This window comes from Ranitomeya imitator, chromosome 4 (assembly GCF_032444005.1).
Source record: "Ranitomeya imitator isolate aRanImi1 chromosome 4, aRanImi1.pri, whole genome shotgun sequence".
Taxonomy (NCBI): domain Eukaryota; kingdom Metazoa; phylum Chordata; class Amphibia; order Anura; family Dendrobatidae; genus Ranitomeya; species Ranitomeya imitator.
This window is the reverse complement of record NC_091285.1, coordinates 569669598-569936881: the sequence shown is the minus strand read 5'-3', so window position 1 is coordinate 569936881 and position 267284 is coordinate 569669598. Positions and strand designations below refer to the sequence as shown.

At 45.0% G+C, this 267284-nt stretch overlaps 1 protein-coding gene across 5 annotated transcripts; it reads right to left on the bottom strand.

Annotated features, from left to right (window-relative positions):
* Positions 1-37226: 37226 nt before the first annotated feature.
* Positions 37227-263725, bottom strand: CERS3 (ceramide synthase 3). 5 transcript variants are annotated; one of them, XM_069766310.1, is made up of 13 exons: positions 263628-263656; positions 191035-191125; positions 185327-185378; positions 131056-131232; positions 81603-81720; positions 64651-64769; positions 48870-48927; positions 47865-47915; positions 46099-46191; positions 45622-45750; positions 45427-45533; positions 44154-44307; positions 37227-38782 (listed from the first exon to the last, which is right to left on the bottom strand). In XM_069766310.1, the coding sequence occupies exons 4-13, from the start codon at positions 131229-131231 to the stop codon at positions 38666-38668; spliced, it is 1122 nt and encodes a 373-aa protein (XP_069622411.1). In that variant the 5' UTR covers position 131232; positions 185327-185378; positions 191035-191125; positions 263628-263656; the 3' UTR covers positions 37227-38665. The 5 variants fall into 5 exon arrangements, with proteins under 5 accessions (XP_069622411.1, XP_069622412.1, XP_069622415.1 ...); XM_069766311.1 differs by lacking the exon at positions 191035-191125 and having other exon boundaries at positions 263628-263725; XM_069766314.1 differs by lacking the exon at positions 131056-131232 and having other exon boundaries at positions 263628-263654.
* Between the last annotated feature and the right edge of the window lie 3559 nt (positions 263726-267284).

Sequence of the window (267284 nt, the reverse complement as noted above, 5' to 3'; positions counted from 1 at the left end):
GGTCTGGAATCGGTCCTTCTCCACAATCTTCCTCAGGGTCCGGTCTCCTCTTCTCGTTGTACAGCGTTTTCTGCCACATTGTTTCCTTCCAACAGACTTACCATTGAGGTGCCTTGATACAGCACTCTGGAAACAGCCTATTTGTTCAGAAATTTCTTTCTGGGTCTTAGGGTACCGTCACACTATACGATTTACCTACGATCACGACCAGCGATATGACCTGGCCGTGATCGTAGGTAAATCGTAGTGTGGTCGCTGGGGAGCTGTCACACAGACAGCTCTCCAGCGACCAACGATGCCGAGGTCCCTGGGTAACCAGGGTAAACATCGGGTAACTAAGCGCAGGACCGCGCTTAGTTACCCAATGTTTACCCTGGTTACAAGCGTTAAACTAAAAAAAAACAAACAGCACATACTTACATTCTGGTGTCCGTCAGGTCCCTTGCAGTCTGCTTCCCTCTGCTTCCCGCACTCACAGACTGCCGGCCGTAAAGTGAAAGTGAAAGCACAGCCGCTGTGCTCTGCTTTCACTTTACGGCCGGCAGTCACAGTGCGGGAAGCAGACGGCAAGGGACCTGACGGACACCAGAATGTAAGTATGTGCTGTTTTTTTTTTTTTTTAGTTTAACGCTTGTAACCAGGGTAAACATCGGGTAACTAAGCGCGGTCCTGCGCTTAGTTACCCGATGTTTACCCTGGTTACAAGTGAACGCATCGCTGGATCGCATCGCTAGATCGGTGTCACACACACCGATCTAGCGATGACAGCGGGAGATCCAGCGATGAAAGAAAGTTCTAAACGATCTGCTACGACGTACGATTCTCAGCAGGATCCCTGATCGCTGCTGCGTGTCAGACACAGCGATATCGTAACGATATCGCTGGAACGTCACGAATCGTACCGTCGTAGCGATCGAAATGGTATAGTGTGACGGTACCCTTACCCTCTTGCTTGAGGGTGTCAATGATGGCCTTCTTGACATCTGTCAGGTCGCTAGTCTTACCCATGATGGGGGTTTTGAGTAATGAACCAGGCAGGGAGTTTATAAAAGCCTCAGGTATCTTTTGCATGTGTTTAGAGTTAATTAGTTGATTCAGAGGATTAGGGTAATAGGTCGTTTAGAGAACCTTTTCTTGATATGCTAATTTATTGAGACAGTTTTTTTGGGTTATCAGGAGTTGTATGCCAAAATCATCAGTATTAAAACAATAAAAGACCTGACAAATTTCAGTTGGTGGATAATGAATCTATAATATATGAAAGTTTAATTGTAATCATTACATTATGGTAAATAATGAAATTTAACGGTTCAAGCAAAGTGGAGGTGATTTCACAAAAAATCAAACCCAGTATTCTTTTTTCAGAAATGTGCATTTATTCTGTACATACATTTATGTAGTGTCGGAAAAAAAATGCAGTTATATTCTTGAGTGCAGAAGCCAAATGTTCCTGCACTAAAAAAATGCCTTAAAAACAAAACGCTGCATGGAAAAATGTATTAAAACACAGGAATACTGCAGCAATCAGAGCAGATTGCTATCGCCCGTAAAGGAGTTATAAGACTACATTCCCACACTGAGCTCTTGGTGCGTTTTTGATGTTGCACCATTTTAAACCTATTATGTAAAATTAGGTTACTTGCCTTTTTTTATTGCTTTTTTTGTGTGTGTGTATTTAACATTTGTCACGTGTTAGACGCTGCAGTTTTTGTCTCTTGTTGGTATGTGATGCCTTAAACAAAGCTGCTTTGTTTTTGATACTTCCTGGTATTTGGCTTTGATATACTTGTGTGCTGATTACATGGTTTTTTTTTCTGCATCTAGTACAAGTCTAAGGGGAAATTCATCCCAAAAACTCACTTTACCCGCAAATGAAATTGACATACACACGTACTGCAGGGCAGAATTCGCTGCCTTAAAAAAAAGAACAGCGGACAGATTTCTATAAATCCCATCCACTTTGCTGGAACTTTAAGACGCTGCGTTTTAGACGCAGCATTAAAAACGCATCAACGCCGTGGGAACGTAGCTTAGAAGCAGCATTTCTGCAGGGGGGAACATAACTTCACCGAGACAACTGACCCTTTTGTCAAGTCCAAGAATAATTCGCAAGCCATGAAGGTTCACGACCTAAATTCTGTTACCCCTATCATGAAGGTTTTGCGCTATAATAGGTGCTATAGATCCCTTGTATCGTCACACTGACCCTTATCTGTAAGATTGCCAGAGCCAGACTCTTGGTAATTCCTATGCTATTCTGGCTTGTCTCCTGTTACCCTGCTGTAAATCTTGTCCTCATGGAAATAAAAGTATAGTAAAAGTAGCGTTTGAGTTTTGTCATTCTTATTCTTATGCTTAAAATTCTAGGCCCCTCCGCATTACGCACAAATTTTGCACGTTTTTACAAAGACATTTACACCAGAATTTTGACGTAATCACTAGTGATGAGCGAATATACTCGCTGCTCGGGTTTTGCTGAGCACGCTCGGGTGATCTCCGAGTATTTGTTAGTGTTCGGAGATTTAGTTTTCATCGCCCCAGCTGAATGTTTTACAGCTGCTAGACAGCTTGATTACATGTGGGGATTCCCTAGCAACCAGGCAACCCCCACATGTACTCAGCCTGGGTAGTAGCTATAAAACATTCAGCAGCGGCGATGAAAACTAAATGTCCAAGCACTAACAAATACTCTGAGATCACCCGAGCGTTCTCAGGAAAACCCAAGCAACGAGTACACTCGCTCATCACTAGTAATCACCTTGATGAATCCGGGCCATGACGTTCTGTATATTGGATGTGTGCAGCCAGAAAGGTATCTTGGCAATTCACGATATTGAGTTTGTTAGATATGATTAACTAAACAGGTTTTTCCAGGACGTCCCTCCTGACAGCACCATGGAGGATGTCCTCCTCCCCCTTGCTGGGACAGGAAACACACGAGAGTTTAAAGGTCACGTCCCACCCCCAAATCCTCAGTGTTTTTCCTGTCCCTGCAAGGAAGGACGCACGAGAGAAGCTGCGCAAGCTTACCGGAGCTCAGGGGGATCGTGCGGCTTGCCAATACCCTTCCCCCTGTCAAGAGGCTCAGGGTAGAAACTTCCCGGTTGGGGAGTCCCTCTGCTCCAAAGACCAGGAGCAGGACGAGGCTCCTGGTTGCAGCCGCTCCTCCTGATGGGAGGCTCTCGGCTGGGGATGCGGTTCCAGGCTGCAGCAAGTAACGGCATCCAGCGCGGTGTCTCATCTCGCTGAGCGACTTCCGGAAATCCGAGTGAACCGCATCACTTCCGGTATTGCCACATCCGGTAATCGTCACTTCCGGTGAAGTCTTAAGAGCGGGGAAGTGTGTGCGCTCCAGCGTTGGAACGCATAGCAGTACAGGCGCTCCTACCCAGCGTCTGAAGTCACAATGGGGCCTTCTGACTGCCGCAGCAAAGGGACCATGGAAGGAGACATGCCCGACGATGGAGGGGTAAGTGCGCATAGCGCAGACTACCCTCGCTGCACACCTGGAAATACAGGCCTGTCCTATTTACTCCCTGTCTTATGTCATCTAGGATAAGGGAACCCCCGCTGTCCCCCCACTCCTGCTAAGAAATCCAGCAAGATCTCTACAAAATCTAACAGATGTCCCATATGCCACGTGAAACTCCCAGACTCCCACGGCAAGACCTTGTGTGCATCTTGCACATCTAAGGTTGTGATGGACGAACAATCCTCACTACTCTCAGAAATGAGATCCCTAATCCGGGAAGAGGTCCAGGCTTCCATGTCCAGCCTTTCAAGGCAGTCCAGCCCCATCCCAGGCCATAACAGAGCCAGACGGGAGCAAGACCAGCGAGAGCCCGAGTATAGTTCTGAGGACGGGTCCGAACCAGGGGATTCAGTCTCAGAAGAAGAGGGGGAGCTCCCCTCAGGGAGCCAAGACCACAATAGAAAATATCTCTTCCAGGCAGAGGAGATGAATGAACTTGTCCAGGCGGTGAGAAGCACGAGGCAGATCGAGGAGACATCTAAACCGCAGTCCAGACAGGACCTGATGTTCGGGGGACTTATGTCACGTAGACAGACAGTTTTTCCTGTTAGCGAACATATTAAAGCTATGATACCGGAAGAGTGGAAGGAGGCGGAACGCCGGCTGGTATTATCTCGTGACTTTAAGGGTCATTTACCATTTGACCCTGAAGATTTCAAGCTATGGGAGGAAATACCTAAGATTGATGTTCCTGTGGCAAAGGTTGCCAAAAAGACTGCAATACCCTTTGAGGATTCATCCAACTTGCGCGATCCTATTGACAGGAAGGCTGACATACTTCTTAAAAGGGCCTGGGAATCTTCCGCGGCCTTAATTAAGACTAACATAGCAACCACTTCGGTGGTCAGATCTATGTACCTATGGATGGGGCAGTTGGAAGAGCATCTGTCCAACAAAACCCCTAGGTCCGACATTTTGAGTTCCCTTCCCATTATGAAATCAGCCATGGCGTTTCTATCTGATATGACTGCAGAGTCAGTTAGATTTTCAGCCAGAAGCGGCTCTTTATCTAACGCGGCTAGAAGGGCGGTTTGGTTAAGATCCTGGTCAGGAGATGATGCCTCCAAGACCAAGCTCTGCTCAATCCCCTTTTCAGGGTCAAGGGTATTTGGGCCTTCTCTAGATACTATTCTAGAATCTGCCTCTGATAAAAAGAAAGGGTATCCAGAGGACAAACCTAAAAAGCCTCAGTCCTTTCGGAGAGGATTCCCCTTTAGGAAACAGTATGATTTCAGAGGGGGTAGGTCCAATAGAGGATCCCGTAGCCAGGGCAATAAGAATAGGAACTTCTTCAACCCATCCTCTAGATCCAAAACACAATGACCCCACATATATCGGGGGGAGGCTTTGCCACTTTGGAAAGAACTGGGCCCAGATCACTCAGAATCAGTGGGTCCTCCGAACCGTGGCAGAGGGGTACAGCATCGAGCTCTACTCTCCTCCTCCAGAAAGATACATTGCTCCTACCGTTGTCACGCAGGACTCTTCCATGCTGGTAGACTTGCAGGACATGCTCTCTTCGGCAGTCATAATTCCGGTCGCTCCATTAGAGGTAGGCCAGGGACACTACTCTTCCCTATTCTCCATCACAAAACCGTCCGGCGACTCCTCACGATAATAAATCTAAAACCTTTGAACGCCTGGGTCAGGTACAAAAGGTTCCATATGGAATCCATACGATTAGCAATTCACCTCATAGATCGGGATTCTGTGATGTACACTCTCGACCTGAAGAGTGCCTATTATCAGGTCCCTGTCCATCCTTCATCTCAAAGGCTTCTGAGGTTTGCCGTAGCTCTGCCGTCCCGGACCTGTCACTACCAGTTTCAATGCCTTCCTTTTGGGCTTGCCTCAGCGTCCCGTATATTCCCAAAGCTGGTTTCGGAGATTGTCGCCTTCCTGAGAAACCAGGGTATCATAATAGTTCCATATCTCGACGACTTTCTCCTAGTGGCAAAATCGCCAGAGACACTGTTCACAGAGACCAGACAATATCAGTAATGGAACAATTAGGCTGGGTCATAAACTGGCAGAAGTCCGACCTGATTCCGGAACACAGGAAGATCTTCTTGGGAGTGTGTCGCAGAATATCCCTTTTACCAGAAGACAAACCGGAGGCAATCCAGATCAGGCACCTACTAGAACACAGAGTTTCCATAAGGATGGCCATGAGAGTGTTAGGCCTAATGACGGCTTGCATAGCATGTGTCAGATGGGCACAGTCACATTCAAGACCTCTGCAGAGACTGATTCTCTCCAATTGGGATCGCCACCAGTCTTCACTGGACAGTACCGTGAAGCTAACGAATCCAGTACGAAGGTCTCTCCATTGGTGGACACTGCCAGAGAACCTAAGAGTCAGAGTGCTATGGTCCACGTCCCCTTATGTAGTGATCACTACTAACGCCAGTGCGTGGGGCTGGGGAGCCCATCTAAAGGGCAAAATTCTACAGGGCAGGTGGCCAGCAGACGTCAATCACAACTCCTCCAACTTCAAGGAGCTGTATGCTGTCTGGGAGGCCCTGAGAAGGAACCGAAACACGCTCGCAAATCGTCATGTCAGGATATTATCAGAAAACGTGACAACGGTTTCATTCCTGAAACATCAAGGAGGCCCAAGACACCGTCCGCTCCAGGATCTGGCGGGAAGAATATTTAGCTGGGCAGAAGCTTCAGTCCTATCCGTATATCTGCAATCCACCTAAAAGGCTCTCAGAATGATAGCCGACCACCTGAGCAGAAGGCGGGTGTGCCCAACAGAGTGGGAACTCAACCAGGACATCTTCCAGGAGTTATGTCTTCGTTGGGGTACTCCCAGAATAGATCTGTTTGCAAACAGAAGAAACTCGAAGGTCTCAAGATTCTTCTCTCTGAACCCATTGGATCTCTCGGACGGGGTAGACGCTCTGAGCCAAGATTGGGTGGAACCTCTCTCATACGTGTTCCCACCTCTGGCGCTGATCCCAGCCGTTCTCCGGCAGATCAAGGAAGACCGAACTCAGGTCATTTTGATCGTTCCATACTGGCCAAGAAGGAGCTGGTTCCCTCTGCTAGGGGCCCTGGCAATCGAGAACCCAATAGAGCTTCCTCTCCGGGAGGATTTAATTCATCAAGGTCCGATTTACCACCCGAATCCAGGAAAACTCCATCTCTCAGCATGGATCCTGAAGGGGATATCTTGAAGGCTAGAGGCTTATCAGATCAGGTGATAGCCACCATCAAGGCCATCAGGAAGCCAGTCACATCGGCAATCTATTTAAAGATTTGGAAGCGATTCTATCTGGAGGGTGGAAGGTCCGATGTTGCGACAGACACTCCTGACATACCTGGAATCCTAAACTTTCTGCAGGCGGGGTTCAACAAGGGCCTTAAACCAAGCACCTTGATGGTGCAGATCTCGGTACTTAGCTCCTTCTTTGACTATCCTCTAGCTTCACACTCGTGGGTAGTTAGATTTATCTGAGCTACTCAGAGATTGCGCCCCACCATTAGACTCCCCCCTGGGACCTTAACCTGGTCCTCAGATTTCTGTGTAGACGCATACGCCCTGGCCGATAATATGCCCATATCAATTCTCACACAGAAGACAGCATTTTTAGTGGCAGTCACCACGGCCAAACGGGTGGGGGAAATCCAGGCCCTATGTACCAGAGATCCTTATCTACAGATTAGAGAGGATAGTTTAATCCTTAAACTCGATCCCTCATTTACTCCAAAAGTAAGCTCGGCAAAAAAAACAGAAATCAAGAGATCGTATTACCTTCATTTTGTAGCAACCCTGCCAACGCAAAGGAAAAAACCCTTCACTCCATTGACGTCAGGCAGGCGGTCTTAGATTACCTAGCAGCCACCAGCTCTTGGCGGGTAGATCCAAACCTGTTTATCCTTTTTGGGGGAAAAAATAGGGGAAAGAAGGCCTCTAAGGCCTCGACCGCTCGATGGATCACGTCTGTGATTTGAGGCCTACCAGTCTGAAGTGTTTCCCCCTCCGGCGGGTCTATCTCCTGGGCTGAGAGGGCGGGTGCCACTCTTGAACAGATTTGTAGGGCAGCAACATGGGCAGGTGCCAACACATTTTGTAAACATTATAGACTTGATGTCTTGTCTGGTCAACACTCTGCATTTGGGAGAAAAGTTCTCCAAGCGGTAATCCCACCCTAAGGAGGTGCTTTGGTACTCTCCATGGTGCTGTCAGGAGGGACGTCCTGGAAAATAGGCATTAGACCTAACATTAATTATGTTTCCAGGAGTCCATCCTGACAGCACTGGTTGTTCCCTCCCTGTTTTGATGTTATGACATATGATGTAATATATTTCTGTCATTAAAGTATTATTTGCATTTCTATGAGGCGGTTCTTGTTACAACACTGAGGATTTGGGGGTGGGACCTGACCTTTAAACTCTCGTGTGTTTCCTGTCCCAGCAAGGGGGAGGCGGACGTCCTCCATGGTGCTGTCAGGATGGACTCCTGGAAACATAATTACCGGTAGGTCTAATGCCTATTTTTTTGCTTATTTTATCCAGGATTGAAACTTACCGTATTTAACTTTGCAAATCACTTTATTAAAGGAGTTGTCCGAGGTTATCAAGTGAATTTAACGAGCCCATGCACATCTAGTCATGGGCTCGTACAGTAGTACATCACCGTGGGGATCTGCAGCGTTTCTGCGTGGAAAAATCCACTGCGGATCCGCAGCAAATCCGCATCGTGTGCACATAGCCTAAATCATTCAACTGCCGTGATGAAAACTAAATCTCAGAGCAGTCATAAATACTCGGTCACCCGAGCAATGAGTACACTCGCTCATTATTAGACTTTTGTAATAAGCCTGGACAGCCCCAATAAGCAATTTGGCCATTTTGCTGCAGCCAATTTTGTCAGATGCCATACAGGTGAATATCTAAGCAGAGCACCACATGAAGACCCCCACAGGCCGCCCCTGAGCATGAACATATTAACTCAAAACTGAAAATAAAGATTAAACAACAACCACAAGACGGATTTCATCACCAGGTATCATTATAACCAATATAACGGCGCCGACCTGGCACTGTAGGTTACTGTGCACAATCCTGCTGACAGGTTCCCTCTAAGTCTTGTCTGGCTTTTCTGTACTCCGTTACTGTGCACTGGGAGTACGATCGCTGGCAGTGGAGGGACTGGCACCTTAGAAGGGTGCTGGTTCCCCTGCAAGGAATTATAGGTCTCCTTCTCTCAGCGCGCGGAAGGATCTCACTTATGTGTCCTGCATCAGCACCGTGACATTGTGTGTCCTCGGCGCTGTGCCATCAGCAGTAACTACTCCAGCACAGTTGGGTCCAGTACTAGTGAGATTAGGCTGGTTCTTGAAACGCATGGATCTGGCATTGTAGTTCTGGATACAACTGTGCTGGAGGAGTTACTGCTGACGGCACAGTGCAGGGGAGACACGATGTAGTAATGCCTGTGCAGGACACAACATAATCTTCCTGAGTGCTGAGCAGGATACCTGGACTGAATAACTTTCCGGGGTGCAAGCGCCTCCTCCTACACTGACACAAAGTGTGCATTGCCAGTGCATAGTAACGGAGAACAGAAAAGCCAGACAAGTAGACTAAGACCTTGTTCAAACTGCATTTATGCAGCATGTCAAGGGGTTCCTTCTGAATACCCCTGAAAATGGGATTCAGACAATTCGCCAACCGGTCCTCCAAATATAATGATGAGAATGGAGTTCAAATGAATGAACACTATACACAAAGGGCCGATTCATCAAGACTGATGTTGTGCACGCCAATCTTACTGAACAGGACTGCTGGAGTAAGATGTGCCGAATTCATTATAGGGGTTGTCCAGTCTAAAATGTAAAGTCTGCATTCGCTCTGTGTTACAGCAGACTTCTGAATCCCCCCATTGCACGCACTGTGCGCTGCGAGGAATCGCTGGTGTCTGCGCTAGGTCTAGTATGTCATATCCATGCTCCTGGACAGAATCCAACTTGTGGGCACAGCCTCGCTCCATACCCTTGTATTGAGCAAGGCCGCTCCCAGTAGACTGGTTCTGTATATAGCAGACTTGTCCACCATTCCTAGGGCAGACAAGAGAATCTTCACAGCCCACAGTGCGTGCACTGGGAGGATTTACAAGTCTTCAGTCACACAGAGTGACTGCAGACGTTTCATTTTAGACCGGACAACCCCTTTAAGAGGCGCACAACAGTTTATAATTTATATAGGTGCATTTTACAAGGAGTGCGCACTTCCCCAAAAAATGTTCCTTTAGTCAAGGAGTGGAGTAACATTTCTGGTAAAAGTTATGTCGCAACTTTTCTGACATGAATTCTTTGGGTGGGCTGTACCGTTGGCCTATCCTGCTCCAGCTTCGTCCATTGTGGCAGAACTAGCCGAACCTGGCATACAAAAATATGGCGACATTTAAAGGCGTTTTACTCCAAAATTCGATTCGGGCCTTATATGTCTGTGGTGCAAATCCTCTGGATCCAAAGTGCTTTATGGATACTCCAGCATGGGGGTCAGTATTACACGGCACACAGACTCAATGAATCTACTGAATGGGATGTGGACTGTAAAAGGACGGATTTTAGTGACCATTGGAAAAGTGACGGAAAGCTTGGCTGCTTCTTGTGCTCTGACCGGCTGTAGGAATTCTGGGTGTCAGTCTATAGTCTTTGCTATAGTTTCCGAAGCGAAACGCGATTTCAGACCAGCTGAATGTCACACACCGAAGCTATGTATGTTTGCGCTCCATCAGCTTATCAGTAGGAGGCAAAGGAATGTTCTGACCAGCAAATTCCTCAATTCTCCCAAAGTCACAGCAACACCACTCAGTCTTTACTCTGCCTCTTGATAGCTTATTATAAGCATACTCCACATAGAATGCTCTAATCTTAATATTACAGATTAAGTAATATTTGTTTCCAGAAAACTGGTTAAGGCTAGGTTCACCATGATGCAGTGCTGTCCATCAAGCACTATGTCGAGGTTCCTGACAGAATCCTGGAAAACCTGGATTCCGATAAAGCCATTCATTTCTGTGAGCTGACTGAGTCGCTGTATGGTTTCCATCCTGGCTGTATTCTTTTTCCAACATGCAGGAAATGTGGCCTGGGCCATGAATAATACTAGAGAAGAAAATAACCTTCGGCACTCAATAAAATCCACAATAGCTTCAATTTTCCAATTTTCAAAAAGGTAGATTTATTATGGAACAGCCGATCAATAACAGACATCAATTTCCAACGTTTCGACAACTTATGTCTTTTTCAAGGAAGTCTGTAGGGAGTAATCACTGCCTATTGAAACCATAAGCAGAATCTGCTATGCAAGGAAGCGGCAGCTTTAGCTAAGCTATGACAGCGGTGAAATCGGCGTGTGTCCGGTAACCAGGACACCGCCCTCCTGAAAAAGACATAAGTTGTCGAAACGTTGGAAATTGATGTCTGTTATTGATCAGCTGTTCCATAATAAATCTACCTTTTTGAAAATTGGAAAATTGAAGCTATTGTGGATTTTATTGAGTGCCGAAGGTTATTTTCTTCTTTGATTCATTTTTTCCTTCTGAGCACCTCCCTATAGTATTGAGTGCGCCATTTCTGACCCTAATATTACATGAATAATACTGTCAGGATGGAGGCAATATATTGACTCCATTGGTGTGCCTTTCGTCGGAATCCAGTTTCTGCCAGGAACCCTTACTTAGTGCTTGACGGAGAGCACTGTACGAGGGGCGATCCAAAAGTAATGATAATCAATACTAAACACAATGAATATAGTCAAAAAATAAATTTATTTTTCTACATAGTCTCCTAACAAGTCTATACATTTAGTCCATCTCTTTTCTAAACTTAGAATTCCCTTCGAAAAAAGCTACATGCCTGATAGTCACTTTTCGATCTGCCAATACAACTTCTTCAACTTTTTTCACGTTTTCTTCATTGAGGGATGTGGATGGGCGTCCTTCACGATGTTCATTTTCCGTCGATGTTCTTCCCAGCTTAAATTCCTTGGCCCAGCGTGCAACTGTGGAATATGGAGGAGAAGAGTCCCCCAATGTTTCCACCAAGTCGCTGTGTATGTCTTTGGTAGTCATTTTTTCAAGCAGAGGTATTTGATGACAGCTCTGAGCTCGTTTTTTTCCATTTTGATGTTCACTCCTCGGCAGTTCATATTCAAATGAATGTAGCTCCCGGGAATCGTGGTCTATTTAAGTGATTTTTTTTTTTCCTGGACTAGTGGGTACCTAAGAGAGAAGAAAACATTTTATTTTAATTTCTGTGTGCAATAGAAATAAACGATTATCATTACTTTTGGATCGCCCCTCGTTTGTGTTAACCTACCTTAATTCTTCAAAAAAAGATTACCAGTATCTCCTTGGAAAACTATATAACCAGTGTCCATTTGTTGGACTAATGGGCCTGAACTATCCATACTTGTATGTCCACCAGTGCTATCATGGTGCACAGGGCTCAAACCATGTGGAGGTGATTTAACAAAAACAACATTAAGCGCCCATATCAGCCAATTCTACGTCACTCACATTTTAATACAATTTGCAAAACGTGAGCAGTTACTCGGTTGCGGTGAGGAACTGCTCCTGGCTTTATCTTAATATTAATAACTTTCTAACAAGGCCTAAAAATCTTACGACGTAGCATTATTTGTACCTGTAATGTGCTCATCCCACCTGCCCCAAGGTCACTTTGTAATCCTAGGCCCAAGAGGTAGTGTAGGATCCCAGCTAATGAGCTTACCTTGTTGACAGACTGTTGTCACAACCCCTTAAATGGGTTGTCCAGAAAGATGAAATGCTGCCCAGTTATTGAGATATGCCTCTTAAAGGGAATCTGCCAGTAGGATCAACCCTCCTAAGCTGTTCATATAAACATGTAGGTCAAAGAAAATTTACATATAAGAAAAACGTGGATTTCTCTGTAATAAGGCTAGTTTCACACTAGCGTTTACCCGGGCTGCGGAGGAATGCGGACTTCCTCCGTGAAGCCCCGCCCACTGCCACGCCTCTTCATTCAGCTCCGCCTACGGCTGCATGTGCCGTGCGCACCCTATCTTTAACATTGAAGACAAGAAAAGAGACGTCACACTATATGTGATGGGGATCACCAGACCAATAGTATATAGATCACTTTTAAATTCTTTATTTTGTCGGCCAAAGACACAAAACAGCACACAACACTTAAAAACATTTAAAAGTCAAGTAAGACATCAAAGGTTTCCTAATAAGGAACCCCCCCCCTTTGGACATGCAAAGGATTAAAAGGTATCCAGAATAATTGTCATTGCTGTAACTACCACAAATGTAATGATACACATATGAAGGGAAAAATATAATTTAACTGGCCTATCATAACATGGGTAATCCAAAAATACAATTTACATCTGGCCCAGCTCACAGTATCGGAGGGGAAACAATTATCCTAAATATGTGTGCACACACCTGCTATATTAATGGGAGCGGAATTAGGCTATATTCACACTTTGCGGATTTTGCTGCGGATCCGCAGCGGATTTGACCGCTGCGGATCCGCAGCAGTTTCCCATGAGTTTACATTTCAATGTAAACCTATGGGAAACAAAAAACGCTGTGCACATGCTGCAGAAAAATCCGCGCGGAAACGCTGCGGATTACATTCCGCAGCATGTCACTTCTTTTCTGCGGATTTTCAGCTGCTCCAATAGAAAACTGCAGTTGAAAATCCGCAGAAGAAAACGCAGTAAAAACCGCGATAAATCCGCAGTGAAAACGCGCTGCGGTTTTCACTGCGGATTTTGGAATTCTGCTGCGGAAAAATCCGCAGTGGAATCTGCAAAGTGTGAACATAGCCTTAGGGTTGTACAAGCAGTGTAATGATGATAACAATAACACAAATTACACAAAATAAATACAATATATACAGATGTCACATCAGCTTATTCAAAATAAGCCCCCCAAGGTGTCAGAAGATGTAATATTGCGCTGAAGGTGATCAGCCTCCAGCAATCAAGACATATTAAATTAGCATGCACAAAATAGAGCGCTCAACAAATTATATTAAATCTTTAAGGGGGAACAAATAGTGAAGACAACCTCTAAACCATAAATAGCTCTAGGAACAAATAATGTTCCCTGCATATCCCAGAGATATAACAAAGCACAGCAAGTGTGTGTACCGCCCCCCCAGAACCAAGTACATATCAGTATAAGAAGCTGAAGGAGTCCGGCAATAGTAGGAAAAACCCTCCCGACTGTGCCAGGCACAATACCCCCACACTGAAAGATAGAGATGATGCCACAAATAAAACATGACCAGGATACCTATCCCTACATGAGACCAAGGGGCTGAAGCCCAACGCGTATCGCCACCGAAGTGGCTTCGTCAGGAGCAGGTGCCGCTATGTGCGGCCGACCGCACTTTATATGTATCTAGCGCTTACCCCAGATTACGGATTCACCGCAGCTGTGGAGCGGCATCATAAGTTCAATAGAGCGGAGGAGCGGCGTTCCTCATGCCGGATATGGTAAGAGTCCACCCATACATCCGGGTGTACAAAGATGGACGAGTAGGCTCTTAGTGCGCATGCGCGAGCCCTACGTCCATAAGTGCAGGGATGGCCACACTAGGATCGTACTGCGCAGGTGCCAAGGAGCTCCTACCCCTCAAGGAGGAGGGGGAGCCATAGGAGTGACGACATAATACCAAGTGTAGTGCCACAGGCTACTACTTAAGTGAATACGTACACCCGTTAGTTAGAAATCGGCGTCATATAATTGCTGCAAAGAGGCGGCATATTCATATGATCACAAATATCCCCATAGAGCCCGGAATGCCAAGGGAGTGGAATAAATGCTTACAGCGCATATGAAAACCTAGCAAGTGGACAATAAAGAGTCGTGCTGCGCCGATGATAAACAGACTAAGTCCTCACATAAGGAATAGAAGATAAACCAAAAAATAAAATAAATGAAAAATGGAAATCAGCTGAATTCCCAATGTTCATACAAAGGTCAAAAATCCTTAGGTATGAGAGGAGACACAAAAAAGAAAAGAAACAACCTCCATCTCCGACGGGGGGAGGGGAGTGCACACGACATATTGATGTTTCCTATAATAGCCCGCATGTTTTACGGGTAAATATCGTAGGATGAACGCATAGTTAGCAGGTGGATATCATAAGATGAACGCATCAATAGATACAAAAGATTTTACATAACCACCCCAAAAAACCATGCCCCCACAGAAGATGACTACAGTAGGCATGCAATAAATATTCCGTACCATATACAGTTAGAGTATTCTATAAAAATAGATGAAATATATCAAATTGATGACCACTAAAGTACACATGGTACTAGGGTCTGGTATCATATAAGAAGACTAGATCCAAGTAAAAAGAGGAAAAGTCATACGGGATAATAAACGATGATAAAGCAAAACCCACAGCCAGCTATATAGATGTGGACCTAATGATGAATACGGTATATATAAATATCTCGTGTAATGACGCATATCAAAATCCCAAGACATATGACCTCGCCGAAATACCATTGAGAGTCCTAACATATTCAAATACCCATTTAGGGAAGGTATATGTCAGTGAATTATGCAATACGGATAAGCTTATAACGAATGTCCATCATTTAATAGGTGGATATTACATACAGGTGACATCAAGAGTACACCACTTTTCCCCGTTTTCCAAAAGGAGTGATCAAACCACACTATTACTCATATTCATGAGACGACGCACAGTGTCTGATAGATGACCGATTATTCATTCTAGGTTGGGCAAGGTTCAACCAGAAGAGAGACCACATAACGTAATGGATTTCCAGAGAAGTCCCTACAGGGGACCTATGCTAAATAGCCAATTAAATAGCACTTACAGTGAAAATGAGACATGCGAGCTGGTACCAAGCTAAGAGTAACCGGGACTTAAGATATCATGGCAGCCCAGGGGTATATACAAGATTGCAACTTTATCAAAGAAACAAAGAAAAAGTCCAAAAAACTCATACCAAGGGGTTAGAGGAGACAAATGTCCAAATAGATTGTATCATAGTTGTTTGTAGAAACCAGTGAAGAGAAATTCTTCATTGAGGCCCCTCGGGGCCATACTCTGTAGACTGTAAATCCATTTGGTTTCACAACGTAGAAGCCGGTTAGTTATATCTCCGCCCCTAATATTTAGGCGAACTCCTTCCAGTCCCATAACCTTAAAGTTGGAGGTGTTACAACGGTGATAGTCCAGGAAGTGTGCAGCCACGGAAGAAAGAGTCTTATTTTTCGCCCGATCTCTTGGTGCTATTGAAATGCTCGAGAGGTGCTGTTGCATTCTCCTCCTTAACTCCTGTGTGGTCTGCCCCACATACACCTTTGGACAGTCACAAAAAATGGCATATACCACGTTCCTAGATCTGCAGTTAAAGTATTCTTTTGGTTGAATCCGGTATGGAACTGTAGAAATAGAAAAACCATCCTGAGAAATCATAAAAGGACAAACGTTACACCCCCCACAGGGATACGACCCAAAAATTCGGGTCCCTCGATTTAATCTCACAGCCGGACGTTGGTAATGGCCTATCATTTTCACCCATGAATACTCTAAACAAATTTGTACTGGTAAAAGATCTCTATCTCTTTTGCCGTCAACTTACTTTTAGGCTGCTCTATCATCAGCCCTCCTTGTTGGACACTTTTCCTGACAACGAGAGACAGGTTTTTCAGGACCTTTTGGAACTTCTGCAGGAAAATGAGACTTCACCATCTAGGAGTAGATTTACCAGGCGGCTCCCATCACAAGCAACTCCATCTTTTGCTCTGTTTCCTGCGGTCCAGATATTTTTTGATAAAACTTGTCGTGACATTGAGAATCTGAGATTGGATCCACATAGGGCAAACAACCTCAGCAGGGAAGAATTAGGGGCACTACGGGACCTAAAGAGGAACAATCAGTTTGTGGTACGTGAGGCGGACAAAGGGGGAAATGTTGTCTTGTGGCCACATGATCAATATCTTAGGGAAGTCACAAGACAACTTAACAATAACACCTGTTATACCATCTTACCCTCAGATCCGACAAGTTTCTTTAAAGACCAGCTTGACTGCATCATCAATGGGGCCTTCCGGGACCATATTGTGACCAAGAAAGAAGTGGACTTTCTTATAACAATGATACCAACTGTACCCACCTTCTATGCTCTACCAAAAATTCACAAGTCTCTTGTAGAGCCCCCAGGTAGGCCTATAGTCTCAGGGATTGGGAGCATATTCGAACGCCCCTGTATTTATGTGGACCATTTCTTGCAGCCACTGGTCACCTCCCTGAAATCATTCACCAGAGACTCTACCCACTTATTACAACTCCTTGAAGAACGTGAGATTCCTGATAACACCTTGCTAATCAGTATGGATGTGGAGTCTTTGTACACCAGTATTGCACATCGTTCAGGTATGCAGGCAGTCACCTACTTTTTAGAAAAAACTATTGACAGATCTATTGAGCATGACAATTTTATTCTGAGATTACTACACTTTATATTGGACAAGAACTATTTTGTCTTTGACAGGAAGTTCTTTAGACAAATATCCGGCACCGCCATGGGGGCTCATTGTGCCCCCGCCTACGCCAACCTTTTTTTAGGTTGGTGGGAGGAGACAGTGGTGTACCAACATAATTTGTTTAGCTCTGGGGTGCATACCTGGCAACGTTATATCGACGATATCCTGCTGATTTGGACGGGACCTGTGGAGGATTGTAACCAATTTATTGGGGATCTTAACGTTAATAACCTTAACATTAAACTCACATCTGTGATTTCAGAGACTAACATCGATTTCCTGGATCTGAGACTTTCGATTATGGATTCCAGAATTGTGAGTGGCCTACATCGTAAGACTACGGCTACGAATAGCCTTCTCCACTTTACGAGCTTTCATCCCTTCCATCTCAGAAAGGGCATCCTGAAGGGGCAATTCTTACGTGTAAGAAGAAATTGCAGCACGGTTGATGAATTTAGGCATCAAGCAAAAGACCTCTCTGACCGCTTTAAGAAAAGAGGATATCCACAGAGACCTGTTTCCGGGGCCTTCCAACATGCCCTCCAACAGGATCGGAAACATCTTTTTGAAAAAAAGGTACGTGCCTCTACACGCCCTCTGGCAATTATCACCACTTTCAACAACCAGTGGGCAGACATACGGGACCTTTTAAGTAGGAACTGGGATATTCTCATGACTGACAAAAAGATTCCATCAATAGTCTCCACTGCACCCTGTATGGTGGCAAGAAGGGCAAAAAGTCTTAGGGATGACCTTTGCCATAGCCATTACCAACGTCCGGCTGTGAGATTAAATCGAGGGACCCGAATTTTTGGGTCGTATCCCTGTGGGGGGTGTAACGTTTGTCCTTTTATGATTTCTCAGGATGGTTTTTCTATTTCTACAGTTCCATACCGGATTCAACCAAAAGAATACTTTAACTGCAGATCTAGGAACGTGGTATATGCCATTTTTTGTGACTGTCCAAAGGTGTATGTGGGGCAGACCACACAGGAGTTAAGGAGGAGAATGCAACAGCACCTCTCGAGCATTTCAATAGCACCAAGAGATCGGGCGAAAAATAAGACTCTTTCTTCCGTGGCTGCACACTTCCTGGACTATCACCGTTGTAACACCTCCAACTTTAAGGTTATGGGACTGGAAGGAGTTCGCCTAAATATTAGGGGCGGAGATATAACTAACCGGCTTCTACGTTGTGAAACCAAATGGATTTACAGTCTACAGAGTATGGCCCCGAGGGGCCTCAATGAAGAATTTCTCTTCACTGGTTTCTACAAACAACTATGATACAATCTATTTGGACATTTGTCTCCTCTAACCCCTTGGTATGATTTTTTTGGACTTTTTATTTGTTTCTTTGATAAAGTTGCAATCTTGTATATACCCCTGGGCTGCCATGATATCTTAAGTCCCGGTTACTCTTAGCTTGGTACCAGCTCGCATGTCTCATTTTCACTGTAAGTGCTATTTAATTGGCTATTTAGCATAGGTCCCCTGTAGGGACTTCTCTGGAAATCCATTACGTTATGTGGTCTCTCTTCTGGTTGAACCTTGCCCAACCTAGAATGAATAATCGGTCATCTATCAGACACTGTGCGTCGTCTCATGAATATGAGTAATAGTGTGGTTTGATCACTCCTTTTGGAAAACGGGGAAAAGTGGTGTACTCTTGATGTCACCTGTATGTAATATCCACCTATTAAATGATGGACATTCGTTATAAGCTTATCCGTATTGCATAATTCACTGACATATACCTTCCCTAAATGGGTATTTGAATATGTTAGGACTCTCAATGGTATTTCGGCGAGGTCATATGTCTTGGGATTTTGATATGCGTCATTACACGAGATATTTATATATACCGTATTCATCATTAGGTCCACATCTATATAGCTGGCTGTGGGTTTTGCTTTATCATCGTTTATTATCCCGTATGACTTTTCCTCTTTTTACTTGGATCTAGTCTTCTTATATGATACCAGACCCTAGTACCATGTGTACTTTAGTGGTCATCAATTTGATATATTTCATCTATTTTTATAGAATACTCTAACTGTATATGGTACGGAATATTTATTGCATGCCTACTGTAGTCATCTTCTGTGGGGGCATGGTTTTTTGGGGTGGTTATGTAAAATCTTTTGTATCTATTGATGCGTTCATCTTATGATATCCACCTGCTAACTATGCGTTCATCCTACGATATTTACCCGTAAAACATGCGGGCTATTATAGGAAACATCAATATGTCGTGTGCACTCCCCTCCCCCCGTCGGAGATGGAGGTTGTTTCTTTTCTTTTTTGTGTCTCCTCTCATACCTAAGGATTTTTGACCTTTGTATGAACATTGGGAATTCAGCTGATTTCCATTTTTCATTTATTTTATTTTTTGGTTTATCTTCTATTCCTTATGTGAGGACTTAGTCTGTTTATCATCGGCGCAGCACGACTCTTTATTGTCCACTTGCTAGGTTTTCATATGCGCTGTAAGCATTTATTCCACTCCCTTGGCATTCCGGGCTCTATGGGGATATTTGTGATCATATGAATATGCCGCCTCTTTGCAGCAATTATATGACGCCGATTTCTAACTAACGGGTGTACGTATTCACTTAAGTAGTAGCCTGTGGCACTACACTTGGTATTATGTCGTCACTCCTATGGCTCCCCCTCCTCCTTGAGGGGTAGGAGCTCCTTGGCACCTGCGCAGTACGATCCTAGTGTGGCCATCCCTGCACTTATGGACGTAGGGCTCGCGCATGCGCACTAAGAGCCTACTCGTCCATCTTTGTACACCCGGATGTATGGGTGGACTCTTACCATATCCGGCATGAGGAACGCCGCTCCTCCGCTCTATTGAACTTATGATGCCGCTCCACAGCTGCGGTGAATCCGTAATCTGGGGTAAGCGCTAGATACATATAAAGTGCGGTCGGCCGCACATAGCGGCACCTGCTCCTGACGAAGCCACTTCGGTGGCGATACGCGTTGGGCTTCAGCCCCTTGGTCTCATGTAGGGATAGGTATCCTGGTCATGTTTTATTTGTGGCATCATCTCTATCTTTCAGTGTGGGGGTATTGTGCCTGGCACAGTCGGGAGGGTTTTTCCTACTATTGCCGGACTCCTTCAGCTTCTTATACTGATATGTACTTGGTTCTGGGGGGGCGGTACACACACTTGCTGTGCTTTGTTATATCTCTGGGATATGCAGGGAACATTATTTGTTCCTAGAGCTATTTATGGTTTAGAGGTTGTCTTCACTATTTGTTCCCCCTTAAAGATTTAATATAATTTGTTGAGCGCTCTATTTTGTGCATGCTAATTTAATATGTCTTGATTGCTGGAGGCTGATCACCTTCAGCGCAATATTACATCTTCTGACACCTTGGGGGGCTTATTTTGAATAAGCTGATGTGACATCTGTATATATTGTATTTATTTTGTGTAATTTGTGTTATTGTTATCATCATTACACTGCTTGTACAACCCTAATTCCGCTCCCATTAATATAGCAGGTGTGTGCACACATATTTAGGATAATTGTTTCCCCTCCGATACTGTGAGCTGGGCCAGATGTAAATTGTATTTTTGGATTACCCATGTTATGATAGGCCAGTTAAATTATATTTTTCCCTTCATATGTGTATCATTACATTTGTGGTAGTTACAGCAATGACAATTATTCTGGATACCTTTTAATCCTTTGCATGTCCAAAGGGGGGGGGGGTTCCTTATTAGGAAACCTTTGATGTCTTACTTGACTTTTAAATGTTTTTAAGTGTTGTGTGCTGTTTTGTGTCTTTGGCCGACAAAATAAAGAATTTAAAAGTGATCTATATACTATTGGTCTGGTGATCCCCATCACATATAGTGTGACGTCTCTTTTCTTGTCTTCAATGTTAAAGATAGGGTGCGCACGGCACATGCAGCCGTAGGCGGAGCTGAATGAAGAGGCGTGGCAGTGGGCGGGGCTTCACGGAGGAAGTCCGCATTCCTCTCCGCAGCCCGGGTAAACGCTAGTGTGAAACTAGCCTTATTACAGAGAAATCCACGTTTTTCTTATATGTAAATTTTCTTTGACCTACATGTTTATATGAACAGCTTAGGAGGGTTGATCCTACTGACAGATTCCCTTTAATCATTGATTTCAGGTTTTCTCTCGGTCCTATTGCCAAAAGTGTATAAAATCGAGGCCCTCGCCATGCAGTGCAAACATTGTTAAATAATGAATCATTCTAAACATTCTAACTCAATTTGAGCTTAAGGCCATGTTCAGTATTTGAAAACATCAAAAACCAAGGTCCAAGTACTGTGGTATCATAAACCTACTGAATCAAATCAATTGGTATGAACTAATGGCAATTCACTGCTAGCACATACAAACATAACCACTTACAAAAAAGGTTTAAAATATTTCAATTTTTATTGCATTCACTTAAAAAAACATCACCAATAAATTACAAAAAATATCCCTTTAAGGCAATAGATAGCAAGATGCCTCTTGTGTCTAAGGAATACTTGCCGGAATTTAACCCATTTATGCCTAATTAATATACATCAGGGATCCTATAAAGGTAACTCTATTCCAGTTTAAATATACTTCTGTAGAATATGCCAAGGGGCTAATTATTTAATAAACAGAATAGGTATCAAAAACGAGAATAAATAATGAATTATTACCTATTTCCTTAGGATCTTTGAAAGTGTCTGATGTGCTACTGCTGGTTCTGGCACTGTCTCTGTCTCTCTGTCACTGTAATTCGTTATTTATTCTAGTTTTTGATACCTATTCTGTTTATTAAATAATAAACCACTTGGCATATACTACAGAAGTATGTTTAAACTGGAATAGAGTTATCTTTATAGGATCCCTGATGTATATTAATTAGGCATAAATGGGTTGAATTCTGGCATGTCTTCCTTTGACACAAGAGGCATCTTGGTATCTAATGTCTTAAAGGGAAGGAATTTTTTGGTAATATATTGGTGAGATTTTTATGTGTACATAATACAAATTACAGTATTTTTAATCTTGTTTTGTAGGTGGTTATCTCTGTACTAGATGGTGGCCCGATTCTAACGCATCGGGTATTCTAGAATATGTATGTAGTTTATTTATAAAGTTTTCAGAATAATGCAATTTATACACAGGATTTGGCCGGCCAGGCGCGGCCAATTAGCGAAGCGTGGTTCAAATTCCGCGCCAATTCGTGGCCGGACTGCGCCTGTCGCTGATTGGTCACGCCCGGCAGTGATCAGTGAAGCCAGGGCCGGCTCCAGGTTTTTGAGGGCCCCGGGCGAAAGAGTCTCAGTGGGTACAGCAGAGAAATATACCACAGCCAAGTAGCATATAACACAGCCCACGTAGAATATAGCACAACCACATAACACAGCCCACGTAGCATATAGCACAGCCCACGAAGTATATAGCACAGCCCACACAGTATATAGCACAGCCCACGCAGTATATAGCACAGCCCACGCAGTATATAGCACAGCCCACATAGTATATTGCCCAGCCATGTGTATTGCACAGCTACGTAGTATATAGCACAGCCCACGTAGTATATAAAACAGCCACATAGTATACTGTCCAGCCACGTAATATATTGCACAGCTACGTAGTATAGAGCACAGCTCACGTAGTATATAGTACAGCTCACGCAGTATATAGCACAGCCATGTAGTGTGTTGCCCAGCCACGTAATATATTGCACAGCCCACGTAGTATATAGCACAGAGACGCAGTATATAACACAACCCACGTAGTATATAACACAGCCCATGTAGTATATTGCAATGTGGGCACCATATCCCTGTTAAAAAAAGAATTAAAATAAAAAATAGTTATATACTCACCTTCCGTCGGCCCCCGGATCCAGGCGAGTCGTTTAGCGATGCTCCTTGCGAGGCTCCGGTCCCAAGAATGCATTGCGGTCTCGCGAGACCGCTACGTCATCTCGCAAGACCGCAATGCATGGCCCAGAGCGTCGCGAAGAGTGGGAAAGGCGCCAGAAGGTGAGTATATAAATGATTTTTTATTTTTTTTTAATTATTTTTAACATTAGATCTTTTCACTATTGATGCTGCATAGGCAGCATCAATAGTAAAAAGTTGGTCACACAGGGTTAATAGCAGTGTTAACAGACTGCTATTAACCCTGTGTGGGCGCTGACTGGAGGGGAGTATGGAGGGGGCACTGACAGAGTAGGAAGGGGCGAATTCGCGGCCGAACCGTGCCCGTCGCTGATTGGTCGCGGCCAGAGGCCGCGACCAATCAGCGACGCGGGATTTCCGTGACAGAAAGACAGAAAGACAGACAAACAGACGGAAGTGCCCCTTAGACGATGATATATATACTAGATGGTGGCCCGATTCTAACGCATCAGGTATTCTAGAATATGCATGTCCACGTAGTATCATACAATTATTAGGTTCTGTAGAAGGATGTAGATCTGGGTATTTATTATGATGGAATATAGGCTGAACTGGATGGACAAATGTCTTTTTTCGGCCTTACTAACTATGTTACTATGTTACTATGTAGTATATTGCCCAGCGACGTAGTATATTGCCCAGCGACGTAGTATAAGCACAGAGCCACGTAGTATATTGCCCAGCCACGTAGTATATTGCCCAGCCACGTAGTATGTTGCCCAGTCACGTAGTATATTGCCCAGCCACATAGTATATAGCAGAGCCACGTAGTATATTGCACAGGCACGTAGTATTTTGCCCAGCACAGAGCCACGTAGTATAGAGACTTAAAAAAAAAAAAATTACCATATACTCACCTTCCGAAGGCCCGTTGAAGTCCTGCTATACTCACCATCCGGCGCCTTTCCCGCTCCTCGCCACGCTCCCGGGACCGCTCCATTGCAAGCGGCAGCTTCCGGTCCCAGGGCTGGTGTGAGCAGGGCTGGTGGGACCGGAAGCTGCCGCTTGCAATGGAGCGGTCCCGTGAGTGGCGTGGAGCGGGAAAGGCGGCGGAGGGTGAGTATAGCAGGTTTTTTGGTTTTTTTATTATTTTTAACATGACATATTTTTGCTATTGATGCTGCATAGGCATATGTAAATAGTAAATAGTTGGGGACACACAGGGTTAATAGCAGCGGTAACGGAGTGCGTTACACTGCGGGCTGTTACCGCTGCCATTAACCCTGTGTGAGCGGTGACTGGAGGGGATTATGGAGCGGGCGTCGGGCAGTGAATGCAGGGGAGTAGGGAGGGACTAATCGGACTGTGGCCGTCGCTGATTGGTCGCGGCAGCCATGACAGGTAGCTGCCGAGACCAATCAGCGAATGAATAACCGTGACAGAAGGACAGATGGAAGTGACCCTTAGACAATTATATAGTAGATATATAGATGTGCTAGCAGTGAATTGCCATTAGTTCATACTAATTGATTTGTTTCATGTTCAGTATTTGGTTAGTATTTTACATCAGTATTTGGAGACGCCAAATGCTGAGGAGCAAAGGGCATACAATTCACTAATGGTCTGCTGACTCAATAAATGCAGAGTCCAAGCCTCCTCTGACAGCAGAAAAGTCACACAAAGCTTCATGATGTGGGTTTCCATGGCTGAGCAGCTTCATGCAAGCCTTACATCACCAAGCACTATGCCAAATGTTGGATGTACTGGTGTAAAACCGCCACTGGACGCTGGAGCCGTTCTGTGACATGACAAATTACACTTATCTGACCGCCTGATGAACGAGTCTGGGTTTGGTTAATAGTTACATAGTTATTAAGGTTGAAGGAAGACTTTAAGTCCATCTAATTCAACCCATAGCCTAACCTAATTTGCCCTAACATGTTGATCCAGAGGAAGGCAAAAAAAACCCATGTGGCAAAGAGTAAGCTCCACCTTGGGGAAAAAAATTCCTTCCCGACTCCACATACGGCAATCGGACTAGTTCCCTGGATCAACGCCCTATCAAGGAATCTAGTGTATATACCCTGTAACATTATACTTTTCCAGAAATGTATCCAGTCCCCTCTTAAATTTAAGTAATGAATCACTCATTACAACATCATACGGCAGAGAGTTCCATAGTCTCACTGCTCTTACAGTAAAGAATCCACGTCTGTTATTATGCTTAAACCTTTTTTCCTCCAAACGCAGAGGATGCCCCCTTGTTCCGGTTTCAGGTCTATGATTAAAAAGATCATCAGAAAGGTCTTTGTACTGTCCCCTCATATATTTATACATTAAAATAAGATCACCCCTTAGTCTTCGTTTTTCCAAACTAAATAGCCCCAAGTGTAATAACCTATCTTGGTATTGCAGACCCCCCAGTCCTCTAATAACCTTGGTCGCTCTTCTCTGCACCCGCTCCAGTTCAGCTATGTCTTTCTTATACACCGGAGACCAGAACTGTGCACAGTATTCTAAGTGTGGTCGAACAAGTGACTTGTATAGAGGTAAAATTATGTTCTCCTCATGAGCATCTATGCCTCTTTTAATGCATCCCATTATTTTATTTGCCTTTGTAGCAGCTGCCTGACACTGGCCACTGAATATGAGTTTGTCATCCACCCATACACCCAGGTCTTTTTCATTGACGGTTTTGCCCAGAGTTTTAGAATTAAGCACATAGTTATACATCTTATTACTTCTACCCAAGTGCATGACCTTACATTTATCCCCATTAAAGCTCATTTGCCATTTATCAGCCCAAGCTTCTAGTTTACATAAATCATCCTGTAATATAAAATTGTCCTCCTCTGTATTGATTACCCTGCAGAGAATGCCAGGAGAACATTACGTGCTTAACTGCATTGTGCCAGCATTGAGCCACGTTCAGTATTTGGTGAGTTTTTAACATCCCTATTTGTAAGCCAAAACCAGGAGTGGGTGATAAATCCAGAAGTGGTGACGTGTTTCTATTATAGTTTTCCACTGATTGTCCCACTTCTGGTTTTGGCTTACAAATAGTGATGTAAAATACTGACCAAATACTAAACGTGTAAACGAGGCCTTACAGGTTTAGTGGAGGAGAGAGAATGATTTGGGGTTTGTTTTTCAGAGATTGGTCTACGCACCTTAGTTCCAGGGAAGGGAAATCTTAGAGTAACATTTTTTTCTCCTCCTGGACGGATCTCAATTCACTGTTAAAATATATCTGCAGTGAATCCAGATTTTCCCATTATTGAGATAAATAACAGTTGGCGCTTATAAAGTTCTATGGAGAACAATGCAGAAAAATGCCTGGGTCTGCATGTTGCTCCTTCCTCTATAAAGCAGGGGGTTGGACACGATGACCCTGGAGGTCTCTTCCAACGCTAACGTTCTATGACAATGTTACCAGCACCAACTGTCAGTAGCTCGGTAACGGTGCGGTCAAATGGCCGTGTAAATCGGACAGAGATGAGCCTGCTATGCACGGACTGGCCGGCAGCTCTCCCAACGCCAGGGTGACAGCTTGATTTTTTTATGCAGCCGTTATGCTCAGGTCAAGAGAGTCACGGCCAGTCTGTGCATTGCAGACCTATTTCGGTCTGATTTATGCAGCTGACTGCGCCCTAATGGGAAGATCTGTCTTCACTGAATACAGATTTCACAAACTTTACCCATGAACTGAGAATGAAAGCTAAATCCGAGTGGGGGGTAGAGCAGATTTCTCTGATAAGATTACAAGGTTGCTTAATTTCATGAGTACTATTTATTTACAAAATTAAAATAGTGGTTACGTTTGGTTAGTTGTATGCTTCCACCTTTGTGTGAAGTTTGGGGAAAGCCTGTTTCTCTTACCCCCATAACGGCACCACTGAGAGAGGGATCCGCCCTCAGGGACAGGAAACCTACAGGTGAAAGTAGGCGGTACCTCTCTCCCACATCAGTTTGGTTTCCTGTCCCTGATGGGGAACCTACAACATACCCGTCGTCGTGGGATGCCGGGGGTCCATCTAGCCGGGTTCAGGCAGCAGGGAGCCCTGCCTCGGACGTGGTGGATTCTCCCTCCCCGAAGGCCATGATCCGGGGTCGGCGGGCCCTGTGCGTGTGAGGGGGAGAGGCAGTGAAACAGGATCCAGTCTGCCTCTCCCTCAAAATCCATAATGGCCGGTAATAGGTGGCAGCGGCCGCCTGGTGATATACCGCCGGTCCATGGCCCGGGAGGTGGTGGCGGCGGCGGTCACCTATAGGAAGCGCCACAACTTTGGCTCCAGCGGCTGCTCCGGCGCTCCCTCCTGGAGGCCGGGTGCCGGTAAGGTGACACGCGTGCGCTGACCACAAGGCTCTCGGGGAGATCCAGAGTGTGCAGGCGCGGGGGTCATTTCCGGGGCCGCCTGCCCGGAAATATAAGGCAGCTAAACCAAACACCGGTGCTCAAGCATTTTCACCATGAGTGAGGAGCAGCCGGTAGAAGAAATTCTGCAGTCCCCTCCAAAAAAACGCCAGCAGCAACAACGCCATCACCAGCAGCGGCGACAGCAGCAGGACGCCTCTTCCCAGTGTCGCAGCTCAGGATCTCCCCTGATCAAGCCCTATCAGTGAGGGCGATACGCGTGGGACTGCATTGGCCCTGGTCCATTTCGCTTCTTTGCCTGTGATCCTCCTGGTTTGTGCATTTTGCACTTTAGGTAATTCAGCCTTATGGTCTCCTGGGACTCTTAATGCTCTTATTTGCTATATGATTCACCCCTTGCCATTTTTATGTTTTTTTGGGATCTATATAAGAGTTATGTTGCCATTTAGGTAGGCTATTGAGCATGCTGTTGCTAGCCCCACGAGCCAGTAGGTATAGAGGTGGGTTTTCAGGCATTATATATTATTACTAGATTGTGGCCCGATTCTAACGCATCGGGTATTCTAGAATATGCATGTCCCCGTAGTATATGGACAATGATGATTCCAGAATTCGCGGCAGACTGTGCCTGTCGCTGATTGGTCGAGGCAACCTTTATGACATCATAGTCGCCATGGCAACCATTATGACATCTACGTCGATACTGTGCCCGTCGCTGATTGGTCGAGGCGAATTTGCGGCAGACTGTGCCCGTCGCTGCTTGGTCGAGGCAACCTTTATGACATCATCGTCGCCATGCTTTGCCCGTCGCTGATTGGTCGAGGCCTGGCGGCCTCGACCAATCAGACGCGGGATTTCCAGGACAGACAGATAGAAAAACCCTTAGACAATATTATATATAGATACTTCATATGTATAGGTATTAATATGTACAAACACTGGACATGGACAAGGTGTTCTTTGCGGTTTTTAAATACGTTTTAAATTGTGTGGTGTGCCAATAAAAACCCCTTTTTACCATATATGGGTTGTTACTTATATACTCATGCATGTGGTGTGCATAATTGAAGTGGTGCTGTTCTGTTGTTTGCAGCTCAGGATCCCAGCGCAGCAGATGCTCCAATGGATACGGGAGACCAACAGCGGTACAAATCAAGGATGCACCTCCTAGGCCAGAACCGGTATCCCCCTTACATTAGGAGGGTAAGTGACCTACATGAATGTTCATATTCTAAATGGGGTTTATTGTGTCTTCTTAGGGGAAGAAATGTGCATCGAAAACCAGACCCAGAGTATGTCCAATCTGCTCTGTAGAGCTACCCGCTACGTGGGTAAAAAAGCTCTGTGCTATATGCATAGAAAATACTATATGTGAAGAGTCCCCAAGATTCGCATCTGACCTAAAAGAGTTAATCAAAACCCAGGTGGAAGATGCGTTAAAAAAACGTTAAAAGTTTAAAAAGGAAGCATAAATCCAGGCGCATATCCCCGGAGTTCAGTTCCAGTGAGGAAGATAGTGATCAGTATAGTTCAGATAGTTCACTCTCTTCTCCATCATCCTCTTCATCTTCAGAAGGGGGCCGCAATTGTTTCCCTATTGAAGAAACAGATGCTTTAGTAAAAGCAGTTAGGACAACCATGGGACTAGTGGAGACTCGGTCCAAGAAAAAGGCGCAAGATCTTATGTTTAGCGGCCTAGAACAAAGGAAACGAAGAGCGTTCCCATTAAATGAAAAAATACAAGCCTTAATAAAAAAGGAATGGAAGAGGCCAGATAGAAAAGTCCTTTTAACCCCAAAGAGGAAATACCCATATGACGACCTGGCTTGCTCTTTCTGGGGAAAGGCGCCAAAGTTAGACGTCGCCATTGCAAAAGCCTCTAAAAAATTTGCTTTGCCTTTTGAAGATATGGGGACCCTTAAGGACCCCATGGACAAGAAGGCGGAAGTATTCTTAAAGGGCTCTTGGGAGGCTGCTGGTGGGGGGTTAAAACCAGCCATAGCCGCCACATGTACCGCCAGAGCGTTAAGGGTGTGGCTAGACCACCTAGAGTCACAACTAAAGGATAGATCCCCAAGAGAATCAATATTGGACTCAGTCTCAATAATGAAGGGAGCCGCTGCGTACCTAGCAGACGCCTCTATAGACTCTGTGAGACTAGCGGCAAGGTCTGCTTCGTTTTCAAACAAAGCTAGAAGAGCTTTATGGCTCAATTGTTGGCCGGGAGACCTACAGACAAAAGCCAAACTATGCTCCATTCCCTGCGAAGGAGAATTTTTATTTGGGCCTACCCTAGATAACATTCTTGAGAAAGCAGAAGACAAGAAAAAAGCTTTTCCAGGGTTTCCCAATGAATCCTATAGACGGCCCTTTCTGAGCAGAAAATGTATGTGTAGAAGGCCCCCTAAAAATCAAAAAGAAGGATGGGAGAATAAAAGATTGAAGGGAAAAGGCTTCATGTTCAACAAACCTGATAACAAAAAACAGCCCCAATGAAGGTGTGCCCCAGGTGGGAGGAAGGTTGACATACTTTCTTCCAGCCTGGGAAAAAATATCTGGGAGTGCGTGGATACTAAATATAATAGAGACAGGGCTGAAACTGAAATTCCATACGATGCCATCATATCATTTTATAATGACACCACAAAGGAAAGTAGAGGCCGAGCAACTGGGCCTTCAAAAGGAGATACAGAGTCTTCTGACAAAAAACGTCCTGCAGGAAGTCCCAGACCAGGAGAAGGGCACAGGATTCTACTCCCCTCTTTCTTCGAATGAAACCGGATGGAACTTACAGGACAATCATAAACCTGAAAAAAACTAAACAAGTACCTAGTGACTCAGAGTTTCAAAATGGAAACAATAAAAACCTGTGTCAGAACGCTTTATCCGTCTTGTTTTATGACTGTCATCAACTTAAAAGACGCATACTACCATGTGCCCATCCACTCAGATAACCAAAAATTCCTCAGAGTGGTGGTATTAATGCAAGGGGAACTAAAGCATTACCAATTCAGGGCCCTTTCCTTCAGCCTAGCGATAGCCCTGAGGGTGTTTATGAAACTAATGGCAGAGGTCATGGCTCACATAAGAGAGCAAAATATACTAATAGTCCCATATCTGGACGACTTCCTGGTAATTGGCGAGTCCTCCCTCCATTGCAGTCAACAGTTGGACAAAGTGATGACATCCCTAACAAATCTAGGTTGGACGTTGAACCTAGCAAAGTCCAGAATTATACCAACCCAAGTACAACAGTATCTAGGGATAATAATAGACTCAATAAGGCAAGAATGCCATCTTCTGGGGGAAAAAATTTCAAACATGATTCAACTGGTAGCACAATTGAAGGGATCCCCAGTTGTCACTTTGCGCAAGGCAATGTCCGTACTGGGATTAATGACATCCTGTATTCCAGCGATCCAATGGGCCCAGTGTCACACCAGAGATCTCCAGTGGGAGATACTAGAAGCAGAATCTCGCTTAAAGGGGGATTTAGAAAAGCGCTTAAAAATCTCCTCACAAACAATACGTTCCCTAGCTTGGTGGGTGGATCCAGACAACCTAACCAGGGGTGTTCCGTGGGTATGGCCGATATCTATCACACTGACCACCGACACAAGTCCTTGGGGTTGGGGGGGCTCACTTAAGACTATCAAATTGCTCAAGGTCCCTGGTCGGAGGAGGAAAATCTAGTTTCCTCAAACATGAAAGAACTCCTGGCAGTGAAATGTGCGCTCAACCACTTCCTACTCTTCCTCCATTCCCACCACGTGAGGGTGCTCTCGGACAACAGGGTGGTGGTAGCATACTTGAATCACCAGGAGGGAACGAGATCTCGAGCACTGATGGAGGTAACAAAATCTATCCTGTTCTTAGCAGAGGCCAGTCTGTCCTCACTGTCAGCTCTTCATATCAAGGGACAGAAAATCAGGCCGCAGATTTTTTAAGCCGAACACAGCTGAAGCAAGGGGAGTGGGAATAAAACCAGGCGGTATTCAACCACATAGTAGAGCTTTGGGGTCTCCCGGAGATAGACTTGTTCGCAAACAGTCTAAGCCGGAAGACTCGTGCCTTCTGTTCGATCAACCCATGGGGGAGTCCAGTAACCCTAGACACCTTTTTATTTCCCTGGGACTTTCAGCTAGCCTATGCCTTTCCCTGTTATGTTTGCTAATGACAGGTGTTATGAAGGCAATCCAGAAACACAGTGTGCTTAGCGATCAGAGCGCACACAGTGATCTGACAAATACCCAAAAATACAAGAACGAGCTCTGAGACGTGGAAACTCTGTAGACTGCACACCTGATCCTATCCTAAACACAACTAAAAGCGGCTGTGGATTGCGCCTAACAACTACCTAGGCAACTCGGCACAGACTAAGAAACTAGCTAGCCTGAAGATAGAAAAATAGGCCTGACTTGCCCCAGAGAAATTCCCCAAAGGAAAAGGCAGCCCCCCACATATAATGACTGTGAGTAAGATGAAAAGACAAAACGTAGGGATGAAATAGATTCAGCAAAGTGGGGCCCGATATTCTAGGACAGAGCGAGGACAGTAAAGCGAACTTTGCAGTCTACAAAAAACCCTAAAGCAAAACCACGCAAAGGGGGCAAAAAAAACCCACCGTGCCGAACTAACGGCACGGCGGTACACCCTTTGCGTCTCAGAGCTTCCAGCAAAACAAAACACAAGCTGGACAGAAAAAAAGCAACAAAAAAGCAAAAAGCACTTAGCTATACAGAGCAGCAGGTCACAGGAACGATCAGGAGAAGCTCAGATCCAACACTGAAACATTGACAAGGAGCAAGGATAGCAGCATCAGGCGGAGTTAAGTAATGAAGCAGTTAACGAGCTCACCAGAACACCTGAGGGAGGAAGCTCAGAAGCTGCAGTACCACTTGTGACCACAGGAGTGAATTCAGCCACAGAATTCACAACATTTCCCCCAATAGCACTAATTCAGTATTGAGGAAGATTCGGGAGGACAGAGCAACGGTAATCATGATAGCTCCCTTTTGGCCGAAGAGAGCATGGTTTCCGTGGCTGCAGAAAATGTCTATAACAGACCCTTGTGTTCTTCCAGATATCCCAAACCTTTTGAGTCAGGGGCCGGTAAACCATCCGCAAGTGAAAGACCTGCATATGACGGCCTGGAATTTGAAAGGGAACTTCTAACCAAGAGATGATTCTCTTCAAACTTAGTTTCTACTCTCTTGTTAAGTAGAAAGCCAATAACTACTAGAGCGTATGGGGAGGTCTGGAGGAGATTTCAGTTTCGGGTGCCAGTTTATCGGGAGAGATCCCAATTCAGAAAGCGCTAGAGTTCCTTCAGAAGGGGCTGGAAAAAGACTTAGCAACAAGCACACTTAAAGTTCAAGTGGCAGCGCTAGGCGCCCTTTACAACTACGACTTAGCGGGGAATCGCTGGATAAAAAGATTTATTAAGGCCTCAAATAGATCTAGACCGGTTGTCCACCACACTATACCTCCCTGGGATCTAAATTTAGAACTTTCTGCACTGACTAAAACACCTTTGGAGCCTTTGTCACAAGCTTCTTTAAAAATAATATACCTCAAAACCTCTCTTCTTGTAGCACTAACGTCGGCTCACAGAATTAGTGACATGCAAGCTCTATCAGCATACCCGCCTCTGACCCAAATACTAGATGATAGAGTAGTCCTTAAGACCGATCCATCCTACCTTCCTAAAGTGGCGTCACGTTTTCATAGATCTCAAAAGATCTCTTTACCCTCTTTCTGTCCAAACCCCAGAAATAGAAAGGAAGAACTCCTGCACACACTAGATGTTAAAAGATGCTTAACCCAATATCTAGCAGCCATGAGGGAGTGTAGGAGGGATAGGTCTCTGTTTGTGTGCTTTCAGGGTCCAAACAAAGGACATAAAGCATAGAAGGCCATGCTGGCGAGGTGGATAAGGGATGCCATCATCCTTTCATATTCTCTGTGTAATGAAGCCATTCCAAAAAGGGTCAGAAGCCACTTGGTCTTCTCCCTCTACATTTTTTAAACACTACCTACTAGACCCGACTTCTTTTTCAGACCTCACCTTTTGCAGTAGGGTCCTGGAGGCAGTGGTCCCCCCAATGTACATTCTATGAAATTCTCTCCATGGTGCCGTCATGGGGGTAGGAAAATATCGTACTTACTTACCGATAACGGTATTTCTCTGATCCCATGATGGCACCCGTACATTCCCTCCCTTCATGTGTGGGTGTGCACACTAAGTTTAGTTATTAATATTTAGTCACGCGGTGCCTCTGATAAGCCTAAGATTCAAATATTTTTTGTTTGGATAACCATTTAAGTTACAGCTGAAGTTCTGTTAAGAATCTGTAAAACTGATGTGGGAGAGAGGCCTTTTTCACCTGTAGGTTTCCTGTCCCTGAGGGCGGATCCCTCTGTTTCTGTGGTGCCGTCATGGGATCAGAGAAATACCGTTATTGGTAAGTAACTACGATATTCTGTTCCACCAGGACTGTGCCCCTGTGCATGAAGCAAGGTCCATAAAGGCACGGTTGGGCGAGTGTGGTGTGGAAAAACATCAAGGACCCACAAAGAGACTCAACTCAACCCCTATCTAACATATTTTGGGATCAGTTAAAACAGATAGACCCTTTTATCCAACAGCAGCATCTGACAGAAAAATTCTCCACTGGATGAGTGGACACACATTTCCAGACACCCCTAAATCTTATAGGAAACCTTCCCAGAAGAGTTGGAATATTTTATCTGCAAAAGAGGACTAATCTATATACATAATTGTTTAAGGGGCACTTCCGTCTCTCTGTCTGTCCTTCGGTCACGGATATTCATTGGTCGTGGCCTCTGTCTATCATGGAAATCCAAGTCGCTGATTGGTCGTGGCTGTTTTGCGGCGACCAATCAGCGACGGGCACAGTCCGGAAGAAAATGGCCGCTCCATACTCCCCGCAGTCAGTGGCCGGCGCCCGCTCCATACTCCCCGCAGTCAGTGTCCCCGGGGCTCCGCTGCTTACTCCCCGCAGTCAGTGTCCCCGGCGCCCACTCCATACTCCCCTCCGGTCACCGCTAACACAAGGTTAATGCCGGCGGTAACGGACCACGTTATGCCGCGGGTAACGCATTCCGTTACCGCCGCTATTAACCCTGTGTGTCCCCAACCTTTTACTATTGATGCTGCCTATGCGGCATCAATAGTAAAAGAAAGTAATGTTAAAAATTAAAAAAACAAAAAACCTGCTATACTCACCCTCCGTTGTCCGCTGAACCGCTCGCGCCTGCCGCCATCTTCCTTTCCCAGCGATGCTTTGCGAAATTACCCAGAAAACCTAGTGGTCTCGCGAGACCGCTAAGTCATATGGGTAATTTCGCAAACCATCCTGGGAACGCAAGATGGCGGAAGCCGCGCGCCCATCTGCACAGCGCCGTTGGATCCCAGGAAGCAGAGAGACGGGAGCAGCGACCAGAATGGTGAGTATGTTCAACTACAAGGGGCCCTCGGATCGTTAGGTGAGTATGTTTATTTTTTTAACCTGTGAGATACGTGGCTCGGTAATATACTACGTGACTGTGCAATATACTACGTGGCTCTGTGCTGTATATGTATACTACGTGGCTGGACAATATACTACCTCGCTCTGCAATATACTACGTGGCTCTGTGCTGTATACTACGTCGCTGTGCAATATACTACGTGGCTCTGTGCTGTATACTACGTGGCTGTGCAATATACTACGTGGCTCTGCTGTATACTACGTGGCTGGGCAATATACTAAGTCGATGGGCAATATACTACGTGGCTGGACAATATACTACGTGGACATGCATATTCTAGAATACCCGATGCGTTAGAATCGGGCCACCATCTAGTCTACTATATAATTGTCTAAGGGTCACTTCCGTCTTTCTGTCCTTCTGTCTTTCTGTCTGTCACGGATATTCATTGGTCGCGGCCTCTGTCTGTCATGGAATCCAAGTCGCTGATTGGTCGCGGCAGCCATGACAGGCAGCTGGCGAGACCAATCAACGACGGCCACAATCAGATTAGTCCCTCCCCTGCAGTCAGCGCCCGGGGCCCGCTCCATACTCCTCGCAGTCACCGCTCACACAGGGTTAATGCCAGCGGTAATGGACCGCGTTATGCCGCGGGTAACTCACTCCGTTACCGCCGCTATTAACCCTGTGTGACCAAGTTTTTACTATTGATGCTGCCTATGCAGCGTCAATAGTAAAAACATCTAATGCTAAAAATGATTAAAAAAAAAAAATTATATACTCACCTTTCGCGACGCTCCAGTGACCGCTTCATGCAAGCGGCAGGTTCCGGTGCCAAGGATGGTATGTGAGAAGGATCTGCCATGACGTCACGGTCATGTGACCGCGATGTCATCACAGGCCCTGCGTGAGAAGGACCTGCCATGACGTCACGGTCATGTGACCGCGACGTCATGGCGGGTCCTTCTCGCTCAGGGCCTGTGATGACGTCGCGGTCAGACGACCGCGACGTCATCACAGGCCATGCGCGCCTGCGCGAGAAGGACCTTCCATGACGTCACGGTCATGTGACCGAACTACAAGGGGCCCTCGGAAGGGGAGTATATGTTCATTTTTTAACCTGTGACATACGTGGCTGGGCAATATACTACGTAGCTGGGCAATATACTACGTGACTGGCCAGTATACTACGTGGCTGGGCAATATACTATGTGGCTCTGTGCTGTATACTACGTCGCTCTGAAATATATTACGTGGCTCTGTGCTGTATACTACGTCACTGGGCAATATACTATGTGCCTGGGCAATATACTACGTGCCTGGGCAATATACTACGTGGGCTGCGCAATATACTACGTGGACATGCATATTCTAGAATACCCGATGCATTAGAATCGGGCCACCATCTAGTTCTATAATAATGTCGATTAATTTATACTGGGATGTAATAAAAGCTCCTGTAGGTGTAATGTGCCGGTGTACCAATGCTTTTGTCCATATAGTGTATCAGTCTTGCTCACAAGTCATGGCAGCTTCATATGGACACAGTAGAGAACAACCACCTCTCCCTCTGTATCAGTATTAAAATAATAATGGACGACTTGGACAGATGCTGGCTACTGTAACCTATTGTGGATTTTACTTGTGCAAATCTGCTGTTAAAATACACAGCTTCTCTGACTCATGTACGCCAAAGATATCTTTGCCGTCAGAGCACAGATTGGCAGCGGGTCTTCTGACCTGAGCGGCCAGTCTGTGCATTATGGTCGATATCGTCCTGAAATCCACAGATGTCTGAATGAGCCTTCAGTTAAGACTAGTTTCACACAAATCCGATTTTCACAATCGAATTAAAGTCTGCGATCTCTGGATCGGCCACGAGTCTCCAGATTTGAACTCGACAGCTTCATTATTTGTCTAAGAGCTTGTTGAGTTGGAGTGAGGAGAAATGTGGCCATTCTGAACATGGCAGTGCCTAACCAGACTAGGTTTAGAGTTCAATTGTGGGAAAGGTTGTGCGAGTAGGTGGTTCCTGTGTAGGGGGGAATCTATAAAGAGAATAATGGTACTAGGACCTGGAAGTAAGGCCGGGGTCACACTTGCAAGTGCAATACAAGAGACTCGCGCGAGTCTCTCGCCTCAGTACCCGGCACTCGGGCTGGAGTGTTCAGTTGCATAGAAATACATGCAGCCGCACACTCTGGTCCCGAGTGCCGGTGGGAATTGAGGCGAGAAACCCATGTGAGTGTGACCCCGGCCTAAACGTGAGCGACATAAGCACACATAAAATGAAGATAATACTTAGAATTAGGGCATTGAAAATTAACGATAAGCAGATATCGCTCTGTAAAGTCCAGAAATATTGCTGAATTACCAAGCTGTGCCAATGAACCAGGTAAAATCCAATGCTTTATTATTTTTGTGGAGGTTCTTTTTTTTTTAACACTTAGACAATGAAAGGTAAAAAATTAGTGTGTAAAGAATATTTAGGACTCGTATTAACCACATGTATCCCAGCCAGTCCACTGCAGGCAACACGTGAACAGTTAATTCCCTCCAGATTTGGTCTTCATAAACTTGGCTGCATAATAACCCAATGTGGACCTTGTGTTTGTATCGGGGGAATACTGCTTTGTAAAATATACATCTACCGGCAGCTGATCCTGCTTTATAAGGCATGTACATTAAGGCAGAGCGTAACTACAAACTGTATAAAAGAGCTTTATGAATGGGAGTTATAGAAGAAGAGCGGACGTGGCTAGAAGTGCCACGTGGAGCCGATATAGGCAGGGAGCTACTATGGGCTTAGAAATACGCTGTAGTTAGACAGAAAATATACTGTGATATGTATGCATTAAAGCTATTAGGGTGCCATCTCTCCTCTCAGTATGAACCACACATCTTTGGCTACAATACCAACTTAATTGGCTAAAAGTCCTTACAAAGTTGCATATGTATTAAAAGACCTACGTCCTTTGCTGTTTGTTATAAGCAGGTACAGCAGTGGTGTGTTAATGGCAGACGGATCAGCCAGCGCCTCCTGTGGTCGTCTCTGGGATAGACGCGGAGCGTTATCCTGCCCTCCTCCACCCCCCAGCACACAGCTGAAGTATGAGGTCACAGCATGCGCACTGTTAATCCTGTGTGTATTATACACAGAGCTCCTCTTGTGTTCCCGTATGTGGTATAAATAGAGCCAAGGAGGAGGTGGAGAGACCGCGTCATGGTCTTCAGAGCACTCCAAAGTTAACCCTCTTGTGCAATATCGACAGGAACGGTAACCAGGGTTTAGTGCAATCACAACTTGTAGCTCCATTCTTCATAGTTTGTATCCATAAAGGAAAAATTAAGAGAGACTTTCCAAACTGCTGGGTGCTGGCATCTGTCAGAGTTGGCATCAGATCTATTTGCCTTCTGGAATACACTGTAAGACTCCCGCCCCGCCACACAGGCACACTCTGTAAATCACCCTGTAGAGGAGCCATTGAGACTTTACAGTACCGTCTCCTGGTGTCTCCTCCAGGTGAAAATAGGTCATGGTTTAAAAATTCTCTTCTAAAGCATAAAGAACGATTGACCACTATAGGTGGATTTTTCTTCTTTTTAAGGTTTATAGGTTTTGGAACTGAAAATTGGCTGGACCTTGTCTCAAACATATTTGGTCCTAAAGAAAAGGACCCCGCACCTTCTGATCAGTGGTGCCCATCCCGTTGTAGTCCGCTGCCCCCGTCCCCGCTGCATGTCTGACTAGGAGTCCAGCAACGATCCTTTACTCTTTATTCTCAGGTTTATTAGGGTTGGGGTGCAACTTCTGATAATGAGCAGCAACCCTAGCGGTCGTGCTGCCCGTTTATGATGCGCTTCTTGCCGTCCCCATTGGATAACGGCTGCTCCTCATTTTCTTCACTGTCCTCTTCTTCATTGTCACTCCGATCATCACCAGACATCTGCACAAGGATAGGAAGAGTGGTTTATAACAGGTTTACCAGGGGTAGAAATATTAAGCTAGGGGCTCATGCAGACATATGTTTTTCATGTACGAGTTCTACCTGCATTTTTCACTGATAGAACACATACACATTACAATTATGGGGTTGTTCACATATGCATGTATTTTTTAAGGAATAAGTGGTCAGCATAAAAACAAAGATGCACGTCTGATTTTAATCTAAGTCTCGGATCAAAATTGCCAAGGCAAGTCTATAGGTCCTTGAACATTACGGCCAACACACAGATGTCGTCAGTGTGCAATCCGTGTATTGCCCATTTCTAATAATGTGATGAACATGAATTCCCTTTAAAATAAATTTTAGTCACAAATCTCTAAAAAAAAAAAAACACCTTTTCAGTGGTTTTAGGCAAAAAAAAAAAAATTGCCAAATAAAATGTTTTGACCAAGGTCTAGCACATACCTTATGATAGGCCTTATCTGTCTCCTGCCTTACTGTGGAGGTTGACACCCTAGATGTACGATTTTGACACCCCCACTCAACTAAGGCTATCCCTCACTGCCCTATCTCACCCTATGTTGAAAGGTGGGAAAACAGTAATTTAAGAACAGATGAATAAAGCAAAAAAATGGTCAAAAAAAACAAAAAAAAAAACAATATAAGTAAACAATCAAAAATAAAAACAATAAACAGCCTTAATAGAGCAGTGACCTTTGGGTTTAACCCTATATTAACTCCAAGATCCCATTGGCACAGGATATGATGAATACAAAGCCAATATTCTGTTTAAATACATCTGTATTTTAAACAGTATTATTCATATATTCCCTGCAGCAAACGCTGCTGCAGGGAAGATATGAATCGCCGATTCAGCACCAGTGGGGGGGACAGCGCTTAAAGGGAACCTGTCACCCCGAAAATCGCGGGTGAGGTAATCCCACCGGCATCAGGGGCTTATCTACAGCATTCTGTAATGCTGTAGATAAGCCCCCGATGTTACCTGAAAAAGGAGAAAAAGACGTTATATTATACTTACCCAGGGGCGGTCCCGCTGCTGGTCAGGTCGGATGGGCGTCTCCGGTCCGCTGCGGCGCCTCCCATCTTCTTTCCATGACGTCCTCTTCTGATCTTCAGCCACGGCTCCGGCGCAGGCGTACTTTGCTCTGCCCTCTTGAGGGCAGAGGATAGTACTGCAGTGCGCAGGCGCCGGAAAGGTCAGAGGCCCGGCGCCTGCGCACTGCAGTACTTTGTCTGCCCTCAACAGGGCAGAGCAAAGTACGCCTGCGCCGGAGCCGTGGCTGAAGATCAGAAGAGGACGTCATGGAAAGAAGATGGGAGGCGCCGCAGCGGACCGGAGACGCCGATCCGACCTGACCAGCAGCGGGACCGCCCCTGGGTGAGTATAATATAACGTCTTTTTCTCCATTTTCAGGTAACATCGGGGGCTTATCTACAGCATTACAGAATGCTGCAGATAAGCCCCTGATGCCGGTTGGGATTACCTCACCCGCGATTTTCGGGGTGACAGGTTCCCTTTAATGTAGCGCTGTCCCCTGCACGGCACACGGACTGCACACGGACAACGTCCGTGTGCGGTACGTGTTTTACACGGACCCATTGACTTTAATGGGTCCGTGTAATACGTGCGCTCCCACGAACACTGACATGTCTCCGTGTTTGGCACACGGCCAAACACGGAGACACGGTCCGCAAAAAATCACTGACATCTGAACAGATGCAGTGATTTTTATGTGTCAATGTGTGTCAGTGTCTCCAGTACGTGAGGAAACTGTCACCTCACGTACTGGAGACACTGACGTGTGAAACAGGCCTAAAAATGGACACATGGACCAAACACTGATGAAAATCTGACCCATTTTTTCACATACATAAAAATAATGGACACCTGAATAAGGCCTAGCAGCCAGCTTTAGACATGTCTATTTCAAGCACATTTCTGCCCCCTGTTTACACATGCAAGCACTGGCCGCACAATTGGTTTAAGGACCCCAACTAACAGCTTCACTGGGATCTATAAAGGTGTCAGTTCAAATGCTCAGACGAGTTGGATCCTTAATACAGGAGCACAAAATAGTCTGCTATACGCACATCTGAAACTCCACAATCCAATAAAGCACAGGACCACTCTTACAAATGATATACAATCATACTTTTCTGTAAAGGAAAAATCAATTGCATAATGGAAACTTCTGCTTAGATCTAATATATTTTAATAGCAACTTCCTCCCTATTATCAAGATCTCTGCTTGCTATCAGGGAATTTAGACACGAATGGTTTAGATCCTGAGGCTGAAAAGCTGTCCTGGTCACATCCATTGACACAGGCGCACGGCTGATTGCCGTGCGTTAGGGGTTATCTTTTTGTAGGTTTGTCAAAAGGTAAGTGTACCATATAGTTTCATCAGACAATGGTGGCATAGTACCAATGTCCGACTGGCGGGATTCTGTTGTGACCCCCGAACTTTAACTAGAACAAAAGGGCATGGGTACTAGGAAAGTACAGCTCCGCTTGAGTCTCCATATGGCAGCACCTTTCCAACCCCTGTGCTAGAAAAAGTCACTAACGTCTGTATGGCAGCACTTTTAGGCGAGGGTGAGATACCAAAGCTGTAAACCGGAGGATATGTTTAAACAAGTGCCATTGTTGCCCTCTACAGATGAGCATGTCACTCCCGCAGGGCGGCTGAATGCAGAACATTCTTTTGTTCTTCTCACAGAGCTGGTAAGTTTCCTGCTGGCAGTGCTTGGCTCGTGTAAGATCTGTGGCTTATTGCAAAACTCTGCTTTTAAATCCTCACTTGGCACATACACAAAGAGCGAGAGCATAAGCCTCTGACTGCTTGCACATGCAAGGGTCTCCGTTCCCCCAGCCCTGAAAATTGGCCCCAATAAAAGGGGAAGTCAGTACATTTATAATTTCACTTCATTAATAGAATGGGGCAGATTTCTGAAAACTCTTTGTTGCTCGCAGCTGCCAATCACAATGAAACTTTCAATTTTCCCGAGCAGCTTAGTAAATGAAGGCTTTCCCGAGCAGCTTAGTAAATGAAGGCCATATTTTGTTAGACACTGTTGATAAATCAGCCCAGGCGCTCTGAACACAGTAACTGGATAAAGACATGATAAGTTTTAAAATGTGGCCATGGACTGACTCGATCTCAGGCCATATGTGGCTCCTAGCCGATGGTGCTCTTATGCACCAATAAATGAAGTCTAGCTGACCTAAACTGACCAAAGACCATTCTTACCCCCATTGTACCGTTCACATGAGGAGCAATCCAGGGTGCCTATGTAAAGTGAGCCAGGCCGTAAGAAAACGCCATCTTATCGGGGATTGATGTTATTACCAGACCGATATCAGGTTTTAGGCCACAGGCACATAGCAGAGACACGAGACGTTACTTATCTACCATGTTGCCTCTCCAGAACACAGTATTAGGATTTCTTCACACAACGCGTTCGCTCCAAAAGATGTCTGAAAAGATTCTCAGAAAATGCTTGACTCTTCTGATTAATTTCTATTGTAAAACCACTTTGTTGTTCGTATGTTTAGCCTTTTGGGCGTCCTTTAACTGCTTCAAGTTTACAAAACACAAAGGTGGTTAAAAGAAGTGAGTAAACCTTTCCCCAGGCATTTTCCGCTAGAAAGATGCTCCATACTTTACGATGGAAGTCAAAGGCTAGACTGAAACAATGCCCAGAAGAAACGTTGGCAATGTTTTGAGCATTTTGTAAGAGTTTTCACCTAAAAAATAATAGTATTTTAATAGATTTAAAGGTAACCGGTCACCCCCCTCAGGCGTTTGTAACTAAAAGAGCCACCTTGCGCAGCACTAATGCTGCATTCTAACAAGGTGGCTATTTTAGTTATGCTCCCTGCAGACGCTGAAATAAACGCTTATAAAATGTGCCCACTCATACCGTGAAATCGTCCCGGGGGCGAGTCTTTCCCCCCTAATCAGACGCAGCACAGCCGTCACTCCGGGCCTCTGTGCGCCGCCTCCTCTTGCTTCATTAGCGTTCCCGGCGCCTGCGCTGTAAGTATTTTTTCCAGATATGCACAGTTGCGCTGCCCTTTGAACTTACAGCGCAGGCGCCAGGGACGCTAATGAAGCAGGAGGAAGGAGGCGGCGCCCAGCGCGCACAGGTCCGGAGTGACGGCTGTTGATTAGGGGGGAAAGATCCGCCCCCGGGACAATTTGACGGTATGAGGGAGCACATTTTATAAGCGTTTATTTCAGCGTGTGCAGGGAGCATAACTAAAAGAGCCACATTGTCAGAATGCAGCATTAGTGCTGCACGAGTGGCTCTTTTAGTTACAAACGCCTGAGGAGGGTGACCGGTTCCCTTTAAAAAAGTGGCCGAAAATCACCCAAAAAAATAAAATAAAAAATGTTTGCAGAAAATACCAAAAGAAAAAAAAAAAAAAGGTTAACAAAACGCTTCAGGAAACCCTAACAGAAAAAGCTCCAGATAAAAAAAATAAAGCTGACGTTTTCTGAAGAGGTTTCAGTGTGGAAAATTTGTTGTTTTGATCACAGTAAAAAAAAACAAAAAAAAAAACAACAACATAGAGTGAACATCCCCTTACTGAGCACTGATTCTATGGCCAATTTCATCTCCAAACCGGGCACGGGTCTCCTGACCCAAACTTAATAGCCTCATATATGCCCATGTGGCTGTTCACGTCAGGAGGCTCGTGGCCAATCCAGACACCGCATTCCGTACTTAGATTGGTATTGTCTGAAGTGTGACAGCAGCTTTTAGGAGAATACCGCTGACATATGGCGTCCAAAGGAACTATTGCACCATTTTTACCATCAGATTCATACAGACCCCAACAAAAAAAACTCTTCCATTTTTTGAAAATTAAGAATGTAGTCGGTTCCTATACCCTTCTACAGGCAACTTGCTAATATAGGGGATAATCATAGTGGTAAATTAGTAGTGTGCATGGGGACTTAGTGTGGGAATACAAACAGGAGGCCATGTTGTTGGCTATCATAGAAATCAGATCAAGCAAATGCCTATAAACTCCAAAGCCAATGATGTACATTCCGTGCTGTATATCTGCTGCACGGGATGACCAGGCTGAAGACACCACAATGCACAATGTCAGGATTGCATAGGGCAGAGTGATGCATCCATTCTACCTAAAACAGAACCTGGATCCCAAAACAGAAGCCCCTGTGCACATTATACTCTATGTAAGATCCACACGGCGTACAGCCTGGCTGTAAGCTTCTTCCGCTTTCCAAGAATGGAGGGATGAAGGGTCATTTTGCCTCGCAGTCTCAGCCTATACTCCATTATAAAGAGTGACATAGTGGTTATCATTAGAACTTACATTTCCTGAGATCATTTTGCGCACCATCCTAAAGATAAGGTAAGCCCAGTATATATGAAGGAACTGGAGGATGAACATAACCATATTGAAGAAGTAGTAGAGGAAGAAGCGCGGGCAGTAGTACAGGGGATACACCACCGTTGCATAGATTATCCTGTAAAACAAACATGTTCGTTATTTCTTGTACAAGTAATGCTGTGCTTTCTGTGGCTGGGCTCTACTGTAACTTTGTACAAAATCACAGAAAATTGGAAGTCTGACATTTTATAACCATAGGGACCGCTACATAAGTGGTCCGAAAGACTTTCAAATAGTTGCAAAATATTTGCGCAATGAGGAGTTGTGCAAAAATTGTGCAACTTTTGGCATATGCCGCTTAATGAATTCGGCGCATCTTATTCCTACACGTGCCTCATTAAGACTCAATTACGAGACGTCAGTGTTAATGACTTGAAGCAAAAATCCTTAGTGACGTTGGATGGTACCTTCAATAGTTGGTGCCAATGAGTTTTCTTTCCTTCTGGGAAAGTTCTTTTCTGCATGTTTTTCACACTGACTGTTGCCAATAAGACTCCGCACACAACTGGTGTCCATGAAAGGGTAATCCTAATCCTATCTCATACATTTAAGGAATATCCACAAGATATGTCATGAATATTTAATAGATGTGGGTCCGGAATCTGTCTTGAGAATGGGACCCTGTAGCCTGCTGCTTCCAATGACAAGGTGGTCGGAATTCCCATAGAAATTAAAATTTAAAAAACTTCTGCACTGTCAGTGGCACATGTCAGGGCCTCGTTCTCGAGTTAGATCCCATAAATGAGATCTACATCTAATATACAATTACGTCACACCCTGTAGATATGCCATAAATGTACAAGATGGACATCCAGCCTTTCACCCCCCAGAACGAATCCATATACCAGTATGATGCTAATTCCTGTAGATCAGATTAACTGCAGCTTTCCATCACTATATTGCACTGCAGTGGCGGTGTGCACTTTTTGCAGAAATCCATACACCCTCTCAACTTCTTCATTTGAGACTTTATGCGCAAGGAATATAATTTCTAAACCTTTCCTTTGTATGTTTTCCTTATTCCGACTTATGAGAAGTGGAGCAGAGAACAAATCTGTGGTTCTTCACCGGCCTTTATCACAACCTTCATCCAATAATGTGATAAGCTCCTAGATTCCAGCCAAGCCTATCTTATAAACTTTCTAAATTTTTACGTCGATCAGATGACTTAGTACATTCAATGATGGGAACTTACCAGAAAGGGAAGACAATGAGCCGACTGATGACAAAAACAACTGCGAATACGGCAAAGAGAATGTTGCAAGTCTTGCTCCACTTAGCGTAGCTGCACATTTTAGCGGCCTTCAAAAAGAACAAAAGGCGAGATTCTAATCAACCAGGATATTTGTACAAAAATATAAAGCTGCTGCCAACAACATCTTCACTTTACCTCTAGCAAAACATCTGAGACATCGTGCACCAGCAGGGTCAGAGTTCCCACTCGGATATACTTGACTCCCCATGAAAAGTTCAATAGGAAAATGGTGGCCAAGTGGTGAACAACCTGTACCATGAAGTCCTGCATTAGGAAACAAATAGTCAAGAAAGCAGAAATAGAATATGCAATGTTTAAAAAAAAAAATGATTTCTGTCAAATGGAAAGTTTATGATATTATTGCTTTGCTCTCGTATTAAGTGTAGAGATAAAATCCCCAAATTTCCTCCAGTTTCCTTATAAATTCATGGGACGTTGCTGGATTTACATCTTTAGTCCTCAGAAAAGTTTTGATTTCCTGTGTCTTCAGTAGCTTAAAAACACATGTAGGGTTGTATTCAACCGAAAGAAAGGACCAGCAGAAAGGATGATCAGGAAATCCTGATAAAAAAATAAAAAGTTTCATGCTGCTGCTATACAAGGTTCTCTTACCTTCCGCCTAACATCAGAGGCAACGCTAAATAGCAGGGACCAGTAGAAGCCCAATTCCATCACATAGTACCAGTATTGGGACTCCAGAACTTCCTAAAATAAGAGAAACGGGGATTATGGTTACTGTGTATTTACAGCTGTAAGATCTGCTGCATTTTTCCACATCTGTAAGTTAATAAATGTAACAAAGATATCATCCAGGCATACATTGCTTAAAGGAGTATTCCCATCTCCAAGATCATATCACAATATGTGGTAGGTGCAGGGCCCGACTGGCAATTCTGGTAGATGCCAGAAGGGCCGGTCTGGTTGTGGGCTGCCTTGTCTGCTACGTTAACTGAATCGGTGTTATCAAGACACCCACACTGTTAAGAGTTGTGATAGAGCACAATGCTGCTGACTCCGTCACTTACCCCAGCAGGCCACAGGTATCATTAGAAATATTGGTCTTGTAGTAAATCTTGCTTTCCTCCATCCAGGGTAATATTAATAACATATCCCATCTGGTTCATGGGGACGAAGACAACATGAGCATGTGTGATTTCAAATGCCAGGGCTGAATTTCAGCCCCAGTCTGTACCTGGGTAGGTGTAATATCAATATTAGCAAATATATCCAATTAAAAATGTGGTATAGTTCTTCAGATTTGCTATGTCACCTACCCCATGTGCAAGCATTGCAGAAGCTTAGGTATCCATGGTTATGATAACTCATATAGTGACAGACAGCTCTTAGTGGTCATAACTATGAATACCTAAGCTACCTGCACATGGGGTAAGCAACACAGCGAATCTGAAGAACTATACTAAATTTCTAATTGGAGGTATTTGCTAATAAAATTATTATTACACCTACTATATATTGGGATAGGAACTTGGAGATATGAATTTAATGGGAATTTCCATCTCGTACGAAAAAAATAGAGGAAAAAAAAGCGTATTTAGTGTTTTTTTTTTACTTTTAAATGAGATCCAACAGAAAAAAAAAAATGGAGGTGCATTATGTGGAGCCCATCAGCATTGCCAGGAAGGATATAGGAATGCTGTATGATAGACAGAACAATACTTCTTATTCCCAATATAAGCGATGCTAATTAACTTTGCTCTAGATCAGTGTTCCCCAACTCCGGTCCTCAAGAGCCACCAACAGGTCATGTTTTCAGTATTACCTTAGTATTGCACAGGTGATAGTTGCATCACATGCACAGGTATTAATTCCATCACCTGTGCAATAGTAAGGAAATCCTGAAAACATGACCTGTTGGTGGCTCTTGAGGACCGGAGTTGGGGAACACTGCTCTAGACGAAGAAAGCCATCTGAGATCCATCTGCAGACTGCAGTGTCAGAGTTTCTGCCCCTCATCAGCGCAATGGAAGGTAATGGTTGGGTGAATGGCATGCATTAGACACAGCTCGTTGGGTGATGCGAGAGGCACTGGTGTTCACTGAAAAAAGCTAATAGATTACTGTACATCTATAGTGGATTTTAAGCACTTCAAGTGAGGGAGCAGATCGAAAATTAGCTTTTAAGAATTGGACTTCACTATTATAATACTGTATAACTTTCATCATTAGTATTCTAGCTATTAAACTGCACTGTCACAGAACAATTATCCTCCATGATTTCTGGCAGGTTTACCAATAGTCGGGAACCAATAGTATATAGATGGAAGTTGGATAGGGACCACTGGACCAATCAGTATTTAATTCCTATCAGAACAATCTCCTACTATCAGAATTCGGCTCTGTCGATTTTGGTTATCGTACCTGCTTTGGGTATCCTACCCATACTTCCCACACGTCGTGAAACCAAGGTTTCTGCAAAAGAAAAACATCTTGTTACAGTGAAACACCCATTATAGCAATATAAAACGGTATAGTTAGCACGCCCGGCTGATGGTAGGAAAAGTGGTTACTGCAGTCCTCCGGAGTTATTAAAAGTCCCACACTGCTGGAGGAGCACATCCGAGAACGGACGTGGTCTCAGGAAATGCTAGTTATTCAATTATTATTAAAACTAGGTTCAACGGAGAAGAATAGTTACATTAATGTACTACCAGGTCCAGTAAGAGCAATTAGCAATGAAAATTCTTCAATCGAAACGCAAGAACAATACGTACAACAAAAGCTGGAGTCCCTGTGACACACCGTGAGTGTAAGTTCGGATAACTTTTTTTTTTTTTTTTAATCACCTGTCCATAGGTGGCCGCTGGGACCCACTCTGATCAGCAGAATGGGGTATTTGTAATCCCAGTACAGTGGAGCGGCAGTGCACATGCCCAACCGCTGCTCCTTTTACTCACCATAGAGCTGCTGAGCGCTGTACTCATCTTTTTTCCAGTAGCCCCATAAAGAATGAACGGAGAGGCGTCCATACTGGCAAGGCATTTTCTAACGGGGATAGAAGTTATCTGTTCCGGATATAAATTCCCCGATTTACTGATCAGTGCGGATCCCAGCAATCAGCAAGTTATCACCTGTCGTACAGATCGGGGATAACACAGGCGTCTCTTGGGGCTCTCTAGTGAAGAATGAGGCTGCTAACACTGGAATAAAAGACATCTCAAAAAAAGGCAAAGTATCAACAATCGCATTGAGCTGAAACGTCTCACTGGTTAATAAATGGTTAACTGCACGGGATGCACTGCCTGACTCTAGATCGGATGATTGTTGGACCACATCCATAGAGGCGTGAACACACTCGATGCAATGGTTTATTTCAACTTTAATGCATTGGCATCTACAGAGGTCAAAGCATGAATAATAACTTACATCATGGAGAACAGCAATTCCTCCGATCAGGGCGCACAAGTAAAAGGTGAACCTCCAGCTGGAGAGGAAACAGATGTGTAGGAGTTAGTTAGGTACCAGTGCTGCCTGCCGACCCTCCATGACTGCATGCAGTATAGAAAAGGCTTCTGGCTATACAGTGTACAACCAATGTAAAGCGCTGGTTAATGCCAACTATCTGAACTATTAGCCAAACCTGTCTGCACAAAGCACTATTACTTGCCAGCCTCTATCTTGCTCAATTCACATGCTGCATACAAAAGGTACGGAAAGTATTCATACCCCTTTAAATTTTTCACTCTTTGTTTCATTGCAGCCATTTGGTAAATTCAAAAAAGTTCATTTTTTTCTCATTACTGTTCACTCTGCACCCCATATTGACTGAAAAAACAGAAATGTAGTAATTTTTGCAAATTTATTAAAAAAGAAAAACTGAAATATCACATGGTCATAAGTATTCAGACACTTTCCTTAGTATTGAGTAGAAGCACCCTTTTGAGCTAGTACAAACATGAGTCTTCTTGGGAATGATGCAACAAGTTCTTCCTCTGCCATTCTTCCTTGCAGATCCTATCCAGCTCCGTCAGGTTGGATGGTGAATGTTGGTGGACAGCCATTTTCAGGTCTTTCCAGAGATGCTCAATTGGGTTTAGGTCAGGGCTCTGGCTGGGCCAGTCAAGAATGGCCAAAGAGTTATTCTGAAGCCACTCCTTTGTTATTTTAGATGTGTGCTTAGGGTCATTGCCTTGTTGGAAGGTGAACCTTCACCCAAATCTGAGGTCCAAAGCACTCTGGAAGAGGTTTTCATCCAGGATATCTCTCTGTGCTTGGCCGCATTCATGTTTCCTTGAATGGCAACCAGTCATCCTGTCCCTGCAGCTGAAAAACATCCCCATAGCATGATGTTGCCACCACGTTTCACTGTTGGAATTGTTTTGGACAGGTGATGAGCAATGCCTGGTTTTCTCTACACATACCACTTAGAAATATCACCAAAAAGGTCTATCTTCGTCTCATCAGACCATGGAATCTTATTTCTCATAGTCTGTGAGTCATTCATGTGTTTTTTTAGCAAACTCTATGCGGGCTTTCATATGTCTTGCACTGAGGGGAGGCTTCCGTTGGGCCACTCTGCCATAAAGGCCCGACTGGTGGAGGGCTGCAGTGATAGTTGACTTTGTGGAACTTTCTCCCCTCTCCCTACTCGATCTCTGGAGCTCAGCCACAGTGATCTTGTGGTTCTTCTTTACCTCTCTTATCAAGGCTCTTCTCCCATGATTGCTCAGTTTGGCTGGACGGCCAGGTCTAGAAACACTTCTGGTGGTCCCAAACTTCTTCCATTTAAGGATTATGAAGGCCACTGTGCTCTTAGGAGCCTTGAAATTCTGTTGTAACCTTGGCCAGATCTGAGCCTTGCCACAATTCTGTCTCTGAGCTCCTTGGCCAGTTCCTTTGACCTCATGATTCTCATTTGGTCTGACATGCACTGTGAGCTGTGAGGTCTTATATAGACAGGTCTGTGCCTTTCCAAATCAAGTCCTATCAGTTTAAACACAGCTGGACTCAAATGAAGGAGTAGAACCATCTCAAGGAGGATCACAAGGAAATGTACAGCATGTGACAAAAATAAGTGTCTGAGCAAAGGATCTGAATACTTATGGCCATGTGATATTTCAGTTTTTCCTTTTTATTAAATTTGCGAAAATGTATACATTAGTTTTTTTCAGTTAAGATGGGGTGCAGAGTGTACAATAATGTGAAAAAAATGAACTTTTTTTGAATTTACCAAATGGCTGCAATGAAACAAAGTGAAAAATGTAAAGGGATCTGAATACTTTCGATACCTACTGCAGAAATCTCTGGAGTTCTATTCATTTTCATATGAATGGGATTTTTGGAATTCTGAAAGCACCATTTAGTTGACAGTTGCAGAAATTTCTACAACAAATCTGCCCCATGTGACTTCTTCCTTAACCCGTTCCCAACGAGAACACCTATTTATTATATTTTAGGTCATACAGTGAGGCTGTGTAATGTCTGTCACATGTGCTCAGTGTGAACCTGCTCTGATCTATGAAGAACACAGGGCACCAATGTCGAATCTGCCACCAATCTTTATGTTTTCTGGCAAATGCTAATCGCCCTGCACAGTGTTGGGCTGTAAGCCCAACACCCACTTGTGGACGGTGGCCCTCATACAACTTTCATGGAGTCTGATTCTGACAGTTTGAGCAGACATATGGATGTTAGTGGCCTGCTGGAGTCATTTTGCAGGGCTCTGGCACTGCTCCTCCTTGCACAAAGAAAGAGAGAGTGGTCCTGCTGCTGGGTTGTCCCCCCTCCACGTTTCCTGGTGTACTGGCCTGTCTCCTGGTATCTGCTCCATGCTCTGGACACTGTGCTGACAGATACAGCTACACTTCTTGCCACAGCTTGCATTGATGTGCCATCCTGGATGAGCTGCACTACCTAAGCAACTTTTGTGGATTGTAGACACCCCTCATGCTACTGTACCTCTAAGGGCAGACAGACTGCCGTATTTCTCGTGCGAGAATCGCATCATAAACCTCCTACTGGCTGTCGGCTCTCCTGACCCAAGCTTGACAGCTGCATAGTAATCCATCAAGCTGTCTTGCTGAGGTCAGGAGAGGTGCCAGGCCAGTCCATGCAGTTCGATGCGATTCTCGTATGAGAAATACAGCAGTCTGTCTCTGCCCTGTGGGTGAGAGAAATGACAAAATGCTAAAATGTCAGAACAGAGAAATGGTCTGTGGTCAGCACCTGCAGAACTACTCTTTTATAGGGGTTGCCTTGCTAATTGCCTATAATTTCTAACTATTGTCTGATTAATTTGCACAACAGCAGGAGAAATTGATTCACAATTGGTGTTGCTTCATAACTGGACAAGTTGATTTCACAGAAACGTGATTAACTTGGAGTTACATTGTGTTGTGTAAGTATTCACTTTATTTTTTTGAGTAGTGTATATTTCTAAAGGTGCTATTGACATGAAATTCTCACCAGATGTCAGCAACAACCCATCCAATCCACACAGGAAAAAGAAATCAAACCATAGATGTCCATAAATTAAGTTATGTGTAATGACGAGACAGGACAAAAGTATTGAACACACTTACTGAAATTTTATTATTATTTATTTATATAGCACCATTAATTCCATAGTGCTGTATATGTGAAAAGGGGTTACATACAGGGTTATAGATATCGTTAACAGTAAACAAATTTACAGTGACAGACTGGTACAGAGGGGAGAGGACCCTGTCCTTGCGGACTTACATTCTTCAGGATAATGGGGAAGATGTTAAATGTATTAAAAGTATTTAATACTTTCTACAGAAGACTTGGTTGTTGACACCTTCAAGTCATTTCCTGTATGGAGAAACTAGTTGCATGCATTGCTCAGGTGTGATTTTGGCCCACTTTTCCACACAAACACTCAAGGTTCTGGGCGCTCCTTCTATGAACTCTGAGCTTTAATTCCTCCCATAAATTTTCTATTGTATTCAGGTCAGGTGATCGGCTGGGCCATTCTAGCAGCTTTATTTTCTTTCTCTGAAACCAATTGAGAGTTTCTTTGGCTGTGTGTTTGCGATCATTGTCTTGCTGAAATGTCCACCCTCATTTCATCTTTATCATCCAGGTTGATGGTAGGAGATTTTTATCGAAAAATGTCTTGGTACATTTGAAAAATATTTAGAATTGAGAGTCCTCAGTGGTTGATACCTTTTAATGGCTAACTGAAAAGATGGTAACAAATTGCAAACTTTCGAGACTACTCTGGTCTCTATCAGGCATAAACTAAAACAAATTCTGGAGAATCACATATTTATGCACAACACATCACAAGAAAAAAACCATGGATATGTTTTGTGTTGTGCATGTGTTATGCATAAATATGTGATTCTCCAGAATTTCTTTTAGTCTATGCCTGATGAAGAGGCCTGTGTAGTCTCGAAAGCTTGCAACTTGTTACCTTTTAATGGCTAACTGAAAAGATGGTATCAACCACTGAGGACTCTCAATTCTAAAAAAAAATTCAATCTACTGGCTATCATGGTACCAAGATATATATCTTTCCTGTATCAAATTGGTACATTTGACCATTCATCCATCCTTTAATTACCTGAAGTTTGCCATTTCTGCATGCTGAAAAACAGCCCCACACCATGATGTTCCAACTTCAAACTTCTTTGTTGGTATGGTGTTTTTGAGGTGATATGCAGTGCCTTTTGGCCACATCTGACTAGACTATATTCTCCAAGTATTTCCCAGGCTTGTCTATGTTGTTGAGCAAACTTTAATTGTTACCATCCACCTTTCGTGTCTCCCTTTTTCCTGAAAGATTGTAAGCTTGCGAGCAGTGCCTTCATTCCTCTTAGTATTTGTTGATCTATGTGTTTATGGTTATGCTGTAATGTCTGTGGTCTACCGAAAGAGAACCAACCATAAGTCCAGTATGAAATAATTTTTATTCATATAAAATTTCTAATAAAAACAACAGTATTTAGGGGGAAAAAAACAGTGCAAATATAGCTTATAGGTCACAGTGCCTTAATCTATATGGTATAAAAATATTGTATACATAAGAAAAAACAGGGACGTCTATCCAGGAGGCAAGTATTGTAAATATAGTTAAATAAACCACAAAAATATGAAACATTTTAAGGGATCACACTCAGTTATGTGAGTGAACAGCAAGATATCAAACCATTGTGTCTCACTTAAACAATCAAATGTAAAAAAAAAAAAAAAAAAAACTATAAAAAGGTGAGTGTCAACCTCAAAAAATAACCAAACAGCAACAAAAGTATATACTATGTGAGATGACCAGTCTGTCCAAATCGTGAAACCACCATCAATCAAAATATAATAAACATTTAGGTGTGTTACATGTTCACAAAGTGACGGGGAATATAACTATAGTGAAGGACAAAAAGTGATAATAGTGAAGGAGGAAGGATTGGATATCAGTATAAATGTTCACTCACAATAGGTCTCTGGATCCCGGGCTCCTGGATGGCGTCCTCCCAAACGCGCGTTTCGGCTCTTTTGGTCAGGGGGTGAGCAAAAAGAAGGCAAAAGAGCTGAAACGCACGTTGGGGAGGACACCATCCAGGAGCCCGAGATCTATAGACCTATTGTGAGTGAACATTTATACGGATATCCAATCCTTCCTCCTTCACTATTATCACTTTTTGTCCTTCACTATAGTTATATTCCCCGTCACTTTGTGAACATGTAACACACCTAAATGTTTATTATATTTTGATTGATGGCGGTTTCACGATTTGGACAGACACTGTCATCTCACATAGTATATACTTTTGTTGCGGTTCGGTTATTTTTTGAGGTTGATACTCCCCTTTTTATAGTTTTTTTTTTTTTTTACATTTGATTGTTTATCAGTGAGACACAATGGTTTGATATCTTGCTGTTCACTCACATAACTGAGTGTGATCCCTTAACATTTTTCACATTTTTGTGGTTTATTTAACTATATTTACAATACTTGCCTCCTGGATATACGTCCCTGTTTTTTCTTATGTATGCAATATTTTTATACCTTGTAGATTAAGGCACTGTGACCTATGAGCTATATTTGCACTGTTTTTTTCCCCCTAAATACTGCTGTTTTTATTAGAAATTTTATATGAATACAAATTAATTCATACTGGACTTATGGTTGGTTCTGTGGTTCTCTTTCGGTTTTTAATATTGTATTCTCCGACTGTCCATTTCTTTCACGTTGGTCTGGCTCACTAGTAACCTATATCACGCGGAAAATTATTTTATATTCTTTTATCACCTTCCCACCACATCTACTGTGAGCTCTCGTTTGGTTCGTTTAATGTCTATTGTCTGTATAAGTCCCCTCTAAAATATAAAGTGCTGCGGAATATGTTGGTGCTATAGAAATAAAATGCATTATTATTATTATTATTATTAAAAGCTAAATATCACCAAAAGTGACAGTCATTAATCAATACACATTATACAGTATATGCGAGTATTCATTATTACAAATAAATCCTACTAATAAATGTGAAGAGACACAGGAGTGTTCAATGAAAACACATTTTTATTAATACAAAAGGATAAAACCCATATACTTGTAAGAACAGTAAAAAGACATAAGAGGGGACATAGAATCCTACACAGGGAAATCACAGGGAAACATATAGGAAGTGGATATAATACACAAATGGCATTTACACTCAATGGTGAAACAAAATTAACAATATAAATAAAATAGTAAGGTCCATATATCACTGTATATAACACTAAATAGTAAGTACTCCTTGAGAAAGCCATCTGGCGAAAAGTACGTTGGAGTACCTGGGTACTTGGTAACTCATTTTCCCTACACTATCTACTGTTATGATGTCAGTATATGATTATTTATGCTTTAACCCACTTGGATTTACTATTTAGTGTTATATACATGGATATATGAACCTTCCTATTGTATTATTGGTCATTTTGTTGCACCATTGAGGGTAAATGTCATTTGGTTGTTTATTATATCCACTTCCTATATGTTTCCCTGTGATTCAACTGTGTAGGATTCTTTGTCCCCTCATATATGTCTTCTTACTGTTCTTACAAGTATATGGGTTTTATCCTTATGTATTAATAAAAATCTGTGTTTTAACAATCATGTGTCCATTCACAATTTAAACCTTAAAAGCGCTTGAACATGTTTTTTTTTCAGTAATGGAATCTTGCATGGTCAGAGTGCATACAGGTCATGGAGGTTGAATGGTTTACTTCTAGTTTTATTTTTTAAACCATTGTACCTGCCAGTTCCACATCTTTAGTATGTCTCTACAGGTGGTCCTTGGTTCTTGGACAATTCTTCTGATAATTCTTTTCACTTCTATCTAAAATCTTGCATGGAGCACCTGGTCATGGCCATTTTTCGGTCAAATTATATTTTTACCACTTCTGGATTATGGCCCCAACAGTGCTCACTGGAACCTTCAGTAGTTAAATTCTTCTGTAACCTATGTCATCAGTATGTTTTGCAACAATAAGGTTGCAAAGGTCTTGTGACAGCTCACTGACTTTACCCATCATAAGAGGTTTCTGGTGTGGCACCTTGGTAATGAGGCGCCATCAGCTGAATCAGCTTGCTATCATTTTTCACTAATTGGTAGGATTGCTTTCTAATTACTGATTTCAGATGGTGTCATGACTTTTCATGGCTTTTTGACGCTCTCTTTATTCATATGTTCAATACTGTTTCCCTGTGTAATTTCTCATTATTACACAGAACAATTTATGGATATTTATGGTTTGATTTCTTTGCCTGTGTGGAATGAATGAGTTATTACCAACATCTGTGAGAATTTCATGTCAATAGCACCTGTAGAAATATATTTACTTAGAAATTTGGCAACTTGTTCAATACATATTTCACCCCCTGTGAGTCAGTCTATTCTGGCACAACATGCGACCGCTAGATGATTTCTTGCATGCCGCAGGTGATACCTTCTCCCTGCATTCAGATGTATGCACATCACTGAGGCGCAAGTACATCTGAACAAAACTGCAATGCCGATACAGGGTGAGGGAGCACACGTTATTCCCCTGCCCCGACATGCAGTGGTGTGACAAGACCAGCAGGCTGCTAACCTCATCACACTGCTACAGTCATCGCCGTGCTGTAAAGATTGCATTGATACTGCAGGGAACCATCATGGAGCCAAACAATTAAAAGTTGGCAGATGTCGTGTTGCTGTGTGCACATGACGGGGCAGTGTAGCACGGAGGTGGCATTTACAATGTAAGCCTATGGAGTGTCAGAATGAGGCTCTTTAGACTTGCACTGTAAAAGAAGCCTTCGGCTCATGCATAGGTCATACAGTGAGCCGGCTAGTCACAATTGCAGTGACGTCACCGAGAAGCAGAAAGGAACAGTGCTGGAAACTGGAGAGAGCGACCGAAGGTGAGTATATCAATACACTACATGCACATATAAACACATTTAATAAAAACAATTTTTTGTAGGAGTGCTTCTTTATATACACACTGGCATTTGCAGTGTTATGCGATACAAGTATATAGGCGGCTGACGAAATATTGTAATTGATCGCTGTATTAAGCTTGGTGCAGCTGTCATGTACAGATGGTTGTTCGGATGTTTGATTGATGTACTGACAGTGGTTCTGATCATGTACACATGTATCATTCCATAACCGGTCACAGGTAGTCACCCAGCGGAGGCGGGCTCCTTGCTGCCACAGTCACCCTACTGGGGCTGTCAGCCTGCTGAATCCACCACTTTCTGCCACAATCACTATGCTGCCGCCGTCACCTTGTTGGCGCTGTCACCCTGCTGCCAAAGAGGGCAAGTTAAGCACCTTATGGAGCCGCATATTATAGGGTCGTTTACTGTATACAAGGGATGTTAATGTGTAAGCAAGGTATCGTGGGGGCAGTATGCAGAGGAGGGAAATTAGGATTCTGTTGCTCCTTTGGATTGCTTTGGAATGGCAATGTGGCAACTGGATCCTAAGTGTTGTGCACCCCTGCTGCAGAGAACCACAGTGTCTTTACTTGGCACTAAGACTTTGTTGGGCATAAACAGATGTGCTGCGGACATTCAAAACGGAGTCCAGAGAAAAGCTCTGCTATATGCTACAGATGAACCATGATGAAACATGTTGAGTGGTCCGCCCGACAGCTCATATCTGCTTCAATAGATGGGGTCAGGCCTCATTATCATGGCTTGGGCTACTATATGGGCATTTGCATGGCATGTATTAATCAGTCAGTATAGTACAGTTTTTCTATTGAGCACAAACCATCCAAGGGACATTTTGTCTTCCAGTTATGCCTACCAGCCATTTTTTAAAAGGTGACAGCCATATTCGCTGCCACATATTAATTAGATTTTCTAAAATTGATAGGATATTTTTAATAGAGGATCCTAAATATAAAAAAAATCAAATATCAGCAATGGTAAAAAAAAAACCCAACTGTATGATTACTAAACTGACTACTTCCGCTTTACTCATACTTGACTATTACACTTGAAGAGTAAAAGCTTTAGTGTACATAATAGAATACACATCTCAAGGAAAAAAGTGTTTCATGAAAATAAAGCAGCATTATAAACCAGTATAAGGTTAAAAAGAAAAAAAGTACATTTTCCAGACACTGGGCACGTGCGAGGAGTGTACGCCAGCACATATTACAGCGTACACAAGGAGCGTGTAGCCTCTAGGATCAGCCACACAATCGGGCCATAATGCCTACATCAACTTCCATCCTCGCTCACTCTATATTCTAATTCCCTCATTTAATATTTCACAGGGGAACGTTACCAGGCGGGAACTTAACCCCTGTGAGACCATTGTGCTTGTAATGAGATTAGAGCGGCTCTTGGCAGTAGCAGCAGCCCATTGAGAAGTGAAGGCTGACTGCTCCCCTGGTGCTGGGTAATTACAGCCCCCAGAGACCGCCGCTGCCTCTAATTACAATACATTAAAGCGGAGGCCTTTAATGCTGGCCGGTGTAATGGAAAGCTTTCCAGCTCAGCATAGCCCCTCCGATGGGCACAGAATCACTGGGTATCTCGCCTAAGAGCTCGTACAGGCAAGAGCACAGCATTTATTGAGACTGGAGCAATCACCATCATGGGCAGGCTTGTAATTACATGGACCCCTACCCATTAATTATACATAGTGGAAGAAGTCTAATTACACACAAAGTCAGCCCAGAAGATTACAGAGCATTCTACACAAAATATACTTGGTGTAATGTAAAAATAACGGGAATACCGTAACTTTTCTAAGGTGGATGGAACAATATTGTATTCTTTATTATAGTAAATGTCAAATATATTAATGTGACAGCTATATATGTGCATGCTGAGGATATTGGGCAATGTACAATTGGACAACCTTGTTCTAAAATTCAAACATTAGTTGACATAGCTGTAAAATGGTAGAATCTGCAGCCAGCGGCACATGTCTGGTATTCCATGCTAGCCAAGGACTCCAGCGGGAAAGTCTCTCTCCATTAGTGGGGGCCCATATTACATCCTAAGGACCATGTAATGGACAAGCTGGGACCACCAGAGCATGTGCCACGGTTTCACTTCTTACCAACCTTCTAATAGGACATATGCTTCATTAGTGCCAGCCCCTTTAAAGGGGTTGTAATTTCTAATATCTGGTTCTCGTGGAAATGAACCCTAAAAATTCGAGGGGATTGATTCATAAACTACATGTGGATAGATGATAAATGTGAGATCTCTAGTGGTCTGAATGCAGAGACCCCCACTGATCACGAGATCAGAGGTGAATATGGAGCAGTAGTGAGACTATGTGATCACTGCTTTATTCGCTGCCTATAGAGGAGTAGTCGCACAGACTCACTACCACTCCATTCCCATAGGGGACTTTGGACTGTTCATTGTCAATATCGGGAAGGGTCTTTGTAGCCAGACCCCTGTTTATAGGTGATAAATACTGTTTATGGGACAACCCTTTTAAAGTAACTATGCAGCAATGATAGGTCTTCTTTACCACCTTAAAATGGGGTTTTCATATATAATTATTTATCCCGATATGTTTCCTCTTGGTGAATTCAATAAATTACTCACATTCACATTAAAGTTACTCACATACCACAGCTGTCCCCATTCTTTTTTTAGATGCGCCATTGTGACTACAGCGCATTTGACCGCTGCAGCCAATCACTGGTCTAGGGTTGACTACCTCAACGTCACATCTGAGCTCAGTAACTGGCTGCAACATTCAAGTGTACTGGAGCAGGGAATGGTGAGTAATAGCCCCATTTAAAGGGAACCTGTCACCAGCTTTGGCCGATACGAGTTACGGCCACCACCTTTCAGGGCTGATATACAGCATTCTATAATGCTGTATATAAGCGCCAACCCGAACTGCAAGAGAAGAAAAATAACTTTTATTATACTCACCTGGGGGGGCGGTGCAGTCCAAGGGGCATCGCTGTTCTTGGTCCGGCGTCTCCCATCTTCTTACGATCCCTGTCCTCCTGCTTGCTTCATGTGGAGGATGCGTCCCTGCGTCATCCACACAAGCTCCCCGGAATCGTGCTCCTGCACAGGCGTACTTATCTGCCCCCGTTGAGGGCAAACCAAAGTCCTGCACTGCGCAGGCGCTGGGCCTCTCTGACGTTTCCCGGCACCTGCGCACTGCAGTACTTTGCTCTGCCCTCAACAGGGCAAATAAGTACGCCTGTGCAGGAGCGCGATTCCGGGGAGCTTGTGTGGATGACGCAGGGACGCATCCTCCACATGAAGCAAGCAGGATGACGGCATCACAAGAAGATGGGAGGCACCGGACCAAGAGGAGCGACACTCATCGGACCGGACTGCCCCGCAGGTGAGTATAATAAAAGTTATTTTTCTTCTCTTTCAGGTTGGCTCGGTGGCTTATATATAGCAAATAAAAAAGCCAAGAAGCCAGCGCTGCCTGTGGTCAGCACGCAATACATAAAGTGCATATGCGCATATTAATTTCTAACTGTACTTTAAACAGAGACATTTAGCAAACAATTGATCAATCCTTTGAGCCATCCCGCCACGTCACTCTCAGATGGGGCAGTCCTACTCTACGTAATATTCGTTGTGCCATTATGGCCTCCTAAATGTATTAAAAGCAAGACTATATTAAATGCAAACGTACCTGAAGCATTTCTGAAACACTCCCATGGCGCCAATATGTGCATATGCACTTTATGTATTGCGTGCTAACCATAGACAGTGCTGGCTTCTTAGCTTTTTTTTAGATTGGTTTGTGGCTGACCCCCACTTTTGCCATGCGCGCTTGGTTATTATGCATGCCACTTTATCTGTCTTTATCGTGATTAATCTAGGCTGTTGCACACACTTGCAGCAGCCCTCCCCTCCCCCATAGGCTCTACTTGATTATGCACCTGTGTTTCTTGGCCTGTCTCACCCTTCATCCTATTCCCTGGTTTGGCAGCATGGAGGTTAGATCTGAAATGTCCGGATATCTTGTCTGGACCTGGTCAGCTTTTATCTGCGCTTGCCCTTTTGGCGCCATGGGAGTGTTTCAGAAATGCTTCAGGTACGTTTGCATTTAATATAGTCTTGCTTTTAATACATTTAGGATGCGGTAATGGCACAGCGTACATAAAAACGTAGAGTAGGACTGCCCCATTATGAGAATGCCGTGATGTGGTGGGGTAGCTCAAAGAATTGATCAATTGTTTGCTAAATGTCTCAGTTTAGAGTACAGTTAGAAATCAATATGTGCATGTGCACTTTATGTATTGCGTGCTGACCATAGGCAGCGCTGGCTTCTTGGCTTTTTTTTGCTTACATATAGCATTATAGAATGCTGTAGATAAGCCCTGAAAGGGGGTAGCCATAACTCGTATCTGCCAAACCTGGTGACAGGTTCCCTTTTAATACTTTCACCTGGAGAAAGCAGATTGGCATAAAATTATTATTATACATGGAAAACTTCTTTAATTGTTTGCATTAGAAGCATTGCTACATTTATATTTCAAAACTGTAACCAAAACTCCTTCCTGTAGAACGTCTATACGCACATGCAAGCCTGAGTCCGGGGCTACTGCTACATCACACATGAATGGGGTCACATTGCGACCACTAGAGTACCACAACAAGCAAGACGCAAAACTTGTCATGGTACTCTAGGGTTTGCAATGCGACCCTATTCACTTGCATTGGGCTCCGATGAAGCAGCGACATATAGCAATCTGTGTCACAGCCAAACTTGTCATATAGCGCCAAGCCCTCCGACCACACCAAAAGGGCGCGAGAAGTTCGTGTTTCCTATATTGTACAGCATTCACTCGCTGCTGTCCTTGTCCGGATCCTAAATCCAACTCTGGGAAACAACGTCCCCAATTCCAGAATGTCGCTGCTCTGCCAGCTTCCATGTTTATTTCCAGTGAGTGATGTGTGCGCCACCCCATGTTAATCCTTTACTGTATTCCTCTGCCTACGTGAAGCCCCTTTTGGAGATCCTGACAATGAAGCGTTTCCTTTCTAGGCCGAGTTATTTGCAGTTACATTTGTGACTTGTGGTTAGCATTGCAGAATGAGAGGCGGGCACCAGACGTGCCAGCAGGGTGTGGCGCTCATACTTAGTGTCTGTGGGATGAACTGCTCAGGCGAGTGGATAGCTTGCCGCAATGTCATCCAGTCACATGAAGACAAATAATATATGCTCTGATGTTAACAGTGACCCAATCTATTCCAGAACAATCAGCTTAAGCATGAGCAAAATAAAAAACAGATTAATTTTCTCTGGCACAAATTATATTTTTGGATCTGTCCACAGACATTATGCACTACTTAAAAGCTGGTGAGATATGTGAGACTGGTGGGATCGCTGATCCCTGTGACAGAAGCCCCTTCATGTCCACATTAAGGGCTCAAGTGGACAACCGTATTATTGGTCAGAGTGGAGATCCGACATAATACTTGACTCCACCCAATGTTATTCTATGGGGCCGTGCACATGTCCAATTTTTTCTTTGGACAGAGTCAGCCTGAGGACAAAAAAAAACAAAACACTGAGTTCCCGAGTTTGATCTGCTATTCGGACTGCACTTGGCCATACAAGTCAATGGGTCCACAGAAAACATCAGACCACATTCGGATAACACCAGAGTGCAGTCAGATGTCCACATACTAAGAAAATGGAGAAGATGGATATTTTTTTTTCTCCGTCATCTCCTTATCTGAGATAATCAGATCACAATCTGAGCAGATTATCCTATTTATTAATAAAAAAAGAAAAAATTCAAAATATCATCTTTGGATGTGAGTCCTGGGAAGCGCTGCCGTTCATGGGCTGGATGTGTTCGTTTTGATTTACTTGTCCTATGTGAGCCTGTGGTTGGCTCTTTAACTTGGATCCACCCGACGCAAGCTGCAAGCCCTGTCCATTGGAAAGTATCCCAGAGGGATTTTGTGAGGATACACGATCTAAAGTCATATCAGTCTTCTACCAGGTGAGTGCATGAATTTGTGCACCCATCAAAGACTATACTGTGTTTACGCACTTAAGGCACCGTCACACTCAGCGACGCTGCAGCGATATAGACAACGAGCCGACCTAAACTAGATCGCTGGAGCGTCGCTGTTTAGGTCGCTGTAGAGACGTCAAACACAGCAGCTCCAGAACGATGCAGGAGCGATCCAGTGACGTAACGGCGACTCACTTATCGTTCTCACTGGTTGTTAGCTCCATGTAAAACAGCCGGAGTGTACCGATCCGACACACATCTAGGGGCCCTATGCTCGTTGCTGGCGTCGTTGCTTTTGATGTCATACATGACGATACACGCCGACCTGACGACCAAATAAAGTTCTGGACTTCTAGCTCCGACCAGCGATATCACACAACGAGATCGCTATCCAGGACGCTGCAACGTCACGGATTGTTGTCGTTCTCTTTGCAAAGTTGCTGAGTGTGACGGTACCTTTAGGGCGCCTTGTTTTGTCTGTTCTTCTCTCCCAAACAGGGGTGTTTTTTTTTTTTGTTTATTCGTACAATCTGATCAGAGTGTGATCAGAGTCTAATCAGAGTGTAAATTAGCATAGTTGATTGGATTTTCCCGGATGACAAAAAAATATGCTGGTCTGCAACTAGCCCAACATATGCACTGTAATCTAATAACTCACTGCTCATATGTTCAGGCTTTTAAGCGTCTTTAAACCGCTTAAGGTAAGAAAAGATACAAAGTGGTTAAAAACTGAGTGGGCCGTTCTTCACGAATTTGCCATTCTGAACACGGTAAATTGGAAAGCTCAATAGACATCCAGATGACGCCAAGGTGGCTTTTTGAGCATTTTTCCAGTGTTTTACAAAAACCTCTAGCAGTTTCTCCAATGTTGAATGGAGTTGAATGGAGTTAAATATTTATATTATATGTATAAAATATCTCAACATTCGTAAAGCACCAATACAAAAGATGCCCCAAAAACTATGGAAAAATGCTTAAAAAAAAAAAGGACTCCTGAAATGCCCCACCTCCCCATAAAAAAATAAAGAAAAAATACAAAAACACGCTTCAGGAAACAAAAGAAATAAAACCCCCACTACATCATACTAAAACATCTTCCTCTGGAAAGGTTCGCCAGCCTGAAAAAGACGTTGTGTGCTCATGTTGGCTGTAACTCATGAACAGAACATGAGACGCAAAGCAAAATAAGTCAAGTTTTCTACAGAACATACCTATATCAGCTTTGTATTAATACACATACAAACTTCTATGAATAAAAAAAAATACAATAACCAACGCCCTTGGTTTAGCCACATAGACTAGCATAGCTCCTACAGGCTGGTGTCACAACCAAGGTCCCCAGACTTCTGTGACCATTGAGTTGAATGATATTCCTAATCTCGTATTTATAGGCCCCACCTACACATTAGATAACATTTATCTAAACCCGACAATATTGGTGGTATCAGCGGACCATCTAAAGTGAATGGGGGCCTGCCGATTCTCTCATTTGATCTCTTTGTTCTCTAGGAAACTTATTTGACAAGTGGCCTACTCCACTCTCCCCATCAAGGCCAAGCCGAACACTCAGATGTATGGGGAAGTCAGTAGAAATAGCTGATGGCCGAAAGTTATCTCTTGTGTATGGGCACTTTATGGCAAGTTCTGGTTCTAAAGTTCCAGAAGAAGTTAGCAGATACTGCACATAGGCGAAGTATTCCAAACCCCAGGAACCTTTTCTCACCAGGATTCCTGGAACTTCTTCATCACAGCAGGCCGGTCCTGATTCCTTCTCTTCCTAAACCATCTTTCGATTTGTACTGCTGTTCGGTTGGATTTCTTAGCCAGGCCATAGATGTCCGCCTGCATGAGCAAAAATTGAAAATCATTACCTTTACCTGTTAATAATCCTATATACGGCATTTCACTAACCCCAGTATGCGGTCAACACACACCAGGTAAGGTGATGACCAAGTCATCATGGAAATAATGTTTGCACATTGTGCACACTGTACAAAACAATGGAGAAGCTCTTGTCCTCCACAAAGTGATCCTCTAACCTTCAGCAGTTATCAGAGTCTCAATATCACTTTTGAGGCTTTAGAACCAATTTCTAGTTTTCGTTGCAGTCATGGTCTGAAGTTTCAATATTTCCAAGTTACTAAAGTTGTCCCAGAACGGATTAATATTGTAACTGGAGGTAGCTCTGTATATCTTATCTGCATGACCTACTTTATAACCATAGGCCATTGTTTTGTGTGGCCAGACAGCGCTGTCCTCATGCACCATAATAGGCTCCTGTTATCTTTATGGATTTTGATGAGGAAGTGGAAATCGATTTAACCCTTTGTAATGCCGAGCGTAAGATCGACATATTTTCTGCAACACTTAAATGGCATCTCAAAGGCCCCATTCATTGGTATAAGACTGTAGTTGGACGTAGATGTGAAGATAGACTTAAAGGGAATCTGACACCAGAAAATCGCCCATTAATTAACCTAGCCCTGTTGCCCCTGCAGGCAATCACTTGATAATTACTATGTGGTTTGTATATAAGCTATACGTTCTGTGGTTTTATAAATTAAAAACTTGCTGTATTTTAGCCTGAATCATCGAGGCGGCATAGTATCCTGGCCAAGTCTCATTTATTGAAAAAATGCCCATTCCGGTAGATTGATGACTCCAGTCTGGCGACGTTAGCGCAGACATCTTTGAAAACCAGCACACGCACTTGCAGGATCTGGGTTCAGAACACCTCGTCATGCGTTGACATTACCAGACAGGAGAGAACAATCAACGGGAATTGGTGATTTTTTTAAATAGATGTTTCAGAGACTCAGCTACTATCCCATACCGCCCCGATGATTCAGGTTTATACTAGGCAAGTTTTTAATTTATAACTTTAGCAAAACCACAGAATGTATAGCTTAGCTACAAACACCACTTTAATTATCACATGATTGCCTGCAGGAGTACGGGGTTAGGTTAGTAGGTGATGTCAGTTTCCCTTTAAAAGGGTGTTTCAGAACATTAAAATGTTCTATTTTTAGGTCTTCCTTATTAGATCAGTGGGGATGGACTGCCACGCCGTCACCGATCAGCCGATTGTAGATGCCATGGTGCATCGGAAATGACACCGCTCCATAACTTGTGATGGTATCAACTGATTGTTACAGATTCATGGAGTTGGATCCCCAACAATCTGAAATTGATGACTACCCTAAAATATAGGTCATCGATAATAATGTTCTGGATGAAATGATATATACCTGCCAAAATATGTTGAATATTTACAGACAGCAAATAATTAGATATTAGCTGTTATTTTTCAATATATATTACTATTGAAAATATTTAATATACTTCATAAAATCCATAAACACCATCAAGCAGCAATGGCCAAATATAGTTAATATCCCCATACAGATCTGAAGGCCTCCATTGAATGGCTGAACTGGGCAATATCGGTGGGATCGGCTGGCAGTCTAATGTGTATGGAGGCCTCCTGACTCTTTTTGGTCAGAAAGTTGAGGGAAAGAATCAGCCATGTCATGTCTGATTTCGGACATCTGATCCTTTTGTTCTCCGTAAGATAAGCCACCAGAGAGGTCTTCTAGCTTCAGAACACAGGAACTCTCAGGTGTATGGAGGGATTGAGAGAGAGAGCTGCTAGCAGAACAGACAGCTATCTATGGTTTATGGGGCCCCTAAAGCCTTGCACCACTAAAATAGCTGACCCTGGGATGTTTACAGAAGACCGCTCCTATTGTTCATTGTTTGATGTCAAACACTGATGCTGACCTTGGCAAAAAAGGTGTGTTTTCAGCACCAGATGAGATCAGTCTCAGAGTACAGCAGTATCACAAGGTTATATTACAGGGAAGTGACTGCAGCATACATGGGAACATCAGACTAGGCACTGACATGTGCAGGAGCGCAGGAGGACGAATCATAGACCCTTCATCAGCCTCTTATATTACACTTCTGTTCTCAGGGCAAATGGAGGGAATTATCACAGAGACTGCATTAAAAAGTCATGAATCCCCAATTACAGCAGAACACAAAATACTTCAGAGAAAGTCAAGTACAGTTCGTGAAAATCTCGCACTCGGATGTAATCAGAGTGCAGCCCAATTTTTTTCACGGACCCACTGACTTCAATTAAATAAGTATTTGACCGCCAACCAACCAGCAAGCATTCTGGCTCTCACAGACCTGTTAATTTTTCTGTAAGAAGCCTCCTACTCTGCACTCATTACCTGTGTTAATTACACCTGTTTGAACTCGTTAGCTGTATAAAAGACACCTGACCGCACACTCACACTCCAATCTCTCAACCATGTATTGTGAGATTTTGGCCAACTTCCTCCCTCCCTTAGGTAACGTTCACATTTGCGTTGTTGGGCGCAGCGTCGGCGACGCAACCAACAACGCAGCGTTTTGCGATGCATGTGTTGTCATAAGATCGTACAGAGCAGGAATTTCGGCGCAGGGAAAACGCTACAAGAAACGTGTTCTGCGCCCTGTCTGTGCGTCAATATGACGCATGCGTCGTAAAACGCAATACAACGCATACCGGCGCATGTCCATGCTCCCCCATGTTAAAGATAGGGGCGCATGACGCATGCGTCGGTATGCGTCGACGACGCTGCGCCCAACAACGCAAATGTGAACGTAGCCTTAGTTAGAGCATTGAAGATGGAATGTGGCTGGGCAACTCAGGAGTGGCTCCATAAGCATTTTAAGGTCCTAGAGTGGCATAGCCAGTCTCCAGGTCAGAACCCAATAGAAATATAAACATAAGGATGAATGACCTCGGGGAGATCAAAACATCCAACACCGCGGAGACACCATCACGTGTTTTTCAACGCAGTGATCCATCCCTTATGAGAAATATGCAAATGCATGTAGAAAAGTCGCGGAGACACCATCACATGTTTCTCAACCTAAGCAATAAATAGCCAGGTCTTTCACCGGGAAGGAACAACCACGGGAAGGGCAGCATCCAAAAAGGAAAACCACCTATGCCAAAACATGGTATCTATCCACAGACAGCTGTTTCGGGGTATTTGCCCCTCATCAGTGTGGAGTAGGAAACTGGCTATTAGGAGTAGTGCCTAGTAAAAGGACTATAAACATAAGGATGAATGACCTCCACACTGATGAGGGGCAAATACCCCGAAACAGCTGTCTGTGGATGGATACCATGTTTTGCATAGGTGGTTTTCCTTTTTGGATGCTGCCCTTCCCGTGGTTGTTCCTTCCTGGTGAAAGACCTGGCTATTTATTGCTTGCGTTGAGAAACATGTGATGGTGTCTCCGCGGCTTTTCTACATGCAAGAACCCAATAGAAAGTCTTTGGAGGGAAATGTTGCCCAGCCTTGAAAGCTGAAATATCTGGAGAAGATCTGGGTGGAGGAGTGGGCCAGAATCCCTGCTGCAGTGTATGCAAACTTTACTAAGGACCCTATTGCTATTTGTATGCACTATGGCTTTTTATTGTCTTACAGTAGGGTTAATGTTCATTTTGTTTCTGTCTTAGGTTTTAACCTCAGTGATTGGCTACAGCAGCGATAGGTGTCAATGTAATGTCACAACTGCAATTAAAACACAGAGACCCGAGAGCGGCAATGGGAGGCCAGCGCTGAGCCTGGGGAGAGCAAATGCCTGATCTGTTTGTTATTTTAGGCATCTTATTTGGAGAACACTTTTCTAAAAGTGGAAAACCCCTTTAAGGATTCCAGTTATACAGAGCTGTAATAGGGAACCCACAGAAGTGTATGGACCCTTACTGTTCCTCTGCGTGCCTCTGATTTTGTATGGAGGCATAGAGATTTATTTTTTTTTTTTTAACATCAGACTGTGTGCAAATATGATAAAAATCTATATTAAAGGTATTTAACATTAGAAGTATTTTTCAAGTAGGGAATATCCCTGACACGCATCACCTGGAGAAGCACAATACGCCGGCACGTGGTGTGTCTGACAGCGGATTATCTCCTATGCCCCAGGCGGTAAGAGCTCCTGCTCACACAATCCAAGCATAGATTGTGGGGAGTCCGGGAAGACAACTGTGCAGTCCAGCTTAGGGGTTACCTGTCCGAAGAAACCATTTAGAAATGTCCTGCTAGAAAACCCCGAGTGATTTTAGGACCATTATCAGTGGAGGATCTAACATCATGCATTATTATGAAGGATTGCAACGCCCTGACATCAATCTAAAAGAATAAAGAAATGTATGCAACATACAGATAAACCTGACATCTGACTTTTTGGGTATATCCACTATTAATATCCAGTTGCTCCATTTGTATGTGGCCGTCAATTCTGTAAATGTCCTGCAGCAACCATGAGGACAACGCTTAATATTTCAGGAAACCAAAAATGTTTTGCATGTCTGTACAATATGCAACATGAATGATTTGCACAGGCAAATGTCAGAGTAATCCTGATCCTCTTCTGTGTGTATGCATGGCTCGTTCACAGGACAGTATTTTCGGTCCGGGTGCGGTCCGTGGAAAAAAACGCGACCGCACTCAGACCAATGTTATTCAATGCGGCAGGGCAGATGAGCGATTATTTACACGGACCGTGAACTTCCTCTGTAAATAGGATGAGACTCACCCATTCCAGTCTATTTTGTGCATGAAAAAAAAATAATTAGATGCCATAAGGAGCTACAGTATAGTGTGACTTGTATAGGCACAATGAAATTCTGTAACATCGGAAACTGTAAATGGTCTTGTAAATTATTAATAGCTGCTGCTGCCACTTTTCTCGATGAAACTTTTATATGCAGCAAACCTACCTATAATGCAAATTTGTCACCAGATTTCACAGCACAAACTGTACACATTTAATAGATCGCTTAGCCAGATGTCGGTGCACTTGTTTTGAAAATTCATGTCAAAATGGTTTTATAATGTGAATGCTGAGCCCCGTATATCCCCCCACACCACTGAGCAGCAGCTTTCTGTGTACACTGTATATTGGCAGAAAGCTGATAATCAGTGGTGGGGGTTACACAGAGCAGTTGACTAGGAGGCACCAGACACCTAGTCCTGTAGTGATCATCTGCTGGTAATACACAGATTTTATTGAAACAGCAACACACAGCCTAATAAATGACACCGCTAGAATCAGGGTCTCTGTCCCTACATCATGCTGCTCTCAGACTACATAGCAAAACAATTGCTGTCTTATTCCATTTAATAATAAATGCAGCTTGCTCACTATATGCAGTGCTTCCGCTGGTGAGACAGACACTTTAGTAAGGGTTGGTTCTCAGCATAGTAGCCATAAGACGGGCTTTAACAGAAGTATAAAGCGGTCCTTGCATGTATGCTTGTGTCTGTGGGTGTATGAGGCCTGCTCTTAGGGCAGTCTCACACGTCCAGATAATTCCGGTACCGGAAAAATCGGTACCGGAATTATCCCTGTCCGTGTGCCGGTGCGTTTCTGTGGCACATCAGTGTGCCCACTGGGTACCACACGCACCGTGCCGGAGACAGCGCCAAATTGTAGCACTGTCCCCGGCATCGTGCTGAAGCCACATTCATATCTTCCCTGCAGCAGCGTTTGCTGTAGAGAAGATATGAATATTAGTATGTAAAATCAATATCCAGGTCCCCACCCCCCTCCCACCACCAGTGCGCCCCCTTTCCCCCCCCCCCCCGCTGTGATTAAAATACTCCCCTAGCTTCCGGATCCCTCGCGGCGTCCTGTCCTGGCCGCACCTTGTACTGTATGAGCGGTCACGTGGGGACGCTCATTTACAGTAATGAATATGCGGCTCCACCCCTTTGGGAGGTGGAGCCGCATATTCATGATTGTAATCGGCGGCCCCACGTGACCGCTCATACAGTACAAGGTGCGGCCAGGACATGACGCTGCGACCTGGATATTGATTTTACACACTAATATTCATATCTTCTCTACAGCAAACGCTGCTGCAGGGAAGACATGAATGGGGCTTCAGCACCAGTGGGGGGGGGGGACAGCGCTTAATGTAGCGCTGTCTCCTGCACGGCACACGGACTGCACATGTGTGCGGTACGTGTTTTACACGGACCCATTGACTTTAATGGGTCCATGTAATCCGTGCGCTCCCACGAACACTGACATGTCTCCGTGTTTGGCACACGGAGACACGGTCCGCAAAAAATCAATGACATCTGAAAAGATGCATTGATTTTAATGTGTCTACGTGTGTCAGTGGCTCCGGTACGTGAGGAAACTGTCACCTCACGTACCGGAGCCACTGACGTGTGAAACCGGCCTTAGGAGGTTACATGGAGGAAAGAGTGCCTGATACTCAGTGCCATGACAAAAGTGTAGTTCATGGAGTGGAAGCTAAAGTAGTGGACACCATTCCATGCCTGTATATATAGGACATAGCCTTATGATTCACATCAACATCAAACTACTCAACAAAACCTTATTAAAGAAAGTCTCTCACCCCCCCCACAATGCTAATTAAAATCACTTGTATGTGTAGGAGACTTTGTCCTATGAAAACAATACCTGAAGTATAGATTTTAGGGGTTTAGTTGTCAGAAATTAGGTGGCTTCTGTGCACCTTTGACATGGCCAAGGGCTTAAGGTACCTTCCCACTCAGCAACTTTACAACGAGAACGACAACGATCCGTGACGTTGCAGCGTCCTGGATAGCGATCTCGTTGTGTTTGACACGCAGCAGCGATCTGGATCCCGCTGTGCCATCGCTGGTCGGAGCTAGAAGGCCAGAACTTTATTTGGTCGGCGTGTATCGTCATGTTTGACAGCAAAAGCAACGATGCCAGCAATGTTTTACATGGAGCTAACAACCAGTGAGAACGATAAGCACGTCACTGGATCGCTCCTGCATCGTTCTGGAGTTGCCGTGTTTGACGTCTCTACAGCGACCTAAACAGCGACGCTGCAGTGATCGGCTCATTGTCTATATCGCTGCAGCGTCGCTGAGTGTGACGGTACCTTTAGTGCAGCATTGTGCTCCCTCAATTTGCATACTGAGCATTTTGTCATATCTTGATTGACAGCGCTGAAGTGACGGCTTCCGGAAACTCAATCAGTGGCTCTGCACCGTTGCATCGCTCTCTCCTGTCTTCCGTACAGTACAAAGCAGCAGCTCATAGACAGCGTTTTAAGGGCAACAGATTCCCTTTAAGGCAGCCACCAAAAGTTGAAGTAAAAAAAAATTTATAGAGAAAAAAAGTAAATTATCATAGTATGGCAGGGAAATGACTGGTGCCCAGAACAACCCTAACAGACCTGCGTGCTGCGATGGGCACAACCAGAGGGTACTATTACTCCTTACGGAGATCTCCAAGCTGGCGTACAGTAGATCTGTTTTACACCAAGAATTTTGGCCAAAAGTTGTTTCTTAAAGACAATAACGGATTCTCTGAATATACTTTAATCAATACAATGGGAGAATTTTGGTCCAAAACTCGCACAGCTGTGAACTAGATTATGCAACAGCGAGCAGGTAAAATTAGAATGGATGCTCAAAGGTTTCAGGAACAGCCTAATCTCTGTCACCAGGATTAGTAGGTATCAGGCACTGATACTGTTGTCACTATTGAGAAAGACTCCTTTAGTTAAATGAACGGAGCTCCTTTTATATATTGTAACCCATGTTATAAATATCTGGAGCTTTCGTCACAGCTTTTCTAGCAGTCTCAGTTCACAGACCCAGTTTTTCCATCTACATATTTTGATTCCTGGCAAACTCATCCCAACCTCATTAACAAATGACTATTTATATTCTAATACACACAAATATAGCAGTCTATGGTATTTTTATTTTCACTGCATCTCATTGATTTTAGCTTTCGCTTCCAATGTCCACCCGACAAGACCTAACCCGCCACTCATCTCAGTGCAAGAAGAACACTACAGTCACATTTAGTTAAAGTGGAAATCCTAACAAAAACTGAAGTTTTCCACAGTTCAAAAAATATATACAATATATAATATACTGTATGTATTTTAGAGAGGAAAAAAAAAAATATTGTACTTGCGCTATATAGAATGCATAGATTGAACACCGATGTAATGTGGTTACCTGTAAGACAGGAGTCGCTTTTTGGCTCTAACAGTGTTCCGCACTACTCACAGGGGCACCACGTGACCGTCGAGTCACGTGACCCAAACGCTACGCAGGTCCTGCCAGCTGCAGTGAAACTAAGCATTGCGCATCGTTCTCCTCACTTCTTACCGCCCGAGCGCCTGACACTGGCCCGGACAGTGCGCTCAGGACACATACACCAGCCTTCTGCCCAGGAAGTGAAGATTGTAAGTATATGAAAGCATAAAAAAATAAAGATTATTATTCATCTTCAGCAAGGTTGTTTTTATATTTTATGGATCAAGCTACACTTGTGCCTGGACACAGGTACTGAACGCTTACCTTTTTAGTCTGCATGTTTAGCCACCACATTGCTTCATTGCACGTGTCCTTATACACATATATAATTTTTTAATAGGGGAACACGTTCTCTAGTTTTTAGCATTTACCTGTCCCCTACAGCATCTGTTTTCTCCCTCTTGTGATATGTCCATCTATATACAGCAATACAGCAGTATACCTTCCAGTTAGGTTCATTTATTTGTAATTTTAAGTCCTCTTTTTTTACTTTCTTTAGACTCCAGTTCATATCGACATATCTCTATTCGTACCTATTTAGCACCAAAATCTCATAAAAGCTGTCCCCATAAAGCCGACTCCTGTCTTACAGGTAACCACATTACATCGGTGTTCAATCTATGCATTCTATATAGCGCAAGTACAATATATTTTTTTCTTCTTGTACTATCTATATTTCCCTAGGTGGTTTTGGACTATACTTGCAGCTGATTTTGTGCATCTACAATAGCGCCACTACATATCAAATATACTGTATTTTAGAGAGGAGTCAATTTATTAGCACAACCCCGGTCCAGCAACTATCACAATTTCATATATAAAACTCACACACATACAAACTGTGAAGAATATGGGGGGGATTTAATGGCAGATTACAATCCTCCTTCAGCATGTGTAGCTGTAACAGGACACCTGGCTCAGCAAGTAGTCCAGCCTCACCAGCTTCTAAGTGAAATGTAACACCCTCATCACCGTAGCTTATATCCAGGCTCATACAGGATGACCTCCTGTGGGAGCCCACGCTGTGTAACTGCTTTGTCAATGTTAGATAGGATTTCATAAGGAGATTTAAAGAATATATAGAACTATCGTACGTCCTAACCCCACACCAGTTATATTTTAAACATCTCTGGAACAAGCAGAATGCATTCCAGCGTGTCGATCCATTCTAGAACTCCAGGGTGGAAAGATTTGAAGAACAGTTAGTAGAAGCCAGGTAGCAAAGCTGCGTTTGGTCTCCAAGCGCAACGGGGACTTGGCCACATCCAGTGGCACCAGAACTGCCACTTCATGACTTTATGTTGGGAAGTTATGATGGGTTTTGGGAGAATACGCTACTAACACCGAGGGGCGGGAGATAAGGCCCATCCTGGGGTTGGAAAGGAGTAACCGACCAAGAGGATAAAGGCTTGTGTAAGGCCATGTGCTCTCTTCTCTCTTTGTCATGCTTGCTGTTCACGTCTAAAAGGAGGCCACGTCGAGTAATGTGCTAGAAGGAACGGGAACTAGCTAGTAGCCATGCCCCCACGCAAACACTAACGAACATCAAACCAATAAAGACACATCTACTTATATCTTTTGTGCTTCACCTGTATTTTCATATCTGACTATTGTATATAATGCATTGTCAAGAGTGCCCGTAAGGCAATCAAATATATAATTTAACCTTGGGCTGCTCTTATCTTGATCCACAAATCCACACCTGTCCCTGTGTTTTCGGTTTTAACTTCACATGCTACTGGGCCTGGTTTCTGGCCCGATATAATTCCATTAATGGACCAGGCTTATATCTAACAAGGAACTGGTGGCAGTCTTACCAGGCTGACAGCACTCCCTTTCACTGGTGCAAGTGAAAGGGGCCTCATAGCCTTTCAGGGTTGCGTGTGAGTGTGACACCATGTTAGTGTGGGCCACCTTCACTCACTCCCCGTGCCTCCCTTGGCCCGTGTAGACAGGGGGTGTCTCTGTAAAGCTAACCTTACATATCCCCAGGAGGTGTGGAACGTCACATTGGTGCAAGTGGGGAGACCATACTGCGTGATCCCTCCGACATAATAGTGATGTCAAGTTATGTGGCGAGGTGTGGCTTTATAACACATACAGTGAAGGAAATAATTATTTGATCCTTTGCTGATTTTGTAAGTTTGCCCATTGACAATGACATGAACAGTCTATAAATTTAAGGGTAGGTTAAATTTAACATTGAGAGAGAGAGAATATCAAAAATAAAACCCAGAAAATCACATTGTATAAAATATATAAATTTATTTGCATTTTGCAGTGAGAAATTAGTATTTTATCCCCTACCAACCATTAAAAGTTCGGGCTCCTACAGACTAGTTAGATGCTCCTAATCAACTCGTTACCTGCATTAAAGACAGCTGTCTTACACAGTCTCCTTTATAAAAGACTCCTGTCCACAGACTCAATTAATCAGTCAGACTCTAACCTCTACAACTTGGGCAAGACCAAAGAGCTTTCTAAGGATGTCAAGGACAAGATCATAGACCTGCACGAAGCTGGAATGGGCTACAAAACCATAAGAAGCTGGGTGAGGAAGATACAACTGTTGGTGAAATAGTAGGAAAATGGAAGAAATACAAAATCACTGTCAATTGACATCGATCTGGGGCACCATGCAAAATCTCACCTTGTGGGGTATCCTTGATCATGAGGAAGGTGAGAGATCAGTCTACAACTACACGGGGGAACTCGTTAATGTTCTCAAGGAAGCTGGGACCACAGTCACTTTGAAAACCATTGCTAAGACATTATGCTGTAAAGGTTTAAAATCCTGCAGTGTCCGCAAGGTCCCCCTGCTCAAGAAGGCACATGTGCAGGCCCATCTGAAGTTTGCCAATGAACACCTGGATGATTCTGTGAGTGATTGGGAGATGGTGCTGTGGTCAGATGAGACAAAAATTGAGGTCTTTGGCAATAACTCAACTCGCCGTGTTTGGAGGAAGAGAAATGCTGCCTAGGACTACTTCACCACATCAATGGGAGAATGGATGGAGCCATATACCGTAAAATCCTGAGTGACAACATCCTTCCCTCCACCAGGACATTAAAAATGGTTCATGGCTGGGTCTTCCAGCAAGACAATGACCCAAAACATACAGCCAAGGCAACAAAGGAGTGGCTCAAAAAGAAGCACATTAAGGTCATGGAGTGGCCTAGCCAGTCTCCAGACCTTAATCCCATAGAAAACTTATGGAGGGAGTTGAAGCTCCAAGTTGCCAAGCAACAGCCTCAAAATCTTAATGATTTAGAGATGATCTGTAAAGAGGAGTGGACCAAAATTCCTGACATATGCGCGCAAACCTCATCACCAACTACAAAAAAAGTCTGACTGCTGTGCTTGCCAACAAGCATTAAGTCTTGTTTGCCAGAGAGATCATATACCGTATTTTTCGGATTATAAGAAGCTCCGGATTCTAAAACGCACCCCAAATTTTGAGGAGAAAAATAGGAAAAAAAAATTTTTTGTAATAAAATGGTGGTGCTTCTTATAATCCATGCGTCTTATTGCTTACCGGGGGGGTGGTGGCTGCGGTGAAGCGGGGTCCCAGGATGGCTGCCCGAGGAAGCAGGAGATGATGCAGGCCGCAGGCTGGGATGAGGGGGTGTCCCGATGTGCGGCACACCTCTGTGGGTGTCCGACACTGCTGCGGGGGGTGTCTGACGCTGCGGGGGCCTGGCCGACATTTTGTGAAAGGCTAGAGCCCCTGCAGTTCCATGGTTTTGATAGATTTTTTAGCTCAATTAGAAAATTAGTATTAAGCAATCCTCCTCATCATGCTGTTCACATTTTGACATCATGAGACCAAGACGACACCGAACAATTGAAGAACAGTACCTCACCATTGTGAGATTTCAAGCAGGATGTTTTCAGATGGATGAGGCCACTGAGCTTAGAGAGACACAGAGTCATCAGCAGATTGTAATGGAGATACAGAGACTGGAAAAGTCAGAGAGGCAGAGAAGTGGACGTCCTCTGGCCACATCCCACACTGATGACCGCTTCATTGTGAACAATGCCCTTCAGAACCGTATGAAGAATGCCACACAACTCCAGGCACATGTAAGGGAGGTGAGAGACACCCAAGTGTCACGTCAGACCATCCGAACAGTCTACATCAGCACAGTCTGCGTGCTAGATGACCTGCAAGGGTACCTGACCACATCACCATCGTCTTGCATGGGCCAGAGAACATCTACCCTGGACGAGGGACCAGTGGGCCTCAGTGCTGTGAACAGATAAAAGTCGATTCAAGCTGAGCAGAAATGATGGGTGCAAACAATGTTGGTGACGGACTACACCTCAACAAACCTGGGAAACACACATTCGTCAGAAGACTCGCTACACTCATCAGGAGGGCGTTAAACTAGAAGAAGAGGGGACGGGAAGAAAAACATTAGACTTGAACAAAGAAGACCCAGGAAAACATACTCAGAAGGGAGGTAAGAACATTTCTAAAACAATCCACAGCGAGGAGATTGGAACAAAACAAAATCCTCTAAACTGCATGCTCGCAAACGCCAGAAGCCTGACAAACAAGATGGAAGAACTAGAAGCAGAAATATCTACAGGTAACTTTGACATAGTGGGAATAACCGAGACATGGTTAGATGAAAGCTATGACTGGGCAGTTAACTTACAGGGTTACAGTCTGTTTAGAAAGGATCGTAAAAATCGGAGAGGAGGAGGGGTTTGTCTCTATGTAAAGTCTTGTCTAAAGTCCACTTTAAGGGAGGATATTAGCGAAGGAAATGAGGATGTCGAGTCCATATGGGTCGAAATTCATGGAGGGAAAAATGGTAACACAATTCTCATTGGGGTCTGTTACAAACCCCCAAATATAACAGAAACCATGGAAAGTCTACTTCTAAAGCAGATAGATGAAGCTGCAACCCATAATGAGGTCCTGGTTATGGGGGACTTTAACTACCCGGATATTAACTGGGAAACAAACCTGTGAAACCCATAAAGGCAACAGGTTTCTGCTAATAACCAAGAAAAATTATCTTTCACAATTGGTGCAGAATCCAACCAGAGGAGCAGCACTTTTAGACCTAATACTATCTAATAGACCTGACAGAATAACAAATCTGCAGGTGGTCGGGCATCTAGGAAATAGCGACCACAATATTGTACAGTTTCACCTGTCTTTCACTAGGGGGACTTGTCAGGGAGTCACAAAAACACTGAACTTTAGGAAGGCAAAGTTTGACCAGCTTAGAGATGCCCTTAATCTGGTAGACTGGGACAATATCCTCAGAAATAAGAATACAGATAATAAATGGGAAATGTTTAAGAACATCCTAAATAGGCACTGTAAGCGGTTTATACCTTGTGGGAATAAAAGGACTAGAAATAGGAAAAACCCAATGTGGCTAAACAAAGAGGTAAGACAGGCAATTAACAGTAAAAAGAAAGCATTTGCACTACTAAAGCAGGATGGCACCATTGAAGCTCTAAAAAACTATAGGTAGAAAAATACTTTATCTAAAAAACTAATTAAAGCTGCCAAAAAGGAAACAGAGAAGCACATTGCTAAGGAGAGTAAAACTAATCCCAAACTGTTCTTCAACTATATCAATAGTAAAAGAATAAAAACTGAAAATGTAGGCCCCTTAAAAAATAGTGAGGAAAGAATGGTTGTAGATGACGAGGAAAAAGCTAACATATTAAACACCTTCTTCTCCACGGTATTCACGGTGGAAAATGAAATGCTAGGTGAAATCCCAAGAAACAATGAAAACCCTATATTAAGGGTCACCAATCTAACCCAAGAAGAGGTGCGAAACCGGCTAAATAAGATTAAAATAGATAAATCTCCGGGTCCGGATGGCATACACCCACGAGTACTAAGAGAAATAAGTAATGTAATAGATAAACCATTATTTCTTATTTTTAGGGACTCTATAGCGACAGGGTCTGTTCCGCAGGACTGGCGCATAGCAAATGTGGTGCCAATATTCAAAAAGGGCTCTAAAAGTGAACCTGGAAATTATAGGCCAGTAAGTCTAACCTCTATTGTTGGTAAAATATTTGAAGGGTTTCTGAGGGATGTTATTCTGGATTATCTCAATGAGAATAACTGTTTAACTCCATATCAGCATGGGTTTATGAGAAATCGCTCCTGTCAAACCAATCTAATCAGTTTTTATAAAGAGGTAAGCTATAGGCTGGACCACGGTGAGTCATTGGATGTGGTATATCTCGATTTTTCCAAAGCGTTTGATACCGTGCCGCACAAGAGGTTGGTACACAAAATGAGAATGCTTGGTCTGGGGGAAAATGTGTGTAAATGGGTTAGTAACTGGCTTAGTGATAGAAAGCAGAGGGTGGTTATAAATGGTATAGTCTCTAACTGGGTCGCTGTGACCAGTGGGGTACCGCAGGGGTCGGTATTGGGACCTGTTCTCCAACATATTCATTAATGATCTGGTAGAAGGTTTACACAGTAAAATATCGATATTTGCAGATGATACAAAACTATGTAAAGCAGTTAGTACAAGAGAAGATAGTATTCTGCTACAGATGGATCTGGATAAGTTGGAAACTTGGGCTGAAAGGTGGCAGATGAGGTTTAACAATGATAAATGTAAGGTTATACACATGGGAAGAAGGAATCAATATCACCATTACACACTGAACGGGAAACCACTGGGTAAATCTGACAGGGAGAAGGACTTGGGGATCCTAGTTAATGATAAACTTACCTGGAGCAGCCAGTGCCAGGCAGCAGCTGCCAAGGCAAACAGGATCATGGGGTGCATTAAAAGAGGTCTGGATACACATGATGAGAGCATTATACTGCCTCTGTACAAATCCCTAGTTAGACCGCACATGGAGTACTGTGTCCAGTTTTGGGCACCGGTGCTCAGGAAGGATATAATGGAACTAGAGAGAGTACAAAGGAGGGCAACAAAATTAATAAAGGGGATGGGAGAACTACAATACCCAGATAGATTAGCGAAATTAGGATTATTTAGTCTAGAAAAAAGACGACTGAGGGGCGATCTAATAACCATGTATAAGTATATAAGGGGACAATACAAATATCTCGCTGAGGATCTGTTTATACCAAGGAAGGTGACGGGCACAAGGGGGCATTCTTTGCGTCTGGAGGAGAGAAGGTTTTTCCACCAACATAGAAGAGGATTCTTTACTGTTAGGGCAGTGAGAATCTGGAATTGCTTGCCTGAGGAGGTGGTGATGGCGAACTCAGTCGAGGGGTTCAAGAGAGGCCTGGATGTCTTCCTGGAGCAGAACAATATTGTATCATACAATTATTAGGTTCTGTAGAAGGACGTAGATCTGGGGATTTATTATGATGGAATATAGGCTGAACTGGATGGACAAATGTCTTTTTTCGGCCTTACTAACTATGTTACTATGTATGACGTAAGTGAGAGTGCAATGTATCAGCCACTGTTGTCACCAGACGAGTCTTCGGTGGTGTTACAGTGTGGGCAGGTGTTTAGTCAATACAGAACTGCCCTCAACTTGTGATAACTCCTTCTACTTTATGAACATCCAGTCATTGTGCCTCTGCATGGACAACACAGGCCTAATTTCATCTTCATGGGCGACAATGTGCTCATCAAAGTTGCATCATAAGGGAACGGCTGCTGGAGACTGGGGAACCTCAAATTTAATGACCTGCACTTTCTCCAGACTTGAATTCCATAGAAAACCCAAGGGATCAGCTGAGTCGCAGTGTGGACGCTCGCAACTCTGTACCCCAGAACCTCAATGACCTGAGGGCCGCCGTTCAAGAGGAGTTGGATACCTCGGCAGACAATAACTCCACTTGCGAACAGCATGAGACATCAATGTCAAGCTGTACCTGATGCTCCAGGCCACATGACAAGTTATTGAGACATTTACATTTTTGTTGGGGTATACCCACCATGGTTATCGGCTTTGTTTCAACAAATTATTTGAGATGAGAAAATCTCCATTGCAAGCTTCTACTTAAAGCCCTACTTTTATGCTAAAAATAACTCTAGCGTGAACTTCTTACATTTTCCATAAATTTAACCCGAAAGCCAAACATCCCTAGTGTGTGTGTGAGTATATGTATATATGGGTGTGTAAATATAAATATAATATATATATATATATATATATATATATATATATATATATATATATATATATATATATATATATATATATATATATATATATATATATAATTTGCAGGAGATCTTCAAGGGAACCAGTGAATTAAGGTTCCCTGAAAAAGCTCTCAAAGTTTGCCTTGTGGTTAGTGCGCCAGACCATGGGGAGATCATTTTAGACAAGCCTTGCAGCTCATAGTTATGTTCAGAAGGACATGAAAGTTGACTACAGAAGTCAAGTCTGTATATATCCTGTGGTGTGTTTTGTGGATTAGGTACTGGTTATTAGATGGGACTATACAAGTTATGTTTTTTTGCTCTGTAGCACAACACAAGTTCTTGGGGATAGTGCCCATCCTTTATCACAATAATACACCACTCTGCTTTATGATACAACTGCTGAAACACTTACTTGAGATGGGTGTTTAGAGCTTGAGATGTAGAAATTTTCCAAGATCGGATTAAGTGAAGCTTTTTGTCGGACTTTGCTCTTTATCCCCATGGCTCTGGCCACAGGTGTAGCAATGGCTCTGTGGATAGGAAAGACAAACATTGTAAATGAGACTTTGATATCCAGAGTGTTGGCAGGAAAAAAAGTATAAAATACGTACTTTTTTGGCTTGATTGTCTGCATTTTTATCCCCATTAATTTAAATGGGTGATAAAGTCTCCAAAACGTCTAGCCCCTCCCAATTAAGCCCCATTCACACGTTGAATATTTGGTGAGTTTTTTTACATCAGTATTTGTAAGCCAAAACCAGGAGGGTGTGATAAATGCAGAAGTTGTGACGTGTTTCTGTTATAATTTTACTCTGACTGTTCCACTTCTGATTTTGGTTTACAAATACTGATGTAAAATACTGACCAAATACCGAACGTGTGAACGTGGCCTAACAGATTAGTTACATACTGATCTGAAACAGTGTACAGGCTCATACAGTTTCATTTGATTCCTATGCTGATCTGTGCGCGCACTCATGTAGGAACAGAGAGCTTTTATCTGCTGAACGGTGAGCTTCAGAAAAGTTTTTAGAACGATCAGAGGAGGCAGGGGCGGAATATAAGAGGGTGAATATGGGCGGTAGCCCAGGGCCCAGTGGTGTGTGGGGGCCCTGGGCTATCGCACAGATTGCCCGCCGGCATTTATGGGCCCCCGGAGCCGGTGAGCAGAGAGAGGGGGCCCGCATCGGGCCCCGTTTCATCTGCTCAACGGGCCCCTTCCGGAGCTGCGGCGGTTTCCTATTGACGTGCGCGGCGTGCGCGTCAATAGTTAACAGTCGCCAGCCAATTGTAGGCTGGCAGCTGAAGTCGGCCGCAGGTGCAGCGCACACGTCGCCGGCGTCTGACGTCATTGTCAGTCGCTGGCGAGTGCGCGCTGCTGGAGGGAGCTCGCCGCTGCAGCGCACAGGTCAGGTGAGGAGACTGTTTGTTTGGTTTTTTTTGTTTTGTTTTTTGATAACCTAACAGTGGACACACTGGGGGCAATGTCGGACACACTGGGGGCAATGCTGGACACACTGGGGGCAATGCTGGACACACTGGGGGCAATGCTGGACACACTGGGGGCAATGCTGGACACACTGGGGGCAATGCTGGACACACTGGGGGCAATGCTGGACACACTGGGGCATTGTTGAACACACTGGGGGCAAATCTGGACACACTGGGGCAATATGCTGGACATACTGGGGCAGATTGCTGGACACACTGTCTGGGGGCAATGCTGGACACACTGGGGCAATATACTTGACATACTGGGGAAGATTGTTGGACACACTGTCTGGGGGCAATGCTGGACACACTGGGGCAGATTGCTGGACACACTGGGGGCAATATGCTGGAGTCAGACACTGGGGCAGATTGCTGGACACACTGTCTGGGGGCAATGTTGGACACACTGGGGCAGATTGCTGGACATACTGGGGGTAATATGCTGGACACACTAGGGGTAATATGCTGGACGCACTGGGGCAGATTGCTGGACACACTGGGGGCAGGACTGGAGGCATGGGCAGAATGTAGATACGGGGCATGATTGGAGACACGGGGCAGAATGAAAGACATGGGGCAGGATTGGATCATGGGGCAGGATGGATACGATGGAGACAGATGGGGCAGGATGGGGAGATCATATGGGGGGTAGAATGGATACTCATGAGGGCAGGATGCAAGAACTTATGGCTGGAGCCAGGAATGAGATAAGCGGGGCCAGGGTGGGGAATATTATTACCATAGGGGCTAATTAAGGGATATTATTACTGCAGTGATGTATTTATTTTTTGAGTATACTGTTTTAAATGGGGGGGGGGGGCGGTCCTGTTACTGTGCAGAGTGACACTATCGCCTTTTTTTCTTCATGTGGTGTAATGTAGAAGTTGTGAAAAATTAAGTAATGTGTTCTGCAAGCGGAGCTCAAGATAACTGTTATTTCCTGCAGAAACGAGTCCTGGCTGGAAGAAATGATGGCGGTCTGTGCTGGATGAAAGATGAAGAACTTCACCTAGAGACGTCACTGGTGAGTCAGTGTTACCTATACGTAATAGTATAGGGAGCAGAACGGCACTAGAGCAGAATGTTTCCAAGCATGCAGGACTGTTAATGGACAGCTGTGTATTCAGGCGTCACAATCGTAAAGGGTAATGGTGCTCTGCATGAATGTCCAGAGAGTAATCGGTATGCAGTAAAAGAGAAGAAACTAATGCGGCACTCACCCCGAATTTGCTGTGAAGATTGTGATCTTTAATGGAGAAAGATGAAAATTACATCCATCAGGACATCAGGTACATATGAGGGTGCGGTATAGGAGCACGGACGACGGCCGTTTCGCACACACAGGTGCTTCTACGGGTACGTTATTTGGTCAGTAATTTACCTCAGTATTTGTAAGCCAAAATCAGGAGTGAGTGAGAAATAAAAGAAGTGGTGACGTGTTTCTATTATACTTTTTCTTACAAATACTGATGTAAGATACTGACCAAACACTGAGTGTGTGCACATGGCCTTACAATTCCGTTTGCTGGTGCCAATCCCACACTTGACCTACCCCTGACATTTATAGGGCTAGATGGCAAGGCAAAGGAGTAGTAATTAGTGATGAACGAGCATACTCGTAATGCTCATTACTTGCCCGAGAATCACTGTACTCGCAGTACTCGGCGAGCACCGAGCATTTCCGGGTTTGCTAAGCGGGGACTTGGGTCCTTGCCCTGCATAATTGTCCCTCTTTAGAGAGCCAATCAACATGCAGGGATTGTGTGCCACACACTGTAATGCCGTAGCCATCTTGGTTGTGGCATTACAGTGATTGGCTGGCCGCACAGCGTCATCAGGTCTATAAGAGACCTGGCACCGCCCTGCTCGGCGCATTCAGCTCCTGATTAAGGGCAGTCCCACACGTCCAGATAATTCCGGTACCGGAAAAATCGGTACCGGAATTATTCGTGTCCGTGTGCGTTTCTGTGGTACATCAGTGTGGCACACGAGCGGCACACGTGTGCCGCCCGTGTGCCCACTGGGTACCACACGCACCGTGTCGGAGACAGCGCTAAAGTTTAGCTCTGTCCCCGGCATCGTGCTGAAGCCCCATTCATATCTTCCCTGCAGCAGAGTTTGCTGTAGGGAAGATATGAATAATAGTGTTTAAAATGCAGATCCAGGTCGCCCCCCCCTACCCCCCCCCCCCCCCGTGATTAAAAAAATACTCACCTAGCTTCCGGATCCCTCGCCGCAGCATCCTCACCTGACCGCATCGTCTCCTGTATGCGGTCATGTGGGGCCGCTCATTTACAGTACTGAATATGCGGCTCCACCCCTTTGGGAGTATATTCATGATTGTAATCGCGCGGCCCCACGTGACCGCATACAGGAGAGGCTGCGGCCAGGAGAGGACGCTGCGGCTAGGGATCCGGAAGCTAGGTGAGTATTTTAATCACAGCGGGGGGGGGGCCGCACAGGGGTTGGGAGGGGGACCTGGATCTGCATTTTAAACACTATTGTTCATATCTTCCCTACAGCAAACGCTGCTGCAGGGAAGATATGAATGGGGCTTCAGCACTAGTGGGGGGGACAGCGCTCAATGTAGCGCTGTCTCCTGCACGGCACACGGACTGCACACGGACAACGTCCGTGTGCGGTACGTGCTTTGCACGGACCCATTGACTTTAATGGGTCCGTGTAATCCGTGTGCTCCCACGAACACTGACATGTCTCCATGTTTGGCACACGGAGACACGGTCCGCAAAAAATCAATGACATCTGAAAAGATGCATTGATTTTAATGTGTCTACGTGTGTCAGTGGCTCCGGTACGTGAGGAAACTGACACCTCACGTACCGGAGCCACTGACGTGTGAAACCGGCCTAAAAGTACCGTCACACTAGACGATATCGCTAGCGATCCGTGACGTTGTAGCGTCCTGGCTAGCGATATCGTCCAGTGTGACAGGCAGCAGCGATCAGGCCCCTGCTGTGATATCGCTGGTCGGGGAAGAAAGTCCAGAACTTTGTTTCGTCGCTGGATCTCCCGCTGACATCGCTGAATCGGCGTGTGTGACGCCGATTCAGCGATGTCTTCGCTGGTAACCAGGGTAAACATCGGGTTACTAAGCGCAGGGCTGCGCTTAGTAACCCGATGTTTACCCTGGTTACCATCGTTAAAGTAAAAAAAAACAACCACTACATACTTACCTACCGCTGTCTGTCCCCGGCGCTGTGCTTCTCTCCTCTGGCTGTGAGCACAGCGGCCGGAAAGCAGAGCGGTGACGTCACCGCTCTGCTTTCCGGCTGCCCGGCGCTCACAGCCAGAGCAGAGACGCACAGCGCCGGGGACAGACAGCGGTAGGTAAGTATGTAGTGGTTGTTTTTTTTACTTTAACGATGGTAACCAGGGTAAACATCGGGTTACTAAGCGCGGCCCTGCGCTTAGTAACCCGATGTTTACCCTGGTTACCGGGGACCTCGGGATTGTTGGTCGCTAGGGTTGAGCGAAACGGGTCGAAATTGTTCAAAAGTCGCCGACTTTTGGCAAGGTCGGGTTTCATGAAACCCGACCCGACCCCAGTGGGGGGTCGGCCATGAAGTCGGCGATCTTTTGAATCTGGAATCGGAATTCCGATCCCGATTCCCGATATGTTTAAGATATCGGGAATTGGTATCGGAATTCAGATTAAAGTGTAAAATATAGAATTAAAATAAAAAATATTGCAATACTTACCCTCTGACGCGCCCTGGTACTAACCGGCAGCCTTCCTCCTTCGAATCCGCGCTTCTAGGACCTTGCCGTGACGTCGCGGCTTGTGATTGGCCGCGCGGCCGCCCATGTGACCGCTCGCGCAGCCAATCACAAGCCGCGACGTCACCGAAGGTCCTGGAAGGGCTGATTCTTAGGAAGGAAGGCTGTCGGAAGGAAGCAGGGCGCTTCCGAGGGTGAGTATATACCTAATAGGAATATACTCACCCTCGGAAGCGCCCTGCTTCCTTCCGACAGCCTTCCTTCCTAAGAATCAGCCCTTCCAGGACCTTCGGTGACGTCGCGGGTGACGTCGCGGCTTGTGATTGGTCGCGCGAGCGGTCACATGGGCGGCCGCGCGGCCAATCACAAGCCGCGACGTCACGGCAAGGTCCTAGAAGCGCGGATTCGAAGGAGGAAGGCTGCCGGTTAGTACCAGGGCGCGTCAGAGGGTAAGTATTGCAATATTTTTTATTTTAATTCTATATTTTACACTTAAATATGGATCCCAGGGCCTGAAGGAGAGTTTCCGCTCCTTCAGACCCTGGGAACCATGGAAACCCAATGCACTGCATTGGGTTTCGAGTTTCGGCCGACCCCGACCCCGACTTTTTTATAGGATCGGCCGATTTCACTCGACCCGACTTTTCCAAAAGTCGGGTTTCGTGAAACCCGACCCGATCCTATAAAAGTGAAGGTCGCTCAACCCTATTGGTCGCTGGAGAGCTGTCTGTGTGACAGCTCTCCAGCGACCAAACAGCGACGCTGCAGCGATCCGGATCGTTGTCGGTATCGCTGCAGCGTCACTTAGTGTGACGGTACCTTAAGACAGTGTAGGGACAGGTGCTGCCGAGATTTGGAGGTTTATCAGTTAGTGTGGGTATACCATCATATTTTGCACAAATCCAGCTAAACCAACAGTCCTTCTAAAAGCTCATACTCACTTGCAAGAAAAACGTGCAATCCGATTAAAAAAAAAAAAAAAAAAAAAAATTGGATTTTTTATTGTTATTCAATGGGTGACATCTCATCTGCGATTTTTTTCGCAGCTGAAATCGGACTGAGAAAAAAAAAAAAAAGGAAAAAAAAAATCGCAGCATGCTGTGATTTGCTGTGTATCTCGGATGAGACTCGCCAATGCAAGTCAATGGATACGAGAAAAAAAAAAAAAAAAAAAAACCGCACGGCCCTCACACTATAATTAATAACCAGCAAAGGCTATGCAGACAGATGCACCTTTTCTGGGGCACCTGACTGCTGATGTTTGTAGACGGGGTGGAGGGGGGGGGGGCAATATCCATGGTCCCTTTCTAGGCTATTAATATCAGCCCGCAGCTGCCAGTTCATTGTCTCACGCTGAGGCGTTCACCGCCAGTCAAGCTGTGAGTCAGTGCAGCATCAGTGATGTCAGCACTAGTCACTGATGCTGGCGCCGGCAGCTTCTCATTCATTCCCCATTAGTTCACAGCTGGGCCGGTCGCATTAGCACCGCTCCCGGTTGTGAACTGTATATCCCCTAGATATGGATTACGGCGTGGAACTGACTGAACGCCGGGCAGGTATGGTATATTGTTGGTTTGTTATTTTTTTATTTATTACATGAGCTTTTACATACAGAGAACTGCTGTATGTAAAAGCTCATGTTAAAATCGCATTGCAATCGGATAGCAATCGCAATGCACTCGGATGTAAATCAGATGCTAGGTGTGAAAATCGCATTGTACTCGCACGACACTCGCATAGCACTCATCCGTTTTTTGGGTACGGAAATTGGACCTTTTTTTTCTCGCATATAGGTATGAGCCCTAAGGACTAATTATAGAGTATATAGATTGCAGTGCTTGGTAGGCAGGGGAGTGTATGTGGCTCTATACATATCAGTGCAAGGCATGCAGGCACTGTAGGTGGGTATATATATATCATTGCATACATCAAGAGGGTCAATTCCATTACTGTTTGCGGCTACTGCCCATTACATATATACCTAGCTGCAGGTATCAGTGGCTAGGAAGATTTTTTTCCACTTTTTAATCCAGATTATTTTATTCCAAAGCAATCCAGAGCCCCCCCCATTTTTTGGGGCTTGTTGACACTGCAGACTACAGCCAGATCCTTTTCATAGTATAGCGTGAAAATCCAGTTATTTTAAATGGGTCTGCCCGTCCCAGCCATCACATCTGAGTGCGCAGAAAATTCTGGCATTTTTTGTGTTACTGTAGTATTTTCTGGAGTGTCTTATCCAATTTTTTGACACCATTTTGCTGCCCAAAAAATATTTAGCTGTCAAACAAATATTTAGCTACAGTTCAAATATTTAACTCTGTGTTTTGTCCGCCACACGGATCGCATATCATTGCGCTAAAAATTGTACCATTTCAGGTCTCCATTCCACTGTATTAACTGTCTGTTTCCCTAGTTCTAAACAGTATTTTGGGTTAAAAAAAAAATACAGCCACATATTGAACATTGTGGTTTCTCAGTCAGATGCCTGGTCTATCTATGGGCTATAAATTTGGGCATTTCAAGCCTACATTCAACTTTTTGGCGGTGTATTAGCCTAGTTCTATACAGTATTTTTCTGTTTAAATTAAAAATATACAAGCCACATATTGAACAGTGTGGTATCTCTGGATGCGGAAGACGAGGTGGTGGATAATATAGTAACTGACCCAACCTGGGAGGACATGCAGAGAGAGGACAGCAGCACACATGGGGAAGCACCCCAACAGGCACAAAGAAGCAGTGTGGTGCCCGCAGACAGAAGGCTTGCATCCGTTCCCCGTAACACCAACATGAGGGAAGTTGCCATTCCGACTGTTAGATCTTCCTGAGTCCGGTTGTTTTTTAAAGACTCTGCCGATAACCCCAAACAGGCCATTTGCACCAACTGCCATGCCCGCATCAGCAGGGGTAGCAAAACTACTTGCCTGACCACCACCAGCATGATCAGGCACATGGCAGCAAAGCACCCGACTTTGTGGGCCAAACTCCAGGCTCCAGGAACAGTGTCTGCAGGTGACACCACTGTTTCTTTCACTGTTGTGCGAGCAAGCCAATACCCTGTCCACGGTGCATGCGAAGATGCCTCGAGCCCTGCACCTGTCATTGCCCACAGTCAACTAGCACCATCATCAAGCATGTCCACGTCCCAGCGAAGCCTTCAGTTATCCATACCCCAGTCATGGCAACGCAAGCGGAAATACGCAGCCAACGCCCCACAGTACTAAATTCACACATTTCTTGTCTGCTTGCACTCGAAATGTTGCCTTTTAGGCTCGTGGAGACGGAAGCTTTCCGCAATCTGATAGCGGCGGCCATCCCAAGGTACTCCACAGCCGCCACCATTTCTCCCAGCGTGCCGTACCGGCATTACACCACCACAAGTCCACCTAACCACGGATATGTGGACAAGTGCTTGTGGGCAGGGACAGTACATCTCACTGACGGAACACTGGGTTAACATAGTGGAAGCCGGGACACAGTCAGACCTTGGGATGGAACACATCCTCCCGACGCCGAGGATTGCGGGCCCTATGTCAATCAGGGTTGCCCCCACAGTCTACAGCTCCTGCACCTCCTCCTGTTCAGCCTCCATCTCTGAAATGAGCACATCAGTCACAAGCTGGAAGCACTGCAGCACTGCTTCAGCCAAGCGGCAACAGGCTGTGCTGAAGCTAATCTGCTTAGGTGACAAATCGCACAATGCTGAAGAGGTGTAGACAGCTCTGAAAGAACAGTCAGATGTGTGGCAAACATCGCTGAATCTAGAGCCAGGCATGGTCATGTGTGACAATGGCCAGAACCTGGTGGCGGCTCTGAGGTGAGGTGAGCTCATACATATACAATGCCTGGCCCACGTGCTTTAAAGGGAACCTGTTACCCCCAATATCGAAGGGGAGTTAAGCCCACCGGCATCAGGGGCTTATCTACAGCATTCTGCAGCCACATGTAAAATCACAGAAGAATTTTCTTCAGTGTTTTGGGTCAGAGTTTGGTCATAAATCATGTCTTCAATTTGCCAAAAACAAATTGCAAAGCTTCTTCTACCCACTGTAATGTTAAAAGCGAACATCACACTGGTTGCACACAGATGGCGGCGTGTGTGGTCTGTGATTTTTCATGGACCCATAGACTTGTATGAGTAATTTTGATCCATCTATAAAAAAAATAGACGAAGGAGTTTCCCTCCGAAACGCGCGTCGGGTGGACGTGCAGCTTGAGGCCCTGGGCAGATCATTATCACCGCTACAGCAGGTAATATACTTGGGAGCAGCATGGCTGCTATATACTATGTGGGGAGCCAGTGCATCCTTAGGTTGGTGGTTATGGGGCAGTAGCTCTGGTTTATCTACAGTTTGGGTCTTATTCATGTGACCCCCATACACGGGCATTACCCTCGCTTATCATGCGCTATTATGTGGGCTCACTACCTGGCACTTGCATATTTGGTCATTTGTGATAGAGCCGCATTAGCATTTTTACATTTGCTTGAAGGGTGTTATGTTCAGGTACACATAGATACTATGTATAGTGGGTGCCATTAGTCAGCTAGTTATATTCCCCATCATAACACCTTGCCTCATTTTTACTGCCAGTTCCTCAGCTGCACGTCTTTTCTGCACGGGCAGCGGTGTCCCTATGTTTTGCACTATCTTTGCGCCTAGTTCTATGTTATGGTCCGCGTTTTATTTGTGTGTAATTTATACTAATAAAGGTTCATTGTTATTTGAAGTTTTCCCTTCTTGTTGTCGTTTTCTTGTGGTTTCCACAACCCCCCTTGCATGATATAGTCACGACAAGGTTTATTACAAGTCCGGCCAGCACACATTTGTGTGCACACGTACGTATTTTACCTACGTGATGTGGCCATTTAATACAGTTTTCCTAAAAAAATATAGACGTGTAAAACAGCCCCATACTTTACAATCGGTACCATGTCTGAATGTGGCCTAAGTTTACCATTTTCTACCCGTAGGAACTAGATCAGTTAGCTCTCTTAGGGTATGTACACGTTTTAATTGATTTTTCTGCTGCAAAAAAACAGAGAGTGTTAGCAGAAGAAACGCTGCATAAAATGCACACTTTTTTGGGTGCAATTTGTTTCCATTCATTTGAATGGGTGAAAAATGCTGGAAACCGCTGAAAGGATGGGCAAGCTTCAGATTTGAGAAACCCTTTGAAGCTTTAAAAATCAATAAGAAGAAAATAAGCAGTGTGTGCATGAGATGTCAGAAATCTGATTCATTTTCCTGGTGTTGTAAAATGCTGCATTTTTTTTTCATGGTAAAAAACCTAGAAAAAAAAACGCGAGTGAACAAGACTGTGACCTGCATAAGTGAAGTAAGTAAAATAAGGCCAAGCTTAAGGTACCTTCACACATAACGATTTCGTTAACAATATCGTTGCAACGTCACGCTTTTTGTGACGTAGCAACGATCCGCTAACGATCTCGTTATGTGTGACAGCGACCAACGATCAGGTCCCTGCTGGGAGATCGTTGGTCGCTGGGGAATGATAAGGACCTTTTTTTGGTCGCTGATCACCCGCTGTCATCGCTGGATCGACGTGTGTGTGACGCCGATCCAGTGATGTGTTCACTTGTAACCAGGGTAAATATCGGGTTACTAAGCGCAGGGCCGCGCTTAGTAACCCAATATTTACCCTGGTTACCATTGTAAAAGTTAAAAACCACTACATACTCACATTCCGATGTCTGTCACGTCCCCCGCCGTCAGCTTCCCTGCACTGACTGTCAGCGCTGGCCGTAAAGCAGAGCACAGCGGTGACGTCACTGACACAGTCAGTGCGGGAAGCTGACGGCGGGGGACGTGACAGACATCGGAATGTGAGTATGTAGTGGTTACCCGGGGTCTTCGGCATCGTTGAAGACAGTTTCAACGATGCCGAAGTCGTTCCCCTGATCGTTGGTCGCTGGAGAGAGCTGTCTGTGTGACAGCTCCCCAGCGACCACACAACGACTTACCAACGATCACGGCCAGGTCGTATTGCTGGTCGTGATCGTTGGTAAGTCATTTAGTGTAACGGTACTTTTAGGGTAAGTTCACACAGGGCGTTTTTGCTGTGTCTTTTTTATGCTAATTTTCAGCTGCTTTTTACAGTACCAGCAAAGCCTATGATATTTCAGAAATCTCATGCACACACATTGTTTTTTTGTTTGGTCAGTATTTTGTGCGTTACTGCGTTTTTTGGACATAGAGCATTTTTTCACCCATTGATTTGAATGGGTGTTGAAAAAAACGCAGCAAAAACACAAGTATCACTATTTGCTGCATTTTTGCTGCTGAAAATCCAAGGACATTAGCATGGTCAAAAAGGGAAAAAAAAGCAGCAAAAAAAAGCACCAAAAACGCACCTAAACCTGCGTTTTTGACGCAGCTTCTTTCCTGCCAAGAAGATCAGGTTTTGCTGCAGAAAAAAAAAGCAGCAAAAACGCCGTGTCAACTTACCCTTTTTTTTTTTCATTCAAATAAATTTTTATTAAGAATAACAAGGCAATTAACATGTTACATTTACATTTTCAATATAGAGTATTTCCCCCCCCCCTCCCCCTTCAAACAGCCCCCTTCGATCCCAAAGCCCCCCACCCCCACCCCACAAAGCAGCTCATCTTGTTAATTACTACCATCATTAAAACAATAGAGTATCTAATCCCTCAACCATTCGTATAAGCCACACTTCACATTACTATCCCATAGCAATCCATGGAGACCACATTTCATTGAACGTTTCAGTTTTCCCTTTCTTCTTATAAATCCCTTTTTCTAGTGTCAGGCCCTGTTTCACATACTGGAGGAACTCTCCTCTTGACGGCGGCTCTTCCCTAATCCAGTTTCTAGCTATCACCTTCCTAGCCATATACAACAATCTGGCTATAGCTATCTTTAGGTGTTTATCCACTCCAATCTCATCCACGCATCCCAACAAACAGACAACTGGATCCCTTGGCACCGTGCATCCATACGCACCTTCCATACGACTCAAAACTACCACCCAGAAGGCAGCCAACCTCGGACATGTCCACATCATATGGAAAATGTCTGCATCCGTAGACTTACACCTCGGACATTCAGAGTCATTACGCAATCCTGCCTTATATAGCACCATCGGAGACCTATAAACTCTGTGTATCACATAGAGCTGTGACAGTCTATACGGTTCACTCAGCGACAGTCTTGGGATCCATTCCAACACCGACTCCCAAGTCTCATTATCTATTGGGCCCAAATCCCTTTCCCATTTAGCTCTTGCCATTATTGGAAACCCCAATAGAAAAGTGTGCAACAGATCCCTGTACAGAGTGGATATGACTCCTCCAGTCATCCCATCATTACACACATACTCCAGTACTATATCCCTTTGAATCCTAATACCTCCGTTTCTACTCTGAGCTCCAAAGGCATGCCTCATCCGCAAATATTGATACTCCCCTGCAGACCCAAGACCAAATTCCGCCTGCAATTGGGAAAATGATTTCAGTTCACCTTGTTCAATTATTTGATACACATACTGAATCCCTTTGACCAACCACTCTATCAGTACCCCCAATGCCTCAAATTATTTCAGATTGTTATTATGCCATAGCGGCGAGTATCTAGTCAAGTCCGTGATCCCACGTATGTGCCTCAATCTACTCCACAGCTTGCGTATCAACAGCAAAGTCGGATATAGCTTCCCCAAACTCTCCAAGGATCCATCCTCCAAACATTGCACCACTGGCCTTCTTTTTGTCACCACCTCCATCAACCGCTGTACTGCCCCAGATGACCCCTCATGCGCCCAGCCCCTTAAATGCTGACTCTGGGCTGCAAGAAAGTACAACTCAGGGTTAGGCAATGCCAGACCCCCATCATCCTTGGGTCGCTGAAGTGTCTCCAGTTTGATACGCGGATGCTGCCTCCCCCAAATCAGATTCCTAAACAGAGAGTTGATCTGTCTAAATTTCCCACGTGGTATCCAAACCGGCGCATTGTGAAGAATATACAGTATTTTCGGCATCAGAATCATTTTGATAAGATTCACCCTGCCTACCACAGACAAATGTAGCTTAAGCCATGCATCCGCTTTTGCCTTGAGGGCACCCAAGATTGGAGTCAGATTCTCATGTATATAGTCAGTGACCGGCATAGATACCCATATTCCCAGGTACTTAAATTTACTCGTCACCTCCAGTCGCCCGTCCTCCAATGGCTCCCCATCCACATCGTCCACCTTAAACAAGATAGACTTACTCCAATTTATCCTAAGTCCCGACACTGATCCGAATCGTTCAATAATCCCAATGGCTCCCTCCAAGGATGCAACCGGGTCAGCCAGAAATAGCAGAATGTCATCCGCATACAACGCCACCCTTTCTTCAATCACCCCATATTTAAACCCCGTCATCTCATCAGACTGTCGAAGCGTAGCGGCCAGTGGTTCCACCGCCAGAGCAAACAAAAGGGGGAAAGCGGACACCCCTGTCTCGTCCCTCTAGCCAATTGTATGGTCCGTGACAACTCCCCGTTTACCCTAACCCTGGCCATCGGCATCGAGTACATTAATTGAATCCATGATATGAACTGCGGTCCAAACCCCATTCTTCGCAACACCTGCCAGAGATACCCCCACTCCACACTATCGAACGCCTTGTGAGCGTCTAAAGATGCAATAACTCTCTGGCCACAGTTATCGGCTTTGAGTTGCAAGTTCATATACAGCCTTCGTAGATTAATCGCAGTTGACCTATCAGGCATAAAGCCAGACTGGTCTGAGTGTATCAGGCCAGAAATAACACTTGTCAACCTCATCGCCAACACCTTAGCCAGGAGTTTAAAGTCGATAATAAGCAAAGAAATTGGCCGATATGAATCCGGCTGTGTCGGGTCTTTCCCCTCCTTTGGAATCACCACTATTGTGGCCTCCCGCATAGATGCCGGTAGCCTTCCACCATTCGTAGCCTCTTCCAAGACCGCCTTCAATTTAGGGATCAACACTTCCCCCAAGCCTTTATAAATTTCGGCAGGAAATCCGTCTACGCCAGGCGCCTTCCCATTAGCCATCGACTGCAATGCCCGTCCCAGTTCCTCCTCTGTAATGGGAGCCTCCAAATCCTCCCTAGCTGTGTCACTCAGCCTCGGGAGCTCCAACTCCTCAAGGAACGCCACCGTGTCCTCCATTGACCCATCTACCCGAGAGGAGTATAAGTCTGCGTAAAAATCTGCAAAAGTCTCCAAAATCTCTGAAGTCTCAGAAACAGCAACACCACTCCCAGTCACCAAAGAGTGAACAAAGGAAGTATTTCTCTGGGCAGATGCCACCAGCGACAGCAAATGACCCACTGATTCACCCTCCTGGTAATAGGCCAAATTCATGAATTCCCTCTTCCTTTCAGCCTTACTCAGCAAGACCGCCTCTAGCTGGCTTTGAGCTGCCTTTAACCTCCTCCCAGCCTCCAAAGTACCCATTATTACCATCTCATCTTCAGCCACCCTCAGCCCATCTATCGCCAGCCTCTCTGCCTCTCTCGATTTCCGCTTACACCTGCTAATATCCCTAAACAACAGCCCTCTCAAGTACGCTTTCATGGCTTCCCACACAGTAAGCACATCTACGCTACCCTCATTTATCTCAAAAAATTCCACCAATTCCTTCTTAATCTTCTCCAAGTCTATACTGTGTAGGCAATTAGGGTGAATTTTCCACTCCCTTCTGCTCCCGTTCCGTGTCCCCACTGATCGAAATTCCACTTCAACTGGACTATGGTCTGAGAGAGCCCTAGGTAAATATCTCACGTTCCTTACCATCGTATCTAGTAATCGGTTACCCAGTGCCAGATCAATCCTATTCTGGGGGTTTTTGTTCTTATCCCAAAAGTCATCACATATATTATTAAGGTCGCCGATAATTAGTAATGGTAACGGTCCCCAGCGCTCTACCCTCTCCAGCACCTCTCTTATCTTCTTGCTTGAGTATGGGGGCGGAATATACATTGCCACTATACACATCAATACTCCATTCATTTTACATTTCACCACCACATACTGACCATCGACATCCTCTTTTACCATTACCTCCTCATACTGCACCCCCGCAGGTATTAACACAGACACACCCCTAGAATACGTCGAGAAAGTAGAATGATACGCCCTCTGTATCCAGCGCCTATTCAATATGTTCACCCTCTCCCGCACTAAATGTGTCTCTAACAAACATATCATTGAGACTTTCTGTTCTCGGACATACTGCAGACTTGCCGCCCGCCGTGTTTTATCTGCCAGACCTCTCACATTCCAACTCAATATTTTAATACAATCTCCCATCATGTGGCTCATCATTTCTTAAAGTATCCAATTTCCCAAGTATGAGCTGCCCCAACCCTCCCACCCCCCCTGCCCCCTCCCAACTTGCCCCCCTAACCCCCCCAATATAACGCATTCTTCCCCTCATCAAGAGTGGGGCTCCACTGCCCACTGCAAACACTCTCCCTTACTTAACCCTCTCCATTCGCGTCTCGCTGCCATAGCAATCACAATTTCCCCCCCAACTTTCACTTTATTGTATCTTAACATTTCAACTTATATTAACATATAGAAAAAGTACCAAACCAGTTCACAGTACCCAGCATAACCCTCCTCCCCCGTACTTAGTAGTTGGTACTGTCCCCTCCGGCCATTCCTTCAATATGGCCCAGCAAAACCCCCAACAGTTGCTCAACTCTTTAACCATTGCTAACGAGCGCAGAACTCTCCTCCATCGACAGAGAAAACAAATCCCAACTGGATCTCGCCGAAATGTCAGTCGCCCATTCCCTTAAGTTTTTTCTCATGAGTATCAAGCCACTGGGTAGCGTCCTCCGGTGTCCGGAAGAAATGTGTCTTATTAAAAGCCACCAGTCTCAGCTTGGCGGGAAACATCACTGAGTACTGCACTCCCAGCTCCCTCAGTCGCCGCTTGACTCCAGTAAACTTCATCCGCTGCTTCTGAACTGCAGCGGAATAATCCGGATAAATGGCGATTTTCTGACCTCCAGCCGTCAGATCCTCCATCTCTCTAGCCTTTCTAAGGATAATGTCTCTGTCTCTGTAATTGAGTATTTTAGCAAGCATGGTACGGGGATTCGCTCCTGGGGCAGGGGGCTGCGGCGGGACCCTATGAGCCCGTTCAACAGCAAAGACTTTTGTCAACACTGTGCTCCCAATCTTCTCCAGCAGCCAGTTCTCCACAAACTCAGTGGGATTTCTCCCCTCAGTCTTTTCAGGCAGCCCCACTATACGTATATTATTTCTTCTGGATCTATTTTCCAGATCCTCATTTTTAGCAGCGAGCTCGGCTATTGCTTGGGCGAACTTCTTTTCAGCTTTTTGTAGCTTAACTATGTGATCTTCTGCCGTGCTCACCCTCTCCTCCACCACTCCTATACGTTTGTCCATTTTCTGCAGAGCCGCATTAATCTGTGCCGTATCCCCTTTAACTTCCTGCATCTGCTGGGCCAAGGAGTTCAGGGATTGCTGACATGAAGAGATCAGTGTGATAACATCTCTAAGAGTCGGCTCCTCTCCCTGTGATATGCCTCCAGGTCCCCCACTAGCCCCAGCCATGCTGCCTCTCTCCTTCCCCCTCTGTACCTCATGCTGCTCGGCTGTGCTTGCTTCCTCCTCCTGGTCAGCTCCAGCTCCAGATCCTGGTTCTGCCTCCTCAGCAGCCTCCACTCTGGCATACTGCTGCAGCTTTGTGGCCACCTCCATGCGCCGCTGACATGCAGCGTTTTCCTTCTCGGCGTCTTCCCTAGCATCGGAGCCATCTTGGCTGGCTCCTGCATCGCTGGTGCCAGCGTCTTTCTGCCGCCTCCTGGTCATCGCTGCCGACTCCGGACCTGCTGCTCCGCACCGCTGCACTCTCCGGACCTTCAGCCAGCCGGATTTAGGTGAGTTTACCCGAAAATCGGGGTTAAAGCAGGATTTTTGTCCTTATGGCAGCAGGAGCACTCTTCCCTGCTTCCACTCACATGGCCAGCTAGGACACGCCCCCCGTCAACTTACCCTTAGGCCAGGTTCACACTGCGTTTTAGCGGTCCGTAAGACGGACTACGTTACACCACGACATAACGCGGTGTAACGCAGTCCGTTAACGCCGCCATTAAGCCCTATGGTGGACGCATCGCTAGTGCACGCCCATAATGGCCGTGCGCTAGCGATGTGCTGTCATTGAGTAACGGACCCTGGGACGCGGGCTGCAGCGTTTCCGGGTCCGTCACTGCTAGCGCAGATAGAGCATCTGCTTCTGCTAGCTCTACCTGCGCTAGCGGTATGACAAGTCGGCACTTGCGTTAACAGCAGCCCGTTAACGCATGTGTTGAACGGGCTGCTGTTAACGCAATGTGAACCCAGCCTTAGTACGCAGACACAACCAAGGGCAAATGATACAACAGTGATGCCACAGAACAGATGATGTTTTTTTCTATAGTGCATGAATAACTTATTCTCTAAATAGCTTGATTGATACTTGTGTATAGGGAGAGACTTGTCAATCAAGCCGCACCATCCTGGGAGAAGCCGCTGTGGTAGAGTACACCATAGTTCATTAGAAGGGCGCAGTCAGACAACTGTATGAAGTTGACTGAGATCGGACCACAATTCATAAACTGACCGGCGGCCCTCCAGACCTGAGCTTGACAGCTACATATATTTCTATGTATCAGTCATGCTTGGGTGGGGAGACCCCCTGCCAGTCCAAGCATTGCGGGCCAATTTATACCAGGTCGTCTAACTGCAATCTTATAATAAAATTATTTTTATAGTGCCAACATATTCCGCCGCATTTCACACTTGCACAGACAATAAAAGACACTACAGAGTAACCCATACCAAGGAGTGATGACCCGAATCTATGAAGAATTGGGGGAGACAAGATACAGTTAGGTCCATATATATTTGGACAGAGACAACATTTTTCTAATTTTGGTTATATAGATTACCACAATGAATTTTAAACAAAACAATTTATATGCAGTTGAAGTTGAGACTTTTAGCTTTCATTTAAGGGTATCCACATTAAAATTGGATGAGGGGTTTAGGAGTTTCAGCTCCTTAACATGTGCCACCCTGTTTTTAAAGGGACCACAAGTAATTGGACAATTGACTCCAAGGCTATTTCATGGACAGGTGTGGGCCATCCCTTCGTTATCTCATTCTCAATTAAGCAGATAAAAGGTCTGGAGTTGATTTGAGGTGTGGTGCTTACATTTGGAAGGTTTTGCTGTGAAGTAAACATGAGGTCAAAGGAGCTCTCCATGCAGGTGAAACAAGCCATCCTTAAGCTTTGAAAACAGAAAAAACCCATCCGAGAAATTGCTACAATATTAGGAGTGGCAAAATCTACAATTTGGTACATCCTGAGAAAGAAAGAAAGCACTGGTGAACTCATCAATGCAAAAAGACCTGGGCGCCCACGGAAGACAACAGTGGTGGATGATCGCAGAATAATTTCCAGGATGAAGAGAAACCCCTTCACAACAGCCAACCAAGTGAACAACACTCTCCAGGAGGTCGGCGTATCAATATCCAAATCTACCATAAAGAGAAGACTGCATGAAAGTAAATACAGAGGGTTCACTGCACGGTGCAAGCCACTCATAAGCATCAAGAATAAAAAGGATAGACTGGACTTTGCTAAAAAAACATCTAAAAACGCCAGCACAGTTCTGGAATAACATTTTTTGGCCAGATGAAACCAAGATCAACCTGTACCAGAATGATGGAAAGAGAAAAGTATGGCGAAGGCGGGGTACAGCTCATGAGCCAAAGCATACCACATCATCTGTAAAACACGGTGGAGGCAGTGTGATGGCTTGGGCATGCATGGCTGCCAGTGGCACTGGGTCACTAGTGTTTATTGATGATGTGACACAGGACAGAAGCAGCCGAATTAATTCTGAGGTATTCAGAGCCATACTGTGTGCTCAGATCCAGCCAAATGCAGCCAAACTGATTGGTCGTCGCTTCATACTACAGATGTACAATGACCCAAAACATAAAGCCAAAGCAACCCAGGAGTTTATTAAAGCAAAGAAGTGGAATATTCTTGAATGGTCAAGTCAGTCACCTGATCTCAACCCAATTGAGCAGCATTTCACTTGTTAAAGACTAAACTTCAGACAGAAAGGCCCACAAACAAACAGCAACTGAAAACCACAGTAGTGTAGGCCTGGCAGAGCATCAAAAAGGAGGAAACACAGCGTCTGGTGATGTCCATGAGTTCAAGACTTCAGGCAGTCATTGCCAACAAAGGGTTTTCAACCAAGTACTAAAAATGAACATTTTATGTAAAATTATTGAATCTGTCCAATTACTTTTGGTCCCTTTAAAAACAGGGGTGGCACATGTTAAGGAGCTGAAACTCCAAAACCCTTCATCCAATTTTAATGTGGATACCCTCAAATGAAAGCTGAGTCTGTACTTCAACTGCATCTGAATTGTTTTGTTTAAAAATCATTGTGGTAATGTATATAACCAAAATTAGAAAAATGTTGTCTCTGTCCAAATATATATGGCCCTAACTGTAAATGGTGATAAGTGCTTGTCATGTATGGTCCAGCTATCAATACAATAAACAGGGTACGCAAACAACGCTGCATAAGGCCGGTTTCACACGTCAGTGGCTCCGGTAGGTGAGGTGACAGTTTCCTCATGTACCGGAGCCACTGACACGCGTAGACACATTAAAAATCAATGCATCTGTGCAGATGTCATTGATTTTTTGCGGACCATGTCTCCATGTCAGTGTTCGTGGGAGCGCACGTATTACACGGACCCATTAAAGTCAATGGGTCCGTGTAAAACACATACCGCACACGGACGTTGTCCGTGTGCAGTCCTTGTGCCGTGCAGGAGACAGCGCTCCAGTAAGCGCTGTCCCCCCCTACATGGTGCTGAAGCCGCGAGTCATATATTCTGTGCAGCAGCGTTTGCTGTAAAGAAGATATGAATAATCCATTTTTTTTGTGGTTTTTCGTGTATAAAATACACGCTGTTCTGAAAATACTCACCCAGCTCCCTCGTTGGCTGTCGCTGCTTCCTGTCCTGGCCGCACCTTCTACTGATGCGGTCACGTGGGGCTGCCGATTACAGTCATGAATATGCGGCTCCACCTCCCATAGAGGTGGAGCCGCATAATCATTACTGTAAATGAGCGGCCCCACGTGACTGCATACCGTAGAAGGTGCGGCCAGGACAGGAAGCAGCGACAGCCAACGAGGGAGCTGGGTGAGTATTTTCAGAACAGCGGGGGGGCGCACAGGGGGTGGGGACATGGACCTTTATTTTATACACGAAAAACAACAAAAAATGGATTATTCATATCTTCTTTACAGCAAACGCTGCTGCACAGAAGATATGAATCGCGGCTTCAGCACGATGCAGGGGACAGCGCTAAACTTTAGCGCTGTCTCCTGCACGGTGCGTGTGGTACCCAGTGGGCACACGTGTGCCACAGAAACGCAGGGGCACACGGACACGGATAATTCCGGTACCGGAATTATCTGGACGTGTGGGACTGCCCTAATAAAGACTGAGACTGCACCTATTATATGCAGCACCACTTCATGACTCTGTGGCCAGGTTCCTTCTTAGTGTAGGTTTACATGTTGTTGAGGATTTTGCTGCAGAAAGTTCGACCTTTGTCCTATTCATCCGAAACAACCTCATACAGAAGAATGGAACCGATTTTGAGTCGCAAAAATTTCTGCAACAAAATCTGCAGTGTGGGAATTCATAAAAAAATATAAGACGACTTTTTAACTCCTGAAAATCTTCTTAAAAGTCGGGAGTCGTCTTATACGCCGGGTGCAGACCAATGTGCATATTGTTGGGTGGGGGGCGAGTGGTCTCGATGACGAAGAGAGGGGGCGTCTCACAGGAAAGTGTGAGTGGAGTATCCCCCTATTACCTCATTGTGGCAGCATGGGGTTTCTGTGCTGTTGAGCGGCGGCTCCTCTTTGTGCCGTGTGGGTGTTCTGTGCTGTGGGGCGGCGGCGTATCTTCGTGCAGCGTCAGGGCTCCTCCGGCATTTCTCAAAGCCCGGAGGCACGACAGCTCCATTGCTGCGATGCGGTGGCCTCCGGGAAAATGGCCGCTGGCGGCGGCGCATGCTCAGATTCAGATCTCGTCCCAAGCCACCACGTGCACCGTTGAGAGCTGGGAGGACTCCGGGGGCCATCAGAAGGTAAGTATATCCCTATTTTTTATTTTAATTCTTTTTTTTTTTTTTTTTACAGGAATATGGTACTCAGGGCCTGGAGGAGAGTCTCCTCTAATCCATACCGCTCCCTGCACCATAAGCGGTGACCACAGAGCTCCGCACAAGCCGTATAAGATGACACCCAGCATATAAGACGACCCCCGACTTTTGAGAAGATTTTCAGGGGTTAAAAAGTAATCTTATATGCCGGATAATACGGTAAGTTTATCTTGGTCTCGTCAGACCACAGGACTTGGTTCCAGTAATCAATATCCTTAGTCTGACTGTCTTCAGCAAACTGTGTGCTTTCTTGTGCATCTACTATATAATTGTCTAAGGGTCACTTCCGTCAGTCTGTGTGTCTTTCTGTCTGTCTGTCCCGGAAATCCCAATCAGCGACGGGCACAGACCGGCCGAGAATTAGGGTACCGTCACACTATACGATTTACCTACGATCACGACCAGCGATATTACCTGGCCGTGATCGTAGGCAAATCGTAGTGTGGTCGCTGGGGAGCTGTCACACAGACAGCTCTCCAGCGACCAACGATGCCGAGGTCCCTGGGTAACCAGGGTAAACATCGGGTAACTAAGCGCAGGACCGTGCTTAGTAACCTGATGTTTACCCTGGTTACAAGCGTAAAACTAAAAAAAAAAAAACAGCACATACTTACATTCTGGTGTCCGTCAAGTCCCTTGCCGTCTGCTTCCCGCACTGACTGACTGCCAGCCGTAAAGTGAAAGTGAAAACACAGCCGCTGTGCTCTGCTTTCACTTTACGGCCGGCAGTCACAGTGCGGGAAGCAGACGGCAAGGGACCTGACGGACACCAGAATGTAAGTATGTGCTGTTTGTTTTTTTTTAGTTTAACGCTTGTAACCAGGGTAAACATCGGGTTACTAAGCGCGGTCCTGCGCTTAGTTACCCGATGTTTACCCTGGTTACAAGCGAACGCATCGCTGGATCGCATCGCTAGATCGGTGTCACACACACCGATCTAGCGATGACAGCGGGAGATCCAGCGATGAAAGAAAGTTCTAAACGATCTGCTACGACGTACGATTCTCAGCAGGATCCCTGATCGCTGCTGCGTGTCAGACACAGCGATATCGTAACGATATCGCTGGAACGTCACGAATCGTACCATTGTAGCAATCGAAATGGTATAGTGTGACAGTACCCTTAGTCCCTCCTTACTCCCCGCAGTCAGTGCCCGCTCCATAATCCCCTCCAGTCAGCGCTCACACAGGATTAATGGCGTTAACAGACCGCGTTATGTTGCAGGTAACGCACTCCGTTAACGCTGCTATTAACCCTGTGTGACCAACTTTTTACTATTGATGCTGCCTATGCGGCATCAATAGTAAAAAGATCTAATGTTAAAAATAATTTAAAAAAATACAAAATCATTATATACTCACCTTCCGTGGGCCCCTGGATCCAGCCGAGGCCTTTCCCGCTCCTCGCGATGCTCCGGTGACCGGTTCATGCATTGCGGTCTCGCGAGATGATGACGTAGCGGTCTCGCGAGACCGGTACGTCATCATCTCGCGAGACCGCAATGCACTTTTGGGACCGGAGCGTCGCAAGGAACATCGGTAAACACCTCACCTGGATCTGGTGGGCCGACGGATGGTGAGTATATAACTATTTTTTATTTTAATTCTTTTTTTTAACAGGGATATGGTGCCCACATTGCTATATACTATGTGGGCTGTGTTAGATACTGCATGGGTTGTGGTATATACTACATCCATCTCTGTGCTATATACTATGTGGGTTGTGCTATGTACTCTGTGGCTGTGGTATATATATTACGTGGCTGGGCAATATACTACGTGACCTGTGCTCTATACTACGTGACCTGTGCTCTATACTACGTGACCTGTGCTCTATACTACGTGACCTGTGCTCTATACTACGTGACCTGTGCTATATACTACGTGACCTGTGCTATATACTACGTGACCTGTGCTATATACGTGACCTGTGCTATATACTACGTGACCTGTGCTATATACTACGTGTCTGTGCTATATACTACGTGTCTGTGCTATATACTACGTGTCTGTGCTATATACTACGTGTCTGTGCTATATACTACGTGTCTGTGCTATATACTACGTGTCTGTGCTATATACTACGTGTCTGTGCTATATACTACGTGTCTGTGCTATATACTACGTGTCTGTGCTATATACTACGTGTCTGTGCTATATACTACGTGTCTGTGCTATATACTACGTGTCTGTGCTATATACTACGTGTCTGTGCTATATACTACGTGTCTGTGCTATATACTACGTGTCTGTGCTATATTCTATGTGTCTGTGCTATATTCTACGTGTCTGTGCTATATTCTACGTGGCTGGGCAATATACTACGTGGCTGGGCAATATACTACGTGGCTGGGCAATATAATACGTGGGCTGTGCTATATACTGCGTGGGCAGTGTTATATACTGCGCGGCTGCTATATACTACATGGGCAGTGTTATACACTGCATGGGCTGTGTTATATACTGTTTGATACGTGGCCTGTGCTATATACTATGTGGCTGCTATATACATACATACATACATATCTAGAATACCTGATGCGTTAGAACCGGGCCACCATTTAGTCATCTTTAGAAGAGGCTTCCTTCTGGGTTCACGGTCATGCAGACGAATTTCATGCAGCGTATGGTCTGTGCTCTGACAGGCTGACCCCCCCCCCCACCCCTGTAACCTCCGCAGCAATGCTGGCAGCACTCCTAGATCTATTTTGACAAACCAGCCTCTGGATATGACACGGAGCACATGCACTCAGCTCCTTTGATTGACCATAGCGAGGTCTGTTCTAAATGGAGTCTGTCTTGTTAAACCGCTGCATGGTCTTGGCCACCGTGCTGCAGCTCAGTGTCAGGGTGTTGGCCATCTTCCTATAGCCTAAGCCATCTTTATGTACAGCAACAATTCTTTTTTTTTTTCAGATCCTCAGAGTTATTTGCCATGAGGAGCCATGTTGAACTTTCAGTGACCATTATAAGAGTGAGAGCGAGAAAACCAAATTTACCACATCTGCTCGCCATATACTTGCAAGACCTTGTAGTACATGACCCATACCTCCCAACCGTCCCGGATCCAGCGAGACTGTCCTGATTTTGACAGTCAGCCCCGCGATCCCGGGCGGGACATTAGTTGTCCCGCACTGGTTGGGAGGTGTGTAATATCACCCAGTCAGCTCCCTGAGTCCCTGCGCAGAGCAGCACACCACATATTGGCTGCTCTGTGCGCACAGGACCTGTGATGAGGTCACAGGATGGGAGGAGTCACGGGTCACATGATCGGGAGGACCTCCATGTACAGGACTTTGCTGGTTGCCATGGCGCCGGACGAGGGTAAGCGTATGTGTGAGGTCAGGAGGTGTTTACAGTGTGGATGTAGCAGAGCCGTGTGTGTACGAGGTGTATGGATCGGAGCAGCGTGTGAAAGGTGTATGGAGCGGAGTCGTGTGTGTAAGAGGTGTACGGAGCGCAGCCGCGTGTGTAAGAGGTGTACGGATTGGAGCAGCATGTGAAGGGTGAACGGAGCAGAGTCATGTGTGTAAGAGGTGTACAGAGCCGTGTGCATGAGGTGTACGGAGCACAGCCGCGTGTGTACGAGGTCTATGGATTGGAGCAGCATGTGAAAGGTGCACGGAGCGGAGTCGTGTAAGAGGTGTACGGAGCTGTGTGTACGAGGTGTACGGAGCACAGCCGCGTGTGTACGAGGTGTACGGAGCGGAGCAGCGTGTGAAAGGTGTATGGAGCAGAGTCGTAAGTGTGTAAGACGTGTACGGAGCAGAGCCATGCGTGTAAGAGGTGTGCGGAACGGAGCAGAGTGTGAAAGGTGTATAGAGCAGAGCCGTGTGTGTACGAGGTGTACAGAGCGGAGGCGTGTGTGTACAAGGTGTACGGAGTGGAGCCGTGTGTGTATGAGGTTACGGGGCGGAGCCGCATGTGCAGGGTGTATGGAGCGCAGTCGTGTGTGTACGAGGTGTATGGGGAGGAGCCGTGTGTGTATAAGGTGTACGGAGCGGAGCCGTGTGTGTGCAAGGTGTACGGAGTGGTGCCCTGTTTGTATGAGGTGTATGGGGAGGAGCCGTGTGTGTATGAGGTGTACCGAGCGGAGCAGTGTGTACAAGGTGTACGGAGCGCAGCCGCATGTGCAAGGTGTATGGAGCAGAGTCGCATGTGTACGAGGTGTCGGATCGGAGCAGATATTGCTCCTCGCTCTGACACTGACTGGTACAGGAGACAAGGAGAGGTCTATATCAGTGGCGTATCACAGCTGCAGTGACGTGAGCAGTCAGCGGCGCAGCTGGATGACACCATTCAGCGCCGTGGGAGTGGAAGCTGCCGGATGCTGCAAGGGTGTGCAGTGAAAGGTGTGTGTGTAGTGATGGAGAAGGCAATGATGGGGGTGGGGGTAACCATGTGTGGCCATTATACTGTACCCAGGATTGTGTGGGGCCATTATACTGTACCCAGCATCGTGTGGGGCCATTATACTGTACGCAGCATCATGTGGGGCCATTATACCGTATGGACCATCATGTGGGGCAAGTATACTGTACGCAGCATCATGTGGGGTGAATATACAGTATGGAGCATAATGTGGCCATTATACAGTATGGAGCATTATGTGTGGCCATTATACAGTATGGGGCACTGTGGCCATTATACAGTATGGAGCATCATGTGGAGCCATTATACAGTAAGGAGCATCATGTGTGGCCATTATACAGTACGCAGCATCATGTGTGGCCATTATACTGTACGAAGCATCATGTGGGGCTATACAGTATGGAGCATAATGTGGCCATTATACAGTATGGAGCATAATGTGGCCATTATACAGTATGGAGCATCATTTGGGGCCATTATACAGTATGGAGCATCATGTGTGGCCACTATACAGTATGCAGCATCATGTGGGCCCATTATACTGTATGGAGCATCACGTGGGGCCAGTACACTGTATGCAGCATCATTTGGGGCCATTATACAGTATGGAGCATAATGTGGCCATTATACAGTATGGAGCATCATGTGTGGCGATTATACAGTATGGAGCATCACGTGGGGCCAGTACACTGTATGTAGCATCATTTGGGGCCATTATACAGTATGGAGTGTCATGTGTGGCCATTATACAGTATGAAGCATCACGTGGAGCCAGTACTCTGTATGCAGCATCATTTGGGGCTATTATACAGTATGGAGCGTCAAGTGGGGCCAGTACACTGTAAGCAGCATCATTTGGGGCTATTATACAGTATGGAACATCATGTGGGGCCATTATACAGTATGGAGCACTCACTGCGTGGCCATATTTTTTTGTTTATAATTATTGTTTACGAAACATTGAGATCAGAAGTGCCAAATGGGTGTGGTTGGTGAGTGACTAGTTGTGAAATGGGTGTAGTCAGAGGTGTGGCTTCAAATTTGCCGCGCCGCTAACTTTGTCCCTTTTTCCTCAAAAGTTGGGAGGTACTACATGCGAGTCACGTGAAACCAGGGAGAGGGCTCCCTGCTGCATAACTGCTGCTACTCTGTTGATGAGAGATAAAATGAAGGAGGGGAATAGTCGGCTGAGCTGGCAGGAATAGTCTCCGTACAGAACAGGCAGGTTGCAAGCAACTACCTATCAGCGAGTACTTAGCCCCATGCACAAAATTAATAAAAGTCCTGGATAACCCCTTTAGCCACGTTCCCACGCTGAGTATTTGGTCAGTATTTTACCTCAGTATTTGTATCCAAAACCAGGAGTGGAACAATCAGAGGAAAAGTATAATAGAAACACGACACCACTTCTGTATTTATCACCCACTCCTGGAAGCCCTCCCCTTGCAAATACAAGGTGGGGTCTCATGAGAACACAGACCCCTATGGATTAATATAAAAATTCATTTATGTTATATGGATTCATGAATGATGTTACAAGGTTTTTTCTGAAAGGGTTAATTTAGTTCCTGAGTAAGCTGTGCTGGGCACGAGCAGGTTCAAACCGATTTTTGTCAGATGCCGCCTTTTTTCTTTGATTCTGATTGGCAGAGACAAAAAATGCGGGAAATTTGCTTGTAAATAGCAGCTGTATCTAACAGTTTGAGTCATTCCTGTCAGGAAGAAAGAAGATCCCGCCCTCCCTCCCTATTTATTTTATGTCGTGTCGTTTAATTTGTGGGAAAATCGCCAGGTTTTCTGGGTGGATTGGATGTCTTGGTCATATTTCAATTCAGTTGACGGTTTTATTATTTATTATTATATGAATGATTAATTTATTAACCCCTTCACGACTTTGGGCTTTTCCATTTTTCCGTGTTCGTTTTTCGCTCCCCTCCTTCCCAGAGCCATAACTTTTTTATTTTTCCGTCAATATGGCCATGTGAAGGCTTGTTTTTTGCGGGACGAGTTTTATTTTTGAACGACATCATTGGTTTTACCATGTCGTGTACTGGAAAACGGGAAAAAAAATTCCAAGTGCGGTGAAATTGCAAAAAAAAGTGCAATGCCACACTTGTTTTTTGTTTTTGTTTGGCTTTTTTTGCTAGGTTCACTAAATGATAAAACTGACCTGCCATTTTGATTCTCCAGGTCATTACGAGTTCATAGAGACTAAACATGCCTAGGTTCTTTTTTACCCAAGTGGTGAAAAACAAAATTCCAAACTTTGCTGAAAAAAAAAAAAAAAAAAATTGCGCAATTTTCCGTTACCCGTACCGTCTCCATTTTTCGTGATCTGGGGTCAGGTGAGGGCTTATTTTTTGCGTGCTGAGCTGGCGTTTTTAACCCCTTTACCCCCAAGGGTGGTTTGCACGTTAATGACCGGGCCAATTTTTACAATTCTGACCACTGTCCCTTTATGAGCTTATAACTCTGGAACGCTTCAACGGATCCCAGTGATTCTGACATTGTTTTCTTGTGACATATTGTACGTCATGATAGTGGTAAAATTTCTTTGATATTACCTGCGTTTATTTGTGAAAAAAAACAAATTTTGTGAAAATTTTGAAAATTTCGCAATTTTCCAACTTTGAATTTTTATGCAATTAAATCACAGAGATATGTCACACAAAATACTTAATAAGTAACATTTCCCACATGTCTACTTTACATCAGCACAATTTTGGAACCAAATTTTTTTGTTGTTAGGGAGTTATAGGGGTTAAAAGTTGACCAGCAATTTCTCATTTTAACAACACCATTTTTTTTTTTAGGGACCACATCTCATTTGAAGTCATTTTGAGGGGTCTATACGATAGAAAATACCCAAGTGTGACACCATTCTAAAAACTGCACCCCTCAAGGTGCTCAAAACCACTTTCAAGCAGTTTATTAACCCTTCAGGTGTTTCACAGGAATTTTTCGAATGTTTAAATACAAATGAACATTTAACTTTTTTTTAGTAACCCGATATTTACCCTGGTTACCATTGTAAAAAAAAAAAAAAAACAGTACAGTAATTCCGATGTCTGTCACTTGTCCCCCGCCGTCAGCTTCCCTGCACTGACTGTCAGCGCCGGCCGTAAAGCAGAGCACAGCAGTGCAGGAAGCTGACGGCGGGGGATGTGACAGACATCGGAATGTGAGTATGTACTGTTTTTTTTTGTTGTTTTTTTTTTACAATGGTAACCAGGGTAAATATCGGGTTGCTAAGCGCGGCCCTGCGCTTAGTAACCCGATATTTACCCTGGTTACCTGGGGACTTCGGCATCGTTTGAGACAGTTTCAACGATGCCGAAATCGTTCCCATGATCGTTGGTCGCTGGAGAGAGCTGTCTGTGTGACAGCTCCCCAGCAACCACACAACGACTTACCAACGATCACGGCCAGGTCGTATCGCTGGTCGTGATCGTTGGTAAGTCGTTTAGTGTAACGGTACCTTAAGATGGATTGGTCTGCAGGCGTCACATTGCGTTTGCAGAGCCCCTAATGTACCTAAACAGTAGAAACCCCCCACAAGTGATGCCATATTAGAAACTAGACCCCCCAAGGAACTTATCTAGATGTGTTGTGAGAACTTTGAACCCCCAAGTGTTTCACTACAGTTTATAACGCAGAGCCGTGAAAATTAAAAAGAAAAAAAATTTCCCCAAAAAATTATTTTTTAGCCCGCAGTTTTGTATTTTCCCAAGGGTAACAGGAGAAATTGGACCCCAGAAGTTGTTGTCCAATTTGTCTTGAGTACGTTGATACCCATTATGTGGGGAAGAACCACCGTTTGGGTGCATGGGAGGGCTCGGAAGGGAAGGAGCGCCATTTGGAATGCAGACTTAGATGGAATGGTCTGCAGGCGTCACATTGCGTTTGCAGAGCCCCTAATGTACCTAAACAGCAGAAACCCCCCACAAGTGACCCCATACTGGAAACTAGACCCCCCAAGGAACTTATCTAGATGTGTTATAAGAACTTTGAACCCCCAAGTGTTTCACTACAGTTTATAACGCAGAGCCGTGAAAATAAAAAATCTTTTTTTCCCCACAAAAATTATTTTTTAGCCCCCAGTTTTGTATTTTCCCCAGGGCAACAGGAGAAATTGGACCCCAAAAGTTGTTGTCCAATTTGTCCTGAGTACGCTGATACCCCATATGTTGGGGTAAACCCCTGGTTGGGCACACGGGAGAGCTCGGAAGGGAAGGAGCACTGTTTTACTTTTTCAACGCAGAATTGGCTGGAATTGAGATCGGACGCCATGTCGCGTTTGGAGAGCCCCTGATGTGCCTAAACAGTGGAAACCCCCCAATTATAACTGAAACCTTAATCCAAACACACCCCTAACCCTAAACCCAACGGTAACCCTAACCACACCTCTAACCCAGACACACCCCTAACCCTAATCCCAACCCTATTCCCAACCGTAAATGTAATCCAAACCCTAACCCTAACTTTAGCCCCAACCCTAACTGTAGCCTTAACCCTAGCCCCAACCCTAATGGATAAATGGAAATACATTTTTTACATTTTTTAATTTTTCCCTAACTAAGGGGGTGATGAAGGGGGGTTTGATTTACTTTTATAGAGGGTATTTTAGCGGATTTTTATGATTGGCAGCCGTCACACACTGAAAGACCCTTTTTATTGCAAAAAATATTTTTTGCGTTACCACATTTTGAGAGCTATAATTTTTCCATATTTGAGTCCACAGAGTCATGTGAGGTCTTGTTTTTTGCGGTTGACGTTTTTATTGGTAACATTTTCGGGCACGTGACATTTTTTGATCGCTTTTTATTCCGATTTTTGTGAGGCAGAATGACCAAAAACCAGCTATTTATTAATTTCTTTTGGGGGAGGCGTTTATACCGTTCTGCGTTTGGTAAAATTGATAAAGCAGTTTTATTCTTCGGGTCAGTACGATTACAGCGATACCTCATTTATATCATTTTTTTATGTTTTGGCGCTTTTATACGATAAAAATTTTATAGAAAAAAAAATTATTTTTGCATCACTTTATTCTGAGGACTATAACTTTTTTATTTTTTCGCTGATGAGCTGTATGGTGGCTCGTTTTTTGCGGGACAAGATGACGTTTTCAGCGGTACCATGGTTATTTATATCTGTCTTCTTGATCGCGTGTTATGCTACTTTTTGTTCGGCGTTGTTTTTTGCCTCGTTTTTTTTTTTCTTATGGTGTTTACTGAAGGGGTTAACTAGTGGGACAGTTTTATAGGTTGGGTCGTTACGGATGCAGCGATACTAAATATGTGTACTTTTGTTTTTTTTTATTTTGGATAAAGAAATGTATTTATGGGAACAATATTTTTTTTTTCTTTATTTAGGAATTTGCTGCAGGGGTCTCAGGGAAGCCCTGCGCGATGCTTCCCTGTAACACCGGCACACCGCGATCATGTTTGATCGCGGTGTGCCGGGGGTTAATGTGCCGGGGGGCGGTCTGTGACCGCTCCTGGCACATAGTGCCGGATGTCAGCTGCGATAGGCAGCTGACACGCGGCCGCGATCGGCTGTGCTCCCCCCGTGAGCACGGACGATCGCGCAGGACATACTATTCCATCCTTGGGAATTAGGGCCCACCCCACATGGACGGAATAGTACATCCAATGGCTGAAAGGGGTTAATGATACCATTTTGGTGCAGATACGTTCTTTTGATCGCCCGTTATTGCATTTTAATGCAATGTCGCAGCGACCAAAATAATGTAATTCTGGCGTTTAAAATTTTTTTCTCGCTACGCCATTCAGCGATCAGGTTAATCCTTTTTTTATTGATAGATCAGGCGATTCTGAACGTGGCGATACCAAATATGTGTAGGTTTGATTTTTTTTTTTTTATTGTTTTATTTTGAATGGGGTGAAAGGGGGGTGATTTAAAATTTAATATTTTCACATTTTTTTTTACTTTTTTTTTTTTCTTTTGCCATGCTTCAATAGCCTCCATGGGAGGCTAGAAGCAGGCACAACTGGATCGGCTCAACTACATAGCAGCGATCATCAGATTGCTGCTATGTAGCTGAATTGCAGGCTTGCTATGAGCGCCGACCACAGGGTGGCGCTCACAGCAGGCCGGCAACAGTAACCATAGAGGTCTCAATAACCTCTATGGTTACTGTCCTGACGCATCGCTGACCCCCGATCATGTGATGAGGGTCGGCGATGCGCTCATTTCCGGCCCGATGGCCGGAAGCGCCGGTTAAATGGCGCTGTCAGCAATTGACAGCGGTATTTAACTAGTTAATAGCAGCTGACATGTCCCGGCTTTGATGTGGGCTCACCGCCGGAGCCCGCATCAAAGCGGGGGTTCTGACCTCGGACGTACTATCCCGTCAGAGGTCAGAAAGGGGTTAAAGGTAACCCAAAATAAAACGCCACGGCCATTATATTCCATAACTAAGTTGTTGTGTGTTTATTTTATTTAAGTGGGTCTTGTGTTATCATGGTTTTGGCTTACAAATACTGAGGTAAAAAAAACTCACCAAATACTGAATGTGTGAACATGGCCTTAACAATAATAGTACAAGATGACTTTTGTGTAAGACGTTGGTCTCCTTTATGATTATGGTGAAACATCCTCTGTTTGGGTCAGGGCAGTGCAGTACATTTCCATTACGGAGTGCCAAAGTCCCAGGATGAATAGACCCTTCATGTCCCATGCAAACAGCAGAGGGTCTCTGTGTGTAGTTACTCCGTGCTCCACTGGGTACAGGGCTGTTTATAGCTGCATATATAAGGTCCCCCTCACCTCCGGGAAAATTCATAATAATAATGGCACGATTGCAACTGTAAAAATGAAACCAGAAATCTGAAAAACGCACCAAAAATGTTGGAGGAAAAAAAAAATGCATCACATTTAATATTTTCTGACTTTTACAAATAACATTTGGCTGCACTAGTTTTTACTGCAAAAAAAAAAGCGGAAAAACTGCTGTTTGTGAAATGACCCTAAAGTACGGTAAGTGGTGGATTTTGCCATTTTAGGCCGATGCTCCCCTCCACAAGAGGCCTTGTATTTGCTTGCATGCTTTTGATGATGTACAGTACTTGGAAAACTTCCATGGACAGAAATTTCCATGAACTCGCTTAGAAACCCGAGACGACCATGGTAAATAAGGGACATGTGCAAGAATATTGGAAATTTGCATCTGGCTGTTTGTAAAGCTGAATAATCCTGTAAACTGCATTCAGTTACGGTAGATAAATCATTGGTGGCAATCACAGCGCGGTCCCCGACCTCCATTAGTGGGATAAGTGCCCCGCTGCACGACTGACTGCAGCTGGTTTCTATTTTTTGAAAGTGACTATCACATTCTCATAGAGTTTGTGGCGTCGTCCAATTTAATTCTGTCAAATTAAAGTGGATTATTAAATATGGAGGTCACTTAGCCTACAAATTGCCGTGATCAGATAACTGACATCAGCAATGACCGTGTGTGCAGGAGAAATGGTCTGTTCATGGTTTAGCTACATCATCGGCAGTGTCTGGATGTCTTATTATAACATCACCCGCCATAGGATGTCCCTGAGCTGTGAGCTGCAGAATTTCACTGTGTAGTCTTCACTTAAAATCTGCAGCTTTCTACTGAACAATACATGGAGATAAGCTTTTAGAAAACACACAAATCACATCTACAGATGATCTAATCCAGGCATGTCACCTGCCTGCAATGCACAGCGTGAAATCTGCACCAAAATCATGTGGATTTCAGTACGAGTGTGACACCAAGGCCTCGATTCATCAAATAGTTTTACACGAAAAAAAAATAAAACACTTTTAAAAGCACAAAACATTTATGTAACATGAAGTTGAGCAAAACTTTTTATTACTTTTTGCATTTTCATGCCAGTATTGGCCAGCTTAGCCAAAGTGGGCAGAGCATGGGTAAGATGGACAGTGGCAGTTCCCGCCTGCTGAATTCACCAAGAATTAGGCCACTTCAGTAACCTACACCAGAAATATTTCTCTGTACATTTCTGGTGAGGCACACATCACTGAGAAAATGTGTCAAATCCATTAAAAGGGAGTTCACAAGTTTGAAAGTTATCCCTTCACAGGACATAACTGATCACTGATGGTCCAACAGCCATGGCCCACACCGGTCCCAAAAACCAGGGCTCTGAAGAGCCCTGGGTAAATAGTGAGGAGGTCTACCAAGCGCACTGACTCTCTAGTCACTGTAATAGAAGCACTGAAGGTTGGCCAAGCGCAGCACTTGGCAATCTTCACCGCTCCCATTTAGGGGGTTCTTCACTACTGGGACAACCCCTTCTCAATCTGAAGGTTTGCCCCGTGAAAAAAAAAAAAACAAAAAAAAAACAAAAAAAACACTTCTGGGCGACTCTCGTGCCAGCATCAGTCCAATAGTGTTGGCATTCGTGATCCCGGGGCTCATGGGTGGTTGTTATGTCACGTGAGCCCTGCGCCCAATCAGCGCTGGTGTCTCTGTTCCCGCCTTCGGGCATATAAGTAATCAAAAGGGTGTGAGCGGCTAGCAGCCGATCACACATCTTGTTGATTATATACATATGAAGGTATGGACGGAGACACCAGCGCTGATTGGGCGCAAGGCTCACGTGACATAATCACCCATCAGCCCCGGGATCGTAAGTGCCAACACCGCTGGAGCGGCGCCAGAACCGGAGTCGAGTATAGATATTTTTATTTTCATGGGGGCAAACATTCAGATTAAGAAGAGGTTGTCCTAGTAGTGGAGAACCTCATTAAGAATGAATGGAGACGTTGTGCACATAATCAACCTCTGCTTCATCCAGCCAAGGTGAACAGCCCTAGTTCTTGAGATTGGTGGATCCTGTGGATAAGTGATAACTTTCAATCTTGAGAACACCCATTTAGAGGCGTTTTCCATCTTAAAGGGAACCCGTCACCTGTTTTGGCCACTATAAGATGCGGCCACTGCCTTCTGGGGCTTATCTACAGCATTCTATAATGCTGTAGATAAGCCCCCGATCCGACCTGCAAGTGAAGAAAAATAAGTTTTCTTATACTCACCCGGGGGGTGGTCCGGTCCGATGGGTGTTGCAGGTCCAGGTCTGGCACCTCCCATCTTCTTGTGATGCCGCTCTCCTGCTTCTTTATCACTCCCCGGCATCGCGCTCCTGCACAGGCGTACTTATATACCCTGATGAGGGCAGAGTAAAGTACTGCAGTGTGCAGGTGCCGGGCCTCTGACCTTTCCCAGCGCCTGCGCACTGCAGTACTTTACTCTGCCCTCAACAGAGCTGATAAGTATGCCTGCGCAGGAGCGCAATGTCGGGGAGTGATGAAGAAGCAGGAGGGTGGCATCACAAGAAGATGGGAAGTGCCAGACTCGGACCACCCCTGGGTGAGTATAAGAAAACGTATTTCTCTTATCTTGCGGGTCGGATCGGGGGCTTATCTAGAGCATTATAGAATGCTGTAGATAAGACCCAAAAGGCAGTGGCCACATCTTATATCGTTCTTATAGGTTCCCTTTAAAGAATTTGGTTAATTTTAAGCCCCTTTACTAAGACTGCAGTGCACAACGCCAATCTTAGAGAATGGGGCCTATAGCTTCTGCAAGGTGAAGCTTTGCAGCCAAGGGCACACTATCATTTTGCTCCGGTTCCCTCCCCTGTGTAATGTTACTGTATGTTATATTACTGTTTAATGGAGATGGAATACAGAAGCCATATTTAGCAGCATCAGTGAGTGCACGCTCTACACTGACAAACAGCTTCATTGTTAGGCTGCGGTCACACGAACGTATAAAAAAAAATATCATCTGATTTTCATCTATAAACATGGATGTCTTTTCATCTGTATTATCATACACATGCCATTCATTTTTATACATCAGCAGTTTCATAAATTAATAACGGCAAAATAATTCTTCCCTTTGCTACTTAATCCAAGTATTTAAAGCAAGAAACCCTAAAATAACCATTTAGTTTGCAATCTTTGAAGGAAATTTCCAACTACATGGGGGTTCACACTTTGTATTCTTACAGTCTATACAGTAAAAACTGGAACACCCCTTAGTTTATGCGCTTGATTCCTACAGGCAACGGATCCACCTTTCCCTTACACTAGTTTTGCTCGGCCTTCTCCTATGTGATGATCTGGTGACAATGCTCTGCTCTGTGGTTAAAGCATTTCTGCTTTTTTTACAGGCTATATTCATACTTCCGCTTAGATGAAAAGACAAACGGAATAATTGGATTTGTTGCGAAACCGATGCAAACTGGGGTCTGTCTGGGTTCTATTTTGTGTCAGTATTTAAAACAGAAAAAAAAAAACTGCAGAACTTTTTCATAGTGTAAAAACGGACATAACAGAAGCCAGGGTGAACCTACAAAAAAATCAATGGAGTCCGTCTTCTTCTGTTTGCATCAGTTTTGCAACTGATCTGTGTTTTCATGTCTTCAGTTCAGTATACGAAAGGTTGCAGCACCGAAGAGTCCACTTACACTGCTGTATATTCTGTCATGCAAGAGAATCGGGCCGAATGTGCCAATGACAGAGTTCAATCCGAGTGTCATGTCTGTGTGATCTGATTCCTTCACATGAAAGCATCGCAGCGCAGGTGTGGAGAAGATGGGGAACAATATTTCTACATCTTCTCCATGGTCTCTGTGAGCGTAAATCGGACTGCACTCGGATGACATCAAAGTGCAGCCGATGTTTCACACACACCCATAGACTTGTATGGCTGTGCGTGATCAGAATATCACATGAACTCCCGCACCATGCTGCCTAGTCGGCATGAGAAATAAGCCCAGATCTGCGCTGCCCTATAGTATAACATCAGATAAAACATCACATAGTACTCAGTCATGTTACATGTGAGTGTGAGCGTACCCAAACACAGACTATATCCATAGGTCCCATTCATCTGGTATATACAAAAAGAGGAGGTTTGTGTTAACATATGAATACTCCTATGAGGGTCTGTGCACACGTGGCGGATTTGCCTGCGGATCCGCAGCAGTTTTCCATGCGTTGTACAGTACCATGTAAACCTATGGAAAACAAAATCCGCTGTGCCCATGGTGCGTTTTACACCTGCTCCATAATAGAAATCCGCAGGTGTAAAAACGCTATGCTGCGGAAAAATAAAAAAAGCACAGTGGGCATGAGATTTCTATAAATCCCATCAAATTTGCATTTTTAATTTTTTAATGCAAAAATAAAAATAAAAAATCTATAACTCTGAAATGTGAATTTGGAATTTTATATTTCTCAATGAAAATATGACTCGATAACAGAAAAAGTAAAAATGTTCTGAAAGTTTTACAATATTCCCACCCGTTTGACTTGACAACAAGCAGCTGTTCCTACCCGCCCCATTGTTCCTGATCGCCTGTGCCTGCTAAGCGACACACGGAAATGGCTCTGACTCATGATACCCCCGAGAGACGTCATCTGGGGCCTTTCAATAGCAGGTAGTGTGTATGGAGGAATTGGTCACGTCTGAAGAAAAAGGAAGTGCCAGCTCGTGCAAACATCACAGTTTACAAGGTGCATTTATTATAAAGGAAACACATATTACCTAGTAAGATGCGATCAAAGGATTCCACACCACTGGAAATACAGGAGGCATGCAAGAATGGCCTAAATAGCCCGTCTCTAATGGAACAGAACTTATGTGACATGTTTTTACATTGTGAGGCTCATAAAATTAAATCGAAACCTATTCGCCCTATGAGTCCACGATCACACATTCGGTATTCTACATCTGTATGTGTAAGGCTACTCTCACACATCAGGTTTTCAGTGTCAGGCTATATCCGGCGAATGTTGGAAAAACTGGATCCGGCGCAGATTGTGAAAAACTGATGCGAGGGATCCGGTTTTTTTGATGGATCCGGCTAGGATATCTAGATTATTGGATAAAAAAAAAAAAAATTTGGAACATGCTGAGTTTAAAAAAACGGATCAGGCCGCCGGATTCGGCTTTTTCCGGATCTTGCACCTTCCAGCTCCCATAGGCTTCCGTTCTAGCAAACAGCTGGAAGTGCCGGATCCGGAGCTTCAGGCTTTGTCGCCGGAGACAAAAAAAATGTTGCTATGGACGTTTTTTCAAGAAACCGGAAGTGGCAGATTTGCCGGATCCGGCGAAAACCGGACAACACGCAATGTCATCCGGTGCAATCCGACACTAATACAAGTCAAGTTGTTGCTTTCATGATTTCGGCTTCCAAATACTGATGTAAAATACTGCTGAACTTGTGAATGTGGCCTTAGGGCACATAAAGGACATAAAGGAGGGGTTTGTTCCCTGGTATCAGCTCCTAATTTCTCCTAAAGTGAAATTTCTGTCTATCTGCAGCTTTCCCTGAAAAAAAAAAAAAAAAACAGGGCTAAATACCACTGGACAAGGGTAATAGTTCCCATTTTTCATGTTTGGAAAGTTGCATAAAGACATACTGGCGTTGTCATTTAAGTTCCCATGATGAGTTTTTGATGCTGCCGTTTCTCTCGGAGGTAAAAACGCAGTTTCCATAAATTCCAGCTCCAGTAACGTGGATGGGATCTATAGAAATCTCAGTGTGCCTGGTGGTGCGCGGTTCATATCCACAACATGTCAATTTATCTTGCAGGTACACGGAGTTGTATGTGCAGATTTTCCCCACAGAATTGTATCAGATGTAGGAAATCCGCAGGTAAAATAACGGATGTGTTCTCAGTATGTTTCTGCTGCGGAAGCGGGCTAAAAACACATGCAATCCACATAAAACTATATACGGTAGATAGAGTTGGCAAAGCCAAATGCCTGGAAGTATTATCAAAACCAAAGAAGCTGTACTTATAAAAGACTTATAAAAAGATTACAACACACATTAAAAAAAAATCTCAAGTAACCTAATGGGTGCAGAAAATCTGCAATATAAAAAAAAAAAAATTCACAAAATGCTCATCACGGGAACATACAGTGGCTTGCAAAAGTATTCATTCCCCTTGGCATTTTCCGTCTTTTGCTACCTCACAACCTAGAATTAATTTCACTTTGTTTTTTTCCTAAAGGTTTGCATCAGTTCATGTAAAGAACATGCCTACAACTATGAACATTCGGTTTTCGTTTTTTATTGTGAAGAAAACAATAGGACTAAATAACTGAAAAATTCATTGTAGATAACTAGTCACCCTTTCCTAAAGTCAGTACTTGTAGAGCCTCCTTTTGCGGCAATTACAGCTGCAAGTCGATTGCATATGTCTCTGAGTTTTCCAAAAGGATTTTTCCTATTCCCTAAGGCAGAACTGCTCCCGTTAGGCCACGTTCACACACTCAGTATTTGGTTAATATTTTACACTAGATGGTGGCCCGATTCTAACGCATCGGGTATTCTAGAATATGCATGTCCTCGTAGTATACTGCCCAGCCACGTAGTATACTGCCCAGCCACGTAGTATATTGCCCAGCCACATAGTATACTGCCCAGCCACATAGTATACTGCCCAGCCACATAGTATACTGTCCAGCCACGTAGTATATTGTCCAGCCACGTAGTGTACTGCCCAGCCACGTAGTGTACTGCCCAGCCACGTAGTGTACTGCCCAGCCACGTAGTATATTGTCCAGCCACGTAGTATATTGTCCAGCCACGTAGTATACTGCCCAGCCACGTAGTATACTGCCCAGCCACGTAGTATACTGCCCAGCCACGTAGTATACTGCCCAGCCACGTAGTATACTGCCCAGCCACGTAGTATACTGCCCAGTCACGTAGTATACTGCCCAGCCACGTAGTATATTGCCCAGCCACGTAGTATATTGCCCAGCCACGTAGTATATTGCCCAGCCACGTAGTATATTGCCCAGCCACGTAGTATATTGCCCAGCCACATAGTATATTGCCCAGCCACATAGTATATTGCCCAGCCACGTAGTATATTGCCAGCCACGTAATATACAGCACAGAGCCACGTAGTATATTGCCCAGCCACGCAGTATACTGCACAGCGACGTAGTATACAGCACAGAGCCACGTAGTATATTGCCCAGTCACGTAGTATACAGCACAGCCCACGTAGTATATTGCCCAGTCACGTAGTATACAGCACAGCCCACGTAGTATATTGCCCAGTCACGTAGTATACAGCACAGACACGTAGTATATTGCCCAGCCACGTTGTATATTGCACAGTCACATATGTAACAGGTTAAAAAATAAAAAAGAACCATACTCACCATCCGAAGAGCTTGTTGTAGTTCCGGCGCTTGTGAGCGGGGTCCGGTCCCAGGATTGGTATGAGCGCAGGACCTTCCATGATGTCGCGGTCACATGACGTGACGTCATGGAAGGTCCTTCTCCCATAGCATCTTTGGAAGCGGAACCTGCCGCTTGCACTGCCGAGGAGAGGACGCGACGGCGGAAGGTGAGAATAAGGTTTTTTTTTTTATTATTATTATTATTTTTAACATTAGATCGTTTTACTATTAATAGTAAAAAGTTGGGGACACACAGGGTTAATAGCGGCGGTAACGGAGTGCGTTACCCACGGCATAACGCGGTCCATTACCACCGGCATTAACCCTGTGTTAGCGGTGACCGGAGGGGAGTATGTGGGTGACAGGCACTGACGGCGGGGAGTAAGGAGCGGCCATTTTCTTCCGGACTGTGCCCGTCGCTGATTGGTCGCGGCAGCCATGACAGGCAGCTGCCGAGACCAATCAGCGAATGAATAACTGTGACAGAAGGACAGACAGACGGAAGTGACCCTTAGACAATTATATAGTAGATCAGTATTTGTAAACCAAAATAAGACGTGGAACAATCAAGAAAAGTATAATAGAAACACGTCACCACTTCAGCATTTATCACCCACTCCTCTTTTTGACTTATATACTGATGTAAAATACTGAGGAAAGGCCGGGGTCACACTTGCGAGTATAATGCGAGAAACTCGCGCATCAATACCCGGCACTGCCGCCAGCACTCAGGACCAGAGCATTCAGCTGTATGTATTTCTATGCACCCGCACGCTTCGTTCCCGAGCTGCCGGGTATTGATGCGCAAGTTTCTTGCATTGAACCCACAAGTGTGACCCCAGCCTAAGGTCACCTCTGTGGAGTGTATGGCTTATTGTGCTTGTATGGACAGATGCTTCACTATCTCTATCTGTTCAGGCAAAGTTTTCCCCAAACACATAGGACTAGTGATGAGCGAATATACTCGTTACTCGAGATTTCCTGAGCACGCTCAGGTGTCCTCCGAGTATTTTTTAGTGCTCGGAGATTTAGTTTTAATTGCTGCATCTGAATGATTTACATCTGTTAGCCAGCATAACTACATGTGGGGGTTGCCTGGTTACTAGGGAATTCCCACATGTACTTATGCTGGCTAACAGATGTAAATCATTCAGCTGCGGTGAGGAAAACTAAATCTCCGAGCACTAAAAAAATACTCGGAGGACCCCCGAGCGTGCTCAGGAAATCTCGAGTAACGAGTATATTCGCTCATCACTACATAGGACATGACTTTAAACCTCATTTTTTAGAAAATGCAAGAACATAAAAACTGGTATAGTGACACATTTAGTGTCTGAATACACCACCCGGCAGTACTACACGAAAGCTGATCGGTAAACCTTTAGTGATCGGTGATCATTACATAACCTGTTTACAAGGTAAACGAAATTATAGATCTGGAAAAGACGTCCTGTCCACACAGGGCGATATGCTGCCGAGAACATTCATCAGGTGATCGGCAGCCTATTAACCTGTCGGTGTAATCGTGTAACAAGCATTTTTATAAACAAATTATATTTCTGTGATCATTCAGCTTTAGAAACATAGCCATCGGCCATATCAAGCCGCAAGTATGGTTAAGTAGGTAAATGATCAGATTTCTGTTAAGTTATGAATGTGCCTTAAAGGGTTGTTTGTTTGTTTGTTTGTTTTAATTACGCCCTGTAGTCTAAAAATCCCTCTAAGCTAACAAAGCCATGCCTTCAGATCCTTACTGGCCAAGTTCTAAGATATCATTGTGGTTCCGGCTCCCATAAGTGGATCTCTATGTTCAGTGCTCAGTGTGCGGTCCTCCAAGGCTGACCATGTGACCACAATAAACTACATTTCCCACAAACACCTGCTTCTGCTCTCCCATGCACAGATAATAATTAGCTACTCCCCGACCTGCTCCAGTGATCTGCTAATGGCCACTGGCCAGCGCTGACAGCAGGGAACATGGTGATGGGCATACTTTCTAATATTATACCAACAGGGGTGTAACTACAACCGGTGCAGGGGATGCAATCGCACCCGGGCCCTGGAGCCTAGGGGGCCCTAAAAGTCCCTTTGACCTATAGAAAAAGATTGTGATTAATGATTTAAAATGTTTGGGGGCTCCGCTGGAGCTTTCGCATCGGGGGCCCATGAGTTTCAGATTACGCCACTGTACATCAATACTGTATAATTCTCATCTGTCTTTACCACTCTAATCCGTCCATGTTCGAATCCTCTAATTCTGTATATGTCATACAGATATTTCTCCTATGCTTCATCTCCTAGCTCTAAAACCTGTCTTTGGTGCCCATTGTATCCAATCACTGTGCAATTTTCAATTGTATTCATAGGAGGCCTCCATTATTGCAAACGCTGCATCACCCGCTATAAAATAGCCGGCACCTACTGAGCATGTGTAACCTGCCATGAAAGACCTACAGGACGTATTTATGGGCAGCCAGGTAGGCTAAAGCCTCCGACACACGGGGGTTTCAGGGAGCACGTTTGGAAATTCATTGCATTTGACAAATATATTTATTTCAGGATTTTAAGGCACTAATCTATGATTGACATTGTGCGTTTAACCCTTTAATGTAAATGGACCCTAGTGGAGCTGCTCCATAAAGTATACAAGTTTTAGATTAGAATCAACGGTTACAGCTTAAATTGTTCTTCTTGTACACCAAAGTGTATTAAAAAAAAAAAAAAAAGGACTCACCACCATATCACAATTCAAGGGAAAAACAAATTAAATTCAGAAGTACAAAAAGATTATTAAATAGCACTTTTGTTAAAAAAGAAAAAAAATAATACAGACAGCCAACTCATGGCAATGCTGACCACCTAGCCGGGGCGTGGAGAAGCTGGTACTGGTGCAGAGAACCTGAGGCGGTTAGGTGATCGGCATTGCCATGTGTTGACAGTTTGTGTATATTTTTATCAGGGCTTTTAAATATTTTTTTTGTTAGTATAACCAATAAACCACTTTTATACTTGTCAACTGGTGGCTCTACACTAAACATCTTCTCACCAGACAGGTAACATCATATGAAATCGTAGGAAAAAGTAAGCTCCGTTTGATTTGGAAATTGGGTGGGACTTCATTGTGTGTCAGTTGCGAGTAACTCATCAATACCCGGCACTGCCGCCGGCACTCAGACTGGAGCGTGCGGCTCTATGTATTTCTATGCAGCTGAATGCTCTGGTTCCGAGTGCCGGCGGCAGTGCCGGGTATTGATGAGAGAGACTCGCGCATCACACTCGCAAGTGTGACCCCGGCCTTATGGAGGCTTCTTGCAGACCTTTACCTGGTTAACACTGAACTTGTTTTGCCCGTGATATGATGGAGAGATATTGACCTTACTCAGCCCCAAGTTTTTAGATAAACTTTGGTGTAGAAGGGCTACAAATTTCTGATGTGACTTAAAGGGAATCTGTCAGTAGGATCAACCCTCCTAAGCCGTCTATATGGGCATGCAGGTCATAGGAAGCTGAATAAAAGAATATCTTTATACTTGCAATCCGACGTCTTATTCCAGAGAAATCCACATTTTTCTTATATATCTATGGGTCAGACACTGATCTGCATGAAAATCTGCCTCCAGAGATTATAGTAAATTAAAGGGAGCCTTACCTATGTGACACATGTAATGACCGACACTTTGGTCTCAATCATACACAGATCTGCAGTGAGATCAGAGCTAACACGGTACAGCAGAGCTAACACAGTACAGCTGAAGTGAAGTCTGTGTCATTACACACATTTGCAGCAACTCTTGTCCCCTCACAGTGCTATCAGCTCTGCGGTACTGTCCTTCCCCCAAACTGGCTGCCTAGGAGATGGAAGCCGAAGTACTAGGAAAGGACAGCAACTGGAAATGTGTTTGTAGTGAGACAAACTTCACTTCTGCTGTACTGTGTTGCCTCTGGTCTCACTGCAGGGCTGTGTGCGACTATGAGAGCAGACTGTCAGTCATTACATGTCTCACACTGGTAACACCCAATTTCATTTAAAATAAACTCTGGAGGCAAATTCTCAGAAATATCTATGTCCGGCCCATAGATCTTAGCAGCTCATTTACATTCAAGAAAAATATGGATTTGTCTAGACTCTAGACCAAGACATCCGATCACAGATATCATATTATTCAGCTTCCTATGACCTGCATGCCCATATAGACGGCTTAGGAGGGGTAATCCTACGACAGATTCCCTTTAAAATACCTATTCACCTTAGACAACTGTCGGACAAACATTTATTTAGCTGACAGCCATCTCTGCCTGTAAACATAAGGATGAATGACCTCGGGGAGATCAAAACATCCAACATCGCAGAGACACCATCACGTGTTTCTCAACGCAGTGATCCAGAACACTGCCCCCATCCCTTATGGGAAATATGCAAACGCATGTAGAAAAGCCGCGGAGACACCATCACGTGCTTCTCAACGCAAGCAATAAATAGCCAGGTCTTTCACTGGGAAGGAACAATAACGGGAAGGGCAGCATCCAAAAAGGAAAACCACCTATGCCAAAACATGGTATCCATCCACAGACAGCTGTTTCGGGGTATTTGCCCCTCATGCATTTGCACATTTCCCATAAGGGATGGGGGCAGTGTTCTGGATCACTGCGTTGAGAAACACGTGATGGTGTCTCCGCAGTGTTGGATGTTTTGATCTCCCCGAGGTCATTCATCCTTATGTTTATAGTCCATTTACTAGGCACTGCTCCTAATAGCCAGTTTCCTACTCCACACTGATGAGGGGCAAATACCCCGAAACAGCTGTCTGTGGATGGATACCATGTTTTGGCATTGGTGGTTTTCCTTTTTGGATGCTGCCCTTCCCGTGGTTGTTCCTTCCCGGTGAAAGACCTGGCTATTTATTGCTTGCGTTGAGAAACATGTGATGGTGTCTCCGAGGCTTTTCTACAGCCATCTCTCCCTGGTCCCCATACACCAGAAGTACGGTAACTTGTAGGTTAACTATTCCCACTGTTCGCAATTAGATCATTCCCACCAGTCCAGTACATCAGCTCTTGAGCCAAGCCAGGTCCAGATCACAACATTTGACGCAACATCTTAGGTGGCCTGCTGATCCAGATGGTGTTGGTGGGTTCGGGTGACCTAACTAATGTGCATAGGTGTATGACCATAATCCAGAGAAAAGTATCATAGTGGCCCATAATAACCTGTAAGATCACAGCTCTGATTTTCTATTAAGGACAACCTCTTTAAACTGTCCTTGTGTCTACATAACTCAGGGATTTAGTCATCTGGGAATGTATTTGCCTAATATCCACTAAAAAGCCACTTGTTATTTCTATAGAGCCATTATTTTTTCTTTTAATCAGCGAAGGATACTGACTACTTGTATGAGTCATCACAGACAGGGGAGGAGAAGAGACAGCGAAATGAGTCCGTCAGCCCAGAGACCCAGCAAACATAATCCCAAGACTCTTTCTTGGACCCCTATAGGGATGATGGGCATGGTACCCCTGTAGGCATGACTGTGAATGATGGGGTGATGAGCTCACCTACAGACAAACTTTGTTTTTTCACATTTGAGTAATGTAATAAGTGTAATGTGAAAACACAAGATTATTGTTGTGCAGTGAAAAGAACTGATCAATGACGACTACGTAAGTGGGTTTTATGGAATTAACGGAATCCATACACATTAGAAAAAGTTACCCAAGGATCAGATCATTCTGTTATCACCTTACTCCTCTCTGCCCATAGAAAATACTGGAACTCTCTGCCCAGTCGTATGTGGTAGTCAGGGGGAATAGCCATCAGCCAAACGACTGTATGGCAAACATTCACATAGTGGCCATACATCAGCTTTTTTGGCTAACAGCTATTCTTCCTTCTCCCCAGATACATGCATGCTCTGCTTGGCTATGAATGTACATGTGGTTTTTTTTAAGAGAGGTGAATAAGCCACTGCCATATCAGCTTCAGACAGTGGCTTATCCTATGTGAGAACAAAAATCAGGTAGAAACACAAGACTGCTAATCCTTCCTCCATCCCAACACGTGCTTTTGAAAGAAAACACGAAATACATAGAATCCTACTGAGAACAGCAGGTTTACTAACTTTCTAATGTGTATGGCCACTTTTATATAGTGATTGCCCATTTTCAGTAAGGGTATGTTTCCACAGGTCCGCTCGGTCCAAAGCGCTGCTGGCTTTTGAATGCCGGTGATTCCGCATATGTTCATTGAACTGTGCGGAATCACCGCACCATATACATTGGACGGAGATATTTATCTTGTGGAGATGGAGCGTCTCCGCAAGATAAATGGACATGCTGCAGTCCGGAAAGACGTGCCGCATGTCCGTTTCTGCAGGGAAACCGGCCGGAGGCATCCCTGCATGCATAGTGGAGATGGGATGAAATCCCCTACACTATGCTGTAACATCTGGCCACTGTGGGTTGGACGCTGCGGATGTACGCCGCATCAAACCCACAGCGATTACTGACTTTGGAAACATAACCTTAAGGGTATCAAAAGTTTCATGTGGGGGTCCAGACACCGATCAGAGACCCAACAGTGATCAGAGTAAACGGGCTGATGCACATTACTAGGCACAGGTACGAGGGGCTAATAAATAATGTAATGATAATTGTCTGGGGCCCCATCATCAGGATAGTCCATCAATGTTTTAGCACTTTTAAGTTGCTGACAATAAGTTAAATGTTTTATTATCATCGTTACTATTGGCATCACTCTCCTCCCAATCATTGTACAGTATGGCAGACATAAAGACCCCTATAAGCTAGTAAGATCCACTTTACAGGTCTATCTTCCTATGTATAAAGTAAGCAAATTCCCAGCAACTCATAGGTTTTCTTGTGTATTAAGTGCGGTCGTCGGCAGGGACCATTATCTGTTATCCCACCTGGCGAATGACTACATTGAAGCGTTTGGATCGTCCTGCCACCGCTGCACTTCTGCAAGGAAGTCACAGAATCTTAAGCTGTGGATGCTTTTGATGTTTGTGAGGCTTAACGCCTGGGTCTAGGAATCCAGGCTGCATTCTGTCACCTCCCAGGCACACGGCCTGTGCCAGACTTGCTGCTGCAGGTGTAGGCCACGTTCTGCAGGAGTACGGAGCAGGCCTAATGTGTCTACAGGGTAGGTTCCTGCCCCATCCTACAGATACAGGCCCTTCTACAGCTGCACACAAGGCCTGATCTGCCAGAGCTGAAAGACAGGAATAGAACAGCCGCCCACTCATCTGCTGGAGCCTGCTCATTACATGCCATGAATCAGGCCTTTATATGCCCGCTGCTGGTGCCCCCTCCTGCCATCACATCGGCAGGCACTCACACTCAACAAGTGGCTGACATCAGTGTCCTATCTCGTGTACTACAACAAGGGTGTGATCAAACTACTACTCCCAACATATCTAACTAGTACAGAGTATATGTCTGTGTATTTTGAGTCATCCTGATGTATAGGGGTGTGTGCATGTGTGTTTACATTTACTGCATAGACCGTGTATATAGATTGTATGTGCACTGTATATAGCACGAAGAATGTCTGTAGTATGCGTATGTGCAGGAGTGCACGGGAGCGTGGGCAGGAGTGCACGGGTGCGTGGGCAGGAGTGCACGGGAGCGTGGGCAGGAGTGCACGGGAGCGTGGGCAGGAGTGCACGGGAGCGTGGGCAGGAGTGCACGGGAGCGTGGGCAGGAGTGCACGGGAGCGTGGGCAGGAGTGCACGGGAGCGTGGGCAGGAGTGCACGGGAGCGTGGGCAGGAGTGCACGGGAGCGTGGGCAGGAGTGCACGGGTGAATGAGTTTAGATGTATTATATAGGTGTTAGACTGTCATATGATTCCGTGTTATTCTGCAGTGTATGTTTATTTTGAGTGTGTTGTATATAGTTGTGTGTTGGAGTTTTCAGTGTTTAATTGTAGTGAGTAGTGTAGAGAAGGCGGAGACTGTATACAGGAGTGTGTTGTACTGTAATACACAGGTACAATGTATACACATGTATCAAAGTTTACCTTAATGCAGATAACAAAGAACTTTGCTACATCTGTATGTACAGTGTCCAGATACTGAAGGTTTATAGCATATGGGTGTGCGCGTGTTCTAACATAGTGTGCATTGAAAATATAGAAAACATCCATCCAATGTATATAAAGACTTGTAGAGAATTGTGTGGGAGTGTGTTTTACTGTAGTACATACAATATTTATATTCTTTCTAGAGAGTCTAGTGTGACTTGTATATGGCGCAGAGTGGAGCCGGTGTATATAAATATAATATATTTAGACACACATATATTTGGTGTGTAGTATACAGGAGGTGTGGGGGTGTTTATAGATTAAATATATTAGATTTACATATTTATCTATATACGCCCGCACATCTCTGTAGACTATAGTCACTATATATGTTTATACACATACCTGTGTATAATACTACATACCCCATAAAATGTGTTTGTGCGTGATGTAGCAACTAGTGTGCAAAGAAAAAGTTGGGCAACCAATGGGTGTGTGTGTGTGTGTGTGTGTGTGTGATACTGTACATGTTTGTAGGGTGTGTGTGTAGAGTATGGCAATGTTATGTGTTTGTATTGTGTGACTGTGCACGCCTGTGGGGTCCGTCTGCTGTAGGGTGTGTGTGTGACTGTACACGCCTGTAGGGTCTGTCTGCTGCAGGGTGTGTGTGACTGTACACGCCTGTAGGGTTCGTCTGCTGTAGGGTGTGTGTGTGACTGTACACGCCTGTAGGGTCCGTCTGCTGCAGGGTGTGTGTGAGACTGTACACGCCTGTAGGGTCCGTCTGCTGCAGGGTGTGTGTGTGACTGTACACGCCTGTAGGGTCCGTCTGCTGCAGGGTGTGTGTGTGACTGTACACGCCTGTAGGGTCCGTCTGCTGTAGGGGGTGTGTGACTGTACACGCCTGTAGGGTCCATCTGCTGTAGGGGGTGTGTGACTGTACACGCCTGTAGGGTCCGTCTGCTGTAGGGGGTGTGTGACTGTACACGCCTGTAGGGTCCGTCTTCTGTAGGGCGTGTGTGACTGTACATGCCTGTAGGGTCCGTCTTCTGTAGGGCGTGTGTGACTGTAGTCTGTAGGGTCTGCTGTAAGGTGAGTGACTGTACACGTCTGTAGGGTGTGTGTGACTATATATGAAGGTGGGGTCTGCTGTAGGGTGTGTGACTGTACGTGTCTGTAGGGTGTGTGACTGTATATGACTGTAGGGTCTGCTGTAGGGGATGTGTGTGACTGTACACGTCTGTAGGGTTTGCTGTAGGGTGTGTGACTGTACATATCTGTAGGGTGTGTGTGTGTGTGACTATAGACATCTGTAGGGTGTGTGTGTGTGACTGTACCCGTCTGTAGGGTTTGCTGTAGGGTGTGTGTGTGTGTGTGTGTGTGTGTGACTGTACCCGTCTGTAGGGTTTGCTGTAGGGTGTGTGTGTGTGTGTGTGACTGTACCCGTCTGTAGGGTTTGCTGTAGGGTGTGTGTGTGTGTGTGTGACTGTACCCGTCTGTAGGGTTTGCTGTAGGGTGTGTGTGTGTGTGTGTGTGTGACTGTACCCGTCTGTAGGGTTTGCTGTAGGGTGTGTGTGTGTGTGTGTGTGTGACTGTACCCGTCTGTAGGGTTTGCTGTAGGGTGTGTGTGTGTGTGTGTGTGTGTGTGTGACTGTACCCGTCTGTAGGGTGGGCGTCTTCGTGCAGGGGCCGGTCACTTACCTCTCGAAGCCATGTCTGAGCAGTGAGAAGAGCAGGGCGAGCGGGAGGGTGATGAGGAGCTGGGACGTGGACGCCGCGCCGGTCCCCTCGCTGTTCTGGAAGTCGTCCCAGGTGTAGTTGCAGGGCAGCCAGATCCGCTCCCACCAGAACCAGTCGCTCAGGGTCCGCAGCGCCATCCTGCAGGGAGAGGCACAGGTTAGCGGCTGCACTCTTTCCCGGGGCGTCCTGTGACTGGCACACTGCGCCGCCGCCGCTGCACGGAGGGGAAGTGATTCATTCTTCTGCTGCCGCTGGGACGTGTTCTCTCGCTTTCCCCCTCTCTTCACTTCACTTTTTTTTTCTTTTTTTTTTTTTGTACTTTCGCAGCTTTATGAGAAGAGAGGGGGCTGTGTCCCGGCCAAGAGGATGTGGAGAGCATGTGCTGGGCTGCACTGCCACATCCTGCCGGCCTCCAGCACTGGCACCCACCTGTGGATCGCCACATGTAGCCCACCACAGCACGTACTAAGGTGGCACATTATGCCACAAGGGGACTGGCTGTGCCAGTGGCACAGGGGACTGTGCAGGGGGGCAAATGGTGTGCCCGGTGCTGGCGGCCGCGTCCTGTATGACAGTGTGCGTCTGTCACCAGCGCCGGCAGCAGGGAGAAGGGGAGCACAGGGCCGGCAGGAGGGAGAAGGGGAGCACAGGACCGGCAGGAGGGAGAAGGGGAGCACAGGGCCGGCAGGAGAGAGAAGGGGAGCACAGGACCGGCAGGAGGGAGAAGGGGAGCACAGGGCCGGCAGGAGGGAGAAGGGGAGCACAGGGCCGGCAGGAGAGAGAAGGGGAGCACAGGACCGGCAGGAGAGAGAAGGGGAGCACAGGACCGGCAGGAGGGAGAAGGGGAGCACAGGACCGGCAGGAGGGAGAAGGGGAGCACAGGGCCGGCAGGAGAGAGAAGGGGAGCACAGGGCCGGCAGGAGGGAGAAGGGGAGCACAGGGCCGGCAGGAGAGAGAAGGGGAGCACAGGGCCGGCAGGAGGGAGAAGGGGAGCACAGGACCGGCAGGAGGGAGAAGGGGAGCACAGGGCCGGCAGGAGAGAGAAGGGGAGCACAGGGCCGGCAGGAAGGAGAAGGGGAGCACAGGGCCGGCAGGAGAGAGAAGGGGAGCACAGGACCGGCAGGAGGGAGAAGGGGAGCACAGGGCCGGCAGGAGAGAGAAGGGGAGCACAGGGCCGGCAGGAGGGAGAAGGGGAGCACAGGACCGGCAGGAGGGAGAAGGGGAGCACAGGGCCGGCAGGAGAGAGAAGGGGAGCACAGGACCGGCAGGAGGGAGAAGGGGAGCACAGGGCCGGCAGGAGAGAGAAGGGGAGCACAGGGCCGGCAGGAGGGAGAAGGGGAGCACAGGACCGGCAGGAGGGAGAAGGAGAGCACAGGGCCGGCAGGAGGGAGAAGGGGAGCACAGGGCCGGCAGGAGAGAGAAGGGGAGCACAGGGCCGGCAGGAGAGAGAAGGGGAGCACAGGGCCGGCAGGAAGGAGAAGGGGAGCACAGGGCCGGCAGGAGAGAGAAGGGGAGCACAGGACCGGCAGGAGGGAGAAGGGGAGCACAGGGCCGGCAGGAGAGAGAAGGGGAGCACAGGGCCGGCAGGAGGGAGAAGGGGAGCACAGGGCCGGCAGCAGGGAGAAGGGGAGCACAGGGCCGGCAGGAGGGAGAAGGGGAGCACAGGGCCGGCAGGAGGGAGAAGGGGAGCACAGGGCCGGCAGGAGGGAGAAGGGGAGCACAGGGCCGGCAGGAGGGAGAAGGGGAGCACAGGGCCGGCAGGAGGGAGAAGGGGAGCACAGGGCCGGCAGGAGAGAGAAGGGGAGCACAGGACCGGCAGGAGGGAGAAGGGGAGCACAGGGCCGGCAGGAGAGAGAAGGGGAGCACAGGGCCGGCAGGAGGGAGAAGGGGAGCACAGGGCCGGCAGGAGAGAGAAGGGGAGCACAGGACCGGCAGGAGGGAGAAGGGGAGCACAGGGCCGGCAGGAGAGAGAAGGGGAGCACAGGGCCGGCAGGAGGGAGAAGGGGAGCACAGGACCGGCAGGAGGGAGAAGGAGAGCACAGGGCCGGCAGGAGGGAGAAGGGGAGCACAGGGCCGGCAGGAGAGAGAAGGGGAGCACAGGGCCGGCAGGAGAGAGAAGGGGAGCACAGGGCCGGCAGGAAGGAGAAGGGGAGCACAGGGCCGGCAGGAGAGAGAAGGGGAGCACAGGACCGGCAGGAGGGAGAAGGGGAGCACAGGGCCGGCAGGAGAGAGAAGGGGAGCACAGGGCCGGCAGGAGGGAGAAGGGGAGCACAGGGCCGGCAGCAGGGAGAAGGGGAGCACAGGGCCGGCAGGAGGGAGAAGGGGAGCACAGGGCCGGCAGGAGGGAGAAGGGGAGCACAGGGCCGGCAGGAGGGAGAAGGGGAGCACAGGGCCGGCAGGAGGGAGAAGGGGAGCACAGGGCCGGCAGGAGAGAGAAGGGGAGCACAGGACCGGCAGGAGGGAGAAGGGGAGCACAGGGCCGGCAGGAGAGAGAGAAGGTGAGCACAGGGCCGGCAGGAGGGAGAAGGTGAGCACAGGGCCGGCAGGAGGGAGAAGGTGAGCACAGGGCCGGAAGGAGGGAGAAGGGGAGCACAGGGCCGGCAGGAGAGAGAGAAGGTGAGCACAGGGCCGGCAGGAGAGAGAAGGTGAGCACAGGGCCGGAAGGAGGGAGAAGGGGAGCACAGGGCCGGCAGGAGGGAGAAGGGGAGCACAGGACCGGCAGGAGGGAGAAGGGGAGCACAGGGCCGGCAGGAGAGAGAAGGGGAGCACAGGGCCGGCAGGAGGGAGAAGGGGAGCACAGGGCCGGCAGGAGGGAGAAGGGGAGCACAGGGCCGGCAGGAGAGAGAGAAGGTGAGCACAGGGCCGGCAGGAGAGAGAGAAGGTGAGCACAGGGCCGGCAGGAGAGAGAAGGGGAGCACAGGACCGGCAGGAGGGAGAAGGGGAGCACAGGGCCGGCAGGAGGGAGAAGGGGAGCACAGGGCCGGCAGGAGAGAGAGAAGGTGAGCACAGGGCCGGCAGGAGGGAGAAGGTGAGCACAGGGCCGGAAGGAGGGAGAAGGGGAGCACAGGGCCGGCAGGAGAGAGAGAAGGTGAGCACAGGGCCGGCAGGAGAGAGAAGGTGAGCACAGGGCCGGAAGGAGGGAGAAGGGGAGCACAGGGCCGGCAGGAGGGAGAAGGGGAGCACAGGGCCGGCAGGAGGGAGAAGGGGAGCACAGGGCCGGCAGGAGAGAGAAGGGGAGCACAGGACCGGCAGGAGGGAGAAGGGGAGCACAGGGCCGGCAGGAGGGAGAAGGTGAGCACAGGGCCGGCAGGAGAGAGAGAAGGTGAGCACAGGGCCGGCAGGAGAGAGAAGGGGAGCACAGGACCGGTAGGAGGGAGAAGGGGAGCACAGGGCCGGCAGGAGGGAGAAGGTGAGCACAGGGCCGGCAGGAGAGAGAGAAGGTGAGCACAGGGCCGGCAGGAGAGAGAAGGGGAGCACAGGACCGGCAGGAGAGAGAAGGGGAGCACAGGGCCGGCAGGAAGGAGAAGGGGAGCACAGGGCCGGCAGGAGGGAGAAGGGGAGCACAGGGCCGGCAGGAGGGAGAAGGGGAGCACAGGGCCGGCAGGAGGGAGAAGGGGAGCACAGGGCCGGCAGGAGAGAGAAGGGGAGCACAGGGCCGGCAGGAGGGAGAAGGGGAGCACAGGGCCGGCAGGAGGGAGAAGGGGAGCACAGGGCCGGCAGGAGGGAGAAGGGGAGCACAGGGCCGGCAGGAGGGAGAAGGGGGAGCACAGGGCCGGCAGGAGGGAGAAGGGGAGCACAGGGCCGGCAGGAGGGAGAAGGGGAGCACAGGGCCGGCAGGAGAGAGAAGGGGAGCACAGGACCGGCAGGAGGGAGAAGGGGAGCACAGGGCCGGCAGGAGGGAGAAGGGGAGCACAGGGCCGGCAGGAGAGAGAGAAGGTGAGCACAGGGCCGGCAGGAGAGAGAAGGGGAGCACAGGACCGGCAGGAGGGAGAAGGGGAGCACAGGGCCGGCAGGAGGGAGAAGGGGAGCACAGGGCCGGCAGGAGAGAGAGAAGGTGAGCACAGGGCCGGCAGGAGAGAGAAGGTGAGCACAGGGCCGGAAGGAGGGAGAAGGGGAGCACAGGGCCGGCAGGAGAGAGAGAAGGTGAGCACAGGGCCGGCAGGAGAGAGAAGGTGAGCACAGGGCCGGAAGGAGGGAGAAGGGGAGCACAGGGCCGGCAGGAGGGAGAAGGGGAGCACAGGACCGGCAGGAGGGAGAAGGGGAGCACAGGGCCGGCAGGAGAGAGAAGGGGAGCACAGGACCGGCAGGAGGGAGAAGGGGAGCACAGGGCCGGCAGGAGGGAGAAGGTGAGCACAGGGCCGGCAGGAGAGAGAGAAGGTGAGCACAGGGCCGGCAGGAGAGAGAAGGGGAGCACAGGACCGGCAGGAGGGAGAAGGGGAGCACAGGGCCGGCAGGAGGGAGAAGGTGAGCAAAGGGCCGGCAGGAGAGAGAGAAGGTGAGCACAGGGCCGGCAGGAGAGAGAAGGGGAGCACAGGACCGGCAGGAGAGAGAAGGGGAGCACAGGAAGGAGAAGGGGAGCACAGGGCCGGCAGGAGAGAGAAGGGGAGCACAGGGCCGGCAGGAGAGAGAAGGGGAGCACAGGGCCGGCAGGAGGGAGAAGGGGAGCACAGGACCGGCAGGAGAGAGAAGGGGAGAACAGGGCCGGCAGGAGGGAGAAAGGGAGCACAGGGCCGGCAGGAGAGAGAAGGGGAGCACAGGGCCGGCAGGAGGGAGAAGGGGAGCACAGGACCGGCAGGAGAGAGAAGGGGAGCACAGGGCCGGCAGGAGGGAGAAGGGGAGCACAGGACCGGCAGGAGAGAGAGAAGAGGAGCACAGGGCCGGGAGAAGGGGAGCACAGGGCCGGCAGGAGAGAGAAAGGGAGCACAGGGCCGGCAGGAGAGAGAAGGGGAGCACAGGGCCGGCAGGAGGGAGAAGGGGAGCACAGGACCGGCAGGAGAGAGAGAAGAGGAGCACAGGGCCGGCAGGAGGGAGAAGGGGAGCACAGGTCCGGCAGGAGAGAGAGAAGAGGAGCACAGGGCCGGCAGGAGGAAGAAGGGGAGCACAAGGCCAGCAGGAGGAAGAAGGGGAGCAGCGGGCCGGCAGGAGAGAGAAGGGGAGCACAAGGTAGGGAGAAGGGGAGCACAAGGCCGGCAGGAGGGAGAAGGGGAGCACAAGGCCGGCAGGAGGGAGAAGGTGAGCACAGGGCCGGCAGGAGAGAGAAGGTGAGCACAGGGCCGGCAGGAGAGAGAAGGTGAGCACAGGGTCGGAAGGAGGGAGAAGGGGAGCACAAGGGAGGTAGAAGGGGAGCACAAGGCCGGCAGGAGGGAGAAGGGGAGCACAGGGCCGGCAGGAGGGAGAAGGGGAGCAGCGGGCCGGCAGGAGAGAGAAGGGGAGCACAAGGTAGGGAGAAGGGGAGCACAAGGCCGGCAGGAGGGAGAAGGTGAGCACAGGGCCGGCAGGAGAGAGAAGGTGAGCACAGGGCCGGCAGGAGAGAGAAGGTGAGCACAGGGCCGGAAGGAGGGAGAAGGGGAGCACAAGGGAGGTAGAAGAGGAGCACAAGGCCGGCAGGAGGGAGAAGGGGAGTACAGGGCCGGCAGGAGAGAGAAGGGGAGCACAGGGCCGGCAGGAGGGAGAAGGGGAGCACAGGGCCGGTGTGGCACGGTAACCTTACATGCAACACATTCTGACTCCAGGCCAGAAGGGGGAGCTCTACAACATGACTTGAGGGGAGCTGCTCTCTGGTCAGGAGGATGAGTCAGTTGCTAGGCAGTTGCATTGACAGTTGGTAGTACAGAGGTACTTAGGAGCTAGAGAAAGACTGCTACTGGGCCTCTCTAAGCTGAGCGCAGAAACCAGGTACCGAGAGCCTGAGGCTGAGTGGGACTGCAAGCCCCACGGCAGAACCGAAGGGCAGGAAACTAAAAGGGAATTGCCCCCATAATACCTGACGTACAGCAGCAATCAGAGTCACCATGAACAGAGACCCAAAAGAAACGGCTCAAGTTGCCTACCGTGCAGGTACTGTCTCTGGACAGGGAAGAAAGAGGGCCTTGTTAGGGTATGTTTCCACATTCAGGAAACGCTGCGTTGAGTCGCGTCAAACACGCAGCGTCCAGATGTTACAACATAGTGGAGGGGATTTTATGAAATCCCGTCTCCACTATGCGTGGTAACACGCATCCGGCGGCCCTGCGACTCCGGACATGCGGCGCGTCTTTTTAGATCGCAGCATGTCCGTTTACCTTGCGGCGATGCTGCGCCGCCGCAAGGTAAAACACAGGGCCCTATGTGTGGGGTGCGATGATTCCGGATGTGTGCAATCCTCCTCCCTACGAAGGGGGAGGAGCGAGTTTTCAGCTCCGTCCAAAGCGCCGGCCATCCTGAATGTGGACACTAACCCTTAGTGCTACAGGCAGCAAGGGACTACAGACCAGCGCATAGTAGAAGGTTCCCAAACTGACTTGTCAAGGGAATTTCCACCTGTCTTCAGGCTGCCTGGACTCTAGCTACACCTGTTGCCGGTACCCTGGACTGAGGCTGAATACCATCTCAGTAAACCAGGTGAAGACTGCAACCCTGTGTCCTCCAATTATTTGCGGCATTCACCATCCCTGCCAAATACACCGGGAGCCCTGGGGACACTGCTTCACCTGTGGGAAGCGACACCATCTTTGCTGCAGCACCATCTCCCGTAGAGGACCCCTTTAGGCAGCGTCGGTCACCTCTGACCGAGAACCACAGGTGGGGTCACAAACTTTCCTTATTTCCACAACCCCTTTAAAGACTGTCCGTTTTACTTGGGGGCCCAGGACCATGGACTTGGTCGCTGCCACAGTGACCACCCCTTTAATTGCGACTGGACCCGGTGCCGAATGCCCCACGGCCCTGGCGGGCGACTCACCGGCAGGAGGGAGCAGGTGAGCACAGGACCGGCAGGAGCTCTCCGGTATTCCCCTAGTTATGAGCTGACAGGACCAGGCCCACCACTCTGTATGGTCACAGCGGGGTCCGCGCTATTTGAGGCACAGTCTAATGTATAGCAGCACACAGATCAGGTCAGTGGGGTCATCGGCCCCAGCGTCACCCGATCTGTATGTGAGGTCCGTCTGTAGGCAGGAGTATGCAGCACTGACTGAGCCCCAGCCTACAGGACTTCCTCTATATAGCCATATATTATAACCTGTGAGGTCCTGTAGCCAGGAGCAGTCAGTCCATATAACATTGTATGTGTACACATTGTTGTGTTCCATCTGATGTCTGTAGCCACAATATTGCATATACTAATCTGTATACTGGCTGTGCTGTGCCTAGATATCAGATTGTCAGTGGTGTAACCCAAGTACTATGGGCCCCAATGCAAAATTTGGACCAGCATGTTGGTCATGAACCTCTGTAATAATTTTATCCGTCCTGGCCCTATCCTGTAATACTATCCCTGCTCTGGGCCCTGTATGCAATAATATTCCCATCCTGTAATAATATCCCCACTCTGGGCCCTCTATGTAATAACATCCCCTGTCCTGTAATAATGTTCTCTGTCCTAGCCCTATCCTGAAATAATATCCCCGCTCTGGGCCTTGTATGTAACAATTTCTCCATCCTGTAATAATGCCCTGTATTTAATTATTTTACCCATTTATATAGCGCCATTAATTCCACAGCGCTTTACAGACATTATCATCACTGTCCCCGATGGGGCTCACAATCTACATTCCCTATCAGTATGTCTTTGGAATGTAGGATGAAACCCACGCAAACACGGGGAGAACATACAAACTCCTTGCAAATGTTGCAGGACCCCAGTGCTACAAGGCTGCAGTGCTAACCACTGAGCCACCGTACTGTCCCCATATGTAATAATGTCCTCGTGCTGGGCCCTCTATGTAATAATGTCCTCATCCTGGGCCCTGTATGTTATAATGTCCCCTGTCCTGGGCCTTATTTGTACTAATATCCTTGCCCTGAGCCCTGTATGTAATAATGTCACCGCCCTGGGCCATGTATGTAATAATGTGACCCATGCATTTTTAGTGATCACAGGGTGGGTGAGGGCTTATTTTTTTCGCGCTGAGCTGATATTTTTAATTATTCCATTTTGGTGCAGATACGTTCTTTTGATCGCCTGTTACTGCATTTTAATGCAATGTCGCATCGACCAAAAAAACGTAATTCTGGTGTTTTGACTTTTTTATCGCTACGCCGTTTAGCGATCAGGTTAATCCTTTTTTTTATTAATAGCTCGGGTGATTCTGAACGAGGCAATACCAAATATGTGTAAGTTTATTTTTTTATTTTTTTTACTGTTTTATTTTGAATGGGGCGAAAGGGAGGTGATTAAATTTTTTATTTTTTTTTCATATTTTTAAAAACGTTTTTTTAACTTTTGGCATGCTTCAATAGCCTCCATGGGTGCTAAGAGCAGTCTGGCATCAATAACCGTACCTCTGGTTGTCATGCCGAAGCACCGATGACCCCCATTCATGTGAGTGGAAAGACGTGGGCACTGCTACTCATGTGACGGCGTCACCGATGCGCGCATTTCCGGCCTGATGGCCGGAAGCGCTTGTTAAATGCTGCTGTCAGAGTTTGACAGCGGCATTTACCTAGTTAATAGGCGTGGGTGGATCGCGATTCCACCCGCGCCTATTGCGGGCACAGCTGACATGTCCCGGCTTTGATGCGGGCTCAGTCTTGATATATTAGGGCTCATACCTGCCTGCGAGAAACACGTCCATACCCGGCGCTGCTGCCGGCACTCAGGAGCGGAGCGTGCGGCTCGATGTATTCCTATGCTGCTGCACGCTCCGCTCCTGAGTGCCGGGTATTAACATGCGAGTGAATGAGTCAATGACCTGTAGCTGCCTTCATACGCGGTGAAGCGCCCTCTGCTGGTTGTCCTCATATAACCTCGAGCGTGGGAACTTTTCAGAATATTTTCCCAGGCTCGAGGTCATATGAGGACAACCAGCAGAGGGCGCTTTACCGCGAATGAAGGTAACTACAGGTCATTGTCCTAGTTTCCATTCATTCGCTGGGGTTTTACAGGCAGGAGCACAGCTGCATTATAGCAGAGCTCCTGCCTGTAAAATAATTTAACCCCTTCAGATGGATTTACATCGTGGGACATATTGACAGAAGGTATGAGATATAGTTGATTTATTATTTTTAATTTGTTACAGGTCGAGGGTCTTCAGGTGGATTGAGAGAGCAATAAAATATTACAACAACCTGTGTGTTTATTTCATTAAAATACTTTGCAATATTGTGTGTGTGTTTTTTTAACCATTTCATGCTATTGGATTAATAATGGATAGGTGTCATAATTGACGCCTCTCCATTATTAATCTGGCTTAATGTCACCTTACAATAGCAAGGTGACATTAACCCTTCATTACCCCATATCCCACCGCTACACGGGAATGGGAAGAGAGTGCCCAAGTGCCAGAATAGGCGCATCTTCCAGATGTGCCTTTTCTGGGGTGGCTGGGGGCAGATGTTTTTAGCCGGGGGGGGGCAATAACCATGGACCCTCTCCAGGCTATTAATATCTGCCCTCAGTCACTGGCTTTACTACTCTGGCGGAGAAAATTGCGCGGGAGCCCACGCCAATTTTTTCCGCCATTTAACCCTTTAATAGTAAGCGCCCAAATTTTGCACATACACACTACTAACAGTAGTGTGGAATATGCAAAAAAAAAAATGGGGATATGAGATGTTTACTGTATGTAAACCATGTCTCATCATGTCGGGTTTAAGAAGGAGATAGCAAAAGCCGGCAATTAAACTACCGGCTTTTAAGCTATCTAGCGCTGTATGAAATATTAATATATATACATATATGTGTCTCAATGACATATATATATTATATATATATATATACCTATTCTATGTGTACACATTTATTCTACCTATTCTACTGTAAGCTGTCCGTGTGATTTTACTGTACACCGCACTGAATTGCCGGCTTTTCTCTCTAACACCGCTGCGTATTTCTCGCAAGTCACACTGCTGGTCCGTGTGTAATCCGTATTTTTCTCGCCCCCATAGACTTTCATTGGCGTATTTTTTGCGCAATACGGTGACAAACGCAGCATGCTGCGATTTTCTACGGCCGTAGAAAGCAGTATAATACGGATGCAGAATATACGGCTGATAGGACCTGACCCATTGAGAATCATTGGGCCGTGTGTAATGCGTGTTTTACGGACGTATTTTATGTGCTCATACGTCCGTAAAACTCGCTAGTGTGACGCCGGCCTCACACGTCCAGATATTTCCGGTACCGGAAGAAACGGTCCCGGAGCTATCCATGTTCGTGTGTGCACATAGGCTATCCGTGTGTCCATGTTTATCGTCTGTGTGCTGTCCGTGTGTCTGTGTCCGTGTATTGAAACCATTTGTTTCAGTTTTAACCCTATGACTTTAAAAAAAGCACTCGGACGGTATCTGTGTGCGGTACATGTTTACACGCACCCATTGTCTTTAATGGGTCCGTGTGATCCGTGCGCTTCCACGAACACCACCTTGTCTCCGTGTTTTGCAAACGGAAAACACGCTGACATCTGCAGAGACAGATTTATTTTAATGTGTCTACGTGAGACAGTGTCTCCGGTACGTGAGGAAACTGTCACCACACGTACCGGAGCCACTGACGTGTGAGACCGGCCTAAGGCTGGGTTCACATTAGTGTTTCTGTGCACAGCGTCTGATCCACATGCGTACATATCTTTAACCCCTTTCTGCCATTGGACGTACTATTCCGTCCATGTGGGGTGGGCCCTACTTCCCAAGGATGGAATAGTACGTCCAGCGTGATCAGCCGCGCTCATCGGTGGCCGGGTGTCAGCTGACTATTGCAGCTCACATCTGGCACTATGTGCCAGAAGCGGTCACGGACCGCCCACGGCACATTAACCTCCGGCACACTGCGATCAAACATGATCGCAGCATTGCGGCGGCAGAGGGAAGCATCGCGCAGGGAGAGGGCTCCCTGCGTGGTTCGATGAGACCCTCGGGGGAAAAAAAAAATTCCTAAATAAATTAAAAAAAAAAAATTGTTCCAATAAATACATTCCTTTATCTAAATAAATTTAAAAAAACAATAAAAGTACACATATTTAGTATCGCCGCGTCTGTAACGACCCGACCTATAAAATTGTCCCACTGGTTAACCCCTTCAGTGAACACCGTAAAAAAAAAAAGAGGCAAAAAGCAACGCTTTATTATACCACCGAACAAAAAGAATAACACGCGATCAAAAAGACGGATATAAATAACCATGGTACCGCTGAAAACGTCATCTTGTCCCGCAAAAAACGAGCTGCCATACAGCATCATCAGCGAAGAAATAAAAAAGTTATAGTCCTCAGAATAAAGCGATGCAAAAATTCGTTATAAACTGTAGTGAAACACGTGGGGGTTCAAAGTTCTCACAACACATCTAGATAAGTTCCTTGGGGGGTCTAGTTTCCAATACGGGGTCACTTGTGGGGAGTTTCTACTGTTTTAGGTACATTAGGGGCTCTGCAAACGCAGTGTGACGCCTGCAGACCATTCCATCTAAGTCTGCATTCCAAACGGCGCTCCTTCCCTTCCGAGCTTTCCCATTCGCTCAAACGGTGGTTTCCCCCCACATATGGGGTATCAGCGTACTCGGGACAAATTGGACAACAACTTTTGGGGGTCCAATTTCTCCTGTTACCCTTGGGAAAATACAAAACTGGGGGCTAAAAAATCATTTTTGTGGGAAAAAAAAAATTCTTATTTTCACGGCTCTTCGTTATAAACTGTAGTGAAACACTTGGGGGTTCAAAGTTCTCACAACACATCTAGATGAGTTCCTTAGGGGGTGTACTTTCCAAAATGGTGTCGCTTGTGGGGGGTTTCAATGTTTAGGCACAAAAGTGGCTCTCCAAACGCAACATGGTGTCCCATCTCAATTCCAGTCAATTTTGCATTGAAAAGTCAAATGGCGCTCCATCCCTTCCGAGCTCTGCCAAGCACCCAAACAGTGGTTTACCCCCAAATATGGGGTACCAGTGTACTCAGGACAAATTGTACAACAACTTTTGGGGTCCAATTTCTTCTCTTACCCTTGGGAAAATAATAAATTGGGGCGAAAAGATCATTTTTGTTGAAAAAATATGATTTTTTATTTTTACGGTTCTGCATTATAAACGTCTGTGAAGCACTTGGTGGGTCGAAGTGCTCACCACACATCTAACTAAGTTCCTTAGGGGGTCTACTTTCCAAAATGGTCACTTGTGGGGGGTTTCAATGTTTAGGCACATCAGTGGCTCTCCAAACGCAACATGGCTTCCCATCTCAATTCCAGTCAATTTTGCATTGAAAAGTCAAATTGCCCTCCTTCGCTTCCGAGCTCTGCCAAGCGCCCAAACAGTGGTTTACCCCCACATATGGGGTATCAGCGTACTCAGGACAAATTGTACAACAACTTTTGGGGTCCATTTTCTCCTATTACCCTTGGTAAAATAAAACAAATTGGAGCTGAATTAAATTTTTTGTGAAAAAAAGTTAAATGTTCATTTTTATTTAAACATTCCAAAAATTCCTGTGAAACATCTGAAGGGTTAATAAACTTCTTGAATGTGGTTTTGAGCACCTTGAAGGGTGCAGTTTTTAGAATGGTGTCACACTTGGGTATTTTCTATCATATAGACCCCTCAAAATGACTTCAAATGAGATGTGGTCCCTAAAAAAAAAAATGGTGTTGTAAAAATGAGAAATTGCTGGTCAAATTTTAACCCTTATAACTCCCTAACAAAAAAAAATTTTGGTTCCAAAATTGTGCTGATGTAAAGTAGACATGTGGGAAATGTTACTTATTAAGTATTTTCTGTGACATATCTCTGTGATTTAATTGCATAAAAATTAAAAGTTGGAAAATTGTGAAATTTTCAAAATTTTTGCCAAATTTCCGTTTTTTTCACAAATAAATGCAGGTAATATCAAAGAAATTTTACCACTATCATGAAGTACAATATGTCACAAGAAAACAATGTCAGAATCACGGGGATCCGTTGAAGCGTTCCAGAGTTATAACCTCATAAAGGGACAGTGGTCAGAATTGTAAAATTTGGCCCGGTCATTAACGTGCAAACCACCCTTGGGGGTAAAGGGGTTAACATGGTTGTACGCAGGGACATGCGTTTGCATGCGGATGTGTACACATGCGTCGTTTCGCGGTGTCTGGCGAACGCAACATGTTGCATTTTTTGAGGGGTCAGATATTGCGCAATCATGCGCATGGGGGATAATTGCGTCAGAAAAACGCATTACTGTCTATGGAAATGCATTGGTACGCAAGGACATGTGTACTCAAGCGTTCGATACGTATGCGTACTTTAGACTGCGCATGTGCAGGAAATTATGTCACCACCTCCACCATGCGCATAAACAATTTAAACACATGCACACGCAGCGTTTTTTTGGGGGGGCGTCATGCATAAGATGATGCGGAGGCGTAAGCATGCTTTTCCATGCATTTTAGCATGTGTTTGTGCATGCAGATGATACCCTGCGCACTGAAATGCTAATGTGAACCTAGCCTTAGTCTGTTTCAGTAGCTCCACAATCATGGGGAAGACTGCCACTGCTATATAATCAAAAAACCTGCTACTAGAAACATACTTAGTCATAAATGTCCTGAACCCTTTTCTGACTTCTGTGAGCTCGATACCGGTAACATTGCGTTCCAGCATGCAGTTCACCCAGCAGGCACTCGGAAGTTCCATTTGCAATAAGGGGCAGAGCAAACGCGCCAAGCGCCTCCTACTTTAGATATGTTGTCATCCATCTCTGTGACGTAGTAACACTCTACTGGGTGAACAAAATAAGAGTTTTTTGCTACTGCGCCTTAGACACGCCCCCAGGAGAAGCATAGGCGAAACGTGTGGGGAGGACATGGCTCCTGCTGTTCACATCTGATGGTTATTATTCAGGTATTTAACCCTTAGTGACCAAGTGATCCAATTTGGTAGTTAATGACCAAGCCAATTTTTACAATTCTGACCACTGTCACTTCATGAGGTTATAACTCTGGAACGCTTCAACGGATCCCACTGATTCTGAGATTGTTTTTTGTGGCACATTATACTTTATGTTAGTGGTAAAACTTCTTCGATATGACTTCCGTTTATTTATGAAAAAATCGGAAATATGCTGAAAATGTAGCAATTTTCAAAATGTGAAATTTTATGCCCTTAAATCAGAGAGTGGTGTCACACAAAGTACTTAATAAATAACATTTCCCACATATCTACTTTACATCAGCACAATTTTGGAAACAAATTTTTTTTTGTTAGGACGTTATAAGGGTTAAAAGTTGACGAGCGATTTCTCATTTTTCCAACAAAATTTACAAAACCATTCTTTTTTAGGGCCCACATCACATTTGAAGTGACTTTGGAGGGGACAATATAACAGAAAATACCCAAAAGTGACACCATTCTAAAAACTGCACCCATCAAGGTGCACAAAACCACATTCAAGAAGTTTATTAACTCTTCAGGTGCTTTATGAGAACTATGCAATGTGGAAGGAAAAAATGAATATTTTACTTTTTCACCAAAAATTTACTTTGGAACCAATTTTTTTTTATTTTCACAAGGGTATCAGGAGAAAATGAACCGCAAAATTTGTTGTGCAATTTCTCCTGAGAGCACAGATACCCAGTATGTGGGGGGAAGCCACTGTTTGGGTGCATGGCAGGGCTCAGAAGAGAAGGAGCGCCGTTTGACAAATTTGAACTCAAAATTGGGTGGAATGAATGGAGGCACCATGTCGTGTTTGGAGACCCCCTGATGTACCTAAACAGTGGAACCTCACCTCCCCCCCAATTCTAACTCCAACCCTAACCTCAACACACCCCTAATGCCAACCCTAGACCTAACTATAACCCAACTCACTTTAGCCCAACTATAACCCTAATGGAAAAATGGAAATAAATATATATTTTTTATTTTATTATTTTTCCCTAACTAAGGGGGTGACAAAGGGGGGTTTTATTTACTATTTTTTTAATTTTGATCACTGTGATAGTGTCTATCACAGTGATGAAAAATAAACAATAGAAAAAATTTCCTATTGTTGCTTGGTGCCGGCTGGCAGATCTCGGCGGGCGCACTGCGCATGCGCCTGCCATTTTCTCCCGGAAGAAGACGTCGGCGGCTCGGGGGACTTCGCGGGGGGATGCTGAAGGATCCAGGGACAACGGAAGTATCCGTGGGGGATTGGGAGACCCTATTTCTCTCTCCTCTGATGTGTGATCACACCAGAGGAGAGAGAAATTATATGGGAAATCTGACTTTTTTTTTTGCAGTCGCCGTTATATCGTTAATAACGGCGATCGCAACACTGGGGTCGGTAAAAAAACCCGAATCATGTTCTCTGGGGTCTCGGCTACCCCCAATAGCTGAGACCCTGGAGAAATTCCGACTGGGGGGCGCTATACCCATTAACCTCAGCGCCATTTGGCTTAAGTACCCTTAACTGCTGCCATTAAAAGGCGTATCGGCCTTATTTTCATGGCTCTGTGTTATAAACGTCTGTGAAGCACTTGGGGGTTCAAAGTGGTCACCGCACATCTACAGTCATGGCCAAAATTTTTGAGAATGACACCAAAATTATATTTTCACATGATCTGCTGCCCTCTGGTTTTTATTAGTGTTTGTCTGATGTTTATATCACATACAGAAATATAATTGCAATCATATTATGAGTACCAATAGGTTAAATTGACAGTTAGAATGAGTTAATGCAGCAAGTCAATATTTGCAGTGTTGACCCTTCTTCTTCAAGACCGCTGCAATTCTCCCTGACATGCTCTCAATCAACTTCTGGACCAAATCCTGACTGATAGCAGTTAATTCTTGCATAATCAATGCTTTAATTTTGCCAGAATTTGTTGGTTTATGTTTGTCCACCCATCTCTTGATGATTGACCACAAGTTCTCAGTGGGATTAAGATCTGGGGAGTTTCCAGGCCATGGACCCAAAATCTCTATGTTTTGTTCCATGAGCCATTTAGTTATCACCTTTGCTTTATGGCAAGGTGCTCATCATGCTGGAAAAGGCATTGTTGGGTGCCAAACTGATCTTGGACGGTTGGGAGAAGTTGCTCTTAGAGGACATTCTGGTACCATTCTTTATTCTTGGCTGTGTTTTTAGGCAAGACTGTGAGAAGCAACCCCACACATGAATGGTTTCAGGATGCTTTACAGTTGGCATGAGACAAGACTGGTGGTAGCGCTCACCTCTTCTTCTCCGAATAAGCTGTTTTCCAGATGTCCCAAACAATCGAAAAGGGGATTCATCAGAGAAAATGACTTTGCCCCAGTCCTCAGCAGTCCACTCCCTGTACCTTTTGCAAAATATCAGTCGGTCCCTGATGTTTTTTCTGGAGAGAAGTGGCTTCTTTGCTGCCCTCCTTGAAACCAGGCCTTGCTCAAAGAGTCTCCGCCTCACAGTGCGTGCAGAAGCACTCACACCAGCCTGCTGCCATTCCTGAGCAAGCTCGGCACTGCTGGTAGTCCGATCCCGCAGCTGAAACAGTTTTAAGATACGGTCCTGGCGCTTGCTGGTCTTTCTTGGGCGCCCTGGAGCCATTTTGACAACAATGGAAGCTCTCTCCTTGAAGTTCTTGATGATGCGATAGATTGTTGACTGAGGTGCAATCTTTGCAGCTGCGATACTCTTCCCTGTTAGGCCATTTTTGTGCAGTGCAATGATGGCTGCACGTGTTTCTTTAGAGATAACCATGGTTAACTGAAGAGAAACAATGATACCAAGCACCAGCCTCCTTTTAAAGTGTCCAGTGATGTCATTCTTACTTAATCATGACTGATCGCCAGCCCTGTCCTCATCAACACCCACACCTGTGTTAATGGATCAATCACTAAAACGGTGTTAGCTGCTCCTTTTAAGGCAGGACTGCAATGATGTTGAAATGTGTTTTGGGGGTTAAAGTTCATTTTCTGGGCAAATATTGACTTTGCAAGTACAGTAATTGCTGTTAAGCTGATCACTCTGACATTCAGGAGTATATGCAAATTGCCATTAGAAAAAATGAAGCAGTAGACTTTGGAAAAATTAATATTTGTCTCATTCTCAAAATTTTTGTCCATGACTGTAGATTAGTTCCATGGAGGTCTAGTTTCCAAAATGGGGTCCCTTGTGGGGGAGCTCCAATGTTTAGGCACACAGGGGCTCTCCAAACGTGACATGGTGTCCGCTAAAGATTGGAACCAATTTTTCATTGAAAAAGTCAAATGGCGCTCCTTCCCTTCCGAGCCCTGTCGTGCGCCCAAACAGTTGTTCCCCCCACATATGGGGTATCGGCGTACTCAGAACAAATTGTACAATAACTTTTGGGGTCCAGTTTCTCTTTTTACCCTAGGGGAAAGTAAAAAAATTGTTGCTAAACGATCATTTTTGTGACTAAAAATTTAAATGTAAATTTTTTCCTTCCATGTTGCTTCTGCTGCTGTGAAGCACCTGAAGGGTTAATAAACTTCTTGAATGTGGTTTTGAGCACCTTGAGGGGTGCAGTTTTTAGAATGGTGTCACTTTTGGGTATTTTCAGCCATACAGACCCCTCAAACTGACTTCAAATGTGAGGTGGTCCCTTAAAAAAAATGGTTTTGTAAATTTAGTTGTAAAAATGAGAAATCGCTGGTCAGATTTTAACCCTTATGACTTCTTAGCAAAAAAATTTTGTTTCCAAAATTGTGCTGATGTAAAGTAAACATGTTGGTAATGTTATTTATTAACTATTTTGTGTCACATAACTCTCTCGTTTCACAGAATAAAAATTCAAAATTTGAAAATTGCAAACTTTTCAAAATTTTAGCCAAATTTCCATTTTTTTCACAGATAAACACAAAAATTATCGACCTAAATTTGCCACTAACATGAAGCCCAATATGTCACGAAAAAACACTCTCAGAACCGCTAAGATCCTTTGAAGCGGTCCTGAGTTATTACCTCATAAAAGGGACACTGGTCAGAATTGCAAAAAACGGCCAGGTCATTAAGGTCAAAATAGGCTGGGTCATGAAAGGGTTAAAGACAAAACATCAATTACAACACAGTGGTATATCTCCTGTGGCTCCTGAAGGAACATCAGATCAGAGGAACATGGCAGCTTTAGCAAAAGATTGCTGGAGCAAGGGTTTGTGCCTTCTAAAGGCAATACTCTAATTCTCCCACCGCTTAGTGTAAGTGCTCACGACAGTGTTATACAGCAGTGCACGCAGTGACCTGAATTTTACTGCTGATCTGAATTCTTGGGAACAGGTGCACAATTAAGCTAATCTTTTGTTGTAATACACACACGGCTCACTACAGATGTGACTCACACGGCTCACTACAGATGTGACAGCTCACTACAGGTGTGACAGCTCGCTACAAATGTGACACAGCTCGCTACAGGTGTGACACATGGCTCACTACAGATGTGACACGGCTCGCTACAGATGTGACACACACAGCTCACTACAGATGTGACACACAGCTCACTACAGATGTGACACAGCTCACTACAGATGTGACACACAGCTCACTACAGATGTGACACACAGCTCACTACAGATGTGACACAGCTCACTACAGATGTGACACAGCTCACTACAGATGTGACACACAGCTCACTACAGATGTGACACGCAGCTCACTACAGATGCGACGTACACATCACTACAGGTGTGACACGCGGCTCACTACGGATGTGACACACTGCTCACTACAAATGTGACACAGCTCACTACAGATGTGACACACTGCTCACTACAAATGTGACACACAGCTCACTACAGATGTGACACGCGGCTCACTACAGATGTGACATACACACACACGGCTCACTACAGATGTGACGTACAGATCACTACAGGTGTGACGCACAGCTCACTACAGATGTGAAACATGCGGCTCACTACAGATGTGACACACGTAGCTCACTACAGATGTGAAACATGCAGCTCACTACAGATGTGACACACGTAGCTCACTACAGATGTGACACAGCTCACTACAGATGTGACACACGTAGCTCACTACAGATGTGAAACATGCAGCTCACTACAGATGTGACACACGTAGCTCACTACAGATGTGACACAGCTCACTACAGATGTGACACACAGCTCACTACAGATGTGACACACAGCTCACTACAGATGTGACACAGCTCACTACAGATGTGACACAGCTCACTACAGATGTGACACACAGCTCACTACAGATGTGACACGCAGCTCACTACAGATGCGACGTACACATCACTACAGGTGTGACACGCGGCTCACTACGGATGTGACACACTGCTCACTACAAATGTGACACAGCTCACTACAGATGTGACACACTGCTCACTACAAATGTGACACACAGCTCACTACAGATGTGACACGCGGCTCACTACAGATGTGACATACACACACACGGCTCACTACAGATGTGACGTACAGATCACTACAGGTGTGACGCACAGCTCACTACAGATGTGAAACATGCGGCTCACTACAGATGTGACACACGTAGCTCACTACAGATGTGAAACATGCAGCTCACTACAGATGTGACACACGTAGCTCACTACAGATGTGACGTACAGATCACTACAGATGTGACACGCGGCTCACTACAGATGTGACGTACAGATCACTACAGATGTGACACGCGGCTCACTACAAATGTGACATGCGGCTCACTACAGACGTGACATGCGGCTCACTACAGATGTGACACACGGCTCACTACAGATGTGACACGTGGCTCACTACAGATGTGACACACACAGCTCACTACTGATGTGACACGTGGCTCACTACTGATGTGACACGTGGCTCACTACTGATGTGACACGTGGCTCACTACTGATGTGACACGGCTCACTACAGATGTGACACACGGGGCTCACTACAGATGTGACACGGCTCACTACAGATGTGACACACGGGGCTCACTACAGATGTGACACGGCTCACTACAGATGTGACACACGGGGCTCACTACAGATGTGACACGGCTCACAGATGTGACACACATGGCTCACTACAGATGTGACGTGCACAGCTCGCTACAGATGTGACTCAAAGCTTGATTTTGTTTTGTTTCTGTTTGCATCCTTATGACATTGAACACACAGAAGTACGGCAGAGGCCTCATGCACCTTTATCCAGGCCATTGTTATGTTTGCTAATGACAGGTGTTATGAAGGCAATCCAGAAACACAGTGTGCTTAGCGATCAGAGCGCACACAGTGATCTGACAAATACCCAAAAATACAAGAACGAGCTCTGAGACGTGGAAACTCTGTAGACTGCACACCTGATCCTATCCTAAACACAACTAAAAGCGGCTGTGGATTGCGCCTAACAACTACCTAGGCAACTCGGCACAGCCTAAGAAAAAGGCTAGCCTGAAGATAGAAAAATAGGCCTGACTTGCCCCAGAGAAATTCCCCAAAGGAAAAGGCAGCCCCCCACATATAATGACTGTGAGTAAGATGAAAAGACAAAACGTAGGGATGAAATAGATTCAGCAAAGTGGGGCCCGATATTCTAGGACAGAGCGAGGACAGTAAAGCGAACTTTGCAGTCTACAAAAAACCCTAAAGCAAAACCACGCAAAGGGGGCAAAAAAAACCCACCGTGCCGAACTAACGGCACGGCGGTACACCCTTTGCGTCTCAGAGCTTCCAGCAAAACAAAAGACAAGCTGGACAGAAAAAACGCAACAAAAAAGCAAAAAGCACTTAGCTATACAGAGCAGCAGGTCACAGGAACAATCAGGAGAAGCTCAGATCCAACACTGAAACATTGACAAGGAGCAAGGATAGCAGCATCAGGCGGAGTTAAGTAATGAAGCAGTTAACGAGCTCACCAGAACACCTGAGGGAGGAAGCTCAGAAGCTGCAGTACCACTTGTGACCACAGGAGTGAATTCAGCCACAGAATTCACAACAGTACCCCCCCCTTGAGGAGGGGTCACCGAACCCTCACCAGAGCCCCCAGGCCGACCAGGATGAGCCGCATGAAAGGCACGAACAAGATCGGAAGCATGAACATCAGAGGCAAAAACCCAGGAATTATCTTCCTGAGCATAACCCTTCCATTTAACCAGATACTGGAGTTTCCGTCTAGAAACACGAGAATCCAAAATCTTCTCCACAATATACTCCAATTCCCCCTCCACCAAAACCAGGGCAGGAGGCTCAACAGATGGAACCATAGGTGCCACGTATCTCCGCAACAACGACCTATGGAATACATTATGTATGGAAAAGGAGTCTGGGAGGGTCAAACGAAAAGACACAGGATTGAGAACCTCAGAAATCCTATACGGACCAATAAAACGAGGTTTAAATTTAGGAGAGGAAACCTTCATAGGAATATGACGAGAAGATAACCAAACCAGATCCCCAACACGAAGTCGGGGACCCACACGGCGTCTGCGATTAGCGAAAAGTTGAGCTTTCTCCTGGGACAAGATCAAATTGTCCACTACCTGAGTCCAGATCTGCTGCAACCTATCCACCACAGAATCCACACCAGGACAGTCCGAAGACTCAACCTGTCCTGAAGAGAAACGAGGATGGAACCCAGAATTGCAAAAAAATGGAGAAACCAAGGTAGCCGAGCTGGCCCGATTATTAAGGGCGAACTCAGCCAACGGCAAAAAGGACACCCAATCATCCTGGTCAGCGGAAACAAAACATCTCAGATATGTTTCCAAGGTCTGATTGGTTCGTTCGGTCTGGCCATTAGTCTGAGGATGGAAAGCCGAGGAAAAGGATAGGTCAATGCCCATCCTACCACAAAAGGCTCGCCAAAACCTTGAAACAAACTGGGAACCTCTGTCAGAAACAATATTCTCAGGAATGCCATGCAACCGAACCACATGCTGAAAGAACAAAGGTACCAAATCAGAGGAGGAAGGCAATTTAGCCATGGGCACCAGATGGACCATTTTAGAAAAGCGATCACAGACCACCCAAATGACTGACATCTTTTGAGAAACGGGAAGGTCAGAAATGAAATCCATCGAAATATGTGTCCAAGGCCTCTTTGGGACCGGCAAGGGCAAAAGCAACCCACTGGCACGAGAACAGCAGGGCTTAGCCCTAGCACAAATCCCACAGGACTGCACAAAAGTACGTACATCCCGTGACAGAGATGGCCACCAGAAGGATCTAGCCACTAACTCTCTGGTACCAAAGATTCCAGGATGACCAGCCAACACCGAACAATGAAGTTCAGAGATAAGTTTATTAGTCCACCTATCAGGGACGAACAGTTTCTCTGCTGGACAACGATCAGGTTTATTCGCCTGAAATTTTTGCAGCACCCGCCGCAAATCAGGGGAGATGGCAGACACAATGACTCCTTCCTTGAGGATACCCGCTGGCTCAGATAAACCCGGAGAGTCGGGCACAAAACTCCTAGACAGAGCATCCGCCTTCACATTTTTAGAGCCCGGAAGGTACGAAATCACAAAGTCGAAGCGGGCAAAAAATAACGACCAACGGGCCTGTCTAGGATTCAAGCGCTTAGCAGACTCAAGATAAGTCAAGTTCTTATGATCAGTCAATACCACCACGCGATGCTTAGCTCCTTCAAGCCAATGACGCCACTCCTCGAATGCCCACTTCATGGCCAGCAACTCTCGGTTGCCCACATCATAATTACGCTCAGCGGGCGAAAACTTCCTGGAAAAGAAAGCACATGGTTTCATCACTGAGCAATCAGAACCTCTCTGTGACAAAACCGCCCCTGCTCCAATCTCAGAAGCATCAACCTCGACCTGGAACGGAAGAGAAACATCTGGCTGACACAACACAGGGGCAGAACAAAAACGACGCTTCAACTCCTGAAAAGCTTCCACAGCAGCAGAAGACCAATTAACCAAATCAGCACCCTTCTTGGTCAAATCGGTCAATGGTTTGGCAATGCTAGAAAAATTACAGATGAAGCGACGATAAAAATTAGCAAAGCCCAGGAACTTTTGCAGACTTTTCAGAGATGTCGGCTGAATCCAATCCTGGATGGCTTGGACCTTAACTGGATCCATCTCGATAGTAGAAGGGGTAAAGATGAACCCCAAAAATGAAACTTTCTGCACACCGAAGAGACACTTTGATCCCTTCACAAACAAAGAGTTAGCACGCAGGACCTGAAAAACCATTCTGACCTGCTTCACATGAGACTCCCAATCATCTGAGAAGATCAAAATGTCATCCAAGTAAACAATCAGGAATTTATCCAGATACTCACGGAAGATGTCATGCATAAAAGACTGAAACACAGATGGAGCATTGGCAAGTCCGAACGGCATCACTAGATACTCAAAATGACCCTCGGGCGTATTGAATGCAGTTTTCCATTCATCTCCTTGCCTGATTCTCACCAGATTATACGCACCACGAAGATCTATCTTAGTGAACCAACTAGCCCCCTTAATCCGAGCAAACAAGTCAGATAACAATGGCAAGGGATACTGAAATTTAACAGTGATCTTATTAAGAAGGCGGTAATCAATACACGGTCTCAGCGAACCATCCTTCTTGGCTACAAAGAAGAACCCTGCTCCCAGTGGTGATGACGATGGGCGAATATGTCCCTTCTCCAGGGATTCCTTCACATAACTGCGCATAGCGGCGTGTTCGGGCACGGATAAATTAAATAATCGACCTTTAGGGAATTTACCAGGAATCAAATTGATAGCACAATCACAATCCCTATGCGGAGGTAGAGCATCGGACTTGGGCTCTTCAAATACATCCTGATAATCAGACAAGAACTCTGGGACCTCAGAAGGGATGGATGACGAAATCGACAAAAATGGAACATCACCATGTACCCCCTGACAACCCCAGCTGGATACCGACATGGAATTCCAATCCAATACTGGATTATGGGTTTGTAGCCATGGCAACCCCAACACGACCACATCATGCAGATTATGCAACACCAGAAAGCGAATAACTTCCTGATGTGCAGGAGCCATGCACATGGTCAGCTGGGCCCAGTATTGAGGTTTATTCTTGGCCAAAGGTGTAGCATCAATTCCTCTCAATGGAATAGGACACCGCAAAGGCTCCAAGAAAAACCCACAACGTTTAGCATAATCCAAATCCATCAGATTCAGGGCAGTGCCCGAATCCACAAACGCCATGACAGAAAACGACGACAAAGAGCATATCAAGGTAATGGACAGAAGGAATTTGGACTGTACAGTACCAATGACGGCAGACCTAGCGGATCGCTTAGTGCGCTTAGGACAATCAGAAATAGCATGAGTGGAATCACCACAGTAGAAACACAGACCATTCAGACGTCTGTATTCCTGCCGTTCAACTCTAGTCATAGTCCTATCGCACTGCATAGGCTCAGGTTTAACCTCAGGCAGTACCGCCAAATGGTGCACAGATTTACGCTCGCGCAAGCGTCGACCGATCTGAATGGCCAAAGACAAAGACTCATTCAAACCAGCAGGCATAGGAAATCCCACCATGACATCCTTAAGAGCCTCAGAGAGACCCTTTCTGAACAAAGCTGCCAGCGCAGATTCATTCCACTGAGTGAGTACTGACCATTTCCTAAATTTCTGACAATATACTTCTATATCATCCTGACCCTGGCACAAAGCCAGCAAATTTTTCTCAGCCTGATCCACTGAATTAGGCTCATCGTACAGCAATCCGAGCGCCAGGAAAAACGCATCGACACTACTCAATGCAGGGTCTCCTGGCGCAAGAGAAAATGCCCAGTCTTGAGGGTCACCGCGCAAAAAAGAAATAATAATCAAAACCTGTTGAATAGGATTACCAGAAGAATGAGGTTTCAAGGCCAGAAATAGCTTACAATTATTTTTGAAACTTAGAAACTTAGTTCTATCTCCAAAAAACAAATCAGGAATAGGAATTCTTGGTTCTAACATAGATTTCTGATCAATAGTATCTTGAATTTTTTGTACATTTATAACGAGATTATCTATTGAAGAGCACAGACCCTGAATATCCATGTCCACACCTGTGTCCAGAATCACCCAAATGTCTAGGGGAAAAAAAAAAGTGAACACAGAGCAGAAAAAAAAAAAAAAATGATGTCAGAACTTTTTCTTTCCCTCTATTGAGAATCATTAGTTAGGCTCCTTGTACTGTTATGTTTGCTAATGACAGGTGTTATGAAGGCAATCCAGAAACACAGTGTGCTTAGCGATCAGAGCGCACACAGTGATCTGACAAATACCCAAAAATACAAGAACGAGCTCTGAGACGTGGAAACTCTGTAGACTGCACACCTGATCCTATCCTAAACACAACTAAAAGCGGCTGTGGATTGCGCCTAACAACTACCTAGGCAACTCGGCACAGCCTAAGAAACTAGCTAGCCTGAAGATAGAAAAATAGGCCTGACTTGCCCCAGAGAAATTCCCCAAAGGAAAAGGCAGCCCCCCACATATAATGACTGTGAGTAAGATGAAAAGACAAAACGTAGGGATGAAATAGATTCAGCAAAGTGGGGCCCGATATTCTAGGACAGAGCGAGGACAGTAAAGCGAACTTTGCAGTCTACAAAAAACCCTAAAGCAAAACCACGCAAAGGGGGCAAAAAAAAAAACCACCGTGCCGAACTAACGGCACGGCGGTACACCCTTTGCGTCTCAGAGCTTCCAGCAAAACAAAAGACAAGCTGGACAGAAAAAACGCAACAAAAAAGCAAAAAGCACTTAGCTATACAGAGCAGCAGGTCACAGGAACAATCAGGAGAAGCTCAGATCCAACACTGAAACATTGACAAGGAGCAAGGATAGCAGCATCAGGCGGAGTTAAGTAATGAAGCAGTTAACGAGCTCACCAGAACACCTGAGGGAGGAAGCTCAGAAGCTGCAGTACCACTTGTGACCACAGGAGTGAATTCAGCCACAGAATTCACAACAGGCCATATTACAACTCTTTAAAAAAAAAAAAAAGATTCTTCATTTTCGATTTATTGAAGTCACTTTTCTTTTTCTGTCTCATGGTAATTGCTGACATTTTTTGCGCCAAATTCTTCAGATGGCACATGCGGTTCATGCATTTGATGCAAAGTCAAAAATGCTCTTTGTTATTGTCTTTACACTTTTTTTGTGACATTTCAGCATCAAAATTTCCAAATTTTTTTTTTTTTTTAAAGTCGCAAACATGTGCCAAATTGAAAACTCCTCTAGAAACTTTACTGCAAGGGGGCAGACTGGAGAGAGATGCACAAAAAATGGGATATTTGGTAGAAGTCATAGTTCATGAATCTGCCTAAAGGATCTGAATAAGAAAAGTTTGGGGTCTCTCTTCCACGTCCAGTCTTAAGGTTGGTTTTGCTTTCATCATTTGATCATGCTGTCCTCCCTTTATATCCCACTTTACATGTTTCTGCCTCTCCTGTAAAGGTGGCGTTTTAAAGCAATATATCTATCATAGGTTTTCGGTAATCTGGCTGTGGCTCGTAAGATGCCTTGATTTTGCCAACTGGTTCTTCACCAATTTGCTTACAATGTTGTTTACTGCACTTGCACTTTTTAGAGCCTACATATTTAGCTATACTTTTGCCGTTCCTTTATCATTTATTTATTGCTTGGTCACTTTTCTATTAATATTTTCAGTATTTGAGATGTTTTTTGGGGTTTTCTTTATAGTATTACTGGGATAATGACATTGTTTTTTGCATTGTATACTAACCTTATCGGACGTGGCACCTAGGTGTCATTATCCCTGTTATTTGTACTTATTTTAATTATTATATTTTTCTGTACATTATTTGTAATAAAGTAATTATATATTAATTCTTAAACTGCTCTAAGGCCCATTTCTTTTTTGGTTATATTATACATTTTTTGTGGTAGAGCTAAAAATTGTTGGCCCTTTTTTGGTAATTGCATAAGAAAAGTTGTTTACGAAAAATGAAGAAAAAAAAGAGAAAGACAACTTAAAATGTGGCACTAAACCTATAGAGAATAGTGTGCAAATACTAAAGCTACTAAGTGGGAGCAATTTACTCAAGAAAACAGGAGAAACAGCAATGATGAATCGGGAGGCTCTGTGTGCATGAGCTCTAAGGCCTCATTCAGACATCAGAAATTTCCAAAGTAAAAAAAGTGGATAATCTCCGCGCTGCTTGACGTATAAAACAGTCCAAAGAGAAAATCAAATGAAAAAGTGGCTTTATTCAACACGTTTCGGAGCACTATGACTCCTTCATCAGGATACCACAAATGTATATGCATATACTGCACATTTGTGGTATCCTGATGTAGTCATAGTGCTCGGAAATGCGTTGAATAAAGCCACTTTTTCATTTGATTTTCTCTTTGGACTGTTTTATATGTCAAGCAGCTCAGAGATAATCCACTTTTTTTTTACTTTGGTTTGGTCACGAGACCGGGTGGATCTGCAGCAGCTGACCCTTTCATGACCCTGTATTTGGGCTCTATCTGGTGAGTAAATCCAATCGGAATTTATCAATATAATCTTTTTCTGGTATGCACTGAATGTCCCCAGCTCTCCCTCTGTATATTGCATTGATTTTGTATGCTTTCCTGTCATGATCCCAATGGCAGGGGATCACAAAAGGACAAGCACAAAAAACAAAACAAGCTCTAGGGTGATGGAAACTGAGCTGACCGCGATCCTGAACCTCAACACACAACTAGCTGTAGCCGGGGAACGTGCCTACGATGATTTCTAGACGTCTCGCGCCAGCCGAAGAACTAACTTTCCCTATTAGAAGAAACACAGACCTCTCTTGCCTCCAGAGAAACACCCCACAGAAATAGCAGCCCCCCACATGTAATGACGGTGAAATGAGAGGAAAGCACATACGTAGTTATGAAAACAGATTCAGCAAAATGAGGCCCGCTAAAGCTAGATAGCAGAGGATACAAAAGTGAACTGCGCGGTCAGCGAAAAACCCTACAAAAAAACATCCTGAAATTACTTGAACTCATGTTCCAACTCATGGAACATGAGGAGTAATATCAGCCCACTAGAGCAACCAGCAAAAAGGAATCACATATCTGCAAGCTGGACTAAGACAAAAATTAAGCAAAACGTGGAACAGAAAAATCAAAAACTTAGCTTGTCCTGAAGAATACAGAAGCGGGAAGCAGAGGTAACAAGACACACTGATTACATTGATAGCCGGCGAGGAAATGACAAGAAAGCCAGGTTAAATAGGAAACTCTCATATCCTGATAGAACAGGTGGACACAAGAGACCGCAGAGAACACAAGTCACCCAGTACCATCTGTAACCACCAGAGGGAGCCCAAAAACAGAATCCACAACAGTACCCCCCCTTGAGGAGGGGTCACCGAACCCTCACGAGAACCACCAGGGCGACCAGGATGAGCCCTATGAAATGCACGGACCAAATCAGCAGCATGAACATCAGAGGCAACCACCCAAGAATTATCCTCCTGACCATAACCCTTCCACTTGACCAAATACTGGAGTCTCCGTCTGGAAACACGAGAATCCAAGATCTTCTCCACAACATACTCCAATTCTCCCTCCACCAGCACCGGAGCAGGAGGCTCAAGCGAAGGAACAACAGGTACCTCATACTTCCGCAACAACGACCGATGGAACACATTATGAATAGCAAACGATGCCGGGAGATCCAAACGAAACGACACAGGGTTAAGAATTTCCAAGATCCTATAAGGACCGATGAACCGAGGCTTGAACTTAGGAGAAGAGACCTTCATAGGAACAAAACGAGAAGACAACCACACCAAGTCCCCAACACGAAGTCGAGGACCCACGCGGCGACGGCGATTAGCAAACTGCTGAGCCCTCTCCTGGGACAACTTCAAATTGTCCACCACATGACTCCAAATCTGATGCAACCTATCCACCACCATGTCCACTCCAGGACAATCAGAAGGCTCCACCTGACCAGAGGAAAAACGAGGATGAAACCCCGAATTACAAAAGAAAGGAGAAACCAAGGTAGCAGAACTAGCCCGATTATTAAGGGCAAATTCGGCAAGCGGCAAAAAGGTAACCCAGTCATCTTGATCAGCAGAAACAAAACACCTTAAATAAGTTTCCAAGGTCTGATTAGTTCGTTCCGTCTGGCCATTCGTCTGAGGATGGAATGCAGACGAAAAGGACAAATCAATGCCCATCTTAGCACAGAACGTCCGCCAAAATCTAGACACAAACTGGGATCCCCTGTCAGAAACGATGTTCTCCGGAATCCCATGCAAACGAACCACGTTCTGAAAAAAACAGAGGGACCAACTCAGAGAAGGAAGGTAACTTAGGCAAGGGTACCAGATGAACCATCTTAGAAAAGCGGTCACACACAACCCAGATGACGGACATTTTTTGAGAGACAGGGAGATCCGAAATAAAGTCCATGGAAATGTGCATCCAAGGCCTCTTCGGGATAGGCAAAGGTGACAACAATCCACTGGCCCGAGAACAGCAAGGCTTAGCCCGAGCGCAAACTTCACAAGACTGCACAAAAGAACGCACATCCCTCGACAAGGAAGGCCACCAAAAAGACCTGGCCACCAAGTCTCTAGTACCAAATATTCCAGGATGACCTGCCAACGCAGAAGAATGGACCTCGGAGATGACTCTACTGATCCAATTATCCGGAACAAACAGTCTTTCAGGCGGACAACGATCAGGTTTATCCGCCTGAAACTCCTGCAAAGCACGTCGCAAGTCTGGGGAGACAGCCGACAAAATCACCCCATCCCTAAGGATACCAGTGGGCTCAGAATTTCCAGGGGAGTCAGGCACAAAACTCCTAGAAAGAGCATCCGCCTTCACATTCTTTGAACCTGGCAGGTATGAAACCACAAAATCGAAACGGGAGAAAAACAGTGACCAACGAGCCTGTCTAGGATTCAGACGCTTGGCAGACTCAAGGTAAATCAGATTTTTGTGATCAGTCAAGACCACCACACGATGTCTAGCACCCTCAAGCCAATGACGCCACTCCTCAAATGCCCACTTCATGGCCAAAAGCTCCCGATTACCAACATCATAATTCCGCTCAGTGGGCGAAAACTTTCTAGAAAAGAACGCACATGGCTTCATCACTGAGCAATCGGAGCTTCTCTGTGACAAAAACCGCCCCCGCTCCAATCTCGGAAGCATCAACCTCAACCTGAAAAGGAAGCGAAACATCTGGCTGACGCAACACAGGAGCAGAAGAAAACCGGCGCTTAAGTTCCTGAAAGGCCTCCACAGCCGCAGGAGACCAATCAGCAACATCAGCACCCTTCTTAGTCAAATCCGTCAAAGGCTTAACAACACTAGAAAAATTAGTTATGAAACGACGATAAAAATTAGCAAAGCCCAAGAACATCTGTAGACTCTTAAGAGATGTAGGCTGCGTCCAGTCACAAATAGCCTGAACCTTGACGGGATCCATCTCAATAGTAGAAGGGGAAAAAATATACCCCAAAAAAGAAATCTTCTGGACTCCAAAGAGACACTTTGAACCTTTTACAAACAAAGAATTGGCCCGCAGGACCTGAAACACCTTCCTGACCTGCTGAACATGGGACTCCCAGTCATCCGAAAAAACCAAAACATCATCCAAATACACAATCATAAATTTATCCAGATATTCACGGAAAATATCGTGCATAAAGGACTGGAAGACAGAAGGAGCATTAGAAAGTCCAAAAGGCATCACCAAATACTCAAAATGGCCCTCAGGCGTATTAAATGCGGTTTTCCACTCATCACCCTGCTTTATCCGCACAAGATTATACGCACCCCGAAGATCAATCTTAGTGAACCATTTAGCCCCCTTAATGCAAGCGAACAAATCAGTCAACAATGGCAAAGGATACTGATATTTAACTGTAATCTTATTCAAAGGACGGTAATCTATACAAGGCCTCAAGGAACCATCTTTTTTGGCTACAAAAAAAAAACCTGCTCCCAAAGGGGACGAAGATGGACGGATATGTCCCTTTTCCAAGGACTCCTTAACATAATCCCGCATAGCAGTATGCTCTGGCACTGACAGATTGAACAAACGACCTTTAGGAAATTTACTGCCAGGAATCAAATCTATAGCACAATCGCAATCCCTGTGAGGAGGAAGCGAATTGAGCTTAGGCTCCTCAAAAACATCCCGATAATCAGACAAAAATACCGGAACCTCAGAAGGAGTAGATGAAGCGATAGAAATCGGAGGTGCATCATCATGAACCCCCTGACATCCCCAGCTTAACACAGACATCGTTTTCCAGTCCAAGACTGGGTTATGAGTTTGTAACCATGGCAGACCAAGCACTAAGACATCATGTAAATTATACAGTACCAGGAAGCGAATCACCTCCTGATGAACGGGAGTCATGCGCATGGTCACTTGTGCCCAGTACTGAGGTTTATTCATAGCCAAAGGTGTAGAGTCAATTCCTTTCAAAGGAATAGGGACTTCCAGAGGCTCCAGACTAAACCCACAGCGGTTGGCAAATGACCAATCCATAAGACTCAGGGCAGCGCCTGAATCCACATAGGCATCGACGGAAATGGCTGATAATGAACAAATCAGAGTCACAGACAGAATGAACTTAGACTGTAAAGTACTAATGGCAACAGACTTATCAACCTTTTTTGTGCGTTTAGAGCATGCTGATATAACATGAGCTGAATCACCACAATAAAAACACAACCCATTTTTCCGCCTATAGTTTTGCCGTTCACTTCTGGACTGAATTCTATCACATTGCATTGTCTCAGGTGCCTGTTCAGAAGACACCGCCAAATGGTGCACAGGTTTGCGCACCCGTAAACGCCGATCAATCTGAATAGCCATAGTCATAGACTCATTCAGACCTGTAGGCGCAGGGAACCCCACCATGACATCTTTAATGGCCTCAGAAAGGCCATCTCTGAATCTTGCAGCCAGGGCGCACTCATTCCACTGAGTAAGCACCGACCATTTCCGAAATTTCTGACAATATATTTCTGCTTCATCTTGCCCCTGAGAGAGAGCCAATAAAGCTTTTTCAGCCTGAATCTCTAGGTTAGGTTCCTCATAGAGCCAACCCAATGCCAGAAAAAACGCATCCACATTGAGCAACGCAGGATCCCCTGGTGCCAATGCAAATGCCCAATTCTGAGGGTCACCCCGCAGGAAAGATATAACAATCTTGACTTGCTGAGCAGGGTCTCCAGAAGAGCGAGATTTCAAAGAAAGAAACAACTTGCAATTGTTCCTAAAATTCAGAAAACTAGATCTATCTCCAGAAAAAAACTCTGGGATAGGAATTCTAGGTTCAGACATAGGAGCATGTACAACAAAATCTTGTATATTTTGAACCTTAGCAGCAAGATTATTCAGGCTGGAAGTCAAACTCTGGACGTCCATGATAAACAGCTGAGGTCAGAGCCATTCAAGGATTAAGAGGAGGTAAGACGCAGCCAGGCTGCAATTAAGGCTATGCAGCAAACTCTGAGGGGGGGAAAAAAAAAAAAAAAACTTCCTCAGACTACTTTTCCTCCTACTTCAGCCAATACGATTACCACTTTTTGGCCGGCTATACTGTCATGATCCCAATGGCAGGGGATCACAAAAGGACAAGCACAAAAAACAAAACAAGCTCTAGGGTGATGGAAACTGAGCTGACCGCGATCCTGAACCTCAACACACAACTAGCTGTAGCCGGGGAACGTGCCTACGATGATTTCTAGACGTCTCGCGCCAGCCGAAAAACTAACTTTCCCTATTAGAAGAAACACAGACCTCTCTTGCCTCCAGAGAAAAACCCCACAGAAATAGCAGCCCCCCACATGTAATGACGGTGAAATGAGAGGAAAGCACATACGTAGTTATGAAAACAGATTCAGCAAAATGAGGCCCGCTAAAGCTAGATAGCAGAGGATACAAAAGTGAACTGCGCGGTCAGCGAAAAACCCTACAAAAAACCATCCTGAAATTACTTGAACTCATGTTCCAACTCATGGAACATGAGGAGTAATATCAGCCCACTAGAGCAACCAGCAAAAAGGAATCACATATCTGCAAGCTGGACTAAGACAAAAATTAAGCAAAACGTGGAACAGAAAAATCAAAAACTTAGCTTGTCCTGAAGAATACAGAAGCGGGAAGCAGAGGTAACAAGACACACTGATTACATTGATAGCCGGCGAGGAAATGACAAGAAAGCCAGGTTAAATAGGAAACTCCCATATCCTGATAGAACAGGTGGACACCAGAGACCGCAGAGAACACAAGTCACCCAGTACCATCTGTAACCACCAGAGGGAGCCCAAAAACAGAATCCACAACACTTTCCCTGGCGTCTGAGTGTCTGTGCAGCGTGTTGTGAATTCCGCTCTTGGGCTCCCTCCGGTGGTTGTAAGTGGCACTTTTGTGAGTTCTGCTCTTGGGCTCCCTCTTGTGGTTTCAAGTGGTATGGCTGCTCCTTGGATTTAGCTGTCAGCAGCTGCTTCCACTGATTCTCTTTTCTGCTCTGCTATTTATGTCTGGCTCTTTCCTTCAGCCAGTGCCACTTGTAAATGGTTTCTGGTTGGATTCACATCTCTTTGGATTTCCCTGTTATCCTGACCAGCTCAGCAAAGCTAAGTTCTTGCTTGCTCTTTTCTGTCCACAGATTGTGGACTTATCCTTTCTGTGCTTTCTATGTTTGTCCAGCTTATCAGTATGAATTAATTCTGTCTTGCTGGAAGCTCTGGGAAGCAGATTTACCCTCCACACCTTTAGTCAGGTGTGGAGATTTTTGTAATCTCTGCGTGGATTTTTGTAGTGTTTTATACTGACCGCACAGTATTCCATCCTGTCCTATCTATTTAGCTAGACTGGCCTCCTGTGCTCATCCTGGTTTCATTCTGTGTATGTCTTTTCCCTCTCCACTCACAGTCATTATTTGTGGGGGGCTAATCTATCCTTTGGGGATTTTCTCTGAGGCAAGATAGTTTTCCTGCTTCTATCTTTAGGGGTAGTTAGCTCTTAGGCTGCGTCGAGGTGCATAGGGAGAGTTAGGAGCATCCCACGGCTACTTCTAGTGTTGTGTTGAGCTTAGGGACTGCGGTCAGTACAGATACCACTTCCTTCAGAGCTCGTTCCATGTTGCTCCTAAACCACCGCATCATGACAGCAGCGCATATAATCTTTTTCTGGTATGCTTTCTTACCCATCATCTTGTTTCCATGACCTGTTTCAGGTCTCTCAATATGTTATTCTGGCATATCTTTGAGTGGTCAGTCCAACCCCTCCCTCTCTTTATGACCTTTGCTTTACTCTCTACATCTGGGCTCCCATACCCACCCACCTCCTCATTCCCACCTGATTGCCCTTATCTGGGATATATTCAGATCCAGGAGTCTGACCGAGACGTAGTCTTATCCATGCATCTTTCTCATTCCAACTTTCAAATTACATATTTTTAATTACTTTGAATTAGACTGGAATTGACTGGAAGGTAACAGAAAAGAAACCGAAACACTGTAGTGGTTTGGTATTCTCTTTCACCCCCATACTACTTTCCTTCTTACAATCTCCTGCAATCCCTCCACCTAGTAAAGAACTACTCATTTCTTCCTCCATCCTCCCCAGCCATCTCACCTGCTCCTCAGAACTGTTCCTCCACATACAATCCTTTTTCTCTAGACACACACGGCCCCATCATGTCCTATCCTTCTCCCACCTTCTAACGCTCTGTCTGCTACTCCTCATCTCTGGTGACGTATCCCCAAATCCTGGCCCTCCTCAACACATCCCCACACTCATTTCTAACCTCCTGCCACAATCCTCTACACAAAGGTAGTGATGGCTAGCACTCGACTGGAGTAGAGGTGACGGTGCTAGTGAAGGGAACTAGGAGTTCCGAAGTCACTGAATATAAAAGATCACTGCACACGCTCAAAGCGAAGATATGCTCTCAAGTGGAAGTTTATTGATAGTTGATGCAGGAAAAAGCGACTGGTCAATTTTGACGTTTCGGCTAAAGCATAGCCTTGGTCACAACGTCGCTGCAATAAATACAGAAATACAAATATTTACAAAAATATATACAATGAAATCGTGTTATGTACACTATATACAAACAATCTACATAAAGGAAACTTGTGATGAACATGTACAGAGAAATAGCTCTGTAAGACAATGTAACGAGATGTATTTTAAAATGAGATGATGCACTGTAGAGGGATATCTATAAAAAGAAAAACTGGAAAAAGGAACTGGGTTCACCTGGGCATAGGTGTATAGGGAAATGTGACCCTAGAATAGTGCATGCAATATGACACACGTGGATGTTTAGAACAAAGTTTCAAAGGCAAAAGGTGGCCTATGTGGTTCTATCGTGCCAGAAGATAGTATCTAACTGAATTGGGGCGACAAGAGGAGTAGCCCACCTAGAGTGCAGAGTCCGTCTCAGTCTCAGGGTAGTGCAGGTGTAGCAGTGGTATGAGGTAACGGCCTGGTAGGGATGAATGATAGAAATGAGAACCACTGTACACTGCAGGTTATGATAAAATTCGTGGAGAAGAACAAGGACCTACCCTGTGGAAGGCTTGGATTCAAGGCTGAGCAATGTCTCTTTGCAAGAGTGATAAAATGGGTAAAGATCCAGGTACTGTGCCCAAGGCCTGTTGAGAGGGCACAGTACCTGGATCTTTACCCATTTTATCACTCTTGCAAAGAGACATTGCTCAGCCTTGAATCCAAGCCTTCCACAGGGTAGGTCCTTGTTCTTCTCCACGAATTTTATCATAACCTGCAGTGTACAGTGGTTCTCATTTCTATCATTCATCCCTACCAGGCCGTTACCTCATACCAGTGCTACACCTGCACTACCCTGAGACTGACTCTGCACTCTAGGTGGGCTACTCCTCTTGTCGCCCCAATTCAGTTAGATACTATCTTCTGGCACGATAGAACCACATAGGCCACCTTTTGCCTTTGAAACTTTGTTCTAAACATCCACGTGTGTCATATTGCATGCACTATTCTAGGGTCACATTTCCCTATACACCTATGCCCAGGTGAACCCAGTTCCTTTTTCCAGTTTTTCTTTTTATAGATATCCCTCTACAGTGCATCATCTCATTTTAAAATACATCTCGTTGCATTGTCTTACAGAGCTATTTCTCTGTACATGTTCATCACAAGTTTCCTTTATGTAGATTGTTTGTATATAGTGTACATAACACGATTTCATTGTATATATTTTTGTAAATATTTGTATTTCTGTATTTATTGCAGCGACGTTGTGACCAAGGCTATGCTTTAGCCGAAACGTCAAAATTGACCAGTCGCTTTTTCCTGCATCAACTATCAATAAACTTCCACTTGAGAGCATATCTTCGCTTTGAGCGTGTGCAGTGATCTTTTATATTCAACACAATCCTCTACACGTTTTCCCAACCATGATAACCTCATACCCATTCATCCAGCCCCCACTCCCCCGATCCCCCTACCTGGAGCACTGTGGAACGCATGCTCTGTCTGCAACAAACTGCCATTTATCCATGACCTCTTCATCACCAACAAACTCTCCTTCCTCGGCCTCACTGAAACCTGGCTCACCCCCTCTGACTCAGCCTCTCCAGCTGCGCTTTCCTATGGCGGATTCCCTCTCTCTCACACCCCTCGCCCCAGCAACAAACGTGGTGGAGGGGTTGGCTTGCTCCTGTCTGACACCTGCTCCTTTACTCCAATCCCCCTACCACCCTCCGCTACTCTTACCTCGTTTGAGGTGCACTCCGTCCGCATCTATTCCCCCTCCAGCCTCCAGCTGGCTGTCATCTACCGCCCCGCAGAACTAGCCATCTCCACCTTTCCCGACCACTTCACCACCCAGCTACTTCTTTTTCTCTCTGCTGACATCCCCACTATCATCATGGGTTACTTCAATATCCCCATTGACACTTCCACCTCAGCTGCCTCTAAACTTTTATCACTGACTGCCTCCTTTGGCCTCAATGGTCCTCTGAGGCCACTCACAAAGATGGCCACACGCTGGACCTCATCTTCACCCACCTCTGCTCCCTTACTAATCTCATTAACTCACTCCTCCCCCGTCTGACCACAACATACTGACATTCTCTTCCCTCTCCTCGTGTGCAATCCCAGCTCCACAAACTCAGTCTTGCAGAAATCTCAAACACCTCAACTTAAATCACTCTCTGAGTCCCTTCTCCCTCTTACAGACATAGCCTCCCTTCATGACACAGATGCTGCTGCCACTTTTTATAACACCACAATAACAGCAACACTCGATTCGGCCATCCTGATCATGCATAGCAAAACTCGTACACTCAACAGGCAGACCTGGCTGACCAGCCTGACCAAAGAACTGAGACGGGCTTCCAGGATCGCTGAGCAGAGATGGAAGTGATCCCACTCTGCCGATCACTTCACTGCATACAAGCAGTCCCTCGCCAGCTTCAAGTTCACACTCGCTGCCGCAAAACAAACTTACTTCTCATCTCTCATATCCTCCCTGTCTCACAACCCTAAACAGCTTTTCAACACTTTCAATTCTCTACTCCGTCCCCCTGCACCCTCCCCCCCTCTCATTTCTGCTGAAGACTTTGCCTCCTTCATTAAACAGAAGATCGATGCGATCAGAGAAAGCTTTGGCCCACAGCCCCCAATGCCCCTCCTAGCTGCTCATCCCTGTTCCTCCAAGACCAGCTTCTCCACCATGGCAGAAGATCAGCTCTCCACCCTCCTTTCAAGATCACACCTCACCACCTGCACGCTTGACCCGCTCCCATCCCACCTCATCCCTAACCTTTTCAAAAGACTGACCGTTTCATCCCTAACCTTGCCACGGTCTTCATCCCAACCCTAACAGATCTCTTCAACCTCTCACTCACAACAGGTGTCTTCCCCTCAGCCTTGAAACATGCCAAGATCACACCCATCCTCAAAAAACCCTCCCTCAACCCATCCTCTGTGTCTAGCTATCGCCCAATATCTCTTCTCCCTTATGCCTCAAAATTACTGGAACAACACGTTCATCTTGAACTGTCCTCCCACCGCTCCTCCTGCTCCCTCTTTGACCGGTTACAATCTGGCTTCCGACCCCATCATTCAACTGAAACTGCCCTAACTAAAGTCACCAATGACCTACTAATTGCCAAGAGAAAGCAACACTACTCTGTCCTCCTTCTCCTGGACCTGTCTTCTGCCTTTGACACTGTGGGTCACTCCCTTCTGCTACAGATCCTCTTATCTCTTGGCATCACAGACTTGGCCCTATCCTGAATCTCATCATATCTGACAGACTGAACATTCAGTGTCTCCCTCCCCCACACCACCTCCTCACTTCGCCCCTTGTCTGTCGGTGATCCTCAAGGCTGTGTTCTAGGACCCCTACTCTTCTCCATTTACACCTTCAGCCTGGGACAGCTCATAGAATCCCATGGTATGCAGTATTATCCCTACGCCGACGACACGTAGATCTACCTCTCCGGACCTGACCTTCACCTCCTTACTTAACAAAATCCCACACTGTCTGCTATCTCGGCCTTCTTTTTTGCTCGCTTTCTAAAACTGAACTGGGACAAAACAGAATTCATCATCTTTCCCCCATCTCACTCTACCCCTCCACCAAACCTACTGTATCCGTCAATGGCTGCTCATTTTCCCCAGTCCCACAAGCCCGGTGCCTCGGGGTGATCCTCGACTATGCCCTCTCTTTTAAGCCACATATCCAAGCCATTGCCTCTTCCTCCCGTCTCAAACTCAAAAATATTTCCCAGATCCGCGTATTCCTTGACCGCGACACCACAAAAACACTAGTGTATGCCCTTATCTCCCGCCTTGACTACTGCAACCTCCTACTCTCTGGCCTCCCCTCTAGCACTCTGGCACCACTCTAATCCATCCTACACTCTGCTGCCCGACTAATCTACCTGTCTCCCCGCTATTCTCCAGCCTCTTCCCTATGCCAAGCCCTTCACTGGCTTCCTATCACCCAGAGACTCCAGTTCAAAACCCTTACAATGACATACAAAGCCATCCACAACTTGTCTCCTCCATACATCTGTGACATGGTCTCCTGGTACTTACCTACACGCAGCCTCTGATTCTCTCAAGATCTCCTTCTCTACTCCCCTCTCATCCCTTCTTCCCACAACCGTATCCAAGACTTCTCCGTACTTCCCCCATATTCTGGAACTCTCTACCCCAACACATCAGACTCTCGCCTACCATTGAAACCTTCAAAAAGAACCTGAAGACTCACCTCTTCCGACAAGCCTACCGCCTGCAGTGATCCTCAAACTACTGAACCGCCACATAACCAGCTCTACCCTCGCCTAGTGTATCCTCACCCATCCCCTGCAGACTGTGAGCCCTCGCGGGCACGGTCCTCCCTCCTTATGTACCTGTGTGCCTTGTTTTTTGCTCATGTTTAATGTATTTGTCTATATTTGCCCCCTTTTTCACATGTAAAGCACCATTGAATAAATGGCCCTATAAAAATGTATAATAATAATCTCCTAATACCCGGATAAGATCCTATTGCCCTTTTTTTCCCTTCCAGCAGTTTATTGATCAGAAATTTCCTGGCATGGAAAGAAAACATCTGATTGTGGTCAGTGTGTCGGTTTTTACCATCAGTGTTTCATCAGTGATTTTCTCTTTTGAAAAAAATAAATAAATTTCAAAGCTTCACCTACCCAGTGCAATGTTACTCGCAGACTGCACGTGGCTGGCTTTGTGAGCTGACAGTGGTCTTTAATGTACCCATGAACATCTATAGGTAATTTTAATCCGTGACTCAGATAAAACAGACACATCTCCTCGAGTTTTTTTTGCCGACAGAGCTCTGTAGATTATAATGAGTACATGTTCTATCTGTGAAAAACACGCGAGGACACATTCATGGTAATTGGGCAGTTGAATGAGATCTAAGGCTTCAAGTACAGGACCCTATCAGCACATAGACAGGGACCCCATCACATTTTAGGACACAGCATATGCCTTGTGCTCAGAATCTTTATAAACACAGGAACTTTTTTCCGCTTGTCCTTGAAGCTGTTGACACCGGACACCTGCCGCTGACAGGTGATGAGCAGCACATATCTAGGAAGACCTGGTTTATGGAAAACAACAGTCACGCTTCTCCCTACTTATAGGTGACGGTTTGCTGATCAAATAAACGTTGTTAGAAGTGATCCAAATTCTGTTCCACAGTCTGTACATTACATTATGGCTTTTGCTCCATTTCCGTGAAAATGACTGTAATGTAGACTGAATAATTCAGTATGCTAAATTGCTTCTTTAAAAGGTCTAATTTTGTAGACGCAAAATGTTTTGATTTATTATAAGAGTACTTAAATTAAAAATTGACGATTTGCCTTCATTTTGTAGATCTGTTTCAGCCTTTGTGATGGTATGATAGATGGAGATTGATCTGACCACTATTTGCATGTGAGAAGTTTGTGGTGAGGACAGTGATTTGCTTACTTTACTATGAGCTGAAGAACTGTGGGGTGAGGGGCCAAATATAAGAGGAAGGGTTACTAATCAAGAATGGCAGCAAATTGGCTGAGCAATCACTGGTGACAGCAGTGACTCTCCTTAGCCAGTGACTGGCCGAATAGTCATATTCTTACCATTTCTTCATACCAAATGGTAGCCAAGTAGACCAGGTAAGCTTTGGAAAGAGAGCTGTATGGGAATAGACAAGTCAAGCATCACGTCTTTTCTTTTAAATCCATTTGAGCCCTTTGCAAAATAATATTAGTTGGGAAAGTACTTTAGGCCTCGTGCGCAAAACAGAGTATAATATGTAGAGGCACAAAACCTTGCATACCAACACTCAATGCCAAATACTGATGAAAAAACTCTGTATGCATCCATATGAAATCATAGGGGCCATGATCCTCAATGGAAGCCTTATTACGGCTTCATGCCAAACAGAACGGACGTGAGGAGTAATAAGTCTTGGGGTACGGCCTCATTCACTTTTCTGAGCAGCCTTGTAGAGAAGAGCAGATTTGGATATACACATATGCTGGTAAGAGGGGGATTAAATATGGTAAACTGGAGATAGTATGAGTAGAATATGCTTGATATACTGTCGGTATCTTGCCTATAAGTGAAGGGGCACAGAGTCACGGTGTACTTTTCATGGAGAAACTTTGGCTGTCTATATAACAGGTTCTTGGAGTAAACACTGATGAACCGGGGCCAATGTGTTTTGCTTATCAAACTTGCCTTTAACATATTATATTTCTACAAAACTCCTTCTTTGTCCAGCAGCAGCAATGATGATGGGAAACATTAGAGGTAAAAAGAATCTGAGAAATGATGAAATGTTATCTTCAGAGGAAACTGACAATGAGCGCATGAAACAATATCAGATGACAGGAAACCGTGTACTCCCTTGTCTTACTTCATCTTGTTCACGACATGGTAAATGTCATGTGTGACAGTAAACCTGTATTCATCTGGTTTGCCTACATGTCTCTGACATATACCTGACATTAACTATATAGCCTCAAATGCTGATTATAAAGGGACGTTTCACTGGTTTATTCAAGTCCATTCAGTGTATTCAGTACACAACCCGGTGTAAAATCCCACTAATCAAAAAAACTGGGCGTCCAAAGACCCCTGTGTGAATGGAGAAGTAGTGCACATGCTGAACCACCTCCGCTATTCTCCCTAGAAGGAAATGTATCAATTGACAAATGGGTGTTACCATTCTCCTTGTCAAGGAGGTAGGTCATATAGTCTGTAGAAGAGGAGACGCCCCCAACTGGTAAAACCCACTTGTCAATTCATAAATTTCAACCAGGAATAACAGAGAAATATTACAAGATAGAGTTAAATCTAAAGATCTTCTTGCGTTCTTATTTCCTGGAGCATAGAATTTTTTACTAAACCAGATATGTAAGGAGCGAGGACAGGTTCTCTTTTACTTCTGGGTTTTATGGGCTTAATAAAAAGTGATGTAGTTATGCTGAAAACTAGCTAGGCATGGGAGAGACAAATATAATGACAAGACCTATAATTAAACCTAAAAAAAAGATGTTGGGGCATAATAAAATGTGAGAAAGCACCTATTTGGAATGACTACTGGTAAAAGCAGGAAATTATTTCCTATACAGGTTACCAAATGGAAAATGAGAACAAGCAAGCCGGCATCAGGGGGGCGCGGGGATCATCACACTGCAACTTATGTCATAAGGTGCCATTTACAGCATCTGTCTTCTGCTGAAGGGGTCTTCTAATATTAGGTCAGCAATATCAGATCGATGGGGTCCGACATCCTCATGACCAACTACAACAGTGCCAGCAGTTTCCATATGTAAATAATGTACAGAGCAGAGTGATCTGCAGTACCTGGGAGCGGCTACTACACTGTGAAGTTTCGCCCCATACACTGCTTACTGCCGGAGAACATAACGGTTCATCATGGGCTGCCATATTAGTGATTCATCAATGTCAGCGTGATGTAAAACCCCTTTAACTCAGAGAGGTGCGGATTGCTAGGCTATGTTCACACAGTGCATTTTTTACAAATCCTCTTCATAAGCTTAAAACTCCTCAAAAATGTGATGGTTCAGTGGCTATGCTGAGTTTTCAGACTAAAACGAAGCAGAAACCCAAATTTTTTGAGGATTTTTGAAGGATGATTTGGAGAGTTTCTGCTCCCAAAACTCCTTGAAACACTTGTGTGCGCATAGCCTCACGGTAAGCTCACATGGCGCCATTTACAGTGCTTACTACCGTATTGTGACGAGGTCACAGCATTCTTCACTGCCCTTACCAATCTAGGCTTGCCACACTTTAATAGGGAATATTCCTGCTCCTTTTTCCTTGCCGTGTGCATACTCCGAATGTAGAGGAGCACAGGACACATGAAATGAAGCAGCATTGCTTTAAATGTAAATGGCATCGTCCATTTTAGCCGCCATAACAATCCTGTCTTTAAGCAGAAGATAACACGCCAATTCTTCTGCATTTAACCATTTTATCTTTTATTGAAAAAGTCAGACTGTGAAATGATTTCTGCTTTGGCTTTTGGTACAATTTGAGGCAGAAAATCTGATGTTCATGGTGTGAACATTCCATACTTGTAATGTGCTGCACATAATCTAAGCCTCAGCTAGACGTAAACTGACAAACTAGATGGACCAGTTGGTGTTTATTCCCATGCGTCATGTTATGTTCTTCTTATCAAAGTACATGTCTATGGCTCGGTGGTGTTAGCCGTCATTAAAGGGTAAATACGCAGTCAGGCGGCCATATAATGCATTGCACAGGCTGGCTGGTGGCTCTCCTGACCACATCAGGACAACTTCTTGTATTTCTATGCAGCTGTCACTCTTGGGCCGGGAGAGCCACCAGCCAGTCCATGCTCTGCGTTCCGATCTCCAATTTATACGGCTGTCTGACTGCACCCTAACAGTGATTATATATAACATTTTTATAGTGCAAAATATTATCTTTACTAAATGCATTGTAGATCAGATTTTGCTTTCAAATGACAGCATCAACCGGCCATTCGGTGAGCTGATAAGTCAGTGCATTAGAATACAGCGTCTTGCCGCGTCTCCCATTCACCTTTATCCAGTAGTGCAGTAGATCGGGGGTCCTACAGTGCTGGCCCCCATACTGAATATGGCAGAGTATTTAAGTAACCATTTTCTTCTGTCTACATCTAATCAGGCAATATCTGAACGGAGTTCATATATAATCTGTGTACACTTGTTTTTTTATATTTCAGTGTTTTTTTTATAGGTTATGCAAAAATAGCATAAAATATTATTTACATCTTGCTGGTGCGCCCCTCTTCATGTTGCATCCTCACAGGTCCTTTTCTAGTCTGTGCTTACATGAAATCAGTCAGCAGGATTTCACACCGCAAACTATTTAGGCTATGTGCACACGTTGCGGTTTTTGCTGCGGATCCGCAGCAGATTTGACGCTGCGGATCCGCAGCAGTTTTCCATGCGGTGTACAGTACAATGTTAACCTATGGAAAACAAAAACCACAGTGCACATGCTGCGGAAAATTCTGCGCGGAAACGCTGCGGAAAAAAAAGTAGCATGTCACTTCTTTCTGCGGATTCCGCAGCGGTTTTCAACCTGCACCAATAGGAAAGTGCAGTTGAAAACCCGCAGAGGAATCCGCAGAAGAAACCGCGTGAAAATCCGCAGTGAAAACCGCAGTGGTTTTGCACTGCAGATTTTCAAAATCCGCTGCGGAAAAATCCGCTGCGGAAAAATCCGCAGCAAAATCCGCAACGTGTGCACATACCCTGATATGCACATTAAGCTCTTTCTAAGTTTAGCAATACCTATAGGGTATGTTTCCACGTTCAGTAAACGCTGCGGATTGGACGCTGCGTACATCCGCAACGTCCAATCCGCAGCGGCCAAATGTTACAGCATAGCAGATGGGATTTTATGTAATCCCGTGTCCACTATGCGTGCACGGACGCCTCCGGCTTTCCTGCGTATACGCACATGCGACGCGTCTTTCTAGACCGCAGCATGTCTGTTTATCTTGCGGAGACGCTTAGTCTCTGCAAGATAAATATCACAGTCCCATATACAGGATGCTTTGATTCCGCACGGTTGAATGAACACATGTGGTATCACCGCGCGTACAAAAGCCGGCAGCGCTTTGGACGGAGCGAACATGTGCTGCTTCCAAAGCGCTGCCGTATCCTGAACGTGGAAACATACCCTTACATGGCCAGTCCATTTCTCCGTAAGTAAGAATTCAGCTTTTGTATTGTTATGTAAATGAGGCTGAAGGACTGTAATAAATTTGATTTATTGTCACTCCAGCTCTGTCTCCTGCCCAGCAATGCCTCCCTCTGCTTCACTGATGGCTCCTTTGCATGAAGTCACACAGCATAGAAGCTGTCAGCCAAGCAGAAGGCGCTGGGCCGGGAATAGAGCTGGAGTAATGGAGGCCTCAGATCTACAATAGCGCTCCAGCCTCATTTACACATTGATTAAAACGCTGATTTCTCAGTAATGGAGGAACGGACTTGTCATGCAGTGGAATTGCTTGTCTGTGAAAGAGCTAGATGCAAATATAAATAGTTTTGGTGGTGAAATCCTGCTGACAGATTTCCTTTGCTATGCCATAACATTACCACTGTTTTATGCTAAGGTGAATCTGGCACCAGGTATTTGCTATGTAATCTAAGAACACCATAGTGCAGAGATTTATCTAGGCACCCGAGGCAAGAATTCAGTTTGGCGCTTTCCCCCAAAAGCACATATATGATTTGCACACTTAGGCTGCCGTCACACTATCAGTATTTGGTCAGTATTTTACATCAGTATTTGTAGCCAAAACCAGGAGTGGAACAAGTAGAGGAAAAGTATAATAGAAACATATGCACCACTTCTGTATTTATCACCCACTCCTGGTTTTGGCTACAAATACTGATGTAACATACTGACCAAATACTGATAGTGTGACGGCAGCCTTAGTCACATGCCGAGGAGCTGCTCTCCCTAATTCTATCAAGGTTCAGTGAAAAACTGAGAGAAGCGGGAAGAGAAGCTCGTTGTCACGTGACCGTAAGTATGAAAATCGCATATGAGTGAAGTGTCCATGTGATGACTGCTGGGCCCAGCAAGCAGAGTTGAATCCTGACAGGAGTATATTACACGCTTTTCGGATTGGTGTGCTGCAGGACTTCATTTTATAATCAAAGGGCTCGTCCAGGTTTGAGATGAAAGACTGCAGTCACTCTAGGTGCACGGCACACTTTTAAGATTCTCCCTTGCCGGTGGACAGTTATGTAAGAACAAGTATGTGATTTGGATACTTCTGGCCACATTCCGACTAGACGTGCCCGGCCTCACTCAATTCATTTTCATTGAATGAGGCCTTGCATGTCTAGTCTGCACGTGACTGATTGTACAGTGTGCAAATCGCCGGCATGAGAGAATCCTGAAAGTGTGCAGTGCGCACTGTGAGAATTCAGAAGTCTGCAGTCACATAGAATGACTGCAGACTTATCACAAACTTGAACAACCCATTTAGTGCTCTTAACAAATAAAAATATGAGAATTAGTTTGCATCACAAAAAAACATTTACATCCAGGTACCTGATAGATGATGTCTCTGATTGGAATCGTTCTCTTTTTTCATCTTGTCCAGAGTTTTCTTATCCACAAGTCGTCTCTGAAGACTTCCATCTTCTCTTGTTTTCTCCAGTACATCCCCACAAGATGCCCTTAAAAATAGCAGTGTCATTATAATGCTCGTGAATTAAAATATCTGCCTTGCGCTGAGCCCCTGAATAAAAGAATTGCCCCTCACTATATTCCCTGCACAAAATATGACCAACACACCCTCTTATGGTACATGTCCTCCACACTGCCTTCTCCTTCCCCCTGTTCACACTGTCCTTCCACACTGTGTCCCCACTATATGGGCCTAGTCTCTGTACTGTTCCCTTTCATCACACTCCCCACACCTTGGCTTACTGTTCTCCCATGCTACCCCTCCACACTACTCAGTATGGGGAAAGAAAAGTGTGGGTGGGCACAGAATAAAGACTCTCCTCACACTATTCCCCTCAATAGTTTCCCTCCTCACACATTTCCCTCTCCCTCATACTGTCTCCTCTCACATCCCCCTGCCAACCATACTGTCTCCTTATATTTACCCCCTCTCCATACTGCCTCCTCACACATCCCTCTGACTTCCCATACTGTGTCTGAACACATCCCCTCACTGGCTCCACATACCATGTCCACATACATTTCCCCTTCACTCCCCATACTGCATTTGCACCCATCCCCCCTTTCTGTGTCCGCACCTATCCCTCCACTCACCCATCCCCTTTCATACATTCACCCCTCGCTCCTCATAGTGTCCGCACCCACCCACTCATCATACTGTATCCGCACCTATCCCCCCATACTGTGTCGACATACATTCTCCTCATGCTATGTCTTCAAATTTCTCCTGCTCTCCATATTTTGTCCGCACCTGTTCCTTCCTTATGTCCTAAAATCTTCCCCACGTTACACTAAATCTCCCGCAACTCTCCCCACCACAGTAAATTTCCCCCTCTTACATTTAATCTTCGGTGTCATCAGCTCCATTGAAACACCACGAATATTCTTTGCGTCTCTGTGCGCCAGCGAGTGATGTCAACAGCATAATCACATGACCTGATCACGCTGTGGTCAGAGCTTCAATTGTACTCTCATCTAAAAGATGTGCATACCATTGTTAACTGGGAGCCAGTGCGCTACAGCTTCTCTGAACCAGCTGGCTCAGAGAATGACCGAATACCAGTGTAGGGGGGAAGCAAAGTGCAGCTGCCGGGGGAGACACCTTGGCCAACTGTACCCCCCTTGCCGGCTGCACCCAGGGAAGATGCACCACATGCCCCCCCAAGATATGCCTCTGCCATGATGTAGGAGCAGAAACCCTGACTACAGGTATGTGTCACTTATTGGTCTGTGTTTTGTTGTTTCAGTACAATCAGTGTTTTATCAGCAGGAGGTTATCACTACAGCACGACTGGCCTCATGCTTCGTAGTCCAACCACGTCCCTAGCACTGATTAGAAGCTGCCTTGGCAAGAATATACAGAGCTCAGCAACTGAGCTCTGCTAGATCTACAGCAGAAAAAAACTGTGATTCTATCCTAACTGCTGCTCCCAATATACTAAGTGATAGATCGCTGGCATCAAGGTCTTTCTTGCTACCTCATGCTGCTGTCAGATTACATGTCAAAAACCTGCTGACAGATTCCTTTTAAGGATCGAGCTGACTGTTAAGTAGCTAAGCCAGCCTCCTTTTGTGTCAATTAGTTATTGAAATGAGCAGTCAGCCAGCCCCCTTCATACACTCACCAGATCCCAACACAGGGGAACTCTTGGGACAAGGAACTGGAGCTTATAACTGAAGATCGAGGCACATTTGAGACATGAAGTATACCAGTAAGCGGTATATTATACCTTATTAATGTCCTCACATTTAGGGATAACGGTTTCGCATTTGAGGCTAAATTTGCATTACACCGCTTTCTATATTTGTTTGGCCAGATGATGTTCATATTGTGCAGTTGATATTTTTTGTAACTGTATTGAAAATTGCAAAAAAATAATTTGAACCTGTAGGACCCAAGTATGTGCAAATGTGTGTATATATTGGGGGATTTATTCCCTGTATGGCAACAGTACACCACGGTTTATGAATTGAGCTACACATGGTGTAACATGCGGGGAAGTCATTGCCAGAACTAGGGATGTATCTACGTCCAACAGGAGAGAAGAGGACAGTAGGAAAGGAGGCAAATTACTCTGCGTTTACAATTGCCCCAAAAGCTGGGCATCACTAATAATAAGGTGTGCTCCTCTAGCTATACCACCTGAGCCATAAGTCCAGCATTTTAGCTTATATCCTTATTCAGCTACAGGGTAGTAAATTACCTTTGCCAGCACTACAGATGAAATAGCTAATAAACTAATGGGTGGAAGCCTATGGGATATCAGACTAAGATAAGAAAGAAGATATTTCTGCAAACTCCGCCTATTCATAAAAGCAAAAGGGACGATAACATCCTGTGAAGTCGTAACTGACACATAACCATATATAACTCCGTAGCAATCTTCAAGGGTTATTACATAATGGATTTCTGCCAGCTACACTGACTCTTAAGTATTATATTTCCTGACATGTTTTCATTCTCTGAATAGCTCCTGCCACAAACAGAAGCCTTTTGCAGCTAGTGAATCTCAGCCACAGCAATATCAAATTCCCTCTGGTTGTTGCCCATTGTTTGTCTATAAACCAAAGGCTGCCGGCGGTCATAAACCAGGGAGCGTATAGCTTTCATTTAAGCCTGACTGATATGCATTAGCCTGTAAGTAACGATTATATCTATGCACCAGCAGTTACACTAAATTAATGAAGAGCTTATAGAGCAAGGCTTCGTACCCCAAAACAGGTCTGTTTCCCTTCTGCACTCCTTCGATAATCATCTGTCTGCCAAAATTATGTGTCAGACTAAGGGTATGTGCACATGAACAGTAAATGCTGTGTGTTGGACGCTGCGTACTTGTGCAGCATGAAACCCGCAGCGTCCAGATGTTGCAGCATAGTGGGTGGGATTTCAAATGCCATGTCTACTATGCGTCCAGATGCCTGTGGCTTACCCGCGGAGACGGACATGCAGCGCATCTCTCCAGACCGCAACATGTCAATTTCGCCAATAGAATGTATAGAACACGGTGATTCACCAGCATTCAATAGACTGCAGCGCTTTGGACGCAGAGCACATACACTGTATCCAAAGCGCTGCTACTTATGGATCATGTGCACCCGGCCTTATACAGCTGTTTCCCCTGTTTAGCAGTCATAAAAAAAGTATGCACAGGAAGGCATGCTAAATTATATGGGCTAAACATGTGAAAAAGGCATTTTTTGATACTAGTTTGGAGAATAGTAGTCTATGGGCACATTTGCACGTTCATCACTAACCATAGATTCAGCGTCTCCCATTCCCATATGACCACCTCATCACGCCCTCTCTCTGTTGGTGTCCCCCAAAGGCTTTGTCTTGAGACCTCTACTCCTTTCCAGCTGTACTTTTGGCCTCACAGTGCCATTGCTATCAGTACCTATACGCTGATAATGCTCATCTTTCTGCTGTACAGAATCTGAGTGTCTATCAGCCATATCCTCTTTCCTCTCTCATTTCCTAAAGCTCAATGTGGACAAAACTGAACTCCTCTTTCGTCCATCTCACCTAACTTCCCTACTTAATCTATATATTACACTAAATTATATCACAATTTCCCCATTGACACATGTCCGCTACCGCAGAGTAACCCTCGTCTCTGTCCTTCAAAACGTACATTCAAAAGCTCTCGTCACCTCTGACTTAAAAATATCTCCAGAATCAGTGGCTTCCTCAAACCTGAATCTACTGAAATGCTAGAGCATGCTGTAATGCTGATGGTTGTGGACTCACTGCGCCATGGTCCGGGCTTACAGTGGAAGGGCATGACTAAGCGACTACCTGGCGTTCACTAGAGCCTCTGGTGGTGAGGTTAGGCTTGGCCGCAGGTAGTTGTCAGGTACCTTTCCAGGGCAGTCCCCAGGTCTGCAGCAGCTGACCAGAGTGTCAGAGGCATGGTACAAGAGGGCAAAGACAAAACATTGTCAAATGTTCTGAGGTCAGGGCAGGCAGTACAGGATCAATATAAAAATCCGGGTTCAGGAGCAGAGAAGTGAGACAGGATAAGTAACTAGCCAGATCAGTAATGAGCATCAGAATACAGGCGAGCAGGAACCAATGTTTGGGTGAAAAATGGTGGGAGGAGCTGCCGTACATTGAACCTGCTCCCATGGGATAGGCTGGGGAGCCAGATTACTGCAGGACACAGCAGGGTTAAATTTCTGCAGAGACTACCCATGCTCTCCTTAGGCCAGATGGAAATACCATGCTGTAGCAGCCATGCAAGGGAGAGCAGGAGGAAGCAAGTTCAGTGGCACAGCCTGCCACAAGGAGAAACAGCACGGTGAGTGGGGTGGCACTGAGGATACATGCTAGTTGCCACCGTGACACATGCCCTCATCATCTCCCACCTTGACTACTTCAATATCCTCAATCCTCCCCTGTGGCATCCCTGTTAGTCTCACACCTCTCTAGTCCGTCCTTAACTGCTGCCTGATTAATCCACCTCTCTCCTCCACTTCCCACCTCTGTAAATCCTTTCATTGGCTCCCAATTCCCCAATGTATCCAGTTCAAACTATTAACATAAACCTACAAAGCCGTCCGTAATCTGTCTCCTTTGTATATATCTTTGAACTAACCTCCAGATATCTTTCCACACTCTAATCTTAGGTCCTCCAAAGTACTCCTCTCTCCTCCACACTTGTATGTTCCTCACTAATCACCTCCAATACTTTTACGGAGTATCCCCCATCCTCTGGAATTCTGTGCCCCACCACGTATGATTATCCACCACACTCAATAACTTTCAGATGGAACTTTAAAATCCATCTCTTCAAGAAAGCTTACAGCCTCGAATGACCCTGCTGCCACCTCACCCCCATAAGAGCTGCCGCGTCCCTCTAACCCACGGTCTCCCTCACCATTATCCTGTAGAATGTAAGCCCACAAGGGCAGGGTCCTCTCCCTTCTGTACCAGTCTGTGATGGTTAGTTTGTTCATTGCAATTTATCTTTGTAGCTTGTATGCCACCCCTCATGTACAGCTCTAGGGAACTAATGGTGCTCTAAAAGTAATAATCCAGAGCCTTGAACTATAAACCAAACAATAGTCTTACACATAGTGTGAAAATAGCTATAAAGCCTAAAGAGGACTGTCACTTTATTCTTGTTTATTTGACTCATTAAGACCGTTCTCACCCCAGAGTATATTGTCTAATCTGAGAGAATTTGATCACAATTTCAGAGTTTGAGAAGATGGAAACAAAAACTTCTCCATCTTCTCCATTCTGCCAGTACATCAAAATAATTTGATTGCACTCAAATGTCTTCCAAGTGCAGTCTAAGGTTTTCCACGGGCTCATTGATTTGCATGGCTGAGTGTAATGTAAATATCGGATCAAACTCAGGCATGCTGACATTTTTCCTTGGACTGGCTTGGTGCGAGGAAAAAGTCAAACGTGCACGGCCCCATAGAAAAACATTGGTCCGAGTGCGATCCAGTTTTTTGTCAGATCGCACTTGGACCAAAAATATGGCCATATGCCTGCACCCTTATGTAGCACCATTAATTCCACAGAGCCTTACATACATCATCACTGTCCCCAATGGAGATCACAATCTAAATTCCTTATTATTATGTTTTTGCCATAAATTTATAAAAAGCAACTTAAGGAATATTTTTATTAACATTCTCAGGTTCCCAAAAATATATAAAGTGTATGTACAAAGGACACAGAACAATAAATGGTTAATTTGACAAAAAAAAAACACATTCTAGATAAAAACTTTTGTGCTATAAATCAATGTAGCAATGTTAGCTGCTGTACAATAGATTACCGTAAGTGACAATACAGTAAACTTTAAAAACTGCGTCAACTGAGCGCCAATAACAATAATTGCCCATGTTTCTTTCAGTGCCCCTTCAAGGAAAGTATAGTGATTGTAGAGGATCTCCTCTTCATGGTGCATGGCTTTGTGTCTCCATATCGAAGTCATATTGTGTACTGCTAAGGTAAGGTTAGGGGGATCTCTGATCAACAGCCTTTTTGAAACCACGTGGTTGACAAAACTTTTTATCTGGTATACATGGTGCTGTTCTTCTGAATCTGGCGTAGTTTCCCTTTTATTTATGCACCTCTTTGTTCCTGAGATATTGCCCCTCTTCTCGGTAGACAAAGCTAGTCTTTTCAGCCAAGCGGTGAGGACCTCCACTCATCTTTATGGACTTCTTCTTTAGGACCCCCACCCAGTTGACTAAAAAGACAAGACTTAAATGGAGGAAAGTAAGTGGAAATATCTCAGGAACAGAGAGGTGCAGGGACAAAAGAAAGACGATGCCAGATTCAGGAGAAAAGCAGCATTTACATAAGGTAGGAAAAACATATTTATGGCAAGTGACAGGTCATCTTTAAGTTATTAGGTAGATTTGCAAAGCTGGCCTCATGCAGTGATTTCAGATGATGCCTCCCACCAACCACCCTTCCCCTTATAGTTTTCTATAAAGACTCAGATATTGTAATCCTGTAGTGCCTAAATAATACAACCATATAGTACCCAAATAACACTGTTACATGGTGTCTAAACCATTGCCCAATCAGGCTTTGTAGCTGTCCCTCTATAGGCTCAACACTAAGGGCCCGATTCATCATTTTGGGTTTTACTGAAGTCGTCTCCTTTTTTTGTCTTGTGGTATTCGCTCATGGTTTTTTGCTCCAAATTCTTCAAAATACCAAAAGCGGTCCATGAATTTGGGGCAAAACAAAAAATGCTCTTTACGTATACTGAAAAGTCACAAATCCTTTCAAACGTTGTAAATACGTTCCGAATTGAAAACTCCTACGATAACCTCACTCTAGGGGGGAACTAGAGGGAGATACACCGAAAAAGTGCTGTATTTGGTACAAGTCGCATTTCACGAAGCTATCTAAAACACTTACGGATAGGCAAAGCCATCAAGAAAAAAAGGAAAGACAACTTAAAAAGTGGCACAAAAAGTACAGAGAATAAAGAGCAAATACTAAAGCCACTAAAAAGGAGCAAATTATTTCAGAAAAGTGGAGAAACCGCAATCCGGGCCCAAGTTTAGGATTGAAGGTTCTGGGTACCCAGGCCAAATATATGGCCCCTTCTGTCGTGACAAGTGATGTGCCTTGTGTTACTAAACGGGGTTGCCAACTTGACTTTTATTTTTTTCTGGACAATATTTTTTGCGGACATATTGGAAAACCATAAAATCTCATTATGATTGTAAGTGATCTATGCCTACAGCCCATAATTCTGATCTGAAGAATGTTTTAAATGTTTTTTTCATGAACAGGGCAAAAAAAGTGCCCTTCTTAGGATTTTGTGACCTGTGGGCAATGCTGCTTGGACAGAACATTGGGACAGAAAATCAGTAGCGCAATCAAGGAAAACTAGCCTAAAATGGCTGCTTACAGGTGGCAATAGAACAGAAGGTGACACTGCACGACCTAAGCAGATCAGATCCCTGTAAAGTGCAATGACCCATTAGCAAATATAACCACGGCTCAGGCTGTAGCGGCGCCCATTCTCTTTTGCAATCCGCAGGTGGATAGAAGTAAAATGCAGTGTCCAAGGTTCAAGTTAAAATGTAGGTTAGAAAACTGTGGCGGAGGCAGCTGAGCCAGCACTGCGGGATTGAGAACTCATCTAGCCTGCAAAAGCCAAATCTGAGGGGGTTGCGATAGAAACCTTTCACATACATTACAAGATTTATTCCACAACAGTCAGCAGAGAAAGCTAATTCAAGGATCAGAGCCAGAACTGGAAATTTCAATAGACTTCAAGTGGATAAAATAATACCAGTGAGTGGTAGGAGAGTTTTTCAGCAGAGGTGGTGCTGGCGCACAAAGTAGGAAATGAGAATAACTTGGGTTAAGCCTGTGGATCAAATATCATCTGCTGTTCTACATTCACTCGGAAAAAAAGCCCCTTTTGGAATAAAGACTTGTATGAATGGAGAGGAGCAATGACTTACTTTTTTCCTTCATGAGCCGCCTTCTCCTGCCTTGACTAGTAGCTTCCCAGCTCTGCAACCACAAAAGGAAAAGACACATCAGGGCAGCTTTGTTCCTGTATTATCTATGTATCTGCAAATCAGTAACTCAGCTTAGTAACCACTGGTTGTAGATGATTAAATTGCCAATGAGAAGAATGTACTTACAGACTGGGCACAGCATCCGCACAAAGAACCGCTGTGTGAAGGTCACGTAGGTGCAGCTGCAGCGTACATCAGAAATCGTACCCTTGCCCTCTCGGTTTACACAGTGTGCGCAAAGCAAATTTTAACGCTCCAGAGCAAGTGACCAATTATTTGTTACATCCGGTGAGTCTGATTCAAAGGCCAGGATTATAGTGGAGCTAATCAGGAGGAATGTACTGTAGGCTGTGTCTCCATCACCTTCCCAAGGCGAGCTCGGCTATGATCCACCTACTGGATTTCCACATTTGGACACAAACATTTTTGGGGAATGTTTTTACACTCAAGAAAATTTTACTAAAACAGTTTTGGACACTACTTTCATTTTTTTCTCAATTACAATCTTTAACCAGTGGAGGATTTTCAGTAATAAAAAACCCCAGAATATTAATGTTATTCTCAGCATGATAGAAATAGTCAGTTAAAGGGAACCTGTCACGTCATTTTTTGCTATTAAATTGCCCCCAATGTCTTGTTAGTGATGCACATTGCTTCATTAACATGTTTAGCTCAAGCGAAATATCCCAGAATTTATCACAAAAATCACTTGTTATACTTTGCAAATTGCCTCTTCAGAGAAAAAGGACTTGAACTCTATAGCGCCACCTGTTGGAAGCAGCGATCCTACAAGTCACAATCAACCCTTTATCGAGTCTTGCAATACGACTTAGCATGAAAGCCAAATCAGTATCTCAATTCGCAGACACGGTGTTTCGGGCTGTTGGCCCTCGTCAGTGCGAAGCATGAGAACTAATTTGGCTAGGTGAGAGGCTCTGGACTGGGGTCTAAGGGCTCATACTCACTTGCGAGCAACTCGGATGAGTCTCGCACGGCAATACCCGAATCTCAGGAGTGGAAAGTGCGGCTGCATTTATTCCTATGCAGCCGCACGCTCTGATCTGAGTGCCGGGTATTGCCGTGCGAGACTCATCCGAGTTGCTCGCAAGTGAGTATGAGCCCTAAGGGATAACGTTTCTCCTTGTGGAGAGTGACATACCAGCTCTAGCTTGTTAAGGTTATACTTTGATGATTGCCCCACATACCTTGTGTTTCAGTCATTCAGTCAGAGTGGGAAGACATTGGTGCACATAAGCACCAAGAATTTTACATTTTGAATACTCAAAATGGTATTTCTCTATCAAGACATTCCTTTCTTAAATTGATTCTCCAAGAATGAGATAAAGTGAAGTCCCTGATATAATTCTGACTGCAGCCCATCCTAGTCAGCACTGGCTGGCTGCAGACTGAAGACGTACAGCTCCTGAGACCTACATCTCAATTGCAAGAAGCTGTATCACGCATGCTCCATCGGCAGTCGGGAGCAGGCTGCAATATGTGAAGAAATATATATTAACCCATGTTGTGCATGGTAAGGAGATCTCCAGCTTCATCCTCCTCCTCTTAGTCTATCAGCTTTATAGCAGTGCAGGCTGACTGTGCCCAACTCAAAAACAAATAAACATTGAGGAGGATGAAGCTGGAGATAACCCTATTGTGCTCAGCCAGGAAGAGATATATTTCTTCACATATGACATCCATGCTCCTGGCCGCTGACTGAGGTATGTATTATACAGCGATTGTCAGTTGAGACGCAGGTCTTGGGAACTGTATGTCTACAGTCTGCAGCCTGTACTGACACATGATTAGGATAGGCTGCAGTTTGAATTACATCAGGGATTCCAATTTATCTCATTCTCGGAGAACCCCATTAAACACTATATTCCCCAATGTAAAATGAAAACACCTTGTAATCACCTCCCACCCCAGCGCCATTCCAGTGATGTTAGCACAGGGTCTCCCAAGGCTCCTGTAAGATTGTTACACCACGTGAGCCATGCAGCAAATCAGCAAACATTTTTTAAGTTGCTGATCCTCGTTCCTTCGGACGAACCTCCGATGTCTAAAGAAAGTGAGAGCGTAGCAGCCAATTAGCGACTGCTGATTGGCTGCAGGGCTGATGTGACATAACAATGTAACGCAAGCCTTGGGTGATCTAGTGCTGACATTTCTGCGACAGTGCCAATATGGGAGGTAAGTATATGGTGCTTTTATTTTACATTGGGGAATATAGTATTTACTGTATAAAGAGGTTGTCCTAGTTGTAGACAGATCTTTAATTTGCTTAACTCATTTCAATCATACCTGGGTCCGTTTCCAAGTACCTAATGCCACAGATGTTTATTGTACAACAATATAAGGATCTGACATGTTTTTCTGCCCTGTTGGAAAACAGGATCCAGATGGAAACCTGATGATAAACAGTTGCCAACAGGATAATAATTAAATGGACTTTGCCCCATAGGAGCCTCTCTCTGACATATCTCATTGTTCTCTTTTGGTAAATATTTGATAGTGTATTTTAGCATACATTTTTGTGCAATACACCTGGAGTATTTTTTTTTTAAATAAATTCAATAGCACGAGGCTATTGAAGCTATTGCATACCTTTTTTTTTATAATTGGATTCATTGAGTGGCCATATGCCTACATTGGCATGGTTTTCAGCATCATTGTTTAAACATTTTTACTAAAACATGATTAATTCATCCAGGTGTGAATTCATATTTTTTTATTGAGGACCAGAGAGAGTGGAAAAAAGTATTCACATTTCTTACCTATCAAATGCAAAGATTGTATTTCATATGCTTGTGTGACGCCCCAGAGTGCTTTCCTCACGGGGAGAGGAGAAGATCTTTTATCAGGTAACCACAATGCAGTGAACTTCCCTATAAATACATCCTGATCTGGAGGGAAAGAGTTCAGTTTCAGTTCAGAAAGTGAGAGACACAGAAAAGAGCAGACCGACATGGAGTGTGTTGTGAATTCTGCTTTTGGGCTCCCTCTGGTGGTTGTAGAGGGTAATGCAGTTGTGCCTGGACTGCAGGAGTGGACAGGTGTATCTACTAATTGCAAAACTGACTGGGGTATATAGCTTTGCTGGATCCTTTAGTCAGTGCCAGTTGTCCATTGTTCTTGAAGGATTCACTTCCCTGCTGGTCTCTCCAGTTTGCTGTGTTTTTCTACAAAGATAAGTCCTGGCTTTGTTTTTGCTGTCCACCTGCAGTGGACCTTATAGTTCTGTGCATTTTTCATGTTTTTGTCTTGTCCAGCTTGGTCTGTGAAGGATTTTTTGCAGCCTAGCTATTTCTCTGGAGATGCAGATATACCCCCCATGTCTTTAGTCAGATGTGGTGATCCGTATTTTCTGCGGTGGATATTTTCTAGTGTTTTTATACTGACCGCATAGTACTCTGTTCTATTCTTTCTTTTTAGCTAGTATTGCCTCCTATGCTAAAATCTGATTTCATATCTGCGTATGTTATTTCCCTCTCCTCTCACAGTCAATATTTGTGGGGGGCTATCTATCCTTTGGGAATTTTCTCTGAGGCAAGATAGGTTTCCTGTTTCTGTCTTTAGGGGTAGTTAGATCTTAGGCTGTGCCGAGGGGTCTAGGGAGTGTTAGGTACCCCCCACGGCTACTTCTAGTTGCGCTGCTAGGTTCAGGGTTTGCGGTCAGTACAGGGACCACCTTCTCCAGAGTACGTCTCATGCTGCTCCAAGGCCACCAGATCATAACAGGAGTGTCAGAAGGTCTGAAGGGGCCTGTAGTCTGAAGCACTACAGCTCCTGGAAAGAGACATACAGAAAGCCGAACATTGTTTAGTGAGTGTGTAGGAGAGCGAAGCACAGGAGAGTAACATCAGGGGAGACCAGCTAAGATCAGGCTGCCTCCCTCTGAAGCGCAGATAACTGGTAGCCGGACCACCGAGGTTGTAAGGACTCTACGACTTACAGCAGAGACCGGCAGGACAGCTGAATTGCAAGTTATCTGTCCCCACATACACCTGAAGGCACGGTGACACCCTTAGAGGCTGGGGCATGCTAGAGTCCCTATAAACCGCCTCAAGTCACCAGTCATACAGGTCGTGTCCTATCCTATACAGGGGACAGAGAGAGAACATCTGTGAGGACCTTATCTGAAGCCACAGGCAGTAAGGAACTACAACACCACTGCACTAGAGGATGGCTTTTAACTCCACTTGGTAAAGGGGACTCTGGATTCGCTTCCAAACAGGCTGGACCCTGCCTGCCCTGTGATCTGGTGCTCTGGACTATGGATGCAGAAGTCTTCAGTAAACCAAGGTAAAGAGACTGCAACCTTGTGTCCTCATTCTTTACCGCACTACTCACCATCTTCCATCTACACCACGGGAGCCCTGGTGGCGTCACGAACACAAACTTTTTTCCCTTTAAAGACCTTCCCATTTTTATATGGATGCCCCAGGGCCACGGACCGGGTCGCCACCGTGACATCCCCCTGTGAACCGCAGGACCCGGTACCGAGTACCCCACGGCCCTGGCGGGGCACTCCACTTGCAATGTTAAGATGTTATGAGACCTACCAGAGAAGGGGGGACCCTGGCACTGCAGTCTTGCGCTGACTAAGGTGAGCAGGCATACTAAGGTTACATTCCCACAATGAGCTCTTTCTGAGTGTTAGATATTGCAGGTTTTCTGCACCCATTAAGTAAAATAGGTTGCTTGCATTTAAAAAAAAACCTCACCAAAAGCTCATTGTAGTAACTTACCCTAAGCTAAGGGGGAACGTTTCTCCTTGCGGAGAGTGGCAAGCTGGCGTAAGGAGACTTATAGGCCATGTAATGCTCTTGTGGGAATTGAAATATGCAAATAGCCTCTTCAGTGAGGAAGTGAGCTAAAAGTGATCATCTAATTGTTCACCTGGGATCCCTGCACAAAAGATTAGACTTGGCTAGTCAGGTCCCCAAGTCAAGCTCTCCAGAACACTCACCTACTGGCAAAGAGACATGTAAGCTTTAAAAGCACAGGAGGGTAGTCAGGTGGTCAGAACTAGAAGGTCAGAAGTACAAGCCGTAGGTCAAAATAGAGAATCAAAGAGAGAAAAGTATCAAAATAACCAAGCCCGATCAAGATACAGGCAGGCAGAATTTGGCAAAAATCAGACTAGTGTCACTTACCCAGGAGGCAACAGATACTCGAACAACAAGTGGCTCCTAACTACTTTAAGTAGGCCACCAGGAACATGTACAGAAACACTATTTAGTTGCAGATATATGGTTAATTTGGAGTTAAATGGTGTTAAAATCCTGTCTGCCTGTCTTACTGGAGCAGCCACAGGGAGAAAATTACCTTCTATCTTCCATGTGGCCACTAATTTCCAGTCATCGGAGCAGATCAGGGGTGTATAACTAGGGGTTTCAGCTAGGGGAAGGTGGGGGGGGCAAAACACCTGAGTGGGTCCGTAAGCAGGTAACCACGTGTACAACTTCGGTGGCGCACCCTAATTGTGGATCGGGGGAACCTCAGCCAATGACCATGGTATTACTCAAAATAACTCTATGCAAAGACCAACATTGATATTACCGCCATATGGTGACATATAGTGGTAGATACCAATGCTGCACAACATGTAAGAGATTACAGTACAATTATAGATAGTGACTTACCGCTGACGTTCTTTCTGATGGAATTGTTCACTTTTCCTGTCTTTTCCATCTTGCTCAGACTGACAATACAATTTCTCCAGCCAGGACTCGTCTACAAAGATTACAACAAAGACACATTTGACTTTTTGCATTTCTAGCACCATCTACATCTATTCTCAACCTGCACAATCATTCTGAGCCACTGCTGCCATATTTGTCCCTATTTCTGCCCCAGCTGTATGGCACAAAAACTGTTCTTATACTGCCCTATATAGTAATGCACACCAATGTGTCCCTTACAAAGTAAATGCCTCCTTTGTGCCATCTAGGTGGTAAAATTGGAATGAATGCCCTGTGCAAATACCATACATAACAGTGCTGTCACAAGGAGGTTTTTTCAAGCATCACCAACTGTCATGGCAGCGTCAGCGTCTGTGGATTCCACAGATTTCCTGCCACCTGGGCCAGTCCGCGCCTGCACAGATTCCTACACTCATTGTGACTACATTGTTAGCTGTGATCAGTGCAGGGTGACTCGAGCGTTGACTCTTAGAGATGCAGCTCCTAGGTAGGTTAGCAAGACTTAAATATTTTCTGGGCTGAGGTTGATTGCCAGTGGTCAGATGCTACAGGAGAACCAGTCATGTCTGCTCTTTCTTTATTTAAGCTGGCTCTGCTATACAGGTAATGCCAGCTATAGTTTCTCTATCCTGGTCTGGAGAGGTGGACACGTCCTTGTTACTAGTGGTTATTTCCCAAGTTGCTGCAAGCGGTGTTTGGTTAATCCTTTCCTTTTTCACTAGTTATCTTTATATTACTTTGTTGCCTCTCGGACTTTACACTTTAATTCCTTAGTGTGTTTCCCTGAGAGAGTGCTGTGTGATTGTGCGTCCATTTTGCCCCGTTTGTCTTGTTTGTATTCTCCCCACACACTTCACAGACTATTTCTACTTATGAGCATAGTAAGGAAAAAGGTTCAGGCATCCCCACCTTCAGGGTTAATCCTGGGGACAGGGATAGCTAGGGACCCCTAGTCTGAGGGTCAGTATAGGAGCACATTTGCTATACCACATTTGCACCGTGTCAAGTGTCCACATTTTGTCCCTAGAAAGTAATGATGACAGTCAATACTCTCGATGTACAGCTCCATACATAGTTTGCTGGGCCTACAGCTCCCCTATACACATTATGATGGGCCACAGCTCCACTATACACAGTATAATGCCCCCACATCTCCCCTATAAACAGTGTGATGAACCCACAGCTCCCCTATACATAGTATGATGTACTCAATGCTCCAACATAACACTACAATGACCACTACGGTTGTAACCACACTGTATAATGGCCCCTACAGTAGGCACTACACTGTATGATAGACCCCTCACTAGTCCTGACACTTTTTGAGGACTCCACACTAAGTTGGCCCCCACATTTACACCATCACAATATAATGATGCTCAGATTTGCATCCACGCTGTATAATGGCCCCGTTGGCATCCAAGCTGTATAATGACCCTCAGTTACTCCCACCCTGTATAATGGCCCCTGTATTTGCACCCTCACTGTATAATGTCCTACATATTTTCACCCGCACTGTATAACGGCCCCGACATTTGCACCCACGCTGTTTAATGGCCCCCACACTTTGAAAGCCCACTACAGTAGCCCTCACAATGTATGAGGGGCCCTCATACTTTATGATGCCCCCACAATCACATCATACATTTTTTAATTAAAATAAAAAAAAAAACACATACTCCCCTAATCTGCAATAATGACGAGCCCGCCTGCAAAGTGCCGGTGCACTCACTGTATATCAGAGTCCCGATGCGGTGCAATCAGGTCACCGCACCAGGACGCTGGCATACTGTGCGTGCATCGATGCTTCTGACTGTGCATCCTCCTGCTGTTCTGTAGGCTGCAGTTATAAAGCAGTAGTGTAGGAAGATCATGTCACCCTGCTCTACAGTACAGCTTAACTATATTGGAGTGCATAGTGGTATAAAGAGGCAAAAGCGTATAAAGATGCACCATGCTTTCTATCTAGCATGAGCCACATTGATAAACTTGGTGTATTTTAAGACTATTTAATAAACTTAAAGATAAAAAAGTGTAACTCTGCCACAATGTTACAACTTGAGAGTATCCTACAATGTCTTTCACTATAACAATGTCTCAAAGTCCATTGTGTTGCACAGTCCTTCAATGTACTTTTCATTTCTAGGCATTGATACTGTCTCTCTATTGTACCATTGTGCTCGGAGGTTCAGAAAGCATTGCTTCTTGTGTTTGAATTGCGTAATCAATAACCTCAGGATTCAAGAAGTAATTTATTCTGAACCAATCATTATGTGGTCTGAACCTAAATTTTTGACAGTGTGGCTCATCACTATGTTATGCTCAAAATCATCACCTATTGAACCTACTCGGCCTACACAATCCCAGTACGTTCAGCCCTCCAAGCTCATATCATGCAGCAGAGGCCTGTATAAATCTAATCAACAGGGACATAAAGAACCTTCTATCCCATATCATTTAGGCCGACTTCCCACACAGCAGAATCTCTTAACCACTGAGAGACAAGATAACGATTCCCTGAGAAACAACAATAGAAATATTATCACACCAGCTGCAAAATGCAGTGTTATTGTAGGGATGGATCGCTCCTAGCGATGAGCGAGTGTGCTCGTTACTCGGGTTTTCCGAGCATGCTTGGGTGGTCTCCGAGTATCTTGGGCGTGCTCGGAGATTATGTTTGAGACGCCGCAGCTGCATGATTTGCGGCTGCTAGACAGCATGAACACATGTGGGGGTTACCTGCTTGTTAGTAAATCCCAACATGTATTCAAGCTGTCTAGAAGCCGCAAATCATGCAACTGCGGGGACGCAAACATAATCTCCGAGCACGCCCAAAATACTCGGAGAACACCTGAGCATGCTCGCTCATCACTAATCACAGCCAATATCTCAATGAAATATCTAGACAACTATTTGATATATCAACATATAAAAATATTTGACCCCACTCCCAGGATGAGAAACAAGATCAGCAGTGTTATCACTAGATACCTTGATCTTAACATACTTGATAAAAAAAAACTGCCACTTTTTTTCACTAACCAACAACCAGTGACCCCTGTTTTTTTTATTACCCGAAATCTATAAATCCATAATTAATTTTTCCTTGGCGTCCTATTGTGGCTTCCACCGATTCCATCTTGTCATCACTTTAAATTTTTGTAGAAAAAAATCTGACTCAACTTGTCCAGGATACACATTCCTTTGTTCTGGATACTAGTCACTTCTTACGTGCCATTAGACAACTGTCACTGGTCCCCCCCTGACCGCATACTGGTTACCCTAGATGTAAACCGTCTTTGGAATGTGGGAGGAAACCAGGCAACCCGGAGGAAACCCACGTAAACTCAGGGAGAACATACAAACTCCATGCCGATGTTGTCCTTAATGGGATTTGAACCCAGGACTCCAGCTCTGCAGAGCTAACCACTGATCCACCGTGCTGCCCATAATATGTGGTGGCGGAGAGGGAAAATAGTTGGCTGCCATTAAAGAGATAGGAATGGACAGGAGAAAAAAGGGCTTATAAGGTGAGATATCTGAAGTGCCAACAGTTTGTCTCTTACAAGGAAGAAGAAATTGGAGGCGATGAGGTCATTACTATCAACTCTTGCAGTAATCAGATGAGGCAGGCATGCTTGGCTGAAGGAGGGGACAGATGAGCTCTTCTCAGGGGCATGGTTGCTTTAGTCAGGCCCTGGACAAGGTATTTTGGTGCCCTAGGCAGATGAAGTTGACGGCATCCCCTACCCTCACCCGGATGAACCCTCAGCACCCAAGTAAAGGAATGGTCAGAGAGTGCATCCCTGGCTACCGAGTACCCCACCCGTGCAACCGCGACACTAACCTCTCTCCAATCTGTGCCCCCATTTCATGCTGCCCCTCTGCATATCCATTCTGTGCCCCTTTTAACACTATGCTCTCAAACTGCCCACCACGTTGTCCTCTCCAAACTGTATCCCCCCAATACTGCTCCCCTGCAAGGTATGATGGACTTCACAGCCGTCCATACAGTTTGATACCCACAACATCCCTCCAATATACAATAGGATGTCCATCACAGCCCCCAAAATACAGTATGATGTCCCCCACAGCCCCCTATACAGTATCATTCTCACCACAGTCCCCTATATAATAATGCCCTCCCATATCCTGTATAGTATGATATCCCCAGAGCCCAGGTATAATGGCCCCAACAGTCTCTAATATGATGTAGAAAAAGAAAGAAATGTCCAGCTTCACCGAGTCCGTAAAAAAGCTTTTTCTTTATTAACAAACTTTGAACATGGAGGATACAGACTTCAGCACAACCATATGGGCAAGAATCTCAACGCGTTTCTGGAGACTAGGCTCCCTTAATCATGACATTCTAAAAGACCCATGTATCCCACTTAAATAACCCTACACCGGAAAGCACACCGGTGGGATAAGTGATTGACGTAACTGATTTAAAAAGTGGGCGTAAGATGAACATGTATTGAATGTTGCCCAACACAGTAATCTATCTGAACAACATACATATATAAAACAAGAAATAACAACAAAGCAAAAATATACAAATGATTGTACAAATTTAAAAAGATTTACACAATGAAATCTATAAATAAGAAAATGTACATGAATAAAAAATTATTATTGTAAATTTGGACAATTATGCCTACATTTGTAGATAAACCAATAACTTTATTACAGCAGCAAATGTAAACTAGCAAAATTACAAAAGAAAAAAAAATTAAAAAAAAATTTAGTACAAGAGGCAAGAGCAAAAATGTTCATAAATAAGTATAATCGCAGGCTAGAGACGCAACAAGTGTGCTTGTGGCACTAAAATAATAGGTACTTGTATGTTTTGACATATACTAAGCTTACTCAGCTGGATCAATACAGAAATTATTTATTGACAGAGAAGGAGAGAGAACCACGGACTATTCTGAAGTGCGAAGATATGCTTGAGGAGCACAAAGCAGAAAGAACACTGAAGATTGCGGTATAGTAAGACTGCATGTTATTGTCGGATCATTGCAAGCAGGGATTAGTGCAGAGACTCTGTCCAAACAAGATTAATTAGTCCACACAACACAGTACAAATAGTTGCTGAACAACAAAAGAAAGAGGAGATAAGAATCAACCTTCCCCTGCTCCGAAGCCCTGCCACAAGTAAAGGTACTGTCACACTAGACGATATCGCTAGCGATCCGTGACGTTCCAGCGTCCTCGCTAGCGATATCGTCCAGTGTGACAGGCAGCAGCGATCAGGCCCCTGCTGGGAGATCGCTGGTCGGGGAAGAAAGTCCAGAACTTTATTTGGTCGCTGGACTCCCCGTAGACATCGCTGAATCGGCGTGTGTGACACCGATTCAGCGATGTCTTTGCTGGTAACCAGGGTAAACATCGGGTAACTAAGCGCAGGGCCGCGCTTAGTAACCCGATGTTTACCCTGGTTACCATCCTAAAAGTAAAAAAACAAACAGTACATACTTACCTACAGCCGTCTGTCCCCGGCGCTGTGCTCTGCTCTCCTCCTGCTCTGGCTGTGAGCGTCGGTCAGCCGGAAAGCAGAGCGGTGACATCACCGCTCTGCTTTCTGGCTGCCCGGCGCTCACAGCCAGACCAGAGAAGCAGAGCGCCGAGGACAGACAGCGGTAGGTAAGTATGTAGCGTTTGTTTTTTTACTTTTTAGGATGGTAACCAGGGTAAACATCGGGTTACTAAGCACGGCCCTGCGCTTAGTTACCCGATGTTTACCCTGGTTACCGGGGACCTCGGGATCGTTGGTCGCTGGAGAGCTGTCTGTGTGACAGCTCTCCAGCGACCAAACAGCGACGCTGCAGCGACCCGGATCGTTGTCGGTATCGCTGCAGCGTCGCTATGTGTGACGGTACCTTTAGCCGCTTGAGGGAAGAGTAAAAGAAACTGATAATGAAATATTTCACAAGTTTCCAAGCACTTTTTAGACTGCCACAGTGGCAATCTGGAATCATTAAAAATTTATGCCATAGAAAAAATATATAAACCACAAAGAGGGGGGATGTTGAAACCTTATTGAGGAGCAGGGAAGCTTGGTGGATGTTAAAATTAAATACCAGGGTTCCAGCAGGTTTAAATAAAAGAAAAGACATGATGTTATTTTATTAATTATCACTTTTTTCTTTATTATTTACACTTTATTTTTATAAATAGTTTAAATTTTATTTTAATAAAGAATAGACATATTGTATATATATCTCACAAAAGGTCATTCATATATTTATATATTTATATCATACATATTTATTTTCATTTTTATGTCTATTTTATTAATGTAACACTGTTAGTTCACTCAATATACATACATTGTGCACAGAGTTTTCCTTCATACGGCTTCTTTTAGGTTTGACTCTGTTATTTTACATGTTTGGCACATACCACTTACATCCATTTAGTTGCAGGAATTCATTTTTAGAATGAGACTATTTCACTTTAGTGATTATTAAAATCACATGCTTATATTGCACAATATATTGACTACCTTTGTGCTTTTTTTCTATGGGTTTTCCACATTGCAGCACTATCAACATATGCCGCGTTTTCTCTCTTGCGGCTTTAATTATTCTTGGACTCTTTGTTCTTGAGCACTCACACTCAGCTGCACATTACTGGTTTTATTCTATCAGTCTTATCCAACTAATTGTACTCACACATTTAATGATGGGTTAAAGTTTTTTTCTACTTTCATTATCAGTTTCTTTTACTCTTCCCTCAAGCGGCTTACTTGTGGCAGCGCTTCGGAGCAGGGGAAGGTTGATTCTTATTTCCTCTTTCTTTTGTTGTTCAGCAACTATTTGTACTGTGTTGTGTGGACTAATTAATCTTGTTTGGACAGAGTCTCTGCACTAATCCCTGCTTGCAATGATCCGACAATAACATGCAGTCTTAAGGCCCCTTCACATTTAGCGACGCTGCAGCGATACCGACAACGATCAGAATCGCTGCAGCGTCGCTGTTTGGTCGCTGGAGAGCTGTCACACAGACCGCTCTCCAGCGACCAACGATGCCGGTAACCAGGGTAAACATCGGGTAACTAAGCGCAGGGCCGCGCTTAGTAACCCGATGTTTACCCTGGTTACCATGCTAAAAGTAAAAAAAAAACAAACAGTACATACTTACCTACAGCCGTCTGTCCTCCAGCGCTGCGCTCTGCTTCTCTGCTCTCCTCCTGTACTGTCTGGGAGCCGGAAAGCAGAGCGGTGACGTCACCGCTCTGCTTTCCGGCTCACAGCCAGTACAGGAGGAGTGCAGAGCGCAGCGCTGGAGGACAGACAGCTGTAGGTAAGTATGTAGCGTTTGTTTTTTTTACTTTTAGGATGGTAACCAGGGTAAACATCGGGTTACTAAGCGCGGCCCTGCGCTTAGTTACCCGATGTTTACCCTGGTTACCAGTGAAGACATCGCTGGATCGGTGTCACACACGCCGATCCAGCGATGTCTCCAGGGAGTCCAGCGACGAAATAAAGTTCTGGACTTTATTCAGCGACCAACGATCTCCCAGCAGGGGCCTGATCGTTGGTCGCTGTCACACATAACGATTTCATTAACGATATCGTTGCTACGTCACAAATAGCAACGATATCGTTAACAATATCGTTATGTGTGAAGGTACCTTTACTATACCGCAATCTTCAGTGTTCTTTCTGCTTTGTGCTCCTCAAGCATATCTTCGCACTTCAGAATAGTCCGTGGTTCTCTCTCCTTCTCTGTCAATAAATAATTTCTGTATTGATCCAGCTGAGTAAGCTTAGTATATGTCAAAACATACAAGTACCTATTATTTTAGTGCCACAAGCACACTTGTTGCGTCTCTAGCCTGCGATTATACTTATTTATGAACATTTTTGCTCTTGCCTCTTGTACTAAATTTTTTTTTAATTCTTTTTTCTTTTGTAATTTTGCTAGTTTACATTTGCTGCTGTAATAAAGTTATTGGTTTATCTACAAATGTAGGCATAATTGTCCAAATTTACAATAATAATTTTTTATTCATGTACATTTTCTTATTTATAGATTTCATTGTGTAAATCTTTTTAAATTTGTACAATCATTTGTATATTTTTGCTTTGTTGTTATTTCTTGTTTTATATATGTATGTTGTTCAGATAGATTACTGTGTTGGGCAACATTCAATACATGTTCATCTTACGCCCACTTTTTAAATCAGCTACGTCAATCACTTATCCCACCGGTGTGCTTTCCGGTGAAGGGTTATTTAAGTGGGATACATGGGTCTTTTAGAATGTCATGATTAAGGGAGCCTAGTCTCCAGAAACGCGTTGAGATTCTTGCCCATATGGTTGTGCTGAAGTCTGTATCCTCCATGTTCAAAGTTTGTTAATAAAGAAAAAGCTTTTTTACGGACTCGGTGAAGCTGGACATTTCTTTCTTTTTCTGGATCTTGCACGCCTGGACACAGCGGGTCCGTGCTCCCGAGGTTTGGTTGCTGAATCACGGGTGAGCTGGTTTATGTTCCTTCTTTCTAATATGATGTCCCACACAGCCAACCCCTCATATTTGTCTCATTCATTGGCAAAATATCAGGGCGCAAAAAAGGCAGGCTAATATTCACCTAATTCACGGTCCCTGTTCACCGACCACCATCTCCTCTTGCTTTCTGTACAGCAGTGGATGCTGGATGGCGCAATGAATTACAGTATCATGCCATACTACATCCCCTGCGTGCGCCGTGTCCAGCAGAACACAGGCTGAAAGCGATTACAGCTCCTCTGCACCCGTCCTGGGTGGCGTGGTGCTGACATCAATCGTACTGAGGGCTGGGAAGGAGCGACAGACGGGATGCAGGACAAAGAGGGGTGAGCGGTGTCTGTGACTGACATCGCTCACCTCCGTGTCTGCTACTCGGCCGTCACTGTGCTGTCATATCTGATAACGCTATTAACCTGCAGATATTAGGTCAATTTACAAATTAATAGCGTTATGAAGGTGCCCGGACACTGTAGTGAAAGTACAGCATCAGGGAAAAAATGAAGTTTATTGAAGTTTATGAAGTTTTTTCCCACACCTGATTTTGGCTTGCAAATACTGATGTAAAAGGCTCACCAAGTACTCAACGTGTGAGTGTGGCCTAAGTATTTTACTCGCAATGCACAGTTAAATAATATACTGACAGACACGTACCAGCAGTACTTTGCGGTGTGGAACACAAATGACAGCAGTCACCAATTAGCTTTAATTAGCTGTAATCTAGCTAATGAAGAGAAATGTCCAAGGAGCTGTAATAATGGGGGTTGAAATAACTGTCAATAGCCATGAGTTACCTGTAAGCCAAGAAAAAAAAACTGCCATCTAAATGTGCCACCCTATCATAGGGCAGCAGATGCTGGTAATTTCTCCTGTTAGCCAAAATAGCACAAGAATAAAGGTACCGTCACATTTAGCGACGCTGCAGCGATATAGACAACGATGCCGATCGCTGCAGCGTCGCTGTTACGTCGTTGTGTGGTCGTTGGAGAGCTGTCACACAGACAGCTCTCCAGCGACCAACGATGCCGAAGTCCCCAGGAAACCAGGGTAAACATCGGGTTACTAAGCACAGGGCCGCGCTAAGTAACCCAATATTTACCCTGGTTACCATTGTAAAAGTAAAAAAAAACAAACAGTACATACTTACATTCCATTGTAAAAGTTGACACAGTGCAGGGAAGCTGACGCCGAGGGACAGACACTGGAATGTAAGTATGTACTGTTTGTTTTTTTTAACTTTTACAATGGTAACCAGGGTAAACATCGGGTTACTAAGCGTGGCCCTGCGCTTAGTAACTTGATGTTTACCCTGGTTATCAGTGAACACATCGCTGGATCGGCGTCACACACGCCGATTCAACGATGACAGCGGGTGATCAGCGACCAAAAAAAAGGTCCTGATCATTCCCAGCGACCAACGATCTCCCAGCAGGGGCCTGATCGTTGGTCGCTGTCACGCATAACGATTTAGTTAACGATATCGTTGCTATGTCACAAAAAGCAACGATATCGTTAACGAAATCATTATGTGTGAAGGTACCTTAAAGGGACACTGTCACCTGAATTTGGAGGGAACAATCTTCAGCCACGGAGGCGGGGTTTTGGGGTTTTTGATTCACCCTTTCCTTACCCGCTGGCTGCAATATTGGATTGAAGTTCATTCTCTGTCCTCCATAGTACACACCTGCGCAAGGCAAGATTGCCTTTTGCAGGCATGTACTACGGAGGACAGAGAATGAACTTCAATCCAATATTGCAGCCAGCATGCAGCCAGCGGGTAAGGAAAGGGTGAATCAAAAACCCCGCCTCCATGGCTGAAGATTGTTCCCTCCAAATTCAGGTGACAGTGTCCCTTTAAGTGTGTGCCATTTGGCTAATAGGAGCGATGAAATAGTACACCAGGATTGGCAAATTCACCACTGGTGCCCTGTGCTCTTCACAGATGAAAGCAGGTTCACACTGAGCACATGTGAAAGACGTGACAGAGTCTCGAGACGCCATGGAGAGCGATCTGCTGCCTACAACATCCTTGAGCATGACCGGTTTGGCAGTGGATCAGTAATGGTGTGGGGTGGCATTTCTTTAGAGGGCCTCACAGCCCTCCATGTGCTCGCCAGAGGTAGCCTGACTGCCATTGGGTACCCAAATGAGATCCTCAGACCTCTTGTGAGACTATATGCTGGTGCTGTTAGCCCTGGGTTCCTCCTAATGCAGGACAATGCCAGACCTCATGTGGCTGGAGTGTGTCAGCAGTTACTGCAAGATAAAGGCATTGAAGCTATGGACTGGACCGCCCGTTCCCCAGACCTGAATCTGATTGAACACATCTGGGACATCATGTCTCGCACCATCCACCAACATCACGTTGAACCACTGACTGTCCAGGAGTTGGCGGATGCTTTTGTCCAGGTCTGGGAGGAGATCCCTCAGGAGACCATCTGCTGCCTCATCAGGAGCATGCCCAGGCATTGTAGGGAGATCATATAGGCACGTGAAGGCCACACATACTACTGAGCATCCCTTCTTTGTCTTGAGGCATTTCCACTGAAGTTGGATCAGCCTGTAACTTCATTTTCCACTTTGATTTTGAGCATCATTCCAACTCCAGACCTCCGTGGGATATTAGTTGTGATTTACATTTATAATTTTTTTTTTGTTCTCAACACATTCCACTAAGTAATGAATAAAGATTTACAACTGGAATATTTCATTCAGTGATATCTAGGATGTGGGATTTTAATGTTCCCTTTATTTTTTTTTGATCAGTGTGTATATATAAATCAGACCATCCGGAAATAAAGTTTGCAATTGAAATATCCAAAACAATTCTTTAGCACTTAGGGTCTTTTTTTCTATTTAGTGATTCTATATTGATTTGTTCTAGTGGTGTAACTTTGACCAAGGCCGAAGTCACACTTATCGTATGAAAAATCGGTCCAATTCTACCTGCTGAGAGTCGCACGAGCGTGTTCTCCGTGTGAAATGCGTTTGCAATGTGATGATGTTATTTTCTTACACCTATATATCTGTATGACATGCATATGGCTTTACATTTCTCACTGCTTATCCCCAATGTAAATGGGCTGAAATGAGGAAAATGTGTGCGTATTTCTTGCAGGTCACACTGGTAGTCCGTGTGGTGTTCAAGTTTTTCTCGCACCCATAGACTTGCATTGGCGAGACTCGGGCGATATACGCATACAATCACAGCATGCTGCGATTTCATTTGCACGTAGAATACACCTGTGACACCCCAGGGTCCTGGCCATCACAGTGGCATTGTTTTCCCCACGGGGAGAGTGACGTCATGCTTGGAGGCGATGAAGGAATAACTTTCACCAGGTAAATCTCACATACAACACGTTCACACTCCAGGCCAGAAGGGGGAGCTCTGAACCCGAATTAAGGGAAGCTGCCCTTATATATTCCGGCTGGAGGAACGTGTTTGGAGCCGTGCAGCCGGAGGAGATTGCAGGAGAATAGCGTCAGTGGAACAGAGCTGAGAAGTGGCTACCTCCCTGGCTAGTGCAGATTCCGGTAGCTGGAAGACCGTGGCCGTGCTGAACTATATAGTGAATCACCAAATGTCCGAAATATCAAAAGAAGGGGCACTTCAATACAACTATACAACTAGTCCCATTGTCAATCTGCATGAGACAAAGAAGAGATCCCACAAGGTGTATTACAATTAAAAGCAATATTTTATTCACAATAATTCAAAACAATTGAAACACAACAGGAATAACCGTAATAGGGGACGCCAGATGACCAATGGAAATGACCACAGCATGAAGGCACATCATTTAACCACAAATAATATTCATAAGTAACAATCATGAATAGCATGGATACCCAAAGATCCTAAGCCAGTGGTACATAGTTGGCCGCTGAAATCTCACCCACATATAAAATGGTAAAGTTCTGCAGGCATATAAGTATATACACGGATGTAATAAGTCACAAAAAAGGGGTAATTATTTCCAAAATAAATCGAAAACCCCAGGCTATAATAAGCCCAAAGACCCGTGCCAGGTATTTCACGGCCCAGTTCACCTGTCATACGGATTGTGTCCTAACCTTTATGGGGGACAGAGAGGAACTGTGAAGACCTTATTTGAATCCTTAGGCCTCTTTCACACTTCCGTCTTTCAGCTCCCGTTGAAATACGTCGATTTTTGAAAATGCAGGATCCTGCAAAAAAATTTGCAGGATCCTGCATTTTCTCATAGATTTGTATTAGGCTACTTTCACATTTCCGTTTATTTGGATCCATCACAATGCGCCGTTTTGGTAAAAAAAAGCATCCTGCAAATTTGCACGCAGGATGCGTTTTTTCCTCATAGACTTGTATTGCCGACGGATCGCGACGTATGGCCACACGTCGCGTCCGTCATGCACTGGATGCGTCGGGTTTTGGCGGACCGTCGTCTCGGAAAAACATTCAAGTGAATGTTTTTCCGTACGTTGCATCCAGTGTTTCACAATGCGCATGCCCGGCAGGAAATATCACTCTCACGATCTTTCCTGCTGGGCAACGCAGACGGAAATGTGAAAGAAAACACTTCCGTCGGTACGTCGCGCCGATGCTTCGTGACGGCCCCGTAAGTGTGAAAGAAGTTTTAGTGACATATCACGACGGATGGCCACACGTTTTGTCCGTCGTGCACTGGATCCTGCGGAATTTGACGGACCGTCTTTTGCAAAAAACGTTCAAATGAACGTTTTTTGTCTGCAGTGGAAAAACGTTCCCCGACGCCTCCTGCGGCATACGTCGTTGCACAGAATGGGAGCCTATGGACACTGGATCCTGCGCACACTGTGAAACACGAGAATCCAGTGACAGATGCAGGTTTTCCATCTGAGCATGCCTAGAAGCAAATTCCAACTCGGGGAAAACTCTCTCTCTCTCACATTTATACCTGAAAATTCAGCCCGGGATTCATGCAACGCATCCGTCATAACACTGGATGCGTTGCACTATTTTTGCAACATCCGTCGATATGTCAGTTTACTGCACTCTGACGCAGGACGACCAACGGAAGCGCGAAAGAAGCCTTAGGCAGTAAGGAACCACATCACCACTGCACTTTTAGGAAGGCTTTGATCTCCACCTGGTGAGAGGACTCTGGAGTCGCCTCCAAGCTGGCCGGACCCTGCCTGTACCTGTTGTCCGGTGCCCTGGACTGCGGTTGCCTGAAGCTACAGTAAACCAGGTAAAGACATTGCAAAACGGGGTCCTTGTTCTTCATCACACCACCCACCATCTTCACCATACACTGGAAGCCCTGGGGACCTACTTCACCTGTGGGAAGTTATTCCATCTAGCTGCCATAACTCCCCCCAGAGGACCCCTTTAAGCTGCGTCAGTCCCTACTGACCGAATACCACAGGTGGCGTCACGAATATAAACTTTAATCAATATCCCTTTTACATGGGCGCCCAGGGCCGCGGACCAGGTCACTGTCGTGACACGTCCCCTTAAGACCGAACCCTGTACCGAGTACCCCACGGCCCTGGCAGATGTTCCACACCCGAAAAATAAAACGGTGATGGGAGCTTCCCCATAGATTAACAGTGGTCCGGGTGCTATGCGATTTTTTTTTTTCCTCGCATAGCACTCGCCCGTATTATACGCTAGTGTGACTCCGGCCCAAATGGAAGTCTAGATAGACTATTAAAAACACATTTCTTACATTATGTCTGTGACCATTCATGCGTGCTCTCAGGGTCTGAGACCCACGTATTGAGGACCACAGACACAGGTTACCACATAAATCACAAGATTGGAATTGCATGTTAAGTTTTGTGAGATCCTATGTTTTTCCCCCGTACTGTTAGAATTAATTTCTTTAGCTCCATGATTTATAATTCGGCAGCAGCAGCATTTTTCTTTAAAGCATTTAGAGACTATCCCCATACTTTTTATAAACCGATGGATCAACATTAATTTTTGGGGGGCTCTTTTTCTTTAATTTACTTGGATCTATCATGTTTTTTACCATTGTACCTCTTCTAAAGGTTATTTATTGTTCTTTTGGTAAAATTGTTTTTAATATAGGGTCCTTTCTCATTAAGTACCAATATCTGTTTAAGGTGTCACGGATATACTGATTACCCCGGTTGTATGCCATAATAAAATTGTCTCCAAACTTTTTTTATCTTCCTTACTTTCTTCTCCCTTCTTATTTTGTCTGAGACAATCCGATTGCGTTAAATAATTCTTTTTTAAAGGGTGTTTCCACAATTCCCATGGGATTTCCTTTTGTCTTTAAACTTTTTCCACAGGTTCCCTATACAGGGCAACATTACCTTACTGATTAAATACCGTATCGCTAAAATTCAGCATCACCTATATCCTTAGAAAAGGATTTGCAATGTATAGGTATCATTAATATATTAAGCGACTTTATGAGTAAGACTCGGGAGAGCCGAGACATCATAATACTATTCCGGTCGCTTATTATATATTTGTCATTTGTTCCTATTTGATGTTTATGATTAATAAAATCACACTATTTGGCATATTTAACCACTAGAGTGTGCGGTGTCTTCTAACAATATTTGATCTTAAGGACTCCTACAGTCCGTGACACCAGCACCTCACTCTATTTGACTGAGTGCACACCAATATACCATATCTATTATTACCAGTTCATAGACACCAAACATGTCAAGGTTCTTTTTTATCTAAGTGGTGAAAAAAAAAATCCAAACCTTGTTAAAAAAAATATATTTGCGCCATTTTCCGATACCCGTAGCGTCTCCATTTTTCATGATCTCGGGTTGGGTGAGGCCTTTGTTTTTGTGCGCCAAGCTGGCGTTTTTAATGATACCATTTTGGTGCAGATACTATCTTTTGATAGCCCGTTATTGCATTTTAATGCAATGTCACGGTGACCATAAAAACGTAATTCTGGCAGTGACAACTATAGAGCTCTGCAGGAGACTTCTGGTTGTCATGCTAACCCATCGGTGACCCGTGATCACGTGATGGGGGTCACCAATGGGCGGATTTACAGCGCGATTGCCGGTAGCACATGTTAAATGCCGCTGTCAAGAGTTTGACAGCGGCATTTAACGGGTTAATAGCAGCAGGTGGATCGCCATTCCACCCGCGGTTGTACCGGGCACATGCCACCTGTTCAAAACAGCTGACATGTGCCAGTAAAGATGTAGGCTCACCGCCCGAGCCCACATCAAAGGGAGGGAGTCCGACATCGGTGTACTATTGCACCCAATGTCAGAAAGGTCTTAATGTAATCAGTTGTTAAGGTATAATTTCTCCTAAATTGGTGAAATTGAATTGCTGGAATATTTTATTTTTTTTACATTTTGGGAAATTAGCACTATTGAAGTCTAAATATCCATTTCCATCAACTGTTTTGAAGTGTGTTTTGCTCATGATAGTCCAATCTATATGAAATATATCTAGATTTGGAATTATAATTTTGTCACTTGCAATATGAGCCGTGAATATAGCTCCCCATTCATTGTCATTGAGTCCTCTCAATTTTATAGCCTCCTACTCCATATGATGATCAGATCATCAATAATGCTGCAGTAGTGTTTCATGTTTTATACTCAACCAACATAATTTATGATAGGAAGTCGAATCGCTCCATAAACAAATTTGCAAAACTTGTGGCAACCCAAGTCCACATTGCTGACCCAAGCCGCTGCAGGTGGAGCGCCCATTAGGACCTAGGGGTACTCAGAGCCAGGTCCGGTGGTCGTTAATGGGTTAGTCATGTGGCGGTGACCTGGTCCGTGGCCCTGGGCGTCCAAGTTAAAGGGAAGGTCTTTAAAGGGGTTGAATAAAGAAAATAAAGAATGTTCCTGATGCCACCTGTGGTATTCGGTCAGGGATGACCAACGCTGCTTAAAGGCATCCTCCGGGGCTGATGTTATTGCAGCAGGGATGGTATGGCTTCCCACAGGTGAAGCTTAATCCCCAGGGCTCCCGGTGTCGTGGCAAAGATAATAGCTGGTGCGATGTCTGAAAGAATGAGAGGATACAAGGTTGCAGTCTCTTTACCTTTTACTAGTGGTGTTCAGCCACAGTCCAGGGTACAGATCACAGGTGATGGTGAGGTCTGGTCAGCCTGGAAGTGATTCGGAATCCCCCTAGCCAGGTGGGGTTGGAAGCCTTCCTTACTGCGTTGTGATGTAGTCCCTTGCTGCCTGAGGCTTCACACAAGGCTTCTCTCTCTGTCCTATATGTAGGACAATACCCACATCGCAGGCAACTCGAGCCTTTTTACAGCTGTCTCTATTTACGGCGACTCCGGGCTCTATGTGCTGTTGTGCCTTTGGGTGTAATGGTGGACAGGCGACTTGAAATCTCCTGCCTGCCGGTTTCTGCTGTGGGGCATACAGTTACCCCCACAACCTCGGGATTCCAGACCCCGGTCTCTTGTGCTGATTCTGGAGTGGGCATTCTCGCAGCTCCACTCCCAGTATCATTCCTCTCCTTTGCCTCTTCTCCCCTCATAGCCTCTCACAGACTGCTCTGTTAGGAGCTGCCGAACCTCGTGTCTGCATGGCTCTAGCTCTTCTCTCACACTGACTACCTAACTCCTCCCCCAGCCAGAATATATAGGGAAGCCACACACATACTGGATCAGAGCTTCCCCTTCAGGCCTGGAGTCAGAACAGTGTTGTGTGTAGGTGTCACCTGTTAAAGGGATCCTTCCTCACCTCCAGACATGGCATCACCCTCCCCGTGAAGCAGGCAATACCACTGTAACAACCGGTTTCCTGGGGTGTTACATAGGTATAATTTATCTTCAAACATAAAAAGGTTAGGTGCTAATATAAAGCATAGAACTGCCAGCAAAAAAAGCTTTTGTTTTGTTTTTAAGATAGGATTTGTGTTCAGGTAAAATTCTACACATTCTAGTCCCAATTTGTGTCCAATATTGGAAAAAAGCACTGTGACATCCAGTGTTATAAATAAATAAGTCTCTTCCCATATATTTTCTCTTGTCTCTTTAATCACTTGTGCCGAATCTCTCAAGTATAAAGGAAGTTAGATGACAAACTCCTGTAAATAAAGCACTATATAGTGTGATAGAGAGATAGTTAGGGATCCAATGCCCGATATAATGGGGCGCCCTGTTTTTTTAATTCTTGTAAATTTTTCGAAGATGATAAAATATTGCTCTAGTTGGGGCATGGTTGGTCAAAAACTTTATCTTTTTTATTTAATACTTTTTCTTTGTAAGTTTTTTTTATCAATTGTGAATATTCTAACTCAAATTGGGGTAATTGATCTGTATACTTTTTCCTTTGGGAACTTTCCACTGTTTTCCTTTCATGTCTCGCTCTTGGTGCCAGTGATACCGAATCGCTTTTCCAATGTCGATACTGCTGCCTCTACTTCCATTCCTGAGGGGTCTTCAGATGTGTTCAAGGTCAAAGACATTCTGGATTCCAAGAGCGTCCGAGGAAAGAGATTCTATTTAGTTGATTACAAGGTCTTTGGTCTGCAGGAAAGATTTTGGGAGCCTGCGGAGAACATCTGCGCCCCTACCACCATTGAAAACGTTCTCAGTCAGTCTGGCCAAAAAAAGGAGAGGACATAAGGGGGGGTACTGTTACGTTGGCCACTCACATGCCTTCTAAACGCTGCCCCACTCACAGTGTGTTTCGCTCTGCTCCACCCAGTACCCGACCATCGCTCTGAGCTGCCTTGGACTTCACCTCCAGCTCTGCTGTTTGTGAGTCTTAGGGGGGCACCACCGAACTATGCAGGAATTTTTATCCATTCTGTCATGTAGCGATCTGCTTCCTCAGCCTATCACCTGCCAGCAGGTAATATATTGGGTGACTCCACCCTCCATTCCTCACCTGAACTTAGGTTCTAGTAGCTCAGTCTCTAGCTTCCTATAATGGCGTATTCCTGTTTTGTGCTTTGTTATTGACCCGGCCTTCTCATTTATCCTGATCTCTCCCCTCCTTACATTGGCTACAAATCTTCCTGCCTACACTGACCTCGTTCTGACTACGTTTCTGTCTCGCCCACCTGTACACCATACCTGAGTCTCTGTGTCAGCTGCAGCAGTTAGGGAACTGCCCTGGAGTGGTACATGTTGTCTGCCGGTAGCACAGCTGATCCACACCATCATCTAGTGAATACCCAGTAGACACTTAGTCATGCCTCTGCAGGGTAAGCCCATCCTGTGGCTCAGTGGGTTCACACCTATCAGCGTTACAGAAAATCACTGTGAAGGCATGATACTGTGTGGAGGTGGACCCTATCATATTGTAGTGGGTGGGCTATGTGGGACATCATTCTGTAAGGCCATCTGGGAGGCCATCCTGTTGTGTGGGAGAGCTTAGGGGGCCATGTGTGGTGAGGTTGTAGGGGCATCACACTGTGTGGGTCACTGGTGGCCTCATTATGTGCATGGGGAAACTGTTGAAACATTATATTGTGGGGAGTGGCTCATTATGGGACCTCATAATGTATGTAAAGGAAATCATACTATGTGGGGGGCACTATCGGGGAATAATACTGTGTTGAGTGGCTGTGGGGTCATTACACTGTATTGGGTGCACTGGGTAGACATTATACTGTGATGAAGGTACTATGGCAACATCATACTGTGGGGGCATGATACTTTAGCGGTACTGTGATGTCATCTTACTGTGCATGTGGGGTTACCGTGAAAACAATCACTGCGACAGTATCATGCTGTGTGTAAGGGGCATTTTTTGGGGCATCACACTCTATGGGAGCCATGAAAGGGGTATCATAGTGGATGAGAACACTATGGTGCTTCAATAAGGCCAAATTTACTGTGTAACTACCACAATATATGTCCTCCTCCTTGTCTTTCAAAATTAGGAGGTACGGTATGTCATTTTGTACCTGCGCCTATGTGCCATGACCCCACCTACTCTATTGAATACATTTTTTTAAAGGGTGGGCCAATTAGGACTTTTGCTATGGGACCTCAGGTTTTCTATGAAAGCCCCTGCTTGTACTGTATAGTAACAATAGTCATGCAAATACCGTACTTGGTATAAAAAAATATTGCCATTGTGGTAATAACCCTTTAAATGTTCACTGTCATAAGTTAATATACGAAATGTTCCGTTACTGTAAAATATCTTTTTAATTGTTTTACCGGTATTGCCATCTGTCAGGTTCTTTAGCATTGCAAAACTATTGCACTGTATGGCAAAGGAATTTTTTTCTCCTGTATTAAATGAATGTATAATATAAATAAGATTTTAATATGAGGGCCATGTGGAGCATGCTGGCATTGGTTTTTAGAAATACAAATTGCTGTTGGACAATTACGCTTCTTTCTGCCCTCATGAGGCACAATTATAGGCATAAAAATTAAAAAAAAATTGTCAATTTACTGAGGAAACAAATTCTCATTTTTTTAAGCAAAGCTCTATTTATCTTTGCATCACAAGTTCTGTACTTTACAGATCCCATCACAAGCATAATGACACTCAACTGTTTGTTAAAGGATATCATTACATGTATTTACCTCCTTTAATAAATAGTATTCACTTGAAAGGTTCACAAGAAATGCTTACCATTCTTACAATCACTATGTTAAAGGCTCAGAAAAGTTAGATTTGGCTGGAGAAGAGAGAATGTATGTTCATGTTCATTAGGTAAATGTTGGATGAACCTTCTGATTTTGGTTGGATTTGCTGACCATCTAGTGCAGGGTGCACAATATTTTTTGGCCCAATGGCAACATTGTCATACTGAACCAATTCCAAGGGAGGTACATTTTTTTAATGGGGTAATTACACAAATACATCGCCAGAACTGCAGTTAGTATATTAATACATCACCAGAACCCAGGTTTTACCATTTGAGAAGGATTTGGAGACTTTCTGCTAAAAAAAAAAATCAGAGTGAACACCTGCTAACTTAAACTGAATTTTTGGCACAGAACCTCACCAAATCCTCCTCATAATCTCAAATCTCTAAATTTTGAGGATTTTTAAGTTTTAACATGGCCATTAAGCATGTTGTGGTTTGCTACATATGTACAAGATCAGAACCACCATCAGCACATGAGTGCAGCACAAGAACCGCCATCCGTTGATGTATGCACCGCCTGAACCACCATCAGAACATAAAGGCAGCACCAGAACCACTGTCAGTACATGAATTCAGCGAGAGAACCACCATCAGTACATCTATACAGCACCAAGCTTAGTACAGTGATCCACTACAATGTCAAGTCAGCCCCATATACAAATGTATTGTATGAACCTACAACTACAACTCAGGAGATGCTGGGAGTTGCTGTTACCAGTCATTATCAGACTATGAACCATACATGACTCAGAGTACTAATGGGACGCAGGCAGTATCACAAATATTTACATCCAGGTACCTTATGAGAGACCTCTGTTCTGATTTAAATCGTTCTTTTCTTCTCCATTTTGTCCAGACGTCATGACGCCATCATGAGATTTCATGCCAAAAGCTCATCTTTGCAAACTTCCCTCTTCTCTGTCATCAGTAACACATCCCAACACTGTGCCCTAAAAAATGAAAGTGTCATTATACTGCCCCATAAATATCTCCTATGCTGTGCCCCTTTTTTTCATATAGGGCTAACATATTCCGCAGCGCTTTACACACATTATCATCACTGTCCCTGTTGGGGCTCACAATCTGTATTCTCTATCAGTATGTCTTTGGAATGTGGGAGGAAACCGGAGTGCCCGGAGGAAACCCATGCAAACATGGGGAGAACATACAAGCTCCTTGTCCAAGGTGGGATTAGAACCCAGGACTCCAGCACTGCAAGGCTGCATGGCTATCCCCTGAGCCACCGTGTGCCCCTGAATAATTACTAAAATATCCCCCCATACTGCCCCTCTCTATAATATACCCATCACACTGCCCCGTCAATGTCTACACTCACACTCTCCATAATATACCCCCATATTGCCTCTCTTCATAATATACCCCCTCACAGCCCATCTCCATAATATACCCCCACAGTGCCTCTCTCCATAATATAACCCCTCATAGCCCATCTCCATTATATAGCCTAAAACTACCCCTCTCCATAATATTCCCCACCCTACCCCTCTCTATACTAAACCCCTCATAGCCCCTCTCCATAATATATTTCCTCACAGCCCCTTTCCATAAGAAACCCCCACACTGCCCATCTCCATAATATCACCCCAAACTGTACATTTCCATAATTCCCCTACAATGCCTTTCTGCACATTGTCCCCACTGTCCCTCACTATACTATGTCCCCTTTCACAATCTGCTAATTGTCCCATAATGTACTCCATTGCCTAATGATGTACCCCAAATTGTCCTCCATTGCCTTATAATGTACCCCATAGTGTCCAATGTCCCCAATGCCCTTTTATGTGCCCTCGCAGTAAACCCCCTTATCTTAAATGAAAGCACATTTCTTCAGTTCCTCAGTGGAGAACATACCTGTGCCCCACATCTCCTCACCCTGTGCGTCCCCAGCAGCAGTGTGATGATGTCAGCAGCATGCTGAGTTGCAAAAGTGTTTGCAAAAGATACATTTCAGTTCTACTGTTCTGTGTTTGTTGCATGTCACACAATGGTAACTCCCCTTTTATTTAAAATAAGCTTTGGAGGTGGAGTTATCTTCCAGGCAGCATCCTCTCCATAGCCTTGAAGAGGTCATTTACATAAAGTGGTAAAAAATGATTTCTCAGCAACAACACTTCTGATTAGGGTTGAGCGACCTTGACTTTTTTAGGGTCGAGCCGGGTTTCGCGAAACCCGACTATCTCAAAAGTCGAGTCGAGTGAAATCGGCCGATTATGGCGAAAAGTCGAGGATCGACCGAAACCCAATGCAAAGCCAATGGGATATTTTTTTCTTCTCTCTCTTTCTCTCTCTCTCTCTCTCTCTCGCTCTCTCTCTCTCTCTCTCTCTCTCTCGCAAAGTAAATGGGAAAGGGACCAAGTAATGTAAAGCTCCCCTACAAATCTATACTGCTGGCTATATGTAAATCTAACTAGCCCTGCGCACAGGCTAGATGCCTATTAGATCCGGTCAATAATCCGAAGCCAAAACCAAAAGAGGGGAAGACGCCATAAATCGGCCCATATTAATCCTTACCCAAGTAATGGTGACCAGGATACCCCACACGGTGGCCCCAACGCGCGTTTCGTGTCAGCTTCATCAGGGGGCAGTGTTGCTACATGTCCAAAGTGTGCCTTATAAATGTGCTCAAATCTGATGCGATCTATTCCACCTGGTGCGGCGCATGTCGCCGCTCGTCCGACCGGGAATTACATCCCGGGCGGCATCCAAGATGGTGCCGCGGCCAGTTCCGTCGCTCTGACGTCACTGAGCCGCACACGTCATCAAACGGCGCCGCCCACAATGCCCCGGACCACAAACGTCAGCAGACATGCGCACAGTGGAGCTGTGCTACTACGCGGAAGGTAATGTAACTACATGGGGGCGGAGCTAGCAACCAGATAGAGCACAGGAGCTGAGAATGCCTCAGTTATAATGAAAAAAGGAGAAATTAACCCTTGAGCGATTATACCCTCTCCTACGTGCCCGATGACAGTGATTAATATAATACAATTAATATTTAAAAATACGCATGACAAAAATCCCTAAGGAGTGTCATAAACCTATAAAAAGCGCTGTTGAAAAATAAGAGTGAAAAATGCTAGTGAATAATACGTGAGAGACATTAAATAACACATGAAAAAATACAATGTGTGGCATATAATTCATGCCGTATACAATTATTCACACAATAGGAGGAGGGCAACAAAATTAATAAAGGGGATGGGAGAACTACAATACCCAGATAGATTAGCGAAATTAGGATTATTTAGTCTAGAAAAAAGACGACTGAGGGGCGATCTAATAACCATGTATAAGTATATAAGGGGACAATACAAATATCTTGCTGAGGATCTGTTTATACCAAGGAAGGTGACGGGCACAAGGGGGCATTCTTTGCGTCTGGAAGAGAGAAGGTTTTTCCACCAACATAGAAGAGGATTCTTTACTGTTAGGGCAGTGAGAATCTGGAATTGCTTGCCTGAGGAGGTGGTGATGGCAAACTCAGTCGAGGGGTTCAAGAGAGGCCTGGATGTCTTCCTGGAGCAGAACAATATTGTATCATACAATTATTAGGTTCTGTAGAAGGACGTAGATCTGGGGATTTATTATGATGGAATATAGGCTGAACTGGATGGACAAATGTCTTTTTTCGGCCTTACTAACTATGTTACTATGTAATATTGAAGACATACAGCACAATAATATTCACAGTAAATAGTAAATGACAATAAAAATACAAGATATATATTATGAGTGAACTTAAAAATAGAAAAATACGTATAATGGTCCCATTATTCCATAGGTGCCGTGAATTCCAGGGCGTCAGAGGAGACAGATTCAAAATGTCCAAGGATGAACCAATGTGAACTTCGTTGAGGCAACAAGAGCTCCACTCATGGCAAACCAAATTCTATGGTAAGTATAAGTGAACTGAAAACTAAGAGAGGTCAGAAGAAAAAAATGAATAAAAATAAAAAAATAACCAAAGACAACACACAACACCAAATAAATAAATACATCATTTTTTCCTCCAGCGGCAGGGCACTGCCATGGGGGCGGCTTGTGCGCCATCTTATGCTAATTTATTTTTGGGTTTTTGGGAACGTGAGATTTTCCAGGGTGGCGCACAATCCGCCCCCTCTGTCCACCAAATTCTTGGTTGGTACAGATACATTGATGATGTTTTGTTTATATGGCATGGCCCTGTCCTGGAGTTACAGGAATTTATGTCGGGATTGAACGACAACGGCTCCAACATCAAGCCCACCTATACATATCATCAAAAAGAAATTTCTTTTCTAGACATCACACTCAGGGTGCAGGAAAATGGAGAGATCTACACTGACATGTATCGTAAGGAGACCTCTGTCAATGCACTTCTTCACTCCTCCTCGTCCCATCCTCCTTCCACGATAAGAGCCATTCCCATTGGACAGTTCCTTCGGGCTCGAAGGATCTGTGCCTCTGATTCTTCATTTGAGAGGCAGGCCGTGGACCTTGGGGAGCGCTTCCGTCAACGTGGGTACAGCAGACGAACTATAAAGAGGGGGTATGTAAGAGCTAAACACACATGCAGAAATGATCTTTTGGTAGAAAGAGATAAGACCAGGGTAATAACATGGGAAAATCAACCCAGGTTTATATCCACTTTCAACCACAGATGGGAAGAGATGAGGCGAATTTTTGATAAACACTGGGCGGTCCTAACAACTGATCCTGTGCTCAGAAATTGTCTATCGGCACAACCTCTTATGACAGCACGTAGAAGCAATAATATCAAAGACTTACTAGTACATAGTCACTACGTGGCAAAAACCCAGGATCCTTTCAAAGCAGGCCTGCAGGAATATGGTTAGATCCTCCACCTTCACCTCATCTGATGGTATACGTGAGTTTAGGATTAAAGAACATATCACATGCAGCACGACCTATGTCGTATATTATGCGACTTGCACATGTAAACTCATATATATCGGATTAACATCAAGGGAGTTACGTATTCATGTACGCGAACACGTACGCGATATTAAGGCAGCTAGAGAGGTGGAGGACATCGAGAATTTGAAACCAATTCCGAAACATTTTCGGAAACATCACAATTGTAATACCAGGGATCTCAAAGTTTGGGGAATTGAGAAGATTCATACAGGCATAAGAGGTGGCGATGCCAAACAAAAACTGGCTCAACGAGAATGCCGCTGGATTGCAGTGCTGCATACACTTGCTCCAGCGGGTCTCAATGAACAGCTTAGTTTTAGTTCCTTCTTATAATACTTGTCTCCGGTTCTTTACATGTATTTATTTATTTATTTGGTGTTGTGTGTTGTCTTTGGTTATTTTTTTATTTTTATTCATTTTTTTCTTCTGACCTCTCTTAGTTTTCAGTTCACTTATACTTACCATAGAATTTGGTTTGCCATGAGTGGAGCTCTTGTTGCCTCAACGAAGTTCACATTGGTTCATCCTTGGACATTTTGAATCTGTCTCCTCTGACGCCCTGGAATTCACGGCACCTATGGAATAATGGGACCATTATACGTATTTTTCTATTTTTAAGTTCACTCATAATATATATCTTGTATTTTTATTGTCATTTACTATTTACTGTGAATATTATTGTGCTGTATGTCTTCAATATTGTGTGAATAATTGTATACGGCATGAATTATATGCCACACATTGTATTTTTTCATGTGTTATTTAGTGTCTCTCACGTATTATTCACTAGCATTTTTCACTCTTATTTTTAAACAGCGCTTTTTATAGGTTTATGACACTCCTTAGGGATTTTTGTCATGCGTATTTTTAAATATTAATTGTATTATATTAATCACTGTCATCGGGCACGTAGGAGAGGGTATAATCGCTCAAGGGTTAATTCCTCCTTTTTTCATTATAACTGAGGCATTCTCGGCTCCTGTGCTCTATCTGGTTGCTAGCTCCGCCCCCATGCAGTTACATTACCTTCCGCGTAGTAGCACAGCTCCACTGTGCGCATGTCTGCTGACGTTTGTGGTCCGGGGCATTGTGGGCGGCGCCGTTTGATGACGTGTGCAGCTCAGTGACGTCAGAGCGACGGAACTGGCCGCGGGGCCATCTTGGATGCCGCCCGGGATGTAATTCCCGGTCGGACGAGCGGCGACATGCGCCGCACCAGGTGGAATAGATCGCATCAGATTTGAGCACATTTATAAGGCACACTTTGGACATGTAGCAACACTGCCCCCTGACGAAGCTGACACGAAACGCGCGTTGGGGCCACCGTGTGGGGTATCCTGGTCACAATTACTTGGGTAAGGATCAATATGGGCCTATTTATGGCGGCTTCCCCTCTTTTGGTTTTGGCTTCGGATTATTGACCGGATCTAATAGGCATCTAGCCTGTGCGCAGGGCTAGTTAGATTTACATATAGCCAGCAGTATAGATTTGTAGGGGAGCTTTACATTACTTGGTCCCTTTCCCATTTACTTTGCTGCACTATGCACTTTATAAATAACAAAATTTGGTTTCAGGATTACCCACACTGTGTCCGTTTCCATCTTTTGCTACTATTCAACCTCCTTTTTATTCATATGTAATGTCTATTTGAATTATGATTTTCGTATGTTTCTTGGCTATGGTTGCCATTATTTGTAAATAATAAATATTTATTTATGGACTTCAACTTCATTGTTTTCTGTTTGCTGTTAGTCAGAATACTGTAACCATCTCACAAAGACATCCAGGCCGACCATGAAAGTTGACACCTAAACAGGAGCGCCTTCTGATGAGAAGGGAAGAAGAAAAATGACATGCAAGTTCACTGCAGTTAGCTAAAAAAGTAAAAAGCAAAACTGGTGGTGAGTGCTTCCCTTGACACAATACGGGGTACACTGCAGAGGAGTGACACGCATGGGTGTCAATCACGAAGGAAGCCTCTCCTAAAGCCCATGCGCAAAAAAGCCCAGCTACTATTGGGGAGGCCAATGCTGAAAAATATGAAGACTACAAGGAATCTATACTCTTGGGTGGTGAATTAAAGATAGATGTTTAAGGAACTGATGGTTCAAAACTGTATGGCACAACAAAGGTGAGGAGTACAAAGAAAAATGCATGGTGCTTATAGCGAACATGTTGGTAGTGTCCTTATTTGGAGCTGCTTGAGTGCTGCTGGTTTTGGGGCGCTACATTGCATTGATGGTATCATGAATTGTACTGCTCTATATTGAAAGAGAAAATGCTACCATCACTACGTGTCCTTGGTACACGTGCACCTTTTAACGTAACAATGATCCAAAACACACATTTTAGGCAATTGTTGCATTTCTGAAGAACAGGCTGAAAGCGATTCAGTAGCCAAGTGTCTTCTGATCGGAACCCAATGGAACACCTGTGGGGCATTCTGAAGAGACCAATTGAGCATCACGGCCAATCCGGCACCCGCCTCTAACAGTGGCCATTCTTGAAGAATGGAAAAAGATACATGTTGCAATATTTCTCTAACCTGTTCATTCCATGACGCTGTCCATAAAAATCATGGATGTCATACAAAATACTTTATTTAATAGTTTTCGATGTGGGATGTATACATTTTTGCATTAATTTTAATAAAACTGAGGATTTTGTAATCAAAGTTATATTATTCACCTTACTTTCATGTATTGGATTTAAAAATGTTCTATTTCTATGAAACTCAGTTTTGCCAGAATTTTGGAAATTTTTCTTGCGTTCAGTGATATGTAAAGTGTAAATCTTATTTTCCAAAAGAGGTGTACTCAGTTATGCTGTGCATGCATGTATACAGTTATATGAAAAAGTTTGGGCACCCCAATTAATCTTAAACTTAATGTTTTATAAAAAAAAAAAATTTTGCAACAGCTTTTTCAGTTTCATATATCTAATAACTGTTGGACACAGTAATGTTTCTGCCTTGAAATGAGGTCTATTGTACTAACAGAAAATGTGCAATCTGCATTCAAACAAAATTTGACAGGTGCATAAGTATTTTCTTTTTTTAAATACTCCTACCTACTTTTTACTGACTTACTAAAGCACTTTTTTTGGTTTTCTAACCTCATTGAGCTTTGAACTTCATAGCCAGGTATATGCAATCATGAGAAAAGCTACTTAAAGTGGCCACTTGCAAGTTGTTCTCCTGTTTGAATCTTCTCTGATGAGTGGCATCATGGGCTCCTCAAAACAACTGTCTGATGATCTGAAAACAAAGATTATTCAACATAGTTGTTCAGGGGAAGGATGCAAAAAGCTGTCTCAGAGATTTAACCTGTCAATTTCCACTGTGAGGAACATAGTAAGGAAATGGAAGAACACAGGTACAGTTCTTGTTAAGGCCAGAAGTGGTAGGCCAAGAAAAACATTAGAAAGGCAGAGAAGAAGAATGGTGAGATCAGTCAAGGACAATCCTCAGACCACCTCCAGAGAGCTGCAGCATCAACTTGCTGCAGATGGTGTCACTGTGCATCGGTCAACTATACAATGCACTTTGCACAAGGAGAAGCTGTATGGGAGAGTGATGCGAAAGAAGCCGTTTCTGCAAGCACGCCACAAACAGAGTCGGCTGAGGTATGCAAAAGCACATTTGGAGAAGCCAATTTCTTTTTGGAAGAAGGTCCTGTGGACTGATGAAACCAAGATTGAGTTGTTTGGTCATACAAAAAGGCGTTATGCATGGCGGCCAAAAAACACAGCATTCCAAGAAAAACACTTGCTACCCACAGTAAAATTTGGTGGAGGTTCCATTATGCTTTGGGGCTGTGTGGCCAATGCCGGCACCGGGAATCTTGCTAAAGTTGAGGGTTGCATGGATTCCTCTCAGTATCAGCAGATTCTTGACAATAATGTTCATGAATCAGTGACAAAGTTGAAGTTACGCAGGGGATGGATCTTTCAGCAAGACAATGATCCAAAACACATCTCCAAATCTACTCAGGCATTCATGCAGAGGAACAATTACACTGTTCTGTAATTGCCATCCCAGTCCCCAGACCTGAATAGCATTGAACATCTGTGGGATCATTTAAAGAGGGCTGTCCATGCTCGGCGACCATCAAACTTAACTTAACTGGAATTGTTTTGTAAAGAGGAATGGTCAAAAATACCTTCATCCAGGATCCGGGAACTAATTAAAAGCTACAGGAAGCGACTAGAGGCTGTTATTTTTGCAAAAGGAGGATCTACTAAATATAAATGTCACTTTTCTGGTGGGGTGCCCATACTTATGCACCTGTCAAACTTTGTTTGAATGCAGATTGCACATTTTCTGTTAGTACAATAAACCTCATTTCAAGGCAGAAACATTACTGTGTCCAACAGTTATTAGATATATGAAACTGAAATAGCTGTTGCAAAAAAAAAAAAAATTTTTTATAAAACATTAAGCTTAAGATTAATAGGGGTGCCCAAACTTTTTCATATAACTGTATATATACACTGCTCAAAATAATAAAGGGAACACTAAAATCCCATATCCTAGATAACACTGAATGAAATATTCCAGTTGTAAATCTTTATTCATTACATAGTGGAATGTGTTGAGAACAATAAAACCTAAAAATGATCAACGTAAGTCACAACTAATATCCCACGGAGGTCTGGAGTTGAAATGATGCTCAAAATCAAAGTGGAAAATGAAGTTACAGGCTGATCCAGCTTCAGTAGAAATGCCTCAAGACAAGGAAATAATGTTCAGTTGTGTGTGGCCTCCACGTGCCTGTATGATCTCCCTACAATGCCTGGGCATGCTCCTGATAAGGTGGGGGATGGTCTCTTGAGGGATCTCCTCCCAGACCTGGACTAAAGCATCGGCCAACTCATGGACAGTCTGTGGTGCAATGGTGGATGGTGCGAGACATGATGTCCCAGATGTATTCAATCGGATTCAGGTCTGGGGAACGGGCGGGCCAGTCCATAGCTTCAATGCCTTCATCTTGCAGAAATTGCTGACACACTCCAGCCACATGAGATCTGGCAGTGTCCTGCATTAGGAGAAACCCAGGGCCAACCGCACCAGAATATGGTCTCACAAGGGGTCTGAGGATTTCATCTCGGTACCTAATGGCAGTCAGGCTACCTCTGCAAGCACATGGAGGGCTGTGCAGCCCTCCAAAGAAATGCCACCCCACACCATTACTGACCCACTGCCAAACAGGTCATGCTGAAGGATATTGCAGGTAGCAGATAGCTCTCCACGGCGTCTCCAGACTCTGTCACGTCTGTCACATGTGCAAAGTGTGGACCTGCTTTAATCTGTGAAGAGCACAGGGCACCAGTGGCTAATTTGTCAATCCTGTGTTCTGTGGCAAATGCCATGCGTCCTGCAAGGTGTTGAGCTGTGAGCACATCCCCCATCTGTGGATGTCGGGCACTCAGACCATCATCATGGAGTCGGTTTCTAACCATTTGTGCAGACACATGCACATTTGTGGCCAGCTGGTGGTCATTTTGCAGGGCTCTGGCAGTGCTACTCCTGTTCCTCCTTGTACAAAGGCTGAGGTACCGGTCCTGCTACTGGGTTGTTGCCCTCCTAAGGCCCCCTCCACGTCTCCTGGTGTACTGTTCTGTCTTCTGGTAGTGCCTCCAGCCTCTGGACAATACGCTGACAGACACAGCAAACCTTTTTGCCACAGCTTGCATTGATGTGCCATCCTGGATGAGCTGCACTACCTGATCCAATTGTGTGGGTTGTAGAGTCTGTCTCATGCTACCACGAGTGTGAAAGCACAACCAACATTCAAAAGTGACCAAAACATCAGCCAGAAAGCATTGGTACTGAGATGTGGTCTGTGGTCCCACCTGCAGAACCACTCCGTTATTGAGTGTGTCTTGATAATTGCCAATAATTTCCATCTGTTGTCTATTCCATTTGCACAACAGCATGTGAAATTGGTTGTCAAACACTGTTGCTTACTAAGTGGACAGTTTTAATTCACACAAGTTTGATTTACTTGGAGTTACATTCTATTGTTTAAGTGTTCCCTTTATTTTTTGAGCAGGCCAGCCGGCCGCGATCAATCAGCGAGATTGGGGCGGGATTTAAACACCTCTTCACTTTTTACAATTGATGCTGCCTATGCAGCATCAATAGTAAAAACATAGAATGTTAAAAATAATTAAAAAAAAGCCCAAAACATTATATTCTCACCTTCCAAAGTCCGCCGCAGCCTTTTCCGCTCCTCGCGCTCCAGTCCCAAGAATGCATTGCGGCAGCAGCGGCAATGACCTGAGATCACGTGGCGGTCTCGCGACACCGCTACATGATCATGGGTTATTGCCGCAAGGCATTACTGGGAACGGAGCGTCACGAGAAGCATCGGTAAAGGCCTCGGCTGGATCCGGGAACTGATGGAAGGTGAGTATATAACAATTTTTTATTTTAATTGTTTTTTTTAACAGGGATATGGTGCCCACATTGCTAAATACTCCGTGGCCTGTTATATACTGCGTGGCCTGTGTTATATACTGCATAGGCTATTATATACTGCGTGGGCTGTGTAATATACTGCATGGGCTGTGCTATATACTACGTGGGCTGTGCTATATACTATGTGGGCTGTGTTATATACTACGTTTGCTGTGTTATATACTGCGTGGGCTGTGTTATATACTACGTGCCTGTGCAATATACTACGTGGCTGTGTTATATACTGCGTGGGCTGTGCTATATACTACGTGGCTGTGCTATATACTACGCAGCTGTGTTATATACTGCGTGGGCTGTGTTATATACTACGTGGCTGTGCAATATACTATGTGGCTGTGCTATATACTACATGGGCTGTGTTATATACTACATAGTAACATAGTAACATAGTTAGTAAGGCCGAAAAAAGACATTTGTCCATCCAGTTCAGCCTATATTCCACCATAATAAATTCCAGATCTATGTCCTTCTACAGAACCTAATAATTGTATGATGCAATATTGTTCTGCTCCAGGAAGACATCCAGGCCTCTCTTGAAGCCCTCGACTGAGTTTGCCATCACCACCTCCTCAGGCAAGCAATTCCAGATTCTCACTGCCCTAACAGTAAAGAATCCTCTTCTATGTTGGTGGAAAAACCTTCTCTCTTCCAGACGCAAAGAATGCCCCCTTGTACCCGTCACCTTCCTTGGTATAAACAGATCCTCAGCGAGATATTTGTATTGTCCCTGTGACAAAACACTCTGGGATCGCCTTTGCTGGGGTCAAAGGACACGTGGTTTGTGCATTGAATCTGAGGCGTACAGCAGGTTTCTGAGCAGGCTGACCTCAGGTCAGATTTATTAACGTGAAAGCAACACAAAAAACAAAACATAAAAATAAACCCTAGCCTGTCCGGCACTAACTAAACAAATACGTTGCTATCTCAACAACTGGGGGGGCTTCTCCCACCCAGCTAACATCATACAGATCTTGAGCAGAGCTCTTCACTCACGTTTGTCTCACACAGGCAGGCAATCTGTGTGCCCCAGGCAGACACTGGAAACACCCAGCTGGTCATCTTTTATTCCTGCAATCATTAACCCATTAGCACCCTGAAGATACTGAGTGGCCTAATTCACATAGGACAAACACCTGGGCGAGATATACCTGCCTCCATCTACCACACCAGCATGAGTCTTACATATCCCCCCCCCCCCTTGCTCAGACCACTCCGGTCGAGCAAGAACACTTTTGAAACAGTGCACTCGGGATAGGGCATCGGCGTTCCCCATCTGCACCCCAGGTCGGTGCTCCACCGTAAAAGAGTAAGCCTGCAGGGCAAGGAACCACCTGGTTACCCGACTATTACGGTCCTTGTGGAGGGGCATCCACTTGAGAGGGGCATGGTCTGTGACCAGCCTAAACTTCCTACCAGCCAGGTAATACTTGAGGGAGTCGAGAGCCCATTTAATGGCTAGGCACTCTTTTTCAACCACGGCATACCTCTGCTCATGTACATTCAGTTTCCGACTGAGATAGAGGACCGGGTGTTCGACTCCGTCCCTCACCTGGGAAAGTACAGCTCCGACACCAGTATCAGAGGCATCAGTTTGTACCACAAACTCGCTGCTGAAATCAGGAGTCACTAGTACGGGCTGAGAGCACAAAGCCCGTTTCAGGCTGTGGAAGGCCTCTTCAGCAGCTGAGGTCCATTTTACCATGACGGAACCCTTCCCCTTGGTAAGATCCGTCAAGGGAGTAGCCATGGCTGCAAAATTGGGTATGAACCGGCGATAATAGCCGGCAATCCCCAGGAAAGCCTGCACTTGTTTCTTGTTCACTGGTTGTGGCCAGCCCTGAATTGCCTGTATTTTGTCGATCTGGGGTTTAACCACTCCTCGGCCAATCACGTAGCCCAAGTATCGGGCTTCTTCAAGCCCGATGTGGCATTTCTTGGGGTTTGCCGTTAAACCTGCATCTCGCAGGTCATCAATCACGGCTTGTACCTTCTGGAGATGAGTTTCCCAGTCCATGCTGTAAATTACGATGTCATCCAGGTAGGCAGAAGCGTACTGTCTGTGAGGCCTCAAGACTCGATCCATCAATCTCTGGAACGTTGCGGGAGCTCCGTGAAGTCCAAACGGCATATAGACATACTGGAACAGACCTTCCGGTGTAGCAAATGCCGTCTTCTCTCTGGCCGCCTCGGCCAGAGGAATCTGCCAGTACCCCTTTGTTAAATCCAGGGTCGTAATGTATCGGACTTTACCAAGCCGGTCGATCAACTCATCGACCCGGGGCATAGAGTACGCATCAAATTTAGAAACTGCATTCAGTTTCCTAAAGTCATTACAAAACCGGATGGAACCATCCGGTTTAGGTATCAACACAATTGGACTGGACCAGGCGCTGTGTGACTCCTCAATGACTCCTAAGTCCAACATTGCCATCACTTCCCGGGAGACGGCTTCACGGCGGGCTTCCGGAATCCGGTAGGGCTTCACATGAACAGTGACGCCAGGCTCTGTGACAATCTCATGTTTCACCAACTTCGTCCGGCCAGGTTTTTCGGAGAAAAACTGTCGATTCTGTAACAAAAATTGCTTAACCTCAGATTTTTGTCGTTCTGAGAGAGTCTCAGCAACCTGCACCTCTGGTACAGTAGGTGAACAAACCGGACGGGGCAGATCCGCCGTTAGGGCAGAGCGGTCTTTCCAGGATTTTATCAGATTCACATGATAAATCTGTTCCGGTTTTCTCTTACCCGGCTGGTACACTTTATAGTTCACTTCACCAACTCTTTCTCGGACCTCAAATGGGCCCTGCCATTTCGCCAGGAATTTACTATCCACCGTAGGGATTAGGACCAACACCCTATCGCCGGGTGCAAATGTACGGACCTTAGCGCCTCTATCATAACTTTGCCTCTGGGCTCCCTGGGCCTGTAACATATGGTCCCTAACAATGGGCATGACAGCGGCAATACGATCCTGCATTTGTGTTACATGGTCGATCACCGTTTTAAAGGGAGTGACTTGACCTTCCCAGGTTTCTTTTGCGACGTCCAGCAGTCCCCGGGGACGACGGGCGTACAACAGTTCGAAAGGCGAAAATCCTGTGGAAGACTGGGGAACTTCCCTAATGGCAAACAGCAAATAGGGTAACAAGTAATCCCAGTTCTTCCCATCTTTGTCTATCGCCTTCCGGAGCATCTGTTTTAAGGTTTTGTTGAAGCGCTCAACCAGGCCATCTGTTTGAGGGTGATAGACAGACGTACGCAACGGGTCTATTTGTAAGAGCCTGCAGAGCTCCTTCATTACCCTCGACATAAAGGGAGTCCCCTGGTCGGTGAGTATCTGTTTTGGAATTCCCACCCGACTAAACACTTGTACCAATTCCTTGGCGATCGTCTTGGTAGCTGTGTTACGCAAAGGGACGGCTTCCGGGTAACGAGTGGCATAGTCCACGATGACGAGGATATGTTGGTGCCCACGTGCGGATCGGGGAAGGGGCCCAACCAAATCCATCCCAATTCTCTCAAAAGGGACCCCGATGATAGGAAGGGGTACCAAAGGGCTACGGAACTGAGATTTAGGGGCCGCGATTTGGCACTCTGGACAGGACTCACAATAGTTACGCACATCACAATGTATTCCAGGCCACACAAAACAATGCAATATCCTTTCTGTGGTTTTCTGTACCCCCAGATGTCCCCCCATTATATGTCCGTGGGCCAAATCCAGTACCTTCCGCCGATAAGGTTTGGGTACCACTAACCGTTGCACTGTGTCTTCCCCTTTTTTTTCTACCTGGTAGAGAAAATCATTTTCAAGAACCGTATACGGGTACGCTAGCCTAGTGTCAGGTTCTACGGGTACCCCATCTATCATTTTTACATTTTTCCTAGCCGGAGTCAGGGTAGGATCTTTCATTTGCTCGCTGTGGAAGTCATCCACCTGGACTCCCAAATCTGGCAGGCAGGGTGCCGGATGGCTGTCTGCCTCCGCCTCTCGCTGAGGTTCCTCAGTTTCCTCTGTTTCCCCCACCATGACGGAGAAGGGGTACTGAAGGTTAGATTCACTAACCTCCCCAGCAACATCTTCCTGTGGGGTCTCCTCTAGGGACTCGGGACCTCCAGATGGCATGGGAGAAGATTCACGGGTACAGCTACCGTGAAGGAGTAACTGATTCTCCCACAACTGCCAGAAATAGGGAAAATCCCTGCCCAGGATTACATCATGTAACAATGCGGGAACGAGTCCCACTTTGTGCTGCACTGACCCATAGGGAGTAGAAATCCATATGACCGCTGTTAAGTACGAGCGGGTGTCACCATGCACACACGTCACAGAAAACTTGTCAGACGGACCAGACGGAAGTGCCACCAGACTAGCTTTCACCAGAGTCACCACACTTCCAGAGTCTAGTAATGCCACAACATTTTTACCATCAACAGATAATTCACACAGGTGTTTCACTGTATCATTTTGACCCGCATTCACACTCACTAGCTGTGTAACCAAAGACATGCAATTTCTAGAGTCTATAACGTCGCACTGCATGGGTTCAGCGGTAACAGGACAGTTCGCAGAAACATGACCCTTCTCATGGCAGCGGAAACACCTAACAGGTCCCCTACTGAGACCACCGTCCAATACTCTTGGTCTCGGAGTGCGAGCAGTCCCGGACTCCTCCCCCACAGTTTTAAGCGATTTTCCTTCACCCGTGGTCCCTGGAACAGTCTTACCGGTTCCACGAGGAGGAGGCACAGTCCGGGGTTTGGCGGTGTCGTCGGGAAGTCCTTCTGCCACGGAATAACGCTCGACCAACTCCACAAGTTGATCCGCTGTCGTGGGATTTCCTTGGCTTACCCACCTTTTCAGCGCTGGGGGTAGTACTCTCAGGTACTTGTCCAGGACAACCCGCTGGATTATTTCGGGTATTGTCAGTACCTCGGGTTGCAGCCATTTCTTTGTCAAGTAGATCAGGTCGAACATCTGAGACCGCGCTGGTTTATCTTGCTGGTATGTCCACTGATGTACCCTCTGTGCACGGACAGCCGTCGTCACACCCAGCCGGGCCAGGATCTCAGCTTTCAGCTTCTCAAAGTCCTGAGCGACCTCCGGGTCCAAATCATGGTAAGCTTTTTGGGCCTCGCCGGAGAGAAACGGGGCAATCAAATCGGCCCATCGTGCCTTCGGCCACTTCTCTCTCAATGCCGTCCGCTCAAAAGTTGTCAGATATGCCTCGACGTCATCTTCTGCAGTCAGCTTTTGCCAGTATCGACTCACATGGATCCTTCTGGACTCTGCTTCCGGGTCAGCGTCAGGCATGCTCACCAGGCGCTGCGCCACCTGTTGGAGAAGTTGGCGGTCTGCAACCGTCATGTCCAGTAACTCCTTCAGCTGTGCGGCCATCAAACGATTAGCTTCGTGCTGTGCGGCAGTGGCCTGCTGCTGTACGGCAGTGGACTGTACTAAGGCTTTCACCACGTCTTCCATGCTGTCGCCTGTGCCACGGTATGCCCGCGTTCTCCACCACAATGTGACAAAACACTCTGGGATCGCCTTTGCTGGGGTCAAAGGACACGTGGTTTGTGCATTGAATCTGAGGCGTACAGCAGGTTTCTGAGCAGGCTGACCTCAGGTCAGATTTATTAACGTGAAAGCAACACAAAAAACAAAACATAAAAATAAACCCTAGCCTGTCCGGCACTAACTAAACAAATACGTTGCTATCTCAACAACTGGGGGGGCTTCTCCCACCCAGCTAACATCATACAGATCTTGAGCAGAGCTCTTCACTCACGTTTGTCTCACACAGGCAGGCAATCTGTGTGCCCCAGGCAGACACTGGAAACACCCAGCTGGTCATCTTTTATTCCTGCAATCATTAACCCATTAGCACCCTGAAGATACTGAGTGGCCTAATTCACATAGGACAAACACCTGGGCGAGATATACCTGCCTCCATCTACCACACCAGCATGAGTCTTACATCCCCTTATATACTTATACATGGTTATTAGATCGCCCCTCAGTCGTCTTTTTTCTAGACTAAATAATCCTAATTTCGCTAATCTATCTGGGTATTGTAGTTCTCCCATCCCCTTTATTAATTTTGTTGCCCTCCTTTGTACTCTCTCTAGTTCCATTATATCCTTCCTGAGCACCGGTGCCCAAAACTGGACACAGTACTCCATGTGCGGTCTAACTAGGGATTTGTACAGAGGCAGTATAATGCTCTCATCATGTGTATCCAGACCTCTTTTAATGCACCCCATGATCCTGTTTGCCTTGGCAGCTGCTGCCTGGCACTGGCTGCTCCAGGTAAGTTTATCATTAACTAGGATCCCCAAGTCCTTCTCCCTGTCAGATTTACCCAATGGTTTCCCGTTCAGTGTGTAATGGTGATATTGATTCCTTCTTCCCATGTGTATAATCTTACATTTATCATTGTTAAACCTCATCTGCCACCTTTCAGCCCAAGTTTCCAACTTATCCAGATCCATCTGTAGCAGAATACTATCTTCTCTTGTATTAACTGCTTTACATAGTTTTGTATCATCTGCAAATATCGATATTTTACTGTGTAAACCTTCTACCAGATCATTAATGAATATGTTGAAGAGAACAGGTCCCAATACCGACCCCTGCGGTACCCCACTGGTCACAGCGACCCATTTAGAGACTATACCATTTATAACCACCCTCTGCTTTCTATCACTAAGCCAGTTACTAACCCATTTACACACATTTTCCCCCAGACCAAGCATTCTCATTTTGTGTACCAACCTCTTGTGCGGCACGGTATCAAACGCTTTGGAAAAATCGAGATATACCACGTCCAATGACTCACCATGGTCAAGCCTATAGCTTACCTCTTCATAAAAACTGATTAGATTGGTTTGACAGGAGCGATTTCTCATAAACCCATGCTGATATGGAGTTAAACAGTTATTCTCATTGAGATAATCCAGAATAACATCCCTCAGAAACCCTTCAAATATTTTACCAACAATAGAGGTTAGACTTACTGGCCTATAATTTCCAGGTTCACTTTTAGAGCCCCTTTTGAATATTGGCACCACATTTGCTATGCGCCAGTCCTGCAGAACAGACCCCGTCGCTATAGAGTCCCTAAAAATAAGAAATAATGGTTTATCTATTACATTACTTAGTTCTCTTAGTACTCGTGGGTGTATGCCATCCGGACCCGGAGATTTATCTTTTAATCTTATTTAGCCGGTTTCGCACCTCTTCTTGGGTTAGATTTGTGACCCTCAATATAGGGTTTTCATTGTTTCTTGGGATTTCACCTAGCATTTCATTTTCCACCGTGAATACCGTGGAGAAGAAGGTGCTTAATATGTTAGCTTTTTCCTCGTCATCTACAACCATTCTTTCCTCACTATTTTTTAAGGGGCCTACATTTTCAGTTTTTATTCTTTTACTATTGATATAGTTGAAGAACAGTTTGGGATTAGTTGTACTCTCCTTAGCAATGTGCTTCTCTGTTTCCTTTTTGGCAGCTTTAACCCCTTCATGACCCAGCCTATTTTGACCTTAAAGACCTTGCCGTTTTTTGCAATTCTGACCAGTGTCCCTTTATGAGGTAATAACTCAAGAACGCTTCAATGGATCCTAGCGGTTCTGAGATTGTTTTTTCGTGACATATTGGGCTTCATGTTAGTGGTAAATTTAGGTCAATAAATTCTGTGTTTATTTGTGATAAAAACGGAAATTTGGCGAAAATTTAGAAAATTTTGCAATTTTCACATTTTGAATTTTTATTCTGTTAAACAAGAGAGTTATGTGACACAAAATAGTTAATAAATAACATTTCCCACATGTCTACTTTACATCAGCACAATTTTGGAAACAAAATTTTTTTTTGCTAGGAAGTTATAAGGGTTAAAATTTGACCAGCGATTTCTCATTTTTACAACGAAATTTACAAAACCATTTTTTTAGGGACCACCTCACATTTGAAGTCAGTTTGAGGGGTCTATATGGCTGAAAATACCCAAAAGTGACACCATTCTAAAAACTGCACCCCTCAAGGTGCACAAAACCACATTCAAGAAGTTTATTAACCCTTCATGTGCTTCACAGCAGCAGAAGCAACATGGAAGGAAAAAATGAACATTTAACTTTTTAGTCACAAAAATGATTTTTCAGCAACAATTTTTTTATTTTCCCAATGGTAAAAGGAGAAACTGAACCACGAATGTTGTTGTCCAATTTGTCCTGAGTACGCTGATACCTCATATGTGTGGGTAAACCACTGTTTGGGCGCACGGCAGGGCTTGGAAGGGAAGGAGCGCCATTTGACTTTTTGAATGAAAAATTGGCTGCACTCTTTAGCGGACACCATGTCACGTTTGGAGAGCCCCCGTGTGCCTAAAAATTGGAGCTCCCCCACAAGTGACCCCATTTTGGAAACTAGACGCCCCAAGGAACTTATCTACATGCATAGTGAACCCTTTAAACCCCCAGGTGCTTCACAAATTGATCCGTAAAAATGAAAAAGTACTTTTTTTTCACAAAAAAATTCTTTTACCCTCAATTTTTTCATTTTCACATGGACAACAGGATAAAATGGATCCTAAAATTTGTTGGGCAATTTCTCCTGAGTACATTGATACCTCACATGTGGAGGTAAACCACTGTTTGGGCACATGGTAAGGCTCGGAAGGGAATGAGCGCCATTTGACTTTTTGAATGAAAAATTATCTCCATCGTTAGCGGACACCATGTCGCATTTGGAGAGACCCTGTGTGCCTAAACATTGGAGCTCCCCCACAAGTGACCCCATTTTGGAAACTGGACCCCCCAAGGAACTTATCTAGATGCCTAGTGAGCACTTTAAACCCTCAGGTGCTTCACAAATTGATCCGTAAAAATGAAAAAGTACTTTTTTTTCACAAAAAATATATTTTCGCCTCAATTTTTTCACTTTCACATGGGCAATAGGATAAAATGGATCCTAAAATTTGTTGAGCAATTTCTCCCGAGTATGCCGATACCTCATATGTGGGGGTAAACCACTGTTTGGGCACACGGCAGGGCTCGGAAGGGAAGGCGCGCCTTTTGACTTTTTGAATGGAAAATTAGCTCCAATTGTTAGCGGACACCATGTCGCGTTTGGAGAGCCCCTGTGTGCCTATGCATTGGAGCTCCCCCACAAGTGACCCCATTTTGGAAACTAGACCCCCCAAGGAACTAATCTAGATGCATACTGAGCACTTTAAACCCCCAGGTGCTTCACAGAAGTTTATAATGCAGAGCCATGAAAATAAAAAATAATTTTTCTTTTCTCAAAAATGATTTTTTAGCCTGGAATTTCTTATTTTGCCAATGGTAATAGGAGAAATTGGACCACAAATGTTGTTGTCCAGTTTGTCCTGAGTACGCAGATACCCCATATGTGGGGGTAAACCACTGTTTGGGCGCACGGCAGGGCTCAGAAGGGAAGGCACGCCATTTGGCTTTTTAAATGGAAAATTAGCTCCAATCATTAGCGGACACCATGTCGCGTTTGGAGAGCCCCTGTGTGCCTAAACATTGGAGATCTCCCACAAATGACCCCATTTTGGAAACTAGACCCCCAAAGGAACTAATCTAGATGTGTGGTGAGCACTTTGAACCCTCAAGTGCTTCACAGAAGTTTATAACGCAGAGCCATGAAAATTAAAAAAAAAAAATCTTTTCTCAAAAATGATTTTTAGCCCGCTATTTTTTATTTTCCCAAGGGTAACAGGAGAAATTTGACCCCAAAAGTTGTTGTCCAGTTTCTCCTGAGTATGCTGATACCCCATATGTGGGGGTAAACCACTGTTTAGGCACATGCTGGGGCTCGGAAGTGAAGTAGTGACGTTTTGAAATGCAGACTTTGATGGAATGCTCTGTGGGCGTCACGTTGCGTTTGCAGAGCCCCTGATGTGGCTAAACAGTAGAAACCCCCCACAAGTGACCCCATTTTGGAAACTAGACCCCGAAAGGAACTTATCTAGATATGTGGTGAGCACTTTCAACCCCCAAGTGCTTTACAGAAGTTTATAACACAGAGCCGTGAAAATAATAAATACGTTTTCTTTCCTCAAAAATAATTTTTTAGCCCAGAATTTTTTATTTTCCCAAGGGTTACAGGAGAAATTGGACCACAAAAGTTGTTGTCCAGTTTGTCCTGAGTACGATGATACCCCATGTGTGGGGGTAAACCACTGTTTGGGCACACGTCGGGGCTCCGAAGGGAAGTAGTGACTTTTGAAATGCAGACTTTGATGGAATGTTCTGCGGACGTCACGTTGCGTTTGCAGAGCCCTTGGTGTGCCTAAACAGTAGAAACCCCCCACAAGTGACCCCATTTTAGAAACTAGACCCCGCAAGGAACTTATCTAGATGTGTGGTGAGCACTTTGAACTCCCAAGTGTTTCACAGACGTTTACAACGCAGAGCCGTGAAAATAAAAAATAATTTTTCTTTCCTCAAAAATTATGTTTTAGCAAGCATTTTTTTATTTTCACAAGGGTAACAGGAGAAATTGGACCCCAGTAATTGTTGCGCAGTTTGTCCTGAGTATGCTGGTACCCCATATGTGGGGGTAAACCACTGTTTGGGCACACGTCGGGGCTCGGAATTGAGGGAGCACCATTTGACTTTATGAATACAAGATTGGCTGGAATCAATGGTGGCGCCATGTTGCGTTTGGAGACCCCTGATGTGCCTAAACAGTGGAAACCCCTCAATTCTAACTCCAACACTAACCCCAACACACCCCTAACCCTAATCCCAACTGTAGCCATAACCCTAATCACACCCCTAACCACAACCCTAATTCCAACCCTAACCCTAAGGCTATGTGCCCACGTTGCGGATTCGTGTGAGATTTTTCAGCATCATTTTTGAAAAATCCGCGGGTAAAGGGCACTGCGTTTTACCTGCGGATTTGCCATGGATTTCCAGTGTTTTTTGTGCGGATTTCACCTGCGGATTCCTATTGAGGAACAGGTGTAAAACGCTGCGGAATCCGCACAAAGAATTGACATGCTGCGGAAAATACAACGCAGCGTTTCCACACGGTATTTTCCGCACCATGGGCACAGCGGATTTGGTTTTCCATATGTTTACATGGAACTGCAAACCTGATGGAACACTGCTGCGAATCTGCAGCGGCCAATCCGCTGCAGATCCGCAGCAAAATCCGCACCGTGTGCACATAGCCTAATTCTAAAGGTATGTGCACACGCTGCGGAAAACGCTGCGGATCCGCAGCAGTTTCCCATGAGTTTACAGTTCAATGTAAACCTATGGGAAACAAAAATCGCTGTACACATGCTGCGGAAAAACTGCACGGAAACGCAGCGGTTTACATTCCACAGCATGTCACTTCTTTGTGCGGATTCCGCAGCGGTTTTACAACTGCTCCAATAGAAAATCGCAGTTGTAAAACCGCAGTGAAATGCGCAGAAAAACCGCGGTAAATCCGCAATAAATCCACAGCGGTTTAGCACTGCGGATTTATCAAATCCGCAGCGGAAAAATCCGCAGAGGAACAGAATACGTGTGCACATACCGAAACCCTAACCCTACCCCTACCCCTAGCCCTACCCCTAACCCTAACCCTACCCCTACCCCTAACCCTACCCCTAACCCTACCCCTAACCCTATCCCTACCCCTAACCCTACCCCTAACCCTACCCCTAACCCTACCACTAACCCTACCCCTAAACCTACCCCTAACCCTACCCCTAACCCTACCCCTAACCCTAACCCTATTCTAACCTTAGTGTAAAAAAAAAAAAAAATTCTTTATTTTTTTATTGTCCCTACCTATGGGGGTGACAAAGGGGGGGGGGTCATTTACTATTTTTTTTTATTTTGATCACTGAGATAGGTTATATCTCAGTGATCAAAACTCACTTTGGAACTAATCTGCCGGCCGGCAGATTCGGCGGGCGCACTGCACATGCGCCCGCCATTTTGGAAGATGGCGGCGCCCAGGAAAGAAGACGGACGGATCCCGGGAGGTAAGTATAAGGGGGGGGAGATCAGGGCACGGGGGGAGCGTCGGAGCACGGGGGGGTGGATCAGAACACAGGGGGGTGGATTGGAGCACGGGGTGGGGGATCGCTGTGCAGGGGGGTGGATCGGAGCACGGGGGGGAATCGGAGCACGGGGGTGGGATCGCTGTGCGGGGGGGGGTGATCGGAGTGCGGGGGGGTTTGATTGGAGCGCGGGGGGGTTTGATTGGAGCACGGGGGGTGTGATTGGAGCACGGGGGGAGCGGACAGGAGGACGGGGGAGCGGAGCACAGGACGGAGGGGAGCGTACCACAGATTGGGGGGCTGGGGGGGCGATCGGTGTGGTGGGGTGGGGGCACATCAGTGTTTCCAGCCATGGCCGATGATATTGCAGCATCGGCCATGGCTGGATTGTAATATTTCACCAGTTTTTTAGGTGAAATATTACAAATCGCTCTGATTGGCTGTTGAAAGTGAAACTGCCAATCAGAGCGATCGTAGCCACGGGGGGGTGAAGCCACCCCCCCGGGCTAAACTACCACTCCCCCTGTCCCTGCAGATCGGGTGAAATTGGAGTTAACCCTTTCACCGGATCTGCAGGGACGCGATCTTTCTGTGACACAGCATATGCGTCACAGGTCGGATTGGCACCGACTTTCATGACGCATACGCTGTGTCACAGGTCGGGAAGGGGTTAATTAGTTTTTTAGATAAAGTATTTTTCTCCCTATAGTTTTTTAGAGCTTCAATGGCGCCATTCTGCTTTAGTAGTGCAAATGCTTTCTTTTTACTGTTAATTGCCTGTCTTACTTCTTTGTTTAGCCACATTGGGTTTTTCCTATTTCTAGTCCTTTTATTCCCACAAGGTATAAACCGCTTACAGTGCCTATTTAGGATGTTCTTAAAAATGTTCCATTTATTATCTGTATTCTTATTTCTGAGGATATTGTCCTAGTCTACCAGATTAAGGGCATCTCTAAGCTGGTCAAACTTTGCCTTCCTAAAGTTCAGTGTTTTTGTGACTCCCTGACAAGTCCCCCTAGTGAAAGACAGGTGAAACTCTACGATATTGTGGTCGCTATTTCCTAGATGCCCGACCACCTGCAGATTTGTTATTCTGTCAGGTCTATTAGATAGTATTAGGTCTAAAAGTGCTGCTCCTCTGGTTGGATTCTGCACCAATTGTGAAAGATAATTTTTCTTGGTTATTAGCAGAAACCTGTTGCCTTTATGGGTTTCACAGGTTTCTGTTTCCCAGTTAATATCCGGGTAGTTAAAGTCCCCCATAACCAGGACCTCATTATGGGTTGCAGCTTCATCTATCTGCTTTAGAAGTAGACTTTCCATGGTTTCTGTTATATTTGGGGGTTTGTAACAGACCCCAATGAGAATTTTGTTACCATTTTTCCCTCCATGAATTTCGACCCATATGGACTTGACATCCTCATTCCCTTCGCTAATATCCTCCCTTAAAGTGGACTTTAGACAAGACTTTACATAGAGACAAACCCCTCCTCCTCTCCGATTTTTACGATCCTTTCTAAACAGACTGTAACCCTGTAAGTTAACTGCCCAGTCATAGCTTTCATCTAACCATGTCTCGGTTATTCCCACTATGTCAAAGTTACCTGTAGATATTTCTGCTTCTAGTTCTTCCATCTTGCTTGTCAGGCTTCTGGCGTTTGCGAGCATGCATTTTAGAGGATTTTGTTTTGTTCCAATCTCCTCGCTGTGGATTGTTTTAGAAATATTCTTACCTCCCTTCTGAGTATGTTTTCCTGGGTCTTCTTTGTTCGAGTCTAATGTTTTTCTTCCCGTCCCCTCTTCTTCTAGTTTAACGCCCTCCTGATGAGTGTAGCGAGTGTTCTGGCGAATGTGTGTTTCCCAGGTTTGTTGAGGTGTAGTCCGTCTCTGGCGAGGAGTCCATCGTACAAGTAATTCACACCATGGTCCAGGAATCCGAATCCTTGTTGTCTGCACCATCGTCTTAGCCAATTGTTCGCATCAAGGATCCTGTTCCATCTCCTGGTGCCATGCCCGTCTACTGGAAGGATAGAAGAAAAAACTACCTGTGCATCCAGTTCCTTTACTTTCTTCCCCAACTCTTCAAAGTCCTTGCAGATTGTCGGTAGGTCCTTCCTTGCCGTGTCATTGGTGCCAACATGTATCAGAAGAAATGGGTGGACGTCCTTGGAGCTGAAGAGCTTTGGTATCCTATCGGTCACATCCTTGATCATCGCACCTGGAAGGCAGCATACTTCTCTTGCGGTTATGTCCATGGCTGTGCATTCTAGAATACCCGATGCGTTAGAATCGGGCCATCATCTAGTATATATATATATATATTAGTAACGTGTCCCATGTCAGTTTGTAGCCAAAATACTGCCACCATGTGGTTGAATGATCACATGACATTCTAAGGCATTGACGTGCAATTGTTTGCACTGCAGAGGCTGTAGAGGACACTGTGACCCGCACTCAGCAGCAGATGGAAGGAGTTTAGGGAGAATGATGCCATGCCACCCACTCACCAGTCTAAAGAAAAGCAACTGCTGCTACACTCGCAGTCAGCACACATAAATGTGCAGCGTGATGTTGGGGGTAGTTTTTAACTGCAACATTTTGAGGTTTTCATTTTTTATATATATATTTTTTTAACCCCTTTCTGACATGGGACGTACTATCCCGTCGAGGTGGGGTGGGCCCCCATGACCGGGATAGTACGTCCAGCGCGATCGGCGGCGCTCACGGGGGGAGCGCCGCCGATCGCGGCCGGGTGTCAGCTGTTTATCGCAGCTGACATCCGGCACTATGTGCCAGGAGCGGTCACGGACCGCCCCCGGCACATTAACCCCTGGCACACCACGATCAAAGATGATCGCGATGTGCCGGCGGTATAGGGAAGCTTCCCGCAGGGAGGGGGCTCCCTGCGGGCTTCCCTGAGCCCCCCGCAGCAACGCGATATGATCGCGTTGCTGCGAGGGTCTCACCTCCCTCCCTGCTTCCTCCAGCCCCGGATCCAAGATGGCCGCGGATCCGGGTCCTGCAGGGAGGGAGGTGGCTTCACAGAGCCTGCTCAGAGCAGGCACTGTGAAGGCTGCAGCGCTGCATGTCAGATCAGCGATCTGACAAAGTGCTGTGCACACTGTCAGATCACTGATCTGTGATGTCCCCCCCTGGGACAATGTAAAAAGGTAAAAAAAAAAATTCAAAATGTGTAAAAAAAAATAAAAAAAAATATTCCTAAATAATGAAAAAAAAAAAAAAATATTATTCCCCTAAATACATTTCTTTATCTAAATTAAAAAAAAAACAATAAAAGTACACATATTTAGTATCGCCGCGTCCGTAACGGCCCGACCTATAAAACTGGCCCACTAGTTAACCCCTTCAGTAAACACCGTAAGAAAAAAAAAAAAAAACGAGGCAAAAAACAACGCTTTATTATCATACCGCCGAACAAAAAGTGGAATAACACGCGATCAAAAAGACAGATATAAAAAAACATGATACCGCTGAAAGCGTCATCTTGTTCCGCAAAAAACGAGCCGCCATACAGCATCATCAGCAAAAAAAAAAAGTTATAGTCCTGAGAATAAAGCGATGCAAAAATAATTATTTTTTCTATAAAATAGTTTTTATCGTATAAAAGCGCCAAAACATAAAAAAATGATATAAATGAGGTGTCGCTGTAATCGTACTGACCCGAAGAATAAAACTGATTTATCACTTTTACCAAACGCGGAACGGTATAAACGCCTCCCCCAAAAGAAATTCATGAATAGCTGGTTTTTGGTCATTCTGCCTCGCAAAAATCGGAATAAAAAGCGATCAAAAAATGTAACGTGCCCGAAAATGTTACCAATAAAAACGTCAACTCGTCCTGCAAAAAACAAGACCTCACATGACTCTGTGAACCAAAATATGGAAAAATTATAGCTCTCAAAATGTGGTAACGCAAAAAATATTTTTTGCAATAAAAAGCGTCTTTCAGTGTGTGACGGCTGCCAATCATAAAAATCCGCTAAAAAACCCGCTATAAAAGTAAATCAAACTCCCCTTCATCACCCCCTTAGTTAGGGAAAAATTTAAAAAATGTATTTATTTCCATTTTTCCATTAGGGTTAGGGCTAGGGTTAGGGCTAGGGTTAGGGTTTGGGCTAGGGCTAGGGTTAGGGCTAGGGTTAGGGCTAGGGTTAGGGCTAGGGTTAGGGTTAGGGTTAGGGCTAGGGTTAGGGCTAGGGTTAGGGCTAGGGTTAGGGTTAGGGCTAGGGTTACGGTTAGGGCTAGGGTTAGGGCTATGGTTAGGGCTAGGGTTAAGGCTACAGTTAGGGTTGGGGCTAAAGTTAGGGTTAGGGCTATGGTTAGGGCTAGGGTTAGGGCTACAGTTTGGGTTGGGGCTAAAGTTAGGGTTGGGGCTAGGGTTAAGGCTACAGTTAGGGTTGGGGCTAAAGTTACGGTTAGGGTTTAGATTACATTTACAGTTGGGAATAGGGTTGGGATTAGGGTTAGGTGTGTGTCAGGGTTAGAGGTGTGGTTAGGGTTACTGTTGGGATTAGGGTTAGGGGTGTGTTTGGATTAGGGTTTCAGTTATAATTGGGGGGTTTCCACTGTTTAGGCACATCAGGGGCTCTCCAAACGCGACATGGCGTCCGATCTCAATTCCAGCCAATTCTGCGTTGAAAAAGTAAAACAGTGCACCTTCCCTTCCGAGCTCTCCCGTGTGCCCAAACAGGGGTTTACCCCAACATATGGGGTATCAGCGTACTCAGGACAAATAGGACAACAACTTTTGGGGTCCAATTTCTCCTGTTACCCTTGGGAAAATACAAAACTGGGGGCTAAAAAATAATTTTTGTGGGAAAAAAAAAGATTTTTTATTTTCACGGCTCTGCGTTATAAACTGTAGTGAAACACTTGGGGGTTCAAAGTTCTCACAACACATCCAGATAAGTTCGTGGGGGGGGTCTAGTTTCCAATATGGGGTCACTTGTGGGGGGTTTCTACTGTTTAGGTACATTAGGGGTTCTGCAAACGCAATGTGACGCCTGCAGAGCATTCCATCTAAGTCTGCATTCCAAATGGCACTCCTTCCCTTCCGAGCCCTCCCATGCGCCCAAACGGTTCCCCTCAACATATGGGGTATCAGCGTACTCAGGACAAATTGGACAACAACTTTTGGGGTCATATTTCTCCTCTTACCCTCGGGAAAATACAAAACTGGGGGCTAAAAAATAATTTTGGGGGGAAAGATTTTTTTTTTCAATTTTCACGGCTCTGCGTTACAAACTGTAGTGAAACGCTTTGGGGTTCAAAGCTCTCACAACACATCTAGATGAGTTCCTTAGGGGGTCTAGTTTCCAAAATGGTGTCACTTGTGGGGGGTTTCTACTGTTTCGGTACATTAGGGGCTCTGCAAATGCAATGTGACACCTGCAGACCATTCCATCTAAGCCTGCATTCCAAATGGAGCTCCTTCCCTTCCGAGCCCTCCCATGCGCCCAAACAGTGGTTCCCCCCCACATATGGGGTATCAGCGCACTCAGAACAAATTGGACAACAAATTTTGGGGTCAAATTTCTCCTGTTACCCTCGGGAAAATACAAAACTGGGGGCTAAAAAATAATTTTTGTGGGAAAAAATTTTTGTTTTATTTTTACGGCTCTCCATTATAAACTTCTGTGAAGCCCTTGGTGGGTCAAAGTGCTCACCACACATGTAGATAAGTTCCTTAGGGGGTCTACTTTCCAAAATGGTGTCACTTGTGGGGGGTTTCTACTGTTTAGGTACATTAGGGGCTCTGCAAACGCAATGTGACACCTGCAGACCATTCCATCTAAGTCTGCATTCAAATGGCACTCCTTCCCTTCCGAACCCTCCCATGCGCCCAAACAGTGGTTCCCCCCACATATGGTGTATCATCGCACTCAGGACAAATTGGGCAACAAATTTTGGGGTCCACTTTCTCCTGTTACCCTCGGGAAAATACAAAACTGGGGGCTAAAAAAATAATTTTTGTGGGCAAAATTTTTTGTTTTATTTTTACGGCTCTGCATTATAAACTTCTGTGAAGCACTTGGTGGGTCAAAGTGCTCACCACACATCTAGATAAGTTCCTTAGGGGGTCTACTTTCCAAAATGGTGTCACTTGTGGGGGTTTCAATGTTTAGGCACATCAGTGGCTCTCCAAATGCAACATGGCGTCCCATCTCAATTCCTGTCAATTTTGCATTGAAAAGTCAAATGGCGCTCCTTCCCTTCCGAGCTCTCCCATCCGCCCAAACAGTGGTTTACCCCCACATATGGGGTATCAGCGTACTCAGGACAAATTGTACAACAACTTTTGGGGTCCAATTTCTTCTCTTACACTTGGGAAAATAAAAAATTGGGGGCGGAAAGTTAATTTTTGTGAAAAAATATGATTTTTTATTTTTACGGTTCTACATTATAAACTTCTGTGAAGCACTTGGTGGGTCAAAGTGCTCACCACACATCTAGATAAGTTCCTTAAGGGGTCTACTTTCCAAAATGGTGTCACTTGTGGGGGGTTTCAATGTTTAGGCACATCAGGGGCTCTCCAAACGAAACATGGCGTCCCATCTCAATTCCAGTCAATTTTGCATTGAAAAGTCAAATGGCGCTCCTTCGCTTCCGAGCTCTGCCATGCGCCCAAACAGTGGTTTACCCCCACATGTGGGGTATTGTCGTGCTCAGGACAAATTGTACAACAATGTTTGGGGTCTATTTTCTCCTGTTACCCTTGGTAAAATTAAACAAATTGGAGCTGAATTAAATTTTTTGTGAAAAAAAGTTAAATGTTCATTTTTATTTAAACATTCAAAAAATTCCTGTGAAGCACCAGAAGGGTTAATAAACTTCTTGAATATGGTTTTGAGCACCTTGAGGGGTGTAGTTTTTAGAATGGTGTCACACTTGGGTATTTTCTATCATATAGACCCCTCAAAATGACTTCAAATGAGATGTGGTCCCTAAAATAAAATGGTGTTGTAGAAATGAGAAATTGCTGGTCAACTTTTAACCCTTATAACTCCCTAACAAAAAAAAATTTTGGTTCCAAAATTGTGCTGATGTAAAGTAGACATGTGGGAAATGTTACTTATTAAGTATTTTGTGTGACATATCTCTGTGATTTAATTGCATAAAAATTCAAAGTTGGAAAATTGCGAAATTTTCATAATTTTCGCCAAATTTCCGTTTTTTTCACAAATAAACGCAGGTACTATCAAAGAATTTTTACCATTGTCATGAAGTACAATATGTCACGAGAAAACAGTGTCAGAATCACTGGGATCCGTTGAAGCGTTCCAGAGTTATAACCTCACAAAGGGACAGTGGTCAGAATTGTAAAAATTGGCCCGGTCATTAACGTGCAAACCACCCTTGGGGGAAAGGGGTTAAATATTTTCTGCTTGTCCACAATTAAACAGTTTTTAAATAATCTGTCTTTGTGTATCCAGATTTCTTTTAAATGTCAAGAGAGTTGTAATTATGGCTATTTATTTGTAGAACAAGTTATAATCTTCATTGGTGACATTTTGGAGCCATATGAATTAACTTTTCCTTGTATTTTTTTTTAATTCAGGCTGGATGGTGAATCAAAAAACTCAGTTCCGTTCTGCCAGAGTACAAGCATAAGCATATAAAGGCCTTGTCTGGGAAGAAAACAAATGAAATCACAAAATGCTAACATTGGTGTGGAACAATAAAACAAGCAATATCCCACTGGTTCCCCATGTTATAATTCTAAGGCTATGTTCACACGTTACGTTGTTGCAACGTTTTTCCGCAATCAAAACTTGCTATCTTGGCAGTAAAGAAGCTGCTTACAAAAAGCAGGTGTTGCTGATGATTTTTTTTCGCTGCGTTTTTGCTGCCTTTTGTGCATGTTGATAAATTTTAATGCCCCCCCCCCCCAAAAAAAAACCCTGATTTAACTTCCTTTTTTGAACAAAAAAAGCAGCAAAACTGATACTGCTGCGTTTTTGTACTTGCCCACTTTTTTATGGGTGAAAAAATGCTGCACATACGCTGAAAGAAGTGACGTGCTGCAGTTTGCAAAAACTCAGCAGTTTTCCAAAGCAATCAGGAGAATAAAACCAATGTGTGTGCGTGAGATTTCTGAAATCTCATAGACTTTGCTGGTACTATACAACGCAGGTTATCCCAGAGTACCAGTAAACCTGATGCAATGTAGTCCTCCATATTCAAGAGCTATGTACAACCCTATCCCATCACTGATTAGCAGCTTTCTGCCTATGCACAGTGCACACGGAAAGCTGATAGATAGTATCATAGCACACGCTTTGTATTAAAGCAATAAATATATTATTCAAATATTTTATTTCCACAGTAGATAAATGAACATATTGGTCTCAGTGTAACTTCACAGATCCTGGTTGGCTGCAGTGCAGCAGTTAAATGAGCGTCAACAGGAGATATGGGCAAGAGCCTGACAGCGTCATGGAGTACGTTGTGATGCACAAACACAGAAAGCTGTCGATCAGTGGTGTGAGTCGGGTTATACAGAGCTCAGGGTGCAGAGAACCGGTAGACCTGCAGCAGATAAAACTGTGATTTTATCAAAACTACAGCAAGCAGCCCAGTAGCTGATATATTGCTGGAATCAGAGTTTCTGCCCCTACATCATCCTACTTTCAAACGGGGAAACAAAAACCTGGTGACAGATTCCCGTTAAAGACTTGCCTAACTATCAAGTGTAAAGCTGGCCGTGCACCATATGGCCCCAAAACATATTAGTCAGCCCATCCTGGCAATATCTTTCAGCTGACTATCTAATATGTATGGCGGCTTCCTGATTCTTCCCAAACATGATGTCAGGGGAGGTAAGAAAGGGAATTCAATCACTTGATCCTTTTGTTCAGTGGGTATATGAGCCACTACCAGATTATTCTGCCAGTGGCTCTCTTGCACAGAACACAGTAAAGTTTGGATGAGCCGAATATTTCTGTGTATGGAGTAATTAGGAGATTTAGCTATCAGCCAGGTGATCACTTTGCTACAGCTAGCGTATGTGGCCAGATTTAAATAATAAAATGACAACTAAGTACCCAGCTTTGGGTTTGGCTTAGACAAGCTTTTATTTGTTTTCTATTGGGATAGAGTGGATGGAGGTATCTGGAAGCGGTTTGCCCTGAAAACAAAAGGATCGAGCCTTATCTCATCGACATCATCAGGAGAGTAACCACCACATTAGATTGTTGTCCAAATATGTTTATGGGATCAGCTGGAACCTATTGGTTATGTCAGCCTTTAAGGCCCCCTTATACACTACACAAATGCTGTCCGAACCCACTAATATCGATGGGTTTGGCCGATAGTCTATTGTATATTGGCGCCCTGGACAACTGATGTCTATTGGAGTATGTCCCATTTCTGACTGCCAATTGCTTTGTTATCCTGGAAATAGGCTGTCGTCAGATGTCTGAGTGTTGGCTTCCTCACAGAGAACACAAAAGCACTCCTGTGTATGGGACATGGCTGTCGGACGAACCATCGGCCAAAGCATCATTCAGCCAACAACCATCTGCATGTACTCTGCTTTTGTACTTCTAATCTACTGTGTCTTCTCTTAAGATTGGTCTGAAATAATTTACTTTTCAAGGTCACAGGTAACTGACACATGAGACTCAAACAATGGATCAAGCAAGTTATTCCATGTGTCATTATGTTTTTAAATATCATTGACCTTCCAACTCTCCCATGCAAATAAGAATACAGGACCAACTAGTAAGTACTATCTGATGACCACAACAAGAGGACTACCACTCTGAATACCAAGAGGGGCACGGCCTTGTTCTATGCAATTGTTTTGAGCCATATGGAGAGTATGGAGAACGAGGCTGCGCCCACTGGGCCGGGGCATGTATAACTCATACATACCCTCTGGTCCCACCTCAGAAACTGATGGATCCTCACAGCGCACAGTGTGCTCGCTGGGGGGGATACACAAGTCTGCAGTCACACAGAGTGAGTGCAGGCTTATCAGTTTTCAGTGGACAACCCCTTTAAGATAGGTCCTCAATGTCTGATCGGTGGGGATGAAACACCCGACACCTCCGCAGTACAGCTGTTCTTGGTTTCGTAACTAATCGGTTACGGCGCAACTCCGTAGACAAAATAATGGCCAAACAACTCCTGCACCCATCTGTTGCACATTCATAGTAGATATGCTAATGCCCTAAGTGAAGTGGTGTACTGTGGGTGTGGGTGAGGATAGGGGGCATGAGGTCGATTGTCATTGGTACAAAATGCTTAAGGGCATTTCAAAGTTTGAAAAACATTATTTTTTGGAGTGGGCACTCTGGGGTATCATTACTTTTTAAGGGGGCACTTAGGGGACAATTATACTTTTGTTAGAGGGCACTCTTTGCATTTGTCTTAAGGAGGCATTCAGGGGGCATTCTTACTCGATTAGGGGGCCCAATACTTGCCTTGCTTCGGATCCTGGCAACCCACGATATGTCACTGTGGAAAACTACTAAAAACTATTTAGAATTGAGAGTCCTCAGTGGTTGATACCTTTTAATGGCTAACTGATAAGATGGTAACAAATTGCAAGCTTTCGAGACTACACAGGTCTCTTCGTATTCCAGTAAGCGCAGTTTACTTCCCTTTCACTGGCAAATTATTCCTGTTCAATATCCGAGGAATCTACAGTATGTGGATTACAGGCTCTTTAGTGGTCGTGTGCGACACAACCCTATAAGATGAGCACTTAGGCCTTTTCCTTTGCCTGTTTTAGGCCCCTTTCACACATCACTTTTTTGCCGTCAGTCACGAGTTTTGAAAAAAAAAAACAATCCGGCGACTAATGTTGCCGGATCCGTTTTTTTCTCATAGACTTGTATTAGCGACGTATTGCAACGGATGGCCTCACGTTTCATCCGTTGTTCGCTGGATCCGTCGAAAATTGTTTGTCCGACGGCAGGAGACAACGGACATAGTAACTTTTTTTGTGTCCGTCAAAAAAACGGACAGCGACGGATCCGTCAAATGATGGAATCCGATGACGGATTCCGTTTTTTTAACTGAGCATGCTCTGATTGATTTAGCCAGATCCGCAATTCGGATCCGTCGAAAAAACAAATCCATCACATCAGTTTTTCCCAATCTTCAACGGATCCGTCAAGCCAATGGATTGTGAGTAACAGCAAAAAACTGATGTGTGAAAGGGGCCTTACTCCGATAAGACCCCATTGCGCATTTTTGCATTTTATCCTACTAAAAACTAATGAATAGTTTTTGCAAGTGGCAGTTTTGCTGGCAGATTTAGCCCCTCCTGATCCATGTGAGAAACCAGACTTGCATGCTTGCGGTACATTAGTGGCAGACAGTACAGTGTACCCTCTCATGTCTCTCATGTGTTTTTCTATGTAGGTCTTGGCTCGGTAAGCGACGCATGCTCATACAGTAGCAGCATTGACTTGTTGGAGCAGGTTTCATGCTGCCTGCGTGTAACAACTGTCATCTAATCCTACTTCAAAGTCAGGCACAGATTTTATAACTGCAGACTGGGGCGCTTTTCTTCATATTTTAGTTTTCTGCTTCTAATTAGGAACATGTTGGCATCAAATGACTCTGCCTTTTACTTATCATTAAAATATCCCTTTAAGTATTTAGTTGCAGATTGGACTGAAGACTGTGAAGTAAGAGTATGTTCACATGCAGATTCATTGCAGAAATTTCTGCCACTGAAAAATTAAATCATTCATTCTAATTGGATTTTTGTGAGCCCTATATATATTAAGGGGACAGCAGCATAAATCTGCAACAAATTTGTCATTTGTAGACGAAAAAGCTCTTCCAGGATTATCCCGTTTGGTCTATAAAAACATCTTTGTTGCCTACAGCAACCAATCAGAGCTCAGGTTTCATTTTGTAAACAGTTCTAGCACAATGAAATCTACGCTGTGATTGGTTGTTGTGGTCAACAAAGTTTTACTTGCAGACACTTTTAATAAATCGGACCCATAGTGCTAAAATAGTGATACACAATGCACATCTAACCTCTGCATAAAGCCAGTATTTTGTATCAGTGCTAGGGTCCAAAATATACAAATATTTTCATTATAGTTTTTCTCTGTGTAGGATCCACTCCTGATTTTGGTGTACTAAAAAAAATATGGAAAGAATTATGTAAGCGCGGAAATGAGCTATTTAGAATACTGCTTCATGAGTCATTCAGGATCTTCAAAAACCTGGGTGACAACCACTACAAGCAGGGTAATGTCAGCCAGTAGTTTTAGGCTGGGGCTAGACAGGGATTTTGGCGCAGGTCACGCAGCCAAGGAATGCTCTCTGTACCGCTGCTACAATGCAGCATAATGCAGGTGAATGAGATCCAATAGGAGCTATTAGGGTACCATAATTGCAACAAGCAAGCTGAAAAAAAATCTGCTGGGTCTAACTTTTTACAACTTGGTTGTTGCTGTACCCTGGGTGAAGCAACACTGCCCCTTTCACCTGCAATACACTGCGACGTGACAGCGGCATATTGCAATCTTTGACCACATGAATTGTGTGTTAGCCAAAGTAGCTGCCTGGCCCTAGCCTTAATCTGGCAACAGTGTACTAATAGGATGCCAAACTAATGCGAATATAGTTTAACAGAGTAAAATAAATGTAACAAACTGATCTCAGGATTTATATTCCCAGGTAGAATCCTGGTACACAGCGAAATGTTCACCGTGACACTCAGTAAGGCCGCTCTTTAAAGTGTGAAGTCATTTTCACATACAAGAAAAAAAACACTTTTTTCATCAGTGGGCTAGATTTGTTTTTTATCCATTTTTGGTTCGCATGCCATTTCTTACCATGCCAAGACTATCAATTTCTTACACAGATCCATTGACTTGCAATGATGACTTGGATCAAAACTGGACATGTGTCTATCAAGGATAACAGCCAGTGTAGTTGTGCAGATCCCACCGCTGCCACCAGTTGTCAAGGATAACAGCCGGGGGGAGGGATGGAGAGTTGTGCAGATCCCACCACTGCCACCAGTTTTGTCAAGGATAACAGCAGGGAGGGTCATAAAGATCCCACCTGTTGCCAAGGATAACAGCAGGGGGGAGCCGTGCAGATCCCACTGCTGCCACCAACTGTTGAGGATAACAGCAGGGGGAGTCATGTACATCCCACCGCTGCCACCAGTTTGTCAAGGAGACACAACAATTATCAATTGACTGGCAAGTGATGGACTAGGCAGCGGCTGCTTCCACTACTATGCTGGTTATTGAGGAACTCACAGTGAGCGTATGGTATATACACCTCCGATTCAAACATATTTAATATATATTTACCCCGGTATGATCACTGCCAAATCCACAATAGCAAAACAACTACTAGCTGCCACCACCAATCGTTTATACAGGCTGATTGGACACCAGTTACAGGTAGCGTATGGCTTCAGGGGTGCGGTTTACAGAGCAAGCGGAACGGAGCTAGTACATTTCATATATTGAATCCGGAAAGTTAGGCAGTGTTTATAAAAGATATAAAACGATATTAAAAAATGGGAGCAAAACAACATGGTATATATAACTATAAAAACTAAAGAGGAATAATGAAAGTACTAAAAGGAATAATGAAAGTGCGAAACCTGATTTTGCGGGAATGTCTCTTGTTTTTATGGAGGGAAGTGCTCCAATTAGGAAAGAACACCACTCTCACAGCGAACTATGTCTACCAAAATGAACAATGACAGACACATAAACTCTCATTTCTATTAGGTCAAGGTTATACCCACATACCTCCCCTTGGTGAGCTCACATGGGGGCTGGTTGTGGGATGTGCTAGGTCTTTTAGCAGATTATGAGATCCCCAAGTTACAGGATATCATCACCCCTGTAGGTCCCAAGCGGTAGATATTGTTGTCATGTTTCTTAGCACGATTTTACCTTTCTATAGAGATGAAACATGTAAATATATCAGCCATAAATATTGGATTGATGCAAACCCCAATATTCATCGCTGACCACTGGCTCCAAAAGTCTGCAATCAGTGCTTTCATCAGAGGAAGCTTATTTATTATTTTACTTATTTCTTGAATTGGAAGCGTACTTCTCCTCTGAGTAATCAAATCCCAGATTTAGTGTTTATCTCTCAGAGCCGCTCTCCTGATGCAGCTACATGGTCACTGCATGAGGTCCCTACTTCAACAGACGTTGAAGTGTCAGCTCTCTCTCACTTCCCCAGTTATAATTAATTCCATATGTTCAATGTGAGGGTGTTGTCTTATTAAATATTAATTATTCATTATTCTTATTCTCAATTCTGTACTGAACAGATTGCCTCTCGCTGACATTACAAAAGCTATTTATGTATATATAGCTCAGAGTATAAGTTAATACCATATAGAGAGGACACGTGGTCTGTGGGACATGTATATATTACGTCTCTTAGGAGGGAGGGTGCTTGTCACGTGGGGGTCACCTCTTGCCTTCACCATCATTCTCCATGGACGTCAGACAAGTCACAGAAGGAAGGAACAAATGGTAGCCATGATGACTTCAGACTTCACACAGACAGATGGCTTTTACCATTCAGAACTTTGGGAAAGATGTGGAACAAACGCTGATAGGAACAAATGGACAATCGGTTCGTAACTATTTCAACTATTTTATGTTTTGCTGCAATGTGATTTTTCTGTGGACAATTCAATAAACCACTACATTTTTTATGAAAATATCATGACATTTTTTCTTTAAGAGTAACGCATCTGGTAAAAACTCCTGATTAAATAAATGTGCAAAATAAGCATAACACGCCTTCCCTCTCCAGAGATCTCTTTATGGATTTTAGTTTTTCCATATGTCATTGTCCATAGTTTTTTTTTGCAGTCTCTTGCTCTGCAAATAAGATGGACATGTTAGCAGCACCATAGATTATAATGGGTACATGTCCTATCCATGAAAAGTACTAATAGAACAGTGAAAGATGGATGTCTCAACGAATCCTAAGATACAGACTTATAACTCCTATGCAAATTCTGTAACAGAGACTTCCATCTACAATGTGCCATTTATAGTACTCGAGTCTCCTCCTTAGGCTACTTTCACACTAGCGTTGTTTTCAATACATCGCAATGCGTCGTTTAGGGGAAAAAACGCATCCTGCAAAGTTGTTTGCAGGATGCGTTTTTGCCCCATAGAGTAACATTACCGACGCATTGCGACGTATTGACACACGTCGCAACCGTCGTGCGACGGTTGCGCCATGTTGTGGCGGACCGCCAGGAGCAAAAAACGTTAAATCTAACGTTTTTTGCTGCCGACAAACCGCGCATGCGCGGCCGGAACTCCGCCCCAACCTCCCCGCACCTCACAATGGGGCAGCGGATGCGCTGGAGAAATGCATCCGCTGCACCTGTTGTGCGGCGCAACAAACGCTAGCGTCGGAATCTCGGCCCGACGCAATGCGACGGGCCGAATCCGACGCTAGTGTGAAAGTAGCCTTAGTTGCAGAAAAGTCAGGAGACAGATTTCAAGTGTGAATGTTGATACTTCTACACCCCACATAGTAATGGCACTGGTGACATAATATTGTTTTATGTAATCAGCATTCTGCTTTTTCAGGAAATATGAGGCTAAGGCTAAAAAAAAAATAGTTTTGCAACCGGGCAATGGGACAGGTGCATATAAATATTGTCAGTGTCTCCCACTAGGCTGACATCCTCTATTTACAGAGCACAGTGCTGCCAAGAAGTGGAACTGTCCAGCTCACTGCATAAATACTCTTACCTGCTTAACGCTTTCATTGCCACTGGTTAATCAGCTATACAGACAATATTACATGGTTTACGTGTGAAAGTGGGTTAAAAAGGAAAACAAATTTTAATAATTTCCTCTTTCAAATGTACATTTCTTCCCCAAATTGCCTAATATCTGTCAGGACCACTGATTTATGGTTCATCCTATCGTATTCTTGGATTATTCATAATGCTTTTATTGAAATGTTAGGAAACCCCCTGGCCTCAATAGCAGCATTTCTAGGCAATTGGATATCCCCAACCACAGATGTCAGGACTTGAACGTCACAACTATTCAAGACAAAAGAAAAACAACCGGAGCAGGAGAAAGAAGGGGAAAGCTGGAGCATCCACCTAATGTCAGATTTCTTGATGGGTGAAGTGTTCAAACATGTTGGTGCAACCGTGATATCTCAGACATAGTGTGGTTACAGGATGACTATATCTAAGCGGTATCTAAAGACGTAAATGAATGCTTGTCTTACAATTTCAATTGAACAATTCTCAGTAATTTTATAATTCTTTGTTCATTTTTCGTTTTTTGAGACAATTGGTAATAGCTAAACAATCCAACAATTAAAGATGTTAAAGTCAATGAGTTAAAGACTGTCAATACACAATGACTGTTCAAACCATGTACAAGCTATGGGTGCTGACTTGGCATGGTTGAGCAGTTCAGTGCAACTTCCCACATACTTGGTTTCCATCTCTCTCATCTAAGGAAAAGCAAGGCAGAGATAAAAGTAGATGAAAAAGTAAATCAGAAGCTGCACTGAACTGCTCAGCCGTGCCAAGAATGCACCTGCTTGGTTTGAACAGTCATTTTGTGCCTACCATTGTGTAGAATCTCCTCTTTTTTTTTTTTTTACAACAGCCTATAAACATCTTGGAAGTGAGAAGACCGAAGTTTTGAGAGAGGAATATTGTCCCATTCTAGCTTCTCAACAGTCCTGGGTCTTCTCTTCTAGATTTTTCATCTCATAATTAGTGTTGAGCATTCCGATACCGCAAGTATCGGGTATCGGCCGATACTTGCGGTATCGGAATTCCGATACCGAGATCCGATACTTTTGTGGTATCGGGTATCGGTATCGGATACATAGAGATGTGTAAAATAAAGAATTAAAATAAAAAATATTGATATATTTACCTCTCCGGCGGCCCCTGGACTCAGCGCGGGTAACCGGCAGGCTTCGTTGTTCAAAATCAGCGCTTTTAGGACCTGAGAATCACGTCCCGGCTTCTGATTGGTCGCGGGCCGCCCATGTGACCGCCACGCGACCAATCACAAGCCGCGACGTCACCGCAAGCTATTAGCGCGCTCATTTTTGAAAAATGAGCGCGTTAATGACTTTCAAAGACGTAGCGGCTTGTGATTGGTCGCGTGGCCGCGACCAATCACAAGCCGCGACGTCACCGCAAGCTATTAACGCGCTCATTTTTAAAAATGAGCGCGTTAATGACTTTCAAAGACGTAGCGGCTTGTGATTTGTCGCGTGGCCGCGACCAATCACAAGCCGCTACGTCTTTGAAAGTCATTAACGCGCTCATTTTTCAAAAATGAGCGCGCTAATAGCTTGCGGTGACGTCGCGGCTTGTGATTGGTCGCGTGGCGGTCACATGGGCGGCCCGCAACCAATCAGAAGCCGGGACGTGATTCTCAGGTCCTAAAAGCGCTGATTTTGAACAAAGAAGCCTGCCGGTTACCCGCGCTGAGTTCAGGGGCCGCCGGAGAGGTAAATATATCAATATTTTTTATTTTAATTCTTTATTTTACACATCCCTATGGATCCCAGGGCCTGAAGGAGAGTTTCCTCTCCTTCAGACCCTGGGAACCATGAGAATACCTTCCGATACTTGATGTCCCATTGACTTGTATTGGTATCGGATATCGGTATCGGCGATATCCGATATTTTTCGGGTATCGGCCGATACTATCCGATACCGATACTTTCAAGTATCGGACGGTATCGCTCAACACTACTCATAATGTTGCAATTTTTTTATATTTCTGAAAGTTCTGGACTGCAGGTGGCTGGTTCATCACCAAACTCTTCTCCTGTGAAGCCGTGCTGTTGTGATAGATTCGGTATGTGGTTTAGCATTGTCTTGCTGAATTATGCAAGGCATTCCCTGAAATAGACGTCTGTATGGCAACATATGTTGTTCTAAGACCTCTATATAATGACCAGAAATGATAGTGCTTTAAAGATGTGTGAGCTGCCCACGCTATACCCACTAATGCAGTCCCATAATATCAGAGATGCAGGAACTGTGTGCTGAATGGTAGATTTCCTGTTGAGTTTCCTTTTGATGACATTACCGTATTTTTCGGACTATACAACGCATTTTTTTACCCAAAAAATTTGGGAGGAAAATGTGGGGGTGCGTCTTATTATTATTATTATTATTACTATTTATTTATTTATATAGCACCATTGATTCCATGGTGCTGTACATGAGAATGGGTTACATACAAGTTACAGATATCACTTACAGTACACAAACTAACAATTACAGACTGATACAGAGGGGCAAGGACCCTGCCCTTGCGGGCTTACATTCCACCGGATTATGTGGAAGGAGACAATAGGTTGAGGGTTGCAGGAGCTCCGGTGTTGGTGAGGCAGTATCTTCGGTAGTGATGAGGAGGCAGCAGGGTCAGTGCAGGCTGTAGGCTTTTCTGAAGAGGTGGGTTTTCAGGTTCTGCAGAAGGATCCGAATGTGGTTGATAGTCGGACGTGTTGGGGCAGAGAATTCCAGAGGATGGTGGATATTCTGGAGAAGTCTTGGAGGCGGTTGGATGAGGAGCGAATAAGTGTGGAGGAGAGAAGGAGGTCTTGGGAGGCCCGGATATTACGTAAGGGAAGATATCGGGAGATTAGTTCAGAGATATATGGAGGAGACAGGTTATGGATGGCTTTGTAGGTCAGTATTAGTAATTTGAACTGGATACACTGAGGGAATGGGAGCCAGTGAAGAGATTTGCAGAGGGGGAAAGCGGAGGAGTAGCGAGGAGAGAGATGAGTTAGTCGGGCAGCAGAGTTAAGGATGGACTGGAGAGGTGCAAGGGTGTTAGCAGGGAGGCCGCAGAAATGGATGCTGCCGTAGTCAAGGCATGAGATGAGGAGGGCATGCACAAGCATTTTAGTAGATTGACAGTTGAGGAAAGGACGGATTCTTGAGATATTTTTGAGCTGGAGGCGACAGGAGGTGGACAGAGCTTGGATGTGTGGTTTGAAGGACAGGGCTGAGTCAAAGGTTACTCCGAGGCAGTGGACTTCCGATACGGGGGAAAGCATGATGTTGATTGCGATAGATAGGTCAGGTAAGGAAGATCTATGGAATGGAGGAAAGATGAGGAGTTCAGATTTGTCCACATTGAGTTTGATGAAGCGAGAGGAGAAGAAGGAGGATATGGCTGATAGACACTCTGGGATTCTGGACAGCAGAGCGGTGATGTCTGGGCCAGAGAGGTAGATCTGAGTGTCATCAACATAGAGGTGGTACTGGAATCCATGGGACTTTATGAGTTGTCCCAGACCAAGTGTATAGATTGAGAAGAGTAGGGGTCCTAGAACGGAGCCTTGGGGGATTCCAACAGAGAGAGGGTGGGATGAGGAGGTAGTGTGGGAGTGGGAGAAGCTGAATGTGCAGTTGGAAAGGTACGAGGAGATCCAGGATAGGGCGAGGTCTTTGATGCCAAAGGAGGAAAGGATCTGTAGGCAGCACGGTGGCTCAGTGGATAGCACTGCAGCCTTGCAGCGCTGGAGTCCTGGATCCTAATCCCACCTTGGACACCATCTGCAAGGAGTTTGTATATTCTCCCCGTGTTTGAGTGGGTTTCCTCCGGGCACTCCGGTTTCCTCCCACATTCCAAAGACATACTGATAGGGAATTTAGATTGTGAGCCCCTTCGGGGACAGTGATGATAATGTGTGCAAAACTGTAAAGCGCTGCAGAATATGTTAGTGCTATATAAAAATAAAGATTATTATTATTATAGGAGGCAGTGGTCAACTGTGTCAAAAGCAGAGGACATGTCTAGAAGGAGGAGTACAGAGTATTGTTCGTTAACTTTGGCTGTAAGTAGGTCGTTAGTGATTTTGGTCAGGGCTGTCTCAGTTGAGTGATGGGGCGGAAACCAGATTGTAGATTGTCAAAGAGCAAGTTAGATGAGAGGTAGGAGGAAAGTTCAGAGTGGACGTGCTGCTCCAGGAGTTTGGAAGCAAATAGGAGCAGCGATATTGGGCGATAGCTGGACATAGCAGTTGGATCAAGGGTTGGCATTTTAAGGATAGGCGTGATTGTGGCAAGTTTGAAAGCAGAAGGGAAGGTGCCAGAAGTTAGTGATAGGTTGAAGAGGTGGGTTAGGGATGGGATAAGTGTGGTTTTGAGGTTAGGGAGGAGGTGGGATGGGATGGGGTCGAGCGCACAGGTGGTGAGTTGCGATTTGGAGAGGAGACAATTAAGCCCCCATTCAGTGATGTTGGATAGGGAGGTTATGGGGTTTGGGCATTGGTCTGGTGTACAAAGGGGTTTTAGTGGTTGAACAATGAAGACTTGCCTTGTCTGGTCGATCTTATTTTTAAAGTGTGTGGCAAAGTCCTCAGCAGAGATGAGGGAGGTTGGAGGGGGCAGTGGGGGGCGGAGGAGGGAGTTAAAGATTTTGAATAACTGTTTGGGGTTGTAGGATAGGGAGGATACAAGGGTTGTGAAGTAGGCCTGTTTAGCAGAGGTGAGAGCAGATTTATAAGTGAGTGTTGCTTGTTTGAATACAGTCTTATAGTGCTAATGCAGGCTTACCGGGAGGTTGCGGCAGAGGTGTGGTGAATGCTGCGGCGGTGGGTGGTGCGGTGTGCACCTGAACAGGTTCCCTTCTTCAGGATGCCGGGGGCAGAAATGTGGCGACGCTGCGGCACGGTGTCCACGGTGAACAGAGCCGAGTGCATCACCAGTTTCCCTGTGGCCATCTTCCTGAAGCTGTGGGCTTGAGGAAAATGGCCGTTGGAGGCCGCGCATGGGCAGATTGAAATCTCGGCAGCACTTGGCTTCAGGAAAATGGCCGCCAAGGTCTCAATCTGCGCATGCGTGGCCTCCGGCAGCCATTTTCCTGAAGTCTCTGGTGGCTCATGGCTTCAGGAAGATGGCCGCAGAGAAATCGGTGATGCACTCAGCTCTGCTCACCGTGGACACCGGGCCTCAGTGTCACCACATTTATGCCGCCGGCATCCTGAAGAAGGGACCCTGCTTCATGATCTGCCTTACCGCTGACACGAAACAACCAGCATCACACCCCGGGACTGCAGCATTGCCCCACTTCTGCCACCGCCGGCTTCTTGAGGAAGGGACCATGCCTTCTGTGATCCCGCTGTACCACTGCCGACCCTCAGGTTAGATACCTTAAATTTGAACAATAAGACGGACCCCCATCTTATGAAAATCATTTTTCTGCAATTTTCCACCCCAAAATTTGGGGTGCGTCTTATGGTCCAGTTCGTCTTATAGTCCGAAAAATGTGGTATGTACTGCAAATCATGGGATATTTAAAGTGTTTTCAATGTTATGTTGAACATTTGTCTGAAATTGTTCCACAATTTTTAGACTCTTCTTCTTCTTCACAGATTGGTGAACCTCTGACCCAACTTCAGTGGAAATACGTCAAGATGATGAAATGATGCTCAGTATTGTGTGTGGCCTTCACGTGCCTGTATGACCTCCCTACAATGCCTGGGCATTGTCCTGATGAGGCGGTGGATGTTATCCTGAAGGAATCTCCGCCCAGACCGGGATTAAGGCATCAGTCAACTCCTGGACAGTCTGTGCTGCAATGCAGCATTGGTGGATGGAATGAGACATGATGTCCCAGATGTGTTCGATTGGATTCAGTGCTGGGCAACGGGTGGGCCAGTCCATAGCATCAATGCCTTCATCATGCAGGAGCTGCTGACACACTTCAGCCACATGAGGTCTAGCATTGTCATGCACGTACAAGGCTTATACTGGAGACTTGGTGTCACTGGGTACTGATTTGTCAATGGGGTTGATGGCCCAAACGTAATGTAACACTGAAGGGCGAATGTAATGCTGGTGTCACGACTGTTGCCCTAGGCCAGGGTCTCCTTTCCTGTTGCTAATGCTAGGGGTACCCTAGCTATACCTGCTGCTCCCCGGATTACTTATGATGGTGAGGATGCCAATGCCATGTACCTCGCTGAATTCCTGGTTCAGCCCTATATCTGTCCCCCTCCACCACTCAGGAAAGTGAGCAGTACTAGTGTATGAATATACACAAACCAGACAAACAAGGAAGGACGTACAGGGATGAAGGAAAAACACCAATCATGCAAATATGCACTTACAGACCTCAGAGGGGAGCACCAGAGAAAAAAGGAATGTAAACCAAATAGGAGAGGAAGAGGATTTGTAAACAGCTAAAAAGTCCAAGCAACATAACCTCCACTTCACACCAGACAGTACAAGACTTAACACTGGCAATTCAGATTGCCAAAGGCGAGTATATATAGCAGAGGGAAGAGGTCAACACTGCACAGCTGAGATCATCCAAGTAAGGAGGCTTCAGAGACTCTAAGCTGAACAGTTTAACCCCTGCACTGCTGACAGAAACCTGCACCATTTAATATGAAGGAGATATGCTTCTAATCAGCGCAAGAGTATGTGAAATCAGACGCTGCAGTCCTATGGCCCCTCTCAGTTGCGGTAAACCTGTGACATCTGGTTAATGTGGACCCACTGCGCAATGGACCAGGCTTACCCTTGAGGAGCGTGACTAAGCGACTACCTGGTTTTCGCTAGAGCCTCTTGTTGTCAGGATAGGCTTGCCCGCAGGTAGTCACCATGTATAACTCCAGGGCATTCCCCCGAGACTTCAATTGCAGACCGGAGGGTCAGAGGCATGGGAACACGGTACAAAAGGGCAAAGACAAAAATGTGGTTAAACGGTCTGAATTTGGGGCAGGCAGCACAGGTTCAGAATACATAACCAAAGTAAATAACTGGAGAAACAAACACAGTGCACAAACAGGACTCTAGTTGAACAAACCGGCTAGGAATCAACATTCAGGAAAGGAGTGGTAGGAGCGACTGACAGATGTAGAGCTTGCTGACAAGGGATAGGCTGGGGAAATTAATCTTTGCAGTACACAGGGTTGAATTCCTGCAGAGACCGGCTACACCCCCGAAGAGGGAAAGCTCAGCGAGCCCACTTGAAAACCACAGTGAGTAGCACGGCACTGAGGAGGCATACAAGTTACCGAGGTGACACCTTCCAAGATCCCAAGCTCGTTTTTTGATTAGCAAGCTGGTGAGTCGTCACCTATGCATTGCACGTCAGGCAGATGATGTCACAGCAGGCCGGTGAATCAAATGATTTGGAAATTCGCCCATGGCCAGAGAGAACTGACCCGGGCTGTGGAATGGGTTTCGTGAAGCAATCCACTTATCTCCAATAATAACATGTTAAAATGTCCCCCAAAGATCTTTTAAGTGTTTAAACAGTGTGCAAAAATAAATGAAAAATACATAAATTTAAAGAGCCAAAATATAATAGACAAAAACATAAATAAAAGAAACAAGACAAAAAAAGAAATACTGAAAGTCTGAATCAGCCCCTTTTAAAAAAATATTAATATATAAAATTAATTTTTACAGAGAGGGGAGGACAATGTAAAATGTTATTAGTGATCCTCCTTAGTTTAAAAAAAATAACAAAAAATGTGAAAAGTAGACATGTATTCTCTACTTTTCTTTACATTTTCCCCAAATATCTGCAAAAAACTAAAAAAGAAAAATTATATAAAAATGAAGCCAGATGTATCGTGGAAAAAAAGAGGCAAAACTATTTGAATATTCAAATGAGAAACATTTTTAGAGACGTCAAAGCGCAAGCACAAAAAAATTTTTTTTGCCAGGAATGAGGGAAAATTACCTCGTCCTGAACTGGTTAATATATCCTTATAACAGTCACTTCCTTGCATTGACAGATACAATTGTAAAATCTTTCCTGTTTGCAACCACCACTAAGAGGAGCTCAGGCACTTATTAGACAGTGTTTTATTATTGAGCTCTTTGTATAGCATCGTGCAGTATCCAAATGTCGCATAAATCAGAATTCTGCAAGTCATTTTATAGTGTAAGGTAAAGGTATCTCACATTTCTTTCCACTAGTCAGATCATTAAATAAAGGACTATTAACCTGGCTCTAGAACTATTCTCTGCATGATATGAATAATAATAGTTCTATTCTTATCAAAATACGGGCACCAAAGATTCCAAAATGATAAAATGCAATCAATAATAGCTTTTTGAATGAACTGGAAAGAATCTTATACGTGTTTTACTTTATAATTGTTGATTTACTATAATTATCTAGTTGTGACATTTCCTTGGCAGTATGAGGAACTGGGAGCAATAATTCACCTTGAGGCACATTGCATATCTTGCTTCATAGATAATAGGTGATTTGCATAATAGTGCTTAATTATTTATTAGATATTTGATTATTCCAAAGTGATCTAGATAACAGAGAATTGACTACATGTGTACGGCACATTACATAATGTTATAACTAATTATATGACCACTTTAATGTTGAGGCACTATGATTTTGGCTGCAAAATGCCCGGCCTCCAAAAATCACAGCATCGCGATGCCACTGAACACCATAATGAAAGTGAATATGGTCACATTGAATCCTGCACACTGCTGAGGCCATGGCATGAAATGCAAATCTACTGGACTCCTTGTGTCCTCTATGACACAGCATCTTATAGGTTAAAACGTGGCCATATTTAATTTAATACAGTGCGATCCATGGGCGTGCAGCTTGTGTCACAGCCACAGTCTTCCTTCACGTCACAAAAGTAACATAGTAACATAGTAACATAGTTAGTAAGGCCGAAAAAAGACATTTGTCCATCCAGTTCAGCCTATATTCCATCATAATAAATACCCAGATCTACATCCTTCTACAGAACCTAATAATTGTATGATACAATATTGTTCTGCTCCAGGAAGACATCCAGGCCTCTCTTGAACCCCTCGACTGAGTTCGCCATCACCACCTCCTCAGGCAAGCAATTCCAGATTCTCACCGCCCTAACAGTAAAGAATCCTCTTCTATGTTGGTGGAAAAACCTTCTCTCCTCCAGACGCAAAGAATGCCCCCTTGTGCCCGTCACCTTCCTTGGTATAAACAGATCCTCAGCGAGATATTTGTATTGTCCCCTTATATACTTATACATGGTTATTAGATCGCCCCTCAGTCGTCTTTTTTCTAGACTAAATAATCCTAATTTCGCTAATCTATCTGGGTATTGTAGTTCTCCCATCCCCTTTATTAATTTTGTTGCCCTCCTTTGTACTCTCTCTAGTTCCATTATATCCTTCCTGAAAACCGGTGCCCAAAACTGGACACAGTACTCCATGTGCGGTCTAACTAGGGATTTGTACAGAGGCAGTATAATGCTCTCATCATGTGTATCCAGACCTCTTTTAATGCACCCCATGATCCTGTTTGCCTTGGCAGCTGCTGCCTGGCACTGGCTGCTCCAGGTAAGTTTATCATTAACTAGGATCCCCAAGTCCTTCTCCCTGCCAGATTTACCCAGTGGTTTCCCGTTCAGTGTGTAATGGTGATATTGATTCCCTCTTCCCATGTGTATAACCTTACATTTATCATTGTTAAACCTCATCTGCCACCTTTCAGCCCAAGTTTCCAACTTATCCAGATCCATCTGTAGCAGAATACTATCTTCTCTTGTATTAACTGCTTTACATAGTTTTGTATCATCTGCAAATATCGATATTTTACTGTGTAAACCTTCTACCAGATCATTAATGAATATGTTGAAGAGAACAGGTCCCAATACTGACCCCTGCGGTACCCCACTGGTCACAGCGACCCAGTTAGAGACTATACCATTTATAACCACCCTCTGCTTTCTATCACTAAGCCAGTTACTAACCCATTTACACACATTTTCCCCCAGACCAAGCATTCTCATTTTGTGTACCAACCTCTTGTGCGGCACGGTATCAAACGCTTTGGAAAAATCGAGATATACCACGTCCAATGACTCACCGTGGTCCAGTCTATAGCTTACCTCTTCATAAAAACTGATTAGATTGGTTTGACAGGAGCGATTTCTCATAAACCCATGCTGATATGGAGTTAAACAGTTATTCTCATTGAGATAATCCAGAATAACATCCCTCAGAAACCCTTCAAATATTTTACCAACAATAGAGGTTAGACTTACTGGCCTATAATTTCCAGGTTCACTTTTAGAGCCCTTTTTGAATATTGGCACCACATTTGCTATGCGCCAGTCCTGCGGAACAGACCCTGTCGCTATAGAGTCACTAAAAATAAGAAATAATGGTTTATCTATTACATTACTTAGTTCTCTTAGTACTCGTGGGTGTATGCCATCCGGACCCGGAGATTTATCTATTTTAATCTTATTTAGCCGGTTTCGCACCTCTTCTTGGGTTAGATTGGTGACCCTTAATATAGGGTTTTCATTGTTTCTTGGGATTTCACCTAGCATTTCATTTTCCACCGTGAATACCGTGGAGAAGAAGGTGTTTAATATGTTAGCTTTTTCCTCGTCATCTACAACCATTCTTTCCTCACTATTTTTTAAGGGGCCTACATTTTCAGTTTTTATTCTTTTACTATTGATATAGTTGAAGAACAGTTTGGGATTAGTTTTACTCTCCTTAGCAATGTGCTTCTCTGTTTCCTTTTTGGCAGCTTTAATTAGTTTTTTAGATAAAGTATTTTTCTCCCTATAGTTTTTTAGAGCTTCAATGGTGCCATCCTGCTTTAATAGTGCAAATGCTTTCTTTTTACTGTTAATTGCCTGTCTTACTTCTTTGTTTAGCCACATTGGGTTTTTCCTATTTCTAGTCCTTTTATTCCCACAAGGTATAAACCGCTTACACTGCCTATTTAGGATGTTCTTAAACATTTCCCATTTATTATCTGTATTCTCATTTCTGAGGATATTGTCCCAGTCTACCAGATTAAGGGCATCTCTAAGCTGTTCAAACTTTGCCTTCCTAAAGTTCAATGTTTTTGTGACTCCCTGACAAGTCCCCCTAGTGAAAGACAGGTGAAACTGCACAATATTGTGGTCGCTATTTCCTAAATGCCCAACCACCTGCAGATTTGTTATTCTGTCAGGTCTATTAGATAGTATTAGGTCTAAAAGTGCTGCTCCTCTGGTTGGATTCTGCACCAATTGTGAAAGATAATTTTTCTTGGTTATTAGCAGAAACCTGTTGCCTTTATGGGTTTCACAGGTTTCTGTTTCCCAGTTAATATCCGGGTAGTTAAAGTCCCCCATAACCAGGACCTCATTATGGGTTGCAGCTTCATCTATCTGCTTTAGAAGTAGACTTTCCATGCTTTCTGTTATATTTGGGGGTTTGTAACAGACCCCAATGAGAATTTTGTTACCATTTTTCCCTCCATGAATTTCAACCCATATGGACTCGACATCCTCATTCCCTTCGCTAATATCCTCCCTTAAAGTGGACTTTAGACAAGACTTTACATAGAGACAAACCCCTCCTCCTCTCCGATTTTTACGATCCTTTCTAAACAGACTGTAACCCTGTAAGTTAACTGCCCAGTCATAGCTTTCATCTAACCATGTCTCGGTTATTCCCACTATGTCAAAGTTACCTGTAGATATTTCTGCTTCTAGTTCTTCCATCTTGTTTGTCAGGCTTCTGGCGTTTGCGAGCATGCAGTTTAGAGGATTTTGTTTTGTTCCAATCTCCTCACTGTGGATTGTTTTAGAAATGTTCTTACCTCCCTTCTGAGTATGTTTTCCTGGGTCGTCTTTGTTCGAGTCTAATGTTTTTCTTCCCGTCCCCTCTTCTTCTAGTTTAACGCCCTCCTGATGAGTGTAGCGAGTCTTCTGGTGAATGTGTGTTTCCCAGGTTTGTTGAGGTGTAGTCCGTCTCTGGCGAGGAGTCCATCATACCAGTAATTCACACCGTGGTCCAGGAATCCAAATCCTTGTTGTCTGCACCATCGTCTTAGCCAGTTGTTTGCATCAAGGATCCTGTTCCATCTCCTGGTGCCATGCCCGTCTACTGGAAGGATAGAAGAAAAAACTACCTGTGCATCCAGTTCCTTTACTTTCTTCCCCAACTCTTCAAAGTCCTTGCAGATTGTCGGTAGGTCCTTCCTTGCCGTGTCATTGGTGCCAACATGTATCAGAAGAAATGGGTGGACGTCCTTGGAGCTGAAGAGCTTTGGTATCCTATCGGTCACATCCTTGATCATCGCACCTGGAAGGCAGCATACTTCTCTTGCAGTTATGTCCGGTCTGCAGATGGCTGCTTCGGTGCCTCTCAGTAGTGAGTCTCCCACCACCACCACTCTTCGTTGCTTCTTGGCTGTACTTTTTGCTGTCACTTGTTGCTGTGTGCCCTTTTCTTTTTTGCTTGCTGGTATTGCTTCATTCTTAGGTGTGCCATCTTCATCCTCTACAAAGATTTGATATCGGTTCTTCAGTTGTGTGGTTGGTGATTTCTCCATGGTCTTCTTGCTTCTTTTGGTCACATGCTTCCACTCATCTGCTTTTGGAGGTTCTCTGACACTTTTTGCACCTTCTGTGACCAGTAGAGATGCTTCTGTTCTGTCTAGAAAGTCTTCATTCTCTTTGATGAGTTTCAAAGTTGCTATTCTTTCTTCCAGACCCCGCACCTTTTCTTCTAAAAGGGCCACTAGTCTACACTTCTGACAGGTGAAATTTAATTCTTCTTCTGGTCGATCTGTGAACATGTAGCACATGCTGCAGCTCACCATGTAGGTTGTCACATCTGCCATGTTGCTCCTAGATCCTGCTGACTTGCTGTGTGTTTTCCTTCTTGTGTAATCTACTCAGCCAAGCTCTCTTGCAATAATGTCCTACAGGCAAAAATTTGACCAAGAACTTCTTTTGATTCAGATATGAATGCACCACACAACTCAATAAATTAAAATCTATTGTCTCAATTTCCTTTGTCAGTGTATTTACACAAAAACGCTAACATTATACAATTATTTTTTTTTTTAAACTACAGCGTCTACTGAACTTAATCAGATTACAGCCCATATAATAGATAAGTCACTGTCAATGATCAACAGAAATAATATATATGTTATTTTGTATCCAGTGCCATGTTGACATTTCACACTGTCTCTTACCTGTGTAATATCAGACTTGTCGGACGGGTAGGAACACGGCCGGCACAGCTCACAGGAACAGGCCAGTTGTAGAAAACTGCAGGAAAGCACAGACAGACACCTCCAGGACCTGATCTCAAAGGTGAGAATTCCCATGTCAGGTGAACACGCCCTGATTCTCCAGCTGTCTCTCCTCAGGGTTTGGTACTGACTGGTACTACTTTTCAAAGACTTGACATGACTGTGTATCGCCAAGATTGGTCCTTCTCTCTCATGACATCATAATCCCACCATACCAAATTCTCCATAAAACCAAAACTTATTACTGAACAAATTAACACATGACCATTTTTTCTTTGGATAAATTGGCCACAGCGGCCGTTTATTAAAGGGAACCTGTCACCCCGTTTTTTCAGATTGAGATAAAAATACTGTTAAATAGGGCCTGCGCTGTGCGTTACAATAGTGTATGTAGTGTACCCTGATTCCCCACCTATGCTGCGAAATACATTACCAAAGTAGCCGTTTTCGCCTGTCAATCAGGCTGGTCAGGTCAGGTGGGCGTGGTGACATCGCTGTGCTACATACACTATTGTAACGCACAGCGCAGGCCCTATTTAACAGTATTTTTATCTCAATCTGAAAAAACGGGGTGACAGGTTCCCTTTAAGAAAACAAACATAATAACACTATTTATACAATTGTGTAAAAAACTTGAGGGAAGGGTTCTTGGAGCTAACAAAACTGGCACACCATGGGCAAAAGCCCCCTCACAAACTTTTTTAACCTAACCTTCTTTACCCTCAGCCGTAACCACCAGCTCGAGGGCACCATGTAACCCGTTTCCAGACAAAACAACTCCAAAAGCTCCTGAGGTAAACACCCCATCCAGAGCCCGTAAACCGAAGCCAGTTCAACCCCATAAAACATCAACTCCAAGAACCCAACCCCCCGCCAACCACGAGCAGCCCTGACAACCTCAGGCACGCGAGTGCCCCACCACCGCCACTGCTCTCTCAACTCCATCCTGTATGGCTAGCGCCCACAAGTCCAAACCTATATTGTTTAAATGAACACCGTCATTCCTCCAAAAGTTTCCCACCCCATCTTCCAATTCCAAATACCGAACCGCCACACCCCCATTCCGGGAAACAAAACTTCCTACAGCCCTGTTCAGCTTGACCCGTGCCCTATTAATACCCTTATGAGAACGTGCCGCCCTCCAAGTCTTCCTCGGCACGATATCAGACCAAACCATCACCATCCCAGGAAAAGATACTCAGAATCTCAAAAAGTCAAAGCGGATATCCCGAATCAACTCCCTCACCGACTTAGACCCCAAGTCGTTCCCTCCCAAATGTACCACCACTATATCCGGCGCGCGATCCAACCGAGCAGCGCGGGCAAATTCAGACAACAATCTGCACCACAACATGCCCCGAAATCCCAACCAACGAACAACCACTGTATCTCTGCAAAAACCCAGTTGCCTCCCATTTTGCCTAACGTCAGCCCGAATCGCTCCCCAATGAACAAAGGAATGTCCAAGTATCCAAGCCAATAGATGAGTCCGAACTGCAAGATACAACAACAATTAATACCAAAATAACAAATGTCCACCCTCGATCAAGATACTCCCTTCAACGGCGAATGTAAGACAAATATTGATTAGACATCCATCTTCCTATACGCCTTATTACATCCGCACCCAAACCCAAGCTATCCGCCTCCGACGCTGCCCCAATTCTAAATGAGTGTGAGCCGAAGAAAAAGGGGTCAAGACCTAACAACACTAAGACTTTTTTTAACACCGCCGTAAATTGAAACCGCGACAAAAACTCCCCTTGACGGTGCCTCAACAGTGGACTGGACCTACCATACCACAATCCCCAATAATGCTCCAAACAACGATGTGGACACATCAAACCACCCACCACCTTCCCTAACACCACCTGTTTTCCCTTCCCCAGCTGATCAGTCTTCAAACGTCTAATCCAAAAGGTAATACCCCCTGCCCAAAAATCTACATCCTCGGCTAACAAGCCCCCGGCCAAATCCTTTGTAGGGGACACCAGCTCCCCAAGTCTCAATGCCCCAAAAAAGGCCAAAGAAAAAGCCAAGCGAAACAGAACGGCCTCAAAATGAGAACTACAAATCTCCCCCAAAGCCCCCCCAAACGTTCCATCATCCCAAAAGTTATGGGCCTGTGCTTTTCGCAAATCGAGGATCCTTTACGAAAACCTCTTAATGCCTGTCGTATCAAAAAGTCTTACGTAACATCCATAGAACCCTGAAGCTTGAGACCAAAAGCCACATCAGCTATAAATTTGTTCAACTTTATAATAATAATAATAATCTTTATTTTTATATAGCGCTAACATATTCCGCAGCACTTTACAGTTTGCACACATTATCATCACTGTCCCCGATGGGGCTCACAATCTAAATTCCCTATCAGTATGTCTTTGGAGTGTGGGAGGAAACCGGAGTGCCCGGAGGAAACCCACGCAAACACGGAGAGAACATACAAACTCTTTGCAGATGTTGTCCTTGGTGGGGTTCGAACCCAGGACTCCAGCACTGCAAGGCAGCAGTGCTATCCACTGCGCCACCGTGCTGCCCTTTGACACTGACCAACCACATTCCTCCACTGACCCTATCAATAACAAAAGCGCCATTATCTTATCACTGTCAGACACAACCGTACCCAACTGATCTAACCACTGCTCCCATGTATGCCACGACGATTCGTAACCTGACCAAGTCCGTCCCGACACCGAAGCCTGTATCAAACGATCGCCTCATCCGCAACAATCTGCCACAAATGTGAAGGGCATCCTGTTCCTGCCTCCTCTGCGTATGGTGCCAACTCCCGGAACCCTCCCACTGCAAACGAGACAAAGCATCCGCAATAGAATTTTGAACGCCGGGTACATGAACAGCTGAAATCCATGTATTCAACTCCAGGCACCGCAACACCAACTCCCGCACCAATGTAATCACCGGGGAAGAGGAAGAAGAAAGGCTATTAATCACCACCACCACACTCGCATTATCGCAATGGAAACGCACCCGCCTATCTTTAAACACGTTGCCCCAGATAAACACAGATACAACGATTGGAAACAATTCCATTTTTACACCACCAATCGGGCCAAACGCCAACGCTCCATTTACCTCCACAATAGGCGCCGTAACCAACACTGCCCGCCGTAACCAACACTGCCCGCCGCATCCGTAAAAATCTCACAATCAAAATCATTAAGTTCCTCCTGTAGAATCAAAGACCTTCCATTATATTTTTCTAAAAAACGCCTCCACACAATTAAATCCTCTCTATGCTCTTTATTCAATCGAATGAAATGATGCACAGACCGCACTCCAGAAGTCGCTCTGGATAATCTCCTGGAAAAAAACCTACCCATAGGCATAATACGACATGCAAAATTCAAACGACCTAACAGCGACTGTAACTCCTTCAATGTAACCTTGCGCAATTTTTCAACTCTCAGCACCCCCTACTGGAGAGATAACAACTTATCTTCGGGCAACCTGCACTCCATTCTCTCAGAATCGATAAGAATTCCCAAAAAACTCAACGCCGTGCATGGGCCCTCCGTCTTTTCCTGCGCTAATGGAACACCAAAGTGTCCCGACACCCATTCCATGGCAGCCAAC

Excerpts from the sequence above, each read along its gene's own strand:
- CERS3 (XM_069766311.1), bottom strand. The coding sequence starts at position 131,231 with ATGGCGCTGCGGACCCTGAGCGACTGGTTCTGGTGGGAGCGGATCTGG. Across the intron at positions 64,770-81,602 it reads GCTCTAAACACCCATCTCAA|GCGGACATCTATGGCCTGGC; the intron begins GTAAGTGTTTCA and ends TTGCTCATGCAG. Across the intron at positions 38,783-44,153 it reads GCAAAATGATCTCAGGAAAT|ATGTCTGGTGATGATCGGAG; the intron begins GTAAGTTCTAAT and ends ATCCTTGTGCAG.